Below are 288358 nucleotides of genomic sequence, written 5' to 3' on the forward strand. Positions count from 1 at the left end.
GCCGCGTTTAATTAAAGTCGACCCCTGCTTTGTTTGCACGCTGTAATGCGGTTTGTCTAAATGAAGCTCAATAGAAAGGCAGTACAATTCAAGTTTTGGGAGGAGGCGGAGGTGGAGGAGGATTGAAGCGGGGGTTATTATACTATTGTCCGCCCCTTAATCCGGTTGGCTCAGAGACTGCCCGCAGGCCAATTTGTAAGTGGTTTGCGGAGCTGCCAATCACAGCAAACATCCTCTCCTCAGGCTGTGGCAACGAAACATCTCAGTTGCTGTGTGGAGAGATTTGACGGAGGGACGCTGCTGTACATGGACCATCACTGCGCCTGCAATCCGCCGCCTGTTCACACACACGCATGTAATGCCTCGCTGAAATCGGGACGTACACGTTGGAGACGACACGCGTGTCAATATTCCATCTTTGCATGTATGGAGAGGAGGAACTAGTCGCCGGGTCCGCGGCTGTTTGTCTTTTTTTTTTTTTAGATCGTCCCCCCCTCCCCACATATCACTCTAATTAGTCGGAGGCATGTGGAATCTCACCAGGATTAGGAATTGCTTCCCAATAGTGTGCCTGCTGTTGACGTTATGGACGGAGGTAAGAGGGTGTTTTTAAAAATAATTTATTTATTACTCGTATTTAATTCTGCTAATTTAAAAAAAAATGTTTAAAATTCAAATTAAAAAGTTGGTGGGCGTGGAGCGATGCGTTGGCTCTCCGGCGACGCATATTCGCGTCACATTAATCGATAATTGAATTACGTAGCCGTCAGTTGTGGAGCATGTGATCGTGTTACCATGACAAGTGTAAGGAATTGATACAGGCTACTCTCCATTTTGGTTTAATGCTGACTCCTTTATTTGAATTTCTTCATCTTCTTGAGGGGAGAGAATTAGGCCTGAACCAAACAAGTTGTAAGTTGGATTGCATCAATTGGCTGCTGCAGCGGTTAATTCGCTCCCGTCTGAGAGTAACCTGATTGTCTAAAATCCCAGCGTGCAAACTGTACGCTGTTCACGTGCTCCATTCATGATGCAGAAAAATATTGTGGCACATCCACCCAATCTCCAAAACCTCTATACCGTTTTAAATGGAGAGTAAGACTCAGATTTGGCCACTTCCATGCTATTTTTTACGCACCAGATTAAGATGTATAAATTATGCTGTAATTTCTCCACAAGAGCCTATATGTAGTTCTCTCTATTAAAAAAATGTATATACGTTGGTTGTAGGTGTCCCAGTCAACCGGCTATTTCGAGCTGCAGCTGATCTCCGTGGAGAATGTAAACGGCGAGTTGGCGGACGGGGAGTGCTGCGACGGTCCCCGGAGCTCCCAGGACCTGAGCTGCACTCAAGACGAGTGCGACACTTACTTCAAAGTGTGCCTGAAGGAATATCAGATGGAGGTGGCCACCACTGGCTCCTGCACGTTCGGAGCTGAATCTACGCAAGTTGTCGGTGGAAATACGTTTTCTCTTAAGGGCGCCAACAATAACCCGAATAAAGTCGACGATGCTGGCAGGATTGTGATCCCCTTCCAGTTTGCTTGGCCGGTGAGTGATTTCTCTTGCTCCAGTTAAGCCTTTCTTTACCCTTTCTTCAGACAGTGCATCATTTTGAACCCGGTTTAAAATGTAGGGCGGGTTTGGGTTTTTTCCCCCTCCTTGTTACATGTACCCGCGGGCACACACACACGCGCGCGCAAGCACACACCTGCAGAAACTCGTGGGTAGAAAACGCTCTGGTATTCTGCATAATGAGGTTTTCCCCAGCAGCACCTACCTGGAGAAAAGTTCATATTTTCAAAATAAGATCCACAAGATTAAAAAAAAAAAAAAAACTACAGCTAACAGTTGCTTCCAAATTTAGTTGACAGTCAGTTATTTTGTTGATTATTTCATCTGGAGCTTATTTCTCAAAGCTCTGAGCAACACATCAGAAGCTGAAACCCCCCAAGTTGGTTTTGCTTTGTTTTTTGTTTTTTTTCTATTTGAAAGTGAGTAAAATTTCTGACCCATTATGAAAACGATTGCAGATTACCTTTAACTTTTGAGCAGCTATATCAACAATTGCTTGTTGCGGCTCAAATTAAAGCGATTCTCCTTTATGCTGTTAAGACTGGAGACAAGAACCTGTAAAGGAGTCGCAGTTGGAATAGATTTAAAGCAGTGATCCAAAATGATTTTGTAGCATCTCCCACCTCCTCTGTCTTATTACAGAGAAGCTAGACCTCATTAAAGGGGGTGCTTAGCAGCATCCTGTCCTTATGAGAACTGACACACATCGGGGCTAAATGATTACATGCTTCACAAGGATCCGATTGCAGTTACAGTGTTTCGCAGTGTCAACTGGGTCATCTTTTAAAGTTGCCCTGATATATGAGGATTGGCTTTGTTCCAGGCCACCAGCTTGCACCTGTCAAGGCCGTGATGGGGTGATTACTCTGAAATGCTTTGATATGTAGATGGTGGCGGATGGGGAGTGCTTCTGCTTTTATGGAGAAATGGTTACGGCAATGCTTTTTGCATCAGCAAATTGCTGATTTTAAAGTCAAATCAATTTATTGAGCCTTAGCTCGTTAACTTAAAGGTTGAACCTTATTGTTTGCTACTCGCAGTTTTGTGGGGTGATTGTTGGTGTGTGGGAGTGAAAACTCCTACTTTCACACATAGCAACATTCAACAGCCAAGTTTTACAGGTGTAGGAGATTGAGGGGATGCAGCCTGGTTGTAGGTGCTGGTTGGATGAATTCTGTAATACAATAATGAATGTGTTACATTATGCTCAAAGTTTGAAATATGCGTCAAGTTGGAGTGAATGATGCCTTTGGGTAGTAGCTCGATGTGCACTTCTGGCTGGTTTTGACAACTCTCCGCCCCTCTTCAGCACCCAGGAGCCTCCTCTCATGCTGTGCTTGCTAGGTGGCTGCTTGTGGTCCTTCCAGGCCAGTTAACCTCATTTCCCTCCAGATAACTGATAGCTGATAAAGGAGCAATTTTACTGTTTGAGGTTTTTATGATAATGAGTGCTTTCCTTTGGACACTCTAATGTCAAGCACTGTTTTCACACAGCCTCGAACACCTAAAGGTGTTCTTTACTATAAAGTAGCCAGTGAAACTCAATATGCGAACGCAGACGTCTGACACAGTTGGGGTAGACGTTAAAACGTCTTTAGGGGGATGTTTTGTGTCAAAGGAACTGTACTGCACATTATTGGCTGCTGTTTAGACCAGGATGTGTGTGCTGTCTTTTGAACTGCAGTTGAGGATGGATGACAAAATCAGCAGCAGTTTCCTAACTAATTGAGTGCTTCAGGTTTTATTATGATAAACGAAGTGAACTTAAGTACAAGTGGTTGACCAATAGTGAAATAACAGCTGCATTTACTTACTTTTTAGGTTCAGAGGAAATAATGTCTAGAAGCATTTGGATACAAAGGCATAATTTTGAGTGTATGCCACCACAGTGATTATTTGTGCAATAAATATTCAGTTTAAGTGGAGATGTTTAGCTTTAATTCAAGAGGCTGGGAGAAATCCTATTAACTGTTAAGGAATTAAAGCCATTAGGAGCTGTAATGTGATTGGGCAAATGAACATAATCATAAATTAAAATATTCATTTTCAAAAAAAAAAATTTCTTTTTAACTTTTCACTGAATCTGAGCAAAACGTTGTGCTCTACACTTGAATTCATCGGTCTTTACCTGTCTTCTGTCACATTGCTTAAACATCAGCAAGCCAGTGACAGCTGGTTGGAAGCTACGAATGGCCATATGTTAGACTCCCTGCCCAGTGTTGTAGAGGTGATGTTGTATTCCTTGGATCATGAGCCGTTTTAGTCGATTCTCGGCGTGTCTAGTAGACATTTTATTCTGTTCCTGGCGCCAATTACTGGTCTGCACCTCATGCTAGTGGAACTGAATGATAATACATCTACCACCTGGAGCAGGAGTGGGCAATTAATTTTCCCATGTTAACCTGAGAAAATGGGCCTGTTGTGGAGGACTGCACCAATAAGCTTCTGACGAGATAAAATTAACAGTGAGCAGTGAGTTCAGCTTATTGTTGAAGTCTCTGCTCACTGTGAGCTTAACAATAAGGGCCCGTTTTCTCATGTGGCCCCTTGGGAACCTTAATTGCCCACTTGGGTACCTGGAGGTGTTCTTCATATGAATTGATCCGACAAAGGGATTTTTCTGTACCATGGAAAGGATTCCGGGATAATCAACAGCTTTTGTGCAAATAGCCCAAAGGCTATGTTAATTGCCTTTTGATCCTTTGAAAAGGATGGAGCACCATATTTATTAATGACTTAAAATGCCTGAAATCTTTCCTCAAATTGAGGCAGTCTGCTGTGTCCAAAATGACTTGATAAAAGGCTAAAAGACAAAAAAGTCAATGTCTAGCCATATATATTCACCATCAAGTTATAATTCATCTGAGTTGAGTATTCCTTCGAGTCTAACTCAAACTTCATATGGACTAACTACATGGTTCATATCTCATAAAATATGATCCACTGAGGATCTCAACAACTTGAGGCAGAGGTGAAGAGGGCTGTTCTGGTGTGTCGTACTTCTGTTAAGTGCCCGGCTGATAACGTCGCAGTATTCCAGTGCCAGATGTCACAACAAGTCTTCGGGGTCACTGGCTGTGGCCTTGTTTCTTTCCTCACTGAAGAAACAAAGATGCAGTGTACTATTGGCTGTGTCATCTGGTCAACTGCCCATTTCGAGCCACATGAAAACCAGCGAGGCCTGGACTCTTCTGTCATCTTGAATCAGGCTTGAGCAGAATGAATGATTTTATTCCTGCTCTCAATTTTGATCCTTATCAGATGTTGATGTCAACAGAAAAAATTCTGCTTAGGTTGCCTTTTTTGATGATAATAAATGTTCTTGTTCATACTTAAACATACACTTAATTAGTCTCACACTTTCTTATGATAGCGGAAATTTGAATCCTAGGATCTTGGCTATGCAAGTCTGCGTAATTTAGATCGATGGTTATGTTGCTGCTAAAGACACTAAGTTTCAATTAAACCGTTCACCTAAGCTAAATCTGAAAGTGAACATTTAATCTCAGTCTTGTGTAGAGCACTCAGGCTGTAACAAAAAAAGGTTATCATGTATTCCTGGAGACGATTGTCTCCACAGAAATAGTGGCTCTATGCATCATAGTTTCTTCTGTTCTTCTATCATCACACCAGTATGATTCAGCTGCTAATGGCTGATTTTTATCCATTCTTTGGAATTCTCCCAGTGATTCTCTGTCTTGTTGTTCTCTTGACAGCATGCCAGTAAAAAGACTGATTGAGCTCAGCCTCCACTTTTTTCTTCTCTCTCTCTTTCTTCAGTCCTAAATTTACTGCTTATACTCTCGTGGCTTTAAATCTTTTTGTTAGACCGACATTCATATTGTAATTAGGATGTCACCAGAACCAATACTTAGAACTTTTGATTCAGATATTCTGACAACACGATGGTACTCGTGTTTTTCTTTATTACCGTGGGTACCGCGTGCAGCATATCTGCCACTACAGTTCTTCTGGAACTGAAGGGGGCAGCATATGTCTACAAGTGTTCCAGTCTGTCCTTACATGCTGAAGAAGATGTCCATAAGCACGCAAAAAAACAGCACATGGAAGATTGCGACTAGTACAACTTCTGCGATGTGTCCACCCTAACTTGCGGATAGGAAAGGCAGTCAAACCAATATCCAAGTGATACTGTCCAGCTTTGTAGACAAAGGGAGGAAATCCTTTAAATTTAGTGAAGGAACTATCCATAGACAAGATCTGTCCAAAGAATTCGAGGGGGAATGAGTTTCAATGCAACATCTTCTTAAAATATTATTTTTCTTAGGAAATATTGCTATTTTGTTTGAGATAGTTGGCATTGCAGCTGAAAAATCAACTGTGTTCCCAATGCTAACGTTCAATCTCGTAATGTTAGTAGGCAACGCAGGAGCCATCCTAGCATTTCAGTCTGTGTCCTGTCAATAAAATATAATAACCTTCGGAGGGACTCTGCGTAGAGCTGCTGCTACTCCACATCAAAATGACCCAGCTGAGGTGGTTCAGGCGTTTGACCAGGATGAGCGCCTCCTGCATGAGGTGTTCTAAGCATGTCCTACCAGAATAAGGCCTCGGCGTAGACCCAGGACACGCTTGCATCTTTTGGCTGGCCTGGGAGCACCACTTCCATGTTCACTTGAATAGGCTGGAGGACGAGGAACGGGGAGGTCTGAGCTTCTCTGCTTAGGCTGCTGCCTCTGCAAGCCAGCTTCAGAAAAAGGATTGATGGATAAAAATCTGTTTCCCATAGAAATCTATATCAGTCTTGTTATTTATTTATTTATTTTTATTTTTTATAATCGCAGCCATCGCCATCTGGTGGCCTTCAAATAGAATGCAGGGGTTTCCACATAGAATTCAGAATGCACCGAATTGGTTTCATTTGTCCAAACTGGAAACGAAATCTACCAAACCTTTGTTAGACATTGCTTTGTGTTTGGCTACTATCACCCATCTTGTCTGTAACTTACTGAACATTATGGTGATGGAGCGGCTCTGATTGGAGGTTCTTGACTTGGGTCCCAGTTGATTATGAGCAGACTGGGCCAAAGGGGGGGGAAAAAGGAACAGACTCAATGATGGTTAAATCAGGGTTAGGCTAGTCATTTCCCTGCGTTTCCATTATTTAGGCCAGACTAGGTTAATCACTGATTTTCTTAATCTTGGCCTTAGAAAGATTAAAAATAAGCCTATTTGCTCATTAAAATAAAAACAGCGTTCATGTTTAATAAAGCCCATGGACCTTATGCAATGTAGATTCACATGCTCCAGCTCGCAGATGAGCTGACCAAGTTAGTGCCTTGTTTGGCCACTCTTATTGAGTTTCCTTTTTGTTGGCTCATGCTGCGTGCGTACTTCTGGAGAGCAAGTGAAAGAGAGAGCCACGTCTTACTTCCATTTGAACACTAATGAAATTGCCGGTGGAATTTCTTTTCCTATCTTTCTCTCATCCTCCCTGCCCTCAAGTGACATCAGCCGGACGTCCGTTTGATGTGATCCTGCCTGTAACTCTATCCGCTCCAGGCTTTGACATGTATCAAGCCTCCATCCTCACTCTGCTAGTTAATGGATGTAGGGAGGTAGTTTAAACTCTACTGGGATCTACACCAGGCATCAGTGTCATTAAAATGCTTAAACTACATATTTCTTAAAATAGTTTGTTTCCTAGAATAAAGAGTTTTTAAACACTCTGACCCATCTATGGTAAAGGGATAGTGAGTGTGCTACAGGTTGGTTTATTTGTTCTTCCGCTCACGCACTCCCTTAATGTGTAGTTGGTCTCATGCGGCTGATTATTTCAACTGTGAGCAGATTTGATTCACAATTAAATGACATCTCAACTTAGCCGTACCTGCTAAATTTTATTTTACATAACTCTTTTCTGGAGCAAACATAAATTATTGGAATTCCTGTTTCATGCTTCTGTTGAGAATAAAAGTACAAAAACCTCGACTGACTCCTAGAAGATGGTCAAGGACACAGTCCCCAACTCAGTCATTGTGCTTGTATCAAGTTATGAATTATACATCCTAGGATAAAGATGCACATTCTGGGATACTAGGTAGTAATTGTGTTAAAGTATGCTGTGCACACATTTGACAGGTGTGAAGTACTTGCAAGATGAATGGAAAAAGGAAGTGAAGTGGTTGGATACTGCATCTAGCAATATATATGCATATCCAACACCACATATCACCTATAACATGTGATCTATTTGCTCCTGACCCGTTATCAGAGTAAAACTCCGTAGCAGACAAAACCTTCTAACATAGAACTCTTTGTCTTATAAACGTCAGCAAATTTGAGCTTGAGCAGCGGAAAATGTTCTTGAGTATCATCGCATTTCTCAGACAAGGATTCTTATTGATGCATCTGAATATGAGAATGAAGCAGAGCATTTCAGTGCTTTGGTGATGCACTTTGGCTCATGTAATGTAGGTCTTTCCTCCTTCCTCCCCTCTCTGGCTGAGGGGCAGCTATATTTTTTTTTTTTTTTTTTTTTCGACGCGCATGCACACACACACAGAGAGAGAGAGGCTAAAGCAGGCTGCCATGGTTAACCACACCTGATACGGAGCGTGTCAGAGCTGTTGCTAGGAGACGGCTGCATAGGCCTCTAGTAAACAATTATCTTTCCTCTGTGTGGCTCCCTCCCCCATCCATCCTCCTCTGGTCCCAGGGCTGGTCTGTGGAAAGCTACTCACACGAGTCTCACCTGTGATTCAGCGTTGTTCTGTATCGATTATACAATTAGCCACTCGCACTGAACTCCCAAAGTGACATAATGGGACGTAAGAGAGCCTTTCTTTTTTTTAAGAAGTGGTGATTAAGATGTGGTAGCCTACAGTTTTATTACTTTTATCTTTGCATGTTCCTCTAGGCTTTACTGCAGAATGAGATTTTTTTTTTTTTTTTTTGTTCCTGAAATGATTGACCATATTCTTCCAATTTTATTAAGTAAAAAAACCTGTAAATTATTAAACAAAGATGTAAACAGATTAAATTTATCAGGCAGTAGCTCCACACTTTGGGTTCTGACTTAGCGGACTGACGTAAACAACAGTCCAAATGCTCTGTGCTACTGAGTGAGGGGGGGGGGCTTCAGTGAACTGTGATGAACTGACATCTTACCATGAAAGGCTCACTAATAACTGGATCATTTCAGTCTTTACAGTTCTCATCTTTTACAGTTAAGTGCAATTACAGATTCAATCTTTGGACATTTATTGCAGTTTCACGCTCTTTGACTCGTGTGTCTCAAATGGGAATCAAACCTCTCCTAATGAGCTTGTAAATATCATGTTCGTGTATATATAAAGTTTCTTATGACTTCAGAGGAACTCAACAGTTATTAATGTCAGACAGCCACTTTTGTTTATAACATAAACATAGCGTTATCGCTAAGTCTTGGTGACTGAAAGTAATGCTTCTGTTTTATTGTAAAAACGGTCATCACAATTAACTAATTAATTGGCTCTGGATATTGATCTTTAAAAGTAAGTCGACTAAAAATAAACCGTAAACGCCAAGTTTGTTTTTAAAAGGAACAAAATCTCTAGAATCACAGCTGTTTTCATCAACACTGGTAAAAATGTTGCAGATGGGTATTTTAAGAAGATGTGACACATCCTGTTTCCACACTGTATGAAAATAAGCTCATTATTTTTCTTTGGCGTAAACCATATTTTAACCAAACCACTGCACTGCGAATGCAAATGGGCTTTAAGTTGCCATTGAGCCATTTCCTATAGAGTCATGAGAACACCTTGTGCAAACATAACCAGAGGCAAATTGACGCACAAAATTTCAAATTGCATCTGCGTGGTCCAACATGCAGACTCTTGTCATTTTCAGTGGTAAAGGTTTCAGTTCAGATTTCATTGACGTAAGTAGAAGAGGGAACATGATAAATGAATAAAACGGCGAGATTTAGCACAGTGAATCTGTTCTACAGTGTACCTACTGTAATTTTATAACATCTGCTGTGTAGTTAATGCCTTCCTTAGCTCGACTACATCCATAATGTATCGAAGTTTACTATCTAAACGTTTTTTTGTTTTTATCAGTGTATGTAAGGTTGGTAACTGAAGGATTTTTGCTTTATTTTTTATTTTTTTTAAATCCTGTCTAGAAGGGGACTGCATGTGCTCCTTTGTTGTGATCTCACAGGTGAGAGAGGGTGTATTCATGAACGCGTTTAAGACGGTGGTCTGAGTACTCTCTTGTGGATCTGAGCTCATGGGACAGATGAAGAAAACTCCACTGTTTACATCTGCAGAGTCTCTGCTCAAAATGAAACTGGTGTTTTCAGATTTACTGTAAATGCACAGTGCACCTGCTCCACCTGTGTGTGTGTGTGTGTGTGTGTGTGTGTGTGTGTGTGTGTGTGTGTGTGATGTTTGTTTTTTTTTTTGTTGTTTTTTTTTCTGCTAAAGATCAATGATATATTTGGTATGTTTCACATTTAAAACACTGCAGCAAAAGCACTGTCTGGTATATCATCAGTCCATTTGGTAGCCAGTGTTCATATTAACAGAGGAAGAAGTGCAATTGGTCTAAATGAAGTAAAAGGGGGAGGGGGGGTGACACCTTGATTAAGGTGTCATACTTGATCTACAGATGTAGGCTCAAAGTTACACCTGAAAGGACTCACAAGCACTGCTGTATGTATTTTTTTTTTTTTCTGGTGGAAACCTTTTAAATCATATGACAATTTCTTTTCCAGTATTTTCACCACATACTTTAAAAGTCATTATGTCTCTTATTGTAAAAACATTGCTTAAGTAGGTGGCACAGTGACCTGCTTGTCAACGAATGCTGCACATGTTATTTGTATAACCCTGTTGTACAGTAAGTTGTGTTTGCACATGTGTGTATTTCCATGGTCACTCTGCATTGAAGCGTGTTGTTGTGGCCCACCACATCCCCTGCCTCTTGTTAAATGAATGGTGTGCAGGTGCAAGAGGCTCCTTGTGGGGGTAATTAAAGCATGTCATTACATGGGCAGTTAAATTGTCACTGTTCTGTTGAACTTGTTTGAAATGATAATGGGGCTGTGCTGGAGGTGGTCCTGGGTTGCACTCGAGTCAGGAGCCCTGTTGCTTTGGATCAGGAATTGGCCTGTTAATGTTTCTGAAGCATGCTTATTTCTCTAGTACCTCTTAGACCTCTGAAGGCAAATTAACTCCAGAGGAAGTAATTTGCAAATATCCAAGACGCTGCAGTAATGGAGATTTAACCTGTTTGAACTCTGACTTGTTTGTCACACTTGGCACGCATCGGGATGAACTCATGACATGTGGCATTTCTGTCAATAGTTTTGTGACTGTCAGTGAATTATTTTCAGCTAACTTACAGCATTTAAACTGCCTTTGTAGTGTCACCCCTCTCATCCCCCACCACATCTTAGCTTTTAGCTAGGGCTGCTCAATTAATCGAATTTTAATCACGATTACGATCTGGGCTTTCAACGATCATTAAAAATGACTGAGCCGATTATTAGCCCCTCCCTCGTTTATCCGCGACACCTTAAAGGCCGGTCCGTGAAAATATTGTCGGGCATAAACCGGTCCGTGGCGCAAAAAAGGTTGGAGACCGCTGATTAAGAGGACCCGAGGGAAGCTCGGAAAGCTAAGCAGAAGTTATTTGGAGAGTGACTGCCGTTGGTTGAAAAGAGAGTTTAAAAAAAAAAAAACTTCAGTGGTGTTGCACACTATTTTATATTATTTTTTTAAAGTCATTGTTAACCCTTTAAAGCCGGTCAGAGCAGCACGCTCCGTTTTGCGTAACTATTTTTAAATACCTGTAGAACCTGAACCGTGTAAGCTAGCGCAATAATTTGTTTTGCATATGAAACCGGAGGAGTTGTACTTACATCTCATACCATCAGCTTGTCCTCGGTCACGGTTTCCTTCCACATATAGCTTTGCAAAAATTGCATAAAAAGCGCTTGCAGGAACAAAAACATAATATTCCAGAAACACGCTTTGCCGTTCCTATCAGCTGTTCGTAACACTTCCCACAGTGAAATGATGCACCTGCTGTTTTCTTTGCAAATTTGCATCATAGGATTGTTTTTTGTTTTTCCTGCAGTATATAAAAATTGGTGTATCTCCAAAATAAAACTATGAAGACACTCAAAATAAATTTCCTGTTGTTGTAAACTATTTTTTGCAACTTTATTGTATTTAAAGTTTTGAGGGATAAACCTCTTAAATTTCTCCAAGTAGAAATATATGTAAACAAAACAAAAGCGATTTTCAATTTTTTTTGTAGTTTATTGCACTTTTTTGCAATTTATGTAATTACTATGGACTTAATGCATACATATTATTAAAATATGGGCTATAACAGTTGTATTGATGTATAGCAACTTGAAATGCTCCCACAAATGGCACTACAACATGTAAAAAAAAATAATATAAGCTCTGGTGGACTTGGTTCTATAGTAGGTCTTAAAGGGTTAAATAAATATCGTCAAATAATCGTGATCTCAATTTCAGTGAAAATAATCGTGATTATCATTTTTGCCATAATCGAGCAGCCCTACTTTTAGCTTATTTTAATTGTAACTCTAAACTAGCACACGGCAACGCCGAGCTCGTTAGCCTTTGTATACACATGTGCATGCGTCAGTGTTTGTTTTGCGTGTAACACAGTCTTGGATTATGCTGGTTAATTAGCACCAGGAGGGGAGGGGTTTGTTGTATTGGAAGTGCATGGGTAATGACCCTGTTGGCATAGTAGCAGCATGCTCAATGGGCCGTGTGTGTGTGTGCACAGCCGGTATATGCCAGCCAGCCAAATGCCTTGCCTTCAGTACGAGATCTCTTGGCACACGACTCTGGCAGGCGTGCAGAACTCATAGCCCTCCACCTCTCTACCCGGAGAGATGCGACTGTCTGTAATCTGCTTCCTCAACTACACCTGTGGTTGCAATGGTGAAAATAAATGATGCCTAACTTGACTGCTAGAGGACATTTAAAAATAAACCCAACATAATCCTGTGATTTATTTGCCAGCTTCTCCTCCTTTAAAGATGTTAAAATCACAGGATTATGTCATAAATATTTGATAGGTTGACGACACTAATCATATATTTGTGTGCTCAGGATTCTAATTGTCTTTATGACTGAGAATTTATTTCCTACTAGGTTATTTTAGAGTTTTCCATACCTGGAAACCTGGAATGGCCACTGTGCTGTTTCAACACTGATGTCAAGAAGGGTCAAAAACCATCCAACCTTTCTGCCTGCCAACATATGCAAGGACTTTGCCACTGGAGGTCTTTGATCCTTGCCTCTGAACAGATTGAGGAGCTAGTCTGAGAGATTTACATTTGAAGTCCACTCTACTGGCAGAAGTGATGGGAAGCTCACATTTTTATTTTATTTTTTTCAAATGTTTTACCCTGAAATGGCTTCCCAAAATCCTATACCTGAGCATGCTTTCCTTCCCTTGGAAACTTCTCTGCTTTGGGGTTGCTTGATTACTGATCCTGATTCATTAGGAAATGGCAATACCAGATGAATTCTGTTATTTCTCACCTTACCTGGTACTAAATATTAAGGGTGACATAGCATGTCATATCTCTCATTAATCCAGATTTTTAGCAGTTCTTCCAGAGATCCTGTGTCACATGCTCTTGTGTCCAGTCTAGGAAGGACTTCTAGTGCGGTGCCTTTACACTAGAATAGTGTAAACTCGGCCCTATTAACATCAAAAGCTGGGATTGACATCGCAGATTAATGAAGATTACATGTGGCGATTACTGGCCATGGAATGAATTGTGATGACCTTTTGTCCCATCAGAAGGTAATAAATCAGACATCAGTTAAACTCTCTGTAGACGAGCTTGGAGGTGGGCATGTAGGCTACTTTCAGTGGACATGCGAGACAAAAATAGCTCAAGGACACAGACGGGGCTTTTTTTTTTTTTTTTTTTTTTTTGTTTCCTTTTAAATTGCGAGTGCTAATCTGAGACCTTTTTTTATAGTAACTATGTGAAAGTCGTTCTCAAAGCTCGGTTGATATCCCAACTTTCCCCAAGGGACAGAAATTAGTCAATCAAAGCTGTGATCTACAAAGCAGACGCGCCCCTCCAACGATACGGAATTGTTGGCAGACGGGGATGTTGCATGGGATTACACACCAGCCCTGGATCTCACATTCTCAGTATTCTTCGAATGCAAACCCGCACGTCGCCCCCACATACAGAGGGCTGACCCCTCTTTTGAAAAAGAAGCGTGCAGATCCCATGCTTAGTGACCCCAACCTGCCCCGGCTTCCACTTCCCACTGCCACCTCTCTCTGTTTCCCGTCCCTTTTATTATTTCAACAGCCACCTTCCACTCACCCATCCACCCATCGTCTGGCGTGGGAACCTACACCTGTAGCTCTCCCCAGACATCACTAGTGGTACATCCTTTGCTTTTATCATCATTGTGGTCTACTGTGGAGAATTAAATAACTACCTGGAATAGATAATGATTATTATTTTTCCCTTAAATGTCAGTGCATCATTACCTCAAAGTCACTGAGTGCATCCAACTAACATCCTTTGTTTCTTACCATTGCTCCCCCTTCTTGACTTGAAAGCTAGGATTTCTCCAAGTAAATCCTCTAATCCATTTGGAAGGGTTTTGGAGATTTGACTGCAGATACTTTGTAGTCTCAAATGATGTATTTCACGCTGTCAGACATGGCAGATGTGTTTTGAGTTGAAAAAAGGGCAGGTTAATGATGTTAGGATACTTTCTGAGTCTGATTATATGATTAGGACTTGCACAGGAGCCACTGGCGGCTTGTTTTGACTTCAGCAATTCAACTGTGCTGCTCAGGCTCAGTAGCACACATGCTGACACTAATTGTCCCCGTGCTGACTGTGTCTCTTCATGGACAATGGTTTTGATTGGAATGGGGGTGAGTTACGGTGTTGGGACAAGGGTCTTTGTTCAGTTGCCTTCACCCCCTTCCCTCCCCCACTCCTCCCCTTTATCCCTCTGCCCATCCATCTATCTTGTTCCAACCATTTGGGCAGCTGTCACTTAATCCAGCTAATCACAGACGGGGACGGTCTGTGGGAAACCAGACTAGTCCATGGCTTTGCTCATCCCCAGCATGCGCGATTCGGGACTGTTTACTCAAACGTTTACTACATGTAGGCATGTAAGGAAGCCTGGACTTAAAGTAAACCCCAAAAGGTGCAAGTCACGGTATGACCACCCCTTCTTTGTTTAATCTTTGAATGTGCGTCACGACGAGGTTCGTCTCTCTGCATAGTCTCACGAAACAGACAGGCTTCATTCTAAGATCTCCTGTCCCAAATGCATGTATTGCCACTTATAGTTCCTCTTTATATCCACTGGCATATGCACCCACCCATCCAAATGCTCTGAGTGGGTCGGCCAGCCCACCCTTTTGTTGTTGGGGGAGGGTGGGTTTTTAGAAAGGTCAGAAGCCGTCTACGTGTCGTGGGATGATGCACGTTCATGTATAATAATCCACGTTTGAGCCCGCATCTGTTGTGTGTCTGCGGTCGGATGGGTTGGCAAAGCTTCCGGCAACAGAAGCACGAGTCTGCCCATGCCCTGATCCCCTGATTTCTCTTAACTCCTAACTATAGCTTTCCATCTCTTCACGCCAGCCTTCTTTTCTTTTCTAATGTTGTCTTGCCTGGATACATACAATCTCATACACCTGCACTCCCAATCCTTATTAACCCAAGCTCTCCCGCTCACACCTATCCTGTCATCTTCCATTCCGTTCTCTTTTCACCAATGATCTTCCACAATAACACTCCCCTCCCTTTCCTCCCGCTGCCACCCACAGCCAGACAAGCCTCTTTAATCCAACAGCCCAGCAGCAACTAGCCTACCAGCTTGTTGGTCCCCCAGAACAACAACGTAGGCAGACGTACACATGTTTTACAGTGACCCTCCCTGATTTCTCCTCCTCATTTCATTCAACTTTAAGTAGCTCAAATGCTACTATCTTTTTTTTTTTTCCTTCCATCCACACTGAGAGTAATGCCCCGTCATTGACATTACACTAGAGATCACAGCAGTCACACTGTGGCTACTACAACTGTCACTGGCGGTGACGTAACGAGTGCTATTTAGGTCAGCTAGTTGCCTAGCAGTGTGCCCTGCAGCACACCAGCTAGATTACTGTGATACTGGTTAGCTTGGTTATTTTGTGTGCGGGTGTTTACTCGAGCAGCATCAGCTGTGCAGAATGCTCAAGTTTTTGCTGCATCGTTGCTTAAAACGCAAACGGTTGTCTGGTTTCCATTAAGTGTGAATAAAACCGTTTCAGTCCATAAACTGACTTTCATCAGAGTGGGCGGTCCCGTCTGTCCATTGGTCGAGGGGAGTTAAGCAACCAGAGGAGCTTTCACATTAATGAAACTCCATCAATAGATCATCAATCGTATCTTTGCTCGTCTTTATTATTAATTGCACAATAATTTCAGCAGAGTGTAAAACCCATGTAGCGCTGTCGTACTGGTTAACTGTAAAGCATAACTTGGACAGAAACAAGATAATCCCCTTAGCTGCTGCTTTCTTTCACTGTCTGACAACCAAGGATAAAGCCAATTCATCTCACACAGCTTATACTGGCAAAGTGACCGTACATTTTTGCAGATTTTTCTTCTTTTTTTTTTTTTAATTTCTTTTTTGATAAAAGGCAAACTTAAAAACTGGAGACTGAAGCAGGAAAGATTGACTTTGGTTAGACATCACTTTTGCACATTAGACTGAAATGTGTACATGTGATCATAGCCCCTGCCTGACATGTACTATATCTTGTAGTTGTATTCCTGAATGGCTCTTATCTCATTTTGATGTGTTTGGACCGCTCTGTAAGGGTACAAAAACTCTTTTAAACCAGCTATAATCCCAATACCCAATGCGATGCATTATCTTCCTGTCATGTACTTTTCACATCGAAGTCCTGTTCCCTGTCTTGGCTCTTTTCCACAGTTGTAATTGTTGTCTTACACTGTCAATGAAACCCAATGATTCAGCAGTAACTTCAGCATACCCTTGGATAATGGAGCCGAGGTCCATATGAGACGCTGTAGTAGCAGTAAAATTGATTTTTGTATCCGTGCGTGCTGATGTTTGAGAGCAGCACAGCTGAGGCTAAAATGATCATCTCCACAGTTCGGTCTGTTTTTAGGAAACGACTGTCATTATTAATGCGTACTGCTGTGATTTTAGGAACAAAATGACAAAGGCTGTTTTAATGTTCCCTTTTTCCCCCCCTCTAGTTACAAAAAACAAAAACTGGTTGGAGAATATTTCATTGTCCTCAATTCCTCTTTGTCTTTAGATTTAAATGTCAAGTAAAATCAACTGAAATTCTGTCTTGCAATGCTCACTGGGTTTCGCTACAACAGCCATGTCACAATTGGACTGGTCACGGTAATCACTGAATAAAGTGGAACTTTTCATTGTACAGCAGGTATTACAGTGTGGCCTGTGATTAATAGTCCCAAACATTTGTGCGTGCATTGGAATATAAGGTGTACTCTGAGACTCTGTTTGCAACTTCATTTACTGGAAATGCATTGATTTCTGTTTGTAGAAGGAAAAAGAGCTGCAAAAATGCAGCTTATGGACACAACTATTACATGTGCATGATCCTGAAGACTCCTGTTATTCACATTATACCAGTCAATGGCCAACACTAAACAAGCTCATTTAGGCCCACCTGCCCAAAACTAAAATAATGAGTCATAAATGCCATGTGACTAATGTCTTTTTGTTTTTGCTTTTTCCTTCAGCGGACATACACGTTGATTGTAGAGGCCTGGGACTGGGACAACAAGACACGAGAAAGTAAGTTTAAACCTCACCTTCATCATACTGCTTTGGATTTTACTATGTAGCGTTTGTCAGTAAGAAGTGTTTAGTACAAATCTTGACTGGCGTTGGATTTCTTTGAGTTTAGTATCGACATCAATACTTGAGTTTCGAATTTGATTTGATTGCAATCCAGTGTGTGTGTAGTAAGGGTTTCTTTTTTTTAATGTATTTTTTCCTTATTTATTTATTTTAATACAGTAATGAGAACATCTTACAGTTAAAAAAACCATGACGCTACATTACGTTTAATCATTTCCACTAAAATGTGCCAAAGATCTTTCCAGCATATCCTCCAAATTTCTTAAATACTTTGTGACACATAGTTTAATGATGGCTTAATGGCAGAGGTCACGAATTACAGGACTCCTCATAAAGAATACAAGCCTTGGTTTTCCTTGGCTATGTTGGCTGTGGCAGTCAGTTTTGACCAGCTGTATCCTGTTTTCCTTTGGTTGTGTCCGCTGGGTGGACTCCTGTAGAGCCTCTTTTTTTCCCCCATCTGAGCAGTAGCCCAGTCTAGGAGGAAGAGGACACATTGAGGCATATAATGTCTGCATGTCTAGATGTAACTTTGATCTGTGAGAAAGGTGTCATTTTTCATGTGTCTCTATTAACCTTATGTGCATGCAAGGGTGAATTAATTTTTGTATTGAATCATGCCATCCTGTCTTGTCCAGTCTTGAGCTTATTCTGTTTATATGAGGTCACTGCATCCTGTTTTGTCCATAACATCAAACACACTTCCACTTGAGAATGCAGACAATGGAGAAGAAATAGATTTTGACATCATCACTCTTTGATTAGACTGTGCATGCCCTGTGTAGTCTCCTGTTTCTGCACTGATTGTGTACATTTACGGTAATTAGTTCTGATGAAGGTGGTACGGCCCAGTTGTTGAGTAACAGACCAGTTGATTATCTGCCAACTACTCTCGCTTTAGTCTCAGCCAAATCGCTATAAAGAAGATGAAGATTTTTTTTTTTTTCCCCAAGACATGGGACTCCTCACCAAGATGAGAAGGAAAATGCTGTGCTTTTCATCATTTGCCAAACTATAGAAAAACCTTAATTATACTGTCCTTTGAATCTGAGGCAGCTTAGACTTTATTTTATTTTCATTGTCATTTTCAGATGTCACTGGCTTTTATGTCCCAAATTTCTTACCTTAGTAAGTTCAAGAAATAACAATGTCTGGAACAAACACGTTTGGTTTTTTCTTTTGTGGAGGATGGTGGGCCAGTCTGCAGTAGTAGCAAGCTTATGTCAGAGTTGGGCAGTTATTACAGCTTTTCTCAGCAGGTGGGAGGGTTGGACAGGTCACACGTGAACTTGTCTTATCTTTTCATTAGCAGTGGTGTCTTGTGCTTTTCATAGCAACGTGTTAGAAGTAGGTTTATTTCATGAGTAATGGTAAGGCAACTTTTTATAAATGGGGAGACTTGTTAGAAAGACATGGACCTCATTCTCCAGTAGTTCTAAGACAGCGCTCCCCAAACCTTTTTGCGCTACATGTCAGACATGATTTTTACGGACTGGCCTTTAAGGTGTCGTCCATAAATACAACAAAATAAAATGATACAACAAAGACAAACTGTGGTATTTTGTAAATACAATAATAACCGTGAATTCACTGTGTAATTGTAACTTTACTAGCAGTGTCCCCCTGAAATGCGCCAACAACATTGAGAGTAACATCGTCCCCTCTGCCCCTTAATGCTCTCTGGTCGCTATGGTAATGCATACATATTTCTTTCAAAATAAGACACAACTACAACACAGGAAAAGACCCAGAGAAACAGAGTTAATAATAATTTAAAAAAAAAACAACAACCTGAAAACCATAAATTTCACACCCAAGCCTGAACTCTCGCAGCCTGGTACCAAGCGACTCCTGTACTGGTCTGTGGCCCGGGGGTTGGGGGACCGCTGTTCTAAGATGTCAAGCCTTCATCTAGATTTACAGAACAGAAAAGCATCATCTGAACCCCTTTGTTACTGATGGTAAAAGATTTTCTTCCACCAAAACTAAAGCGCCAGTCACACAAATTTAGACCTATCAGTGGGTTTTTTGTCTTCTTTGGTTGCACTGACTGGTCTGTAGGCCTTAGTAGAGCCAAGATCATGAACATTGAAGCACCAGTTCTATTACACCAGATCTATACTGGGCCAACACCAGAACACCACATATTGGTGAGAATTGGGGTGCAACAACCAAATCCGTAGTTTGATCTATACTAATGGATACATGTGGAACTGCAGCTTGAAGCCGTTGTAACCATTGCAAGAAAAAACAAAAAAAGGAGCCTGTTAAGTCAGTTGGTAGTGCTGAAAAAACAGTGCTTGTATTAATATGGACACCAATGCTAATGAATCAATGCTGGGACATATTCAGTCTTCCTTCCTCATGTTTCCCTGTTCGTCCCCGTTGTAGTGCTCCTTTGTCATTCACTTGCCTCTTCAGAGACCTCCTCACCCCAGTGGTGTACTCTGACTCACTGTGTACTAGAGGTGCACTCTAACTAGAACCTGTAGCAGGTGGAGACTTTGGAGAGTTTGCAGAACAGAACAGGGTCTGCATTTGCAAGCTACTGCAAAGTTGAATATTCTGGAGACACGCCACTCCAAGTGTAGCCATAGTTCACACTTGTCATGAGCCAGCGATACTTAAGTTTTTCTTTTGCTTGTCATTGAACTATTTGTTGTTTTTGCACAGATGGATTCTTCATTCTCAGTCTGAGACATTAAGTTGAACTTGTCTGGCCTGAGTCAGCATCGGGGTCATGTCTGGTCCTACGTAAGAGCCTACCAGTGTGTCGAGGATGTCAGTGAGATTCCTCTCTTCCAGCGTCATGTCCTCCATAGCACCCCTCTTCCCTTCCCCCTGTGTCCTCAGGAAAGGCCGCCGGCTGTTTTCCTTGTGTTTATCGAGCAGGAAGTGGACTGGACTGGGTGGCCGGGCTCAGTGTTTAGACGCTTAGTAGCAGAGACCGGCTTGGGCCCCGAGCCCATTGTTCTCTATCTGGCAACCACCGAGGGTTATTTCTGTTATTGTTGCTTAATTTTGTCTGACATTGTCAGACTCCAGCAGAGGAATGTGTGTGTGTGTGCGTGTTCCTGCTTTAAAATGTCTTTGGAGCATTGAGCCCAAAGCCACGGAGGAAGTCGCAGGCCCCCATATTTCCACAGAGATTGTTCTCCAGCTTTGACTCCACTGTGAAAAGATTGCCTGTTATTTCATTCTGCCCCTCAGAAGTAGACTGTTTGAATGCTAGAGGATGATTGGCTTTAAATGTTTCACAGATGCTTCATGATGGTGCTTGTTTAAAGCTCACAGATGATATGTGCTGTTGCCAGAAAATTGACAATGAATTTCAAGAGCGCACTTAAAATTCAGTGGGTACAATTGAGTGTGACTGTACGAATGGATAGAGGGTCCACATCAGCGTCCGATTTTCAAATTGCTTCAAATAAATTAGTTTTTAGTCATCCTGATAAGTATACCTCAGCCTTTAAACAACTTAGTTAATGGAGAGACTTCTGCATAAAGGTTTCACTCCTTAGATAGTGTTTTTTTTAAAGTGCTTGATTGATCTTCATTACCTTTTAAGTTGATGATAGCAAGTGGAAGCTTATTTACAGAAAGCAGTGACCTCTGATGCTGAAAAGCGAAGCCACCAGAAAGTGCCACAAACTGCAGTATCTCAAAAAACCTCCTGAGAGTGACTGAAGATGCAAGTCAGGTCCAAGAGATTCTCATATTAAAGTCTCCAACTGTAATCTTTTATATAAAGTCTACTGTTGACACTCTGTTAGATGCTGTGGCTCGGTCTGTAACAGACGGACAGAAGCGTGCAATAGGCAGGGGAAAGAAAAAGTGTGAGGATCTCAGCCTGGGTAGTGGGTATTTGTTGGTTATTGCACAGCATGTGTGCCTTATTTATGTGGTCCGAGTGTTTGTCAGAGTCTGAAATCGGATCTGTTACACTTTTCTGTATTTTGACTGTTAAACTAGTCGATTATTTTAAATCTGGCTTAAATGTGGAGTCTACCACACGTGCAGGCACCGCCTGTGCAACAAACGTTCAGAATTAATATCTCTGTAAATGCTCAGTACCAGCCAGATTCCCCCCCCCCCCCCCCCCCCTCGCTATCCTTAATGGCAAACTCAGACACAGTTCTGGTGGTGAGCAGAGAAGGCTCCCTCACTTGCTGGTCAGACCATCGATTTGCAAGAGGGCAGCCAATCAGAAGGAAGCTGGCTTAAAAAGAGAGACCTTGAAATGTCTTGCTTTTATAAACGGGGAGAACTATGCGGGTTTACTTCGAGCTATGAGGATTGTTATGAACTGTGAATTATACAAATTAACTTGAGGGTTGAGAATAAATATGGAGCATTACAGAGCTTCATAAAGTTGGTAAAATGCACTGAAGTCTGGGACCGCCTAAAAATTTAAAATGAGTGACTGTAGTTGGTGTTCGTGTAGGGAATACTAATAAGCTGTGGTGCTCACTTTGAGGAAAAAGCTGGGAATGATTCTTTACATGGCACCAGGCAACATCAGGCTGTACTTAAACACCACTTTCAATTTACCTATTGCATACCTCTCTGATCTAGTCACGTTAGACTCTTCTCTCCCTCCTCTCACTGTAAGTGTAGCTGCTCTCAGCAGACAAAAGGTGTGAAAGTGAAATGAAGTGAAATATTAATTCAGTTTATGGCAGGATATTATTTTAGCACAAGTCCAATAAAAGCTTCTAAAGCTAGTGTAGAACATAACAAGAGAAAGGCAATAATGAAATGTCATCGTCTGAGCTTTACACTTTGTGTCGACTCTGTTGACCGCAATGATCAAGTCAAAAAACTAAACTGCCGTATAGATGGACGTTTTGTCAGGACACCTTTTGAGTGGACTAATATCTGATCCAGTGTCAGGTTGAGTTGCTTTATGTGTGGTGAGAAGGAAGTGAGTCTGAATCGCACATTCACCCCGTTTTGTTTCAGCTGAGGAGGACCTGCTGATTGAGCGCAGTGCCCGCACTGGCATGATCAACCCTGGTGACCCCTGGCAGACAATCATGCACGATGGGCCCGTGGCTCGCATCACTTATCGTATCCGGGTAAAGTGTGACGAAAACTACTACACCAGCACGTGCAACATACAGTGTTCTCCTCGTGACGACTACTTTGGCCACTACCGCTGTGGACCTTTAGGCACCCGTGTGTGCCTGGATGGTTGGATGGGCCACGACTGCACAACAGGTGAGCTCCTAGCACCTTAAAATGTCTTCAAAAATAAAAAGAAATGCGTGAATGAATTGTAAAGATTCGCTGCCTTTTGAGATCTATTTAATGAGATGTCTTTTAAACTGTTTCTATTAAGTTTGGGTTCAGATTTTCAAAGGGAGTCCGATCAGTTTACTCTTCACTGATCATCAAGGCTATAATTATTAAAGTAAGATGGCAGAAATGTGCAGTATGCATAAATAAACGTAGAATGTTTGGTCAGGTCATTATTCTAAAGTCTAGCAGTGTTGAGGTCATGCTTGTGGGTGGTGTTGGAGAGAGTGCGGGGCCCTCAATAAATCATCCAACTGACCTTAGAAGATGAAGGGTGAAAAAGGGGAGGAGAGCGCAGAAGGCCTGGCTTGTTTTTTTTTTTTTAAAAAAGAGGGTGGTGTTTTATGCAGGCCATAAAGTTGTCTAGTCAGGGTGCCATGAATTTTCATGTCTTGTTGCACTTATTAGGATGAAGGCAAACAAAACAAACCAGCGTCTCTACCACCCACTTTCTGTCTTGGTGCCCCCTTTCCTCCACTTCTTTAATTACCTGGGTTGCATGGGATGGGAAGAGATGCATTTAAATAAACACATGTTGTTGCTCTTTTTCTGTCTTAGCGATCTGCAAGCAAGGTTGCAACCTGTTACATGGCTCATGCAGTGTCCCAGGCGAATGCAAGTAAGATGACTGGGAAGATTTTATTTGATATGCAAAAATGTGAATCATAAATGCAGAATCTTTCTGTTTCTGGCGCTGTAATTTTCTAAATGTATCACATGTCGTAAAATGTTAGATCACTGTCATATTGCTCATGCATTTTTAGATGAAATGTTGGTTGTTGTTTTTTTGTTTTTTTGTTTGTTTGTTTTTAAAACATACAAAATTGCATCGGTATTTCTTAAAAATTCAGCAGAGGAGCTAAATCTGTGGGGGTGGAAAGGCTGGATTTAAAGCAGAGGCACCTTCACTTGTCGAAGCCTGTTGTATTTTTTGTGTGTGTGTGTGTGTGTGTGTGTGTGTGTGTGTGTCAGCCTTTCCCTCCCTCGTGGGCATCTCCACCTCGGTTCAGAAGAAAAGGGCAATGCCGTACCAGCCTTCTTGTATTTTTAGCTATCCGAAATCCTCCTTAGAATACCAAGCACCTCATCAGGCTTCTGCAGCTCGGACTGAAGAAAGGGACTCGTCTTGGTGTGTGAATTTGACCACTGCAAAACGTGCTGGGAATTGTCAGATGCTCTCCCGATCCGCATTGCAGTCCTCCTCGAAGGGCAAGGGACAGGAGCGGAAATGAATATCCCGCCGTGTTATGTACATTTCCCAAAGTGGAAACGACAATTAGATAAAGTGACGTTGGATGTCCCAGTGAATCCACGTTTCCAGGATGTGGTACATCCCGTCGTCATTTCGCCACCCCAGTCTTTCACCTGCTGTATCGGGGGGGGGATGCTTGCCTCCACGTGTTAGGAAAGAGAGTTGGCCGAAAGCTGAGGAATGAGGGAATGGTGTTTTCTTGTGCCGTCCTTTTTCTAGTTAGCGCATTCTTCTTAGTCATACAAAATGTCAAGTTGCAGTCAACAGGAAGTGTGACATCAATGGAAGAGCAGCAGTAAAGAGACTTCCTGCAGCGGCATGAATTTAATGATGCCTCAGGTCACAGAAAGCTTGCATCAAATCCCTTGCCATCTCCCTTTATTCCCTTTATTTCATCAAGGTTTTATGGGCTTTGCCTCGTCTGCCACGGGCTTTTGAGAAACACAAAGGCTAGTACGTGCCTGTTGTCACACCACAGTATTGAGGCTTTTTATTAGCCCGCATTAGGCTTGTTCTGACATATTTAAGAGGTTTGCTGCAGTGTTCCTAAGAACTCCTTAGATATTAATTGTAACCCTTCTATATGGAGTTTTGCCAAGTTTCATAAGTTTCACATTTGTGATTAATTATATCAATAAGGACAAACTACAGATTTACTCTTTGGATACCTTAAAGCAGTCTCCGTGTTCTTTTTAGTGTTATTGCCAAATTGCTGTTAAGCTCTCTGGTGGTAATTGAATACAGTGGATGAAGCATGCCAAGTCTTACCCTGATACCCCGGACCCCACAGTCTGAGACTGGCTGGAAGAGGGGGTTGGAAGGGGGTGCTGAAAGCTCAGAGAGGCAGCGGTGCCGTCTGCAAGGGGCTCAAAATAGCAGCCAATTGACAAGACAGCTGCCGTGACAACATTTCAGCCTTGGAATAGCCGAGTACAGTCCCGAAGCGTCAGACTGCTGCGCATAAACACTGTATACACACAATCACCTCCAGCCACGCACTCTCAGAAACATCACGTCACCCTTGTAGCCCCCAAATCCGCCTCACCCGCATACTCTAACCCAATGCACAGTAGCTACTGGAAGTATCCTTAACCCCTGCTGCCCCGGAATGTCACCCTCTACTAAGATTAGTTGGCAGAAGACGTCCATGGGATGTGTTGACACTATAGCAGGTACAATATTAGGTTTGTTTCCACGGGCTGTCTGTCACTTGTGCATCATTAGTAGCTACAGCAGCTCACAGCCTAATGGGTGTCTTTAAGAACTGTTCTTAACAGACGCTAGTTTGGTTGTGGTGATTTATAATCAAGCATAAAACCATATCAGTTTCAAAACTGTTGGACATAAGTTGCAGATTGTTTTATGTAGATATTTTGAAAAGATTGATTCATCACCGATGGGTGATTTCACTATATTAGGATTCGGACCATGAAACCAACAATTTTTCAAGAAGCTGTTAAAGGGAAATTATTCATGGCTGTGTTCTTGTTTGGCAGGTGCCGATATGGCTGGAAGGGCCAGTTTTGTGATGAATGTGAGCTTCATCCTGGTTGTGTCCACGGGACTTGCAACGCCCCCTGGCAGTGCAACTGCCAGCAGAACTGGGGTGGTCTGATGTGCGAAAAAGGTATGGAAGAAATGCTGTTTATTTATTTATTTTTTTACAAAATGTATTCACAGGGACTCGCAACACCAGGCAGGGTGAGTCGTTGTTGTCGTTCCTCTGCTCCCCCTCCAGGTACAGTTTCTTGGATTTCATGAGTAATAGATGAGCAAGCTTCTCACACCCTGACCCATTAACATTGAGGAGTTACATTTATCTTTATATTATTATAGTTATTCAGTTATTACAGAATTACACTGTTTATATGAGGTCTGAATTATATTTACTGCTCATTTTCTCTGAGTGGAGACCGGCGGCTGGATAGTTTTACTGCTTGTGTGATCTGAGCGACAGCAGGGACACCCGATCTCCACCCCCCCACATCCCTTCGTCACACAGGGCTCTTCAGGGGATGAGAATGGGCCCTAAGATCCCCAGCGGAGACTGATCCCCCTGCTCATTTATTTACCAGCCTTTAGGGTGACCTGGCTTTTAGCCTAAAGCTGGTGTGCGGCGATCAGTTAGTTTATTTTTGGGAGCTTTAAAATAATGAAGCAAAGAATATAATTGTGAAAAACTGCATTTATACAGATAAGCAGACTAAGTCTACACAGCTAGTGGTCTGAATACAGTAAAATTTATTTTAATGCAGTGCAGCAGAGGGGTTGAGAAAACACTGTGCTTCCTGTCAAAGTGGACAGCTGGTGCTTCTTGCTGACTGAGGAATCTGACGAGCTTTCTGGGAGCTCTCTGCTCCAACGGGATAAAAAGTGGAACAAGACGAGAGCTGTTTGTTCCACTTGTAATTGTTAAAGAGAATTATTAGTAGTGTCACTTCAGAATATACCAATACAGATAAAATTCTAGTATTCAGTTCAACCAGGAACAGTTTTGTAAAAACATTATTTTGACCTGCATTAACTCATATTTGGCAGTATGCCTCTGTACCCGTGTCTAAGATTGATGTGAAACATCATAAACACGTGTGGCAACAGCTGTCATCTTTGATTTTTGTTTCTGAGTGGTGAAGTTCTAATCCTCATGTTCCTTCTGAACATTCACTTATCACTTAATATCAAACTTCTCTCTACCTGGTTGAAAATATAGCGCAAAGTGAAAAAAGACAGCTTCATAGATTTTCTGTGCTTCTCTTTGCAACCTTGAGTTGTCATTTCACTTCACTGTGCATCTCCTTGCTGTTCTTGCTCCAGATCTGAATTACTGCGGTCGCCATCAGCCTTGTGTTAACGGAGGAACTTGTATGAACACCCAGCCAGATGAGTACCACTGTGCCTGTCCAGAGGGCTTCTCTGGAAAGAACTGTGAGATAGGTGAGAGAGAATCCACTCCCTAGAGGTGGGCCTTCCATGTACAGCATATTTTCTGCCCTCTCCTCCGCTGCTGCCGCCGCCTCCTCTCTCAGCTATACTGGCCTTTGTTTTGCTAGTCAGAAATACATGGCACTTTTTCTGTGAACTTATTTACAGTTTGTAGGGAAAGCATCCAGCAAGACAAATGGAGACTTGTATTTTTTATTTTTTTTTTTAACAATACACTTTTAAAAACAGGAAAAAAATACCCAAACATATCTCATATGAAATTAATGTTTCCCTTTCTTCCACACTATTGCTTCTTCAGCTGAGCACGCCTGTGTTTCCAGTCCTTGTGCAAATGGTGGTACATGCCGCGAGGTTCCAGCAGGGTTTGAATGCCAGTGTCCTCCAGGCTGGGATAATCCAACCTGTGCCAGTGAGTGTCTTCATTTCTTTTCTACACACATTTTTATTTTTATTTTTATATGATGAAAGTGATTTCCAGCCATGAAAATCAGGTTTTTGATCAGTCAGTCACTTACCTGAGTATTTTCCTCAGATTTGGATGACTGTGCTTCCAGTCCATGTTCTCATGGTGGAACTTGCATTAACCTGAAGGATGGATTCGAGTGTGTGTGCCTCCCTCAGTGGGAAGGAAAGACCTGCCAGATAGGTGAGTTTTGTGTGCATACACATATTAGTGTGTTTTTATTTCAGCCGGGGAAGATGTTTTTCTGCCCTTTTCCTGTTTGTTCCTTTTCCTAAAATAAATAATTGGCCTTTGACACGCAGGCATAGCATTGCTCATCATTTTGGAATGAAACTGCCATGTCACAAGGCCACAATATAGGATGTTGGTATCCTGAATGAGCTGGCAGCTTCCCACAGCGTGACCACCTTTTTCTCAATGACTTTATGAGATACCAAAGCCTATATCCGGCTGTTTGCTGGCCACTCTCTGTGGCATTCATTTCTGTAGAACCCCCCCTCTCCGATGAGCGGACGTGACCAGCATAAAGTCAGGAAATGGATTACAACCGGTAAACAAAGTTGGGTTGCGTGTGTGGGGGTAAAGGCAGGAAAGAGATCCCGAGAGTTCAGTGTCGTTTTACCAGCTCCAGTCTCAGTTTACAGGCAGCTATAGGCCTCCTGTCTTACCTGGCCATTGGTGCATGTGTAGAGTTTGGGGTTTCATAGAGAAGACAGGTGTGTGAGGGGAGTGTAGCAGGACTCCCTGCGGACTGCCCTCTCCTCCCCAAACACCCACTTTTAATACCTGCAGGTGGTTGATGTTTGTGAGTGAAACTGTTAATCTTTATTGAACAGGTCAAAGTGGTGTATAGAATTACTGTGAGGTTGTCTATATGGCGCACAAAACATATTCTAAAAATATTATGAAGTTCTAAAATAAACTTTACATAAGACTTAATTACAGTGCTTTTCTCTCAGTCTGGCTAAAATCTCTTAAGCAGGGAAAAAAACACCCTGTGATGCAAATGGGGAATTTTTTGCGAAAATGACGTCGACTCAGTGCACTACAGGATAACTCGGTGCTAAATATTAAATTCAGGTGAACTTTCGCAGATTTTATCACTTACACTGAATTTGAAATTGAGATCCTGAAAGTAGCTCGGCACTTTTACTCTTCAAAGTTTGTTTCCATGTATTGTGGAGTAAAGGCTTGAATAAAGCTTTTTGTGGCGCTTAAAGCTGTGTGAAGTCTGATACAGTGCCTGAGGTGTTGTCGCCTGAGCCTGCGTCATTTTCGGTCTGAAGACTATAGCTTTGAAAGTGGAGAGAACTCTGTGGGTACAGAAGCGAGCCTATGAGACCGCTCCACCTGATCTTAACCAGCAATGTTTTCATTGGTCAAGAAACTGAAAAGAATGAATATATTTATATCAAATTTTGTAAGAATTAAGGCACTTGAGCCATTAAATATTAGACGTTCATAAAGTTTTGTAACTCAGAAGTTGACCAAAAATCCTCATTATTTAAACTGTTCTTTGATTAACTCTTTATTCCTCGAACTTTACCTCACTCGAACTTCTGAGTGTTCGATTATACAAGAGCGCAGGTGCCAGCAGGCCTTCAAAGCTGGGTTGCTGGTCTCTTTCCTATCTTGTCCCTTCTCTGGTTTCATTCAATTGATTGACTCCTTACTCCTGCCTTCACAGATGCAAATGAGTGTGCAAGACAGCCCTGTGTGAACGCTTACTCTTGCAAAAATTTGATTGGCGGATATCACTGCAGCTGTTTTCGGGGATGGTCCGGACAAAACTGTGACATCAGTCAGTATTCCTCCCTTCAAAGTCGCTCCTAAATCGATAACTCTTCTTCTGGCTGCTCTCGGATGTCTCCTCCTCACTTTCTGGATGCACAGCTTAGGTGTACTTTGGCACCGCTTACTTTCCACACGTGTGGCAACGTGTTCCTTTCTCGTCTCGCAAACCGAAACTCCAGCTGTGTTATGCATGCCCAGTTACATAAGAATCTATCTGGCACCCTTCTCACTTCACTAGTTTTTTTTTCTTTTCCTAACTTTTACTTAATCTATGCACAACTGATAGCGCATCGTTCACTCTTTTAGTGGAGTAGCATTTTTAAAATGAATGTTTGCAGGAAACTTGCTAATTCTTGTTGTCTTCCTCTTCAGATACCAGTGCCTGCCACGGTCAGTGCAAGAATGGAGCAACTTGCCGCGCTGTGTTGAACAGCTTTGTGTGCGAATGCCCACCGCAGTTCACTGGACAGCTGTGTGAGGTGAGTCTCATGTTACCCAGGTTCTACCAGTGACCAACTGCAATACGTAACGTAGCAGTAGGCTTCATTTATTAATTTTTGCTGTGAGATGCTGACTAACCCTTTATTGCATCTTGTGGTATAAAATATGAGAGGCGAAACCTGTTTTTTGCTGTAATTCCATAAACCAATATCATGCAGGATTTATGGTTTGTGTAAAGTGCTTTACTGCCTTTCACAATTCTGGACTTGTTGGCCTTGCCAAGGCACACTTTTGGTTTTCACAATTTCACATTTTCAAAGTTTGTTTCAACAAACGCTTGTAAATTAGTAACGTTGATTATTTGATCGATCCAAAACCAGAAGTTTCACACACTACCTTAACTTGAGCTCTTTAGTGCTTAGGACAGGGTTTGGGGGGAATTACCTCCTCAACATGTCCTGAAGTTCTCCAGAAGCCTGGGAATGAACTAATCATTTGATTCAGCTGTGATGACCCAGGGCGATACCTAAAACCTGCAGGACACCGGCCCTTGAGTTCCCCACCCCAGGCTTAGGGGTCCAGGACCTGTGGAGTTTGTATGTTATGTCCACTTAAGTTCAGGGTGTTTTCTTGGAGGTCTAAGGCTACGTTCACAATGCAGGTCTTAATGCTCAATTCCTATTTTTTTTTTTGGTCTGGTTGTTCACACTACAAATAAAATGTGACCGCAAATGCTTTGTGGTTATATGCATGTAAATCAGGAGATGATATCTCTTATTATAACCTGGTATCATGACCGTAAAAGGTGATCTGTTTGTTTCACAGATCTTCTGTAAACGTAGAACATTAACAAAATGCCATCATAGCGACTAATCATGTGCAATTGTACCAGCACTGATGGGGAAATGGTTTCCTGTGAAGTTGGATGCTAGAAAACATGTTGTGAAGCAAAGCAGCCCATGAATTGGGATGTAAGTGTCATTAAGATGGACTAGAAATTGCCCTAAACTATAAAGACAACCAAAAAGCCATAACACAATAGTCATCTGATCCAGCAGATCATTAAACTCCCCTACGTGCCAAATCGCTGCTGTGATCTGCCAAAACGTGCAATGTTGTCAGCCTCCAACCCTGCAAGCCAAGTCCACGTCACAATTCATACTTTTATTTCATAAAGATGCCACATATTGGTGTCCCTGCTGCAGCCCTTCATGTATGAAGCGAGTGTTTGAATGTAGGTTAGCAGTGAGGAAACCGACACTCAGCTGCATCTCTTGGGGTCCTGAATGGAGGACATTGCTGGTCAGGAGCCAATCCTGATTTAGCATCTCTACTATAAATATGAGCCTCTCTGAATGAGGGGACCCTGGATTTCTGCCCGCATACTACAGAGCTCTAATGCCTGCTGTTGCAGGGCCGTATAGTCCTACCCCGCAGTGCCAAAACTACAATGCCTCCAGCATCGTATTTCTCTGATTAGATTGTGACTACACAATCAAGTGCTTACTGGATTAATCAATGTCATGTTTGCCTCGGTGTTTCATGTCTTCAGAGAAAATGGGTACAGAGAAAAGGCTAAAGGGGACAAATATGATGCATTTACTTTTATGGTAGTAGACATGCTTAAATTTAGTGAATTTTGTGAATTTAAGGGGCCAAGCAAAAAAGAGCTTTATCTTTTTATATTCAAGCACACTTACTAGTGTGACTCTGCGAATATCACTTTTAGTCGGTCAAGCACTAGGTCCCAGCGTGAAATCTCATATTTGCTGCCTTGAAATCCATTCATGGTTCCTAAATATCTTGGTGATCTGATTGGCCAATGCTTTTTTTTTTTTTTTTTTAAAGACTCTTGTTATGGAAATTAAGCAATATATTAAATTATCTCAGAGTTAATTGAGATCGCGAGGTACCAGCTGCTGAATAATGATAAACGAAAGAAATTCTAATCATTACACGCTGACATCAGCAGGACCCAGGTGGATGCCCGCCTCCATCTGCACAATTATACCTCGGGTGGATGTAGTGCAATAGAAAGATAATATCCTACATGAAACTACTCGCAACACGGTGAATGCCATCTAGTGAGATTTTATTCACGCGAAATCAAACATCTCTAAAGCAAGAGATATCCAAAAATGGGCAACTTGCATCTAAACAATCTTAGAGGTGTGAAGAAAAAAGGGAAAATAACAAAAAACTTCCAGGAATACCCGATTTAACCTTTGCCAGTTTTCTCTTCAGAGCCAACTTTTCAAGTTATGACCACTTGAAATGGTGCATCTTGCAATTTCGCTTAAACTTGCCCGGGTGGTGCTGGTGACGAGAGCCTCTGTCTCCTGTAGAAAACTTGATGACAAGTGGACAACATGGATACGAGTTGAGAATAACAAAGAAAGAAAAGAGGGGGTCAGTAAAATGTGAGTCCTCAGTTGGCAATCTACATTTAATTGGGCCCTTTTTATTCACAGAGGACATGTGGGTGATCTAAGCGATCGCCAAAAAGTCTGGCTAGACACAGCAAAAATAAATTATGCAATGAAACGCACTAAATTCTGGGCTCTCGCCTGCTGCATTAACAATGACTTTTGTGCTCTGGACAGCGCAAGCAGTTAACAGTGATGTTCTGCAGATTTATTACCTTCAGACGTGATTCCCTGACCACACACGCGCAAATACTAAAGAAAGAAGTCTGGCCCTGACACTTAAAATAAACTGTGTGTGACCACAAACTTCACCAACCCCGTTGCCCAATTCCATCTCCCTTTTTCAGCACCTTAAATGGCAACGGGTTGCAACCCAGAGTTTATGCACAGTTATGCTCTGTTTATAGGAACTGAAAGATTTTCTGTCCAATCCCAGAAATGCCGTATGTATAAATGGCTGAAGTTATCACTCTGACCTCTAGGCAGCTTCTCTCTGTGTCAGAGGATTTATATTTATGTGTTCGCTTGTCTCTGCATGATGTGGAACCAGCTTCATAATGGATAGCCGTTCTTTTGCCTGCTCCGTTTCGCATTCTGACTCCTCTCAAAATAATCTTGAATGATAACGCAGGGCAGAGATGTAAAACCGAAAGCATGGATTCTGTTGATGAGCTTAGTAAAAGTTTCTGAGGCTTACATTGCTCGTCCACTTACTCAGTTTGTTCATAATCGCAGAGGCTTGAGCCAAGCTAAGCTGCTCACCTTCAGACTTTAGCTGTCCTTACTCCAGCTGGCCTGATTGCTTTATTATCATAGGCAGTTTAATGTGATGATAATGTTTTCTACCACTTAGAAACTCTTTTGTCCGTAAAACGGACTGATATAGTGTGCATACAAGCATTTCCTTCTATACTCAAGTATAATCTAACCAACATTCATACACATTCACACTCCGATGGGCACATCGGAGAGCAATTTGGGGTTAGTATCTTGCCTAAGGATTTATATTTGGCATGCAGACTGGGGAAGCCAAAGATCGAACCACCAACCTTCCAGTTAGTAGCTGATCTGCTCTACCACCCCACAATTCGTGAGCACTTGTTGAAGAAAACTTTGCTGAGTGTACTAAGTCACACCAGTTTGCTGTATTGTTTGCCGGGGTTTTTGTGTCCAACATCAGGCTGTTAGTTTGAGGAAGCATCCTCAACATTTGTGCTTGCAATGACCTGGTGAATACAAATGGACTGTTTTAACATATAGTGCTTTAGATCCTCTTGGTCTCCATCATCACCTGAAGAAGATACCTGGCTGTGTAAAGATGATGGACTATGTTTACTGAGTGATTTTTATTTATTTATTTTTTTCCGCCATCATTGGTCTTATAATTGGAACAGTCACTCTTTTAATGTGTATATTTTGTTTGTCCTTCCCCCCCCCCCCCTCTCTTCTCCGGTTTTTTCCAAAGATCCCAAGCTCGTCATCTTCTGATGCCTGTGATCCAAACCCTTGTGAGAATGAGGCCAAGTGTCATAGCATGGAACAGGACTTCTACTGTGCGTGTCCTGAAGGCTACGAAGGAAAGATGTGTGAAAGGCTCAAAGAGGATTGCCAAACCACTCCATGTCAAGGTGGCTAAAGGAATCTGCAGGGGGGAAAAGGCTGGAATAGATCGATAATATGAGAAAACACTAAACCTGAAACTTGTTTTTTTTGGGGGGGTTTTTGGTTTATTTTTGACAGCTATTGACAGCTGCAGCATTGCTGTTGCAACCAATGACTCGGATGGCATACAGAACATACCCTCCAATGTCTGTGGCGCACGAGGACGCTGCATCAGCCAGCCAGCCGGAAACTTCACCTGCGTCTGTGATCTGGGTTTCAGTGGCATCTACTGTCACGAGAGTACGTAGAGACTTGAGCTTTCAGATTCTGGAGGTGCTGTGTGGTCTGTAATTCATTTTTGGGGTGTTTTTTCTTTTCTTTTAACCCTTTCAGTATATCATTATATACGTCATATCATTTTCTTTTTATTTTAGATATTAACGACTGCATAGGCAACCCATGCAGAAATGGGGGAACCTGCGTTGACAGAGTGAACTCATTTCAGTGCGTTTGTCCTGATGGATGGGAGGGCCAGCTCTGTGACCACAGTGAGTGATTTCCTGCTAGTCTTTGTGTCCTTCTTAAACACAAAGTCACGGCTGGTTTAAAGAATCTGCCACCACTGCGTTGCTTTGTACCAAACACGCCACAGTTTATGCAAAAGTGAATGAAACACTTGAATCATAGAAACCTTCCTCCTTCCTCAGATGTCAACGAGTGCAGACACAATCCTTGTAAGAATGGTGGACAGTGCATCGACCTGGTAAACGACTTCTACTGCAACTGCACCGATAACTGGAAGGGCAAGACCTGCCATTCCCGTGAGTTATCTGCCTATGTGTTAATGGGTGTGTTTATGTTCACAGCTCCCAGTAGTTCCAGCTCCACCTTTTGTGTATTTTTACAGTTTCACAGCTGTAAAACTGATGTCTACATTTATATCATTATTGGATTACACCAATTATTAATTAATTTCCTCTTGCCAGGTGAGCGCCAGTGTGATGAAACCACCTGCAGTAATGGAGGAACCTGCAATGACCACGGGGATACCTTCCGCTGTGCATGCCCACCTGGTTGGGGAGGAAAGATGTGCAACACAGGTGAGGCAGAAACGGAATACGCTAAGGTTTAAGGAAGCTAATGGCTTAGTTTTACGGGAGATTTTGTCAGAAATCCAAAAACTTTAAAATGTTTACTGAATGCTTTTTGCTCTGCTTTGCCTTCACTAAACAGACGATGCATGGACCAATCATTACGGCTACATTTGTAGTTGCTGGGAGCTCTTAATGCTTTTCATAACTATGAAATGGGCTGTTTCCGTCACTGGCTTAAATTGTCATTAATGGACACAATGCCAGGCCTAACCTTAACCCTCTGAACAAGCTGAGAAATGTGTGTGGGTGAGGCTAAGCCAGAGTAATGCTAATGATGGATTCAAGGATGAAAAAGTTTGGCTGTTAATCAGCCCTGATTTTAAACCAACTGCAGTTCCTTATAGGTGAATAAGTATCATGTTAATAAGAAACTGTCACAAATTGACAGGAAACATCCACTTGTAAGATTATCAGAAACTTTTCTGATGCTTTATATTACTGACATTATTGTATTTTAAAACTAAGTGTAGGAGATGGAGCATGATTGTCTTTCACTCATAAACCTTATGGTGGGCAAACTTGGAGTAATAGATGGGATGTCTGTTGGCCCTTCCTTAAAGAAATGTCATGCAGTCTTATACCCCTTCACTTCTTGAATAGAACTGAGAAACAACCAGCTGTGTTAGTCTCGATTGGTTAGATTCAGAGTAAAACGGGCTACAGTGATTGCTGCAAATTTGCAAGACTTGGCATATCTTTTAATAACCACGTAACTCTTAGAACAGCCACCTCTGATCGGCTTCCATTGTTGGTGTCGCATTTCAGCAGTTTAATCCTGTCTGATCGGTGAGCCAATTTTAGGTTGACGAGAAAGTTGGCGAATGTTTTAATCGGAAGAGGTTTTGGATTCTGGTGACGGTCCTGTTTTTCTAGGTTCATATAGAAACTGTAAACATGACAAACGTAATGGCATCAGCAGTTTAGCATTTAAAAAAAAAAAAAGAAGTGGGAAATGAAAATTCATAACAAGTGAGCAAAGTACCCATTTTTTTGCAGAATAGAACCCATTATAAATATCTGAATCGCACTCATGAGAGACCAAACGGTTGACCTTGCATGATAACCTGAGGGCAGAAGCTACACCGCCATATGGAGTGGATGATTCAGACAATCCAATATGGTATTAGCCTTCCAAGGAGGACCTCCCTGAGAGCTTACTTTTAGCTAATTTAAAGGCTGGCTGGAATTAGTGGGACAAGCATGTCCCAAATTACCTCGCCTTTCACAAACACTCAGGTAACAAGTAATTATTCAAGCCTGTTGCTAAAAAAATAGTAAAATGATGATAAATATAGGCTGGTAGAACATAAAATAACTGTCTATAGGGACTGTACGGTAAGTTTATAATGTGTAGGAAACCTGTAACCTTATTCCCGGTAGTTTAGTATCACCCACTTGCTCCACTGCTTGGAATCATATACCTGTGTATGTGTTGCTCTTTTGGGTTTTGACAGTCTAGTGCACCTCGTGACTCACTCTCTCTTTCCATAGCTAAGAACAGCACATGCGCCTCCAGTCCTTGCTCTAACGGAGGGACTTGTGTGGGAGGAGGCGATACCTTCACCTGCATCTGTAAAGAGGGCTGGGAAGGCCCCACCTGTGGACAAAGTTAGTTTTACTGTATAACTTTAAATATAACTGACGGTAAAATCACCATAATTGTGTGTTGGGTGTACTGTTTTTGAAGTAGAGGTGAAATCTGTTGCAATGGGACATTTAAGTTTTATTATAAAGTTTGCAAGTAACAAAAGCTTGAAACCCATGATCTTATTAGGCTGGGATTATTGCTGCATTACATGCATATAAATAATAGACTGGTCAATTCAGATGTGGGGGGTAGCATGCCACATGTATGCAACAAAGATGATATATTACTTTTTCTTTTCTTCAACAGATACAAACGACTGCGACCCTCATCCATGGTATGTAACATTTTTCTTTCCTTGCACACCTCCCTGGCTCCTTCATCTCCACGCTTTACTCAGACCTTACAGGCTAGAGGGGTGAAGGGCCACTAAAGCAGTGGAAGTTGTCCTTAAATCAAGCCTCAAAGGGCATCTCGCAGAGGAGGGGGCTCAAATATTGAATAGGACAGTGAGAAGTGGGAGTTTTGTGGGGAGGACAAGAGTCCCACCTACCCTGTGGTGAATGCAGGTGGGGGGTAGAATGGCAGAGGGGGTGTACGTGTCCATTCTTTCCGTGCGACCTGGGGGGAAGCTTGGCTTTTGAGGAGGAATGGAAGAAGGCCTGATGAGGGGAGGGGAGGAACTGGACACACCTATTAGCATTTGAAAGGTGGAGGCTTGTATTGATGGGTTGAACTGAGTCTTGTGACCCCCCCCCCACAAAGGCACACAATCGATGTGCTTTGTTGTAGCTGGAAAGGATGTACGGCCTCATCTAACTGTCAGTTTCTTTGCTCCCTCAGTTACAATGGTGGGATCTGCGTGGACGGAGTCAACTGGTTCCGGTGCGAGTGCGCCCCCGGTTTCGCCGGACCTGACTGCAGAATCAGTGAGTGATGACATGAGGTTAAGATGAACCGATTTTGGATGTGATGGCTAAAACCAACCGCAATGATATTCCTGATGAGAACATGATTAAGAGGATTGCTACATGGAAGAAGGGGTGGAAAAAAGTATAGGGCGTGGAAAAAGATGGCTGTATTGACATCTAAATGTGAGACCGAGACAGACCCCTCTCACTTTCTCTTAGTCCTTTAACGCCTTGGGGGGGTCAAAGGTCATCCCTCCTCCGTACTCACACAGTCACATATTCACACATTGAAGACAAATAACCCAGTGACCCCGAAATTCTTCTTTTCTGCTCCTTTGTTTTGGACGGATAGCCTTCACCTTTTTTCTGGGGCTTAAATTTGAAAATTCTCATTCAGACATGTTCATGTGAAATCTGGGTGACAATGGCCTGGAGGTTCCCACTGACACGGGAGGCGAGGCTTTGTGATTTTTATTTTTGCACTTTTTGGAAGTTTTTAGTTTTGACTGGCTGTTTTCGGGGTGGGGGGGTGGGGGGTTGTTATTGGGGGGCGGTTTTTGTTTGTTTTGTTTGTTTTTTTTTGTTTTGTTTTTTTCCCTAAAGCATCAAATGCGATATGATTGTAAGTGGGGGAAAATGTGACTTTTATAGTTATTTTCTATCTTTTTGAATTAACTTTGTCTGTAGAACAACATTTATTTAACAATGCACAGCCAATGGTGACTGGTTGCAAAAAAAGGCATAAGAAGGCCACGTCTTGTTTTAAGATGTCAACTTTTTCCCAGTAGCTCAAAGTACTTAAAACATCAACTTTCAGGGAGCTTGGAAGACTCGTAGACCTAACTAATGGTTTAACATTTTGTCTTAAATTGTGGTGTTTTTCCTCTTTGTGTAGACATAAACGAGTGCCAGTCTTCACCCTGTGCCTATGGAGCCACCTGTGTGGATGAGATCAATAGTTTCCGATGCATCTGTCCGCGTGGAAGAAGAGGAGCCAGATGCCAAGAGTGTAAGCACGCTCAAATTTAAGTGATTTCAGGATGAAATCACCTCCTTTAGATTTACATTATTGGCTAAAACCATGGAGTATCTTAAAAACAAAGTTTTGCATTGAATGAGCTCCAGTGGCACAGTGGTTTAAGCTGAGGGCTTTCACTGTCTGGTTATGACATGCAATTACGAATGTCGTTATCTACTGCAAGGGGCTTAGACCAGAGAGGAGAGCTGCAGGAGGACAGCTGGAGATTTTAAAACTGTTCCATAAGTGCATCATGGTTCTTCCTATCTATAGTCATAGGCGTTGGGAAAACTTGCCACTATACTGGGCTGCAGTTTCCACATGGCAGCCACTGGGAGGAGGAGTGCAACAGTTGCCATTGCCTCGATGGCAAGGTGGATTGTACAAAGGTAAGAGACTTAATTACTATCAAAACGGCGTTCTGATTAAGAGCTCATCGTGTTTATCTTATTCCTGGACCCTAAAGTTAAATAACCGCCTATGATTAGAGCCTTCAAGGTACTCTTCTTTCGCACCTTTGAACAGATTCCAGGACTTGTGCTATTTTTAGATGGCTTGATTGATATCCTGTTATTAGCTTTTCCATTCTGTGTCTTTGAGTTCACAATGGATATTATATTCAAGGGAATATTTCCAGAAGCATGAATGAAAATGCTTTCATATGAAGTCGCACTCCCACGTGATATTTTAACATGGTGACAAGTGACGCAAGAAAGAAATGGCAATGCGAATGTTGTCTCACGTCTAAGTGAATATTTTGACCTTGTAACACCAGGTGCTGTGTGGTCGCCGTCCGTGCCGGCTCGAGTCATCGGGCCGTGACCAGTCCTGTCCGGCTGGACAAGAATGTCTGGAGCATAGCTACTTCACCTGCTTCTCCCCCCCTTGTCATCAGTGGGGGGTTTGTTCAATGGTTGGACCTCCACCTCCACATGTAACCACCAAGTGCCAGCCAAACAGCGGCCATTTGGACAACAGCTGCGGCCGCATAACACTCGTTTTCAACAGAGACAAAGTACCGCCGGTGAGTAATCAGCCACATATCGCTTTGAACCGTTTAAACTACTTTTTGTGTTGCTTCTGATTGATGCGTTTTGGGTTTTTGTGTATATCTACAGGGAACAACAGTGGAGAATATCTGTTTTGAGCTGAGGTATCTTCCTGATACTAGACACTTGGCAAGAGACCACGCTCTTCTCCTTCTCTGTGATCTCTCTCATTCAAATCAGGATGCTGTAGAGGTGGCTATAGTAAGTAAAAGTGAATTAGAGTGGTGATTATTCCATTGCCTTCTAAAACAACCTTATTCTAGCTCATGTTGGAGATTTTACCAAGCTTGATTGACACAGATTTATGGGTGGGGGCATAAAATACACAAACAGCCAGTGCCTACCATACAACCCAAGTGGCACACTCAATAAGATGTTTGGTTGGGACTTCATGGTGTCTTTTCTCTTCCTTTCTTTTTGATTTGGTTCTCAGTCTTTCCATCCAGAGGATTTACCTGACCACAGTCTGATCCAGGAGACAGCCAGTGCCATTGTGGGCACCTTGTCTAAGCGGCACAATAGCACCATAATGCTGGCAGTCATTGAGGTCAAAGTGGAAACCCAGGTCATGCGTCCATCAGTGGGTAAGGAATGATTAACGCAAATGTTGCACAATGGTTTCATAGGGCCAGCCATTTTTAGTTATTGCTGACGTCGCACTCCTACTGACTTTACTTTTTCTACAATTTCCTTCCATGTTGATGTCAACAGATTACCTGGTGCCTCTACTATGTGTCGCCTTTTGTTTGCTCTGCCTCTTCTGCATCATTGTATGTGTTTGGTGGACACGCAAACGGAGAAAAGAGCGCGAGAGGACCTCCCGATCAGCCGCCGACGACAGCGTCAACAACCAGTGGGAGCCACTGCGGATCGTTGTGCGACGTCAGCAGGAGCAGCAGCAGCTGAAAGAAAGCAACAGGGAGGCTGAGCAGGAGCGCAAAAAGCTCATGGGCCCCTCCTGTCGGACGTATGATGAGGAGGAGGAGGAGACGGAAGGCGAGCTTGAGCTCGAGGAGGAGTGCGGTGGAGCAGAGGCGGGAAAGCAGCTAGTTTATAAGTACTCTAAAACTGCAGTGCGGCCCAGTGGAGGAGTGATCTGCACCATGCACAGCTCCAGTTCACCTCTCAAAGCCCCCCACCGGACCCCAGGCTACAGTCCCAAAGACAACCGCTGGAAAAATGTCAGTGCGGTCCTGACTGGTCAGAAAGACCTCAGAGACTATTGTGTATGAGATATATATAAACAAATGAGTTGCAGTGTGGAAGCAAGAGAAGCTGCAAGGCAGTGACTATTTTTAGTTTGGACTATTTTTGGAAAGAAAGGAAAAAATGCTTTTTGTTTATATAAGCCATTGTTTGCTTCATTTTCATGTTTTCGTCACTGTCACCTGAAGTGATTTTTGATTCAGGAGGGCTAGAGCACAGTGAACATCCTTTTTTCATTCTGTTACCTTATTTTCCTTTACATGTACACAGGAGCTGAGATGTAATGATATTTCAGGAGGCAAAAGAAGCTTCTTGCAATTTATGTTTATGGACTTGTTGGTAAATGGTGAGTCACTGATATGGATTGAGGGGAAAAAAAAAAAACAGGCTGTATAATGATTTTATTTTTTGTTTTGTTTACAGATGAGTATGATTTTGTTAAACTATCAGTGGGTTCCTGTTCAGTGTCTGTTGGGGCAGATGCACATTAAAGGGAGAGAAAGGGAAGGGTTTTAGAGACATGGACTGTTGTTGCATTCACAGTAACAGGGGAAACTCTCCCTTTGCTCTAGTTTCCTTCCAGCTTTGCCCACCTGTGGCCGTCACACGCCAGCCTTACCAAAAACACTTGGCCTGGAGGGGAAGAGGGGGCAGAAACCCCAGTGCCTACTATGTGGCCTTCCTTGTTTTTGTTTGTTTTCCTTTTCTCCTGTCTCGTTTTCTTGGCTGAAAGCTCTGTTTGACGATTTTTTGCAGTATTTGAGTTGGTAGCAAGTGCCTTTCTAAGAGCTGCGTTCAGGCTCCAAGTTGCGCTGCCCAGTTTGACCTCCTTGTTCTCAAATCTCAAAGGGATATGTGTACATTTAGACTTCAATTTCACAGCAACGCCATTCAAGGTATTTGATCAAAGCAGAAATGAATACTCTGTACATACATGTAAATACTAAAGGAGTCGCTGTGTATATTTGAAATAAGTAACTTAAAAGACAAGTCACACATTTTTATTATTATTATTATTATGATTAATATTATTTTTATTTTTTTTACAACGCCATTCCTTTTATTTAATGCCTGTCCAAATAGGCAGGTTTTATAACACTTAATACTCAGAGTCCCGCAGTTAAGAGTTAGGAACATTTACAATGAGGTACCACCTATGAAGGAATTTATGAAGGGTTTATAAATGGTGTCTATTTTTTGAGGGGGGGGGTATTAATATGTGTTTTGAAATATTAAAGAAAAAGTGATGTTTTTGGTTTTTCACCTTTACATTATGTGATAGAATAACTTTCACAGGGCCGAGGCATCACTAGGCATCCTGTTCGTGTCATTGATGTTATTTTGGCTTTTCTTTCAGTCTAGCATGCAGTCTCAATATTAGCTTCCCTTAGTGTTTTGTTGTTGTTGGGTTTTTTTTTTGTTTTTTGTTTTTTAGGGGGGTGTATACACAATTGGCAAAGTTAGAAGTAGGAAGCATAACCTGGATGTTTTATTTTGTAGGAAAATGTACTATAAATGCTTTAATTTTGCTCTTAACTGTTGTTAGCCCTAAGATTTACTTGCTATTTATTTGTAAGTGCTGTAGAGAAAATCATATTGCTATTATGGTCAAACCGCTCTTTTGCTTTCTTTTTCATTGTTTTTTTTTTTTGTTTGTTTTTTTTTTCTTTTGTCTTTCTTTTCTTTTTCTTTCTTTTTCTTTTTTTTAAAAGCTGCCAATACTATAGCCTTAACAAGTTTCCAAACCATTTATAAACCCATCACAAACCCTTTTATTTCAGGTGCCTTAATGTAACAGTGCATTGTTTGTGTTATCAGTGGTCGTGTTATGTTGTTGGGGTTTTTTTTTTTTGTTTTGTTTTTTTTGTTGATGTTGTTCCACTATTAAGGCAGGTAAGACATCTTGTGTAGTGTGGTGTGCTTTATTCGCTTGAGTAAAGTGCACTGCTGTCACTTTACTGTCATGGAGATTTCTAAAATAAAACACAGATGGATGGTTTAAAAACAAAAGAAAAACCAGTCCACTCTTGGCAGTTTAGAGTTCTGAATGTGGATGTTGGGTCAAATGTGGACATCTTGCATTAGCTTGGTTTAAAGGCTTTAATGAAGGGAACAATGTTTGCAGATGCAGATTTTTCTTTGCCATCATGCAAATGTGTTTTAAGTTACCAACTCAGTTTAAACAGTTTTACCCCTTTTCATATCATGTCATTGTCTCAAAACGCCATTGTATTTCTGTAAATGGGACACAGCAAAATAAACAATTAAAGCTGCATCACTGCTGGTGTTAAAAGCTGAATATGCATATTGTATACATTTTATTGTACAAGGGACATGCGTTAATTTTGTACAAAGCAAAAAGGGTGTTTCATTGTTTTAAATAATCATCCTACCTATTTATTAAAGCAGTTTTGACACACCATGATCACACTTGTAATATTTGGTTTACAGTGCAAAAATCACCCCAAAATATTCACATCCAGTGTAAATTGAGCAGCAACATTTAACGATTACACACATTCTGATTTGTCAATGTATTTTATTTTTTTTAAATTAAATCTTGCCTTATACTACAGTCAGTCTAGAGAAAATGCTGATTGGAGATAGTGGGACACCCAAGATGTATGTCATTCTACAATGCACCTCTGAAATCATTCCCCTTGAAATGGTTGTTTCAAAGACGGGGACCAGATAAGCAAGCACGTGCAATCAATGGCTGTCCTCAAAACAAAATGTCAATCAAGGTGGCAATAACATAGGAATATGATGGCATCATCGGTATACACAGAAATTCACGTTAACTAGTTCCATCCAGATAGAATGTCAGATTTAAAATAGAAACTTAAAAGTGGGAATACAAACCAACTGAGCCTTGTGATTGAAAGTGGTTGCCCACAGGCCGATTATTGAATAGTTGAGTAGTAATTCTTTTGGGAGCAGTTCACCCTGTGATTTTGCAATATTTGTCCACAGGGATAAAGACGAAAGCACAAAGTGGGCAAAATAAGCTGCTCACTAAATTTACTTCTGCTCAATAACTGTACATGTATTTAAAGGAGCTTGCAAAGAAAAGCGTCTGGACTTCTTTAAGTTGCTTGAAGACGTTTCACCTCTCATCCGAGAAGCTTCTTCAGTTCTAAGGTCAAATGGTGGAGAGTCCCAGATATAAACCTAGAGGGGTCACTCCCACTAGGTTTATATCTGGGACTCTCCACCATTTGACCTTAGAACTGAAGAAGCTTCTCGGATGAGAGGTGAAACGTCTTCAAGCAACTTAAAGAAGTCCAGACGCTTTTCTTTGCAAGCTCCTTTGACTACGATGACCTGGATGACTGAGAACCTTCACAGACATATGTACATGTATTTGTATTTGTAATGACACAATACAACTTGTAACTGCTAGCATTTACCCCAGAACTGCCATCTTCTGAATTTCTGCAGCACTTGCCCTTGCCCTCATCTGTGTGGTCTGCGAAGGACCTGGATCGATTGATCCAATAACCTCGCCAGCCTCCCCGCCGTCCTGTCATCACTCATGCTCGCACCACACCAATAGAATCTTGTCTCCTGCTCTGGGCCGATCTCTTCTCTGCCAATGGGAGACTGGCGTGATCGTCCAGGCCACATAAGGATGTGAATGTTTCATGAGTAATGTTATGGTGTGTGGTGTGGGTGGGACAACTTTTTTCCTCCTCGTTCCCATGGGTAGCCCCAGCTGGTGCTAATGGGACCTTCCTTTGTCAGAAAAGCCAGATCAGCTTACAGTTTCGTAGGAGTGATGGTGTTATAGCGGGAGAAGGGAAGTCAGCTGATTATGTTTACGGCTATATTAATATATAGATGACTGTATCATTTTAGGAAGGGTTTGGCTGGTCTTAGGATAATTACATCCTGTAAAAGAGATCTGGTGGACATGAGTAACCGATATCAGAATGTGGTGTTTAATTTCTGCAGAAATACTGTCTGCAGTTCTTGCTGCTTTTATGACTCAGCATTTATTGCTTTGTGCTCTAAACAAACAATTTGTTTGAGCATGGCCGTGCTCCTCCTGCTCTGTATGAGGTCCTTTAAGGGGGGCTATCATGCTTTCTATCTCCATATTTTTACCCTTGGACTCTAGTGGAGTATCTCTGGATAATTCACAGTTCAAAATAATCCATATTTAATTTATACAGTTAGGGCTTGGTACAGTTTATTCTCTGTATGAAATAAGTTGTTTTCTCTGGTCACGTGTAACATATGCATGCACCATCAAGCTAGATCACACTTTATTAAGTACACCTTGCAAATCTAGGCTTGGACCACAGTATGGTTTGAGCAATGTCTTTATACGTGATGGCATGAAGGTGCTGAAAACATTCCTTAGAGATTTTGGCTCATATTAACATGATAGCATCACACAGTTTCTGCGTATTTGTCAGCTGCACATTCGTGATGTGAATCTCTCGTTCCACTACACCCCAAAGATGCTCTATTAGATTGAGATCTGGTGGCTGTGGAAGCCTTCACCAATCTGAAAGTGACTGCAGTTCGAGTACAATGAACCTAAACTGGTCCAAGAAACCAGTTTGAGACTATTTTAACTTTGTGACCTTATCCTGATGGAAGGAGCCATCAGAAGATTGGTAGACTGTGATCCCAAAATTAAAGAACGTGGTCAGCAACATTACCAAGATAGGCTGTAACATTAAACAATGCTCAATATCCTCCAGTCCATTAAACCACCCCCACAACCAAGCTGAACTGTTTATAAGGCAGGATAGATCCATGCTCACATGCTATTTATGCCAACTTCTGACCCTACCATCCGAGTGTCACTGTCAATGTCATTATGGTGAGCCCATGTGAATTTTGGCCTTAGTTTCCTATTCTTAGCTGATATGAGTGACAACTAGTGTGGTTCTTTGCTGCTGTAGCCAATCCACTTCAAGGTTGGCTGTGTTGTGCTTTTCTGCATGTGTTTGTATGTATGTCTCAACAAGGCATTTTCTCCCAGAGAACTGTCTCTCACTGGATATGTTCTCTTTTTGGAACAAACTAGAGATGGTTTTGTGGGAAAATCTTTGCAGTTTCTGAAATACTCAGATCAGCCCTTCTGGTGAAAACAGCTACGCCATGTTCAAAGTCATCTTTCTTCTCCATTCTGTCCAGTGTATATATGACAGAAAACACAATTTGGTTTAGAAGAACTTGACTAGCCTTCTCAGAGGCCTAACCAAGACCCCATCCAAAAGCTGGGAAGCTGTCATTGAGCTAAAGATTTATTAATTCTCTTCGTCTTTGGACGGTGATTGAGAACAAATCCGTGCAACTAGGTTCCAATATCTTGTGGAAAATCCGAAGCTTAAAGAGTGGAGGTTATTATTAAAGCATGCATATGTTGTGTAGCTCTTACTGTTATGCTTTTTTCACGTGTTATATTGACGGAATCTTGGATTGACTCAAAGTCATAAGAGTCCCAGCTAAGAACTGGGAGATCAGTGACGGCATCACACATGCTGTAAAAAATTTAGCCATGTGGCATTTGTCACTCCACTTACATGCACTTACTTGTAGCTTTGTTCTAGCTGGGAAAAGGTTAGGTTAACAGGAAACTAATATTCTGATTAAGTCTGTTATGTATATAGTCCAGCATTCTGAATCACAAATTTGCCATTAGAGAGCTTTTACAATATGCTCTGTAAAACGTTATTTGCTTGACCTACATTTAATCTGTTTCTGCTTTTAATGCCAACATCAATTTTTTAAGTCTAATCTGGAAGCATACCAATATTTATTTATTGCTGTTGCTTGGTACAAGGAAGTAGGAGTGTGATGCCAAGTTGCTTTTGTGACTGTCGGCATCAATTCCCCCCACATACCCCAGACTGCATCAGGAAACTGACACCAGATTCCAAAAGTAGCTCTCCACAACAGCCAAGGACATTTCAGTGCTGCATTTGTAAACACGTAGTACTACTACAGACAGCTCAAAATGGCTGAAAGGATTCACAAGGGACATAAACAGCTAAATATTAAAGGTCACGACTGCTTTTCTTCATTAATTCAGAGGAGGTTGTACACTCTTTTATAGACACATACTCCCTCTGCACACACAGGCAGACTAAGTCTGAGATTTTTTTCTGTTTGCTCTGCTCGCTGTAGCTGCTCTGTACATCTGTTGATGTGGGTCTTTGGGACCATCTGACTGTAGAGGCAGCTGGGTGACAGGATTTAAGGCTAAGCCCCTCGTCCCTTTAAACACACATACACACATAAGGTCTACTCACACATACACATGCTGAACGTGGCCCTTATTGGACATCAAGCTGGCGCGTGCTGGTGGACAGCGGGGCTGCAGCTGGCACTGTGGGTTGTTTAAGGCAGGGAAACAAGCAACAGTGTACTGACTGAGTCTGTGTATGTGTGCTGGGGGAGTGGTGTGTTTACTGGCACTGCAGGTCTCTTTTGGCGCTGCAGAAACCCCGACACGTACCCTCTGCACCAGAAGGCGGGGAGGGCACAGTCTTGGCAGAGAGGAGGAGATGGCTGGGGCTGCAGGAGTGCAACAGAGATCCATAACAGCTTTTCTGGGACAGCTGTTCGATGTGTGTGTGTGTGTGTGTGTGTGTGTGTGTGTGTGTGTGTGTGTGTGTGTGTGTGTGTGTGTGAATGCCATGCATCTAAATAAACAAAGATTAAGATGAAAATTAAATGATTTGTGGCTAAACCTAGCATTTACACTGAGACAAATAGATAATGCAACATAGACAGAGGTTTAATCACTGAAATTTAAACTGATTCTTAATTATAACTATTTCTAATATTGATCAGTCTGATGATCATTATTTCAAATTCATAAATATATAAAATTTTCACATTAAAGGTAACAGGAAACAGGATTTTATGGAGTAATTTGTTTTTGTTTTGTTTTGTTTTTAAGCAGTGATAATAAAAATTTCTCAATTTTGATTGATTCAAATTCTATTTATTGACTAATAGTTTTAGCTCTAAACAACACTGAGAGGTAGATTAGCTGCCTATCCTCAAAAACAATGTTAGTTGTCCTCTGGGGATTGTGTGCGTACATAGATATTTAAATGTAAATCATTCTTCTTCACAACCATGGAAGCAATTCAAAACAAACATGCTGGATTTTGCAGGGTCAAAGGAAAGGTCAAGAGGCCAAAAGAGGATAAACAAACTGTGAATTTTAATCTACTTCCCTACCACAGTCGGCAGCCACTCTTGTACATGCATGCTCATGCAGTAGCTTGATGCCAGTGCATGCACAGCACTTGTTGGTCAAATTGATACCTCTGGTTTAAACGTGTTCTTTAGCAACTGGTGGTGAAAAACAAAGTGCATACATTACATGATTATGAAGATGGAAACACTTATGGTCAGGGCTGTGCTTTTTTGAGATTTTGCAATATTTGCCTCCACATATTCCATGCGTGTCTGTTTGTACATGCTCAAATGACAGTGTGCAGTGTAACCTTACACTCTGCGCAGTGATACGCAAGGTCAATTTGCCCCTCTCCCAGCCCAAGAGACACCAGGGAGTGTAAAACACCCTCAGGAGCTACTCATAAGCAAATTGCAATAATGTAAAGTGCAACGAAACTCAAAGGTAACTGGCATAACACACAGTGAAGCACTATAGGGATGTTTTTACTGTTGTGGTCACAAGTTTACCTACACTCATCATGGGCAGAATTGTCACGATAACTTTTAGTGGCTCTGCACTGATACAAGTTTGAATTTATTTAGGATTTTCTCCAATTCAGTCAAAAGTATACATGTAGGCTACAATTTAAACTTACCAGAAATGGAAGGAAATTTGTTTTTGGTCGATTGTTTATGTTATTCATTTATATAAAATGTATTTGTGGGCTGAGTATATGGCATCGGGGTCTGATCTAGTTCAGTCAAATGTGGTATACTTGACACCAACTGACCACTGTAGCAGGGTCCTTGCTCACAGGTGCTGCACTAATCAGGCACCTGCTTGTCCTTACCTGGGCTACTAGAATCTCAAAACAACATCCAATAGCAAGCTAAGCTTTTGGGCAACGGCAGAAAAGATTTGGCAAGTTTTTAATGGGCACAGCCCACATACTAAACTTGGCTGTTTTCCTTTAGAGATGTAGCACTATTTAAGGAGAAATAAACAGGCTTTCCAGTCATATAAGAATAACTGCCAAGAAGGATTTTACAACAAAGAAATAATCAATCAAACACAAATTTCCTTACTTTTTGCTAGGTTTTAAAACCATTTGATGAATAACTAACTGAAGTGATGCGATTATGCAGTATTTAGCACGGTTGCCTAACAGCATCAAGGTTCTGGGTTTGAACTAATCTGTGTAGAGGTTTTTACACTAGAAGTATTTGCTTGTCTGCCTTCACACGCATATGAACTTGAGTGAAATCCCATTCTTAATCCATGGCTTTAATATGATGTCGGCCCACCCTTTTCAGCTACAAGAGCTTCAACTCCTCTGTGAAGGCTTTCTGTGGGGTTTCGCAGTGCATTTGTGAGGTTAGACACTAGGAGAAGGCTTGGCTCACAGTCTCCACTCTAGTCCATCCCAGTAGTGTCCTCTCGGGGTGAGGTCAGAACTCTGTTCAGGTCAGTCAAGTTCTTCTACACCAAACTCCCTCATCCATGTCTTTATGTACCTTTCTTTTTGCACTGGAGGGCAGTCATATTGGGCCATAGACAAACTGTTCCCATGAAACTAGGACCATGAAATGATCCAAAATGTCTTGGTATGATGACAAAAGAAAAAAGAAGTGATTTCTCACTTCAAAGAATACGTCTCCACTGCTCTGGAGTCTAGTGGTGAAGGGCTTTTCATCGATGCATCCAACGCTTTGCATTGTGCATTGTGTGATGTATGGCATGGATGCAGCTGCTTGGCCATGGAAACCCATTCCATGAACCTCTCTACGCACTGCTGATCTGAAGGCTAAATTAAGTTTGGAGGTCTATCGGGATTGACACTGCAGAAGGTTGGCAACCTCTGTGCACTATGTGCCCCATATCCACTAGAGCTGGGCGATATGAGATTTTTTCATATCACGATATGTTTTTTTCATTTCAGGCGATAACGATATCTATCACGATATAAGCCAAATAACTATATTTGTAAGATTTAAATGTGCCGTTGCTCACAAGTAAAATGTGAAATAATCAGCAGCTTGTTTTGATTTAAATATTTATTTCCCATAATAAGTTCAACAGGGTAGATGTACTTAAGGAACATGAGACTTTTTCAGATAAATAAAGGCAAATATTGCAAACTACACAAAAGGCAGCCTGTACAAAAGGCCAGCCAGTTCGCAGAACTCATGAACGGAGCCACATCTGCGGAGTAAGATATCAGCATACTGCTGCCGTTTAGCCAATGAGCGGTGAGGCAACCCATTCTCTTCGCCAATCAGAAGACACAATTCTACCTCATCACTACGCACACGTCGACGCAGAGAGTTCGGTCGGAGCTGCAGGTGGGAAGAGTCAGCAGAGTTTACTCACCGTGTGGATTTTCGTTCCTTCTAATGCTGTTAGCGGTGTGCGTCCATGAGACTGTAAGTTTCTGTGTTTTATCGTGTTTGTTCTTTGCTGCGGCCATTATCCTCCCTTGTTTAATCCTTGGCGCATACTTTGTTTACCGATTGTTACTGCCGTTTACTGCGAAGCAGCCTCTGCCGTGCGGTCATTAAGGGACCGTCACTAATTTCTCATGTTAGCTCTGATGTAAAGTGCCTAGTTAGGATTTATGTAAATAGTAAAATTAGCATTTGTTGACACTCCCTTATTTTGGTTGAATGTTCCACTATCCAGTATTGTTTGTATTGTTGTATTACACATTTAATTCACTCTGTTCACATAATTATGGAAGACTTTTATGTTCTTTCCAACAGAAACCACACCATCACTCACCACACGGCATATAGCATTTTACAGTCTGTTAAATCCCCTCACTCACATTATGGATGTGTGCTTCGGATTCTTGCTAAATAAATGAGTGAACGACAGATACCTGAGTGGCAGTGGATTTTGTGGATATGCCATCTGTTCTTATCGGACAACCCTGTTGAGATTGTGGATTCTTAGAGTCAGCACCTTATCATCTACATCAGTCATAGTCAGGAGGTCAAGTCCATCCCACTTACAGTGACCTCCTCCATTACATGGTCCTTCGAGCCGGAGTTACAGTTTCACAGGCAAGATGGCTTTCTCATCCACTCCTCGTCCTCGTCGCGATGGTCATCGGCCTCGTTACCTCGATGACTTCTTGGTGCAGTTGCCAAGGAGATCACTACCACAGGTGCATGTGTCGCACAACCAGTCCCCTGATGACCATGGGGCACATCCCAACACCTCAGCCACTCCAGCTGACCAGACTTCTCAGCATGGCACCTCAGACGTGGTATTATCAGCACTGAGAGAAATGCAGGAAGATAATAATCAGCTCAGACGAGAGGTTCAGACTCTGCTTGGTGCCCTCTCTCTCCGGTCCTCAGCCCTCCAGACGTCACCAGCTCCCCAACCTTCTGCATTAAGCCCCAGTACCCAGGACCAGAGGCAGTCCTTGTGGACTGATTCCATGCCTCAGTCTCCTCATCCTGACCATGCCTCCAGACACTACCCACACACGGTACGTTCCTTTCACATACCAGAGGATGACATACAGGATTTACCTTGGCCAGAGGCATCACTTCCACTTGATCCTCAGAGTGCTGAGCCATTCCCTGTTCCACCACCTCCGGTATCAGAAATTCCTGCTAGTGCAGCAGCCTCAGGTCCTTTCAGATGTACGTCACCTTATCAGTACAGTCAACTTCCTGTGACTGAACAGGTCGGGAAAATTAACGTGAAGGACGAGTATGGGCCTGGAGCATGTGTGAAGAGGCAGGTCACCCCTGAATATGCAGAGCCATACACCTTTCAGCGCCAACAACCAGAAAGCTTCCGGGAGATGACTGGGGACCCGCCTCGCTGGCCGCCAACTGATTCCAAAGCCTGGAGGAAATATGGTCAGCACGAACCTCTACCAAGTACAGAGACCGTGTACCGGGGACCAACACCACACATTCCATACTTCACGTCTGATGACCCCAGCCAGTTCGCTCGTTTGCGAATGGCCCTTGACAATATCCTGCCTCACGATGCAACTGAACGTTTCAAGTACCAGATCCTAGTCGATCACCTCAAGTTGGAAGACGCCCTCCTTATTGCCGATTCCTACAGCAATAGTCGCTATCCATACAGCCAGACCATGTCATCCCTGATAGAGCTGTATGGTCAACCTCACAAACTTGCCCTGCAGCGGATCACTGACGTGTTGTCAGAGTCTCCGGTGCGAAGTGGTGACAGCCGAGCGTTCCGTCTTTTCGCCCTGAAAGTGAGGGCTCTCGTGGGAATGTTAGAACAGCTTGGGAAAGAGGGGAGAGCAGAACTAGAGTGTGGGTCACACGTCACCAGACTGCTGTCCAAACTGCCACACAGTCTTCGAGCGCAGTTTAAGCGGTTCATCAATCCTCTTCAGACACCCATCCCAACCTTAGCAGATTTGGCAGAGTGGCTTGAATATGAAGTCCGCATCCAAGATGATGATGTGTATTTCCATCATCATCAGCAACCTCGAGAGCCACGTGTGGATCGTGGGAAGGGTGCCAGACCCAAGCAGAGATCTGCAGCGGCAACCACAACCGTCTTATTGGGCTACGACCCTCCTGCTAAAGGCCCAGAGCCTCCAAAACAGGCATCACGTCCAGTTTCCAAATTGGGGAAGCCAAAGAAATTCTGCCCCTTCTGTAATAATCTTCAGCACTATTTCAATCAGTGCACAGATTTCAAGAAGCTCAATATGGAGCAGAAGTTGTCTTGGATTCAGACAGGCAAGCGGTGCTGGAGATGTGGAAGGGACCATCCAGAGGCGCAATGCTACCTGAAAGCTAGATGCCAGCAATGCAATCAGGTGCATTTGGAGACACTCCATGAGATTAATGCATCGCGATCCACTAGTTCTGACAGACCGGCGGAGGAAGCTGTCCAACCCGTCACGTACTACGTTGATCCAACATGGGGGACCAGCTGTGTGCTACTGAAAATGGTCAGGGTGTGCCTCTATAATGGCAAAATGAAGCTAGAGACATATGCCATCCTAGATGATGGGTCAGAGCGCACAATCCTTCTTCACAGTGCTGCCCAAGAGCTGGGCCTTCAGGGAAAGAGGGAGGAGTTGGCGCTCCGAACCATCCGACAAGATATTAGAACGGTGGAAGGACATTCCGTTTCCTTCTCTATAGCCTCCGCCACTGACCCTCGGAGACGGTTCCGGAACCAAAGAGCATTCACTGCCACTGAGCTTGGGCTTGCCAAACACTCACATCCAGCTGATGCACTGCAAAGGTCCTACCGCCACCTGCGAAGTCTTCCACTTCATTCGTTCCACCAAGCTCAACCATTATTGCTGATTGGCTCTGACTACCCACATCTCCTGACTCCAATAGAGCCTGTCCATCTGGGTCCACGGGGAGGACCAGCTGCACTCAAGACACGGCTGGGTTGGACTCTGCAGGGTCCAGCCAAGGTTCTTCTACATCAAGCCTCCACTCCTCAGTGTCTACTCACAAGCACCCTGACTCCCAGTGCTGAACTTCTCAGTAATGTAGCCAAGCTCTGGCAGATGGATGTTCTCCCATACCAGAATGAGAAGGTGGCCACACGTTCAAAACAGGATACCATGGCTGTCAAGATGCTAGAGGAGAAGACCATTAGAGTGGAGGTGGATGGTATCAACCGGTATGCCACCCCGTTGCTGTGGAAAGAGGAACCAGTCCCGCTTCATTCCACTAAGGACTCTGTCTTGGGTCACCTGCGAGCTACGGAGAAGCGCCTCCTGAAGACGCCTGTACAAGCAGCCACCTATAACCAGGAAATTCAGAAGCTGGTGGATGCAAGCTATGTGAGTAAACTGACCATCGCAGACATGGAGATGGATGGTAGCACCTGGTACATACCACACCACATGGTTCAGCATAATGGCAAGGATCGCGTTGTCTTCAACTGTTCTTTCGTGCACAATGGTAACAGCCTGAATCAGCATCTCCTACCTGGTCCTACCCTGGGCTCGACGCTCCTGGGTGTGTTACTTCGCTTCCGGGAGTATCCCATTGCAGTGAGCAGTGACATCAAGGGGATGTTTCATCAGGTCCGCCTCTTGACTCAGGACAAGCCCTTCCTCCGGTTCCTCTGGAGAGATATGGATCGCACGAGGCAACCAGAGGTTTACGAATGGCAAGTGTTGCCTTTCGGGACGACATGCAGTCCCTGCTGTGCCACCTATGCTCTGCAGCGGCACGTTCTGGATCACAGCAGCCCCAGCGAGGATACCCGTCACACAGTGGAGAAATGTTTCTATGTTGACAATCTCCTCCAGAGCTTCGCATCATTTCCCGAAGCCCAGCAACTGGTTAACAAAATCCAGCAGTTGCTGCTCACCGGTGGCTTCGAATTACGACAGTGGGCTTCCAACTACCCAGAACTCATCAGTCATATGCCACCTGGATCAGTCTCACAGAGCAGTGAACTGTGGTTTTCCCCCGATGGGACTGATGTACCAGAGCGGACTCTGGGCCTGCAATGGCACTGTCAGTCTGACGAGCTCAGATATCAGATTCGGCACACTGAGCAGTTGGTGGAGCCCACAATGCGCAACACCTATCGGGTTCTGGCCAAGCAGTATGATCCGCTTGGCCTTCTCATTCCTTACACCACTCGGGCCAAAATCCTGGTGCAGCATCTCTGGAGGAAAAGGAGAGACTGGGATGATCCAAATCTGCCAATCGACCTGCTGCAGCTGTGGCATGCATGGGAAAGTGAATTGATTCAGCTCCCTGATGTCTCCCTGCCACGTTGTTACGTGCAGCCAGAGACAGACCCATCCCTTTGCAAGCAGAGCATCCACATCTTCTCCGATGCATCTGAGAAGGCATATGGAGCTGTAGCCTACCTTCGGACAGAAGATCATATGGGGGGAATCCAGGTAGTCTTCCTAGCTGCCCGATCTCGAGTTGCTCCCGTCCGTCAACAGTCCATTCCGAGGTTGGAGCTCTGTGCTGCTCATGTGGGAGCCCAGCTTGCTGCCGTCCTCAAGAGGGAACTCACCCTTCATATCTCAAGCATTGTCTATTGGACCGACTCCACTACAGTCCTGAACTGGCTCCAGTCCCAATCCTGCCGCTACAAGATCTTTGTGGGCTCTAGAGTTGCAGATATTCAAGAGCTAACTGAAGGGAGCCTGTGGAGATATGTCAGATCAGGCGACAATCCTGCCGACGACATCACTCGAGGATTACGGCTCTCACAGCTCACCTCTCATCATCGGTGGCGCCGGGGCCCACCCTTTCTCTGGCAGGCGGCATCATACTGCCCGGAGCTCCCGAACCACGTTTCCCTTGATGATTCATCAGAGCTGCGGAAGGAGAGCTTCTGTGGGAACATCACCAGAATACCTGATCCACATCTACCTGATGTTGGTTCTTTCAGTGGCTACCAGACCTTGCTGGAAGCTTACGTTCGAGCTGTCCATGGGACAGCTGCTGACTCGACACCCACGGCAGAGGATTACAGGCAAGCGGAGTTAGCACTCCTCCGGAAGGTACAGGAAGACAGTTTCCCTGAAGATTTTGTTCGGCTGTCATCTCACAAACCGGTAGCTGCCAGCAGTCGCCTACTTGCCTTAGCTCCTGAGTATGACCCAGAGGCTCAACTGATTCGGGTAGGGGGGCGGCTTCGCAGATGTGAAACCCTCAGTCAAGACATCTTGCATCCTGTCGTTCTTGACCCTCAGCATCCAATCACAAAGCTCATCGTCCAGGATTGCGATCGCCAGCTTGCTCACCCGGGCTCCGAGAGGGTCTTTGCTGAGCTCCGGCGCAGATTCTGGATACTTCGAGGACGAGAGGCCGTCCGGAAGCACCAGTACAACTGTCCTGAATGCAGGAGGTGGCGCAGCCAGCCGGTCATTCCCAAGATGGCTGACCTTCCATTATCCAGTTTAAGACTTCATCGCCCAGCCTTCTATTCAACTGGGGTGGATTGCTTTGGCCCATACCTTGTCAAGATGGGGCGGCGTACAGAGAAACGGTGGGGGATCATCTTCAAATGCCTAACGACCCACGCAGTCTACCTTGATCTGCTTGCCAGCATGGACACTGACTCATTCCTGATGGGACTGCGTCGTTTCATCTCGAGACGTGGGAAGCCCTTCGAACTGCTGTCGGATCAAGGTACCAACTTCAGAGGTGGTAGCTCTGAACTCCAGGAGGCTTTCAACGCACTCGGCCCAGCTCTGAAGTCACAGTTGGCCAGCCAGCAGATTCATTTTCGTTTCAACCCTCCACAGGCTCCACATTTTGGTGGTTCCTGGGAACGGGAGATTCGTTCCATCAAGTCTGCGCTGCATACCATTCTCGGCTCGCAGCATGTCACCGAGGAAGTCTTTAGGACGATACTCAGCGAGGTAGAGAGCATCATCAACTCTAAGCCGCTAGGTTATGTCTCCTCAGACGTAGCAGACGTTGATCCGATCACTCCCAACATGTTGTTGATGGGGCGGCCTGATTCCGGTATGCCACAGGTCGTCTACCCAGAAGCAGAACTCCTGAGCCGTCGTAGGTGGAGACAATGTCAAGCCTTGGCGGATCAATTCTGGATCCACTACATCCGGAATTATCTACCTTCACTCCAGATGCGGCACAAATGGCAGCAGGAAAGAGATGAGTTGACTGTTGGCACTATCGTTCTCATTGTGGACCAGCAGCTCCCTCGTGCCCTATGGCCAGTTGGTAAGGTCAGCCAAGTAATCCCTGGAGCAGATGGCAGGGTTCGAACCGTTCAGATAAAGGTTGGAGACAAGACATATACACGATCAGTGGCACGACTTATCAGACTTCCAGCTCTTCCACCGGAGTCTACTGCCTGACCTTCCTAGTGAAGTGCACCTTTGCTCCGCAAAGTTGGGGGCGGCTGTACAAAAGGCCAGCCAGTTCGCAGAACTCATGAACGGAGCCACATCTGCGGAGTAAGATATCAGCATACTGCTGCCGTTTAGCCAATGAGCGGTGAGGCAACCCATTCTCTTCGCCAATCAGAAGACACAATTCTACCTCATCACTACGCACACGTCGACGCAGAGAGTTCGGTCGGAGCTGCAGGTGGGAAGAGTCAGCAGAGTTTACTCACCGTGTGGATTTTCGTTCCTTCTAATGCTGTTAGCGGTGTGCGTCCATGAGACTGTAAGTTTCTGTGTTTTATCGTGTTTGTTCTTTGCTGCGGCCATTATCCTCCCTTGTTTAATCCTTGGCGCATACTTTGTTTACCGATTGTTACTGCCGTTTACTGCGAAGCAGCCTCTGCCGTGTGGTCATTAAGGGACCGTCACTAATTTCTCATGTTAGCTCTGATGTAAAGTGCCTAGTTAGGATTTATGTAAATAGTAAAATTAGCATTTGTTGACACTCCCTTATTTTGGTTGAATGTTCCACTATCCAGTATTGTTTGTATTGTTGTATTACACATTTAATTCACTCTGTTCACATAATTATGGAAGACTTTTATGTTCTTTCCAACAGAAACCACACCATCACTCACCACACGGCATATAGCATTTTACAGTCTGTTAAATCCCCTCACTCACATTATGGATGTGTGCTTCGGATTCTTGCTAAATAAATGAGTGAACGACAGATACCTGAGTGGCAGTGGATTTTGTGGATATGCCATCTGTTCTTATCGGACAACCCTGTTGAGATTGTGGATTCTTAGAGTCAGCACCTTATCATCTACATCAGTCATAGTCAGGAGGTCAAGTCCATCCCACTTACAGTGACCTCCTCCATTACACAGCCGCTAAAGCGTTTAAGTTTCAAAATAGAACAAACGAAACAGACTAAATTGTCAATTCCACTTAGAAAGAAAATATTAATTCTAAAAATAAATCTTAGTTTGTTTTACAGAAGAACAGACAAAACTGACTAACTTTTGTCAATATCAAATAAACTGAGAACTAAAAGGAAATTCTCAATCTCTCCTTGTTGTATAGCTTAGCTTTTCAAACAGTTTTAACAGTTACTTTAGTCTGACAAAAGCCGAATAACGAATTAGCGCTTCCAGTCAGAGACTGAGGCTACGTCCACACGTACACGGGTATTTTTGAAAACGGAGATTTTCCGTTTTCGTTTTAAAAAATAATCCCGTCCACACATAAAGGCAGAAATGAAGGAAAACGCTGCTATGAACATGCCAAAGCAGCAGGTGGCGCTAGATTCCTAACCGTGCAGAAATGTTGGCCAATCAGAAGTCTAGAAGCCTCGGTGGGAAAAAGTAAACAAAGCTGGGGCATAGAAGCAGAACCGAGTCGTATGTGTGGACGGACAGTAACTGTGTGTATATGTAAGCATTTAAACACTGCAGAGAGTAGAATTAACAGTAACAGTATTGTAGAAATTCATTTCACCGAAACAATAACGTGGCGCACAGTGTGACGCATGCACCAGTTTATTGTATTTCCAGACTTGCTTTCGGCACAATTTACAGTGCACGCTACTCTGTTTTTTGTCAGACTTGAAATAGCCGAAATACCTTCACACTACGGAACTTCTATGGCTCTTCCGTTCGACAATCTCTCCGGCGTTGGAACCATCATCTGTTTTCTCTTCGGTCACGCTCGGTTGATTTTTCTAGTCGGCACGCTTCCTAAACAAACACACGGCTTGGCACTTGTGCTGTACGTAACAAGTCACGCGACATGACGCTGCGGCTGTGATTGGTTCGGCTCTGCGCTACTTAATTTGGATTGGCTGACCTTTTTTTGGGGGGGGGGGGAGGGGGACAAGAGCGGAGAGGTCTATCGCGATAGCTTAATTTCTCTATCGAGTAAAAGTTATATCGCGATACATATCGTTATCGTTCTATCGCCCAGCTCTAATATCCACTGATTTTTAATAGTTGCTGTCATTCCCAGTTGTTTCCACTATGTTACAATACCACTAACAGTTGACAGTGGAAGCAAAATAAATTCACAACTGGACAACTGGATACACGAGAGGCATCCTATCATGGCTCTTGAGAGCGACCAATTCTTTCACAATTGTTTGTAGAAGCAGTCTGCATGCCAAGTGTATTGATTTTATACAACTGTGGCTATCAAAATGATTGGAACACCTGAATGCTATGATTTGCATAGGTGAGTGAATACTTTTGCCAAAATAGTATGTGTTCTCCCTGTGTGTGAATGGGTCCTCAATGGGTAATCCAGTTTCCTCCCACAACCTCAAGAATTACATGTTAGGTTAGTCAGTGATTGAGTGTGTGTGTTGTGTGTGTAATTATTTTTCATGCGGTATTGGTCTTGTGAATCATACAACCTCATTTTACAATGCTGTTCTATTTTATCTTGTAACTTCAACACAAAATTGACCAAATTATCTGCCAACAATTTCATTCACAAGATTGCCCTCAAGTAAATAAATCTAGAAATAACTGTTCAAGGCCAACCTAGGCAATGTTAGCTCAATTGAAATGAAATATTTCCCCATTCCTTTACAACCTTAGCATTAAAACACTGATTTCACTTTACATAGTAATTTTGTAATTTTATAATACTACATAATTTATCGTAGATATATATCTCTACAGAACATAAACTTATACTTTGGAATTCTAGTACACTTTGTTCACATGCTTTAAGTGTGATGTTGAGCAAAAGAGTTTTATTTGTGGTGGATTTGAACCTTAATATTACCTGCTGATATTGCTGTAACATATACACTCTTCATTAGCTAACTTTAGCTAGTAGCCTAATAGTACCCGTAGCTTGCAGCTAGAACAGCTTGGAGCTTGCTGTTAAATATTTATGACTCATTTTAAAGTAAACTATTCTGCCAAAGATACTTCAGACTTTGTGTTGAAATGTCAGCCACCAGAGCTTTATATCACTGGCTGTAAGTATAAGCTGCTCGTCCTAACGTGCATATTACAAGTTGAGATTTTGGTTTCGGTTCACTCCTGTTTCTTGGCTCAGTTCATGTAAGCTAACACTGACTATTCCTCTGCTTTAGTCTTGGTTTCTACCTGTGGGCAGTAATTCAATGACTTATTACCTTTAGGGGTTTATTTTATATGTTATTTTATTATTCTTTCATGGTGCTGATTTATGTTCCTCATAAAATATGAACTGTGAACATAATTAGACATAAGAGGATTTTTTATGCTCTTCAAATTACACTGCATTACTACCATTCTGCACCAGCTTATGTCATCTACAGTATTATGCAAATATCTTGAGCGACCCCTCATTTCTTTAACTTTTGCTAGGAAAACTGGAAATAGGTACAGAGATTTATTGAAACGTAAAAACACACACGAAAATACAGTATAAATACTTTGTATATTTCTAATAGGCTTGAAAGTCAGTATTTGGTTTGACCACTTTTTCTATTTTTATTTTATTGGTTAGCATTCAATTCTCTCAATGAATAAAGAAGAAAGATTTACCACAAAGGAAGAAAGTAAGGCTAATCAAAAAGGTACTGGCTGAAGCACATGCTTATTATGCCAACTTTTATCCATCAGCACAGCTTGAACTCTCTTAGGAAAGCTTTTTTGTCATTTCTTTAAGCAGTCTTCAGAAATAGTTCTCCAGGCTTCTTGAAGGACATTCAAAGCTCCTCTTTGGATGTTGATTGCCTTTTTTTCATATTCTCTGTCAAGATGATCCCACTCTGCTTCAATAACATTGTAGTCCAGGCTCTGTGGAAGACAATGCATGGTTGATTTACGCTTGAATGATTCATAGGTCAGTGTTAATGTCCCAAAAAACCCTTTGAAAGGCCTACAAGAGTGGGCTATTTCTAATAAAGAATGAGTTAATAAGGGTTTCACTGACATCCATGTGAAGGTAAGTAGGAGTGTTTCTGTTTAGATTTTTGTGATGGAAAAACACATTTTTAAAAAGGAAACCGACCCATTGTGAGGCTTTGCTGATCTTTTCATTTTGACACTCCTATATGACTCAGTCTTGACGCAAATGGTTTAGAGTGAATAATGAAATAATGAATGCGTGACTGTGTAATATCACACATTCCATGTTTGGTTTGGGCATGTCATGGAAATATGCTGCCTTGAGCCATGGCAAGTATAGATGAGCCAGACTGTGTGTTTTAGACATAATGCAGGGAGGAAAGTGGCCACCTTAATCATGCTCAGACTAACTTAGTGAGGACCCCTGATTCACATCTCAGTCACAAAACAGGGGGCGTGAAAAAAATGGTTTACAGCTGCAAATTTCTCCACATTGCAATGATGTGTTGCACCTCTTAATACGTGAGTAAACAGCTCAGCTGAAGCATGTAGAGGCTTGGTTTTCTGTTAAAGGAATTTTTTGGGTTAAGGTAATATTTCCTACACGCCCTTAAAACTGTCTGACAGTGTACGGTCATTTTCATTGTAAATCATGCCCTGGATATACGTTATCAGCGACGATGTCTACATTGTGGCTGATAACATTGATAGGTGATATTAATCATCCAACACTGAGCCATTCAGGTTTTTTCTTCCTAAGTAGGTGAAAAAAAGGAAAAGAAAGTAAGCATAATTGATCCATGCACAGTACAAGACAGAGAGATGAGTCTTAACTATCTTACTTGACATAAATCAGTGCCTTTCTTTCCATTTGTGACTATTCTATAAATAAAATGTGTGTTGTGAGTAAATTGAAAAGGAAAATAAGGCCATTTATCTGACAGATAAATTGAGTCATGGAACAGGACATGATCCCAAAGACACAAATATACAGTGACATATTAGGTATGCTTTGATATGAACAGAACACAAAAGCAGGAAAATTGCTTAGGTTAACTGAGAAATTGTCTTGCAGAGCTTGATTATTTTGAATACTCCCAGCACTGTTTGCATTAGAAGAAGCAGGTGGTGCACTTTAGCTAAACAGATGGATATGCATAGTCCTCAGCTTAGCTTTCTAACTAGTTATGAAATGCATTACTGGGAAGTTAATTTAAATGTACATATACTGTATAGCTCCTTAAGGTCTTGTGTCCATCATCTATTCTTGGATGGATCTGTGGTGTCCAAAGGAGGCACTACAAAGTATTATCAGGGTCAATACCCTTTTTGTACCAGCCTTTTCATTGAGGCATTGAGAGCAAATAAAAACGGAAAAAACTGCTCTGTGCCCAATTCTGGCTGATTTTTATGCTGATTGATTTTATGCTACAGTTACATTTATACAGTTATACAGTTTAAGATTTTCCTCACACACAATTTTAAAAATAACGTGTATGGAACTCAAGCAACTTCCGGCTTTCAAGACTCATTAATGTTGAAACGGGTCTCCTTCATATGTCCTGTGTTTGTGGAAGAGATCCTTTCCACAAGAAAAGAAAATCAATTAATCAGAAACTGAAGTGATCCTTTAATCAATTCTCTCAATTTGACACTTGACAGGTGTGACCTTAGAAAGCTGATTAGAGGTCAACTCCATCAATTCAATTACAAAGAGTAAATGAAAGGATAATTGAAAGTTACCATGCGAGACCTATATAAAAGAAATTGATTGAGTTTAAGCCAGTGATCCCCTTTACTCATTAAAAACCTTTGGAAAGTTCTATAAATTGTATTTGGCTGCAACTATTGTCATTATTTCACTTAGATAAGCATGAATAAACAATAATTGCTCCTTTTCTTTAAATAGGCTGCCCACAGTGAAGGCATATTTAAGTGAGATTGGGAAGAAATACAGCGAGGCTAGTAAAACTCTTAGCTGAGGTTGTATAAGGTCATACTAGGGTTTGTCATTGGCACTGAGCGATAAGAGTACAGCTGCTATTAGCGAGTAGATGGATGTGCAGCTTGGCAATAAGCCAGATGTGACAGCTGACTGAATAAGGAAGGCCTTTTATCCTGTAGAGGAACATGTGCAGATACTGCAACTGCTTCTTTATACACTCGTTTCTCTAGTTGATTTCACATCACTTTTGCTTGTTGTTAGAGTAAAACACATCACACTAGTTTTGATGACCATTTGGTATTCAGAGATGGTGATATTATAAGAGTTCAGGCAAATTCAACCCAGATATTTTCAAGTTCTAATAACTCATTTGAATTTTCCATGTCCACTTTTTGGAGAGCTCAACCAGTTACTATTTTTATTTTTACTTTTCAGTTAATCCGTTTCATTTTTTAAAGGCAGTAATCATGTAAGAAATTTCCACTGTGTTGCTTTTAAATGTCTAAAATGATTGTATTACTCACTGCAGGAAACGGCAAGTGACAAATAAAGACTTCATATTCATTCATTCATTCATTCAAATAATGATTTCAGGTGGAAATGTCAGCTTGTTAGGCTTAAGGTAATGTGAGATAAATCAACAGGGAGTGTTTCGAATACATTATTTGGGTTTTTTTTCTCATACCATTCAATTATAGATCTAAACCTCCCCCTTAATCCAGTTTACTGTAACACAAATTTCTGAAATCCTAAGCAAGCTAAGTGATCAGGCGACCTTTCTATAATTATGATTACCACAGCAAACTTAAGTGAATTATCCAGTCACTCACTGTTCCCCCCATCCTCTCCCATCTGTTTGACCAACTTCCTGTTCCCATCTACTCAGAAAGTCCAGACACTGCAGAAGAAAAAAACGCTTGTTTTATGTGACATTAAAGGCAGCCAGCCTTGTTACAGCTTTGCTGTGCGTGTGCTACCTTGTTTGATAGGGAAATTGGATCTAGACTTGAGAGGAGAGTATAATGCAGTTAAAGGCGTCATGAAAAGCCAGCTGTAACAGGATTTCATCCTCTGTGGACCTTCAACTGACTGCTGCCATGAGGCAAGTCATTAGGAAATATCTGCTTGTGTGCATGTGTATGTGTGTGTGTGTGTGTGTTTGTGCATCTTTGCTGATACTGTATGTAGGTAGTTATACTTTATTTGGGGCCTCAATTGGTCGATTTGTTGCACATGCACATTTGCTGCATGCCAGAACTAGTGCTACGAAGAAACAGATTCAGCAAAAAGCAGATCCTAAGGCTTATAGGTACAAAGGGAAATACAATTCAGTTGATGCACACTAGTGAGCTCCAACATTAAAGCCAGTGACAAGTGAAGTGAGTAACATTGATTATCCCGTTACCATTGTTACTTACCAAGTGAACATTCAGTCGCAACCATGAGGTTCTGAGCAGATTTGACAAAGACAAATCTAGTAATCTTGATAGATAATGACTGGGTCAGAGTTTCTCTAAAATAGCAGGATCTTGGGTGCCCAAAGTTCATTGATGCCAGTGGTGTTCAGAGCCCTGTACAACTCTATTGTACCCAGGGTATCTCAATTCATTTATCCTAACACTGGCAATCAGGCGGTCACACTAATGGTAAATGGCCTGTATTTGTATAGTACTTTACTAGTCCCTAAGGACCCCAAAGCGCTTTACACGTTCAGTCATCCACCCATTCACCCATTGGTGATGGCAAGCTACATTGTAGCCACAGCTGCCCTGGGGCGCACTGACAGAGGCAAGGCTGCCGGACACTGGCGCCACCGGGCCCTCTGACCACCACCAGTAGGAAAAGGGTGAAGTATCTTGCCCAAGGACACAACGACCGAGACTGTCCGAGCTGGGGCTTGAACCGGCAACCTTCCGATTACAAGATGAACTGTCAACTCTCACGATTGCTAAGCTGGTTATCAGCTCACCAAGTTAACTCAGGGTTTCCTTATCTAGAGGTAGTGTTAGCAGATTCTGACCAGTCACAAACATGGGTAAGTCAGCTGGTAGTAGAGCAACTGATTTTTCAAAGGATGATAAAACATTAGTATTGGAAAGAGGCTACATATATAATACAAACTTAAAACAATACACAACAAATCAATGTGAGAGGGAACTCACACTCAAGGGATGAATGAATGGGTGCATTTTGGTCAGGAAGTTTGAAAAAGTGATACTACATTAATAAAGTTTAAATGCGGGAAGAAAAGCAAATTAACAGATTTATCAAGTCGCAATAATTTCATTAAGACACAGGAGACACAGATGGATTATGAGTGGTCTTCAATTAAACCGATCTTTCAAAGACAGTTTTAGTTTTGATTCTCCAGCTTTGGTGGTGTTTAACAGTCAATTAAAAAAAAAAAGTTTTTTATTTAACCAGAAAGTCTCATTAAGATCAAATCTCTTTAACAAGGGAGACCTGCCCAAGGCACCAGCCATACAGACTCAAATTGTCTCAAAGGTTTTACAAATACACCATAAAGTACAAAATCAACAGCATAGTATACAGCATACAAACACCCATAGAACATCATCCGCTTGACTCCTTCATTGTGTTTCTTATATTGCTTTTAACTTCACCAATAGATATAGGTGTGTTTTATCTTAAGTATGTAAATTATTATTCTTGGTTTAAGATGCGTTGTGAGAAAATGCTGTTTTGTTTCTCAGAGGTCTTTTAATTTTAATATTAGACAAAGATAAAACAAGTAAAGAGAAATCGCAGTTTTTAAATTATTTAATTTATCAAGGAAAATGATCTAATCAAATGTACCTAGCCCTTGGTGAAATTTGTAAATGTACAAGAAAACTAAGAAATCAGTAAGCAGACAAACACCTTATTTCGCACTCCCAGAGCACTTTGAGTGCGCTGGGGGATTAGAAAATCATTATTTAAGAATAAATCCATTTCCCATTACCATTTTCACATCACTCTACCCAAGAACAGGAATTGTTTTAGTTGACAGAAACAGATATGAAATCATCGCCTACTTAATTCTCTAGAAAAAGCATCACCATTCCTGGAAGATCCTTTGGGCTTCTGTGTGCAGCACAGCATATACGATTAAAATGTTACAAAGTATAAGTGCCACAGACTGAAAGGCTCTTTCTCCCTTGGTCTTCCTGCAATCTTGCAAAAGGAACAACTAATACATTTTGAGCCCGCAAACAAAGAATGCTAGCAGTCTATAAGAAAAAGTTAATAAATAGTGTGAAGCTAGTTGTTTAGAGCTCTCTATATAAGTATTGAAATTTTGAAATGAAGGGAGTGAAAGATAGGGGTGATGTGAGGTTGCTTGCTTGAACGTGTAAGGAGTCTGGGTCCAGCATTTTGTATTGCCTGAAGCCGTGAAAGACATGATTTATCTAAGCTGGTGAATAGGGCATTACAATAACAGGAGTGCGATGATATCTATGCATGCATATGTTTTTCCAGTTCAGTAATGGAAAATAAACTTTCGAAATGTTCCTCAAGTGAATAAAACGAGAATATGAGATAGATTTTGCATGTGAAGGCCAGAGAAGGATCAAATATTATCCCAGTGAACAGTGGACTTTGCAAAAGGAAACAATCACTTCATTCTTGAACGTATTTCAGGAGGAGCTTTAATCACGGCCTCTTGTTGGAGTTTGAAACAAGGAGAGCCACTTGGAGCTCCACTCACTTATCTGGGATGAACTGTCAACTCTGATGGACAGTCCATACAGCTGATGAGGTTTAAAGACATATACAGCTGAATGTCATCAGCACAGAAATGATAGAAAATGCCAGAAAAGATCAAAAATGCTGGATAAAGAAAGGATGTTAAAGAAAAAGAATAAATGGCCTACAATTGACCCTTGCAGGTTAAAGAAACAGTGTTAGGGGAGAATTTGACAGAAAAAGTCTTTTCAAAAAATAGGTGCAACACCAGCCTATTGCTGAGCCAGAGATAACAGCTAAAACCTTAAGCGTGTTAAGTAAAATATTATGGTTAAGGTCAATGAGGTCAAGCAATATGAGTACAGAAATATACACTGCATCAGTCATCATGATGATGTGGAGGAGTAGCAGCTCTACTCTGAGCCCATGCCTGAGTTCCTCACCCTCTCTCTAAAGGAGAGGCCAGCTAAAGCTAATCTTGTTCTTTCGGTCACTATCCAGAGCTCGTGATTATATTTTATTGTGCTTTCAATTATTTTGTTGTACAGCATTCTGTGACTTTACGTGTGTGAAAAGTGATCTATAAATACACGTTACTTACTTGGGTTTGCAGCACAAGTTGCCATGGTATTGTAACCCAGGAAGAAGTGAGCTGCCATCTTAGTACAACAAAAACAGGATAACTCTGAACTTGGTGTACACATGACTGAAAGTCTTAATGTTGGGTGTGAAAAGCGGCAGAAGGGTCTGTAAAAGGAGAGCCATGCTCACCCCTGCCCACTATTGAAAGAGCCTAATGTGAACGTCAGAACTGAACAATAGGAGAAGGTGGTCTGGTTTCATCCTGGTTTAGTTCTGTTGTGCGTGTGAATTCTCATCCCCAGGTGTATAAGGTGCCCTTTGAAGTTAGTGCCTTGTCACGAGATAAAGGTTGACATTAAGAGGTTGGTGGAGGAGGTTGTTGGCCAAGACACCAGCGATTGTGTTTGCAGGCTTTGCATTTTGTTTTGCTTGGTTTTCATTTGCTGATTCGTCTTGTTTGCACTTGCTTTTTTACTTTTGCTTTTACTTTGCTGCTCACAGCAAATGCATTCCTTGATGGGGTTCACCTCTTCAAGCAGGATGCGCTCTTCCACCCTGCAAAAATGTGTAGAAAAATGCTTTACAGAAAGTTCAAGTTGTTGATCTGACTTTCAAATTCCCCAGATATCAGACGCGATAATCTGTGGAATGTGGTAGAAAAAGAGGTGTGATCCATGGAACCTGCAGTAAAAGGGCAGATGAGATGGAAAAGATATCAGAATTTAGTTGGTAAGTGATACAGATCATATCATATAATGATAGATTGACAGATAAGTAGAGATAAATTTTTCCATTTGTTTTATTCTAGCAGCTGTCACCTAAACATGTTTTGTTGTGCTAAAGGGAGTGTTTTTATGTGCCAAGGTGACTGTACATATTTCGTTCAGTGGAGAACAATTTTAATAGCTTCTTGCCAAGGTCACTGCCTTCGTTGTGCTACACTATGTGTGGAATGAGCGAAGGCCTTTGGTTGCAGTGCCTTCAGCAGACTCCAGAGAGTCGCGTTCATTGTGTGGCAGCCGTGGGGGAACAAAGACATTTCCGCTGGAGGAACTTTGGGTTCCTGTCGATAAGGAGGGCAGTGTTGTGAGCATGGACTGTTTATATGCTTGTGTACAGTGGGGATCTATGTAGCACCACAGACTTGCACTTTCCAGACAACAAGTGGTGACTTTATAAATAGTCAACCTTGAAGAAACATCAAAGTGGGAGGGAGAAAATTCTTCCCGATGATCAAGATTTGTCGCCCCAAAGAGGTTCATGTGTATGCTGGAGTTGGAGTTCAGACAGAAGTGTATTTTAAAACACAGCCTGAAGTTAAATTTGACTTCCAAACCAGCTGAAACTAGCCATTGTTCAGAAATATCAGTGTGGTGTTCCTTCCCCATTTAGTCAGCTGACTTTAGAAAACACGTGTAAAATAGTTCGATGTATGAGGGGGCAACCAGGAGCACTATCGATAACCATAGAAAATGACCTTCTGGATTTGGCCTTTAACCATGTCGTCCATGTCTGTGAGCCAACCCTGACATTGGGTAAAAACTCTAACCCCAGGGTAAGTGATTTGATTCGGTTATTCACAGATCCAGTCTTGCAAGAGTGCATTCCATTTGTATTTCCCCATTAGAAGTTATGCATTCAGCCCTGAGTTAAAGCTTTCTGATGAAAGACAGAACGTTGTCATTCATCCAAACACACTTAGGATTACTCATAAGGTGTTAAAAAAGGTGTGTTATGGAAAGATACCTTTAAACCTGAGGTAATTTGTTGCCCTCCACAGGCAGCTTCCTGCACAGTTTTCAAACCAAAGACCTTCTTCCTTCTTTTAAATTTCTCTCTCAAAAGTCCCATAAATATCTTTATAAATAGCTCTATGTTATTGATTTTTTTTTTTAAGTGTGTTTTAGATCATTAACAATCAATTTGAGGTCTGTATTTATCTTAAAACGAGTTATCTCAGCCTGAGATTTAATCTATTTATTTATGTTTATCCTTGAAATAGTTCCTCTTTATCTGTAATTGACCGGAAAAGCAGAAAAATCATGAATGATTCAGCTACCAGAAGGAGATAAAATGTATAACATGTTTTAGGTGGTTTTAAGAAATCAGACCTGGGAAACCTGAAGTGTCAAATGAAGAGTGAGAAATCCAGTGATTGTGTACATTTTCCTTAAACTATGGAATCATTATTTTTGCTTCCCTGTAGTTTTGTTCATATGTCGATGAAAAAAAAGGCTTTTACCATTTAATAGCTTCCATTTTTTAGTGCATGCATGTGTGTATGCATGACAGCATTATCTCTTGATCCTCATTCTGCTCAGACCACTGTGTTGTTGGAGCTCTGTGTAAGTCTTCTGATGGCATTTACACACACTGTCTCCTTCCTTTCCTGCTTACTTATCAGCAGCTAATTGCCACCAATAATGTCAAGGAGAAAATGTTACATCTGAACTTTTCATTCACTTATCCTGGTGTTGAGCTGCCGGCTTTGATGTCCCATATTCCCACGGTGGGACTTTCCAAACTGCAGAATTCAGGATGGGACTTTTTCATTTACCCTTTGCTATCAGCAGCTTCACAAGCAAAGTACTGGGATGCCTGATAATTGTTTGTTTAGATCAGTGATTAAGGCTTGAATAGCTTTGCTTAACCATCTGGTATACATGTGAAACACTCAAGCGATGTAGTAGGTCTGGGCACACATAAATGCTCTCTTTGATCTCTTAGGAATTATTTGGTGGTCTCTGTATTTTCTATGTTTGACAATGTAGATGTGTTCAGTAACACTTAATGTTTCTCCCGTCAGATTTCTGAGTTTTGCAGCAGTTTTTCTTTATTTATAGTCGTTTTATTGAAGATTAGCAGTCAGTGGTAAATCTAACCAGCTATTGCCAGTAATTAATAACATTTATTAATAACTTTTTAAAATTGACATTTCTGAAAAGTGAAGCCAATGCCATATTTTGCTGGAGTGCTAACCTTATTAGCCATTGCTAGCAAGTTTAATTAGCAAACTGTATTCATTAACTTTGCATGTGCAGTACACCTAAATTCCAAAATAATAAAATATGAGAATTTCACTTACCAAAACTGAATAATTATGTATTGGATGGACCATAATTGCATTAAAAATGCTCCCCTCCAACTACTTTTAGTTACTCCACTTAGCAGCCATGTCCCTAACTGTTAGGGACAACCTAATTAGTTGTCCCTAACAACTAATGTCTTGAGGTTATATTAAACTCCGCAATAATACCCTACAATAATACACGCAGTTATTATGAAGGGAGGAACTACTGAGGCTTTGCATACATGTGACCACTAACCACATGACATTAATTTGTCGGCCATTGTGGACATGCAACAACCATGATAACAATGTGAGGGTGAACAAGGCTCCAGTCTCTCAGGCCACAGAAAAAATATTAGACCTGCTTTTTCTGTGGGAATAAAAATGAAGCAACATGAGTGTGACAGATTCAAAATGTATCCTCAATCTTCTGCTGTAATCCAAATATTAGTAAACCATATTTCGCTTTCTCTATATGAGGTTTTCATTGTAGTTTTTTGTTTGTTCACATATGTATACATATTAGCATAAAGACTTAAGGATGACATAGATATTAGATTTTCCCTTAAAAAAAGTAGAATGAAAGAAAAATGGATAAAGAGTATTTAGCTGCTGTTTTCACTTTGTTACTTGGCTGTTCTAATGGTCCTTGGTCACTGCATTGAAGCTCAATAAGAAGGGTGTGAAGGGAAATGGACAGGACTTCAGTGACACCAGAGCCACATCTGACACCTGATAAGGAGCTCGAGTGCAGCATGGACACCGGCAGGCGTGGAGCCAAAGACACTCCATGGCGGCACATTCATGATGAGCGCTGAGAGTGCTGAGAGGTGAGAGGCATGTGGGGGAAAGACTGTTGATCTTCACAATAGACTTATCAGAGGTTTGTGTCAAACTTGTGTGAACGATTTTGTCATTAAATTCATTCTGTTAAAAATGTAAGATTGATTGACTGCACTAATGTCTCTCTAAATAATGCACTTTAATAAATATTTAACAGTAATCACTGAAGAAAGCTTGGTTAAATATAAATAAACACAAGTAAAATTGCACCAAGCATGTTACTTAGTGCTTAGACTGCGGTTGCATCCTCCGTAAATCCTGCGCTGATGGTTTTACAGTGTTACCAGTACTCCTCCTTCGGTGGTTGTTTTGACCTGTGCTTATTGATTTTCTCCACAGAGAGAGTCAATGCAGAGATGAGCACTACTGCTGCAGCAAAGAGGGTCAGTAAGTTTACCGGCAAAGGAGGGAGGGAAGGATTTCTGCTTCACACAGAGGAGAAATGAAAGTAAAGATAAAACAAGAAGCAAGGGATATCTCCCAGAGGGAGCAGGTTTATTTCAAAACAGTCCCCTGCTATAACTTCTTACAATATATTAGAAGTTTGCTGTTGAATGTGATGAAGAAATGAATGTAATCACATCTGCGAGTTTAAGCATCTTGCTTTGTAATGTTATTTGTAAAATTGTGAAAATGTTGTAGGGGAAGCATCTTGGAATTGTCTTGTTTCGAGGTAAAAAATTCTTACATGCAGTGGGTTATTTTTTGTCATTTAAAGCAAAAAGATCAATGAGGGAAGGCTGAAAAACAGAAGGATTAATCACAGCCAGCATATGACAGTAAGCAGTACTTTTAGCCTGGTTAACCTATTTAACTTGCAAGACTGTGTACAGTAATACACTTGATCAAGTGTGTGAGTAGGCAAGTAAGTAGGTAAGTAGGTTTTTCTCTCTGAATAGTTTATATATTTAATGGGAATGTCTTTTTCTATTGTTTGTTGAGCCTCTGAATACTGATCTATGGATCATTTAGGCATAAAAAAGCACCTAACTTTAGGGATGAACCAACTTAGAGTCAATTATACACTTTGTTGCAGCCTGTCACAAACACATATGACTTGTTCAGATTTCTTTAGATGATTCTAAAAAAAATGCAGAGTTTGACAGGCATGAAATAACAGTTTTGCACCAACAAGGTGAGAGCTATTAGACAAAAACTTTGCATGTTGCAGCATTATGTGCAGTGAAATCACACAATGAAACACTGTCATGGATGGATCTCCCTAGAGTCCAGCCCGCAAGATTATTGAAGCAGTGAGGGTTCATTTTAACAGGGAACAGAACAAAAGTCAGTCAACATCTAAAGAAGCCTGGAGAACTATTCCTTAAAGAATTGACAAAAAAGATTCCCTAAGAGACTTCAGGCTGCAGTGAAGAATAAATATTGAATTTCGACCTCATTACAATTGTACAAACTCTGTTTTTCTCTTATATACTGTATTTCCATTTGTTTTTGCACATTCCAATAGACTGCTGCACTTGTTTGCCATTTGAAGGGTGACACAAGACTTTTGTACAGTATATGCTGTTTAAAGGTTTAAAGGTGGAGTAGCTTAACCACACGGTTCTTACTGTAACATAGCACAGTAAAACCATGTGGGAAAATTAGCCTCTACAGCTTAAATACAGTGTAAATATTTGTTTAAGGTGTTGCTACAGGCAAAGTATATATACTGGCTGAAGTGTGCTTAATGTGCAGAGAGAGTGAAGTAGGTATTAGTTTAGCAGTATAAATTTTTCAACTATAGTACACGCACTTTGCGTTTGTTTCCAGTATCCTTACTTATACTGACCTCTACTGTTGGCCTCCAGCTTTTACAGCTTTCACAATTACACATCTGCATTGTGATCCAAAAGAAAGAGCTTCATTACAACTGAATAGAAGCTTCTTTCTTGGGGGTTCAGACTATACGAAAAAAATGTGGGAAGGGTTTAACCAATTAACATCTACCAGGTCAGCGACAAGCAGTGTTTGTATGACTATAGACCAGCTTAATCATTAATATTGTCCCTTTGCTAAAGCACAATGAACTGCCTAATTAATGGAGCGTCCACCATTCTTGGCTGTTACGCTGGTTGACAATAAAAGGCTTTTTGTGGCTCACTAATAAAATCAGTAGCCACAGTGATTTAGTGACACTTTAACACAGTGTAACCGTTATATTCCTGTAATGACCACGGTCACATTAGTGATTCCAGCACCTCCTTAGTAAACTGGTTGTGAGAAACTGGCAGTAACCATGAAATCAGGTGTGGAAGAAGGTTAACTGTTAACCAGAAGCACTGTGAGCCAATCAGCAATAGTTTTAAAATGGTCCCTTCCTTTAGGAACGTGTCTGCTACCTCAAATGTTTTTGTTTCCCTTTTTCATCACAAGTTAAAAAAGAAAAATGGAACAAATTTTTCCTTTTGCTTTCTGTTTCACTTGGTCTATATAAATGGCATCAAAACTATTGTGAAAACAGAATTATGTTCATCTTCATCTTGTTTACTGAGGAGAAGCTAAATTTAATTAGCTTTCCATTAAGTTGTGCACCTGCAGTTTAAGCCTCACAGGGCTGTAAAGTGGACTCAGGCGCACGGAGACGCACACAGCAGGCTGATCTTTGTTCCAAGCAAGTCGTCCCACTGAGTGCAGGTTGTAATCAGAACAGGCAGGTGGTGAAAGCAGCAAATTGGACGGATCAGAGCAGAGGATTTATGCGCTCGCTGGTCAAGGGAAAAATCTGCAGGAGGCAGCTCAGCAGAGGGAAACGAGTTAGTACATTTAGAATATGTGATTATGGACGCTCAGAGTTTGATGTCGTCATGTGCGTCTTTGAAGTTTACACCGCTGGGGTAAAATTATTAGCTGTGGAATAAATTATCTGATTGTGCAGCTCTTTGAATCATTTTTTAAAAGCCAGCTAATTCAATAAGTGAATTTTCATTTTGAATAATACGCCAGCCAAAATGACATATTGTCTTTGAGTTTCTCAGCTGTGAAAATTTACAGCTTTTCTTTTTTTTGTCTTTTTTAAGGGATGTTGGGGGGGAAATGAATACAACAGTTCACATGGTACGTGTTGAGTAATTTCTAGTAATTTTTTTTTGTCTGATAAATTATTCAGTGAGATGTGTAAAAAATAATAATGAACTAATCTAAAATGACAACTCAATACATTCAATAAAAGAACCAATTCATACAGAAATACAGTTAATAGATGCAAAAAGTGTTGGACTGAGGCATCTTGATGCATGCTCAATCATCCAGGTAAGTAAATCACTGAAAACGCTACGTCCAGATGAACAGAATCAAACTTTGGGGATGTTGGACTGAGACATAATTCTTGTCAATGTGTGACTGAAGGAGACACTTTCTGCAAAATAATTTCTCTTTACTTTAGAGGAATTAGAGCCATTTTTGATGGATTTGCAGTTTCATGCCTGGGTTAGGCCTTTTTCTGTTATTTCATGACAAATGAGACAGATAATATCAAAGTGCTTACTATTTTATAGCTTTACACTGTGTGACAATATGAGGCCCAAAGAGATGTCAATGCAAATGAAGGAGGCCATCAGTAGACTAAGAAAACAAAACTCAGAAGGATAGCAGTAATATTTATGGAATGGTGGAATTAGCAGTCTGGTACATTCTCAATAAGAATGAATGTGCTAGCCAGTTCAACAACACCAGAATGCCTAAAAAGATCACAGAAAGCAATGAAATTGCATGATGTCAAAATTATTTCTAACCAAAAAACACTTGAGGAGGGACGGAGGTGCATCACTGTCAGAGTCTTCAATCAAGAATCACCTTCATGAATGTAAATAAAAGGATTTACAATGACGTGCAAACCTCTGGTAACACCCAGGAACAAGAATGGCACACCGAGCTTGCCAGAAAACACATCTAAAAGAGTCAACATGATTCTGGAAACAAAGTTCTTCTGACAGATGAAATCAAGACTAACTTGTATGGAAATGATGGGAAGAGAATAATATGGAGGAAGAGAGAAATGAGCTGCCAAACTGATCAGACAGCATTTTACGGTGCAAATGGATAATGACCCAAAGCATGCTAAAAAAGCAACCCAGGAGTTTCTCGGGTTTAAAAAATAGGATATAATTCAGTGTCCAAGCCAGTCACTTGACCTCAAACAAATATGTCTGTAATTCCTAAACAGGTTGATTTTATCAACTGTGGTGGTGTACAGGGTCAAAAGTACAAGAAGGGTCTTTGTCAAACAGATAATGGGATAAAAAAAAAAAACAATCAGCAGTCTGCAGAAATTTCTAATCATATGTAAGCACCACAATAAGTTATTAAACTCTTTTGTGTTACTGATTCATAGAGAAAGAAAAATCTTGGCTGAGTATCTTGACAGAATATCTGTGTCAAGTCATGTCAGGCTTTTTTTTATCTAACATGTTTAAAACTGACAGCTGCTGACCAAAGTGCTGAACAGCTAAAAGAATACACTAACACTCATACACAGAGTCATATGTGTGAGATGAATGTTGAGGAAAAATGGAAGGAGAGCAGCAGCAGATGTGAAAAACCAGAGGGGGGAGATTTGGTGGGGTTTACCAGAAAGCTGTCATTTTCATCAGCCTCATTAGTTAATTATATTGTCAGGAATCCCATTAGAGTTTTTACAGTTCACTGAACTCCTCCCTTTGTATCAACATCTAGTGTGAGCGTGTGTGTCTTGCGAGATAGTATACATAATCCTTTCAAGCAGCTCTTTTTGTTTGGTTTTTCACCTGGTCATTAACTTCCAGCAAGGAGATATTTGAATATTAACTTTTTGGTGAATAAGTGACAGAATAAAAAAAGGCATATTCATCTGTGACTAAAGCCTGCTGAATATCATTCATGTTATTATTAAGAAACTATTTAGTTTACTCTTTCTGCATGCTTTGTTACATTTCAGTGTTTTTTTCAACAATATGTTTATTAATATTTGAGAAATACCAACAACAAAACTGGAAGAAAGCAGTTTTGTAATATATATATAAATTTCTAAAATTATTTTTAAGGTGTTTCTTGCAGTAAATAGGTGTATTAACTCCTTAATGTTTTAGGGGTAAATTAAAAGAAATTGAACTGTGGATAACGGACAGTTACATCTACAACAAGCTCCATAGCCTTTGTAAAAAAGCTTGAAAACTTGAGCCAATGACTCTGTAAAGTGTACTGTTCATTACAGTCTTTTATGCTCTAATAATAAATAATTGAGGTGATCAAAGGATGTCTAAAAACATTAGCAATGCTCCTTTGAACATGGTGTAACACACACAAATGGATCCTTCAAGATCAGTTTAGTCCTTAAAGGCTATGCTTTGCATGTGTGTGAATGTGTCTACAGGGAGTGCAGAATTATTAGGCAAATGAGTATTTTGTCCACATCATCCTCTTCATGCATGTTGTCTTACTCCAAGCTACTACCAATTAATAGAATAGAATAGAATAGAATAGAATAGAATTCAACTTTATTGTCATTGCACATGCACGGGTACAGGGCAACGAAATGCAGTTTGCATCCATCCAGAAGTGCTTTAGTGATATAGATATATTACAATATATATTAGCAATAATATAGATATGTGAGTATATTACAGAAATGGGTCTATTATGGTATGTTATAATGTACACGGTATGAAGTATGTTGTGAATATTCTATAACTATAAGTATGTACAGGCTGTAGTGAGTACAAGCTATGTACAGGATATGAACAGGATATAAATATGAAAAACTATACAGAATATGAAATAAATAACTTTACAGAAATCTGAGATATACAGCTATACAGAAATGGGAACTATGCAAGTTGTAAACAGTTGTAGGGTTAAAAATTATCGTATGTACAGAATGATTATTTACACAGAGCTATACAGTAGTGCAGTTAAGATAAGTGAGATATAATTCCTACAGAGGCTGTATAAAGTGCTAGTGGTTGTGAGTGGTGGTTCAGTCCATGTTATTATTGTGTGTTTGAGGGTACAGTTGTCCATTGTGGGTGTGTGTATGTTCAGTCCATGTTTTAACGTGGGTCAGATGTCAGGAGGCAGAGTTCAGGAGTCTGACAGCTGTGGGGAAGAAGCTGTTCCGGTACCTGGTGGTCTTAGTCCGGAGGCTCCTGTGGCGCCTCCCAGAGGGCAGGAGGGTGAAGAGTCCATGTGATGGGTGACTGGGGTCTTTGATGATTTTCCCAGCCCTTTTCAGACACTGCTTCCTGTAGATGTCTTTTATGGCAGGAAGTGGTGCTCCGGTGATGCGCTGGGCAGTTTTCACGACCCTCTGCAACGCCTTCCGGTCCGAGGCAGAGCAGTTCCCGTACCAGACTGTTATACAGTTGGTCAGGATGCTCTTGATGGTGCAGCGATAGAAGTTCACCAGGATGTCTGAGGACAGGTGGTTCTTCCTCAGAGTCCTCAAGAAGAAGAGGCGCTGGTGAGCCTTCTTGACCAGCTTGGAGCAGTTGGTCGTCCAGATGAGATCCTCGGAGATGTGGACTCCCAGGAACTTGAAGCTGCTCACACGCTCCACAGCCGTCCCCTTAATGTAGATGGGTGGATGTGGGTCAGCATTCCTCCTGTAGTCCACGATGAGCTCCTTGGTCTTCTCGGTGTTAAGCAGCAGGTTGTTTGTGTTGCACCACTCAGCCAGACGATCCACCTATTAATCCACCTCCACCTCCAATTAAGCATATTAGGTGATGTGCATCTCTGTAATGAGAAGGGGTGTGGTCTAATGACATCAACACCCTATATCAGGTGTGCATAATTATTAGGCAACGTCCTTTCCTTTGGCAAAATGGGTCAAAAGAAGGTCTTGACAGGCTCAGAAAAGTCAAAAATAGTGAGATATCTTGCAGAGGGATGCAGCAGTCTCAAAATTGCAAAGCTTCTGAAGCGTGATCATCGAACAATCAAGCGTTTCATTCAAAATAGTCAACAGGGTCGCAAGAAGCGTGTGGAAAAACCAAGGCGCAAAATAACTGCCCATGAACTGAGAAAAGTCAAGCGTGCCGCTGCCAAGATGCCACTTGCCACCAGTTTGGCCATATTTCAGAGCTGCAACATCACTGGAGTGCCCAAAAGCACAAGGTGTGCAATACTCAGAGACATGGCCAAGGTAAGAAAGGCTGAAAGACGACCACCACTGAACAAGACACACAAGCTGAAACGTCAAGACTGGGCCAAGAAATATCTCAAGACTGGTTTTTCTAAGGTTTTATGGACTGATGAAATGAGAGTGAGTCTTGATGGGCCAGATGGATGGGCCCGTGGCTGGATTGGTAAAGGGCAGAGAGCTCCAGTCCGACTCAGACGCCAGCAAGGTGGAGGTGGAGTACTGGTTTGGGCTGGTATCATCAAAGATGAGCTTGTGGGGCCTTTTCGGGTTGAGGATGGAGTCAAGCTCAACTCCCAGTCCTACTGCCAGTTTCTGGAAGACACCTTCTTCAAGCAGTGGTACAGGAAGAAGTCTGCATCCTTCAAGAAAAACATGATTTTCATGCAGGACAATGCTCCATCACACGCGTCCAAGTACTCCACAGCATGGCTGGCAAGAAAGGGTATAAAAGAAGAAAAACTAATGACATGGCCTCCTTGTTCACCTGATCTGAACCCCATTGAGAACCTGTGGTCCATCATCAAATGTGAGATTTACAAGGAGGGAAAACAGTACACCTCTCTGAACAGTGTCTGGGAGGCTGTGGTTGCTGCTGCACGCAATGTTGATGGTGAACAGATCAAAACACTGACAGAATCCATGGATGGCAGGCTTTTGAGTGTCCTTGCAAAGAAAGGTGGCTATATTGGTCGCTGATTTGTTTTTGTTTTGTTTTTGAATGTCAGAAATGTATATTTGTGAATGTGGAGATGTTATATTGGTGTCACTGGTAAAAATAAATAATTGAAATGGGTATATATTTGTTTTTTGTTAAGTTGCCTAATAATTATGCACAGTAATAGTCACCTGCACACACAGATATCCCCCTAAAATAGCTAAAACTAAAAACAAACTAAAAACTACTTCCAAAAACATTCAGCTTTGATTTTAATGAGTTTTTTGGGTTCATTGAGAACATGGTTGTTGTTCAATAATAAAATTATTCCTCAAAAATACAACTTGCCTAATAATTCTGCACTCCCTGTATATCTTCTCTTCAAATCAAGTACATTTAAAGGGCTAGAATAAGCCTGAAAATATTAACAGTAGTTACAGCTTGAAGAGATTTCCTGATTTAGCGTACCTCTATAATGATTTTGATTTCACTCAAGGCAGAAACAAGGAAGGAGCTGGATCCATTATGTCAGCGGAAACCAGAGGAGAGGACACAAGATGGGGCAGAGCAAAGGGTGTATCAAACAAAGGTACCAGAAGGCAGAAGGCAAAACCTGTGAGTAAGAAAACACATTACACCCTCCTGTCAAAGGGATAATCTACATTAAAATCAACTTTTCTGGTATGACATTAGCATAGGACTGAAAACTATTCTGCTGATGGACAGAATCTTTAAAATTACTTCAGTTTTCTTGGATGGTACAGCTGGGTATGCCACAGGTTTGGAGTATATAGATATACATATTTACAAATACTAATGTGGAAAAATTAATGTTATTTAACCAGCATTTTATTATAAAATCTTATTGGATAACTCTTAGTGTATGAAACAAAAAATATCCCATGTATCAAACTGAGATGATCCAGACACATTTATTGTTTCTTCAATCACCACAATAGTTTCAGTTTGTGCTAAAATGTCTTAAGAAGCTGCTTTGAATGATAAGTTAGGCTTTTACTGTGTTAAACTTGCATTAGATAAGACAATGTACCACTGAACATAGAAGGGATTACTGCTGAAAATGGGTCTCTGAACACCTCTGTAGATATTCTATTAAAAATCATTCATGATTTGTGATCAGTGTTAATATTAAGCATTTATATGATTATTTTGATAAAATGCTGTGATTCAATCTGAAAGCAAATTTGAGTCTATTCAGAAAACAAGACATTTCTAATTGACCTCAGACTTTTGAGCTGTAGTCTACATTGTAATTATAGTGTATGGTTATTGATTAGAGCAGATGATATGAGACTATCAGCAGAGACTGTTAAAAAGTTATGAGCTGTCTTGATGCAGAGAAAGTGGAGTTTGTCATCCTGGAGCTGCTGCCGAGATTGAATGATGGTCTGCCTCTGTGCTCAAGTTCAGACATAGGCTTTAAGCAACCATGAGCCACTGATAAGTGTGTTAGATTAATAAGCATGTATAAAGTGGACTTGTTAAACAGCTCTGATAGGAGAAAGTCAATGAGCACGCAATAAAGTGGACTTGTTAGGGCCAGTTTATCATCAGCCTCGCTAAAGTTTAACTTCATTTGTATTTAAAGACAGACTTTAAAGAAAATTCTTATTTGAAACTGGTGATAAAATCCAGGTCAGATACAGTTACATACAAACATACAGTACACACTACTGCTCAAAGGTCTGAGGTCAGTTAGAAAAGTCCCTGATTGTAATAGAAAATTGGCTTTAATGTAACATCACATGAAGGTTATCAGTAATGTTTTCACAGCTTTAATCAAATCCTTCATCATCCATAAATTGTGATGGAAAAATGTCTGCAAGTGTGCAGGAGCCCAATTTTAGAGACAATCACTCCTGTGTTATTATGTTAATTGAAGTTTATCAGGTCTGATGACCAATAGATGATATTAGTAGTATAGTATTTTTTTTTTCAAACTTTAAAACACTGCACTGGTGTATTCCTAATCTGCTGTTTTCTGTGAATGTTAATAAATGTGGCTGTTTAATAACTCATGAAATTGAAGAAACGCCTTGTAAAACACTTGCCTCATCATTTAAACTGTGGTCCAGTGTAAGTGGGTAATCCGACCACTAGAGTGCACTGTTACCCTACTTAAAATCCAGGGTTCTCTCAAGTCGTTCAAATACAGCGCAGAAGGCAAAATGCTGCGGACTAAGCAATTAACCCCATAATTTAAAGGAAGTGAAACAGATTCTTGTTGAAAACTTAAAACAAATGCGTCTTTCAATGACAACATAGAGCTAGAGATAACCCTATTTGGAGACTTTTCAGAAAAATAAACAACATACAGGTGTGTGGTTGAGACAACTCATGTTTACAATGTTTTGTTATAGCGGAAAAATATAGTTTGCATTTGGCGTCCAAGCTCAGGTGGAGCACGTCATCTACTAATCGGAAGGTTGGTGGTTTGGTTACTGGCTGCTGCAGTCTTCAGGCCAAAATAGCCATAGGAAACCCTATTGTTACTGGATGCCTTCATTGGACTGTGATAGAAACACCGAGGCATAGAAAAAAAAATTGTTGCAAGTTGTATAAAGGGCTTTGAGTAGAAAAGTGCTATATACATACCAGTCCATTTGTCTTTAATCGACCTCATTTTAAGTTTCATGTTAACTTCGTGCATTTTGTCTGAATATCTCCCTGGAGCCTGCAGATTAACTGCCGTGGCGGAAGGGTTGAAACTGCAGGCAGCGATGCAGGGCAGCAGTGCACGGAGGAGAGTGAATGTAAATGTAAAGTGTGTCCGATGTGGTGCAGCTACATTTGCATGCGATCAATATAAAGTTGTATGTGCATGTGATTAAAAATGAACAAACCATAGAATTGAACTTTAAGGAAAACTGAGGAATATAATGAAATTTAATAGCTGATTCCACAATATTCAGAATGGACTTTTTTGAGAGGACTGGGCATCAGGTCAGTGCCAGCTCTGAGTGATAAACACGCTAACTTGCTGAGAAAAACTCAACATTCATGGCAGGTTTCTTGGCAGTCTTTGACAGACAAGAAGTAAATTCACTCGGGCACACTTCACTTTTAAGAAGTAGTAAAACGTCCTAGTTGGTGGTGGGTGAGTGCACTGGATGGAGCAAAATCATTGGTTTTGTCTGTCTTGGTACATTTCTTTTTTCATGCTGAAGTGCTTTTGAGGTTTTTCATTCTGAGGTTTTTACCGAGCAGGAAGTAGGCGTCTGCATCCAGTCAAGAGGTAGAATAGTTTCTATTCCTCCAGGTGGACTGCTCAACATAAAGATTCTCTACCTTAAAAGTACATTATGTGGTTACAGCCAACTTCCTTGTAAATGTTTCCTTCTTTACACCCCCAGCATACTTAGAGTAACTTTATTATCCACATGCCTTGGCGACCCAGTGGATATAGCTCTGCTTTGGTTTCCATTGCATCTTGATGAACTATCTGGAAGCTGCACACTAACGTTCTGTCTCTGTGTCAGTTCCAGCTTGGTGCCATTTGAGAAATTAAACACTTTTCACTAAATTTGAGAAACTAAAATTATGTAGCTGAAGTTAAATGCTGCTTTTGAAAAGCTTATTGCTCCTGCCCTCACTTTTACCTAAAATAGCACAGGATTTCTTGCGGTTTAGGGAGGTGTGCAGATGACAGCACCAGTCTTTTTTTTTTTTCTTAACTGAAAATGGGTAGATCTGATTCTAGAGCAGGGACCTTGGATCACTTTCTCACAATCTTTACATATTTTTAAATTTCTAATGTGTAGTTAGTGTATGTTCCTTTTGTGTGTTTTCATTATATTCACATAGAGATATTGTATATAGATACACTAAATATGTATAGAATATATTCTATTTCTGTACATTGTTTTTCCACCGTGACACCAAGTGAAACGACTGCGAGGGCTTGCCCCACCCTATCACGTGACCTATTGGGGATACACGAGGCCCCCTGAGGCCCCCTGAGTGGGTGTTGAAGGGAAGGGTTGTTTACAAACGGACAAATTTAAAGAAATCCACTTACCTTCTTTTTAAAGCTGTTGTAGCTAGCATGACCTGGAACCTTCTGCAGATATTTTGATGATTTAAAATTGGTCACTGGTCATTGTCGAATCTGCAGCTCACAGCTTAGCAGTGATTTAGCTTTTAATTTGTTCAGTTTTGACTCACTGTCACCGCTGCCATTTTAATCTGAATTTCCTATGAGTGCAGTTAAAACGGGAGTTTTTTGATAGAGACCCTCAGCCATAGTGGCACGATGGCACGGTGGTTTGCATCGTTACCTCACAGCAAAAAGGTCTTGAGTTCAATTCAGTCATCAGGCCGGGGTCTTTCTGCGTGGAGTTTGCATGTTCTCCCTGTTTTTGCGTGGGTTCTTTCCAGGTGCTCCAGCTTCCTCTCACACTTCAAAGACATGCAGTTAGTGGGGATAGGTTAATTGGAAACTCTAAATTGCCCATAGTTGTGAATGTGAGTGCGAATGGTTGTCCGTGTCTTTGTGTTAGCCCTGTGACAGACAGGCGACCCGTCCAGGGCTTACCCTGCCTCTAGCCCTAAGACAGCTGGGACAGGCTCCCGCGACCCTGAAAAAAGGATAAGTGGAAGAGAAGGGATATATGGACCCTCAACCATCTGTAGTTATGCTGCTATGGCGTCTCCCCTCTTTTTACTTCCAGTTCATTTTACTAATATCATTAATGTTTGTCTACTCTCTTCTCCTCTTTCTTTTCTCACCACGTGATTACGATGCTGTACTGTTTTTACCTTACAATATAAAATGTCCTAAAATGACTGTTGTGTAAATTAAGTCAGCAGGGATTATTTCACTATAATTAACTCAAAGTCTAATGAAGGTGTAAAGCATGTCTGCACCTTTTTAAATGACAGATGTGTGTCCTATAAGAAGAAGGCTAAAGATTTTATCTATCCTCATCCTCAGAAATCAAGTCCAGATCACTGGCATCTACTTTTTATTGTTTAGGGAGGATAGTGAATATTTCTTGCCTTTGAGTAGAGACAAAATCCTGACATGGTAATTCAAGGTCAGTCTTTAGTCTTGCCAAGAGTCTAAAAGTATCTCACACAATGTTCAGCCTTCCTAGTATAAAGTGCATCATTTTACACTTTGTACTAGTAAAATGATTTCATATAACACAATGTGTTATTGTGTCTGCGTCTAAAGTTGCCGGTCTCCCTTAATCTGTGGAGCAAAACAAGATTACATAAAATCATTTGGAGTCTCAATCTGATCCTGGTTTGCATGATTCATATGCAAAGGGAAACTCACCACATCATTAAATGGCTTTTAACTTTGCTCACAGGGAAACACAATCGCTTGATTTTATGCAATCTTAGGACTGCATAAAATACCTACACGAAATACAAAATACCTTCCTCTCAATCTGATTTGAAGCAAGTAGAGATTGTTGCTTTGAATAAGATGATTTTGGTATTGGATTCTTTTTCATTAGAAATGCAGTAAAGAAAATGGACAAATGTGTTTGCTGATGTACATGGAAGGTAGCTATATTATTACAACTTGCAGTCATAAAAACACAAAAATAACTACAATTATCGTAATCTTTATTCTTTGAATACAACACCACTTTCCTCGAAATGTAACCTATGGGAATTAAAGCTTAAAAACATGGTTTTAAGTAATTGTGTGGGCTGTGGGTTCGCTAGCTATTTATTTTTTTAAAACCTGGATGGTTTTAATTGCTTTTCTGAAGAACAGCCTCACTCCCACATCACAACATGTACCGAAAGAGAATGCGAGGCACGGATCTCGCCAGCAATAAATAACCTCTTCAGCCTGTTACAGGAAACCAGCAGCAAAAGAAAAAAAGAACATGAAGCTGACACACACTCGTACGCACACCCACACACTCTGCAACCTTTTCTTTTCTGCCCGTTTTTCCAGTCTTCCTCTGTTATTACTCTCCGTTGTCATTTGTCTTTTTTTTTTGTGTGTGTAATATCACAACGGAAATTTTATCTCCCGAGTCCACTCACACAGCCTGGAACTCGATAGCATCTGTTAACAAAAACCAGTGAACAGCAGCTTTGGTGAAAATGCAGTTATGTGAGGAAGATTTTTGGATGTATCTGTGACAGCTATATAAATGCGTAGTGGTCCATGACAGCACTCAAGTTAAAAAGGAAAATGAGCACTTTCAATGTTGCTTTAATACATTTATTAATATAAAATCCATTTCATTACAGGTCTGAAAACAGCCAGCGGGGGGGACGGACGACTCAAGGCAGGTCCCATTAGGGTTTTGACACACATGTTAAGTTTCTACAGCCAGGAAATAATTTTAAGGCATTCATCAAACTGAGGAGAAAAAGCAGGGGGTGATTTTTGTGCAGAGAAGAAATAATAACCTGCTTTTCCTATTAGTGGGTTTTACTTATTTAATTTCATTTACTCGCTGTTTGGTCAGAAAAAGTAAGAAAACGCAAACATATGTTCAGAGTGTGCAAGTTATTCTTGACTAATGTTGCATCAATTATATTCTGAACCTGGGTAAAATCATTAGGAAGTGCACTTTTTTTAATAACATCACTAAAAAAATTCACTGAGCAGAGACTTCAGATCTTGGTAATACTATATGTTGGAGCTCTTTTTGTCTTCAGACGTGACGTAGTTCTTCATAGCATAGATTCAACAAGGTGCTGGAAACAAGCCTGACAAATTTTTCTTGTGACCGTGGAAGCCACAGTGAACTCATTGTCATGCTCACAAAACCAGTTTGAGGCAAGACGGATTTAATGTTGTTCATGTCAAATTCTGATCCTACCGTTGCAACGAAAATGAAGATGCATTAGACCAGGCGATGTTTTTACGATCTTCTATTGTCCAGTTTTAATGAGATTTGTAGCTTCAGTTGCATTTTCTTAGCTGGTTTCTCTTTTTTTGCACCACTCTACGTAAAACCTGGAGATGACTGCGTGCAGATCAGCAGTTTGTGAAATATTCAAACCAGCCCAACAACAACGTGAAATTGAGTGCATATTAAAAATGTCTTTCCAAGATCTGCTTTTGTAAAGTAATTTGTCCTGTGTGTGTGTGTGTGTGTGTGTGTGTGTGTGTGTGTGTGTGTGTGTGTGTGTGTGTGTGTGTGTGTGTTTCACTGGAGGCCCTGGTACGGGGTAACAGTGTGTGTGTATGAACATTAACTCTGTTTATTCCTCTCAGAAATAGGCGTCGCTGCCCCAGTCTCCACCTGATTCTCCTCTCCAGCAGTATTTACCTTGGCATCTCCTCCCATACATGAATTGTTAAGCTTTCACTGTGGCAGTTTACAGTACTTATACTGTATATAGTAAAGTGCATTTGTCTTATTTTTGCGTATATTTCTCTTGTTTTGTATATATTTTTCCTGTTTGCTATTTATTCTATTCTATTCTATTCTAACAATCTGAACATGGTATATTATTTTGGCTTATTTGTTACACTATTCTCATAATTCTGTATTTTTCATATTTTTTTCCCTACTATATCTCTAATTCACTTTTTCCTCCTGTCCCTTGTGTTCCTTGCTGTAACAAGTGAATTTCCCTAGTGTGAGATTAAACAAATGTGTCCGTGTCTGAAAAAAAAAGGCACATGTGGACATGATCCAGAAACATCGCTGTCTTCTCAAATTCAAATTCAAATTCAAATTTTATTTGTCACACACACACAACCATACACAGTATGACATGGGGGTGAAATGCTTGTAGCTGTACAATGCCCGACCATTAAATGACAGAAGAAAAGTTTTACAATATTTACAATTTACTACAAAAATTTACAAATTAACTTAGGAATTTACAGTAAAGAATGTGCAAATAGCAGAAGAGATTATAAAGATAAGGATTATAAATTATAGGAATTATAGGATTATAGGAAATGTGTGGTGGTGCGTGTGGTGACGTGTGTGAGAGTCCAGTCCTACACCTGGTTCAGGCCCCGAATAGCCTGGGGGAAGAAGCTCCTCTTCATTCTCTCTGTTTTGGCCTTAAGGGAGCGGAAGCGCTTCCCAGACCTCAACAGTGAGAAGAGTCCATTGTTGGGATGGGAGAGGTCCATCATAATCTTCCTAGCTTTGGACTTGCACCGCTTGGTGTAGATGGACAGCAGGTCAGGGAGCTCTGATTGAATGATGCGTTCTGCCGAGCGCACCACCCTTTGCAGATCTCGTCTGTCCTGCTTGGTGCTGTTCCCAAACCAGGTGCAGATGTTTGCCGTCAGGACGCTCTCGATGGTGCAGGAGTAGAAGTTCTTGAGCACCTTCAGTGGCAGATGGAAGTCTCTAAGTCTTCTGAGGAAGAAGAGACGCTGACGGGCTTTCTTAACCAGGGTGTTGATGTGGCAGGACCATGACAGGTCCTGAGTGATGTGGACACCCAGGTATCGGAAACTGTCCACTCTCTCCACTGGCGTGCCACTGATGATGAGGGGTTTGTAATTCCTCGCCTGCTTTGTAGTGAAGTCCACGATCAGCTCCTTAGTCTTGCTGATGTTTAGGAGGAGGTTATTCTCCTGGCACCAGGTCTCCAGGTTCCTAATCTCCTCCAGGTAGGCCGTCTCGATGTTGTCGGAGATCAGGCCCACAACAGCAGTGTCGTCAGCAAACTTGACAATGGAGGTGGTGTCGGATGTGGCTACACAGTCATAAGTGTACAGTGAGTACAGCAGGGGGCTTAAAACACAGCCCTGAGGCACTCCAGTGCTGAGTGAGATGGAGGGGGAGACTTGTTTTCCTACCCTCACTGATTGGGGTCTGTCTGTGAGGAAGTTGAGGATCCACTGACACAGTGATGAGCTGAGTCCTAGATCCGTCAACTTGGTGAAAAGCTTAGAGGGAATTATTGTGTTGAATGCTGAACTGTAGTCCACGAACAGCATCCTAACATAATTCCCTCTGCCAGTGTCCAGGTGACTCAGGGATGTGTGGAGCAGGTGAGATATGGCATCGTCTGTGGAACGATTAGTCCGGTAAGCAAACTGAAGTGAGTCGATGGTGGGAGGAAGTGAAGAAGTGATGTGATCTCTCATCAGTCTTTCAAAACACTTCATCACAATTGAAGTCAGTGCTACTGGACGGTAGTCATTGTGGCAAGCGGGCTGTTGTTTCTTTGGAACAGGGACAATAATGGACCGTTTGAAGCACGTGGGAACCACAGCTTGGGCCAGGGAGAGGTTGAAGATCTCCGTGAACACCGGTGCTAGTTGATCAGCGCAGGCTCTAAGGACCCGGCCAGGGATTGCATCTGGTCCTGCTGCCTTCCTGGTGTTCACCCTCCTGAAGGTGTTCCTCACGGCATGCTCTGTGATGACGAATGCATTTTCTTCACTGGTGCACTCCGAGCGTGCACAGCCGTTTGTTGTTTTAATTGCTGCGGCGTCGAAGCGAGCATAAAACGTGTTCAGCTCATCAGCCAGTGAAGCATCTGCATTCATCATTGAAGAAGCTGGTCGTTTATAGTCCGTTATAGTCCGCAGTCCTTTCCACAGGCTCCTAGAGTCGCACTGTCGTAGCTGTGACTCTAGTTTTTCCCCGTAGCTCCGCTTTGCCTTTCGGACCGCGCTGCGCACGTTGTAGGACGCAGCCTTGTATAGGTCCATATTACCGGAGACGAGCCCTTCATTGTAGGCAGCGGTGCATGATCTCAGAGCGTCGCGGATGTTTTTATCCACCCACGGCTTCTGGTTGGGAAACGTTCGGATGATAGTTCTTTCTGCTGTGTCGTCCGCTAGTTTCCCGATAAATCCCACAACCGCTTCCGTAAACATGTTGATGTCATCAGAGCTGCGCCGAAACATGTCCCAGTCTGCGTCATCCAGTGCGTCCTGCAGCGCGGCCACCGATTGGTCCGTCCAGCGAGCGACCTCCCTCCTGATTGGTGGTTGCTGCTTTAGCCTTTGTTTGTAAGCAGGTATGAGGAAGATGGCGGAATGGTCCGATTTTCCAAATGCCGGCAGGGGCTGAGCCTTGTAACAGTTCTTGAACGGGGTGTAGCAGTGGTCTAATGTCCTCGTGCCCCGGGTGGGGCAGTTGATGTGCTGGTGAAGGTTGTGAAATGTCCGTTTGAGATTCACTCTGTTAAAATCTCCCATAACAATGAGTGCGGCATCTCGGTGAAGTGTTTGTTGATGTGTGAGAGCCTCATGTAGCTCACATAAGGCAGTGTCCGAGTCCGCGTGAGGCGGAATGTAAACAGTGCAGGCAATGACCGCAGTGAATTCCCGAGGGAGATAGAAAGGGCGACACTTAACGATCAAAAGCTCCAGATTGGGCGAGCAAGAGCGTGTGAGTGGGGAGATGTTTGTGCTGTCGCACCATCTGTTGTACACCATCAAACACACTCCACCACCTCTTTTCTTCCCCGACTCCATTGTCCTGTCCATGCGGTAAACCGAAAAGAACCCCGTCGGCTGCACGGCGTGGTCTGGTATTGCTGGGTTCAGCCAAGTCTCGGTGAAGCAGAGGAGGTTGCAGTCCCGAATGTCTCTCTGGAACTTGATTCTGGCTCTGAGGTCATCAAGCTTGTTCTCGATGGATTGAACATTGGCTAGCAGGATACTGGGCATGGGTGCGTGGTGTGCGCGAGCCCGTAGCCTGTTCCTGATGCCGGCTCTTTTACCTCGAGGCCGTCGCTTAGGGTCGCGTCCTTTGTTCTCTCTCAGGATCTCCTTTGGCCAGGTTGGGTCCGGAGTTAAACATGGTGAAATGTTCGTGTACTGCAGACCAATAGAAACCAAAGTGTCTCTACTGTAGCGGATTTGTGTGTTTTGCATGATGCCCATGCAAGATTATCGCAGATATAGCAAAAAGTGACGAAAAACTGCAAAAAGTGGAGAAGTTAGGGCAGAGCATCCAGCACGGCAGCCGACCTCACCGGCGCCATTTTGTACTTCTGAGCTAAAGCTTATTTAGAAGGGACTAGAGAAAGTGGAAAACTATTTTCTGGTGAGACAAATTAAATTTTAAATTCTTTTTGGAAAACATTAATGCCACATTATCTGGATGTGAAAAAGAATCAAGCACCTAAGCATGCAGACTGCTTCTACAAACTTTTGTGAAAGATGTCTCACATTCTCGTTTGAAGGCAAATAAGCAGTGTTGGGACCAGAGATGGGCAGTAACGCGTTACTTAAAGTAATCGGATTACAGTAACGCGTTACTTGTAATCCGATTACTCGTTACTTGAAAAAAGTAAAGTAAGGGATTACTATTGCAAAAACGGTAATTAGATTACCTTTACTTTCCCGTAGGAACGCTGCGTTACTGCGTTACTAAAACCGTGATTTTTTGCGAGAATGTCTCATGTAAGCAAGTGCTATGTTCGTGACAACAGCTGTGCGCAGATCAACAGTGGATCATATATCGAGTACGGGAGAGAGTATGAGCATGCAGCGTTTAAAGCGTGGAAGTACTGACCTTACTTTAAGTTTGATTCCATAAAACGTGACAAATACATTAGCGTCCATTAGCATTGTGTGTGGGAAGAAAACTTCTTTTTACAGTGAAAAAAAACCCCCTAAACTTCCAAGCAAGCTCCGAGTGCGCTACCACGTAATGGGAAATTCACAGAGAAACTGCCGTATCCTTCCACTGACCGCTGCGGCACACCTGCACCAGGGTAAACCTCCGCCTACTCTACTCCTGCTTTACAGGTGAAAATAGAGCAAAAGGACCGCTAGTCTTTGACTTTATTTATTTTCTGCTGTGTTTTACTTGCATCTATTTGAAAGAGTGAGTGTAAACACACACAAAAAAAATTTATGTGCTGGAATGTGCAGAAAATAGGTTTAAATATTAAACAAATTTCTTCCAGTCAGTGAATGTTGCATATAATTTAATTTTTGCTTGATGCATAAAGTTAAAAGATTAAAACTAATAAAACAAGTTTTAAAAAGGGACTTTTCCATTTGATTACATTTTGTATGATGGATTATGCAGAAAAAGTAGAATTGGGCTGAAAGATCTATCGCTTTATCACCTATTCAGGGTGTAAATCGTGTTTTTAAAAAGTAACTAAGTAACTAAGTAACTAAGTAATTAATTACTTTTGAAAATAAGTAATCAGTAAAGTAACGGGATTACTTTTGGGGAAGTAATCAGTAATTAGTTACTGATTACTTTTTTCAGGTAACTTGACCAACACTGGTTGGGACTAACGCGTTATTAAGTAACGCGTTACAGTATCTACGTTATTATTGTGGTAACGAGCACAGTAACTAGTTATTATGCCAAAATCAGGAACGCGTTACTCGTTACTGGGATTTAGATAGGCTCGTTATTCGTTACTTCGTGTGGTGGCTATCGCGGAGCTTCCACAGATTCAATAACATTAGCAAGTGGTGGAAGCCAGCAGGTGGGTGAAGGAAAAGAGAGGCAGGAGGAGGAGAGACCCGAAGCGGCCGCCGGTCCGAGTGTCAGGTGAACTGAACTTCAGGTAAGAAGTTATGACCTGCAGTCTATCTGAGTCAGATATAAACCAAGTTTAGGTGGTGTTTATTTTCGTTATGCTGACTTTTTCGTACTGCGTGCTAGCTAGCATGACGGAGTTTCTATACAGCTGGGTGGGTGCTATGAAGTTAATGATGTTGAACTTTATTTTGTTCATACGGTTAATTATTAGAGTTGCCAACCGTCCCGTAAAAAACAGAATCTTCTGGTATTCAGAGAAAATATTACGCGTTTCGTATTGAGGTGAAAAGGAACATTTTGTCCCGGACTTCAGCTACAATGAAAAAGACACAAAGCTGGAGTTATTCTGTGTCTACGCTGCACAGCTGCCTCTTCTTCTCTCATTCTCTCCTCTCCTGTTTCTACTTCAATCATAAAACTGATCAGTGATCAGCTGATCGGCTTCTCTCTCTTGTTTATTTATCGCCCACTTTGCGCCAGAAAGAGGAAACCAGCGGATGTCGCGCTAAACAACAGCAGCACGTTTAAGCTGATGTTAGAATTTATTTAATATTAATTTCTAGTATCAGCTGATGTTTGTTGGAGCCACAGCTGTAAAGCTGCTGGTCATGATGTCGGTTTGGATATGTGGTGAGAGGGAAACATGAAGATGAAACCAGGAGATGTCCTTACTGAATCATCAGAGCTGAACAGGTGATGGAGAAACAGGTTTACCTTTTAGGTCACATGAATGAGTTGAAGGGAAGTTATGAACTGTTTCTGAGAGACAAATAACACCAGGAGCCTTTTTTACGTAGCTGACAGCTGCCAACTGAGTACAATCGAAAGCACCACGACTGCAGTTTTTGTGTTTTTGCGGCGGTCAACGACGGTCCAGGCGTGGGATTTCTCTCATGGAAATGTGCACATTATTTTCTTCCTTTCTATTGGTAGGTGGCACAGTGCACTTGTGGCAAGTGAGCAAGCTAGAAGACTGGCAAACTTGCTGGGTATCCAGTTACGGAAGCAACACATTAACAAGAGAATTCTGAGTAAAACCAAAGTTACTTTCCCTAGTAACTAGTTACTCTGAAAGTAACGAGTAACTTGAAGTAACTGAGTTACTTTTGATAGAAGTAACTAGTAATGTAACTAAGTTACTAATTTAAAGTAACTTACCCAACACTGCATATAAGTGAATAATTTTGACAATATAGTGTATTTCAGCAAGACAATGCTAAACCACATACTGCAGCTACAGTATTACAACTGCATGTGCTGAACTGATCTGCCTCCAGTCCAGGCCTTTCACCAGCTGAAAAACTTATGATGTTTACAGATTGTTCAAAGAAAAGAGGCTGCTACACACTGGTAAACACAGTGACCCTATCCTAACTTTTTCGAGATGTCACTGATTTCAAAGCAGCACTTTTCCTCCTTTAAATGCACCATTGTAAGTAAAATACCAATTTATGAGATCTGGAAATCATTGCATTCTGTTTTTACATTTCATGCAGCGTCACAATTTAATGAGGGGGATTTTGGGTTTGTATATTCAGTGGCTGGTTCACACAGTTGCTTGGCAAGTGAAAGGTCACTCGATTTCAGCTGGAGACTCAGTTCCCTTTGGGGTTGTGACAGGAAAAGTCCCTGGTGTAAAACGCCCAAAAAACATGCAGAATTCCCTTGTAACAAAGGAGTAACGGAAAGTGGCAGTATAGGGATCGATTATTCATGAATTCACTGAAGGAATGAATTATTGTTGTTCTTTTGGCATTTCAAAGAACAGACCACCAGGCTGTATGTTTTATCATCCAGACTTTCCCTCCTTAGTTTCTGTAATGACTTATGCAGACAGTCCCTTCTTTCAGTCTCCATAATCACCATCATCAATCATCATCAATCTGATGTATTGTGTTGTGCAAATCTTCCTGCAATTAATTCAGCCTCCAGATTACACATTGTAATGCAACAAATATTATTTGGTCATTAAGCACAATAATTCTAATCAAAACAATGTAAAACAATGGTTAAAAAATGTCCTGCTATTTGATTAAGTCAGCTGAATAGACAGCAAACAAGACAGAGAATGTAAATGGAATAAAGCAAAACAGATTTGAAAAAGTGTAGATGTACTTATAAAGATGATTAAAGTTCCCCTGATATATTTGAGGTAAAAAGTGTGATCAGTGTCTCTCATTGACAAGAACAGTGAGAGCGATCCCGGCTCAAGTTTCAACCAGTAATAACAGACCTTTATTTTAGAAAATTGAAGATATTATAAAATAAATCAACCAATATCCATCCGTGCCTTCTTCAGTGTTGTAAACCCTAAAGGCTATTTTTTGTCATCATTTGGTCATAATCTTTCCTTTTTCTTTTTTGCTGATACCCAGTGTGTGGAGCCAGCTGCCAGAAATGCCCAGCAGTGCACTCAGTGTCACCTCATGTGCCAGGTTGCCACAATAAGAGCAACAACTTCCCACTCTCACTTCTATAAAGCTGCCAGCATGTGATACATGCCCTGTCCCATGGCTTCAAAGGTCAACGTGAACCTCTAACCTTGACAAGACCCTGCCAGCCTGGAGGTCGGGCAGTTTTGATTCCTTGTTTTGGTGTTAAACATCTGGGAATATGTTGATTGACTTTTTTATTTTATGAAGCATTTTATTTATTTATTTTTAAACTCAACATTGAGATGCTGTCAGGCCTTTAATGTTTAGTTTACAGAGAGGTCTTTAATTACATGTAGGGGCATGTGACCCTAGTACATCTTTGGAAGCTGCAGTGTCATGTACAAGCTAGTTTTATAAGTTTATGTAACATCTTAGCCATAAACAGACCCAGGGGCCAGCTGTGAACTAGAGGGCAGATCTTTGGGGTTGTGAGTTTTGAAGGCAGCATAACCCTGTGTGTTCCTCTTACTGATGCATCCATCTCTCCCAGGGCAGAGTGGACTTCTCCTTTCTCTGTGCCAGCTGTTTCCGGACAAAAATGCAATCTTAAAAAACAAAGAAAAAACTGTCCTCCCACCATTATTTTACACATGAACATGCTATTTAAACACAGTCTTAGAACTCACACACAAATATTCATATTATTAATTAAAAGAGAATTTAAAAAAGAATCAGTTTCTCATTTAAAGTAGAAATAACTGCCAGAATCTAATATAGGAATAATACAAATAAGCATGCAAATGTTATATGAACAACTCCTCTTTGACTTTCCCGTTTAAAAGATTTTGATTTTCTCTGTCATCTCATTTAAACAACCCGATGCAAGCAATAGCATAACTAAGCAATAGGCCCAAGGATGGGCAGCAGCTGTGGTTAAAACAAGTGTTGAATGAATGGTAAATACCAAGTAAACGTCTCTTTTGTTCCACCCAGCCACTCTCACCTCCTACTTCTGCAGATTTTCTGGCTCCGTAAAAACATCACATCATCCAAAGTCCTCGTTACTTGTCGGGAGATAGTAGGACCGATGGTTGAACTACAGTTTGCGTAGTCGACTGCATATTTGTGTAATAAAGACATTCACACAGTTCTGTTAACCTTTAAACTCCAAGTTTAGGCTGAGAAAAAAAGGCATTGTTTTTATTTTTCATATTGTTGCTTCTTTACTGTGCCTATTTGATTAAAAAAAATCTTATTCATGACCGTTTTGCCTCTTTTTAAAAATTAATTTGAAGGTTTGGTCTCAGGGCTATTCTGGATTGTTGGCACACTTGGAAAAATATGTCTCTGTATTGTTTTTAACTTATTCATCCAAGTAAAATTAAATTTGCATATGCTTACTATGTAAATGGTCATATACATAAATATTAGGGTTGTTTTAATTTTTTTGGTCAATGCAAGGCTTGTAAAAGAACTGAGGGACTTTTTTCTGGAATGTAAATGTTTTATGTTTTGCTTTGTATTTTTTTAACTAGCTTTATGCTTTCAAAGTGGATTTTTTCAGCATTTGTTTTTTTCATAAAAGACACTCCGTTGACTTGGGAACTAATGCTATATTCTGGTATGGCTCATCCATTGTATTCCTTTGCTTTTGCCTTTGATGTTCTCTTAAAAGTGCTTCCTCAGGATTCGAGGATGCTGGTTGTTATATCTTTATGATACAAAGGGTACTTGCTGCAAGTGGTTAAGGACACTTGACCCCTAGACTTCTTGGATCAGTGAAGTAGCTCATTCAGATTCATGTTTGTCACTTGGGTTGCACATCTGTGTGTCTCGCTTTCTCTCTCACTCCTTCTCTTTGGATTTGCTTGGACATGTATGACTTTATTTCATGGTTTACTTACACAGAACATGTCCACCAGTGGGCAGATTGCTGATAAACTGCACATACAATATTTGTATTCTTAAATAAAATGTAGTTTTCATATAAATTATGTCTCCACAGTTTGTTCTTAGCCGTGAAAAATTCTTATACTCCGTGTCAGGTTTGGAGTTGGTAGCTCTGTATATGGAGATATCTGTGTTCGATGGACAACTGTTTTGGTACTGGAAGCTTTCTGGTTTACTTTTGCAGTCAGACTGTGCTCCAAGTAGAATTGACCCATGATGTTTGAGCAAACTTTCAGCATGTGTAAACAGCCAAAATGGAAGTCCCGAAAAAACTGCCCACTGCGCCCAGAATCTATTCAGTTTACCAACTAATTGATTTCCAGATGAAATAGTCTCAGACCGTGCAGAAAAAAAGTTAGTCATGTGCCTTTAGTGGTAACTGAGGGTTAAAAGCTCAATTTTGAGGGCAAATTGCTCCTTCAGATCCCAATGAACCAAATTACGTCGTCTTGCACAATTTGCACCTTGTAACCCACGGTGCACTCAGATTTGGTCAGACTGTAAAGACTGTAGTCCATTACCTGGTAATGTCAAATGAGCTTCTGAACCACTGATAGAGTGCACAGCCACAAAATGTAATTACCAAAATTGGATTTTGAGAGGTGCGAAATGGGCGCATCATAATTCTGAATGATTATCCCGGCAGGTGTGGTGGTGGTCGATGACTGAGAAAAGGTTTGTTTTTTTTTTAACCTTCAGAGAAAATTGCAAGAGTGATAATGCTCTTTTAGAAACACATACTCTGTCCCTCAGATTTTTGGAAGAGCACGTGCAGATGGAGGAACGAAAAAAGTATTTCAGGTACAAGAACTGCATTTTTATAATCGTAGCAGAGCGCCTTTTTGCTTTTCTTACGTCATTTTTTCTGTATTGCCTGATCACTAGAACTGATGAACTTACTGGAACCATACTATGAAGAGTTTTAGGTACCTTTACACGGCTATCCAACCTTTGCTTTATCTCCATACAGGCATTGTAATGTCATGGACACAGTAGCGGTTTTAGATACGGGCGACACGGGCGGTTGCCCGGGGCGGCATCGTGGTGGGGGGCGGCATCACGGGCCTCGGCAAAAAGAAAATGCTCGTACTCATGCTGCCCCGACGTCAGCCAGCGCATACTGGGAATGGTACAGGCACCGATCGGTTTTCTATCGCCCATTTGCTGGGAGTAAGGGCGCCCTCCATTTGCGAGGTGCGCCTGCTGCTTGCGGAACAGGGAGGAGAGGGCGGGGCAGCGGGGGATTCTCTGGCTGGCTGGAGCAGCATCTAATAATCAACTCGCAAAATAAAACAAAATAAAAACAAACCAACAAAAACGAAAACACCAGACTAGGGCTGCCACGATTAGTCGACTAGTCACGATTACGTCGACTATCAAAATCGTCGACGACTGATTTAACAGTCAACGCGTCGCTTGAAGCTTTGTAAGATCACAAAAGACGCAGGAATAAGTAGTAGGATTTAAGAGTGTAATAACGGACTGAAACAGAAGATGGCAGCACTGCATATACAAGGATGCCAGCTGCCGTTAAACCCCGAAGTAGCTCTGTCCCAGAATTCATAGCGCGGCCCAGCTCAGTTTCCAACAATGGCGACAGCTAGTTAGTTTTAATATTACTCTTATTATTCTTTCTGGGTCACAAAATAAACGTTTAACATATTTTCAGGCGAGAATGTAGCTGTGTAAACCTCAAATATCTGCTCAGTTTATCAAGACACCACATATTTTCAAAAGCGCTCCGACGTTTTCGGCGACGTCTGTTACCCACTAGCTCGATAGCTAGTCGGGGGCTAGGCTCACTAGAGCCGTGAGAACACCGGACTCCCGGCAAATCGTTTTCAAACCCACCACTGTCTTTCGCTACTCAGGTTAAACATATAAGTCACTTAGATAACTTACAAATGTTATTGTTTGGCTTTTTTTTAGTATTTTATTTGTTCCTGAGTAAATCGGTTTGGCTGAGATTAAAGTTACAGTTTTTACACAGCTGAATAAACGTCAAGCAGACAACTGATTATCAGAAGTGTGAGATGCTCGAGAATATACTCCGGTGTCCCGTTATATTTTAGATAGCAAGGAGTTTATTAAACTTTACATCCAATGGATGCATGATCTGATTAGTCGACTAATCGCAAAAATAATCGGTGACTAGTCGACCATCAAAATAATCGTTTGTGGCAGCCCTACACCAGACATTATAATACAGACTTATAATTTGCACCAATGTTTTTTCGAAATTCTGTACACGAAAAGTGAGCGCGAGAGCCCTCGGTGCGCCTGCTCGCTGCTAAAGTCAAAGTAAACTTTGTCATCTCCGCTACATACAGTCCAGTATATAGAGAGACGAGACGACGAGGCTCCAGTTACAGCAGTGCAAGTAAACAAACAATATATATAAGAAGAGCAAGAAAATAAATTACACTTTAGGACTCGGGGTAAAGGGATCAATAACAATTTAAAATTTACAGTTTGATGATTTAAGGGGAGGGGGGCCTGCTTCTTCCAAATAGAGCACATTTCATTTATAATGTTGTAAATCCAAGCCCATTATGTATTCATGATTTGAATCCTGGGTTGTGTGAAATCTCAGAAATGCACCCTAGACAAAGTGAATCTGTGAACTAAGGTGTAGGTGTGTTAGATTAAGTTGTGGCGATCCTCGAGTTGGGGGATTTGTGTTCATACTGGAGTGCAAAATTAAAACCAATGGAAGATGGACAAGAAAAGTTCAAAGCCATCAGGTCCTCAGTTTAGAAAAAAGAGAAAAGAAGAGGAAGAGAAACGAGCAAAAGATACAGGTAAGCAGATGTGTCATTGGATAATGGCAGGTCATCCTGAAACAATCAGAATCAGAATACTTTATTAATCCCTAAGGAAATTATGTGGGTTACAGTTGCTCCAAGAAGAAATGGTAAAAAAAAAATAGCAACAGTAACAGACTAAACTCCAAACAATACATTATGTTACAGATTTTAATATTAATTAGTCATTGTCAATTGTTGATTTGTCAGTGAGCCCTGATCTTAACATCTCTGCGTTGGCCCGTCACTGCAAGAAGAGGCAAAAGAAATTGAGACATAAATCCACAGAAGAACTGGCAAGTTCCCTGCGATCCTGGAACAGCCTATTTCCCAAATACCTCGAAAATCTGCACGAAAGTGTACAGAGAGGAACTCGCACTCTTGTGCTGGTAAAACAAAAACTAAGATCTTTTCTGAAAGCCACTTGTGCTTTTGCAGCCATTGCAGGCTACTCTTACATTAACAGAATAAGTGGGATGGTAGATGCAGTAAACTATAGTTGTCTGTTTGTTATTGATATCCTGAGTAACTGGAAGTAAATTGTGGAGTTTGGACAACAAATGATCATTTATAACCTTTACACCAATAGAGCCAACTAATGTACAGTCATCTGAAAAAGAAAACTCTCACCATCCTGTGCCAACTAACTACACCCTTACTACTTTCATATGTAATAGGAGGTTAATTTGTAGCCAGGTGCTGCTAATAAAAAGCTCTCGATTAACTGATCAGCAAGTGCAAACACCTCTATAAAAGCCAAAGTTTGGGCAATTTTTTGGTCTCAACCATTCAGGCCTCAGTTACCATGTTAAATGTTGAAGTTCAGAATAGTTCAACTAGACTGAAGACTGAACAAAAATGGCTTGTTTGGAAGAGTTGCCAGAGAAAGCCTCTTCTTTCTAAAAATAACATGGCGGCATGGCTCATGTTTGCAAAGCTGAATCTGAATATATCACAAGACTTCTGGAGCAATGCCCTTTAGGTAAGTGAGATCAAAGTAGTTATGCTTTGCCATAATTCAAATGCAGCATGTCATTAAAAGCACCTCATGCTAACTGCCACAGACAGTAGTGGAGGGGTGACGATTTGGGCTTGCTTCGTAGCCACCATGAAGTCCTCCACATACCAAATACCTCAAGGTTCCTGATACGAATCAGAAAAGTCATACAGAAAGCAATTACATCAAGTTGTTGCTGCTAATGTTGGTAATAAAAGCTATTAAATCAGCGGGTTAAAAAGACGTTTTCATTGAGTCTGTGCTGTCCTGTGAAAAAAAGTCCTGCAAAACCTATTTATTACAACAATAGCTGCCATTTGAAAACAAATACCAACATTTATTAGGAAAAAGCATTTCTTATACTCCCAGTCGTTATACACAAGATTTGAAAAAAAGCCCAACTACTAAATAATACTTTCTAAAAATATAAAATTGCTCAGGAGGTCAAGAGATATATGAAAAAACAAACAAACCTGAAGGTTAAGAAAAATCCACACAAAGCCAGACAAATATCCTACAACGTGTAATGTTCAGTACACATAAACAAATATTACATTTCTCAATGTAAAATATTATACCTCAGATTTAGTTAATATTCTGTCATTCATTTGACTTCATTTTATGGGAATATTTCTATTGTCTTATCCACTAACGCCAACTAAATCTTTTGCTACTGCATGATTTCTCTTGAAACAATGAATTGTGCACAGCATTGTTTGTTTTCTTTCTTTCACCCCTGGCTGCAGATTCATAAGCAGTTTCCTTTCTGAACTGTCTAATGGTCTAATGAGCTCAGAACTAACTGCACTGAGAGTGCAGGCATCTAACACAGAACTAGCTGAGAAGTGTGTGAGCCCAAATATGCTCTGATGGATAACACATGCACTGACACTAGTCAGTGTTGCAGGGGAACAACACCATAAACAGGCACTTAATGAATGAAGAATTAATGCGTGTCTCCCATTTCTCCTCAGAGCTGACCTAAAGTAGATAACAGCCTCTGGCAGGAATAGTCTCAGTAGATCAGAATGCAGCACAGCTAAAAGACATAAAGACTTTTTTTTTCAGCTGCAACAAATTTAAGCTTTCAGGAACTGAATATAACATGAGAGAAATGTTGGGAATTAACAAGCAATCTGTGAATAATTACATTTAATTAGATCCAGAAAGAATTTAAGGTTGCAATCAGTTACAATATGATCCCAGTATAAATATAAATCTATCTATCTATCTATCTATCTATCTATCTATCTATCTATCTATCTATCTATCTATCTGTGTGTGTATAAAAATAAAAGCATAAAACCCTATACAATATGTTAGCTCTGTGCCTATACTGATAAAAACCCACAAACATATATTTTTTAAGAATCTTAAGATATTTTTTAATTTAGTTTTTGTAGATTTAGTTTTTGGTTTAAGCTCTACTGCATGGTTAAAACTGACTAGATTTAAAACCAGTTACATTCACTTTCACTGGTTGATGGTAAAAACAATAACCACTTAAGGTGTGGTTTGTTTTGACGTCTGTGTGTGTTTCCCTGGGCAGTGCCAAGTTTACGCCATAAAATTAAAAACTAAAGGAAATGGGATTTCCTTCATAATAAAAGCATAAAAGTCTTTAAAAATAATATTCTTTATAAAGGTGATCCGGAAAAAATAAAAGTAGCAGCTAATGGCCAGATTGATCAATATACTGTTTTTCTATCATTTTTGCACTCCGTCTATAAAATATGAGACGTGCAAGTATTTTTAAAGTTTTTGCTACTGCTTTATTGTTGAACACTGTTCAAGCAGCACAAAACTGTAAACGTGTCAGTCGTGCAGTGTTAAATACTAGAGTCAATAAAAATGTACATAAATATATAATTCACTGAAGTTAAGAAGGCAAATGTGGGAAAATTAACATTTATTCTTTTTATATGATTGATTCCAAATCTTCAACCTGTATAATTAGTGTGTCTGTATTTATTAGGTTACAAAGAGTCAAATGCGAGACTACCATTCAGCCAGGTGTCTCTTACATTGTCCAGTACAAACGTGTTCTTTGCTTCAGCTTTTATTCAATTGTTACTCGGTCACCCAAATGGCACATTGCTTCAGGGCTGAAAATAAAGTCACTTTCAGTATTTCAGTACTCTTTCTTTTTGTATTGCTCATTCATGGTGGACCTTGAGAACCATTCATATAGCAGTGACACTATTCAAAACCAAATGTTTGGACTCATTATATGCAATGGGAGAATAAAGCAATTAGAGACATACTGCAGTGTAACCGAGTGCACAACAATTCTAACCAAACAAACAGCAAACTTGACATTTCTTTTCATATCAAAAGACATCCAGCAGTTATTAACTACTACTGTGTGAATGTGTGTGTGAATGGGTGGATGACTGGATATGTAAAGCGCTTTGGGGTCCTTAGGGACTAGTAAAAGCGCTATATAAATACAGGCCATTTACCATTTTACCATTTACTACAAATATATAATAAGTCATTTTCCACAGTTTGTTTTTCAGTTTTTACTTCATAGTGGTTATCTCTTTTATTTTGAAGGCGCCAGCCGGAACTTCCGCACCTAACTCGCTGTCGCTTGCAGTCATTTCCCTAAACGCTGCTGGTCGTTAGCCTCTGAGCTGAAAGCCGCGGTTCATATCAGCGCAACAGGGCTGTCTGTGAACTCGGAGCTTGGACTTTAAGCGGTTCGTGACAGCCCTATTTAATACTTGACTTTACACTTTTACCCACGCATGACGCCACGAGGGGACTCGGTGGGGTCGGCCTGAAAACTTTCCCCTGCCATTGGTGTTTCTGAAGGAACAGGTAATACTATTTTTCACGCGTTTACATACGTTTTGAAGCAGAGGACGCTCACAGACTCCCCGCTGTCCCTCAGATTTATTGTTGCGGGGTCAAATATCAATGCAACAAGGCCCGCACCTGTAGTAGAAAGCGCATAAAATACAGATAACATAGATAACAGGTGGTCAGAATAAACTCCAGCAAGAAATCACTACATAGGCTTTTAAGGACTTTAGCTGACCAGTGTATTTTAAAAATAACCATTCATAGATCTTAACTGGATGTAATCGATCTTTGAAAAGCTTCTTTAAAAGTTTAAGGTCGTATGGATATGATTTAACTGCAAGGAGGCTATTAATACGCAAACTATCTTACTAGTTCCTTTATCGTTTAAGGTCTGTTAGCCTCCAGTGTATTCTTGGATCATTAGGGCTGTAGGGTCTCTCGTTTCTGTATTTTGCGTGCACTTTTGTGGAGAATCAGTGTTTTCCATTTCAACAAGTCTAATGTGAACACAAGGCCACTTCAAAAAGCACTTATCACTGTGTAAACAAGAGGCTGCTATCGGCCAGCTGTCTGCTCTGCTAGGGTCAAGCTCACAGGAAGAATTTCCTTTCCTTTGTGCATATCATACAAGATATGTAGTTATTTCCAGGGTCGTCTATTTAAACAGTTAGCTCTGGTGCTAATAGGTCAGTTATACTTATCTGGTCCATGGCACAGCAGGTAAGAAGTGAAGCTTAAGATTGTGTGATCTTATTTTTACAGATGATTTGGTGTCATTTTTCTTCCCTTAAGCTTTTTTAAAATTCATTTATTTTAGCTTTGGTCTGGCAAATATAACAAGCTTTTATCCCTCTTTTAATTTTGACAGCTGAATAGCTTTACTTTGACTCCAGCCTGGGTGAGGAAAATGAGGAAATTTTACTTCAGCACACAATTTCAGATAATATGATAATAAGTGCAGTCATTAGTTGTGGCCCTGACTTGTCTCAAGATGTAGACTATTAAATATTAGCAATTAAATTAATATGAGGCCAGTGTGCACTGACTCGACCTAGAGAGAAGTGGTGTTTTATTATCGACTTTTTGAGTTACAGAAGTTGTTCAGGGGAGGTGATCAGAGCTCTCCTCTCACACTTTGTGAGACTTTTCTTTGAAGAAACAACACTTATTTGCAATGATGATCACTTCTACGGCAGGGATTAACATGCCAGATTTATATAAGTAGAGATCTGTGACCACAGGAACAACTCTAGTCTTATTTGTCCTTCGATTCTAATTGTTGTTATTCTGTTTCTGTCATGATTGATTGTGCATCCTGTATCACCTGTAGCCATGATTTAAATGTCTCTGAGGTACTCCATGTTCCTTGTGTCTGAATAGAGCTATACAAACAAATGTGACTGTTTTTGCTGTTTAGCATGAGGGAAGCGTTAGTTAAAATTAAGGATGCATCAGTTGTGAATTCCTGGGTGGAATACTGATGTTTAAAACAGCAATTTGATAGATAACTGAAGCAGAACAATACCTTTTTTTCCTGTCTATTTTTCCCTTGAATATTAACGTTTTGTGCCAGGAAAACAAATCAGCATAAACAGAGAAGTACTGACCACTAACACAGGTAGATGACGTCTTATTTGTGGAAATGCTTATTTCAGTCAGTAATGCTATTATCTGCTCATACAATTGTCTTAATGCCTAATAATTAGAGAACAGATTAGTATTTCCTATTTCCATTTCATTACGGACCCTAAAATGCCAATAGGAAATAACAATACAGCTAATACCGACTATTACAGTGCAGTTCCTTCAAATTAGTTGAAGGAAATAACTACAGCCACTCAGGAAATGTATCACTTATTACTTCTATTGGAACAGATCTTCAGGTATATTTCTACTTTTTTGTTGTTGATCTATCTGGAATTGTCAGGCAGGTGAAGTTAGTACTGCTTTTGTCTTGGCTTACACTAAATTCAGAAGTCTCCCTTTGTATCTATTAAATCCATCTTGAATAATTGCTGATTATGTTGTACAAATAAGCCTGGAAGATTCAAATGTATTGCATTCTGGATCAATTTAAAGTGTACAGGGAGACTAAGTGATTGAGTTAATTAATGTTTAACTGAGCAAGTGGTGCAAAGAAGCCTCAAATTATGCATTCTAATTGTTGCCGACTGAAGTGTTTAATTTTCTTCTGAAAGGTATTTGCATATCGTCTGAGACAGAACACTTCCCTGGTGCATTTCAGTGAAATATTTTGCACGTTCTCTGGCACTATCCTACACCAACATCCCCACGTATTTGCCGTGTGCAGTAAGGCAGGACTGTTTTTGCAAAGGCCATTTTTTCCTGATTTTTTAGGGAGGCTGTAAGGTTTTAGGATAAGGGAACGACACGGCCTTGAGATTTTGTTTATTCTGACAAATAATTGGGAACAGATAGTGTTGTTGCTAGTTTAGATTGATTTGACTTTTTTAACGCACGTGTATTTCTATGAGGATTTATAACTGTGTAATCTTGAGTCATGTGGGGAAAAAGTACACCTTCTGTGTGTAACTGTAACGTTTTATGTGCAAGAATATAATAAAAATAATCTCGTCCTCAGCAAAAGACGGATAAATCCGTCTCAGCTGTACAACAACACATGACATACTACAGTGTCTTTTTTTTATGATACAAAAATTAAGCCAGAATACAAGTAGTAAGTAGCAGCCAGATGCACTTGATTCAAATGCCCGGGATTACCTGATCAACAAGCAGGGCAGGCGTAAGCACCTCCTATAAAAGCAAAACTTTTGGCAGTTTGCTGGTCTGGATTTTTCAGGTGTGCATTAGAACAACGCCAAACAGGAAAGACAACAGCCATGAGCCTGAAGAAACAACTGTTGCTGCCCATCAATCTGGAAAGGGTTACTCTAGATGTCAGATAGCATGCTAAATGTCAAAATTCATGACTGAACACGATGAAAAGATTGAACAGGTATGGCCTGCCAGTAAATATTGACAGGAAAAAGCCTCTTACCTTTCTGAATAACAGCACAACTTAGGTTTGCTAAGTTGCATCTGAACAAACCACAATACTTGTAGAGAAAGTGGAGATGTTTGGCTATAATTCACTGCACCACGGTTGGAGAAAACGAAACACGGCATGTAACCAGAAAATCCTCGTACCAGTCTCAAGTATGGTATTGGATGGGAGATGATTTGGGCTTGAAAGAAGAACTGCTTCAGTTGGACACAAGTGCTTTTCTCTGACATTTAGAGGACTAAAGCAAACAGCACCCCATCAAATTGGTTTTTAAACCCACAAAGACATGAAAGTGAGGTTTTAGAGATGGCCATAAATCTGCTTCATCATTCAACAAAGATCTTTAAAATTTGAAACCCTTTGTTTTCACGATGCAACAGGTTTTTGTCCTGGCGTCACTGTCACTTTGTAACAGAATTAGCTGGAGATGCAGAAATGGTAATAAGAATCCTTTAGTAAGATTTCCCAACTGCTTGACTTGAAATTTAAAGCCTTATAACCATGTGAGCCGATAGTAGGGGCAGCAAGATGTGCAGGGAGCTTTTCTCCCACAATAAGTTGCCAACTTCTAGAGAGTGTAACAGTGAGGAAGTCTGAAGGCAAGGTCAAAGCTTCAAAGGAAACAAAAACTCTTCCACATCTGCTTTTAGCCAGGATTGGTAATTAAAGAAGAAAAACCTTGCCGCAATCTCTTTTAATGTGACTCATCTGTTTTGGGAGGAACATTCACCATCTACAGACACAAGGTCACAAGAATCACTGTGAGACTAGTTGAAGAAGACAACTAGTTCTCCTTCTCCTGCTCTGTTCTTCTTTAATGCTTTCACCAGCACACATTCCTCAAATTACAGGTAATCAGATGCCGACTCGTTATTGATTTATAGGTTTTTGTGATCCATTGATCTACTTTTAATCATATATCATTCCCCAAGTATTAAGGAGAAACCGATGAGCTGGCAACTAGTCCTCCTTCTCCTGCTCTGTTCTTCTTTAATGCTTTCACCAGCACACATTCCTCAAATTACAGGTAATCAGATGCCGACTCTTTATTGATTTATAGGTTTTTGTGATCCATTGATCTACTTTTAATCATATATCATTCCCCAAGTATTAAGGAGAAACCGATGAGCTGGCAACCAGTGCATTTAAACCTCAGAAATTGGCTCATAGGCTTTGATTTTCAGTCATTCAGGAAAGGAAAGGATTATAAACCCATAGAAGAATCAATTATCTGTCATCAGCTAAGGAGTGGATCATTTATCAAACCAGATATGTTTATAAAAAACCATTCAGTTCGTTGTGTGTCGAGGCTAATTTGGGAGCAAGTGTTTGCCTTAGTTATTGTAAAAATCTCCAAATATACTCAAAGTACATGTGGCACATTTTTGCATTTAGTATAGGGCTGCTCGATTATGGCAAAAATGATAAGCACGATTATTTTCACTGAAATTGAGATCTCGATTATTTGACGATATTTATTTAACCCTTTAAGACCTACTATAGAACCAAGTCCGCCAGAGCTTATATTATTTTTTTACATGTTGTAGTGCCATTTGTGGGAGCATTTCAAGTTGCTATACAACTGTTATAGCCCATATTTTAATAATATGTATGCATTAAGTCCATAGTAACTACATTAATTGCAAAAAAGTGCAATAAACTACAAAAAAATTGAAAATCGTTTTTGGTTTTTTTACATATATTTCTACTTGGAGAAATTTAAGAGGTTTATCCCTCAAAACTTTAAATACAAAAAAGTTGCAAAAAATAGTTTACAACAACAGGAAATTTATTTTGAGTATCTTCATAGTTTTATTTTGGCGATACAGCAATTTTTATATACTGCAGGAAAAACGAAAAAACAATCCTATGATGCAAATTTGCAAAGAAAACAGCAGGTGCATCAAAATAAAATATTTCCAGCAGTGCAATTTGAGTTCTAAGCATCCCAGAAACTATTCAGAAAAGTCAAACATGACCAGTATAGGCTTTTAAGGCCTACAAGTAAAAAAAACTACATTTCCGCAAAAATGACGTCACTTCCGGTTTCGGCCAGGAAATGGCGGACATGCGATAGTTCGCGCTGACCTCTGTTTCACTGTGGGAAGTGTTACGAACAGCTGATCGGATCGGCAAAGCGTGTTTCTGGTTTTGTGTTTTGCTGTTTTGTTCCTGCAAGCGCTTTTTATGCAATTTTTGCAAAGCTATATGTGGAAGGACCTAGGACAAGCTGATGGCATAAGATGTAAGTACAACTCCTCCGGTTTCATATGCAAAACAAATTATTGCGCTAGCTTACACGGTTCAGGTTCTACAGGGATTTAAAAATAGTTACACAAAACGGAGCGTGCTGCTCTGACCGGCTTTAAAGGGTTAACAATGACTTTAAAAAATAATATAAAATAGTGTGCAACACCACTGAAGTTTTTTTTACCTCTCTTTTCAACCAACGGCAGTCACTCTCCTCTCCAAATAACTTCTGCTTAGCTTTCCGAGCTTCCCTCGGGTCCTCTTAATCAGCGGTCTCCAACCTTTTTTTGCGCCACGGACCGGTTTATGCCCGACAATATTTTCACAGACCGGCCTTTAAGGTGTCGCGGATAAATGAGGGAGGGGCTAATAATCGGCTCAGTCATTTTTAATGACTGCAGAAGGAAAAAGTTTAGCATTTATTTGAGCAACATGATTTTATCTTTTGTCTGTTTTTGTTGTTTAGTTTCGCTTTTGGTCTTTGCTCTATTCATCATACATTGTAATTTATCTGTTTGTTTGGAGCCAACTGAACAGATGCCTCAAAATCCACTCGGAGCAAGTACTGAGCTGAATCACTTGGGATTGCAAAATCTAGTCCTATTAAGTAATCTTCCTGTTTTAAAAAATAGAATAGAATAGAATAGAATTCAACTTTATTGTCATTGCACATGTCACAGGTACAAGGCAACGAAATGCAGTTTGCATCTATCCAGAAGTGCTTTAGCCACGATATAGATATATTACAATATATATTAGCAATAATATAGATATGTGAGTATATTACAGAAATAGGTCTATTATGGTATGTTATAGTCCTCTCACCACTACTGTTCTCCCTCTACACTAACGACTGCACCTCCAAGAACTCGGCTGTCAAACTCCTAAAGTTTGCAGATGACACCACTGTCATTGGCCTCATTCAAGATGGTGATGAGTCTGCATACCGGCAGGAAGTTGAGCGGCTGGTACTCTGGTGCAGTCAGCACAATCTGGAGCTGAACACTCTTAAGTCTGTAGAGATGACAGTGGACTTCAGGAGACATCCCTCAACTCTGCTCCCCCTCACCATATCAGACAGCCCTGTGTCAACTGTGAAGACCTTCAAGTTCCTGGGTACAACCATCTCCCAGGACCTGAAGTGGGAGACCAACATCAACTCCATCCTCAAAAAGACCCAGCAGAGGATGTACTTCCTGAGACAACTGGGGAAGTACAGTCTTCCACAGGAGCTGCTGATCCAGTTCTACACTGCGGTCATTGAGTCTGTCCTGTGCTCCTCCATCACAGTCTGGTATGGAGCAGCCACTAAACAGGACAGGAGCAGACTGCAGCGGACTGTACGGGCAGCAGAAAGGATCATCGGCACCCCCCTGCCCTCCATCCAGGATCTGTACCTCTCAAGAACCAGGAAACGGGCAGGGAAAATCATCACAGACCCCTCACTCCCTGCACACAGACTTTTTGATCTGCTGCCCTCTGGCAGACGGTACAGAAGCCTGCAGACCAGGACCACCCGACACAGGAACAGTTTCTTTCCCCTCGCCATCTCCCTTCTTAACAGTTGACCTGTCACACTGCTCCCACTGCCAGACTGCAACTGCACCTTATGTACATTTTGTAGTATTCATTCCACCTCATTCATTTCTGTATTTTATGTATATAAGTTTAGATTCGTTATTTATAGTTGGTTTACACAGCTTTGTGTATGTATGTGTAATGTGTGTATATATAGACACGTGTGTGTGTGTGTGTGGTGTGTGTGTGTGATTTACATTGCTGTGCTTGAGAGCCACCATCTACCGGAACCAAATTCCCTGTATGTGTCTGCACATATACTTGGCCAATAAACACGATTCTGATTCTGATTATAGGGCTGGGCTATATCATACCGTTCACGGTAATACCGGTGTAATTTTGGGCAAAGATAGGAAAATGAAATATCGCGATAGAATATGGGTAAAACGCGCATGCGCAGTGCCTATGTTTACATAAGCGCATGGCGGCGACGCAGAATGAGAAGAGCGAAACTGGATCGTTGAATGAAACGGATGAACCAGAACTGGTTTGTAAAAATGCTACAACTTCAGTGGTGTGGAACTGGTTTAGCTTTCGTCCGTCAGATACACAACAAAGCACTATTTCTGGTAGAGCATGCTAGCGGGCCGTCGTTATTACCGTGTTTTTTTGGAAAATACAGCACACTTAAAATCAATCCTTTGATTTTTCTGAAAATCGACAGTGCCCCTTATAATCCTGTGTGCCTTATGTATGAATTCTGGTTGTGTTTACTGACCTCGAAACGATTTTATGTCGTACACGGCGCTCGAAAATCTGTCAAATGTTTTAGTATGACTTTGCTAAGCTATGAACCCGCACCGCTTGATGGATTGTCGGAGCATTACGGCTATCGTAGGCAGGAGCCTCGCGGAGTGATACGTACTGTGCTTCAACATAATATTACCGTATTGTGTGCGTATAACCTCTTTTTAAGTTTTGTGGATGTTATACATGGTTATGCTGAGGATATGTCGGCCAGTTTCCACTGGAAATGCCTTTTGGTTAAACTATCAGCAAGGAATTTGCATTTGCACTGTTACATTTTTATATAACTTTAATGCACATAAAAAACAGCTGCTTGTTTAAGTGAAAATACATTGCTGGTTTTTTTGCACAAATAAAGTTGTGGAGTTGTAAAGTATTTTGTCTAGTGTCAATTATATCGTTATCGCAAATTTTTAAATGTATATCGTGATAAATATTTTTGGTCATATCGCCCTGCTCTAGTATGTTATAATGTACACGGTATGAAGTATGTTATGAATATGCTATAACTATAAGTATGTACAGACTATGAACAGGATATAAATATAAAAAACTATACAGAAATATGAGATATGCAGGTTATAAACAGTTGTTGAATTAAAATTTATTGTATTGTACAGAATGATTATTTACACAGAACTATAAAGTAGTGCAGTTAAGATAAGTGAGATATGTGGATAATTTCTACAGAGGCTATATAAAGTGTTAGTGGTTGTGAGTGGTGGTTCAGTCCATGTTGTTATTATTGTGTGTATGAGGGTACAGTTGTCCATTTTGTGTGTGTGTGTGTGTGTGTGTGTAGGTGGTTGTGGGTGTGTGTATGTCCAGTCCATGTGTTTAATGTGAGTCAGGTGTCAGGAGGCAGAGTTCAGGAGTCTGACAGCTGTGGGGAAGAAGCTGTTCCAGTACCTGGTGGTCTTAGTCCGGGGGCTCCTGTAGCGCCTCCCAGAGGGCAGGAGGGTGAAGAGTCCATGTGATGGGTGACTGGGGTCTTTGGTGATTTTCCCAGCCCTTTTCAGACACCGCTTCCTGTAGATGCGTTGGGCAGTTTTCACAACCCTCTGCAACGCCTTCCGGTCCGAGGCAGAGCAGTTCCCGTACCAGACTGTTATACAGTTGGTCAGGATGCTCTCGATGGTGCAGCGATAGAAGTTCACCAGGATGTCTGAGGACAGGTGGTTCTTCCTCAGAGTCCTCAAGAAGAAGAGGCACTGGTGAGCCTTCTTGACCAGCTTGGAGCAGTTGGTCGTCCAGATGAGATCCTCGGAGATGTGGACTCCCAGGAACTTGAAGCTGCTCACACGCTCCACAGCCGTCCCCTTAATGTAGATGGGTGGATGTGGGTCAGCATTCCTCCTGTAGTCCACGATGAGCTCCTTGGTCTTCTCGGTATTAAGCAGCAGGTTGTTTCTGTCGCACCACTCAGCCAGACGATCCACCTCCTCCCTGTACCTCATCGTTGTCGTTGATGAGGCCAATCACCATGGTGTTGTTGTTGTTGTTGTCCTGGTGTGAGAGGACAGAGTGCAGTGCGATGGAGACTGCATCCTCTGTGCTCCTGTTCTGGCAGTATGCGAATCGGTGGGGGTCCAGAGTGTGTGTGTGGGGGGGGCAGGATTTGAAGTGTTATGTACCTAAAGGCTAAAAGACCCCTGTATTTATAACAAATGTTGGCTTTTCAAACAAGAAAATAAAAAATTCAGATGAACCATTAAACAGGTGCTAAACCATATCAGAGCAAACCAGAGCCATCCCCAGTCGGCTTCTTCCATACCTCATAAAACATCCTCGGACTTTGACTTTGAAATAAAAGAATTTTATCCACTCAGTAAAGTTATGTACTGTGTGAATTTTACCTGCTATTTAGGTCAAAAGAGAAAAAATAGTTGCACATTCACATAAAAAAATGAGGCAGGAAGAACTGAGTGAACAACAGCTCAAACACCGCAGGACTCCAATTTATCGCACGCTGAAAGCTTTAAATTTTGAGCACAACTGTTTCACAAGAGAATAACACACTACTCTGTGCATTATTGTCTGAAACCGAGAACTTTTCCACAGTAAAAATTTCTAATGCTGATGATTATTCAATTAATCAACAGAAACTGGAAACAGTTTTTACGATCCTTTCTTTTAGTGAGTTTTTAAAATCAGAAATCCAGGTTTGAGCTTTATAAATGTGAGGATTTTATGTTTTTTGTACCACATAACTAGGTACATAACCCGTCTTTAGATGTTTTCCCACTTGTTTATAGTCATCAAAATAATAGATTATCTTGAAAATAATTTTAACAAATCAAACCAAAATTGGATGAATCTCTCAACTGCTGGGTGTTTTTCATGTAAATTGTTCATCCTTCAGTGGCCTGTAATGTGTCTACATGTCTTTAGGGCATCATCGGAAAAGTTTGTTTGCAAAACTTCCACAGTAGAGGTCATAACTCTCATGCTTCGTAATAAATCCTTGAGGTCACTGATGAAAATATTATTTTGTGTTTCCCTGCCTTCATTTTTCATTATGTTTTCACAGCTGTAAGAACAGCATTTGCAGGCATGGTTGAATTTCATGTTATAAAAAGGAGAATTCACCTTGGTTTCTTTCAAACTGTCCCAAATAATTAATTGGCACTTATGACAGTTGAAGCTCTGAGTCCATTTACTGCCGTTTCTTTAGCAGTGCTCATTTTACTTGTAGCAGAAGCCTCCAACTACTCCTACGGGTTATCGAGTTTGTTACTCTTCTCTGATATTTACTGAGATTAATTCAGGCGTTTTTCTTGGAAAAGTAATGACTTACAGGTGTGGGCTTTATGCCACAAAGGTAGAGACACTGTGTACCAGCGACTGAAGACAGACTCCTGCCATTCAGGAATGATTAACTGCTGGATTTGATTCATCAGATGTGGTAAGAGTAAACCAACGTGTCCTTGGGCTGCACTGTGGTGCGTTACTGTGCACTCGCACTGCATTTATTGATCTTTCAGGTGTTTCTGTCCACAGGGCATCATAAATCACAATTTCTTTTTCCTCTCACCATTTTTGGTAGATACTGCAGGTGTTTTGAAGAAGCAAGTGAAATTGTAGCGTCTACTGATCGTTAGAGCTGACATTTTTATATTTTTTCATCGTTCTGATGGTCACTGTAGTGGCTATATTAATTTCTTAAAGTTCTTTCTTTCTCTTATATGTAATATAACCACACTACTGATGGACAAGCGCCTGTTTTTATGCGTTGTCGTTAGTAACAGCGACGATAACACCTTCGTGTGTGGCTTGTTTATGTTCCACATACACCTTTCACAATAAAGCTCAAGATCCTGTTGAGACTTTTCAAAATAAACTGAATCACGTGAAAGAGCAGATTATTTACAGATGAGAAGTAAAAAATAAACCTTAGACTCAAACGTTAGAACAGGCTTTCCCCGCAGCACGCCGTGTAATAAATACAAAGAAAACGGCGGCCTTTACAACTTGTGTCTATAAATGTATAGTTTCATGCATCGGTTAAAACACTCGACTCCGGGTAAAGGACGCGCAGCTGGAAACACTTCACGCAAGTCGAGCTGCCCGAGATTCACAGAATTTACAGACAATGTTACATTTTTGTGATTTTATATCGTTATCGGACGATAGAATTCTTATATCGGGATATGAGATTTTGGTCATATCGCACAGCCCTATAAACCACTACACTGTGCAAAAGTAAGCTTCCGCTGAAGAGTGTGTGGGCTCACTCCTAGAGATGGGGCGAGGGACTCAGACAGTTAGAAGGGTTCAATTTTGCACCAGTTCCAGTGATTCAGGAATTTCACTAGAATTCCTCCTATGTGCATGCCACGTATAAGCCTAGTATGTGCAGTGTTTGGAGAAATCTATACACCCTGTAGCTTCTCTTTGTGGAGTGGGAGTGGTAGGCTTAGCTGGGACTACTGCTCCCACTCTTTTCGTTCTTTTTGATTCTACTTTTTTCCTTTTTTTCTGTAAACTGATTGTACTCAGATATTATCAGGGGAGCTAAGTATGAAGTTTTACCAAAGTTTAAAAGAAGAGATTGTAAATGAAATATATTTATTTCATCTACAATCGCAGGTAATGCCGTGTATTTCAATATATCAACCTGTCCCTTCTTCTTTCTTGTCCAGGTGGAAAGTTCTGCTGCTTTTACTGATGAAAAACCCATGGCAGGACTGAGAAGGAATAGTGAACATCCCTCCTACCCTGTCTTACACTCCTCTCCTGTAAACCTCCATCTTCTGGACTGTTTCACGAGGATATTCAGTTATGCCGAGCAGAAAGCAAAGTAAAATCCATTTCTCAGCTTTGACCATGTGAGCTCTGAGGTAGCTCTCTTAGCTCTGTTGTTTTTTGGCGACTCTTTCCAGTTGCCGGTAATGTAGTAATTCAAGTGATATTAGAAGCGTTTGGTGTCATGATGGCCGCTGCCTCCTCGCCTGAGAAGCTGCTGCAGCTCGAGGAGATCGACTCCAGCCGAGCTGGTAGCTGCATTCTCTCCCCGATCCTCGGCTCCTCTTCTCCTGGTCTGTCCCATGAAACAAGCCAGCCCATCTGTATCCGCTCACCATATACCGACCTCGGCCATGACTTCACCACCATACCTTTTTACAGTCCAACTATCTTCAGCTACGGTGGTCCGAGCATTTCTGAATGCTCCTCTGTCCATCAGTCTCTGGGCGCCTCTTTATTTTACAGCCGTGTGGGGACGCCCATTACGCTGCACTGCCCCCAGGGTCGATCCCAGCAAGGCCAGTCAGCCCAGACTCCGTGGGACAGTGTTATAACAACCAGGTAGGACTGGGCGCAACACCTTGACTACGCTGTGCTCTTTAATCAGTAGTTGGCCAGCTAATGATTATTCAATTAGTACTTAACCTGTTATTTATTGAACAGCTGTTTTTAGTAACCTTTTTCTCCAGTTTTTTCTTTTTCAACTAAAGCTACAGCAAGCTAAAAATAATCATCTGTAATCACATTACTGATTCAGTGATTTATTACTGTGTATTACTTTTAATCAACTGTTTTGCATACTTAATCTTCATGTTTTTGTCTTGGGAAGAAATCATGACTCAAAACTGTCTGTTAGCAAGAGTTTGAGGAGGCGCTCCCAGGAGAGCGAGGAGAGCATGGCGTCTTCAGGTGGGAAGGCAGACCTCCACTACTGTGCTGTGTGTCATGACTATGCTTCAGGCTACCACTATGGAGTCTGGTCGTGTGAGGGGTGTAAGGCCTTCTTCAAGAGGAGCATCCAAGGTGAGACAAAACATACATACGGTTCGAACAATTGCTTGAAATCTTTGAAAATACTTGAATTTTAATACACTTTTCAAGGTTTGAAAAGTGCTTGAATTTCAAATGTGGTGCTTAAAAGTGCTTGAAACTGTATTTCATTCACAACAAATAACTGTCTGACCGAATGGTTTTCTTATCAGATAGAGAAATAAAATGAGTCGCAAAGTTGAAAAGCTAATTTTCTCAGTTGGATGCCTGTTTATTTAAGGGAGATGAATATTACATTCTAATTGTACCTAATTACGGAGCCCCGCAGGGGACATGGGAGAAAAAAAAATTAGGGAGAAAAAAAAAAATTAAGACGGACTTTTGCGAGATCTCGCAAAACAAACTCGGGATCTCGCAAAACTTTTGCGAGATCTCGCAAAACAAACTCGGGATCTCGCAAAACTTTTGCGAGATCTCGCAAAACAAACTCGGGATCTCGCAAAACTTTTGCGAGATCTCGCAAAACAAACTCGGGATCTCGCAAAACTTTTGCGAGATCTCGCAAAACAAACTCGGGATCTCGCAAAAGTTGAATTCGAACAATAGCGGCAGCTACTTAGTTGTAATATTACTCTTTCTGGGTCACAAAATACACTTTTAAGATATTTTGAGGCGTGAATGTAGTTGTGTAAACGTCAGATACCTGCTCGGTTTACAAGACATCACATATTTGCACAAGTGCTCCGACGTTTTTGGAGATCTGACACCCACTAGCTCGAAGCTAACGGGAGGTCGAGACCTACTACAGCTGGGAGGAACACCGCTTTCCCGGCACATCGTGCCTCGACCTCCCGGTCGGCTTCGAGCTGGCGGCCTCCGAAGAATGCGGCTAAAACTTTTGCGAGATCTCGCAATACTTTTGCGAGATCCCGAGTTTGTTTTGCGAGATCTCGCAAAAGTCCGTCTTAATTTTATTTTTTTTTCTCCCTAATTTTTTTTTCTCCCATGTCCCCTGCGGGGCTCCGTACCTAATAATATCACAGATGATAAATTAAATAAATAGATTTTAAGTAGATGCTTGTGCATTCTGAAAGTTGAACTGAGTATGTCATCTGTTTAAAGCCTCTCCCAGTCAGTGCTGCTCTCCATGCCTGTCTCGTACATGGTGTTATTAGCACAAACACTTTAAAGGTGATAATTCATGACTTTAACAATAATTCAGACAGCAATGTTATTAAACAACTTACAGTTGGTTTTATTGGGAATTAACTTTTAACCTGTTAGGCCCCCAGGGGCTTTCTGCTTGAAAATGAAATGACCAAAATAAATGGAGTATTTCTCTGCAATTACAAAGTCTGTGTAAACAATCTTGGTATGAAAATAAAGCTAACACTTGTGAGACGTCATCAGAGGTGTAAATATTACTGCAGATTGATTGGTAGAGCAGATGTTCATGCACTACTTAAAACTGTGTCACTGTTGCAAAGTCCTGATTGCTTCTCTCAAATCTAAAGATGTGCAACTTTGCTCTTGTTGGTTGGTGTTTCACACCACTTCTGTTTTATTTTGTACTTTATCTAAGTGTCTTTTTTGTGCTTTTCTGCGCTTTTCTTCACCAGTTTCATATTAATGTCGACGTAACTCCTTTGCGCGTACCCATCCAAATGTTATGTTTATGCCTTGCTGACTTATTAGTAAAGAATAAACTAATAAGTCCTCTAGGATATAACCTTACACCCTAGATCTTGGTGGATTTTGGATGCTCCTGTTTTAATAGTTGGTAACGCTGACACTGAGTCACTACAGCGCACTTTCTGTGCAGTATTAGCAAGTCTGCGCAGAGCTCCACACGCGTAAATGATCTGATGTCCTCCTGCTGACCTTTGTCTGATGGCTTTGACTCATCCCTGCTGGACCTCGTGGCTCAGTTAGTGGATGTTTTGTGGATAGTGGTCACTATAATTCCCATCTTTATATCTATTATATTAGTACTAGTTCTGCTCTTTTATTCCCATGCTTTGATAATATTCCACGTTTAAGTACAAATTTGTGACATCCACACTGTTCTCACACAGGCCACAAAACAGCTGGACAAAGAGCAGTTTCCCTGACTTTCATGTGTTTTGTGATGGTTTTATCTACCCATCCAAAACATCATTTCCCCAAACAGCCTTCTTTGGCTCATAGCTGTGTCCTACATGGTATAATTGCTCCCATCTCTATTTGGGGGAGACACGCTGGAGCTATTATCACTTCAGTACGAAGCTTTTCTGGTTGTCACCTGGAGGATTCTACTGATGCTTATCAGGGAAAACTTTGTGCACTTAAACGTCCAGTTTCCCAGAGCTTTTTATACTCGCTGCCTGACAGATTGCCTAGTCAGAGGCTTGCCTGGAACAAATCCACATTCTGTGGTGTCAAGTCATTAACTTCCCATTATAATCAAAATTTATTTCATAATGATAATTTGAAGCTAAAACTTGTATGTTGTCAATTTAAGCTTTATTTTACAGGTGTTATGACATAATCTTGTATTACACAACACTTTGAGCTTTTGAACAAATATATTCAAAACTAGACCATTTAACCATTGCTATACATTAAGGCAAACCAGTATGCGTATATCATGCTAAACTGAATTTAGATGGTAATTTTGGATCACAGTTGACATTTTTCTGAAAATACCACTGTTCAAACAATATGTCTGCCTATGCAAATTAAGTCTTTGAGCAAAATGGCCAGGGTACGGAGAGAGGACTTGAACTGACCACAAAGGACTGCTTGTCATCAATGATTTTTGCTGGAAGCTGCACAAGCTGGAAATTCTCAGTCGCCTGTCTGTTGTGCAGGGATGCAACTTTGCATTATATTTTTCTTCATACAACTCATTTTTCATTTTTTCTATCCAACTTTTTATTTTTGTCTCAATGTCTGTCTCTTTGTGTCTTTTTGTTTTAGGACACAATGACTATATCTGCCCGGCAACCAATCAGTGCACTATTGACAAGAACCGCCGCAAGAGCTGCCAGGCATGTCGCCTTCGCAAATGCTATGAAGTTGGCATGACCAAATGTGGTTAGTATGATTATATGTATACATTGTTTCATATTTCTGAAATATGGCTGGGTGGCTGTAGCTCAGGTGGCAGAGCAGGTCAGCCACTAATCAGAAGGTCGGTGGTTCGATCCCAGGCTGCCTCCTGGCTGCATGCCAAATATCCTTGGGCAAGATACTAACCCCATGTTTGCCTACTGGTGGTGGTCAGAGGGCCACCAGTGGCGCCAGTGTCCGGCAGCCTCGCGTCTGTCAGTGCGCCCCAGGGCAGCTGTGGCTACAACGTAGCTTGCCATTACCAGTGTGTGAATGCGTGTGAGAATGGGTGGATGACTGAATGTAGTGTGAAGCGCTTTGGGGTCCTTAGGGACTGAGTAAAGCGCTATACAAATGCAGGCCATTTACCATTTAGTTCTGATAGAAGTTTTTGCATTTTGTTTTTCTGAATCCAGCCAACAGTAACTTGATGTTCTGATTATTACCTAAATAACTTGGTCATCTGATGATGTTTGGTTTATTTTATCTAAAATTTGAATGATGTGATTACTAATTATACAGTATTGATATTATACATATGCTTGAATATATTTTTCTAATGTTCTTGTTTACTTGTAAGATCAGTTAATTTCTATTTTTTCTGTAGAATCGTACAACAACATGACAGAACTATGTTTCATTATAGGCAAGAGCAAGAACAATATATGTTTTAATATTCCATAATGTTTTAGTATTTGTTTGCCTATTAATTCACATTTCATTAAAGAAGTCTTCATTCCTGCATTTGATCTGCTCTTGTAGTGTTTTGGTTAAAACGTGAAGTTTTAATTATGGGTATCACTGCAATGATGCAGGGATATCTGGATAGAAATAAAGTTTAATCCAAATGTTGTTCTTTAATATGGTTCCAGCGCTTTTACTTTAGTTTTTTTTCTACATATGAGAAATGTGATCTGGCTCTAAAAGCCACCACTGGCTCTATTAATCATTTCCACACAAAACAAATCTTTTCAACATCTGTTTGCAGTAAATAGGATTCCCATACTCTAAATTTGGATTTCAGTTTATTCCGACATTTTGTTTTCCAAGTAGGAACTACATGGTGCCAGATCTTGTAGCCTGTTCAGTGATTTCTGTCTGTAACTGATGGACTTGCTACTTGCCATTTTTGCTTTACCCTTCTTAACCCCCCAAAATTGCAATCTTATATAGAAAACAACAGCAAAATTTAACAGATATGGACAGTCTGGAACATGGGTTAAAATTGGCTATAATTTAATGCTTGCCTTGTTACTCACAGGTATTCGAAAGGAGCGTGGAAACTACAGGAATTCGCAGGCAAGGCGGCTAACCCGTCAATCCTCACAGTACATAACAGCTGAACCAAAGGGCATAACTGGACCAGCTGAAGGTTCATTAAATGAGCCGGAAAAACCTGCACTGACCCCAGAGCAGCTAATTGAGCGGATATTGGAGGCGGAGCCGCCAGATATCTACCTCATGAAGGACGCGAAGAGGCCGCTGACCGAAGCAAGCATCATGATGTTGCTCACCAACCTGGCAGATAAAGAGCTGGTTCACATGATTAGCTGGGCCAAGAAGATTCCAGGTGTTTGTTTTTGTGATATTTCAAAAAAAAAATTAGATGAATTTATATAATTAAAAAATTTTTTTTTATCTTCTTCAGGTTATTCAGGTCAACAAAAATTCTAAATGAATGTGGAGAATCAGACCTTCCATTTTCATTGGTCAATCAGAAGAAAATGTATGTGCAGTGTCCCCATTCAAATCTAATAAAACAAAACGGGTCCAAAAATAGGGTTCAAATATCACTTTACCAGCAGATTTTCTCCGACTGTGCATGTGCAAAGTTACATAGCAATGTGGCAATACCACTTAATTAATGGTTCGAGCCAGAGTGCTGACACAAATAAGTGTTTCGCCAATAGAGCAATTCATGTCATGAATAAATAAAGTGTAGTATACACTGATGAAGAAAATATACACTTCTTTTTGTAATTTTTAGGCAACATCAATGTGATTGATTGTGAGTCTCCTATTCAACCAAATCCCAAAGATGTTCTGTTGGTTTAAGATCTGGTGACTGAGGAGGCCATATGAGTACAGTGAGGTCATCGTCATGATCAAGAAACCAGTTTGAGCTTTGTGATGGTGTGTTTGCCTGCTGCAAGCAGCCATGAGATGACGTTGTAGTTAGTACATTATAGTTTCAGTTATGAAGGAATATAAATGGTCAGCCACAAGACTTGGGTAGGTGGTGGCATTTAAACAGGGCTCAGTTGGTACTAAGAAGCCCAAACTTGTACCATTACACCAACCTGAACCTTTGATAGAAGGCAGCATGGATCTGTACGTTCTTGTTGTTTACACCAAATTCTGGCTCTAGCATCTAAAGTTTTGACCAGGAAAAGTTTTTCCAGTCTTTTCTTGTCCGTTATCTTGTGTGAACTTTAATCTTGGCCTCGTGTTTTTAGCTGACAAGAGTGGAACACAGTGAGCTGCTGTAGTCCATCTGCTTCAGAGACATATTGCGGATTCAGAGATGCTCTTTTACATATCTTGATTGGAACATGTGTGATTTTAACAGTTGCTGCTGACTTCTTTTCAGATCACAATGTATTTTCTCTCTTTCAGACTATTTAGACTAGACTAGTGTGGCACCAACAACCATGCCATGTTCAATCACTTACATAACCTTTTTTTCCCCATTCTGATTTTTGGTTTGAACTCTCGCATGTTGACTTCTATACTTTCTTAAAAGCACTGAGTTGCTTCCATTTGAAAGCTGATAAGAGTCAATATTTGCACTTGACAAAAGAGCTGGTGAGTATATAGCACAACACACACAGTAACAAAGTTGCCATCATTAATCGTTAGTTCTCATTTACAACATTTTGATTAGTTGAATCTTGTATTAGATGAAAGCTTTTCTATATAAAACAAGGGCATTTCAAAGTGCTCCTGAAACAGCTGTTATTATGTCTAGTTTTCATGTTTGCTTGAGTTGAGAAATGCAATTGGTTTGAGATTATACAAAGAGTCTTTCTACAACATCAGTAAAAATTACTTTAATGATAACAGATCTAGGTATTTTATTCTTCTCGCTGAGCAGTTCACTGTCTCAAGACAGCTAATGATGTGTTTGTGGCTTGGCACAGTCATTTGTGTCTGCTTTATTTAGCGTTTGAGCCTGTAAAACACAGCAGCAGTGATGGAACTGGAGTCTGGCAGTGAGCTGTGAAATAACAATGTATCACAAAGGGTGGATTTCTGTAGCCTTGTTAATGAATTCTGACTGCTTGTGGTGAATTTAACAAATTTAAGCCTGAAAAAGTGAAATAAATCATTATAGCAAAGAAAAGAATTTAATTTCAAGCGTGAATTTCAAAGTGAATTGTCTGAATGCTCATTGTTGTCGTAGCCTGAGTCAGCAGCACAGGCCATACAAGTCTGTGGCACTGAGCAGTTTATTGGGAATGCGTGTTCATATGTATGCATAAATGATCATATTGAACGTGAGAGTAGCAGTACAATAATCTTTGTGTAATTTTGATTCTGACATGATTGTCGGTGCAAGTCGATTTAGTTTACTTGGCGTTTTGCAAAAAGTAATTTAAAGAGTGACAGATCTTGTCAAAGCTCACAGAAAGCTTACGGTAACTTCACACCATCAGAAGACAACTTTCCTTCGCTAGGTGATCACATCGGTGGTCACCCAGTGGGAGGGAACCTCCATCTATCCATCCATTTTCTACCTCTTATCTGAGGCAGGGTCGCAGGGGCAGCAGCCTAAGCAGATGAGCCCTGACCTTCCTCCCTGGCCACCTCCTCCAGCGTTTTCTGGGGGAACACAAATGCAGCACTCTCAGGCCAGTTGAGAGATCTAATTTCTTCAGCGTATCCCAGGTCCAGGCATGTCCCACTTTCTCCTGGTGGGACATGCCTGGAACGCCTCAACCAGGAGGAACCCAGGAAGTGTCCTTGTCAGATGCCTGAAACACCTCCGCTGGCTCCTTTTGATGTGGAGGAGTAGCAACTCTACTCTGAGCCCCTCCTGGATCGGTAATTAGTGACAAAGGGCAGCCCTGGCAGGCCCTGGCACTGTTTGTCCATCGGGAAAAACTCCAGTGTACAGGCAACAAGCCGAGGGGATACTAAGATACCGACCCCAACCCACCGCCTTTCAGCAAGGGCTACTCCAGACTGAGACACAGTCAAGGCCTGTCTCGGGGACACTGGTTCCTGTTTTTTGGGTCTTTTTCATTTATCTAACTCTTAGTAAATTGTGAGGTGCCTCGTAATCAGTACTTGTTATTATGTTTTTTAACCTGTTTGCTGAGACGGTGCCGTGTTTTTGTTTTACCTTGTTGGTTCGTTAATCAGTATCAAGTCTCACATTGCTCTTAATGGCACTGCCTGTAAAAAGGTGGTCTTTTTAGGGGTTTTGCTTGTTTTAGGTTTTATTTTATTGTTTTTTATTTATTTATTTATTTTTTGGTTTGGATATTTTTAGGTCAGCATTCTGTTTTTGCATTTACGGACAATGAGATGGAAAAAGTTGCTTCCAACCAAGTTGTTTACCTCCTGTTTCTCTTCATGCTGCTGCCTAGTTGCTCATTAGACTCGTTATTCAGGTTTCTGTGATATGCTTCATCTGCTCACAGCTATGTACTTTATGATTACATCCTTTTCTCAGGGTTTGTGGAGCTTAGTCTCGTAGACCAGGTCCATCTGTTGGAGTCCTGCTGGCTGGAGGTGTTGATGATTGGACTGATGTGGAGGTCAGTGGACCATCCAGGAAAACTCATCTTCTGCCCTGACCTCAGCCTGAGCAGGTACCACCTCCTAAACCTTGTTTCACTCGCCTGATTAGAGGCACTTGCTTCTAAAAAGAGTTATTGGTGGTTCCCAGTGTACTTACACACAATATCTTATGATAATACACCAAACCTCTGTATGTTTGTTTCTGTGTCTGTCAACTCCTCCTAGACCATCAGGGCTTGAGCAACCAAATCTGGCTCCTAAAGGTTCTTAGCTACATCGCATATTACGATGGCATCATGTTGCCTGGCAACCACCTAGCAATAGGCTACAACAACCCATTTTTAGCATTTAAGAACCTAAAACACCTATTCTGGGTTTTTTTTTGGTGATCTTTTCTGCCAGCTGAGAGACATCACTAATGTTACTCTCCTTCCTCTTGTGTAAAGTGCTTCAGAGTTAAAACAGCAGATCATCTTTTACTTCTTGGTGGGAGTTACATCTGTGTTATGTCTGGCTAATTTGTGGAGGTAAAAATCAAGAGTGTGATGCAATTAAATAACATTTTTGTCTTTTTAGAGAAGAAGGAAACTGCGTCCAGGGCTTTGTGGAGATCTTTGACATGCTGATAGCTGCCACAACCAGGGTGAGAGAGCTCAGGCTGCACAGGGAGGAGTACGTCTGCCTCAAGGTCATGATCCTCCTCAACTCCAGTGAGTGAGCATGTTTGTGTGGGCGGACATGAGGTCCACTCTCAGTGTCATGTGCTTAATGTGCATGTGCGTAAGTGAGACTGAGACTGTTTGTTTGTCTCCAGAACATGAACCCACAATGGGGTGTTAGATTGGTATCTCAGCATGTAATCTTGTGAGCCTACACATGGTAAGTATGTCCATAAACCAAATAACTAGCAGTGAAGACTGCTAGTTATTTGAAACTACACAGTGTTCCCTGTGTAGTTTCAAATAACACTGTGTAGTTTCAGTCTGTGCTATGAGGACTCAGAGGTTCTGCTAAAGTAGCTGGAGTAGCAGGTGGTACATAAGTGAAGATGAACACGGTCAAGGCCTCTCTGGTGAGATCATTAATGTTTTCTTTTTAATTGCCTCCACAAGCGAAGTCAGACTTTTGTCTGACTTTGCCGACTACAGAGCTGTTTCACCTTCAGCCCCAGAATATAAAAATCAAATGTTATTAAAAGTTTGTTTTTATTAAATCAGAGCTGACTAAAATGGCCAAGACTACAGAATATGGTTTAGATTCAAGTAAGAGCATTTATTGTCACATAGAAGAAAACCACATGATTCCTTGTGGGACCTAGTCACCCTAAATACATTTAAGATGATCAGATCCCAACAAACTAAATGTGAGGCATGGTGTGTTTTTGTGTAAGAAGTACTCTTAAAGTGTCTTTGAAATGGATCTATCTAGCATTCTTGGACTTGGACACTTAGCAAAAAGCACACTCATGCAATATGAGAATGTAATCAGTGTGAAAGTGTGATTTTTATTTATTTTTATTTGTTTAGGGCACTCAAGCCTCACGTTAGCTGGGATAATGTTAGCCTTTAACCAGCTGCTGTTGTTTAGCTGGCTTGTTGTCAGGATGGATGCATGTCTAATCTGTTGACTGTAAGTAATTGTGACAATATCGGGAATAAAAGAGCATGTTTATGCACGTTTTTGTGTTTTAGCACCCTGACTTTAGTTCAGGAGATGAGGCTTGAGGTGAGTAGGAAGAGGATTAGGTGACAGAGGAGAGAGAGCAGTGATGGAGGAGGAGACATGATAAGAACAAAATGATGAAAAATGTATTTAAATGTTTAGTGTTCACATATAGTTTAAAAAGAACTTTGTGACCTTTAAAATGAACTTATAATGCATGCTATGTATGTGTCCACTCATTCATTTTATTTGTTTTTTTTTGGGGGGGGGGGGGGTTGGTAGTTGTGCATCCGTACAAGAGCACGCTGCTTTTGGAGCTCAACATTTGTTTTGTAAAAGGAATGAGTAGGTGTTTGCAAACTATATTAAAGGCATTATGTTACGTTGTTATTAAGAAGTTCAACGTCTGGCATAGTTTAAAAGGAAAAAAAGGAGTTTACTTGATTAGTCAGTGGTTTGGGAGAGCAACCAGTTAAACCACCCACCCCACCACTAAGAAACACCTGTGGGTACTGTCGCGTTTTTTGTATGCAGTAAAACTAAGGTGTGTCATCCAGATCTTTGCACTGTACACTCAGAATACACACACACACACACACACACACACACACACACACACACACACACACACACACACAGAAAATGATCAACAAATGCATGGAGTTGAAGATCATACTACTTTATTTAGTCAATTTAAAGCCAGTCCCTTTGACATCTGCTAATTCAATAGCATGAAAGCCCCAGACCAGAGCCCCTGTGTTACTTACTAACTCTCAAACAGTGGAAAACCCCATGGTGATGTTTTGTGAATAATCTTTTTGTAGCAGTGGAAAAAACTAAAACCAAAGTAGCTCTGAATGTTCCAAAAACAGATTTAAAGTTCTGCTGCCAGAGATAAAAAGCAGAGAGATTCTAACCAAGCAAATGTTTAGACGAGATTTTAATGACCCTCAAAATGAAAACTACTCCTTAAAGACGGAGACAGGGCAGTCCAGTGTGTACAGACAAGGCACCATCTGTGAGACACTGTTCTGTACTCTACAAATATTTGAGCAAACTGTATGTTCGATGCTTTGGCAGGATGTTTCTAAATGTTTGAGCATGTCAGCCCTTTTCAAACTGTATTTGCAAGCACAACAAGTGTTTCTTTAGTGTTGAACAAAACACGGGGATTTTTCAGACTTCTGCTACCAGAAAGTTTCACAGTAGGAAAAGGGCTGCAAAATCAAATCAGTTTTTTTTCCCCTGGCTCATAATGCACCTCTGGGCGCAGACTTACATGCGTAAGCACCTTTTGATCCGTTTATAGTTGAAGCAAAGAGTCGATGTTACCTTACCAGAAGTCTTTTGCTTCTGTCCTTTGTATTTTATGCCAAAGTAAATTAAAAAAAAACACTTGAAAAATATTTGTATTTATAACACCTGGTTACAATCCTTTGACGGAAGGCCAGTGGTTATTTTCGGGGGTGTTAAATCTTTTGTATGCATTTTAAATAAATTGTGGATAAATTCCATTTAGCTGGTTCAGTCTGATGTTACCGGTGGTGTTGCACACGCTGGTTCTCTGGGTCATCTGTCCTTTTCCTGCTGTGACCGAATCAAGATGTCTGCATGAAAAATCCAGTTATGTTTTTGCACAGTTTACAAAGGATAATGCACTTCAAAATGTTTTATTTACTTTAGCTTCCAACATTAAACTCCTATATTGATATCTGTAATATAGTCTTTACTGTGTAGACACACTTAAAGTGTATTTCTTCCCATTTGCTTTCCAGACATGTGCCTCAGTTCCTCAGACGGCAGCGAGGACCTGCAGAGCCGGTCCAAGCTGCTGCGCCTCCTGGACGCTGTGACAGAAGCTCTGGTGTTGGCCATCAGCAAAACCGGTCTCACCTTCCAGCAGCAGTACACCCGCCTGGCTCACCTGCTCATGCTGCTTTCACATATTCGTCATGTCAGGTAACAGGACCCAACATCATGCTATTAAAACCTGGATATTTTTAAAAAAGGGAGACAGATCTGTAAATGAATTTATTTTACAGCTCAGATTTATTCAAAGCCCTGCAGTGTTATGAAACACATTCATCTGACCAGATTGTTCCCATCAAAAGTCATTACGTTAACCTCTCGCCCAACTTTGTTTTCAATGTGCAGTAACAAAGGCATGGACCACCTCCACTGCATGAAAGTGAAGAACATAGTGCCTCTCTACGACCTGTTGCTGGAGATGTTGGATGCCCACATCATGCACAGCTCTCGTCTGCCTCCTCAGCCTCCTCAGCAGGAGGAAGATCAGAGTGAGGCTCCTGCCCGGCTGCACAGCTCTGCAAGCGGACCTTCAAATACCTGGATTCCCAGTAGCGCTAGAGCTGGAGGTGAACCCCAGTAGTCAGATCAGAATTCCGATGCGAAAGAATTTTCACTGCTTTGCACAAAACTAGTTCACGGGAATGATGAGTATCTTCGTAGGAACGAGAGCTGGATTCTCTGATCTGTCACTGGTGAATCTTTGACACGCTGTGCACAGTTTCTGGTGAACTTTCAATATCTTCAAAGTTAACCGCATGGAGCACAGATCACGCTTTCAGGATTCTTTGCTTTTCCACTATATTGGCAAAAGACTAAAGCGAAACAGGAACAAACTGTCAAACCTGGTCACTCAGCTGTACTCAGATATGTGACAGGACCATTAAATCAGTCAGTCGACCAATGAAAACCCATGCAGAAAAACAGATCACAACTGATTTGATCACACCTCCCAATGACAGTATGTCTTTTTAAACTGATTAATCAGAGCCTGTACAGTTTGCTGGAACAAGCAGCTTATGTGTAACTGATTCCCATAAACAAGCACCTGCAGAAAACTCACACTTTAACTCTGAGTTAAAGAAATCTTATACTGTGAAACTTACAGTGCTCACTGGCGTGTTTTCTTCAACAAATCTCAGTTTGTGTTTCGACTTTGTGTGTGTAGATGTTTTAATGCTTAAGTGGCTTTTCTATACACATGGACTTTAATGTCGAGGCTGCAACAAAAGACTGTTGTTACTGATTATTGCTGATTACTTAATCAGTTTATTGTTGGGTCTATGCACTAAAACACTTATGATTTCCCCACAGACCAGGGCCACGGCTTCATCTGCTAAGTTTTGTCCATCCCACAGTTGCAAATGAAAATTTATTTAGTCGATGAATTTCAAAAATCCATTGATTTTTATTCTTATATTTATTTTGAAGATGGAGATGCATGAATAATAATAAAAATGCTGTTTGTACCCATGTTTAGACAACCCAAGGAATTATGACACATACATAAGATAATACTTTATATCCTCGTGTAAGGGATTCAAATTTCATCAAGACTGCAGTATATCATCACCTTATAACACAAAGATAGTTAAACTTCTGGGATATCAATCTGTCCACTTAAGAAGCATAAGCCATTGTGAACATCATCCACTTGCTTTGGTGCAACCAGTTGCGCTGTCTGTGCAACGATGCAACCCCCCCAACATGAACTGGTTTGGCATGTGGTGGCCTTAGACCACTTCTCTCTCCTTATGCCTCCTTACAGATCTTTCTCTGGTGTGACTTTTTTCACTTGTGTCACTGCTAGTGTTAGACTGCCTGCTGCACAGGCAGTCTAACTCCTCCAGGATGGCACATTCATACTCACTGTTACAAGAAGGTTTGCCGTGTCTCCAGGAGGATGAATACTAGGAGACGGGCAATTACCCAAGGGGAGCTGGACAGGACAGTAAAAGGGGTATCAATGCAGCAGCTGAACTGATATCGTCTTCTTATTATTGTGAGGAAGAACAGGAGGAGCCCTATAAAATGACCTCCACTGGACTATTCGAGAGCATGTTCCTGGCCAAACTGTCAGATGGTTGATAACGCTCATGCCACCGCCTGCAAAACCATTCCCTTCTTGCAGGGGTTGCCATTTACACCAAAGCAGGTGAAATAGATTGATGATGGATTCTGCTTCCTGACTGAACAGATTGATGTCCCTGAAGTTTACCTGACTATCTCTGATATTGTGATTATTGAGCGTTACCCTCATTTATTTTTTGAGTAGTGTATATGATCATTAAAGGCAGTATTTGCACAAAGCAGTTACTTTGTTAGCATCTCATGTATTTGTTGAATCGCTCACAGAGTTGTTTCATCTGGGTTAAAATTAACGAGAGAACTCCAGCTAAGAAGGTGATTTCTAGCAGAACTTAAGCTAATTGGCAGTGAATGTGGCAACTCTGATTTTCTTCTTTAGCTTAAAAAACAGACATGAAAACAATTCCTCAACTGAATGCTGATTTTTTTTTGTTTTGTTTTTTTGTTTTTGTTAAATACAGTTATTTGAAAAAGAAAAATATCAAGCTGTGTTGAGCTGGTGCCTTCACTTGCTCTCAATGTCTGTGCTTTATTGTCAAAGATGTCTTACTGTTGCTCTTATGCCAACGTAGCACTTCAAAAAAATTTCTATTTTTGTAGCTTTGAACTTGCTACAGTTGCTCTTTGTGACATGATGAAGCTTCAACAATCAGGATCACTGCAAGGTTCATCAAACAGAGGCCTCTGGACCCTCTGGACTCTGGTCTTTCTGTACAGCCTGTGCTTTTACTCTCATCAGCCTTTGTCACCAAACTGTTTAAGCACTGCACAGATACTTCTTGTTCAATTCTGGGGAAAATGTTTGATGAATGTATAAATCAGTAAAACAATACGAAAGAGGAGCCTTTGTCTTATTTGTTATTTATCAAACGCCGTGTTTTGCCAGCTTGCAAATGATCAGCAGAAGTAAATGTTAATGACTATTTAATTTTGAACACTATCTTTAGTCTAGACTACAAAATTATTTTTTGATAAAACAGAGATACTATAACTACTGGTAGGTAAATTTTAATTTGGAAATTTTTAAAAAAGTATATATAAAATTCACAAACTCGAGAAAGAAAAGCACCAATTCATTTTCTTTAGCCAAAAATGATTGGTGATTTTGGGGCAAACAAAACGAATCCTATACAAAGGGTAGTGTAAGTCACAGAAAACAGATGCCGGTGCCACTCGGATGGAGCGGGTCATGTGTAGCACAGTGTTCTCTGAACCAAATAAAATCTTTTAAAAGAAGGTCCCTCGAGTAGACTTTCCAGAACTTCCAGTCCTAATCTCTAACTGCGATTAACATTGATGTTATCCCTGAGGGTTTTGTTAGTGCAGCAGAGTACTGTGGGCTTGGCTTGATAAATGAAAACGGGTCCTTTTCAGGGACCCCTCTTTAAATCCAGCATCTGATCAGCACTGCTTGAACACCGGCAGAGGCCTCAGATGTAGGATGTAGAAGTAAGAACATGGCAGAGAATGCGCCCAATGATGAAAATAGCAAATAGAACAAAAATGAGTGAAGTGGCCGTCTAAGATGCTGGGGGTTTTTTTGGGGTTTTTTTTAAACAGCCATGTATTACTTCTGCCAAGTATGTTTTCTTTTAGATAGGATTTGCAAGTGTGCACGCGGTTTGAATGAATTCTAATAAAACTTTGACCTCAGCTGATGGCCTGCCTCTGGCTCCTTGTTTGCAGCTTCTCATCCTCATTACAAAAGTACATTTTGTGACATAAACACACATATGCTCACACCTACAGTAGACAACACAACAAGATTGTTAGTTTGTGTATCCATGTTCGTTCATTTGGTTTTTCTTACAGCTTTGGTAGTTGAAGACACTGTTGTGTTCTTCCACTTGTGCTCTGTCCACTCTATTCTTATCTTATTATCCATTTTCTCCTTTTCCTGTACTCTTTCTGCTTGTTAGCTTGGCACTGCCATAGCACACATGCACTGGGAACACAAACAAGAGGAGCCTATAGAGTCTATAGAGATTTTTAGAAAAGCAAATATGTTTGGCACAAAGGTGCATTCAGGTTCTGATTTAGATTGCAAAAAGCTGACAGACAAGATGCTCTTATAAAAAAATAAAAAAAAAAACTTGTGTAGTTTTTCTGTAGTGTTTCTAGCCAAGGTTTGGCATTTCCCCTGTTTGGTAGCATGGATACCTCAAAAAAATAAAATAAAATAAAGGATAAGCCAGTTTGTTTAAATCAGTCAACATTTACTAGAGGAACAAAAAAATGATTATAAATCCACCTTTCAAGTTATAAATAAGCATTATATTATTGCATTATGTACATAAACATCATGCTGAATCTACAGTGTTTCAACAGTGCAAGGAGGCGTGGAAATGTCCACTCACAATCTAGTCAAGACAAAATCACATCTAAAAAACTCAGTATACAAGAATGTGTTTTTTCTTTTTTTTTTAAAAAAGACTTTCAGCTGGCTTTTTATCAAATACATTCAAATTTAATCAGCGCTGTTCTGCAGAGTTCAGTCGAGCAGGCAGGAAAACATTAAATGAAATGTGAAGAGTTCATGAAGTAAATGAAATATAAACATGCAAATCTTAAAAACACAAGAGTTCAATGTCTGGCTGGATTAAAAAATAAACAAAAAAAACAGTTTAGTCGGTGAAAAATCAAACTGTATGTAAATGATGGCTGTAGCCACCCTATTGCTTACTTTTTCTTGGTGTTTTGAAGTGGAGGATGATGAATCGTCATATGGTAGCCACTTGTCAGTGACACTGCCCTAATCTGTACTTTAGTTGGGCCTTTCTGTACACAATGAGCATCATGTTCTATTAAAAAAGTGAAAACAAAATGAAAACAAATGAAACTCATCAGAAAAGTGTTTACTGAGATCGCCACTCAATAAGACGTAGGGTCGTTTTCTCATGCACTTCTATATAACCTGACTTTTTTTTGCCACCATTAGAAACGATTCAGGTTTAAGGCACTTGTGCACTTGCTTCACTTTTCAGACTGAGTTTGAAAATCCACTGTGGCTTCGTCATCTGTCGAATGAATCATTATTCATAATACGTAGCTTTTCTTTTTTTTAATGCTGTGATTTACGTGTTCTTACCTAATTAATAGGATAATTACTGTACCTCACTAGAAATAGATTCGGTGACTCGTCCCTCATCTGATGATAATCCTTGTGTTGGAGGATGGTCGGTGGTCTCCGAGTGGCAAAAGTGATTGATTTCCTGAATGATGTTAAAACCTGGGGGGGTTTTTTTGGCATGGTGAGTTTTTTCTTGATGGAAAGACAAAAGAGCTGCTGGCAAATCTTTACAGTTTTCAGTCTTCGGGAAACTGAACATGACAGCATGGTGACATACGTTCATCCGTTTCCTTTAGAAAGTTTCTATTATCGCATGAATATTACAATCAAGTGGGCGGTGGGCCGTTGGTGTAATGCAACATGGGGTAGAAGGACCGGGCGAAGTTATTGGTAAGGGTGCAGCTGGAGTCACTTTCCGACATTGGAATCAGGCAGGGCAGGAGCAGGAGGAGCAGCAGCAGGAGCTGAAGAGGGAAGGCGGCACGCAGGGCCCGGTAGAAGAAGGATCGAGGGGGAGACGATTCCCGCTTCTCTCTGCAAAACACATCATATTTAGTGCAAGAAGACATGAAATACAAACAACGTTATCTGCGCTGCTACTTACCTTTGAGTGGAGGAGCCTTTCTTTGAATTTCCAGCCTCCTGAGAAACACTTTGACACTGGGCGGCTGTAGCAGATTCACAGTCCTGAGGTAAATAAATCGTCTACGTTAATATGCTGTAAAAAAAACATTCATGACAGCTCTTGGATGTGCAGAAAGAAAATATTTTGAGCTTTTACCAGACGTTGCCGCAGGTTGCTGAGGTCGCCGTCCACCTGCTTCAGGAGCAGCTTCAGCTTGCTCCCCGTCACGTGGAGTTTCTCCCGGGCCTCGTTGCTCTCCTCTGTGCCGTCTTCAGGCTGGAGCTGAGACCACAGAGTCTGAAGGGAGGCCTGATGAGCCTGCCTGTCCTGCAGCTCCTTTTGCAGAGCCTGCAGACCACAACCAACAAAAATAGTAACTATTTCTAGCATCAAGCTGAATAAATGACTGGATAAAACTTTTTGACTTCACATGCTCAGTGTAAACACAGTGTCAGCAGCAGATCTGTGAGGACAGTACTTTTTTTCAATTTGTTGGGTAACCAAACATGCCTCTCTGCTTACAGTGAGGGTGTTGCTGTGCTGTTGCAGCGCTGTGAGAGTCGTGTCTGGGTGGCCGATGTCCACTGCGTAGCGTCTGCTCTCTGCGTGAGCGAGCCACAGCAGCAAAGAGTGGAGGCTTTCATGAAAGTCCTGTATGGGAAAAAGTTAAAGGTCATTTGTTACAGTGAAGCAGTTCAGCTGAAACCTCAGCTCATGTCATTTTTGACATTTTAATTTCTACTTACATCAACTAGATTTTTTTCCCTTCCAAATTATGGTAGGAAAAAAACATTTTTGCCATCTGCTTTTCAAAAATAGTTTTCCTCTTTAACCTCCTAAGACCCGAACTCTTCCATGGCATGCATTTTTAATTTCTCTTTGATATTTGGGCTGATTGGGGCCCGATGAATGTAAAAACAAAGATTTACCAGATTTTTGTTTACCTCATTTTTGTTTTTAAGAAAAATAAGAGCAGTAGATAGAACAGTGGCAGTATAATGTCCTCGTAAGTGGATATCAGGCCCTTGTAGAGCAAAATTGAGTATTTTGGTCTAAACAACCCAAAATGTGATGTCCACATATGTGGACACCAGGTCCTAGGAGGTTAATACTTTGCACACTGTATGCTTTACATGCACCAACTTCACCAAGACCTCACCAGCCACTATATTAGGTACAACTTATTATTAACGCAAGAATCTAATGAGCCAATCACATGGCAGCAAGACAACCTGCTAAATTTCAAAGAGAGCATCAGAAAGGGGAAGAATGGTGATGTTGCATGGTTGTCGGTGCCAGACAGGCTGGTTTCTTGAGTCTTGAAACCTCAGTCTTGTTGCTGACCATGTTCACTTATTTATGCTTTCAGCAATAACCCAGCATGCCACAAAGCTCAGATTATCTCAGTCTGCTTTTGTGAACATGTCAATGAGTTAACTGTACAAAACTGACCTCCACAGTCACCAGATTTCAATCTAAGAGAGCACCTTTGGGATGTGAAGCCGACAAATCTACAGCAAATGTGTGAAACCATCATGTCAATATGGAGCAAAACCTATGAGGAATGTTTCCAGCACCTTGATGAATTTATGTCATGATGAATCAGGGCGGTTCTGGAGGCAAAAGAGGGTCCAACCCAGTGCTAACAAGCTGTAACTAATGAAGTGGCCAGTGACTTTATTTGCACCAGCATTTGCATGAAAGTCATTACACAATTATCACTGCATAATTCACAATAACACTTAATACTTAATTAAGATAATACTTAATCTTAATTAAGTATTATTTATTAAAATTGGGAAATAATAATGTTATCAATAAAATTAAAGTTGAAAATAGTTTTGTCACTTTTTTCTTGTCACTTGTCAAAGATTCTGCAACTTCACAAAAATCAGTTACTTGTGAAAGCTTGTTTGAACAGTGAACATTCATCAAAGTGTTAATACTGCTGTTATCCTTAAGTTTAGAAAGGTTTTAAGATGTGAATAAAATATTTTTCAAGTCTTAAAACAAGTCTCGAGTTTTTTTTAATAGTCTGTTGTGGTATTTCCTCTTACCTGGCACTGCATGAGCTTCTTCCTCAGGCTGAGGTCCCACTGCTGGAGGCCAGTACACGCTCTGCTCCAGTCTCTGTTCATACTCGTCAGTCTCTCCTGTGCTTCTGGAGCTTCCTCACTTCGCAGGTTGACTGACAGCATGATAGACTTGTAGTGAGTAAACACTTTCTGCATCTCCTGCGAAAAAAAAAAAAAAAAAAGCAATCATCCATTTTTTTATTTTTGCTTTTTTTAATGATCAAAACAAATTCCTCTTTTTTATGTTTAGTATTAAATCTTACCTTTAGTTCTTTAGCTCTGGCCTCCATCTCCTCAATACAGGCTGCTGGGTCAGGCTCCTGAAGGCGGTCCAGCTCCGGGATCACATTTTTTAACCAGGAAGTAATGTTGTCGAGATCACACCTGAGCTGCTGAGGCTCCTCAGAGCTGTCACGCTCATTGCATCTGGACCGTGCCTTGAGCAACTCCCAGCGTTCAATCACACCTAAGAGTACACGAACATCTTTGAATGTAAACATATGCTGAAGATGCTCAAGCTCACAGAAATAAACAGCAGCAAAGGGGCCAGTTAACAGAGGAAACAGAGACCAAACTTGCATTGCTTTTTTCTGGATGCACGTCTGGGTTTAAAATGCTTTCACTGGCTAAACTGCTGCAATGTTTATAATTGTTTCCTGCCAAAGCTCTGCAGTCTAAGCTAATGTTCGTGCACTGATATTAAAGCACTAAACACCACTCAGTGACTCTTGTCCAACCCCTCCCTCTTTTTTTAAACTACTTTCAAGCATTTCTTCAAGTTAGAGACTTTATAAAAAAGATTGATGTAGCTGAAAAGGAAAGCTGATGTGGAAGTGCAAAAGAAGTACTATTTCTAATAGCCAGTAGGGGGCAACCTATTCAGTTTCAAAATGAAGCAATAGTATTCCGTGAGAAAATGAACCTTCTGCTCACTTGATTTATGCGCTAATGCTTCTGTGTTTGGTTTATGATGTCACTATTTTGGTCTTACTGAAGACAGTACCAAGCTTATTTATAAATTATGGACACCTCTGGATAAAATAGCAGAAGAAGCAGCATACAATACAGGGCGTGGCTCTAGTCCAATTGCTTACTGATGCTGCGTCTACACAGAAAGTGATTGACAATGAAGTGATGACTCGACACCACAGAGCATTTAGTGATATTTGGCAACTTCAAGTGACTAGAAGCAGAAAAATACACGGCAAGTATTGAAGCGACAAGAAATGAGACCACAAGATACTGCTGACTCACTTAAGAAATGGTAGTAAACACACTGCTCAAAAAAATTTGAGTAACCCTTTTTAATGAGAAAATAGTATCAAGTCAATTAAACTTCTGTGATACTGATCAGTTTCCGCTGCTTCGGTGTTAATGAAATTACCCTCAGTTGCACTGAAGGGGCAACAATGAGGCAACCTTCAAAAACAGGAGTGGTTTTACAGCTGGAAGCCACTGACATTTTTCCTTCCTCAACTTTTCTGACTGTTTTTTCACTAGTTTTGCACTACTGGTAACATGAAGTGATACCTGGACCCTACACAGGTTACACAGGTAGCTTAACTCCTCCGGGATGGTACAACAATATGTAGTTAGCACAGCCCAGAATGAGCCCTCAGCCATCAAAGAGTGCTAATAATATTATTTAAAAAACAAAAAACAAAAACGCAAACCTGCTTTTGAAAACAGTGTGATGTCACGGTTACTATGGCCTACTATATCCATCATTTACATACAGTTTATAGTTTACCTGATGTTGCTGATTTTTGCAAAGCGTTCAGCATCTTTGAGGCTCACCTGACTGTTTGTCTGAGGCACTCAGTCCCATGAGACCGAACTCCTCCGGCTGCTCCACGTCATCCAGGATCAGCGACACTCTGTTGATGCTCTCTATGCTCCTGCTGCACTCAGACATGAGACTCAGCTGGAAACAAAACAAACACACTTTAAGTTATTACATCTGGAGGAGCACACGGTCTGCATATTTTGTCTCAAATGCATTCCCAAGAGTGAGCTATTATTAGTTTAACTACTAGAGAGAAGTTTTTGAAGCGTACATATCCCGGCTTTAGAGGGGTACTGGTCAGAGTGGGTGTGGCCTCAGTGTGTCCCTCTGTATCAGACTCAGTTTCTCTGTCTCCCAGTGCCTGCCATCTCGGAGAGTCTTGTACAGCCACCGACCTGCTTGATGCTGAAATGCAAAAATAATAAAAAATGAGTCTTTGTCAGTATTTTCCAGTAATGTTACATTTAGATATACTGTATTTTCAATATTATTATAATATTTTTTATTATCTTTTACCTATTTTGACATATTTTTCAGTGTTGGATGTTCACAGTTTTAGATGCTCATTTGCAAATATGCACACACAAAAATGCTCAGGTCTTTCTCAGACTTCTCTTTGGAATAAAAAAAGTGGAAACATGCTATTTTAATGGAACTGCAGAATAAAAAAAAGGGAGCTGGAAATAAGCATTAGGTCTCCTTTTAACTGCAGGACACCAGCTTTCTGCTAAGAAACCATTTGGTCTTAACTTTCCTTTGTGGGAGTTTTTGGATTGATTCACTGTAAGATCTGCATCTGGCATTTACTACTGTCTCTTTAGCTGATGTGTCTGGTGTGATCAAGCAAACATTCGAGGTTCAACTACAGTGAATCAGATGTATTCAGATCTACTAAATTAAGTACATCTGGAACGTAACTCGAGCAAAAACAAACAAATAACCCTGCAAACAACAAATCAAAGATCTGCATGGTGGTGTTTACTCAGTGCTTATTTCACATGTTTGAGCGGTAAAAAGAGGGATTACAGCACAAAGAGCCAAGTAGGCAAGGCCACAACTGGAAAACACCTGCATAGACTGGTAGGAATTGTTATTTATCAAAGGAAATTGATAAATAACAATAATGTTATGGATGACACAGCACAACATTTTCCTACCTCCTAGTGTTACATGCACTGTAAAGTTCTAGAAACTAGTGGAGGACAGTGAGGTGGGCAAATGTGAGTGTGTTGGAGAATTGCAATATAAAAAAAAGACAAAGATAAAAGAGGATGTTGGAAGAGGATGAAAGGATGAAATGAAAGAGGCTGAAATTAACACAACAAAGTTTGGACCGCTGAAAGTAAGATGTAAAAGAGAAAAAGGGAAGACATAAATTCAGATAACGATAAAAAATCTCCTGAAGAAAAAAATAAACCCATTAAAAGTGCAAAAAATATTAAGACCTAAAATAAATCAATCATAAGCAGACCAGGACTTTGAAGTGTAGAGACTTTGGGCATTTATATTACAAATATACAAGAAAAGGACACTCGAGGTGTTTTTTCCTTAAACCAGTAAAGTATCCAAGTGGAAGAGACAGCACAACAAGCATTTGGATGCCAAGTGATACATGAGCAGCAGGAAGCTATTCTCTGGAAATATTTCGGCATGAAGAGCAGAGCGGTGAGTGCTGAAGATGCTCTTGAGCCTACCCAGTGACGAGGCGAGCGGGGCCTCTGAGGCTTCGATAAATTCCTCCAGGGTCTCAGTCAACTCCACCTCTGCGAGGAGAGAGGGGTCAGACTAGAAATCTCTTTAAAACAAGACATCCTTTCTTCCAGAATCCAAACTAAAAACTGAAAAATGAGAGGAAAAGGCTCAAACTTGTCCAAGTCTTTTGGTCTTTTGGATTTCTTTCTTTGTCTGCTTGCCTCCTTTTTTGCAACATTGAACATTGGTCTGCTTTTTAGGGCTCCAATGGATGATGCTGTGGATCGTTTGTCTCCATGCTTATGACTGAGCTGTGGTTTATGAGTCAGTTGTTTTTTGGTAGTGAATAACATTCATTTTCAGCTGGTGTGAAAACTAAACAACCAAACAAAGAAAACTTTACATCTCAGCAACCTGACATTTTTATAATAATACTGATTACTGATTTTTAACTCACAGCCTAAACTACCGAGTTTGAACTGTCAAGGCAGAAATGTACATGTTTATCCTCTCTAATTTATTCAGGACATCTGCAGATTTTCCCTGTTTTTAAAAAATGTGCGCTGGGCTTTCGTCTTTGTCTTCATTGGCAGTTAGTCAAGCAAGTTTCACACAGTGACTCATCACAAAAACGATGCAAGTTAAATGCTGAGTTGCTCTCAGTCTCTAGAACTTGATTTGGCTCTTTGTGATTATGCAGAATGACAGCAGGAGTTACTTGTTAGTTGTATGTTTTGTACCTCTTATTAACTCCCTTTTTAACTTTTATTTTACAGGTCTGGGCTGACCCAGGATGTCTGTCAGCACGACTCTTTGGGGTTAAATTGTTAGAAATAACACTGTAACACTGTTATTTATCTACTACTTATTTATTTTGGTGCTTTGGTATAAATGGGGTTGTCTTTATCTGTGATCAGAGCAGCTGCCTCCCAGTGGCCAATATTGGAGCCTGTGGTGGGCCAGTTCTGCCCCCCGGGCCTTATGTTTGACACCCTTGGAGGCAGACTTTAAAGATACCTGACAGCGCACTGAAGTAAGCTCCCTCTTCCTCGTTCTCTTCCTCTTCCTCATCATCCTCATGTGATGATGACCCTCCTACGTCTACGGTGTGGTCCCACTCCAAAGCCAGTGAATCCGGTGTCTCCCGCCCTGAACGCACCAGGGGTGAGGACAGCAGGAGAGTGGGTGTGGCTGGAAGGCTTCCAAAGCTACGCCCAAGCCACGGTCGGCCAATCAGCTCCAAGCTTGATTCCAGGGAAAAGGTGGTAGAGGGGATCTCTGGTTCTTCTGTGATCTAGGACAGAGAAACCAAGCCAAGTGTGAATGATACATACCTGTCCTTACACTGGTAACACACACCAAGTCCTTGTTAGTTTTAGAACTGCCTCTCACATGTTATGCATAATTTGAAAAAATTGCATAGAATCAAGCAATAAACACGTGCGTATGGATCGGTGCCAAAAACTACGAACATATCTGGAAAATACTGTGCTGGATATTTAAAATAGGTTTAAAAACATGGAACAAAAAACTGCATGCATGTATAAAAGTCATACAAAGGAAAATCTATAAAATGATAAGGGATATTTTCTTATTTATAATATGTTAGACATTTTGTTATATCTGCTTGAATTAGACTGGAATCAGAAAAATGTGTGCGCCTAGGCTTACAGGGGGTTGGCTGAGGCGCTGATGGAAGCGGACCAGTCTCCTGAAAACTTCCTGGCAGTAGGAGTGCAGCTCCTCCAGCTCCTCCTCTATCTTCGCCGCATCCTGCGGTGAGCTCTTCTGGATCAGGCCCTCTCCAAACACAATCAGTCCATCAATGCGCTCAGTGTTCAGGGTGATCTCCTTCTGGAAACTCTGCAGGAAGACGAAGGGATGAATGAGTGGACAGAGATTGAGCCTTTAAACCCAAAGGAACAAAACGCAGCTTCTGATAATATCTGTAAAAGCATTCAACAAATAATTCTTTCCAAAATATTGCCATAGCTAAAGCCAAGACCTTAAGCATCTTAACATGCAATTCTTATAATCACTAGGAGACATGGTTTTGTGTGTGTACAGTACATGAGCTGTGCCTCACATTGAGCTGCCGTATCTTCTGATGGACATCGCTCTCTGAAAAGTGCTCAACGTTGGTGAGCTGCAGATCGAGGTTGGTCAGCCACACCAGCAAACTTTCCCTGGTCCCTTCAAATTCCTCCCTCTGACTGGTGAAATACTGTGAGAGAAGAAAGCAAAGCAGTTCATTACATCCTCTAGTGAAAGCTTGACATTAATGCCAACTTGTCAATTTAAAATAATAAGCCGGAGATTTACAGTAAAATGTGCAACACAAGACAATTTCAGCTTTTATAAAAACAACTGGAAACATTTGACTTTTAAAACGAGGAGAAATCACATGGCGTCAGAATTAAATGTATTTATGACATTTATTAAGAGAAACAGCCCGTTTCATAGATCAACACATTAGCAGGGGGCCTTTTTACAGCTTTACTGATTACACAATTATTATTTCAAACTGTTCTGAACAATGCTGCAACCGAGCAGTCGCGTTACTATAATTTCAGTAAGGACGCACAAACGAATTTGCCTATTAATTAAATGTCAAACAAAGAAAGTAACATTGCCTGCGTGCATCATGTTGTGATTTTGAAATTAGAATAAAACAAAAATACACTCAATGAGTCAGTGGCCTTTATGTGAATCTGACAAACACCAGCTCCATATTAGGACCAAAAATTTAACTAAAACTGAAAATGTACTCTGAAAACTGACTGAAATTAAAATAAATTGAAAAGAAATCTAAAATGAGATTTCAAAAATAAAAGTTTCTGTACCTTGAGCCTGCGGAGGATGGCGGCCACTCTTCGGTGCAGTGTATCCCACCGCCGGTTGCCTTCATGGACCATTGCTTTGAGCTGGCTGGCTCGGTCGGTGCGGTTTTCCCTGGCCAGCCGGCGGTACTGATTGTTGACCAGCTCCAGCTGGGTCAGTCGCTCATGAACCTGCCTTTGGAAACCCTGAAGAAGAGAGAGGAAGCATGGACAATTCAGTGTCTTTATTTCCTCAGTGTGAAGAATTGAAACATCCTCGATTTCTTTATTATATTTTTCTAAGAAAATGAAAAACATTTATCTAAGATTTATTGAAACATGTGCAAACATCAATGGAAATACAATATATAGGGCAAAGACAGAGTTTATATTCTTTTAATGACCTTGAAAGTCAATATTTGGGACCACCTTTACTTTTATATAGCCTGAACTATTCTTGCAGTGTCTCAAGGACAATCTATGACTGATAGGGTTCTATTATGTGTTCTATCCAAGTCTACTTTTACTGCATTGGCAGCTCATGCTCACGACGATTTGAACTGATACACTTAAAATTTGGATTCATCACTCCATCAAATGCGTTGCCACGGTTTTTCACTCCAGTTCTTGTGTAATTTGGCATACCTCAGCCTTTTCTCCTTGTCTACCTTCCTTAATAATAGCTTTTTGGTTAAAGACACAATTTAAAATTGGTACTTTGTTTTGCATAAACACAACACTGGTTCATCCCTTGAGTTGCAACGTCCGACTTCAAACTGATAAAGATTACTGATGATCAAACAGAAACAAATCTTCATCAAGCTAACCTCACAACAACTGACCTCAAACTTCTTGAGCTCCTCTTTGGCGACAGCAAAAAGGACATCAGCTGAGTTGGGGTTGGCAGCGGTTCGCTCAGCCATCTTGAGCCAATCCTCAAATCGGGAGTAGTCATTGAGAAACTTACACCAGAGTGTCCACGTCTCCTCAATCCTGCGAGCAGACATCGTGATGGAATATTTGTTTCTGTAATGTTCAGACTCTGCGTACGTCTAAAGCATTAACCTAAAACTTTTAATCAACATGAATTATTATTTAGAAAAGAATCTGTGTCGTGACATCAGTTGAACAGTAACATAAAGAAGACCCCGTGTTAAAAATCATGAGCTTCAAATCGACATTTGGGTCCAGTTTGTTTAATATTTTGTCATATTTCATTTATTATATTTGTGACAGTACAGAAAATTACAGTAACAGACATAGAAGTTTAAACATCAGTATGTTCTTTAGCTCCTACAGTACCTGAGCTTTCGATTCAGAGCCATAGCACAGATGGTCCTCCAGCGCTGGTCCAGGCTGCGGCTGGTCTCCTGCAAGGAGTCGCTCTCCGCCTCAGTGCCACCAGTAGCATCTTCATCCCGCAGCAACACATCGCACAGACTGAGCACGGATGCTACGCCCTCCGTGTGCTTCTCAATGTCCCTCTGCAGCTCCTGGACAGACATAAGGACAGGTATCACATTGGTCCATACTGTGCTACAAACCTCATTTATTAAACATCAGTCCACAGACAGAGGACAGTGAGGCACTGCATGTGACCACCTCTCCCCAAATTAAACAAAGGACAGATATGAATTATTAATCATAAACAGACAAAGAGTTGCAAGGAGTGAAAAAGAACCTTTAAAACAAACAAAAAAGAGAGAAAAAGGGTTTACAAAAAAAAAGGGAAAAAATTAAAAATGTCAAATTGCTTGTTTGACATTAATAATAATAATAATGTCATAAGGTGTTGTGAAGTCCACCTGCTGCTCTGCCAGCCTCCTTTGGATCTCCTGTTCGTGACAGACGCTGTAGGTGATGGGTCTCGACAGCTCGGCCTCGATGCGAGAAAGCCATGAGCGGAGGTTACTCATGTTTTTATCCAACTGCTGGATCGTCACCAGAGTTTCCTTCAGCTTCTTCACCCTGAAAGGACACAACCACATCAATGTAAAAAAAAAAAAAAGATAAAAAATCTCTTTGAACGCCTTCATTTGATATTAACAAATAACAATCTGGGGGTTTCAACCCTTATTAAGGTTTAAAATTAAGTGATGAAACTGCTGAACAATCACCTGAGTTTAAAAAACAAAAACCAATAGAAATAAAATTGAATAAAAAGATGGGAATACAAAAAAGTACAGAAGACCACAGAGAATAGTGAAAGAAAAAAAGGATATGAACGAGAAAATAAGGGTAAAGAAAACTAGTGAATGAGAGAAAGACGGAGAAAAAATTATATATAATACAATAAACCTTACAGTAAACAAACTAATTACAAAATTAAAAAAAAATGTGAATAATTAACCTCCTAGGACCTGGCGTATGTGGACATCACGTTTTGGGTTATTTAGACCAAAATACTCAATTTTGCTCTACAAGGGCCTGATATCCACTTACGAGGACATTATACTGCCACTGTTCTATCAAAATTTTAAACGAATATCCTCACATGTGGCTCTCATTTTTCTTAGAAACAAAAATTAGGTTAAAAAAAAAATAATCTGGTAATTCTTTGTTTTTACATTCATCGGGTCCCAATCAGCCCAAATATCAAAGAGAAATTAAAAATGCATGCCGTGGAAGAGTTCGGGTCTTAGAGGGTTAAAGTAATCAAAGTACTAAACTGATGATTGCTAACCCTTTAAAGCTAAGTGTATCATAGTTATTAAGAGTTTTTGAGACTTCTACATCATCAGGACTATTTTTCCCCAAAAATCTTAAATAAATTGCACAATACATTTTAGGAAATAAAATACATTTAAAAATGCCTGATGTAGCAAATATGATAGAAACTAAAATTCATATATGCACATTTATATTTATTTGTTTATTTATAAATTTCATCAGGAGTTTCAACATTCCCATTGCGAATTTCTAGACTTTTTCTGGCAATTATTTTATAGTCCTGCTTTTCAAGGGTTAAGCATTAACAGTGTAAAGAAGGAAGGAAGCAAAGAAGGAAGGAATGAAGAAGAAAAAGAAGGAGTTCACTAGCCTTCAACCTTCTCAGGTATCCTTACTAGAACTTCTAAAGTAACCATGGCAACTAACACCCGTATGAAAGAACACACACACACACACACACACACACACACACACACACACACACACACACACACACATAGAGCGCCACAGTGACTGGTGTCATAGCAACGTATGGAACAATAAAAGCTCTCTTCTGAGCATTAAAAGCCTGAAGTGTGCCCCATTTGGGAGTTTGAGTTAATTTACCCATTTGATCCTTCCTCCTCTGCTGACGAGGTCCAGCAGAGCCTGTCAAGGGTGAGAGTGGAGACGCTCTCCACCGAAATAATAAGCACTAAAAAACCAGCTGCAAGTGTGATTGTCTGCCTCAAGAATGTATGAAAGGGTCCCAACAGATAACGGAGAAGTGAGAATGTAAACGAGCGGCATATTTTGAAAACCTAGTTAAGAAAAAGTTGGGATGCTGTGTCAAACCCAAATTGTATTCACAACAGACCGTAGAAAACATCCTAAATATTGAAATAAAACATTTTAACATTTGAGGAGAGAATGTTATGGCAGCAACAGGCCTCAAAAAAGTTGGGAAGTGGCCAACAAAAGGCTGGAAATGTAAGTGGAGCCAAAAAGAAGAAGAAAAAACACCTGGAGGAAAATTTTGTTACTAATTAGTTAAATTGCTGACAGATCAGTAACACGATTAGGTAAAAAAAGAGCAGAGGTTCACTAAAATTATCAGGTTTGCAAATCAATGAATTCATTTTTATTTACATTTTACAAACTGTCTCTTTTTTAAAAAACAGTTTTTTTAAGTATTTGGAAATACATCAAAGTAGTAGTAGAAATGAAAGTGACCTACAAATGGGTCATAGAAACCCATTGTAGGTGGTTGCTAGATAATATGATGTTGTCATTGGACATGGGTGAGGACCTTCATTAGTACTTCTATGCCAAGTTTGTTTGGTCAATTAATAAAGGAGTAAGAGGAATACATGGATATTATTGGGCCAACCAACGTAACGTTTAAGGCAAATATAAAATAACTTTATATTTTCTCTAGTTTATCTAAAGGTTAATGAATCAGTATGAGCAAGCCCTATAATCAAAATAATATTTTCAATGCTAAAATATAATTAGTCATGTCAAATTTACTGTTTTATTAAAAAGCACATTATTAAATAGACACACTTACTGAATGGATTAAAATGGAAAATTAAAAAGAAAAAGAAAAAACCCAAACTCAAACATTTTCCCAGCTTCAGTCAAAACATTAATGTATATTTTGATCGTTTATATGAGAAACTACTGTGGCTTAATACAGTCAGTATAAATTCTGTTCAGAAACACATTCTTCCACTTTGCAGATGCAACCAACTCGGTCCACTAACCAGTCTCTTTCTCCCATTCACTCCTTCTGCACCTCTGACAGGCTAACAAAGGCCAGCAGCTTCACGCCGAGGCCAAACAAAGAAACAAAACCCGGTCAGAGGCACTCGCTCAGGAAAAGGACACGAAGAGAATGGATAGAGAAAATGAAGCAGAAAGGAGCTGGAGGATAAGAGAGGATGCATGGCTATAAAGTACAGCTGACCACAGGAGGGCTCAAAGTTAGCCAGACACTGACCTCCAAAAGGCATCTACTGTTCTTACAGTACTTGTTTAATCCAGTATGATGTTTTTAGATAATTATTCCCTGAACTAAAGATTTAGCTACAAACACGACTATTTAAATCATGCCTACTAGCTATTGAAAATAAAACATAGATAAGGAGCATGAATGCTCCTCATTCGTGCAGAATTTTCACTTCTACAATTTACATACAGAAGTGTATAAAGAAACCTCATAGTTTCACACTTTATTTCTATTAGAAGCATCTAAATTAATTTAGGCTCCAGGACTTTGCTCGGTTAAGTTCACTAGCACACGTTGGCTGACTGTTCTGGGGTTAAAAAGTGCATGCCATGTTTCTAGCAGAGGCAGACAGTTAAAAAAACAGAGATAGTGTAGTTCATCTATTGGCAGACTACAGGATGGCAGAGAAACTCTTCTCCATCAAGAATTCTTGGCTCCCATCTTGTCTACATGTGGTCAAGCCAGCTTAAATCTGCTCACTGGGTCTTTTGAGAGGGCCTCAATTTGAAAATCAGCAATTAATACATACCGACATATGCCTCCCTCCCACCCACCCACCTTCAATAGTTATCCCAGTGACAGGCTACGGGGTGGGGGTGGGGGGGGGTTCAGAGTGGACATATGCTCCCGTCTGAGGCTAGGCGCAGCCAATTTTTTTCATGATAGAGGTGGAGGGGCTAAACAGCAGTGCAAAAAGAGGAGTCTGTATCTCCTGCTCTTCCACAGGACTGTCCATCTGTTTTTAAGGGGTCAGGGGGGGCAGTAACAGTTTACAAACACAGAGGCTTAACCTCTGCAGTCTGAACATTGGAGGCCATGTATTCCTGACAGCTGCAGAGCATAGCTAACGCAGCAGCAGGTGGATGGATACCCAGAAGAGCTGCTGTTTAATTACAGCCTTTTTGGTCCTTAATTATGCCTTTTACTGCTGAGCAGGTTTGATGTGAAAAGTGCTCGGTGGGGGGATAATGATGTGAATTGCTGGTTCTGTACACAATAAACCTGAATCTTCTATAAACCATTGGCCACATGCACAAATACACACTTCATCTTTTATTCTTACCATAACTTTACCTTTAGTCTTTGAAAGGTGCTTCCTGAATGGGGAGCCACACTGTATATACACAATTTGCTTTCTTAAGTGCCTTTTGCAAAGTGTTTAACTGGCATAAATAAACACTTTTGTTAGCAGGTCACACCATGCAGCTTCTGTGGCGGCTGTGGTTGCTCTCACCTGGCTTCGATTTGGTGGAAGAGGTTGTGCCAGCGCTGGTTGACTTCCTGCAGCGACTCATGGACCTGTGCCTGCTTGGCCTCGTCGCTGGCTAAGAGCAGCTGCTCTCCCAGCTGTTTCAGGTGGCTTTTATTCTCACTAAACAAGTTAATTTCCTCCATACAGTCCTGTAAGGAAACATGAAACGATGCTGATATATGAACATTATATCCTTTGTGAACATTTAGTCCTTAAAACAGCAAGTAACCTTGGAAAACCTGGAAACTATTCCAGTGGTTCTCAAACCACATCAAAACTCATGATTAACGATACAGGGCAATTAGCCAAATGTTGTCTGTTTTTTCTTCATCGGGAAAAAGTTCACACCTAATCAAGTTTTAGTGCAAAGCCATAAAATGGATGAGTTATAGTCATTCAACCTGCCCATTTCCATTCCCTTAAGCACTGGGTTTTTTACCAGAAAGTATTTTCTTTAGCTACTATCTTAATAAAAAGTACTGACAAGGGGCTCCAATTTTCTCCGGTCATCTACAAGCAAAAAAACACAACCTCTAAAATAACTGAAATCATACTTCATCTTGAGACAGGAAGGACAACTGTTGTGAAAAAACAAAAGGCCTATAGATCATCAATTCTAGGCCACCATCTGTTATAAACACAGCACATGTAGTTCATATATGGACTTAAAATAGAGCTTATATGAATGCCTTAGTTCATGAACTAGTTGTTGGAACACACACTTCCTCAAAGTAATGTCAAAATAATACCCATAAACAATCCCTTTGTTGATTGAGGTGATTATTGTCTGTGAAACTCTAGTGTTGGGCAACGCCTCGTACCTTCTTTAGTTTCTCCACCATTTCTTTGATGCTCAGCTCTCCCCGGTGGCACACTTTGTGCTCCATCTGAGTCAGCCAATCACAGAACTCCTTGTTTTTGTCATTGAAGATGGTCCACGCATTGAGACGATCTGCGATTTCCTGCTTGCGCGATGACACCTAAGAAGAGTCAAAGCAATAAAAGTGGTGTTTAAGCAGTGCTATAAGTTAAAGATTACAAGTGTGAACTACCTATTCTCAGATAATCACCATGCTATGTTTGCACATTGGGTATACTGCTACAATATATAAAGCCCCGCTAAAATAATTCACTCTAATAAATCTTCAGTGCTGGCAGTTACAAAGTGCTATGGTGCAGAGCACATCTACTGGTTCTCTAACTAAAACTTTCCAAGATCTTTTACAATGTTTTGTTACAATTAACAAGCAGATCATGGAGAGAAAAATCATCTATAGTTGTAAACGTGGTACTTTCGTTGGCAAATTTACTGTCGACTTGCAGGAAACAACAAAAAGAGTGGTGACGAACCTCTTTATGACTGTCAGTCCAGTCTGAAACAGGGTTAATTGTTTTGACTCCCCTTGGTATGCATCCAAGAAACAGTCTGACCCAAATATAGTGCACAAAAAAGCATTTGTGTGGTTGAACTTGGTGCAACTGGGTGTATAACTGATGAAATTTGTAGGGCACTTCAAAAGCCCCAAAGCATAAAAATGTGTGATTACATGGTATTAAAGATTAAAACGTGGCAAAAATGTTCTCTTGCTACAGTTAAATAGCATTTCATCAGTAATCAACTGAATTGAGAAAAATCCCCAGGAGAGTCTTGATATTTGATGAAATTAACAAGGTCCATTTACCTAATGACAGCTTAATACCATGAAAACACCCCATTTCATTGCTGCGGGGGGTGATAATCTTTTTGAAGCTAAAGGGCTTAGCATGCCCATGGGGCATGTTACATCAGCCATAGTTTATTGCTCAGTGACACTTTTATTTTAAAATGAGCCCCGCTTTGGTTTTAATGAACTGGCATCGGAATGCAGGAGAATTTAGGGTGCATTGTGAGCCGCGGTCACCCTGTGAGGACTTAGTGCTTCCCTGGAACAATAGATCCAGTCCCTTGAATCCCCCTTAGCCCAGCCGAGCCATCTGCTCATCAGACCCATTCCGGTGGCTTCCCCCACCTACCACCTGTTAACTATGCAGAGGAAACTGCAGTGGCTCAGATCCACGCCCCCCGGCCATGTCAGGGATGAATACGGATTAAAAATGTTTGGTGTGATCTATCAGCTGAAACTAACAAAAATTCGTTTTAAGACTACTGTCTAGACTTTTCTATATCAAACTAACAAAAACGATTCAGTACAAAAATCACACACACCTAACTGTGAGTGAGTGGTCTTTACTGGAAGAAATCAGATGGCTTTCAGGCAATTACATGATGGTATTGTGCAAAGTTAAGGTTAACTACTTCAGTTTGCATACAGAAAACAAGAGTACTACACACACAATGCATTCCTGGCTGCTGTTGCTATAACCGTGAAACCCAGTAACTCCTGCCAAGACAGGGGCAGGTGGACTATAATTGGGGACTCTATTAGCATGAGCATAAATTAAACCATAATCCCTGACAAAAATGTATAGAGCTTGTCATAACTGTGTGTTTCTCAAGAAAAAGAGTGATTTTGTGCCTAAGCCGAAAGACTTAGTCGCAGGAATTTGAGCCTGTCTGTATACAGCGGAGCTACTTTCTGCAATAATGTAGTTACAGAATTAACCCCCTGTTGTTTTAGACAGCTTCATGTGACTGCTGTGGTAGCCTGACTTTTTCAAGCTCTCACTTTAAAAAGACTTCTCTTTACTTGGCTGATACGAGCAGAACAAGCTCTGCTGGATACAATCTAAAAACAACCTGTGAGAGTCACCAAACTGCAGAGGAAACATTAACAAACAAGTCATTTGGCTTGCAGGGAGGCAAATTGCTGAAAAGGAGACAGATGCAGTTTTCCCTCCATGAACCTGCGCATGCTGGCTCTTTTCTCACACAAATGAGTGTAAGTGTCTGTGTGTGTTTGTGTGCGTGTCTCTGTGTGTGGTGTAAGGCTTTGTGCTGCTGGTCACCGCCAAAACACAGCTGGTAGCAACTTTTCCCTCCTTCTCTCCCCAACCTCTCTTTCTCTCTCTTACCTGTTTCATCTGCAGTCCCTAAGACACACAGTCCCCCCGCTCTCTGTTTACATATAAACTTCTCTGTCAGTTCTCACCTTCATACACAGCTCTTCCCACTGACTGTGGAGTTGCTCCAGCTGCTTCTCCAGCAGAGCCGAGTCACTGGCCGTGACATACTGGGACAGGTCCGTCTTCATGTTGGCCAGTTCCTTCAATCCGATGGCCAAATACTGCAGAGAGAGCTCAGTCTCCTGCATAACACACACAAGCATGCACACTTGAGCACCCGGTCAGATAGCCATGTACAAGTTGTGTGTGAACACGCTTCTCTCTTTTCGCTCTGACCGTCCAGATTAAAAGGATGTGGACGGGACAGGGGGAGGGTAGAAGGGGTAGAAAGGGGGAGGGGAGTGAAAGCATGGGGATATTAAATAAAGGAGGGGTGGGGGTAAACTCAGGGGTTCTCTGGTGGGATGGGGGTAGCTACTGATGAAATTGAAGTGTTCAGAAACTGGCTAGTTTTCAGACCAGTCCAGAAAACTGCAAATGATTTATTGGGATTTAAATGATAGGTTACTGTCATATAGGTGCCAATGGCATACATAGAGAGATGTCAAATTTTCAGTGTTACAGCAATGACAAAACAGTTTCTGTTCTTCTGTTCCTTTTTAGTAAGTATATTATTTCAGTAAATTACACAATGTCCACTGCTGGCAACCCTCAGTACCTGTTTTTCTGCAGCATGTGGATCTGATTCTGAGAATTAATTTGCAGAGAACGAGGTCCTACTCTGTTAAGACAAAGAGTTTTTCAAAGACTGTTTCCGAAGCAGAGAAGGTGACTGTCCTTGGCGAAAGAAGCCGCAGTACTAAAATGTGAAAACCCTATTATCAGGAATGCAAGTGAAACCCTTGATAGTCCTTGATATATTAAAGCACAAATTTAAATGTATTTAAATTAAAATCTAAATTGAATCTAAACAGAGTTAATCTTCTCTGCACTGACAGAACCAAAGGCCATATTTCTACATATTTGATCTTGATACACTTGTAAATTACAGACTGTGTGTTTTCTAGATAATTTAATGCTTTGGAAAAGTAGCAAACATGCACATTTATTATATATGGAGTTGCATTACTGTTGAAACTTTGTGCAGGCTGATTGCAATAAAACTATAATAAAGCTTAAAAGCTCTTTAACTGCTTTGATGAATAGAGGTAGATTTCATATGCACAACTGAGTACAAAGGGTTCTATTATGTCTGGAAATCATACAGCATAGCAGCTCATTTTATTATCAAAAATTGCCTTCATTTCTTAAACAGTATGTTATGAAATGTATTTTCACTCCACTGTTAGAAAAGTGGAGCTCTGAAATACCCGCAGCAGTTTTCTACAATTTATATCCCTCTACTTTTCATACATTCACAAACACATGAAAACACATCCTTTACAATATTATATTAAATCACCTGGATAAGAGCGGAGTCCTCCGGTCTTTCACACGTCTGTTGTTTCATCTTTAACTCGTGCATTTCAGACACGATGTTGCTGATTCCATCCTGACACCGAGACCACATCTAGACAAGCAGCGTGACACAGAGCGGTCAGAGATCTCTGGAGTGTGCTTGAAAACACATCAATAAAATGCCTCAGAGAAGACAGGGACAGCTTTAACATGTTAAATTATCAGACACCAAATGTGCCTTCCAAAAATAAATTTAATGAACCTCATAAAAGGAAAAAACTCAGAATGTCATCAGTGTTCTTAGTTTTTTAACAGTCAAGCTTTCAGATGCTGTGATAAATCCTGAGTGAAAATTTTTTTTTTTAAATGTTACAAAACCATAGCTCTTTGGGTCCTTAAAAATGTAATATATTATTCTGTATGATGTCTGCAGTAGTCAATTCTGTTTTTCTATCAATCTATGTGTGATCTGACCTTTAAAACGCTGTTCAGAGGGATTTCCCTTGTCCGGGTTGGATCCTGTTGAGCTTAAAGGGGTTAACACAACTTTGCCTGACCTCTCTCTGGTCACGAAACCAGTCAGATGTCATAATTAACACAGCTCACCCAACACAAATGTTAGGGTCTGAATATTCTAATAGTCAGAGAGCAAGCACGCTTAGCAGGACTTGACGAAAAATAATGAAAGGGTGTGCTCATGTATCTGTATTTTTAAAGGTATTTTTAAAGGTATTACTTGTAATATAAGATTAGGGTGGTATTTTGTTCGATGTCTGGTCTGTCTAGGTCTTACAGTAAAGCACTGAAGGAATGAAAGGGGCAGACACTGGCAACCAGCTGTCTCTGGATGTGGATCATGGAGAGATTTGAGTCGCTCTTTGATCCCTCTTGGCAGGAGCTCAGTGCCAGGGCAACACACCAGCCTGAGTGTGTGTGCGTGTGTGTATGTATGGGTTGGTTGGGATCAGGTCCTAGATATGGGTCATGCAAAGCAGACACCTCCTACTCCTTTGTTAGTGCACAGACACACTCTTTTTCTTGATTTTCCTGAAGGTGCAGTTTTCTAAATACTCAAAACATATCAGGCAGTGATATAAATGCAGTTTTAAGGTAAAACCTAATATGCTGTCTCTTGATTAAGCTGGAGAGTGGATGGTAAATGTTTATCTTGCCTTTTATATGTGTAGATTTTCTTTCTCACCTACATCTTTCCATGTTATGCAAAATATTTCCTTTGGTGTTGGAGCCTTGATACAACAGTTGAGGCAATACTACAAGTGTATGTTAGGAGTGTGGTAATAAAACGCACTCATTTTTGTTGTTTGTTATTTATTTTTTTAAATTTTACTTCCTGATACTTTCATTTGATCCTTTGGGTTAGGCTTGATTAGTTTAAATCAAATACAGCAGTTCATGCTGTATTAACATGTTGGGTATGATGTGTTGGGTGCCACAATCCAGTATATCAAGCTCAGCCACCAAAGGACACCTTGTGCATAAAACTGGCGAATGTCTTTGACAGAACAGCGAGAAATGATCCAAGTGAATGAGAACGACTTGCTCTGTCAGCGGCTATAAATCTGTGGGTTGGGCCCTCCTGGTGAGGCTATGGAGTAAAACTAAGCTGAATGAATATGATTCATGCAGTGAAAACCAATGGGAAGGAGTTTGCTGTGCTGACCTTTATTTCACCAAAGTTCAACTTATTCTTTATTGTTAATGATTGATAAAAACCTTTCACGCGGGTGGGCTTTTTTTTGTTAAAAGTGACACATGAATCTGTCTCCTGCAGTTCCCTGATGGTAGTGAATTCCCAGGAAATTATGGCAAATTGACCTCTATGTTTTCTGAATTTTCAGCTTTGGGTTTCTTGGGTCTTTCTGAACTGTATAAAGTCTTTTGACTATTAATCAAAACAGTGAGATTCGGATATGGATTTTACTCGTACACTTTTAAATAACTGATGATTCAGATATAGCATAAAAATGCTAAAAATTAAACACAGGCATGTTACCTCAACAGTGGTGTAAAGCATGTCTCTTCTTTCCCTCAGTAGTGATGTGGTTCGTTGCCAGGCTTCATCTATGGCCTGAAACTCTGACTGCAGTCGACTGTAACACTCTGAGTCCTTCATTGTTTCACACAGATGTTTTCCAGCCTTCAGTGTCTGGGTGTACACAGTGGAGTGCTGATCCAGAGACTCTGTGATACACTTTGAAAAAATGTGGGGAGAAATAGTCTTTAGGGTGAAACTTTTGAGTAAAAACATTAAAAACCTAAAACGTTAAGTTAATATAACTGATCTCCCTTTCAAAGCCCTCTTCTCATGCATCTCTGGGACTTCAGCTGCTCTAGATTGAAGTCCCTTTCTGTCCCCTTTTCCTTCGTTCCTCTCTTCCACAGCATGGCTGTCACGTCTGCTGTGACCCCCAACTGGTCACAGAAGACGGCCGCCCCTCCCTGAGCCTAGTTTTGTTGGAGGTTTCTTCCTGTTAAAAGATCATTTTTTTCTTCCCACTGTTGCCAAAGTGCTTGCTTACAGGGGGTCATTTGATTGTTGGGGTTTTCTCTGTATCATTGCAGGGTCTTTACTTTACAATACAAAGCGCCTTGAGGCAACTATATAAAATAACACTGAGGTTAACTGAATTGAATTGTCTCTGTTGATTCTGGTTTTGAACACATAGACAAATGAGCTAAGCCTGGTGAGTACGGCTGGTTCATCAGCAAAGATTGTGTTGGTTTAGGCAAACAACAACAACTTTTGCATGCTGTCACACAATGGTATGGATTGCCATTCAGGCATGTCTTTTGCTGATGTACTCCCGCAGCCATAGGAGGAATTTCTAGTGCACAATCTCGTAAAAAATAACAATGAGCATTCTCCTGGTAACACGCATGCCCTGATTCAGTGTCTGTGGGTTTGAGAACTGTGAAATCTTCATGAACGTAGCAAATCTCCCCACATTTTTATGGGTGGATTACTTAAACTTCATGGTCAGACTTTATATAGAAAAAAAACAAAAAAATTTTCTCACTGCATTGTAAAATACATTTTTATACTGACCTGGTAATCATCGACACAGTTCTGCAGCTGATCCACTGCACAGAGAAAGCGTCCAGTTGGGGGCAGCAAAGAGTCAGCGTCCCTCAACAACTTCCACAGATGTTTCAAACCATTCTTGTAGATTCTCCATTGGTGCAGCTGTTCCTTTGTTAAGGTCCGGCTTTGACCAGCCAGAGCCACGGAGCTGAACCAGCCATTCTTTAAACTGACCACTTGTGCCGTGAGCTCAGATCTGTACAAACCAACAAAATACAATTTCAGTTTTTGTGTGTCATTGGGTCCAAAACAATTAGGGCTGGGTATCGTCACTGATTTCTAGAATCGATTCAATTCCGATTCACAAGGTCCCAAATCGATTCGATCCACGATTCGATTTAATTCGATTCGATTCGATTTAAATCTGGGAAATTTTGACAGTCAGAAGTATAATTCAGATCAGAACATTTACATATTTTTGTATCTATAAAAAGGAAGCTGACACTCGCAAGACTTTATCCAAGGTGTGAGCATCACAGCAGATGCCTTTGTGTCAAAGTAGCTGAAGATAAAACACAGAAAAACATGAAGGTGATTTTCCTGGCCTGGGATTTTATAAAAATATTCTGCAGTACATCAAAAACGAAAGAAAACCATTAATTAATGAACATTACCTCTGACGTTACAGCGGTTTTATTAGACACACGGCTAAGCATTTTGCATTTTGAATAATATTAAAAAGTTTAAATTTGTTCAGTATTGAACAGCAGAAATGAGGTTTTCTTTTCGGAAGAATGTAAAAGGGAAAAAAACAGCGGCCGACAGCGCTGTAAACAACAGTAGACTTGTGCATAACAAGCAAGCGAATAATGAAGAAAGCGAAACTGTTCGAGAGAGAGAGAGAGGGTGGGAGGGAGAGAGGGGGAGGGAGAGAGGGAGAGAGAGAGAGAGAGCTGCGCATCGCAATGGAAGCAAAACAGTAAAAGAGTGAATTCATGACGATGTTTATGTGAAGCGTTTGGATCTTCTTTAGCTGCTGGTTCGGTCAATATTGTTTGGAGAGAGATCAAACTAACAGCTTTAGAATCAGCGCATAAAGGGCGTGAACACAAAGCGCGGACCCGGATCAGCGAGCTGTCGGCTTTCAGCCCCGACTGTGAGAAAGGCGACATCTAACTGATTCTGATCCGCGGGTCGCGCTGTGTGTTTAAGTCTATGTGCAGAATCCCTGTACCTGCTCTCATTTACTGTTTGGTGGTTCTTGAAATTTTGTGAGATGTCACCAGAGATTCTGGCATTTCGGACAAAATAAATTTATATTAAAAAATCGATTCAGGATTTTAATGAATCGATTTTACGTTATCCAAGCCAGAATCGATTTTAATCGATGAATCGATTATAAAAACCCACCCCTAAAAACAATCACCAAAAAGTAAAACCACATAAACAAATAAAATAAAATGGAGGCGATAAAAACTGTGTTACAGTGTGTCCACATACATACACACATAAAAACAAAAAGCATAAAATTTTACAACTAATGCAGCATAAGGACATCTCTGTCACAGCTGATTTATCTGCAATCTATAAATTACCAACTGCAAAATAAGTGGGATCTTAAAAATGTCTTCCAGCTGTGAGCAGCGGTTCCAGCAGCGAGGGAAAATTCCCTCTGGGTTCTTTCAAAATTCTGAAACCGTTCCAAGCTTCTCAAAGAATTCAAAGATGGATTCAAGGACATCGAGGAAAAATACAGCAGTTGTCTGCCATGCACACACACACAGTAATTTATTTTCAGTCAGTTTAAGACCTCAAAACAACCACCTCTCATTAGTCAAATCACCACCCCCATTTGTCTTTTGCAATGGATCCTTGCAGCTGTATTATTTCCCACACAAATCAAAAGGGTATGCACTCTACAAATATTTTCTTTTATGATTATACTTTGACCATTTAATGTCTCATGTATTTAAAGAAAATTCTACTGATACATTTGTTATTTTATTACACTAGCAACAACAAATAAGCATTTTATGTAAAATAATTATATGCAAAGTATTTACTTCTAAGCCTTTTCTTGACTTATCCATCATTTACCTTTTCTCTCCTGTTTCTTTTTCCATGGATTTGATTGCATCACAGAGAAGATGCTGCAGAAACTGATGTCCAACAATTATGTCAGCCTGAAGTCTCTGTGGGAACAGAAAAGAGGGCACAATGTGATTCTTACATCACTCTTTATCTTTTTTTAAATAAACACTGTTTATGATTAAACATTTCAAAAGTGTAATAAAATTGTAATTACATTTCTTGCAGCATTACAGCTTTTCTTCAAAATAACATGAAAATTGCTCCAGTGCTGCAATGCTCTCAGTCTCAGCGATAAATGAAATTACTGGGTCGAGGAGGTCATTAGTTTGGCTTCAAAGTGAATTATCAAATTTTTCAAATAGTTACTTATAGGAGGTATAAAGATGATTATCAACTTTGCTGATTAAAATGAGCTAATAGAGCAGTTTTTACATAGTTTTTATAACTAAAAATGAATAAAACATATTCTACCTGATGGACAATCAGCATCTCTTGAAGGCTTGGATAACTCGGGTTTTTTCTGCACACTGCTTCCTGCTCCAGTTTCTCCTTGATCTGTGTCAATCTTCCACTCTTTTCCTGAAAACTCAGGGAACGCTGGCGCTCATCCTGCAGTTCTCTAGGAAATAAATGTAACATACATCAACATGCAAAGCTTTCTTTTACTACAGCGCAGAAAAAGAACACTCAGTGCATCCATTGTCTCCAGAAAATGACACAATAAGTTATTCCTCAGAAGAATTTGGCAATAGACAACAACACTACAAAAAACACCCCCACCTTCAGTTATGAGGCTTTATGTATCAGGACACAATAAAAATAATCTGGTCCATTGCAGAAATTAAAATTAAGTAACTATAAGCTCAAATTAATATATAACATATATAACATATAACATATATGGCATACACCATATATTACTCATTTAACAAAAATGTAATGAATTGCTGCATTAGTGCTTCCCAACAGACGCGGTGTAATATCTCTTGTTGTTCCTCAGAATCAGAATCTTTTATTGCCATTGTAGCAATCAAACACTGAACAACGAAACTGACGTGCAATTCTTACTTTCACAGTCAAAATAAAAATTAAGTAATTTTAATTTTATTTATTTTTAAAAGTGAGTTAAAATTGATAAAAGATAAAAGAGATTGTATTTAGCTAACCTTTACCCTGATAAGAATTATATTTACTGTGTTATAATATGTAAAACCTAAGAATAGAGGGTACACTTTCTGTTTATGATGATTGAACACTGCTATGTGATACATAAATATCTGAATTTGCCTGAAAAACTGTTAAATGTGCAGACAGCTACACATAGATTACTATCTTTGCTTTCTCGTGAATTGAACTTCCTCACCTGTCTGATGAACGAGTCATGACTTTGACCCACTCCCTGATAAGTACGTGCAGTCTCTCTGACTCCTGTTTGTTAAGATTCACGTGGCCACTCATGTCTCTGATGTCCAGCAATGATGGAAACAGACCACAGAGCTCCTGGAGTACCTGCTGCAAACCCAGGTATATTTGAAACAACTGTAGTTTAAGAGCATTTGTTAATAAAGTGTACAGGGATGTAGACAATAGTGAGTCCGACGAACCTTTACAGAGTCTGTGTTATCTTTGCCGGCCTTTAGTTTCTGCTGTAAGTCCTGCATCTGCTTTTTAAACACCTCCAGTTGGGCGTGAAATAGTTTACGTTGCTCTAAATCCTCCTGCACATTCAAAGAAATGTAACTGAGTATATATAACAGTTTGAGTTTGAGAAAGTGTCCCTCTGCACTCAGTGTGACGATAATAAATTCTCATACGGTGGGAAGCTAGACTGAAAGAAAACTGCACAGGTAAAATATTTCACATAACTTCCCTCACCTCAACACTCCTCTTTTTCTCTGCAATTGCCTTGTTTAGCAACAGGATGCCACGCGACAGCAGTCTGGTTTCTGATCTTATTAAATTTGCAGGTAGTGGTTCTAGCTGGCCAATAAGAGGCTTGGATGCTGCTAAGACATCTCCCATGATGCTTTGCAGCTCTTCAGCAGCACCCTGCAACTTCTGGATAAAAGAACAAAAAACACAAAATTCTGATTTTTCATATTCATATATATCCATGTAGTGTGTTTAATTTTAAGCAGCAGCTTTAACAGAAAAACTTTTTAACCTTTCAAATTGTTTTCATCTAATTTATTTGAGGATTTTTTTTTAAATAAAGCAGAAGATCAGAGCTTCTTTTTCTAACAAAATACACTTTTCTGTGTATTTTGAAGAAGAAAAACCCCAATATTAATAGCACCGCAAAAGCTTTTTGTTAAAAAAAAAAAAGAAAAAGAAAGAATTTCCAAATTAAACACGTAATACTGCATCAGAATTACGCACGAAGAGGGGACATCAGATGTATGAAACCTGAACAGACCACATTGGATATTTCTGCCAGTAAATGCATGCTGCCTGTTCAGTTCCAAGAATAGAGGATCAGTCATTGAGAAAAACATTTAATTAAATTGTGTATGTAATTCGTGTACTCTCTAAACCAATGCCAGGTACAGGATGAGTCAAAGGGGGAATTTGATGGCTCTAAATACTGAGAATGGCAGATATGAAAAATAAGATCTATTAAATCCTAATAAGCTTATTTGCTTGCTCAAGATAACCTTTAATAATCCCAGAAATAGTTTCAATTCAACCACTTCAATTTATTCATGCTTTCAGATATTTGATCTACTCAGTCTTAAGCTACTTTAAAACCTTATGAAACAAATCCAATAACTTGAATTTTTTTATTATTATGACATAAATCACATTGTGGATAACAGTGGGTTTACTGCTAGAACTTCACACACGCATACTGAAGCATTACATAAGCGTATGAGGCAGCTGATTTCTGCTAACAACCTGTTCTGTATAGACAGTCTAGTAACAGCCCTAAACTCACCTTTACTGAGCCATCTATGGCTTGAGTGTTGTGTCCAGCTGAAAGTGATGACCTTGATAGCTCCTCCCACTCATGCTGCAGGTGTTTCTGCTGTGCAGAGCAGCTACAAGAGAGACGAGTGTATTCCTGCCAGACCAAAAGCGTCTCTTCTGTCTTTATGTTTTCCTCCTTTATCTCCTGCACCGTGTTCTGCCACCTGAGAAGGATGCAATGCTTGATTACTTTGCGGCTGTATAGCGCTAACATGCACAAAGTAAGACCATAGTTGCCTGATTTAGTTGACGATGTGTGCAACTGTAACATGTTTAGTTGTTAATTGAAATATTGCTGCGTGCACTGCAACGCAGGCCTCTGACCGTTTTTGTTCTCCTTCCACTTCATCACGTAGTGCCTGTGCCGCTCCATGATGGAGAGACCCTACAAGACTCTGACAGGATTTGTTCACAGCTGCCCAAAGTGCTTCTCCTTTTCCAGCCTCCTCCTGGAGTTGCTGTGGGACATAAAACACATTTCTTTTATATTCCTTCTTACTCTAAACTAAAGCTTAGAGACTGAAAAGCACTGACGGCTTGACATCTGTGAGTGCCTACATCTATTCTAAATCTGTCACAACTAGAATGAGGGGCTTTTAACTTCATACAGCTACAGCTGGTTGGTCAAAAACATTGTTTTTCTAAACTGTTGCTTTAACACTGGCAAATATATAAGGCTTTCAGGAACTGACATGTCAAACTAATTAATATGATAATTGTTAGAATGAAATACAACATGTGATTATTTTTCTTGTAGCTTTGTATGCACACAGTTGGATATAAAGGTTCACCAACAAGGCTTACCAGGAGGAAGTCCACGTATCCCTCTGCCTGCTTCAGCAAGAAGAGAGGAGCTTGTTGATGCTGAAAGGCACAGCGCACCCTGGTGGTGTGCAGAGTCACATCCCTCAGATCTCTGTGGAAACAACTCCACTTTTCCACAACCTGTTGAAGCGCAGGTCTCAGAGCTTTCATCTAGAAAGGCCGCCAGAAACAAGACCATTTATAAAGATAATTTATACTGTAGCTCAGTTCATCTGACATTTGGAATGATTTTTTGAGTACTCCATGCATTCTGTGCAGTTATTGAGCAACTTGTAAGACATATGACTCCACTAAGCACCATGTTTGGCATATGGTGCTGATCAGGGTGAGTTTATCAGAGCTTTGTTTGCTACGTCTGGAAAAAGGGACAGAAAAAAGAATAAACCAAGTGAAAGAGTGGAAGGACATAAAGCCAAAACAATAAACTTGAAAACACTTTGCAGAGGGAAAATGCAAAACTGAGTGATGAGTCACTGTGGGTCTATCATGATAAGTGACCCCTTTGTGTATGGAAGTGTTACTCAAGCATAAAGCAATAACTTTACATGTTGTCCAAGGTGTTTCAGGCCGAAATACTTCTCATCATCTGCTCAGGACAGGATTTACAGCTTATAAAGCTTGTGTTTTAATATGCTGTAATCTAGCACTGAATTATAGTAAGACTGACTTTTACCTCTTGACTAAGATCCCGGCAAGCATGACTGATGCCCTCTGCCTCATTAGAAAAGGCAACATCACATGGGCGCTCCTGTTCCCTTTTATCGTACACATGTGTGGTTTTTAACTCTTGTAGAGCTGCAGCCACTTCCTTCACTCTACCCTCAAGAGCCTGACAAAAAAAAACACATTCTCAGATCAGACCAGAGTGGAGGGGATGATACTCTACAAAAGGCCCTCATCTCTTTGCTCCTGTTACTTTACCTCCCACTCCAGCAGAGCCTTATGAGCCAGAGTTTGGCTGGTGGGCTGTTTCCACTGATTCAGCTGCTTCTTCTGCTGCTCTATCCAGCCGTGGAGACACTGCAAACGCCTCTCCCTTTCTGCACAAGTGCGATGGATCTGCTCAGCGCCACAAATCTGATGAGAGAAAGCCAAACGGTGGATGAATCATGACAAGCAAAAAAGTCATGAAAAGTTATGTCTTTATAGCCGAGTTCGTGTTAAAAAATGTATTTTCTTGTTCCTGTTGCTGTAAAGTAATATAGATTTATGGCCTCTTTGGGGTTCCAGTGCCGATATAAATCACTGATGCAGCACACTATGAACTCACACACATATTTTTTACATAATAGCCTTTTATCAATGTCCAACTTGAAAAATCTGTTTGCATCAATAAAAATATGATAGATGGATAAACATAGAGGTTACAGTTGCATCAGATTAGTAGTAATCTGCCTGTTTTATTAGTTGCTGAGATAGAGACCTGACTTTCTAGCTCTCTCTGAAAGTGCAGCCACTGCAGCCTGGAGGCACCGAGTTCCTCTGCGAACGTTGTACGCTCAGAGCGGACTGCCTGGATGTCTGCCATCTGAGGCCTGGGCTGACACAGGAAATGAAGGAGGAGCTGCCCATTGGTCACAGCAGCTTTGAATGCCTAAAAAAACAACATAAAAAATGAATAAAACTACGCAAACCGAACCAAAAACCATGCTAGATTCTCCCCTGCTTGAATAGACCAACAAATCTGATTTAATGTAGATGCCTCTGTTGTGCCACTTTTTTTAACTTACATTTTTCATACCTTTCAGTCTTTGAAGAATTAAATCAGTACTGTTTTAGTGGTTTAAATTATAGTGCTTTTACTGCAGGATGTGATTCATAGATGTCACTGACATAACAGCAGAAAGAATAAGAGCCATATCGAGGAGAGAACAGTGAAATGCACCCTTTCAAGGAAAAAGCAACGTATAAATTTCAGATGCTCGCTTGTTGATTGTCAAACAAATTGATGGATGGGTTGCGTCAATTCAAAGTAAAGACTGGCACTGAAATAACCTTTCAAATATAACCAATTGAAATAGATGCAGAGGAAAAAGTGAAAACAGAGGTGGTTTAAGTACCTGGAAATTCTGCAGGATTTCAGTGACCTGAGCTGCACTGCTGGCCTTGAGGACTTTTTCTTTCTCCTGGTTCATGCAGTTCTTCATCTGTTTGAGCCAGTCCTCCAGATCAGAGAGAAGCTCCATCGATGGCTGTGCTGCCAGGAGACACTAAAAGGGGAAAAGATAATAAAGAAAGCAGGGAGGTTCACTTTACATGACATATATTCCTAACTTTAGTTAGTTTTTTTAGATTACTTCATATGATTTATCTAACAATGTAATTATATTTTTAAACATCTGCTCCATTACTATCTGACCTTTGTGCACATCCGCATTATTAAATCTTTTTTATCTTCTCTGTGATTGCCAAATTTTTAAACATCAGAATGATTATGAAGCCAAATATCTGGTTCCACTCTCTGGTGATAAATGCTCAGGAGAAATTGAATCGTGGCTGTCTTCTAGATTCATGGTCCTCCCTATCCTCACTCACCCTCATATAGATTTCAGCAGGGTTTAAGGTTGCACTCCCCTAACTGGAGAGGAGTTTTCAGTGCCCAATTATTTTTGAAAACCAACAGTACTTCAATAAATTGGAAACTGGGCCACTATAGAAACCACTAGAAAGGGGCTATTCATCTAACATTCATCTAACAGTTAGGGTCTTTTGAAAACATTCTGCACCTGTTGCAGCTGGTCTTGGGTTTTTGACATGTCAGAGGTCAGCTGGTTCCAGCTGTTCTCTAGTTGGGTAAGCTGAATTCTCAGTCCAGGGCAGTCAGCCTCCCTCAGCTGGAGGAGCTGAGCAGCATCCTTGGATGCCGAGGTCTTCAGTACAGACATACGTTCCACTTCCATGGAGAAATCCTGGGGACATGTTGAGGTTAACTAATATTAGAAAACAAATCAATATTGTCCAGCAGCCAGTTTAGACCCATATGTCCATCCATTACAAATTTGTGTTAATTTATTTGGACTTTTTGTAGGTGGTGTTTGCCCTTTCTAACTAAAGCTGGGGACAGGATTAAATATTATGTCATGTAAGGAAGCAAATTTTTATTAATTTCTTCATGATCATGTCATAGAATGCAATAAAGGGTTAGGGTTATGGTATCTGCTTATATCAACCTCGTATACCAAAGATTGTAGCGTTCTGTAACATTTTACAAATGCATTTTACGAAGTGCTTGAAAAAGACTTAAACCACAGGAACGATGAGGAATCATTTAATTAAAAAGCAAACTAGTAAGAAAAAGACAGATGTTAGGATGTTAGGGGCAGACTGCAGCGATTCTTTAACTAGGCTGTTATTAATCTTCTTTAGGTCAAAGGCTATTTGATGAGAACACAGAAAAGCCTTACCAGCAGCTTGATGAGATTACTTTGAACACACTCCTGACTCAGGTCAGAGAGATTTACCAGACCTGACAAAGTCTTCAGGTGTTTGTTGGCACCAGCCAGCCATTCACTCACCAAGTCAAAGTTGGAGTGGAATCTGTGGGGAGGATGGAAAAGCACATAGCTCAACCAGTGGGGCAGAACATGACTGTACCTTCATACAGAGTGAGGTAAGGACTTGGGCTTGGATCCACAAGTGATAAATAGGGCTTGTAAATGAGTGGGGTTTTTTTTCTGATGTCTGGGCTGTAGAATACATTCAATGAGAATATAAGGAACTTTCTGTACAACAGATTGTCGAATTGTTGCTGTAGGAACTCATATAGTAATTCTTTGCCTATGTCTGTTTTTCATTTGGCACGTTTTGTGTGGTCTGTGCTTCACTTTTTACTGACTAAGAGCCCAGGCAACATTTCTGAGCATAATTTAAAAAAAAAAACCTAACAACATGAATCCACTAAATGTTCTGTTCAGTCTGTGGAAAGAACATAAGTCACTCAGATATGGATTTCAGGATGCTCCTATAAAGTATGCTACAAAGTTATTTGTTTATATATTCCAGATCATTTTTGCAGGTTGCTAGTTAAAGTGCTGTTAATATTCTTATTAAAAATTGCCATGGCAACTTTTGTGAATCCACTGACAAACATTTGACTAACAGTAATTAGTAGGGATGGGTATCGTTTAGGTTTTAGCCGATACCGGTGCCAAATCGGTACTTTTGAAACGGTGCCGTTGCTCAAACGGTGCTCAAACCGGTGCTTAAAGGATGGAGAACACAAAATTGGTCCAAAAACCTCTCATGTTCAGCTGGTTTTTTGTAAAAAGATAACAATGTTAGCCTTTTCTGCAGCTATGGGGCATATATGGTATCACTCTTGGCTGGAAGCAGTGCTTAAACAATGGAAAAAACACAAACTTTATCCAAAAACCTCTCATGTTTAACTGTTTTCCACTTTTTCTTTGGTCATTTTAGCCTTTTTGGCCAGGGTGAAGGGAGTATCTGCCATCAAACAAGAGGACAGCCGCATGTAACTACAACGGCGTTTGCTAGTTCACCTTACTGCATTAATGTAATAATGTGGTTAGCCTACTCAACGTAAATTACACACGAACATTAAGCTACTCACGCAGAGAAGAACGGCTGCTGCTGCATCATCATCCTCATCATTTCTGATACACTGGCAGGGCTAGGGGCCAGGACTCTCCTCTTCGGGGTTTTTGGGGGATATTGCTAACTCCGGGTCAGATAACAGGCAACCCACACACAGTAGATGCGCTCGGTGTGAGGTCTCGCAGCAAGCTATCATACGGCGCATTTCTCGGCTTTAAAAAAAACGCTATGCGTCGCCAGGTGTTTCATCGGATTTGAGGTGTTACCTCCTTTGACAGTATCACAGTATCAGCTTAAAGCACTTGTTGCAGGCTGCTGAGTTTGCATATTTTGCTGTGAAGTACAGCCAGACTTTTGACCGCTTCGCCTTGGGCTATCCTCAGAAACGTAAAATGATTGGCTAGAAGTGTGTCACAGCTCAGGAAAAAAAAGCACCGAAATAAAGCACCGAAATGTGCCATCATAGCACCGGACACCGGTACCCATCCCTAGTAATTAGTGGTTAACTTCACAATCAAATGATGGAACAATGAATCACTGTGGAAAGACCAAAGAAACACACACAATACCTATACTCTAAACATTTCACACAAGGCCATCAGGTTATACCAGGCTTCATTGTACTTTAGCTTACACACAAATCAATAGAAGACTAAAGACAGCTGGTTGTGAGGCACTTTTTCACATAGTAAAACTGAAAGGTTGTGAAAGAACATCTTGTTAGGGAGGTCTAAGTTCTTTTTAACAACCTTTTAAAAAGCTCATGCTGGGTAGAAAGAGACTTTTGGCAGATATTTGAACAAAGAACAAATGAAGAAAAAAAAATCAGCAACATTTTTCATTCTGTGCAGGCAACAGTTTAAACTTTAGCCAGTAGATAATAAAGATCCCAGTGAGCCTGGATCACCTGATTTGGCTGTCCTGGATGTCTCTGCAGCGCTGAATCTCTTTCTCTGTTCGCCTGTAGGCATTCCTCCAACGCAGCTCCAGAGCGCCGCCTGTCTGATGGGTTGATGCAGCAAGCAGGGGCTCTGCCTGCAGCACCTTACCCTGATCCAGAATTGCTCCTAAAGTGGCTTTGTTGTCATCCAGCTGGACCAGTGTTTGCTAAGTGGCAAGGAGACTTATCAGTGCTTATGCTTAGAATATCTGGAAACTCGATCTAATGCTCAAAGAGACACTTTAAAAGTCTGACGTGCAAAAATGATACGTGAAAGAGGTAGAGGACAGAAAATCAACAAGTTAATAGCAGATGCAAAAAAAATCATCTCTCATTCTCAGTGCCAATAAAGCAAAATACCACCTAAGCCTTCACTATGGTTGCAGCTCTCTTTATTTCACAGTTCACTCTTTATTACTGTCACTGTTAGCTTCTATTTTCCCATTTTCCCACCAGTATTTTAGCACCATTCGTTCCTTTGTCCTAAATTGACTCAAGTACCTTGGCTCCTCACTCTGTGTCACATACACACATTACTCATTACGATGTGACTGCAGTGAAGAAAAGAGCTCTCACAAATCCTAAAGAAGCTCATTATTCGGTTTCTGTTTAATTTATTGGGGGATGTATTTTCATCACAGTGATTTCAAGTCATGACGCACAGAGGCAGCTGATGGTACAAAACTATCACTTTAGTAATTAGTCTGTGGTGAAATATGCAGTACCAAATGAGATATAAAATCCTAAATAGATTGATGGTTGCTGTCAGCTTTTAGTTTAAATTAATTCTGAGTGTAAACTGGAGAGTCCTGTCCTACTGCTGCCTGTTCATGAAACAATACAACTTGACATAATGTTCAACTAAGATGAGATAAGATAAGAAGTACTTTATTTATCCCGAGTGAAATTCTTTTGTCATACACATGCTCAATGCAGCAAGAGAGACAGAGAAGCAGAGGAATACGATATACAATATGTACAAGTATATAGTAATATACAGTAGGATAGTGCAAAATATAATATCAAATAACTGTAACAAGTAACAATATAACTATATCCTGAAAAATAAATAGCTTAGCTATCAGTGCAGGTGATTCTAAAAGTGACATAATATTGTGCAATCTTTTGTACTAACCATCTAACCAACTAACCATCTTTGTAGTTTATTGAGGGGCTTTCCGGAAAATACAGGAGACTAGAGCCCAGGATTCTTATTAAAAGAAGCACTTTCTTCTCTTTCTGTCTTTAAAACATTATAAAAAAGAAACCTTTTATGTTAACGTGAACTGATTTCTGTACGAATAATGAAAATAAACCTATCACACTAAAATGAGAAAACTAGCTCCTAGTGACAAACAAACAGATTAAGCTAAGGAGAAAGAAAAAAAGTAACAAAACAACTCTGACTTAGAGAAGTGAGAACAAATTATGTGAAGTGTGACAGGATGTACCTGGCAGGCATCTAGTCTGTGCTGCACTAACTCCTCCTCATCATCATCTCCCTCAGGCTCCCATCTGCCGATGAAGGCTTCAGACTCATCCAGCACTCTCCCCAATCGACCACAATTATCCTCCCAACGGGTCCATTCCTAGAGCAGAGCCAAATATAAATCCAAACCCCTACTTTGAAATTGAATCTATGAATGCATGTTTTTCCAGGAAAAATGAAACAAAAGTGCACATTTGTGAATGTATAAATTCATATGGCCTTCAGCAAATATGGGCTACAAACCTGAAGTCTCCTTTGAGAAGCCATTTCCTGTTCCAGAGCCTGTTGCTGCAGTGATTTGGCCCTGGCTTCCAGGTGTACCCGTTCATTCTCTTGACACTTGAGTGCTTCTGGCTCATGTTGGGATAGATACTGAACAAAAGCCATCTGGGACCTGAGGACCTGCAGAAGCTTCTATATCACCAAGAGACGAGCAAAGCGATGATCAATTAAATAAATGTGGCAACAAACTGGATGTGATTGAGGTCTAAATACTCGGGTGTCTAATGATTAATTAGTGGAGGTTGTGCTTGCAACATGGGGCTCTTTAAAAACCAGGAGTTTGCTTCATACTCTTGAAGTAATGTACCAAACTTAAATCTGCTCTTTGTCTGTGTTTTGAAGAACTTCCTGAAAGTGAGATACCTTGTGTGTGCAGAGAACAGCTTGAAGTTTGCTGCAGCTGTGAACCTGGCTCATCTTTCTCTCTCTTATGCATTCTTCACCCAGTTCCAGGAGCCGAGTTATCCCCTGAAGCAAGGACCTAGAACTGTGTTGCATCTTGGCCTTTTCCCCTGGACTTTCCCTCAGATGTCTGGCCAGCACACACTGCAGAGATACAGATGAGCAGCAGAATTTAAGAAGAATACCACTAACTTTTAAAATACAGATCCTACATCAGTAGCAACTACTAAGTCAGTGAAATGTAATCAGTTAACTATGGCATCCATATAAACTCAGTAAGCACTAATATGTCTGAATAATTGTCAGCAAACTCATTTGTCTGATATCATAACAACTGCCTGTAATGGATGCTTTTCTGTTATATTACTAGCATTTTAATTAGGCCTTCTCTAGTATTGTAACACTAGTGCTATTAATCATGCACACATACGCAGCAAAGCTGTGCAGCAGTGGTTACCTCCAAACTGGGACCATCCTTTAGATTTGGAAAGCCTTGACTCTGCCCAAGTTCAAACTCGTCCAGAAGACACAGCTGATTGGTGGAGATCTCCTATTGAAAGACACAAATAATATGTTAGCTTAAGTGCTGGAAGAAGTACTGAGGTTCTTCACCAACTCAAAATGACTGCATCACATACTTTACATGCAAACAGCTTGACGCTCGAAGTTTGCTATTAGTAATGAATGCTTGGTGTGTAAAATCTAAGCCTGTATGGTGGAAATTAATCAAATTACAAGAATAAAGCACCACAAAATAGAAACTACCTCAGAAACTATATGATGATTATAGTACTTAGAGTAGGAGTGATTTTACTGACATTTAAAAATACTTATACTAATATTCTGAATATTGAGTTACACTGCATAGCTTACTAAAACATGTCAAAGCCCAGCAGTTTTAGTGACACAGTTTCTGCACAACCACAGACATGTAAAACATGTACTATTCACAGAGTCTGTTGTTTCTGAGTGCTACTGTAGAATTTGGGTTTTGCTGCAAGTAAAAATTGCATATTTGATCTAGTCCTGGGAAAGGATGGGAAAGGGGTCGACAGTGAGCTCTAATTTATTTCAAACCTTGCAAGGGTCCTTAAGGCCTGGATCTTCAATAAGCTGATTGTGGGAGGAGGTCAAGACCAGCTGAGCTGTATGAAGACAATCCTGAAGGCAGGTCAAACAGCTGTAAGCATCTGGTTCTTCCTTTGAAAGTTGAGGCCTGGTTTCTGACACTACTTTGCTCATCAGTTCAGAGAGGGTCCCCAGCTCAGCTGATATACACTGCACACAAAAACACAAAAAAGGACAAACCGAAAGTAAAAATTCAACCCTGACATTCAATTTTACAGAGAGACAAAAAAAGATATAATAGTAATGGATAGATTCATTGGCCACTGCAACATCTATTCAAATGCTCCGGAAAGCAAATATCAAATCAGTTCACTCTTTATTACTGTCACCATTAGCTTCTATTTTCCCATTTTCCCACCAGTATTTTAGCACCATTCGTTCCTTTATCCCAGATTGACTCAAGTACCTTGGCTCCTCACTCTGTGTCACATACACACATTACTCCATCAGAAATGGGAAGAATGTGGCATGGTTGCGGTGGCAGACAGGCTGATCTAAAAATTTCAGAAACCGCTAATCTACTGGGTTTTTCCCACACAACCATCTTTAGGGTGTTACGAACTTGTATGTCCATGTGTTTGTTTGTGCAGGTGTTGTGTTTTTTCTATGTTAATTTAGCTGTGCCAGGGCCCTGTTCCGATTGGTGCGTGGATATACTGCCCCGGCGTGAGTGGATCCAGCTGGAGGACCCGCCCATTAAAAGGAGGCTGGAGTGCTACAGCGGGAGAGGTCCTCGCGTTTCTCCTCATCACCCAGCAGTAGTCCTGTGGTAGCCGCTGGCTGCAGTATACGCTTGACAGTTGTGGAAGTGGAGTGGGTAGGGGTGAGCTGCCGTTTCTTTTGATCACCCGTTTTCTCCTGTTTTGAGTTAGTTAAGGAGGTTAGACTCTGTCTTTATTTTTGACTTTGTTTTTGGTAAGGTCAGGGGTGCGGGATTTGTGTAGGTTTGTTTTGTTTATTGTTTTGGCCTTGGCTCACCCTGAAGTGTTGACACTCCCGTTTTGGTTCTCTTTATTCACATTGTAAATAAATCACCTCATATCTAACGGATTTGTTTCGTGTAACTGCTTGGGTCTTGGGGGGGAAGCGAGTGCCTCGCTCATGTTATGGCCTGGCCCTAGACGGGTCGTAACAAGGGTTTAAAGAGAACAGTCAGGAAAAAAAGAAAATATCCAGTGAACAGCAGTTCTGTGGATGAAAATGCCTTGTTGATGCAAGACATCAGAGGAGAATGGCTAGACTGCTTTAATAGATAGGAAAGCAACAGTAGCTCGCATAACCACTTGTTACACACAAAGTATGCAGATTTTGTTGCTGACCATGTCCATCCCTTTATGACTGCAATATACCTATCTATGATGGTAGATACCAGCAGGATAACGTGCCATGCGGCAAAGCTCAAATCATCTCAGACTAGTTTCTTGAACATGACTATGAGTTCGCTGCTCTGAATCCATGTGGGATCATACATTGTGGATCATACATTGTGGATGTGAAGTACGTGTGTAGCAGCTATGTGAGTAGATATGTGAAGAATAAAGGCAGCTCTGATGGCAAAAGGGAACTAACTGAACAGTCACCTCGTGCTGCAGCAGCCTCAGCTGAGGTTCATCTTCAACCGTGCCACCACAAGTCAACAGAAGGTCAGTCAAAGAATCGAGGCAGAGGAGGACCTGCTGTATAGCCTCGTAAAACTCCTCTTTCACACCTGGATGAGAACCATCAGTGGAGCTCACCTGGGAAAAAGCACAATCATCAGTTTAACTTACCACAGTTTTTTAAAGGTCAGATTCTCTGAATATTTTGGCTCATTCTTCTTAATTTGGTGATGTTTACTATTTACTACTATGCTATTCCTACATCCCAACCTGTTGATACTAATGTATAAACAGAGTTAGTAGATCTTATATTCCGTACCGAGATGAAAAACTGGACAAATTGTGTCTAGCATGTTATCTGATTGGATTTTGACTTGAATGACATGAAAAACTTTAAATATTTTCTATGAAAAGAACTGTCCTTAAAAATGGTGTTTTATGATTATAAAGACAAAGCTGCCAGGAAATAGCCAGTCAAGCCTTTTGGTAATTGCTTATTTTGTAGCCCTATTTAAAAAAATCCATTTTTGTGCCTTCATGTGCTTGAAGTACTTTTCAGAAATACATCTGATTATTTCATTGAGCCTCAGTCCTCCATGTTAGTCAGTTATTTGTGAGAGAGCGTACTACCTGTGTATCTAGATCAATATACTTTCAGCAGGAACGCACTTAAAAAGTCTCTTTCTATTATACATACTATTTTTCTTAGCATAGTGATGGCCTCCTGTGTGTGCTGAAGAGCTGCACAAGTAGATCCAATTGACCTCGACGCCTCATCTGGAACCTAAACACAAAGAGAAAACTGAACTTAAGGTTTAACAGCAGGTGAAGGAAAAAGACAGAATGCAACAAGGGTGTAACTGAGCAGGGGCAGGAGTTACATCCCCTGCTTCATCCTTTCATATTCAGTAATATCTGATCCATAATTTTGCTTCCAGTAAAACAAAATCGGGTCTTTTAGCAGCAGAGGGAACGCTCATAATGATATTCTTTTGCTCATTGTGGGTCCTTTTTCATTGTGGAAGACAAGCAGCTTCACAGATATGAAAACAAAATGAGCTTTGGCACGGAGGACAGGATGAAAGGATTGGCGAACCTTGTAACCTGGTTGCTCTGGTAACAGATGTAATGGCTATGTTGGTGACATCCACATTTTAGAAATAATTTTACTTCTATCACCTCACACCTCATGTACATCATGCAGTCTGACTGAATACTACAGATTCAAGCACTGAATGGTTATTTTCCTGTTTTCTTACCTTTTGTCTGTTCTCTGCATCTTCTCTGTTCTGGCTTTGATGGTTCTCCTTAACTTTTTTCAAAGTGGTAATTTTTTCAGTAATCTGGGAATGAAGGTGACTCCACCTTTGGCGCTTGGGGTTAACATTTTCATGTCCAGGCAAACTAGGGACCACAAAAAGTTTATGAGCCTTTGATATGCTGTGTAAAGAGGAGGTCCAAAACTAAAATACTACAACTGGAATTTTTACCTGATCGGCTCAACAGAAAACTGCTGGGATCCTCCCAAAAAACAACTGGTGCTGACTTCAGTTTGCTCCCTCAGTCTATCAAAAACATCCTGTTAAAACAAACAAAAAAGTTATTAATCTGGTAGTTTAAATACTAATTCTGCAAACTTAGTTTGTTTGCCTGTCTATTTGTAAGCAGTCTAGTGTCCACAGTTTTCAAGAGATCCTTTCAAATGTTGTGTGTTGGTCAAGGTCACACCAAATGTAAAAGTAAAAACGTTTTATTATCCACAATTTTTTATAGAAAGTCTCGAAACTTCACAACAATGGATCTTGGGGGACATGAGTTAGCGCCCAATGTCAAAGTTGACTTTGAGTTATTACTCCAAGTAAGATATATATGTATATTTATTGTTAAATTAAATGTCCATGAAACCATTTACTTAGGCTTAAATAACTTTGATCAACATCTCTTTGAATCTTCAGACAATTACCAGATCTGAATTGGGAGCTGTGGACAGCGACAGCTTCTCCTCCTCTATCAGCTCATCTGATGCTCTTCCAGCAGCAAATGGAGTTATCGGTCTTGAAGGAATCAGCCTTGTATCTTCCGCTCCAGCTGCTGCCTGAGGGGTGTTTGTGCGAGGGTCAGCATCAAAAGCTTTGTGTTTCGGTAAATCATGCTGGTGCACAGCAGCAGCTTTAAGCTGGCCTTTTGCTGCAGGGACGGCTGCAGTGTTTAGTGACTGAGCGGTCACAGATTCAGGAGTAAGTGCTACGTCAAAATCAGCTTTAGCGTCAGCTGTTATTATTCCAGCCTCAGCTTGTTTGGCTTCAAAGTTGATATCTAACTCAGGCTTTTCTGCACATTCAGAAGACTGATGAAGCATACCCTCCAGGACCTGAAAGACAAATGAAAGATGATACTAGAAATAACTACAACTTATGGTAGGTATATTAAGATTAGTTTAAAAAAATCTTATGAAAATGTTTATAAAAAAGAGCATATTATTGAAAGAAAAGACAATAAATACTCTTATATATCCAATATGAAACTGATTATTTACCTTCATATGTGACGGTGGCTTATGTTCTCCCATATCCTCCCTTTGCACTTCTGAAAGCTTGAGCGTGTCCTCAGGGTCCTAACATATTGGTTGTATGAATATACAAATGCAAACCAAATCCTTGCACAAACACATATAAATTACTCATGCTATTCTCATCCTGGGTGTGTGTATGAAAGGAAAGGTTTCTGAGGAGCAGCTGCTTCTGACAGCGACAGAGTGGGGTTATCAGCAAACACAATGACCTGCCTCACACAGCTCATTAAGAGCATGCAAAAATCTTCTGGTTTCTTCCACAGCACAGGAAAAAGATAAAGTATTAGTGCTAGAAATTGTGAACAGAATTACATCGAGGGGTCATTCCATGTCAGTTCACCAAATACCTACCACCTGATCATCTCAGATTCACCTGAAAATTTTTCAGGGAAAAAATATACTTTTTAATAGGAATTCTGCAAAATTTCAGGTCCCTGCTGTCATTATTTCTTTTGTCAAAATGAAGCAATTGAAAGAGAGATGGTGGGAGTGTTTTTAGATGTTTTTTAGCATCATCTCTGAGGGTCCATCTTAAAATTCTATTATGTAGAAAACTGCTTGAGCTACATCCTTCAATTTATTCAGGCTAAAAGAATCTGGCAGTATGGCTCGCAGGAGTGGAGCTCAGGTTTATATACTGTAGAAGGATGGATGCCTGAAATCACTATTTAGATGAATGATCTCTGACAACAGATGTGGAGACCTGTGGAAACCACAATTTAATATACAACACATATAATATCCTTTAAAAGAGTCCAAATCAAAGCCAATGTTTTCACTGATACTGATGCATGAATATGAGAAAAGAAACATTAGCATCCACTGTCAGTGTAATATTCCAGTTAATGTTTTTAGAAAGAACATGTTTCTCTTTTGTGACGATGTTCTCTCTCAATATGAGTTTTTGTAATACTCATATTTATGTACACCAGGCAAAGACTGTTTGATGTTTTACCCTGACAGCTGAGCAAGAAAAAAGTATCTGCACTGGGTGCCACTGCAATACATTCACTCACTAGCCAGTTAATTAGACACACCACTCCAACAGCTCTTTAACACAAATATCTAATCAGATAGTCACTTGGCAGAAACTTAATGAATATGAGCATGTAAATGTGATTAAGATGACCTCAAACTAGATATCAGAATATGGGAGAAAGTAGCTACACCCTTAATGATCCATATTCATACAGCCATAGAATCTTATAATTGCTTTAAAAAATTTGGACCAAGCTCAAGTAGTTTTCTTATCTTCATCCCTTGAACTAATTTCTTTTCAGAGAACTAAGTACAGCAAGGATGTGGATGTTATATAAAAAGAAATTAAGAATCATTATATAATTTTTTTCAGGAAAATCTTTGATGGTCACTAATTTGATGAGATGATATGATGGATTGACCACAAGGAACAAATAAAGAAGGAATAATTAGAGTAGAGGAAGCCCAAGACATTCAGAGTTTCATTCCAAAGGACCTAAAATCCTGTGCATTTTTAGAAAATATTTGCTAAGTCTTACATGTTCTGCTGCTGTGGGTGTGTTACTTGAAATTCTGTCAGTGAGCTTAAATAATGAATGTGAAATTGTGGAATGAAACCAAAAAGACAGAGGTACCCAGAGACATGCTCTCATGTGATGTAATTACATCTGATTTACCTCTGGAATACTGCTTGTTAGTGTGTCAGAGGATGACGAGTGACAACTCTCGTCATCCTCATCTTCCTCTTCCTCTGAGTTAGACACCTCAAAAGCCCCCTGCTTTCAGTGATAAGGGTGGATATATGATCAAATTTGTGATTTAAAGGAAAACTGGAAGAAAACACTGCTTTTCTATCGACTCTCATCACTCTTCTTTATCTAACAACAATATCAGTAAATATTGAAGTTAAAGTTTTTATTAGCAGCAGTCACCATTTCATTACTCCTGCACTTTCATTCTATTTTTTGAGTTTTATCTGCAATTTTACAAATATAATTTTCTTTTTGGATAAGGTTAGACCTCTTTAATTTAATCTCAAAACACAGTTATACAGCTTTTTAATACCGTAGTACAATAGTGAAATTCCCCCCTAAAACAAAGATTTTTGGACTTCCTTGAGCCTGATGAACAGCTCAGTATAATTATTTTATAGAGCTGTTGTAAGATCTAGCTTTTTTCATTTGAGGGAATTAGCCAAAATAAAGCCTATCTTATCGAAACAGCATTTTGAGACAGTAATCCATGCCTTTGTTACTTCTAGGCTGGATTATTGTAACGCACTTTATTTTGGGGTTAGTGATGCGTCCATTAGGCGCCTGCAGGTTGTGCAAAATGCTGCAGCACGTCTTTTAACTGGAACAAAAAAGTCTGAGCACATTACCCCAATTTTAATTTCACTCCACGGGCTACCTGTACATTTTAGGATTGTTTTTAAAATTCTCTTATTTGCGTTTAAATCTCTCGGAGCTACTACAACCATATACACCTGCCCGTTCCCTTAGGTCCACCAATCAGCAGCTCCTTAAGGTACCGAAAACTAAGTATAAATTTAAAGGTGATCGTGCTTTTGCTGTAGTTGCTCCAAAGTTGTGGAATGATCTACCCTTGCATGTTAGGCAGGCCTCTTCTCTTTCTGAATTTAAAAGTCTTCTTAAAACATATTTATTCGCTGAAGCCTTTGGCATTGATTAGAGGGGTTGACTCAATTTGTTTTAACATGTTTCAATTTATTTTAGTTTTTAGTTATTTATTTTATTTTAACTTATCTCATTTTAATTTTCTTTACTTATGCTATTAGCATGTACAGCACTTTGTGAACTCTGGTTTTATGTTAAAGTGCTTTATAAATAAAGGTGGTATGGTATTTTTTTCTCACACAGGATTCTAACAGCAAGGTTCATCTAATCCCAGATAATAGAGTGAAGCGAGTGAATGGGGGATAGTCACTGCACTTGAATGATTCACCAGTTCTACCGGGTTTCTGAGCTCAAAGAACACTTTTAAATTTTGGCAATAAGAAGAAATCTTCTACATTGTGATTTGTTTTTCCTCTCCCAAAACAATTTGATCAAAAGCTGCTGAGAACTGCAAGCACAAAATGATTAGAAGAAGGTTTACTTCAATCACGACAGCAAAGAGCAAAGACCACACAAGTGTTATTTGATTTGTTTAGCTGGTTTAGTTATTTAGCTAAATGTTACCTGGACTAGATGTGTGTCCAGCTGTTGCATTTGTCCAGGAGTATGAGAGCCTGTTGTGATTGCAAGAATCGCACTTGTTTCTTCCTCTTCTCTGATCTTGTTCTAGGTTAGTCAAAGAGACGAGAACATTTAAGAAAGAATGGAAGCGGTGACAGAGGCTCATAAAAAAACAAATCCACTGTGTTGAAACAAGGATCCAGTTGGCGACAAGAATGAGTGTTGCTTCATACAGTAGTGCAACATTAAAGTATATCAGCAAAGTAAGGACAGCATCATAAGCACCTTTTGTTGGACCATTTTTTTCTTTTATAGCAGAACAAAATCTTTATTTTTGCCTGTGTGCTAGGATTCAGACATGCTGTACCTCGAGCAGAGAGGCTTGTTGCTGTGTGAGATGTTCCAGCTCCTCGAGTGACTGCAGGAGCAGCCTGGCTTTGGAGTAGACTTGAAGTCCTTCTTCTGCTCTTTGTGGGATGTGAAGCTCTCCTTTGCATTTTTCTAGATCTTCTAACATCCTCTGCATTGAGCACAAATTATCTTGGATCACCTGAAACACGTGTAAACTGTTAGTTTGACATTTTCCCCCATATATATGAGAGAGATAGCAGATAGGTTTAAGCATTCATCTATGCCACTGCCACTTCTTTACATTTACAAACATTTGTAGCTTAAACTGCTTTATATTTCACTGTATACATATTTACATGTTTCTAGTAAAGATTGAAAGAAATGCGCTGCATTTGTTTCTAAACTTCTTATTGAGAAATCTTCTGGTTGTCCTACGTGTTTTTATAACCACAGATCAATTTATACTCCAGTAGGTCTATTTTGTCTTCAAAAATCATCAAAGTGGACAAACTGCTTTTATTAACTGTGCTTCATACAAATGAACCAAGATGGTAAAATCAGACACACCCTTTAAATGAGTTGATCCAGGAACACTGAGCAGTGTAAATACAAGTGTTTTAATTACACCGATGTCATCTTTTATGTTGTATTTCATTCAATTTATTTCCTTGTAAATTGCTCTCAGTGCCATTCAGTTTAGTAATAACAGTAATATTACTATTATTATACCGGTACTACTGCGACCACACTAAACTATTTAAAAAATAAATAAATCACTATCTAATTGCATTGCTGTACCTGTCTGTTGTGCAAATGTTCTGTCAGGGACATATTGGAGTCGTCCATGGAGGATAAAATTGTTCTGATTTTCAGCACATTTTTCTCCACAGTCTTAAGTTCAGCTTCCATGTCCTCCACCACCTGAAATGAAAATTGTCTTAGACATTTAGCTTTGTATGAACACTGTTGTATATGCCCACCATTATAACTAATGTTTATGACACTTTCTGCTGTCTGTACTGTAAATGCTTGCAATCTTCAAAAATCCAGCTACAATGCAAGTACAGAAATTCCACTCAATGTGCCCCAAACTGGAACACTTGATATCGCTAACAACCCAAAAGTCTGAAGTGTTAACATTCTTACTACAACAGCCTGCAAAAGCTGCTCCAGTGGCTCGAGGATGCTGCCTTGCATTTTGAGGACTTGTTGGTCGTTTTGCTCCAGCCTCTCCTCCTGGGCACTGATGTCACACACCGCAGAAATTTCACCCAGCACCAACCTGAAATCCTGCAGGTTCCCCCTGATCATCTCAGAGTCATCCAGGACCAGCTGTAGATCAGAAATTTAAATCTCATTTAAATTTAACAAGAAACATTTGTTAAAGGGAACCCCTTAGGTTTGTTTTTTAGATCAAAATGTTTATTCTTGGACTCTACTCAGGTAGCTTTGCATGAGTCACAGTTCAAAAATGATCTTTATTATCCTAAACTTCACCTTGGTACAGTACCTCAGTTTATCCAATGTCAAAGTCAAATTAAAGTTGTTTCCCACACCTTTAACATAATAAACATAGTAGATTGTATAGTTTTCTGATTTACTTTACTTACTTTACTTTTATTTGATTTTAATATTATGTTGATATTTTATGACTTGTATATGCTGTTTCATTGCCATTGTGAGGCAATTTGTAAAGTTAATTTTGAAATATATAAGAAATATATACTATATTATTATACTATTATAGTACTTATACTACACTATAATATTGTTTGTGACCATGGAATGGCAATGCATTTTAATACAGGCCTAAATACAGAGGTTTACTGGAGGATACAATCTATGGATACATGTAGGAAAAAATGAAACTATAAAGACATGAAGATTACATAAAACAGATATAAACAAAAGAATTAAGTTAGCGTGCTTCTTCACTGACCTGCAGGGACTTTGCATGATTGTGGAGGCTTTTTGCTGTTGTGAATGAGCAGGGAGCACTGAGCCATGACTGGGCCTCACCTAACCAGCGGGTGGCGCTGTGCAGAATATCTTCTAACTCCTGAAGACACTTTGGGATCTAACATAAAAGACGATATATGGAAAATGAAGCATTCAGTCAAATGGAGTGGTAAGCTAAAATAAATTAAGCATATGTAGCCTACAAATGATTTGTATTTAATATATTTATATTGGTGAGCAGCAATAGTAGTGGCACTAGACCTTGCTGAGAAAGGTTGTACGCTGCTCAACCATCTGTGCTGCATCTTGGTAGAGCTGCTGGGGTTGTGTGAGCTGGTCAATAAGAAGCTGGGCTTGATCCGGCTGCTCTTCTGCAAGATCCTGCACCTCGCTCTCCAGGAGCATCAAGCTGCTGTGCCAGGCATCCAGCTCATCCCACACATGCTGAAGAACAAGACGGTAATGTGGATTAGCATTAGTTCTTAGGAATTTGTAGCTGTTTCATTTGGCTTGAATAAAATTGACAAACAGCTTGTGGAGGTCACTCAAAGTGGCTGGAAGTTGAAGAAAATCTGACTTTATCTTAGTCAGCTATACAACTTGTAACTTTTCAAATGAGATCTGAAGTTAAATAGTTACTCAAATTATAGCATACTTTATAAGTAAAGATAATAATGATAATAAGTAAAGAGCTGTGAATTCAAAGTTGAATTTCACAGTAAAAGACTGGTTCATCAGGTTCATTGCAACAACAAAACTCCCAAACGCAAACTAAACAACATGTATGCTGTGCAGTACAGTGAGGTGTGCCTGTAACTTTATATAGGAGAAACCAAAACAGCTACTGCACAAATATATGGCACAACACAGAAGAGGCACTTCAAAAAGACAAGACTCAGCTCTACAACTACACTTAATGGGTAAAGGTCACACTTTCGAGGATCCCAAAGACAGATAGTTTGAAAGAGGAGTAAAGGAACGACTATCACTGAACAGAGATGCAATGCAATCCTTAGATCCCTTCCCAGATGCTTCCCCACCCACTCACAACAGGTCACAAAAAAAGGTAGGGGAAGGTCTCACAGTGGTAATGATCCACATTTTTGTGAGTGAGAGGTGATGCATCTTTATAAATTTAAAGAAGTCTGGTTGGCTTTTTTTCAGACTGCTACTACTGATCTGGATGACTGAGAACCTACAAAAATACTATAAATGAAAGTGAGCGAGATCACTTTCTCTTCTTTCTTTGCCTCTGCACTAATTTGAATAATTTCAGCTGAGAAGCTTTTGCATAATCTCACTGACAGATGGACACACAAACAGTCAGCACTGAAAATACAGAAAGTTTAAAAAGTTGTTAACAAGACATAATTAAACAGTGGGTTTATTTATTTTTCATACGTGGACACACAAGCAAACAGAAAACAAGGAATACACACACCTTCAGGACATTCTGAGCTTCACTGACTGTTGGACTTCTCTGCTCCAGTAATGCTTTCACCTTCTCCATGCCAGAACCCAACTCCAGCACTCTGCTAGCCAGCTTCTTAACGAGGCTGTTCTCTATGAGCTGTGTGACACATACACAAACACATTTGCACCAACGGACTTTAGCTTAAGATCATTTATCTGTCAGTAACAGATCTCAACAGTTTGAAATCAATTTTCTTGTCACCTTCTCTTCTGCTCTCTGCAGAGACATCTGGAGATCCTGTATTTGCTTGCCTATATCCACAGGAACCTCTGTGTATCGGCTCTGCACACTGTCTGTGATGCACTTAAGCTTGGTCTTCTGGGAAGACAACTCCTTTCTAAGCTCCTGTCAGTGTGGAAAGGACAAAAAATACAGGAATCAGACAGAGACTGGGAGTGTGGGTCAGACATTTAATACTCTACTCCCTCTACTCTACTGCACCCCTGATTTTTTACAAATGAGAGGACCTGGACAGAAGAGTACCTAAAAAAAACAGTTTAAATTGTGTAATTTGCAACTTGACTGTTATATAGCTTGAATTTCTCACTATAATGTGAACAACTTCAAATCTAACACTCATAAGAAAGTAATATTTCATCATTTATGAATAATGACAATAATAAAGTTGGACATGTTAAACACTTAAAGATGATTACTTGTTATTACATGCATATAAGAAGCCATATTATTGTTGTTTTTTAATATCTCTCTCTATAAAATCTCAAATACCAAGTTTCAAACATTAAAAGACGAAGCCCACCTGTCTTTCGCTTGGATTCAAACATGCTTCCAGTGCCGGAAGAATGAGAAACACGTGTTTCTGAATCTGTCCCATCTCTTCTTGAACTTGTCGTCTTTCTCTCTCCTCGGCCTGGGCTGCAGCTACAACCAGCAGGTTTCGTTCTTTTAAGCTGTGGGCAAAAAAGTATCTTCTCAGCATACTCGACATAAATAAATAATCACTTTCTAAATGTATATTAAAGAAGTCCCACCTCCTGACATTATCTTGGATCTTCACCAGCTTTTTGCCAATAGGCCCTGGGGAACTTGATAAGCTCAGGGCGTGCTCCAGTCGATGCTCCAGGGAGGCCAGGTCCTGCTGCTCCTGCTCCAAACCTGTCTGAAGGATCTCAGCCAGGGCGAGAAGCTCCTGTGGATCCTCTCCAGTGAAGTTCACAGTGGTGGGGTCTCGAACCTCCGCCTGAAGTCTGGCTAAAAAGCTGCAGCACTGCTCCATCTAAGAAAATCAAATTGAAGCATCAATATCTATGGATCACGTCTCTGTCTTTTTAATCAGAAAACAGTAAAAGTCATTTCACATACTAAGTTCTGGTTAGTGAAAAGCAAAAGTTTCAAAAGAGGTAAAAAATATTAATTCAGTTTTAATTTGCCATTTATTTGTTTTTTTTTTATGTACGAAAGGCTTTATTGAGATTTAAACTTACGCTTGCAGTAATGTCTTTCCACTCCTCTCCTCTCTGCTCTATGCGTACCATCAGGAGGCCAACATCACGAAGTAAGGACAACCAGTGCCTCCAGAGGGCACCAACCTCACCATCCTTTCCAACCCCACAACCCTGCATTGGACAAACAGCTCTCAGGTCGTCTATCCTCCCAGCAAGACCGTGAAGATCTTCCATCAGAAGCTTGAAAATGTAATGAAAGTTAAAATTTAAAATCATGAAAGTCAGACAGATAATGAAATATTTTAAGTCAGCTAGACTAGCACTGTCTTTCTTAAAGCATTTTTGCAAGCATGGCTAAACAGTTAACAATTCTATGCTGTCAAAGTGATTAAATGCCAGGTTCAAACAGATACAATACGTAGAGATAATGACATAAAGCTGACTCTAACCTACCTGAGCTCTTCTTTGTTGGGCAACACATTTGTCATATGATGTCACATGTTCTGCAGCACATTCTGAAAGCCTTTCCTCAAACTGTGAAAGATGTTGACAAATGTCTTTGTGGCACTTTTGGTGACTTTGCTGTCTCAATTCACACCTATGAGAACAAGAAATGTGAAGAAAATACATAAGACGCAAAGGTACAGAGATTTACATTTAGAAATTGAGAACAGCCAAGTACCTTTGCAAGGTCTCAAGCCTGAGCTGCGCCTGGGCCTCCAGTATGGCTCTTCCAACCATTAGCTGGCTGAGGATGTTGATGTGGAGCTGCTCGGTCTTTGGGAAGGAAAGGCAGGGTTCACGAGGTACCCGTTCAACAAGGTGGCAAATATGAGCGTGAAAACCTTTTTCAAGAGTTTCTAAAGCCTCTTGGGTCTGTCTTTGTTCCTCAGCACAATCCAAAAACCCTCCAGTAGCTGACAAGAATGTTGCCTCAGCATTGTGTAGGAAGCCTATTGCTCCTTGAGCAGCCCAGTGATAATCTTTCAAGGAATCTCTAGCTTGTGATAGCATGACCTGTTGAACAGATGTTACACAATAAAGAAGAGTTTTTGAAAACACCCAAACATGAACCCAAAATATGAACTATATATGAAATATCTAAATAATTTAAGCTTACCATCTGCGAGTGACATTCTTGCATGACTGAATCTCGAAGTGAATATAGTTCCTTGTAGTTCCTCAGGTCAGTTTTTTCTTTCTGTCCCAGATTTTCCAAAACTCGCATCCCAGACTCCATACTTCGCCAAATGACCCAGTATCGTTGTAGTGCAATATCTATGGCTGTTTCTTCTGGACTGACTGGTTCAGTTCCTTCCAGCTCGACTCTTGTGCTTTCTAAGAGTTCTATATAAGCAGGAAGCTCTGAGTCAAACTGTAAACCTAGCAGGAGCTGAGCTTCTAGGTTTTTGATATCATCTGTGCCAAGAGTCTCCCAAGACTCCAAAGTATCAACTATATGATGAATCCTTTCCCTCTCTAAATGAAGAACAGATGGGTGCAACTCCTGAGCTATAACCTCCAGTTGATCTGTTGCTTCTTGACTTTGTGTTTTGACTAAAGGAATCTCAACGAGGACTGTTTGGCATAGTTTAAACCTCTCATCCACACCGAGTGCTTTGTTTTTGGCATTCTGGATTTGCTCTTTGACAATATCTTTAGATTCCTCCATTTGTGTCTTTAGGTGCAGAAACTTTTCTTGTTCAAAGGCACTTATGCTAAGAGCTTTGAACTGGTCTTCCAGTTCCCCGATAAAACACAGAACAGAGCTTCGCTTGGGCTCCAGGCAATGCTGAAGCTCCTGGATTTGACATTGATGCTCCATTAGCATGTGTTTCCATTGTGCAATCACTGAAAGGGTTTCTTGGGTCAAAGGGATCTTCAGCTGCTCTAGATCAGCAGAAATTTGCTTTAAACTAGCCTGAATGGAAGATAACTCTTCATCTGAAGTAGTGCACTCATGAATCAGCTCCTTTAATTCCCAGCTGGTGGCTTTCTCATGAGCTAGCAATCCATCTAATTCTGTCCAAAGGCCTGAAAGTCTGTTGACAAGATAGCGGCTCTCTGCTGGACTCAACCCTATGGCTATTTTCCTGCAACTTTCTGACATCACTTCCACCAGTTCTAGCTGGCTCTCTATATCCACTGTGGCTAATTCATGACTTTTCAGGTCGTTCTCTAGCTTTTTGAGGTCCACTTTTGAAATATTCTCAATGTGAGCGCAGGGGTTTCTTTTAGCATGCGTTTCTGCTAACCAGGCATCCATGCTAGCAAGCTCGCATAACAGTTTCTCTCTCTGTTTAAGATCTTTTTCCATGGTGTCAAGAACAAGATCCAAACTGTCAGCAATAGCTTCATAAAGGTCTTCTACTGTCCTCAACACTTGGTCACTTTCTTCATTTTCCATATTAGAGGCCAAGTCTTTCATCTCGTCAACTTGTACTCTCATCTTGGACTGTCTAGATAAAATATCAGCCTGAAATTTCCTCATTTCGACAATCTGAATACGAGCCTCCTCTGGGAAAAGAGCTAACTTTTTCCCAATAGAGATATGATTTTCTGCCTGCTTAGCCCATACAATCAAGTCTCGTAGCTGTTTGTTGATCTTAGTTGGAGAACTGTCACCACAGCTAAGTGTGACAGAATCAAGTTTCTTTTTGGTGACCCCGAGCAAGGAAGCCAATTCCTGAAGACTATGCTCGATTTCATCTTTCTCCTTCTGACCTAGAGAAAAATTGTTGAGAGCATCTGACTGGGACTGTAAATGTATGTAAAGCTGGTTATACAGTTTTAGGTCTGTGGTCAGACAAACACATTCCAAGGCACTTTTGCTGTTAAGGTTTTGACAGTCGGATTTCTGGAGAGCTTCGAGTTTGGCTTTTAGCTGTTCGGCTTCTTTCAAAAGAAGGGAGGATTGACAGGTGGAGTTGGAGGCATGCCGCAGAGCTCTTTTGATACTTCCTTTTAGAAGCCGCCATTCTTCCTGAACATTTCCAAGCTGACCAAGAAGAGCACCTGAACTTTCAGTGTCACTCAAGTGCACTGACAACTGTCTACTTAAGCGTAGCAAACCTTCCATCATAGCTTTCTTGTGTTCCATTGTTTGCAGGAGCACATGAAGCTTTTCAGCCTGTAGTGCACTGCTTCCCAAAGAGTGTCTAACGAAATCCAGAACAAAAAAACAACAATTAGTTAACAGTATCAAATGCCAAGTGCACAAAATCCAGCTCACAAGTTTACTCACAAGCTTGTTTTTTCCTCCTCAGCGGCTATAACCTCCAGAAAAGCTCTGGTGAGCTTCATCTGCTTGTGGTACTGTTTGACCTGCTCCAGTTGTGCTGCTTTGACCTGCACTGTGGCAGAAGCATCTAGCAGTGCTGCGCTCCATTGGCCTGCAGCACTGTTTAAGGCACTTGGTTCACAAGCCTTAGAGGCACCTGAGTTTTTTAAAGTAGCAACTTGTTCCTGCACAGTGCGCTGGTACTCCTGCAGTACACAGATGAGACATTTATAGATATTTGTGCATTTTTTAATTTTAACAAATCTGCATATTCTTGCAAGAAAGACGTAAATACAACTAGAGTGTATACCTTTGCTTCCTCCAGTTGTTTGGTCATAGCTATGACACTGAGTTGGGCTGGTTGATATCGACATGCGAGAATCTTTTGAACAGTTCGTACCAACTGAATCTGTTGTTCACCAGGAGAAGACTTCAGATACCAGTTTAAATCTATATGTGGTGTTCTCTAAAAAAAAAAAGAGCAATACAAGAGTTAGACACAAAAAATATTATGTTACAGAAAGTAATGTAAGTGAAAAAATAATATAAAATAGCTACATTTAAGTAATCCAGAATTGTTTACCACATTATACAGCTGGGAAAAATGGACTGAAGAATTATGTTTAAAAAAACATGTACTGAAAGGACATAGCTGTAATAACAGATAGGGCAGTGAAACCAAGAAAACCAAGAAACTGTGTATATATTGTAAAGACAGCAAATACAAACATTCAATATAAATTATCATAGCGATCTAGTTTAGTCTGGTTGGTTTACACTGTTATAACATTTATAACTTTTACCAGGGATCTTTGTGATTAATTATCATTGTCAATTTATAAACTATTTCAGCTTTCCGTGAACAAACACTCAAACTAGGATGATGGAAGCTAAAAAAAAATCCAACAGCTGTATATTGTGTGCAATTAGACTTCCTAACTACAAACAGGAAATCATTGTATCTCATAGATACTTCCTGTCAGTAGCATCAAGGGAACACACAGGCATCAATCAAAACACTGCCTTTCTTATCTGCTCACTGTCCCATGCACTTGCTATTTTTAGACACATGCATCTGTACTGAAAATCACACAGAAAAAGTAAAAAATATATAGATGCATGTTATATTTCCATGCTATCTTGCTATGTATTATTTGCTAATGCAGATTTATGAGATTTATGACATAAATATAAACAGTAAAGCTCACTTAACTTTAATTCCCTCAGTCCGAATGTTTTGTTCTGACTTTTACAAGTAGCATTTATTAAATGTTCAGCACAGCAAGCCTACAGTAATGCAGTATATTATTATAATTAAAACTGGTTGATACTCACATTTATTATGTTACTTCTTTCCACCACATTCTGGATATCAGAAAAAATATCCTGCATGGTGTGCTTTTCTTTTCCAGAGTTTGCCGGTCCACCTGGTGTCTCTTTAGAACCCAGATCAGCTGGTGAACCCGGGGCCGTCCTCTCAGGCTCCATGCTCTCTGGGATCTGACGCTGAAGACACAGAAGACAGGGGTGGTGTCACATTTTAGCTTTCTTCTTCCCACATGTTTGTCTGTGCATAATGACAGAACTTCCTGTTCTCTCCCTGCTCCACCAGTGCTAAATATTATTACGTTTGACGGTAGCCCGGCGAGTCGGTACAGTTAACACAAGAATGTGCCTGAGAAATAAGCAGTCTGCCCTGGGGGACAAGGGCTCCTTTTATGCTCTCCTGCTAACTTCTTTTAGGAAATAAATGATTTGTTATAGCTTGCCTAGACAAGAAAACAAACACTAAAACAAGGCATGGGATGCTAGGTTACAAACAGGGAGGTGCTTTTTTAAAATATCTTGGACATGACTAAGGTGTATACCACCAGGAGGGTGGAGCTGAACGATGATATGAAAACATCCTGCACGTTTTATGTTTCTAGCACAATACAAAAGATAATTTTTTACACTCAAACACAAGCTTGCCTGAATGGCAAAATGTTATAATAACATTAATGTTCTTCAATGAAATGGTGCACAACCGGCAATGAGTGGTTGTAAATGTTTTGTGTATGACTTTATCAGTCTCTTGCATCATTTCAGAGGAATTCTACTCCACTCTCCTTTACAGCACTGCCTCAATTTCATTGAGGTTTCCATCCATTCATTTCTGCACAGTTCTCTTTAGGTCTTTTTGTTGTAGATTGGCTGCTGTGCTTGGGATCACTGTCCCGTTGCATAGGGCAGTTGTGGCCAAGCTTTAGCTGTTAGGCAGATGGCCTCATATTTGGCTCTAGAATACTTTTATTTACCAAAGATTTCACAGTTGAGTGAAAGAATGCAAGGTGCCCGGGTCCTTTGGCCCAAATCATCAGCCCTCCAATGTTGTGCTTGACAAATGATATGAGTTATTTGACAAATAACTGGTATGTGGTGCTTTGCATTATAGCCAAACATCTTTTGGTCTCATTAATCCAAAGGACATTGTTCCAGAAGTCTTGTGGTTTGTTCACATGCAGCTTTATAAACTTAAACTTTATAAACTCCTGGCATCATTTCCAAACAGGCCATACTTGTTTAGTCGTTTTTCTAATGTTATGTGATGAAATGTAACATGGTAAATAGACTGGTTCTTATGTAGCGCTTTTCTATTCTACCTGAGCACTTTACACAACATGTCTCATTCACACAAGCACTTTTTTCTATGCTTAAGTCTCTGCCTGATATTTAAACTCCAACGAATGCATCAGAGAACAACCTGGATTTAGTGTCTTGCCCTAGGATGTTAGCCATGCAAACTGGAGAAGTCAGGGATTAATCCACCAACTGTTAAGTAAGTATTAAGTATTACATGGTGTGACCTTTGATTGAATTTGCTGGTCCACTCTTGAGAAGTTGTTGCTACAGTTGCTACAGTACATTGTGTTAACACACACCTGAATGCTCCAGATGAGCAAAGTGCCCAAAACTTCTGCTTTTATAGCAGAGGTCACACTTGCTGGTGACCAGTTAATCAAGTGCATCCAATTATAAATAAACAACGTGGCTTTTATTTGTCCTTTTAATTTATGTGAAAACATTACGTGTGTGCTGAGTTTTCACAGAATTGCAGTCCTGTGAAAGTTATGACAAGGTCAGATGGTCAATGTGCTTGTGTAATAATCTGGGAACTTTGTAACTGACTGTTCTATTAAAAATGCTTTACTTATGCCGATAATGAAAACATCGAGTTGTCTTAAAAATATGATTCCAAGCCTGGTGTCAGTTTCATTTACACCTTTTTTCATCCTCTTGTCTGTCGTATCTAATGTCTTATCTTCTTTTGGAGCTGCTGCAAGCAGGGCACAGGCATGCAGCTGATATCACAAGAAAATCCCAAAAATCTTGTGGAGGCTTGCAAATGTGTGTACTTGCATGCTGCATAACTTTAGTTTGTGTAAAACACAGTGACAGCCAGTTTATTCGTTTCACTGTGAATTTCCCATAAAGAAGTTTGAAGGGATTTGAGCAAAATGGTGGCATTTGAATGGAAAGTGTGAAAAGAAAAAATGTATTTAAAGAACACAAATTCCCACTAAATTTAGGACAAACTTTTTTGATAACTTCACAGTTGCAAAATGTCAGAAACACAGCTTCTCTCTCCCACACACATATTCTCTAGCGTTAAGGTAACATAGGGAAATAACAATGGTTGTTAAATGTCAAACAAGCTTCATGTAATTTTAGAAAAAAGGTACAGATGAATCACCTAGAAAGTCTGGGTTATTCATCATCAGGAAGTTCAAATGCAAATTAACACTTTTTATGGAAAGTTCCAGAGACTGTCAGCTTACAGATCACAGCATTAAGCAGCTCTGAATTTATTTACAGGTATTTACAGTCACTGACGCCTTCTAACTGCAAACAGGGGGAGTTCCAGTCTTTCCAGCCACCTGCTGGTTTACCACCTGCTATGCCAGAATTACAGCATCTAACCAAATTACCACTGATGATGATAAGTGAAAAAAAAATTAGAAAAACATAATGGCTTTTAATGCCTGTCTGTTAGAATATATATATATATATATATATATATATATATATATATATATATATATATATATATATATATATATATATATATATATATATATATATATATATATGTCGATTGCCTAGCTTCTTAGACATATTAAGTCCGGAAAGAGCAGAACTGTGAGGAAAAATCCAGTCAGTAAAATTTTCAAATGGCACCTACCTGTTCCTGTGTTACTCCCATGTCCTCTAGTGCTGCAGGCAACTTCCCCTCATTTTTGTCTTTTGGAAGCGAAGCAATGTCTCGTTTTACTGGCAATTCTGAAACTTTACATTCTGTGCTTTCAAATTCATTTGCTTCCTCTGTGTTTTCTCCCTTTGGCACCTCCTCATATGCTGCTTCTGTGTTACATACAGTGCTATCAGGTGTCACTTGTTTCTTGCCAGAAGCAAATATATGTGTGCCATTTAAGGCCTCCCCACTTTCCACAGAATCATCCACTGTGCTCTCTGTTTGCTCCCCAGAGTCACAGAAATCTGTTGTCTCCTCTAATTTGACATCTGGAAATGTTGTTTCTGCTGTCTGTGCACCAGCATGCTGACATTCAGCAACAGCGCAACATGATTTAGAGGATTTCGACACCTTGTTAAGCTTTAAACCATGGGTTTTGTGGTTTTCTCTGCATGGTAATTTGGCACTTGAACAGTTTGCTTCTTCCAAAACTGTATTCACTAACACCGAGGGGTTTGATTCAGGACTTGTACAAGAGTTTGGGAAGATAACCTCATCTGATCCAGCACTAATTAATGTGGTAAAGTGCCCTGACTTATTCTGAGGAAATGCTCTGCTGGAAACCTCTGCAGGCCTAGCATTAGAAAACTGTGTTTCCTGTGAATATCCGAGTAAATCAGGGCTGTTGGCTTTTTCACGTTTCTGCGTGTCGAATGGCTGCGGCTCAATGTCTAACACTATGGTAAATACCTTTGCTGGGCTACTTTTGACACATTTAGAGAAATTCTCCTTTTCTTGCACATCGGCGGCTGCCTCACAAGTCTCTGATTGTGCTTCAAATGTGCACTGTTGCAATCCTTTGTCTGATTCCTGACTGTTTGACGTCATAAAGACTTCAGTTTTCATCTCTGGGAATCCTGTACCTGAATATTGTGTGTTTTTTTCATCCGAGAACCTCGCTTCCTGGGAGCATAAACCAGAATTGTCCCTTTGCTGTATGTCCTGTGGGTCCATATCCAATACAACAGTGAACACGACACCATCGTCCTTACAGTGTTTTCCCTGAGCATTTGTATTTGCCTTGAATGTCTCCAATTGTGGTTCTAGATGATTAGACACAGTATGTTCAGAGGCAGTAGTGGGGAAGTTGTCTGGCTTTGTTGGTGGTAATTCTATCAAGGATGTGACACAGTGTGCTGAATCGATTGCTTTAGTGTTGTCTGCACCTACAGCTGAGAATTCTGAGACAGCGGTGAAGGTGGTGTCACTCTGCAATGGTGTGTTTTCTTCCTGAGCTATTAAGCTTTTGTTAAGCGTAGGATGTGAGTCTGGCACTAATGCCCCTCTGTCATTTCCAGAAAGTGCCCTGAGTGCACGATTATCTTTTAACCCAAGATAAGACTTCAAGTGTAATTCTTGTGGTGTTAAGTGGCGAGATTCTAGCTGGGTCTTTAAAACATTGGGAGTTTCTGAACATGTGGCTAAGGCATCATCTTCAGTTTTTACCACGGCTGCTTGTTCTTGTTTTGTGGCATCGGCTTCCACATTTGAACCTCCTGATACTTCTGTATGAAGTTTGGTGCCTTTGGTTTGACTTTTGTTGTCATTCTGATTAGTTTCAGAGTTTTCCTGGCTGTGTGGTGCACAAGAGAAAGGCGAAGCTGTAAGACCCACTGCTGTAGTTTTATCACTTGATGCCAAATGAGGTGCTCCACTTTCATTTCTTAGACTGTCTTGTTCACTTCTGCTTGGCAAATCTTTGTTTTCCAGTTGCACATTGCCATGAACGCGAATGACCTTTGAAATAAACAATATTAAAAACAATAGTAATGTTATGGCCATAAATTCACCAAACTGTACATTTCTATGACAAGGGAGACACTCACCAGGTGTTTAGATTGGGTTTCAAGTGCAGACTGGCTTTCAGTGAGTGCACCTGAAGCATTTTTCTCCAATTCCTGTGCCACATTTGTTCCCAGGCAATTAAGTAGAAAATCTTGCTCTGAGAGTACATTATAAAGTGCTTGTTGAAGCTGCAAACCTTCATCCAGAGCTCCCTGTGACAGCACAGACAGATACACAAGCTAAAAAAAAAGAAGGGTAAAACAGAAACCACGCACTGCAAAAACATCTGGTTTAATCAAGATTCGTATCTTATCTAACTGTAAACTCTTATTGATCCCGATTGTTTTGGTTTGAGGTCACAGTGTGCCTTTTAAGACTGCTTAACCTCACCACGGGAGATCTCACTCACTGTAATTTTGCTTCTGTGTCAACAACAAGCGACAAGTCAAGGTGTTTTTTCCACCTGAATTACTTTTGTATTTCCCAATATGCTTATCCCCTAATCCATATGACAGAAGATGTACTGATCCGGTTCAGTTATAATACACTATCATTTAAGGAGACACTTTACTGATGCTAGAGAAACGAAAGATGACATGAAATATCAATTATGACAGGTGCACTGTAAATACACAGCAGGGAGAATACAGCAGCTTCAATACAGTGGTCAAACAGCCCAACCATGTCCTGTTATATTACAGCTGTAATAAAGTGTCGGTATTGTGGGGAGATATTGCAGGGAGATTTGCTGAGATGGAGAGTGCAGACAAACTGTTCGTTTAGACAAACATAACATTTATACAGAAATATTCAAGTGTTTTTCACATTCTTCACCATGCATGACTCTCTGAATACAAGAGGGTGCATATGTGGCAAAGAAGGCGTGTTAACACATATAGGTTCTATACATATACATTTTTGACCAAGGTGATGGTCAACACTGATGTTAGATGAGAAGCCCTGGCTTGCCGTCTCTGCTCTAATTCATCGCAAACGTGTTCTATCGGGTTGAAGCCATGATTCTGTACAGGCCAGTTCTTCCATGTCAGACTTGCTCATCCATGTCTTTATGGACCATGTAGACATGTTGGAACAGGAAGGGCCCATCCCCAAACTGTTCCTACAAGGTTAGGAGCATTAAATTGCCCAAAATATCTTGGTATTCCTAAGTAGTAAGAGTTCCTTTCATTGGAACTAAGAAGCCGAGCCCAACTTCTGAAAAACAACTCCACACCACAATCCTCCGTCCACCAATCACTCTCTCCATGTCTCCACTGCTCTAGAGCCCAGTTGCGGCATGCTTTACACCACTGCATCTGACCCTTTACATTGTGCTTGGTGATGTAAGGCTGATGTAAGGATGTTCTTGAGCTAATCCAAAGGCCACATGAAGTTTAAAGGTCTTTAGGATTGACTCTGCAGAAAGCTAGCGATCTCTGCGCACTATGCAGCATCTGCTAATTTCGTTCGAGGATATTACGTGTCCTACTACTTTGTGGATGAGTTGCTGTCATTCCCAATCACTTCATCTTTGTTACACCATGAACAGATAACTGGAATATTTAGTATTGTGGAAATTTCAAGACTATACATGTTGCATTCTGTCACAGTACCATGCTGAAATTCACTGAGCTCCTGAGAGCAAACCATTCTTTTACAAATGTTTGTAGAAGCAATCCGCATGCCTTGGTGCTTGATTTTATATACCTTTAGAAGTGAATGGAACACCTGAATTCAATGATTTGGATGGGTGAGTGAATACTTTTGGCTACTCACTCAGGCATTCATTTGCAGATTTTAAAAAACAAAAGGCAGACATATGAACCAAAGCTTACATTTGTTTTGAAACTTTTGTTTATTAATTAATTAATTAATTAATTTATTTATTCCATGTATCAGAAAAAAATACTGAACACGCTGAGCTTTACCTGGCTATGCGTTGATGGTTCAGCTTGTACTCTTTGGCACCACTCTTGCATCTGGTTGGTGAGCTCTCTCACTCTGTTTGCAGTGTTTTCTGCAAAATCCTGCTTCTTTTGCAAAAAAACAGACCTGAGGCTGGAGCGAGACCACAAGCGGTGAATGAGCCGTACAGTATTTAGAACGAGTGCATTTTCAAAATAACCCTCATATTCCCTCACATATTCAGAGGATGTGTAAACCCTCATATATCTTCACTGCAACAATACTGATGATGAACTAAGTCATGTTCACCATCAACCCAAGTTACGTTCTGCTTCAAATAGTGCAAGTTTCGCACAAGTCTTTTCTTGTTATCTGTTGGTAGGCCACTTTAATTGTTTTCTTGATACTAAATTAATATTTTCATCTTCATTTTACTTTGAGAGCAGTCTTAAAATCCCCAGAAATTTCTAAAAGTCAAAGTTAACAAATCATTTCTCACAATTAGCACTGCATATTCAGTTGATAAGATGAATAAATACAGGAATGATTAATTATTCCATTTTAGAATGAAGTAAAGCACCTGCCAAGGTCTTCAGAAATGGCACTGACAGTCAAAATGATATCTGCAGGAAGGGCTTCCTGTGTGCTGGTCGACTCTCTGGCCCTCTGCAGGTCTTCAGCTCTTGCTGCCAGCTCTGTCAGGCTGCTATCACAGCTCTGAGAGACACACAAGTCCTTCTGTTTAAATATTGTGAGCTGTCTTTTTCCAATTTTTATTTTTCAGATATATATCAACATTTTGAAGTATATGTTCATGTTACCTGTATCATACACCACTGTTGTTTCAGCTGGCTGATATCAGGCAAAGCTTCATGGGTATTGGAAAGATTGCAGACACCTTCAGCCAGGTCTTTAAGAGCTGTCTGCACATACAAGGCTTCTTTTTTAACTCGCTGAATGCTTTCATCACTGTTCACTTGAAGCTGTGCCAGAGTCTCTCTGATTTTACTCTCTAGTGCCCTCTTGTGGTTTTGAAGGTTGCTGACTTGTTGGGTGAGACTTATTTGGGCCTCAGCTGCTAAACTAACTGTGATGGAGTCCTTGAGAGTTACAAGCTGAAGAAGATCTTTTTCAGTGCCAGTTACTTCTTGTAGCAAAACCTAAAAACAGTGACAAAAAACCCCCAAAAACAGTGACTATAGGAGAAACCCCTGATAGATGATTACATTTTTGCATATCCAACATTTCTTCAGTGTAAATTCTTTTTTAATATTGTTAAACAATGATTTTTTTTAATGTAAGAGCTTGTACACAGCTCATCTGGTCTGTTTACTTAATGCATCTCACCTCCAGAGCTGCTATGTCAGTGTTTGTTCCTGCTGAGTTTTCTTTCTGGCCTTGACAGGCTGATATCCTTTCCTGTAGGGACATCAATTTGTGGCAACAGCGCTGCAGCAAGTGGCCAAATTGTTCCTCGTTACTCGCACCTTCCTCAAGGCGGGAACACACTCCCTGTGGATGATAGAGGTAAAACAAGCCACACTCAGAAGGCTTACACACAAATAGACTGAAACACAACCCATTAACTGACCACACGTCATGCTCCAAAAGTGTTCATATCACATTATGATAAAGTGGATGAAACACAACCTGCTGCTGTATGTATTGTGACTTTAATGCCAGAGTCCTGGCCCAAAGGAAATGAGCAACCCCTGGTAACACTGTCTATCACACAAGGAAAATAAGAAATGAATGAATGATGCTAATGTACATTTAATTTATCCCTATCATGTCATATTATACTACAAGAGCATAGAATTTAAAAAAGAAAAAATAAGTAAACAAATAAAACTCTTTACTCTGAACTCTGAGAAATAAAGTTAGGTCCATAATTCGCTGCACAAAGACAGTTCTTGTAGGTGATTTTTAATCAAACAGCCAAGATTTTATTCAGACTTTCAGCTGTAGCAGCAGACGTAATATCTGAAATACATTCAAAATATTGACTTTCAGTTTTATAGCTTTCTTTTCTTTCATCTTCAAAGAGATGTCAGCACGAGTGAAGGAGGTCATTATTATGCAGAAAAACCAAAATAAACCTATTAGAGAGACAGCAAAAACTGTAGGAGCGGACAAATTAGCAAGCTGGTAAATTCTTAAAAAGAATGAATGCACTGACCAGCTCAGCCACACCAAAAGTCCTGAAACACCACGTAAGAAAACTCAAGTACATGATGACAGAATTACTGTCAACATCTTCAAATCAAGTCAAGAACACAATCAAGAAGAAAGACATATCATTGTCAACCAGTAAAACCTGCCTGCATGAATGGAAATGCAGAGGGTTTACAGCAAAGGGCAAAGGACTGGTTACACTGAAGAACATCAATAGTAGGAAGACCAGATTAGACTTTGCCAGAAATCATCTAAAAGAGACAGAACAGTCCTGAAAACGATTTTTTTTGGACAGATGAATGCAAGATTAAGTTGTACCAGAGTGACACAAAGAGGAAAGTATGGAGGAGAGAAACAGCTCGTGATCTGAAGCATACCACATTATCTCTGGTCTGATGGTGAAGGGGGCGTTATAGCATGGGCTGGCAGTGGAACCAGGGCACTAGTGTTTATTGATGATGTGACTGATGATAGAAGCATTAGGATGGATTGTGAACTGTACATGAGTATACTCTCTGCTCAGATTCAGACAAATGCTGCAAAACTGATCAGACACAGTTTCACAGCGCAAATTGACAATGATCCAAAGCATACAGCAAAAGCAACAAAAGAGTTTCTCAAGGGCAAGGAATTGGATATTCTTCAATGGCCAAGTCAGCCACCTGATAAGACAGAAGGCAGAAAGACCCACAAACAAGCAACAGCTGAGAGTGGCAGCAGTAAACAGGAAGAGCATTTTATTGGAGGAAACAGCATTTGGTGAGTTCTAGACTTCAGGCGCTTCTGTTTGTTTTTCTAATTATTCTTCAGCCTCTAACACATAGAGCACTGTATATAAAATTGGCTGCAAATCCCAAATAATATGATTTTCCCCCCTGAACTTTTGGTTTTAAAGTGGAAACTCATTGATTGTTTTTATGATTTTTTTTTAATTTAAACTCCACTGCAGTGGCAAAACTACAAACACTGTGACAAAAAATTTATCTTGTGATCTTACCACATCGTTACCACCTAACAATGTGCAAATAGTGTTAGCTCAGAGACATTGTTGAATAGACATCAGTTAACTATTATAAGTGTAATTTTACCTTTAGTTCTGCCATCAGTGCTGACCAGTGGGTGTAAAGCAGATCCCAGGAAGAATCTTTCCAGATGCTGTCTCTGGTTTGCTCAATCAGCTCATTTCTCCTCTTAGACAGGCTGCTAAGCATTAACTGCAAGGATTCAGTTTCCTCCTGCAGTTGAAGGGCAAGACGGCATCCTTGTTTACGCTCAGCTGTGCCAGGACAGGGAAATAAAGTGGGAAGCTGATCTTTTTGGCGCTGCAGCACTTCCACTTTGTGGCAAAGCTCCCTCCTTTGGTCCAGGTAAAAACAAGTGACCTCTGGATCAGCTTTTAGAGCGCTTAAGAACAATAAGAACAAGAGATTAGAACCATTTCTGACTAAAACTGGACCATGAAAATTATTTAGTTAAATCCCAGGATTTATAGCTGTTATTATGTAATGTGTAATAATTTTACTGCTTAGTTTCATTAGATATTAGATTCAGGAAAGGTCCACCTGTTTTAAACGGACTGAGTCTATTATGGTGCTTTTCTACTCTCCCTCAGCACTCGAAGCACTTTATACAACATGCCACATGACCCTTTCACACAAGCACTTTCTTCTATGCTTTTAGGTGCTTTCTAGGTAACATTCATACGCATTTATATTCTAATAGATGCATCAGAGAGCAACTTGGGGTTAGCATCTTTCCCAAGGATATTTGGCATGCAGATTGGAGGATCGAACCACCAACCTTCTGATCAGTAGATGACCCGCTCTACCTCACTCACCTGTAATACGGTTCAACTGACTGCAAAGTCTCCCGCCACTTCTCCTCTGCTCTCTGAACAGTGTCCTGAACTTCCCTCTTCAGGTCATCTTCATTCAACACCCTGTGGCACAGACCATCTCCAGTAACTCTGAGCTCTTCCAGGCGAGCCTCCCCCTCTAACTCGGCACTCAACACTGCCTGCAATGGATTTTGTAGGGTTTACAAGTCAGTATATAACCTTAGTAAAACAAAAAAGCAGTTATAAAAAATCTCCAGGATTCTGCCTGTATGACAGATACTGTCAGCTTTGAGACACACATATAGATTCCAGAAAGTTCCCTGAATCTAACATCAGCTCTGCACAGCAAATGTACACTCCTTAGTTTTGAACAAGTTGGAACAAATGTAGAGAAAAAGAAAGCACCTACATCACGCCCTCATGTGACATTACACACAACTGTAGGCACACCCACGTCACAATCACTTATATGAGAGTAAGAAGATTTGTTGTTCAATATTCCACAAGCAATCAAGCCTTTCTGTCACCTCTCCACACAGGTACTTAGCACATGCATGTATGTATGATACAGAGCATACTTTCTTATAAAATGCGCTAAATAAAATCTGTGATCTAAATGACATAGTGAAACTGAGTATCTTAGTATGTGCAGGCAACATTTTCTTACTTGAGCACAGTGAAGTTTTTGCTCTAATGGAGTCTGAATCCAGGGGCTTTCAGCAAGTGGAGAGTCTACAGCTTGTCTCAGATCACTGATCCATGATTGTGTGGACTTGAATAAAGCCTGAAACACCCCGATTTCCTCCCTCAGAGAGGAATGCGTCTCCTTACAGTCACCTTGTATTTTAATGTGTGAGTTGTTGTATCGTTCCAACAGCTTTTTACTGTTCTCCACCACCGCCAGCTGCTGAAGGTTGCTTCTTTGTAAAGATGACACAAGCTGACTGAGGAGCTCTGTCCTCACCCTGCAGAGAAATCAAAGCTGTAAATGCTAATAATGGGGTCAAATCTAATGTTTCCATGCTAGAGTCAAAGCACACTGAAGTGGTAGATACTACTGTGTGGACTTCTGTGTGTGATATTAAGCTGATAAAAAATAAAAGTGATAGTAGTTCATCAGCATTACATCATTGCATTTTTTAAATTAAAAAATTTACTCCAGCTCGAATATAAAATATATGTAAAACAAGTGCTTTTTATCTACAATATAACAGACCTTTGCGTAATTAAAACACACATGGAGTAAAGAATGAGTCACCTGACAAAACAATACACAGTTTCCAAGATTCCTGACACTTTGGTGAGCATTAGTCAAAATCACAGCACTGAACACTTGCATGTTTTTTTTAGGTTTGTTTGTCTTTACTGTCACTCTGCTATTCTCACGTTTTCACATTTCTGCCTGATATGTAGCACTGGCAGCACTGTCACTTTCCATCCTTCAAAAGTCTAAAGTAAACACATCAGCCTCCATATCTTTATTTGTAATCAGGAACCTCCAACATATTAAAATATGTGTGAATTTAAAATACATTGGAATACTTCAACAATAATATCAATACTGCTCATATGTATTGTTGTAAATAAAAAAATAAAACAGTCAGGTAAATGTTTAAAGCATATTTTCAATTATACTGCAAAGTATACATATACTATATGTTATCAGGCAGTATATACGGGCCATGAACACATACAAGTTGTTGCAAATCTACATTGAGAGTGACACACCTTCAGGAGAAAGGTTTACCTTTGTTGAAGCGCTTCTTCTTCCAGAAGACTTTGATCCTCTTCCTTTGCTGTTTTTTCCTCAGCAGCATGAAGCCACTGCTCCAGATGGTCCCTCTCTATTTGCAGCCTGAAACACACAAACAGCATAAATACGTCCCATGTGCATACCACAAACACATTAATTTGCTCAATGCTCAATGCTATACGTTCAAACGACATTACAGTGAAAAAATGGTTCTGCCACATAATTCATGACTGACTCAGGAAACCAGACAAACCTGTTTTGATGTCTTTCTTCTCTTTGGTTTAAGCACTGTGACTCTGTAAGACTTTTTCTGCTTACAGCTGTTTTACGTACAGAGTAAGAGCAAATTTGACTGGATGGTAAGTTTCAAGGATGACTCTGATGAGCGATTAATTTTTTTTGTTTTGTTTCTAAATCCCCCAAAAGATCGAACCTTAGTAATAATAGGAAAACAAACTGAGGCCAAATGATGATCATTTTATCTTCTGGTCTGAGACGTAGGTCATTGTTGGCATAATAACAGCAATAAAAAACTTCCTCTGGAAATTTTCAGGCACAAGGATTGAAAAGCAGCCAATGTCTAAAGTAAAACTTTGAAAGTCTTGAAAAGTGACTCAAGATTATTGCACAACACTGCACAAGCATGCACTGTTTTCAAAATGTTTGGCACAACAATATTACTCTTAAACAAACTTCCTAATATAATTTATTTCCTGTTTTCTTTATGACAATTCCATCCATCCAGCTGTCATAGGGCGAGAGGCAGGGTACACCCTGGACAGGTCGCCAGTCTGTTGCAGGGCCAACACACAGGGACAGACAACCATTCGCACATTCACACCTAGTGACAATTTGGATTATCCAATTAACCTATCCCCACAAGCTGCATGTCTTTGGACCGTGGGAGGAAGCCGGAGTACCCGGAGGGAACCCACGCAAACACGGGGAGAACATGCAAACTTCACACAGAAAGACCCCGGCCTGATGTTGGAATTGAACTCAGGACCTTCTTGCTGTGCGGCAACAGTGCTAACCACCGTGCCACCGTGCTGCCCTATGACAATTCCATGATGACAAATTGTCAAGTCACCAAGCACGTGTTAGACAAAAATTCCTGCCCAGCAGCTCTCTTAAGTTTGCTTACATGCCACATTAATGAGTGGAGGCTTCAATTTCCTTTTCATTGTAGATGCATGTATCTGTACACATTACACAACACAGATGCACCGCAACACTGTTCTGTATGTGATGTCTATTACCTGTCCAGATCACGCATATTCCTCTCAGTCTGTTCTTCTACTTCAGAGAAGAGCTGATGGGTCTTTCTGACTTTTTCCTGTAGCTGGATCCCTTCCACGGATAGACTCTGTAAGCTATCTGGACCTGTAATAGAGGCCAAGACATGCACGTCCTCCAACAAGCTCTCTGCCTGCTCATCCTGGGACTGGAGCTGCTGACACAACTCCTGCAACAGATAAAAGACAATGCTAATTTGATATTATCTTGTATCTATTGGTGTGTTTTATGTGTTTTCATTATTTCATATGTCTTATTTAAGCCCTTACCTTAAGTTTTGCAAGCACGTCTGCAACATCAGGACCACAAAGAGTAAGGAGGGAGTTTTCAATCTTCTGCAGGGAGTTGAAACACTCTTCCATCCTCCCAGTGATTTGCCCTTTAGTAATCACCATCTGCTTGTAAACATCCTCAGCTTCAGAAACGAGCTCCTTCAACTGCTCTATCTTCTTCCTCATCTGGGTTCCTACCACCTTGACAAATCAAAATGAATCATAAGAACTGATGAGCAAAAAACCCTTTGTAATAGTGAAAATGACTAAACAACTGAAAATGTAATCTAGATTCAAGCAGGAAATAAGTTCACAATTTCAAACAAAACTTGGGACATATTTCATTCAAAGTAGATCATATGAAAACATAGAAAACACATCAAATGTTTAACTCTTTCCTGCCTGGATGCCTACTGGGGGGTAACCCTTGTTTCTCTTTTTGAAACTGAGAGTTTTCTGTCATATTTCAGGCCTGCCTCCGCAGTAAAGAGACTGGGTGTGCATCAGAGATTAGTGAGGGTTACCTCTGTCTATACAACGTTCTAAGGCTACGCTTGGAAAAATCAGGTCTTATTCTAATGGTCATCAAACCACATCTGAAAAAAAGTTGTGACAGGGCCATGTTCACCATTGTGTAGGATCCCCTCTTCTTTAACTTTTCCAACCTTCTTTTGCCCCATCACAACTTATTTTTAGATGTGTTCCTTATTTAAACATTTGATGTGTTTTCTTTGTGTGAAAAAAGATAAGGTGTTGCATTTTGTCTACATTTTACACAGTCAAATATTTCTGGAAGTGAAACAAAAAACCCAAACTACTGTGTTTGTCTTTATTTCCGTCTAAATAAAGAAAATAACACCAGAGGAACAATGCCTACCTGAAGCTCCGGAGGGGACTCTGCGCTCTGAAGCAGTGTCTGAATCTCAGTGGCTCTACGGTGGAAATGCTGTATACTTTCCTCTTGAAGCACAATCTCATTCTGGTAACAGTGCGAGTGAGGTAAACATCATTATAGTTTAACTTTGAGATCATAACATAACTGAATGATACACAAGAGCTCCGTTTTACCTGTAGTGTCTTGATGTCATCCTCACACTGAAAGGACGGGCACTGAGCAAACACAGCTACTTTATCGCTGGTCCAGCGCTCCACTTCTGACCCCTGCTGAAGGACCCCGTCCCACAGAGTCAAGGCCAGATGTAGGTTTTCAAGGCAGGACTCTGTTCTTTCTGATAACTGCAAATAAGTTAAATATCAGCAAAGTTAACAACCTAGACCTACAATAATATGCATCTTTATCTATCTCATTTAAGATCAGCAACATTCGAAAATAATAGGAAATAATAGGAAATTGGGTGTAGTCAGGTTAATGTATATTATTACAAAAACCTATTATTTCAATTACAATGTCAAATAATCAAGCACAAAGGTTAAACAAGCGCTTTTGTGTTTTGCTGTAGCTTTGCTATTTTTTATCTTGTTAGAAACAGCTGCCCTCTCATTTCTGAAAAGCGATCATTTTGCACCAGGTTCTGCCTCTTAGTATCCTCTTTTCCCTTAGATTGCTTTTACAGTTACATCCTCACATCACCAGCTCTTCTTGGAGAATGCAACAGATTGAATGTGATATCACTGGAGTTAAAAAATAACTTTCATATCACAAAAAGAATAAGTCAAACCTCCAAAGTTATGGAAAATAAATCTTTTTAAAACAAAACATGCAAAAAAAAAAAGACAAAACTAATTTTTTTTAAAAGACAAAGTTAACAGTGTAAAGTGGATAAGCTTACATCCAGCCAGTGATCCATGACAGCATCAGCTTCGCTCTCAAATGGGATGCATGTGCATTCTGGTATCTGCCGTAGGTGAGTGTGAAGCTGTCTGCAGACACTGCGGACCTCCTCTATACCATCTCCAAGGCTGTTCAGCTCTGCTTTTGTTTCCTGGACCTTTAAAACCACAGACACACAAAAATATGGGTTATGCCTAAATGATAAGTTTTCAGCACAAAGAGAAAAGTCAATGCTGTGATATCTTTGTGTTCATTAGTCAAGCTTAACAGTGTGACTTACCTTAGTGTGTAGTCTCTGCAGTTTTTCTTTCCCCATGTAGGAGGTTTTTTCACTCACAGCACTTTCTGCTCGCTGCAGTGTCGCGCTCAGCTTACCACGAATGCTCTGAAACCTCTTCAGCAGCTCTGTTAGGACACCACACTGCTCCAGTCTGTATGTGACCCATAACACAACACAGAAAAGCTCAGCAGAGTAACACAACTACGAAAGAGCTGCAGAAACAATCAAAGTTACAAACGTTAATAACCACACACTACGCTGGATTTTACTTTTGAGTTACAGCCTTTGTTGCCTCCTCCCAGAGATCCTCCACCTCTCTGTTTTGACTCTCATCAGGGATTTCTGACTGTGACGATGCACCTCGTACGTACTGCACTTCAGAGAGGAGGTCAGCGAGGTGACTTTCCAACTCTGTCAAGGTACGTGTCCTGCAGATAACAAAACAGGATATGGAGAGAAGAAGCTACTGACATTCTGAAAGAATTTAGGAGTTATTATTGTATGGAGCCTCCAGCTACTTATAGAAATAGCAAAAGCTGACCTTTGTATAAAAGTTAGTCAATATTAATCTGCCCATTAGTGTACCATAAAATCTGATATTATTATTGTTAGATTTGTATTGTTGATTGTCATTTATGCTTAGAAATATTTACTTATATATGCTTAGAGTTTTGTAATTAGTTGTAGATTGGTAGAGGTTTTGATCCTTGATAGTCTGCAAACTTTGTGTGTATTAGACAGCACTTTGGGAGCATGAGAGGTCATACCGTGTCTTATTATTTTATGGTAGGATTAACGTAGTTGCGTCTGTTCTAGTCTAAGTGCTCTTTGTTTAGATGAACTGCAGGACTTCCTCACCGTGTTATCTAGGATGAACCATCTAGGGTGAGGGGGAGGCTACCCTCTTCCTGACCAAGGATGTTTGACCCTTTGATCAGCAGTCCACACACACACACACACACACACACACACACACACACACACACACACACACACACACACACACACACACACACACACAGGCAAGGTACTCTTTGTGTATGTAGACGTCATATGTTAATGAACTTATGCATATTCATGTAACCTCAATAAAAGGACAGTGATACGGGAGAACGGACGAGACCAACTGGAGTCAAGCGGTTGTCCGGTTCTCTCCCGTGCACGAGTAACATGAAGAACTTTGCCTATTTGTGTCTTGCTTAGCAGTGTAATTATATTGTCTTAACGTTCCAGCGAATAGGTTTATGCTACAAACCTATCATTAATTGGTCCTTCGATGCCGGAGCCCTGGAATCGCATTCACCGAGGGGAGGAGAGGCACGCTGAAAGACTGACGTCAGCCAGGAAGTTCCTGTGGATTCGCGGTCTGTCTTTTCTCCTCGATGAATGACGGTCGGCGGGATTCGGGCTGATATTACACTCTAAGCAACGCCAAGTAAGTTTAAAGAGGCCGACTCTATAACCGTGTCGTTGTGCAGTCTCCGCCACTGTGTGAGGCGTTGAGAAGAGGCCGACTCTATAACCGTGTCGTTGTGCAGTCTCCGCCACTGTGTGAGGCGTTGAGAAGAGGCCGACTCTATAACCGTGTCGTTGTGCAGTCTCCGCCACTGTGTGAGGCGTTGAGAAGAGGCCGACTCTATAACCGTGTCGTTGTGCAGTCTCCGCCACTGTGTGAGGCGTTGAGAAGTTCGCTACTTTGTGTAGCGATACCCAGGTTCCTTGCTACTTTGTGGAGCAAGAGGTTCCTCGCTACTTTGTGTGGCTAGAGGTGAGTTCTCCGCCGCTTTGTGGGGCGTTGAGAAGTTCCGCGGGGTCCAGACTGTGCTGGACGATAGGCCTATTTTGTGTTGTTTTTGTTGTCGTTGTCATTGTTGTCATCGTTGTTGTTGTGTGTGAGTGTGTGCGGAGCAGAACATGTGGTCTGTGACACCGACTGTTGTTGTTATCATGGGTTTCTAAGCAACCAAGAGTGAGTCGGAGGGAGACAGACGTTTGTGCTGGACTTTGCTCCTGGCAGCACAAAGTATTTATGTAAAAAAGAGAGAGAGCGACGGCTCCACAGCTGCGCGGGTTCACGCGAGCGCGGTCACGCGGGTTTCACGCGGACCTGAGCCGTGCGGTTAATCGCAGGCTTAAAAATGGAAGAGATTAAAATGTTAGAAGTTTTCAGAAAACACACCAGCCTTGAAGAGCGTGTGGAGAAGGCCAGCCCACATCAGCAGCTATGCTCTGGTGGGTGGCTGTCCCCCCACCCCTTGCTGACACAAAACGTTAACTCTTCAGCCTGTGTGCCAGACCATAGACGTAATTGAGGTGGATAGTTGTTAAAAGTCATCTACATTACGCTTGTGATTGCTTAAATTCAGTACGATGACATGTGAGGTGAAGTGATATAGGTAAATATTTAAACTAATGAAGTGCATAGAGGCACTTGACCTGTGTGGAAGACTTTCGTCTTATTATGAGCCATTGTTGAGATATAGAGCACATCTGTGAAAACAACTAATATGCTCAACCCTGTATGAAACATCTAAAAGTACATGATGGAGAAGCTGAGTTGAATATGAAAGTGTAAGACTTTGCCGCTGTGGGCAGAGCAACTACTGTGTGATGTTGCGTTGCAGTTTTTTTTTTTTTTCTTCTGAGCTGATGAGCAGGCTACACATTATCAGATCGAGAGCTGTCTGAGAACTACTCTAAGAGAGGGAAACAGCGCTATGATAACTGTGATAACTGGAGTGTGCAACGTTTCCATGAGCAGTTTTCCTGCATCTTGACTTGTGTGTAGAGTGTTCATAACATCAGCATCATGTTTTTGATTATTTGTTTGTTGGGTTGAAAAATAGTTAAATAAACTGGTGATCATATTTACGGATCACCATGGCACATATCATCAGCCATGTGATTTATTTTTGCAGATGACAAAGTGAGTGTGAATGTGTCTGACATCACAGTGTTTTTGTGCACTGTGCAAGAGTAATTGCCTTTGATTGTGAGTGACAGCGGTGATTTTGCAGGTCACCAGCTATTGTAAATAAAAAAAAAAAAAAAAGAGTGAATAAGAGGGAGAATTTATATTGTAGAAAAAAATAATCATAGGAAAAAGGTTTTGTGTTGATCAACCAAAAAAACATCTACAATTTCATTTTCTGCTTTTAAGAAAAGACTGTTCACATAAACACAGAGAGAGAGAGAGATATGTGTTGATTAAGCAGTGATGATAATAATGAAATGTCTTAGTTTGTCACTTTCAGGTGAAAAGCAGACCTGAATCAATTTTCCACATGCAACGGTCGGAAGAAAGTTATAGTTTAACATCATTGGAAACATGCAGGCCAAGTTTCTGGCTGACTTATTTACAGTGCCATGTGTTTCTCAACCTCACAAGCGAGCTCACTCCTCCCTGAAGACAAGGAATGCAGCTCCAAAGCAATAACATGATAAAGAGACAGCATCAAGTCCTGAGCAAAAAAGTCCCAACAAGCAGCAGCAATGTGGATAAACAGCAGCAGAAGAAGAAAGCAAACCCATCTTCCTGTCTGATTGGATGAATTCCACGGAAGGGCGAGCAAGATGGTGGCGTGAAGAATAGTTTTTGTTTGAGTTCTCAGCACGAGACACTTATTTGACGTCTTTCTGGCTTTCGGGACTTTTTTGGAGATCAGCGCACTAAGCTTGCTGGATCTGAGGCCAGGTTCTGCGGTGGCAGCATGTTGAAATGCTCAAAAAGGACTGAGTGACTCGGGCAAGCCACATGCGGCTAGCGACATGAAAGAAATGGACCCTTCATGATGCGTTCAACGTGCCAGCGCTGTGGTGGGAAAGGCTCCATCATAAACACGCCCTGCGCCGAGGTTCAGGCCAAGAAGAAGAAGACGATGACTTCCAAGCCCAAGAAGGTCAGCCTCAGCGTGGGCGAGCTGATTGTGAAAGCCGTGGTCGCTTCCAAGGAGCGCAACGGCCTGTCTGTGGCCGCTCTCAAGAAGGCTCTGGCTGCCGGAGGCTACGATGTGGACAAGAACAAGGCCCGTGTTAAGACCGCCATCAAGAGTCTGGTGGCGAAGGGCACTCTGGTGCAGACCAAGGGCACCAGGACCTCCGGATCCTTCAAGATGAACAAGGCTACTGAGAGCAAAGCCAAGAAGCCCGCCGCGGCCAAAGCCAAGAAACCGGCAGCAGCTGCTAAGAAGTCGCCCAAGAAGGCAGCAGCAGCACTTCAGCTACTAGACAGGACAAAGCTGAAGGAGAACTGCCGGGACTGTTGAAGTGGGAGAGGACAAAAGAGTGAGAGGACAACAGAGTGAGAAGACTAGGTGAGAACACATAGGAATTATTTAATGTGGGAAATCAAAATTTGGGTTAGCAAACCTGGGGAAAAGAAAACTGACTGCTTAAGTTGGAAAATTGAGACGGAGTCTGAAACATTGCGAAAATAGAAACATATACAAAATCACACACACACAAGCAGAACATGCATTAACCCTACTAACAATTCCAAACACAAAATGACTCATGAAGACTCATAGTACATTAGTTAAGAAATGATTAAATAATAGCAGAGAAGTGTGTAGGAAAGGCAGCTTTAAGAACATGCTCTGCTGGAGATGCAGCTCCACAGACATGCATTAGACCTGCCTAATAACACAAACACATGTAATGAAAATTAGCTTGTTATCTTTCATCAGTGTTAAAATAGTGTCAATTTAGCAGACACTTGTTATTAAATACTGAATTTATCCAATGCAAAAAATTGACTCTCCAGGTTGCAGGACAACAGTTTAACTTTTGTGGGAAAAAAGATCCTGGTTTGACCAACCAGTGATCAGACAGTAAATTTAGTTGTTAAAATGGTAAATTGGGAGAAGCTTCCTGCTTGATTGAGGCAGCACATGTAATTTACTGTATGAGGGAAATTGTCTTTTGTGATACTATTTTGAACATGCTTTTCTGTCGTCCTGTCAACTTAGTGGGTTAATAGTTGATATGCAAATTAGTTGATCGGTTTTAGATTAATGAAAGGTGACTGAAATCTAGTACGAGTGAATGAGATGTGTTGGAGTTGTTGTGTGTTGAGTGGAGACTCTAAAACACTGAGTTTCCTGCTTTGATGTGCGAGTGAATCCTGTATTTAGATACACAACTCTGAATACATCAGAACAAACGTCTTTTGTGAAGTGCATGACAGCATGTCACATGTTTTATGATGAAGGGAAAAAGGAAAAATTGAATAAAATAGATCTGTGGCTTAAATGAGTGAAGAGCACAGACCGGGTGATTAAACTCATAGCTAATATGACATTAGGATTATGTTGTGTGTTGTGCAGTTGATGGTTGGTTTGGAGTGAATCTAGCTGATGATTCTTCTCCTGTTGTGAAGATGATGAGGAGTGTGTGTCATGACTTAACAAGGCCTTTTTATTTTGATACTTTCACAGTGCACTGAGAGTTTGGTTTGATAATCTCTGTTATTTTTTATTTTTCATTTTTGAACAAGCACTGATTTTTGCTTGTGAATTTCTTTTCTTTGAGCAGATCTGCAAGTCGGGAATTAAAAGCGTTACACGTCGTCAAGAAAATTGTTGCAAGTGAGTTTCTCCACATTTAAAATGGGTTCAGGAGAAAGCCACTTATTTGGGACAATTAGGAAATGAGAGTCCCCCCCCAAAAAGGATTCAACGAGGAAATCCAGTCTAAATTATTTTTCTTTTTGAAATAACGTCGTTTTGCTGAGCGTGGAAACGAAGGCGATGATAATTTCCACAATTAGCAAAAGAAGGGACCACTGAGTGAATGAGTAAGACTTTTAAAATAACTGACTGACTGAACATGATTGTGTGAAGCTAACCCCCACCTGACAAAGGTGCAGATGAACCCATGTGTTTCCTTTTACAGGAGCAGAAAGATGACAGCAACACTCGAGGTTGCATGATGATTTAACCTTTTAAATGCCATTTTCTGTGTCTGTGCATTTATCAGGTGTGTTATTCATAGGCTTGAGTTGCTCACAGAGATAACTGTGACAAAGTATGCATACGCCTGCGCAAGCGCTAATATTTGCATTTTCTTTTCTTACAGCATGCCAGTTCTTCATGTGAATTGATGATGCGATTTATACCAGGACAACTGGTTGATGTTTTTTCCTACTACAGGATTTCTGGGTTTATGTGTGAGGAAAACTGTGTTTACGGGTTATGAGTGGTGATGCTGTTGCATTGTGTTGATGGGAAAATGTGAAGGTTACTTTGATAATGTGAATAACATGTGTGAAATTTCCTGTGTTGAGAACTGGTGTTACTTCTTTCCACAGCTAGGGTTGACTTTATGGTGTTTTTATGGCACCTCTGGAACCTGTTGATCTGTGTCTGACCTCTGTCTGACTACAGTCAATGTGTATTGCTAATGTTAGTTTCTTTGAGAATGCTGTGGAAGATTCAGCTGAAACGGACAAGTGACATGAGTAAAACAAATAAGAGATACAGTGTTTCTGGGATAGTTTGATATGGGCTCATTAGCTGGCCACTTTTGAGCCCATAGTAATATATAAGTGGAGTGACTTTGCTTAAGAGCAGTCACCGATTACATTAATGTTGCCTGAGTACATGGGATGATCCATGTCTGAGGCGACTTATGAAAATAATTGTAGTTTACTGATTTGAGAAAACCTGCACATGACACTTGTCTTGCTGATGTTGAATGCTTCTTGTCCTTATGATACAATTGTTTACAGGTATGAAGTTTGATTTTACTTCCAGATTTTGTTTTCCAGGCCATGATGGTGTGTCTGCAGGCTCCTGGGAGAGCCAGGTGTTAAGCAAACTTAATATGCAAAGCACACTAACATTTTCATTGCAGGATTATAGGTCCAGGGTGGTGCTGCTCCAGGGGAAGAGATGCCCTGATGTTGCCTGGGATATGATCTAGCTAATCTTTTTCTTTAAGACTGGAATCCAGGTTTGGTGAGTTGACGCATGGGTGTGTCCATGCGTCAAGAGGTGGGGTCCAAGGATTAACATTAAACAATGTTTTTTATTATTGTTGCAGTGATTTGTGTGATTAGCCGTTTTATTTACAAATATTAAACCTATGCAAGTGGTGCACCCATGTTCAGATGAGGCTTTGATGGCCTATAAGTGAAGTTCACTGAACTAAAGAATGTGGTTTGATGATTGTTGACATACTCTCCAAATAGTTTGTCTTCCTAGCAAGGAAATACAGGTGCAGCAGTAATCTCCTGAGAAATCTTCAGAGGCCCAGTGAGAAGCGCATAGCTGACAGGACCAGGCAGTGGTTGAGGTCAAAGATCAAGCTGGTTGGGGCCCATCATGAAATCAGACCTTGGAGCCACAGCAAGGACCATGAAACTGCCTGCAAAATAGAGGAGAGGATCGTCCACAAGATGGGAGAGAGGCTTCAGGAGGATCAGAGATCATCTTCAGCACAGCAGACATCACACAGAGAGCTGTGCTACTAAGCTTCCAGGAAATCAAGAGGAGACTTCCCACAGCAAGATTTTAAATACAATGAAAGATTCAATATTGACGCTGAGGAAGACGACTAAGGTGTACGACGTGCTCTGCCTTAAACCTTCAGCAGCGTTGGAACATAAACACTCAGGGGATGAGGAGCGTGCCAAGCTCCATCGACAGCGTAGAAGGAGTTCGAGGATGACATCATGATTCTGTGAAAAGCACAGGAACCAGAAGCTATGGTGGTGATAACAGCAGTTTCCTATGAACATCACCTAACGCTGTGCCACTGTACTGTGCATACGATGACACTCTGAAGGCTGCTGGGATCATAATAGCAGTAAGACAACCCTGCACCCTTTCCACAGAGGTGTTTTCTGCAGAGTATGGACAATGAAGGACAATGAAGGAGTCATAAATATCCCCCTCACAGGACGAAGGCCTGAAGTGAGGTAATGGGAGGCCATAAAACTAGAGTGCTGAGAGGTCTGCAGCTTTGGAAATAGCTGAGAACCATGTTGACAAACAACAAAACCAACTGGTATGTTTGAATGTTTATTCTACATACATTTGGACTCTGGTCCTATGGACAACGATGGAAACAACTGGAAGAGACATTCATGACGCCCTGCAGAACTCAAACCACTCTGCAGAGAGACATGTGATGTGCACACCTGGAGGAAGCATTACCAAGCTGAGATGTTTTTGAAAATGTTACTTTTTTATTTTCACTATTAAATTAACAATTTCTTTGTTTGCTCGTAAGATGCAGTTTGCCATGAGATGAGCTCAATGAATGGGATAACTGCTAATACATTTGTTGAACTGTGTACCTTTTCAGTAATTTAGGGTGATTTGACATATGCTGAGTATAAAAATGTTTGCATTGAAACTGTCAGACATGAGGTATTCATACCTGGGAACTTTTCAGGCATAAAGGTCAAAAAGGGGGGAAATGTTAGATTTGTATTGTTGATTGTCATTTATGCTTAGAAATATTTACTTATATATGCTTAGAGTTTTGTAATTAGTTGTAGATTGGTAGAGGTTTTGATCCTTGATAGTCTGCAAACTTTGTGTGTATTAGACAGCACTTTGGGAGCATGAGAGGTCATACCGTGTCTTATTATTTTATGGTAGGATTAACGTAGTTGCGTCTGTTCTAGTCTAAGTGCTCTTTGTTTAGATGAACTGCAGGACTTCCTCACCGTGTTATCTAGGATGAACCATCTAGGGTGAGGGGGAGGCTACCCTCTTCCTGACCAAGGATGTTTGACCCTTTGATCAGCAGTCCACACACACACACACACACACACACACACACACACACACACACACACACACACACACACACACACACACAGGCAAGGTACTCTTTGTGTATGTAGACGTCATATGTTAATGAACTTATGCATATTCATGTAACCTCAATAAAAGGACAGTGATACGGGAGAACGGACGAGACCAACTGGAGTCAAGCGGTTGTCCGGTTCTCTCCCGTGCACGAGTAACATGAAGAACTTTGCCTATTTGTGTCTTGCTTAGCAGTGTAATTATATTGTCTTAACGTTCCAGCGAATAGGTTTATGCTACAAACCTATCAATTATAACTTAGAGATTATTGGAAACCTTTGGGATGATGCGTTTGTTTTGATGAGTGTTTAGATGTTTTTCTGGTAGTGTGGATCATGTTGGATATTTTTGATACGCCACTTAAATTAAAGAAAATAAAAGTACGTTGTTGTACCAGCTCGGTGTTGTACCTGTGTTGCAGAGCAGGCAGAGTGGGCTCCTGCAGGCTCAGCTCCTCAGCTGCCTTCTTTGTCTCCCTCAGTGTTGCTAACAGGTTTGCTCTCCTCCGAACCAAATTCTCCATTTTTTCTCCGTCTTTCTTAACCTGGGTGGTTCTTCCCATTTGTCTCTGGTCTTTAGTTTCTAGGAGATCTTCTCGAGGTCTCCATGCTTGAGTCTTGTGCTCTTCCTCCACTTGAGTCTCTCCTTCCAGCTTACGCCTTTTGGCCTCCAAACCTGACTCCTCATCTGGCTCACTTGAAGTGGGATCTTCTTGCATGTCCTGTTGCTGTAGGGAAGCATTACCAGACTTTGTCTGACATGTCTCCACAGTTTTAGATTTCTCGTCGTCCTGTATGTTCCGTTTTTCTGGGAGAATTATAGCTTTTGCTCCCCATTTTTCCATCTCCACAACATGTACTGTGATGCATTTCACCACATCCTGACATGTTGCAAGTGCACCATCCATGGTCAGGCTAATCCCCACTGCCTTTAAATTACTGTCCACAGAATCAGATTGCTCAGTAGCAGCCTGCAACCTCTGCATTGTTGCATCCAATGAAGGTTTCTCCTGCTCCCAGTCTGCCTCATGTTTCTGCTTGCTCAGGTCTTGGTTTGCCAGCACAGTTTGGATCTCAGTCTTGACTTCTCTCACTGTGGTCAGGAAGCGATCCAGAGCACAAACAGCTGACTGAACTTTCTCCAGTTGCTGTCTGAGCTGCTTGAAATGATGGATGCTACTGTGGAGGCCCCTGCAGAGGGATGAGGCGGATGTGGCTTCTGGCCCCTGACTTTCCTCTTTGGTCCTTTTTACTGTTAGCATCCTCATTCCAGCCTGCAGCCTGTTGTCCATCTCCTATTCAAGAGACCAGGGATTCAAAATAATATTATACTCTTCATATCATAAGCACTAATTGTTTGAGCACATGGTTTTAAACCTATACCTTTAAATCATGTAATATTGTTGAATCAGCCAAAGTCAGAGAAGAGATATCCACAGGCTGTCTGGTTATCTGGTTAAGTTGTTGTGTGATCAGCGTCTTCTGGTCATCTGCAGACTTCATCAGGTCAGCAATGTTCTCCAGAGATGCCATTCTGACCCAAACACAAAGCAGAAGCAAAACTGAAAAATTTTGCCCTTTGTGAAATAGTCCAAGGAATTTGTGATAGTGGTTGTGGTACTAGGTAGTATAGCCACTGTGTTTGCACTAACTTGCCATTAGGGCTACCTTAACTCATTCACTGACAGCCATTTGAAAATGGCTGGCAGTGAAACACAACAAGACTTGCACCACATTTTTGTCTCACTGCGCAATCCCTTACGTGCGCAAACCCTGCACCTCCTTGCAGGTCTACTTTTACTGCTGGTGGGCTTCAGTTCAACTTACGTTGACTGCCATTGGCGTCTATAGACGTCAATGGCAGTCAACGTAAGATTTTCAATTGACGTCTATAGACGTCAATGGCAGTGAATGAGTTAAGAACGTTGTGTCAAACATGCTAATACTGCTGTAAATCTGTTAGCATTTAACAGTCTTTCAACAAGAACGCTGTAAACACTGAACAAACTAAACTAAATGGAGCAACTTATCACTAACTGCATACTTCCACAAACAAACCATATGTCCCACAGACCATATGTCAGTTCATGCAGCCTAGTAGAGTGCATGCACATATAAACACATGCATATAATATCTGTTTTCATGTAGTAGTCGCTTTATATCTCTTTAGCTTCAACATTAACACCCGATTTCTGCATATGCTCTGTGTTGTTACTGTAAAATAAACTTAAAGTAAGTCTTTAAATGGGCAAGAAAGTAGCTACTTTAATTTAAAATTGTCTAATATTTGCAAGGAAAGCACTAACTGTATGAAACGCACATTAAAATTGCTAATTTTTTTATTTAAGAGGGTAGCTGCACCTGGTCTGTAGGCACACTTGTTGTTCTCTCCACTGCTGATTCAGATACCCCTGCTCTCGTTCCACTTCACTCCAACCCTCCTCCCTGGTCATCGGCTGGGCAAACTGGGAAAACTGGGTATACTGGAGCTCAACATCAAACCAAAGTGCTTCTGTCTCTTTTTTCAAGGTCTGTTGAGGTGAAACATGTTTATGAAACAATCACAGCAATAATATTTTAAGCCAAAAGTTAGAGCTTACAAATAAATTCATGCTTAACAATTGTAAAAACATTCTAGTATGTAGAAGACCACAGTTAAGACATAATAATGAACACATATGTAAGAGTAGGACTTTAAAATGAGAATTCTGGTAAAAGTAAGTGCTCAAACTTGCCTGTAGATGCTTCTTTTGGTTCTGCAGGGCAAGGATAGAGACTGGATCTGGGATAAATGACTCCAAAAGTAGCTTGTTCTCCTGAAGCTGAGATTTAAATGCTGAGCAGAGCTTTCTATAACTTGAGAGAGATTTACACATTGTTTCATTACTAAAATTTCTGAGACTGACTGGGAAGTAAATATGATGCAAAATCAGTGACGTCTAGTAAATCTTACTAGCATATTAGTATTTTACAAGCTGTCAGTTCTAAAAACAACACCAATGTGTAATAAAGTGGGATAGTGACGCATACCTCTCCTGCACTTCCTGTTCAGAGGGATGTTCTTTTTGAGATGGAGCAGCTGGCTCTGGGATGACGGTCCACTGTGCTTCCTGCTTGGTCTCCACCGTGTTGCTCCTAACAACTGCCTGCGAGGTGAGAGAGTTGCATAGTAACAGTCCAGTAAAGAAAAGAGGAAAAGATGGAGCAGTGAGCCTATCCAATTACCAAGGATTAGCACTCTGCAGCCGGTGCTTTTCCTTGTCCAGCCAATAAAACTGCTGAATTGGTTTCTGGCTAGGAAGGTTTCTTTAAATGAACAAAGTAAATGACATTTAATAGAGTTATTAATGTTTTACCTCTGTAGTCTGCTGCATTTTTTATGAACTGTCAGATATTCAAATATTAATGTCTGCAAGCTCTTCCAGAATGAAACTGTTCATTTATAGTGCCTACTGTAATTTAGAGCAATTTTGTGACTGTAAAATATAATTTTGTAATCTAGGTTCATAGTCCTGGAGCTGGGATTGGTATACAATAGATTTTCTAATACAGTACTATTAGCTGCATAAACATTTTGTCACTATGAAATATAGCATTATATACAAAGATTCTCTTTCTTGGTGTTTTCAAATTATGAAAAATCATGGAGAAAAGAATACACCAGCTGAGTCTGAGTCATGGTGGCACACTGCTAGCACTGTCCACATTCAAAAACACTGGACACCACATCACAGTTTCTTCTTAGTCAGAGTCTGGACAAAACACAGAATGACTGAAATACCCATCCATCCTTTTTCTCTTGCTGTTCTGGATCATGTTCATGTACTATGGCTTTTTCTCTAATTCTTTGTATAACAGAGTCCCAAATTTGGGAGGTTTGTGGTTGTAAATCGTGTAGAATATTAGAATTAGTTATAAAATCGCAATTTAAAGCTAGCGGCTGATCAAATAAAAGGAGATAGTCATCATTTAAAATACAGTCTTGCTATTGCTATGACAAAAGATATCTGTACACAAAAAGTAGTCATAGATTTGCAGTGTTGTTTCATTCCTGCTGTCTAATCCATAGACCCACCACCAAGTCTGGCCAATTTTCACATCTTTCAGTTCAGATTCCACTCTGATTAGCATCCTAAACAAAACTTTTGAATAAATATTTTAATAACAAATCTAATTTTCTTGCAATTCAACATTTATCTTTGTGTTCCTAGATTTAATTTTTGAATTTAAATATCTTGACTTGATTGCATAAAAAAACAATAACTCCATATTACTAGTTTTATTCTCAGAGCTCACAAAGTACCAAAACATAGAATTGAGAAACTGAAGAAAAACAAAATTGAAGCAGATCAGTGATGTAATCTGAGCATACCTGTGCATGAGTTTGGATTTGCTGACTGCTCTCTGCGTAGTGCAGTAGACGGGCTTTCAGCAGCTGCTCTTTGGCTCGAAGTGAAGGCTTTGGATTTTGTTCTGACCTGCCGTCTCTGTTTTTTGTCAGGTGGACCTCACTCTCTGTTGGGACTTCCTGAACTTTCAGTTTGAGGATATCACCATGAGGCTGCACTGACACAACATGAGAAACGGGCGCGAGGTCTTCATGTGGGCTGTCATCGCTTTGTTTCTGTGGGAGATTGTTGCTCGGCTGTGTGTTGGCCGACACGTCAGTCGCGCTCAGTGGGGCGTCTCCCCCAGGCTGCCGTCCCCTGCTGAGATAAGAAATGTTTATCGGGGGGATGTCAGGGGCAGCCAGTTCGAACCGCTCATTCAAACAGACATCTGATTAAGATTAATAGACCGGAAGGATTACAGAGTGACAATTGTAAATAAGAAACGGTCTTCTTCAAGTAAATCGCTTTGAATTCAAGTCACAATTCTAATAACTTGAAAAATGATTTAAGGGTAAGTTCAAACGCAACAAGATTCTAATCAAGTTCTGTCTAATTTAGGCAAATAGAGTTTTCACAATCTAAATTAGACCTTCTTCCTGCAATTTTAACTTCCTTTTGAGTCTGAGCTTCCTTTGTGAAACCCAGAGGAATTTCATCAGTGTTGCCCGTGTCTAACTTTCAGCAAACTTACAAAGAAAACTACCAAGCCGATAGGCATGAACATTGTTGGAGAAATGGCGCCACTTTCTTTGAAACTGCAAAATAGGGCCTCGCCTTTGTAGTTTTCAAATCAAACAGAGCATCAAACTGAAAATTATTTCTAGATGTAGGAAATAAAAGTCTGACAATAATGATTAAAACAGTTTCCATTAAAGAAAAAGGCAAATCTAACAAAAGGTCACATTGAAGAACATTTCTGATTTCTGTTTCTTTCTTAACGTTAGCGTTTTCAGACCTGTTAGCTGGGACTGCAGCATCCCTTGGTTGTGTTTCCTCTACTTCATCTGACTCGCTCAGCTGGTCTGTAGCGAGGCAGGAGGATTTCTTTGGCGTCAGTGTTTCGCACAGCTCTCTGAGGGATTCAACACGTTCCTCAATAGATGCGGCTCCCTCAGTGACAGCCTGGGAGAAATATGAGCTCATGAGAAGCTGAAGGCAAATCTTTCTTTCTACAGTAATTTGACCATCTGCCAGGCAGATACAAACACAGCACAGTCCCATGTTAATACTATGTTAGAGACAAGTACCTGCTGCTGCTGCAAAGAATCATCGTCAGTCTGGTCAGTGTGGACAGTGTTAGTATGCGTTTCACACTGCACGACAGAAAATGACTGCTTCCCTTCTCTGATCTTTGACCACAAGATCGGAATAAAAGCAGCCATTTCTCTGCGTGCATCCTGTGCATGACAAAAGCAAGCAGAAAAAATTTTAACCAAAGTTTTTAGGAAAAAAATAGAATATATCAAATTTATCAGATTAATTTGTGAAGACGCTCACACACAAAAAGATTCTTGAAAAGTCCAAAACAAATCCTGTATGACTGGATCGTATTTGACCTATTATTACGTGTTATTTTCCACTATATAAAAACATTCACTGTTTTATGCCTATGACCAAAAAGCAAACCAAAAGAATATCACAGAATGACTTCATTATAACTGAGATGTAGTCTGTTTCTTTTAACACTAGAATAAATATAATCCCCTTTTAGGTAGTGATACTGATTATAATGCAAAGTAAGAAAGATCTACATGTGCTTGTGAATGATTTAGGTATTTGGTTCAGGTCTTTACATTAGATTTAACTCTGAATAAAAATGACTGGATCAGTCAGTCAATTACAGACTATGTGTGCAGTTCCTGTCATACCTCCCACTGATTTCTCACTGAGTCAGAGAGGAGCATCAAGTCCTGGAGCTGGGATCCAGAGCAGAAAGCCCCAAAACCTTCCACTGCACAAAGGAACTCTTCGAGCATGGCAGGCTGCAGAATTTTTAAAGCTTTCTGCACAGAAAGACATATAGCTGTAAAGAGATGCACAAACGATACTGGTAGCAACACAAATCAAAATACCAGAGACCTTGAAAGAAAGTGTTTGAATTATGAATATTCAGGCACGTTTCAAGGCCTTGGTGTTTCAGCACTGAAAGCATCTAAATTATATTAAAGCCTCTGTTTTAAACATTTAATAAGCAACAATTGGGTGGATTTCTGCCTTTAAACTCACCTTGAAATGTTGTCAAAGTAATAAACCGAGAAAATAATAAGCAAATCAGCTGTGTGATCACTAGTAATTCAATTACATTTGTTGATTTGAGTCAAAAAACTGAAGTGACAGTTGAAAACATCTGTTAAAGATAGTGACGGCCTTCTTAATTTGTTCTGTGATGTTTGGTAGCGTACCTGTTTCTTCTTGGCTTCCGACTCTGAAATCTCTTTGCCACCAAATAACTTCATCGCTTGCTGGATGCGTCCCTGCAGACGAAACCGGGCCTTCTCCAGCCTGCTTCTCGCCATTGACTGGGCTTTTGAATGGACTTCCCTGTGGACCATAACTGGTGGTTGTGGAGGTTTACTGCTCTGTATAGAGCTCGGTCCTGTGTTCTTGTGCTTGGTTTGAAATTGGCAAGGTAAACTTCCTCCATATTTAGCGGGAACTGGACTCTCTGAAAACTTTCCCTTAATAGAAGTTTGAGTCGTAGCAGGTAGCGGCTGATCATTTTCACTGAAACTTGAAGCTAGGGGATGTGATTTAGAAAATGACTGTGGCTGGATCAAAAGCTCAGATTCAGCTTCTTTTGCAGATTGAAGAAAATGAGATTGAATATAAGTTACAGGTGGGTAACTGGTGACTATTTTGGGTGTAATAATATCTTTTTCATCATGTAATTTTCCCTGGAGATCTCTTGTCCTTTGTTGAGGAGTGGAAGCTGAAAGCTGATTTGAGTGCTGAGATTGGAGCATGATGTTCCCAATGTTCTCTACATGTTTGCTTCTGGCCACAATTAATAACCCAATCTCAGGCTGTTTCTTTGTCCGAAAGATTGTTTCAACGGCTGGTTGATTCTTAGGAAATTCACCAACTTCCTGCTTATACCCAAGAGAACTAAACATCCCCAGAATGTCCTAAAAAATGCAAAGCATACAAATGAATAAAAGGGACTATTATGGGACTGAAAAAAAGTTATTACATCTATTGTTTTACTTTACCTGGCAGTAGGAGACTGCTTCTGTGACCCTGTCCTTCAGGCTAGAGGTGCTGAGGTGCTGCAGAGGAGAGGTTTTCTGTAGTATTGCAACAAGGCCTTGAAGATCCTGTTCCTCGGTTTTAACCTGGTTTGCCAGCTGGAAGCCTCGAGAGATTAGCCCCTGGAAGTGTTAAAGTGTGTATTGAATTTAACAGCTTCATATATGCTTTATATTTTCCCTCTCTAACAAAACGCCTAATTAGAAACAACATGAAGCTTTGGTTTGCTGACTTTTGCTGTAGGCTCCATTGTAGGGTGTCCTCTGTGACTTTTTTCCTTTAGGTGATTGTAACAGTCCATCGCATCAGTGCTCCAACGATCCAGCTCAGCCAGACCACCTTCCAGCCTGGATGCAGCCTGCTGCAGCTCCCCACAGGCCCCCTCTGCTTCAACAAGCATCTACAGTACAAATAAACAGTCAGACTGTTCTTTGTTTGCTATAATTCAACATAGGAGAACTGGACTCTAGTAAATTTGCACAATGTTTGCCTGTGCGCTGATTTAATATTCTAGGAATATTAAAGAGAATTTCCCTGCATCTCAGTGAGCATCCTACCTGTGGGAGAGTTTTCTGGATCTTTTCAAAGTAGCTTGTTTGAAAGTCGGGAGAAGAGCTAAGAGATGACACGTTCACTTCTGCCATCTTTTTACTCAGTAACTGAAATATTATAAAGTATGAGACAGTAGCTCAAATAACAAAAAGATTTGTTTGTTTATTTATTATTTACTGATCAATTCAGCCTTTTGAAATTTTACTAACCTGTAATTTCTGTCTGATAGCCTTTAGTGGCACTGAGGCCACCTCAAGTGGCTGTCTGAGGAGCAGGCTGGCCTCCTGGGTCATTGAATGCACCATTTGAAGACATGATGCACCACTACAGGGCTCTGATGATACCTCCTAAAAGACAAAATCTTTATGTCTAACACGCTCCTTTATTTTTAATGTCTCCTTATGTCAAATACAAAATAACAAACAGAACTAGACCTGCATAAAAGACATATTGTTAATAGATGAATACTTACAAACATAGCCTTCTTCATGTATTCAGCCCACTGAATGTTGACTTTGCTCAACTGTTCGACCAGACTGAGACTGACTGACGTTTCCGTCACTTCTATGAGATAGTTCCCTGCCTCATTTAATTGAGCTTGACGTGAAGTCCACTCACTAACATCCTACAGTATCCAAGTATTTTAAAAAGCAAAGAAAAACCAGCAACAATGAGGATATTTTGAAATCATTTTTTTAAATGATGATGATAGGAGAAGAAAGGAGATTTTTAAGTTACACAACAGTTACTACAGGACAAACAGGGTAAAGTTACCTGTGTTGCAGCTGGGGACTGAATTCGTTTCTCCTGCGCCAGCCACGCCTGTAGAGAAGCAAGGTTTTTGTTGTACGTCTCCCATGCACACAAAACTCTCTCCATGGTACCCCTAGTAGCAGTCACAGCCTGTTTGACCATTTCAACTTCACTCTCTGCTTCCTTCACCTGACGAGTAACAAGCTGGAAATTTTCGCCTGGGGTGTGAAAAGTGTGTGAAAGTCAAATCTCGTCTTAAAAAAACCCCTAATTACTTGATTACATTTCTATTGAGTTCATGACAATATGATTTTATGTTTACTCCATACTTAGCGCTGCTTTGCTGGTATAAACATTCGCCTTCTCCTTCAGGGTGTGCAGAGCGCTTGTCAGAGTGAAAAGCAGGTCTTGATGCTCAATTGTTTCCTAGAAAACAAATCACAGAAAATAATAATTTTTTGTTTCCTTTTTGTCTTTCAGGAAGAATTTGATCCCAAATGACTCACTGGATATATCCTATTTAAATTGTAAGGGCCTGGCCTTGAAGTAACATGTAATAGAATATATGCCATTCACTGTTAGTCATCATTGGAATTAGTAATAGAAGCTTTTACATATTACTCTCTCAGATATACACTCACATGCCAGTCCTGCAGAAGAACATGTGTGGTCTCCTGAGACCTGTAGGGTGTTTTCCAGGACTGGACCTTGGCACCGATCTGGCTCAGGAGGTCCAGGATGGTGTGACGGGACTCCTGGTATTCCAGCTTGATCCCTCGATACTTGGTTGAGACCCGAATGCTGGTTAAACTGTTTGAAAATTAAGATGCAAACAAACTGCTTTTTTCTTTTCAAACACAAGACTTGGAGATTTGTGCCTTTAAACCTGCATATAGTGATAAAAAAATCATAATACATTCAATAATTATAGGATTTTAACAATTGGGTCACATACCGTTTTCTTATCTCATCAAACTTTTCAAGGGGGACCACTATGTTCCCCGAGTCGTCCATGTTGTGATAAGTCTCAAGAATATTGACATAATGGCCCATTTCTTTATTTATATTCTGAAAAGTGAAAAAACACAGTAAACAAGATTTTTAAGCTTTAATCTGAATAATGTTGCTCTTCAGAGTTTCAGGACACTGTTATCAAGTTTTGTCACAAGATCACATTTTCTTTCTTTGTATGTAGCTTCAACACAAATGAACCTTTAGGCTATCCTGCTGAGCTCTTGCTTCTTTAGCGGCATCTGAATGGTCTTTCACTTTCCCTGCGTCTTCTGCAAGCCCTGCCTCTGCACGCTGCAGCCATGCAACAACAGAGTCCAGAGGAGGAGGAAGACTCAGGTCCAAGTCTGCTTTACACCTCTGCAGCTGCAGAACGACACACATATACAAACAACTTGATATGAGCAATCTGCTTCACTAAAACGAGCAGTTTTCTATACTGACGACTTTCCGTAAATATTAAAATAATGTGGCGTTATTGTTACGTGACTCTTCACTGTTCCTGTTAATGCTACAGTGTAAAATCACTGACAGTTGTTGTTTGATGGAAAGAGATGCTATACCATGAGTGAGTTCATGTGCGGGGTTATTGACCCCGTGAAGCATAATGTAGTACAGCAAAACTGTTCAATAAAAAGCCCCTTTCTGCTTGGGGTAGAACAGCAGGCTCAACCTCTGTTGTAAAGATTCCTCAGCTCACCACAATATTTTAAAATAATGTCCCCACAAATGTCCCCAACAGCTTAACAAAAAAATACCAAGGTTAAAAACTAAAACCCTGAATGTAACCTTGCTTCTTATTATGCAAAAATACATTTCCTGACCTCTTCCTCCAGTTGATCCCACGCTGTCCTGAGAAAACACTGCTGCTGACTCAGCTCAGGGCGGCGTCTTAGGGCAGCCAGGAGGGTCATCACTGGTCTCCGTTGCTCAGTGAAAGAGCCAGCGAGGCTCTGAAGCACCTGATAAATCAAACATGATAACTCCTTAACCTTACAACCTACACACGCTGAACATGTAATTTAATCCTTAATACTGCATTACCTGATATTTTTCAGCATAACTTGAGTTCTCTGCAGCCTTCCATGAATCTGACAGTTCCTGATAGGCTTGTTCCAGCCAGCATGTCACTTGCTGTGCTCGTTCACTTGGAGAAACCTAAATTTTCATAACCAAAGCTGTCAGTAACGACCATTGCAGTGTTAGAATAAGTTGTCAGGGCCACGCGATCAAGCAGTTCATGCCATTACACGAGACTTAGACAGTTATGAACATTAATAAGTACCATTATTTAATAGAGAAAAGAAAGACTTCCGTAACAAAAGTGACAGAGTGTTAAAGGATTCATTGTGTACCTCGTGTACTGGTGAGACAGCAATTGCTGGAGTAAAGTGTGCAGGCAGAGTCTCAGGTGAGCAAAAGGAGGGCTGGGCCAAAGGAAACAGCTATAGCACCACCACCAGATCAAACCATGAAAAACAGTATTGAAAGGAGGAGGACAGAAAGATGGTTGACCACCCTTACATTCATGAAGGTTCTTGTAGAAGACCAAAAGACAGCAGGATGTGCTGAAAAAATGAGAAATGTGATCTCATCGCTAACCTGGAGGTGGTCATCAGGTGCTGGCATGTCGCTGGAGTATTGCAGAAATTGGGCCACATAGGTCATGATAGACTTTTCATCAGGACTGCTAACATCAACATCTGAGGTGAAAGGCAATGAGAACAATTTGATTCAAAATTCTCCCATTAGTTTGCTTTTGTTTTCTTTTTTGTATAATACTCAAGTTTTCAAGTTTGCCTATTGCAGAATCAAAGCTTAGTTTGGGGGGGGGGGGGGGGGGGGGGGGGGGTTGTTTTGTTTTTTTTAATCAATCTAAACCTTTTGGAGTCATTCCTGAGAAAAGGTCATCATATTATCCAGAATTACAACAAATATCACTGTGAAATGCCCCCTAACATTTTATCAGACTCACCCTGAGGTTCCAGCAGGCGGGGTATATGCAGCTCTTGCTCAGCAAGGTGAAATGCTTCTTCCAGGTTCTCCTGGTTGCTTCTGGATTGGACCAGTGAGAGATCAACCAACTGAGGCCTGAGAGAAGACAGGATGGCCAGGAAGACCTCTCCACTTCTCCAGCTTGACTTAAAGTCCTTCACATTAACAGAGCAATGAACTCTAGAAAGAGGAAGACAAGGTCCACAACCTTTAGATGACTAACGCATTGATCACTTAGATGGATCGCACTGAGAAGATTAAAAAATGACAAAAAAGAATATTATTAATCATTAAAAACTCAAGATACCAGTGTAAAAAAAATGGTTACAGCATAAACATTGTAAATATTAAAATTTATACAATATAAAGAAAAACCCTCACTTTTTGCATTGGTCCCTGACCCACATGAGCAGGGCCTTCTTGGCAGATACACGGAAACGTCTGTGGAGCGGTGATGTCCGACCTGCGGGGACTGGACTAGCTGGAACAGGGCTGCCGGACCAGGAGTCCAGGCTGGAGAGAGAGTCGAGGGAGGAATGACGCGAGCTAAAGGAGAGCGCACTGGCCAGCTCCTCAATCTAAAACAAACAGAGATGGTAAACATATTGTGCATTAACTGATCAATACCTTCATAAAGTTAAACTTAGAATCAGTGCAAGGATTTTTAAACAACTGTGATAAATCTTAACATGTTTTGTTAAGATGTCCTGCCATTAGTATCTGAGTAATGCTTCATTCCACTGTACTCACGTGACAGTGGAGTATGACGGTCCATACGAGGCCTAGGATGATGGACGGCCGCCCATCTATGATATCTGGGATGTTAATGTTCACCAGTTTGACCTGAAGCACACCGAACAACAGCGGCAAAAGCATTAAACACACTACAGACACACATATATTATATTGTAATGTTTTTCAGTGTGCAAACGTACATTTTTTTTCTTGAGAAATTTTAATGCCGTCTCAATATTGGCCCTCTGCTGGAAAACCCCACGACCTTTTTGTCTTTTCTATAATGACAGTGGCAGACAATTCTCAATATCAGTTATGCCATTTTATCTTCCCAATAGTTGTCTTCACATAAGGAGAAAATTAGAATTTATTCATTTCACTGATGTTAAAACTCACCATCATCTGGCCACTCATCACCTCCAGCAGGTCGAGCAGCTTTGACCCATCTCTGAGATCACAAAATAGGTCTGACACAAATGAGGGCAGGCTTCCCTGTAGCAATGCACAAAATATAGTTTTACTGATTTTATCTGCACAATGTAGCAAAGTAAACAAGCAGGTGTGTTTGTATAAAAGCTATTTCCTGTTTTTAGAACCACAGAAATACGCAGTGAGTTTAAGCTGACAGTGACACCTAAAGTTGAATTACGTATATTATTTTATATAATTTTGCAATTATAATAAAATCTTTGATCTAAACAACTCTTGGTCACACTGGGTGTTAAACTGAATGATAATTATAGAAAAGAGAATTTTTTTAGTGCTTCCATGTGTCAAAGAAGCTGATGAAAATATCATTTCTGACCTTAACTGACATCAAGTGCAGCAGGAAGCACAAAGGTTAATAGAAGTTGTCTTCTTCATTGGGCAATGTCCAAAGTGTGTATGCCACTTTTTATTGCACAGTAACTTGAAAATTTACATGCTACACACAAAATATACAGCACGAACCAAGCTGATCCACATTTTAATGTTTTGAAGCTGCAATGTGTTTATATAAAAGCATTTTCTTGTTCACAGTGGCAAACACTGACCTCTACGTATAAAGGAAGTACCTCGGGTTTGCTAGTTTTGATTTCGGCTTGGAGCACAGTCATGTGGACATGAGCTGCCTCGGTTCATGTTACATGTTGTTCAGCTCTACTGAGCACTATTTATACCCCAGACTGGTGTCAGCAGCTCAAGGTCTCTTTCCCATGAGATCCATGAGTTGCTTCCCTGCTCTCACCAGTGAGTAAGCATGTTACGCTCTCCAGCTAACATGCAGCTAACCTTTCAACCACAGCATGAAGTCATGTTAATCTGTATTGCTGATAAAGCATCTGCAACATTTACTTTTTGACTGTTTATGTCGCATAAAAAAGTGCATTGAGGACAAGCAATGCAATTTGCTGTTTTCTTTGTACATGTATTATGCAGATGGCATGCCTAGAAGTATATATACCATTTTCACCAATTTCCTAACTACTATAGTCTTTAAACATCCATATTCCCAACCAAACTGTTAATAAAGCACCAGGAATTACTTTAAAAGCAAGGATTTGTCAGTTATTTGGCACTACCTCAAGCATAAAATATCTCAAATTTGAATTTACAGCTGCATAGTCTTCCTGCAGTTTGCCATTCCCTTTGCTAAACAAATAAATATAGTTAAATTCATTGTGCACCTTACACAGATATAACACCTTAACATACCTTAGCAAGTTGAGCATTTATCCAGTTGGTGAATGTCCTTTTCTGAATCTGTTCATGCTCCACTGTTAGGGAAATATAGATAGAAATTGTTGATAGAATGTATAGATTTCTTTGATTAGAACAGTACTTAAGTATTAGACACTAAAAAGAGATACTGTTATGCTAAAGAGAAATGAAAACACAGTCAAGCTGGCTGATTTATGCAAAAGCTTCACTCAAACGCAGCAAAAGCCTCAAAAGTGTCTAGTTCTGTTCTTGTCTCTAGGTCTGTGTGAGCCATCAGTTTTAACACCTAATGCACTAAATGCACAATATCAACAAATACATTACGGCGTATTCCCCAAAGCACCATTATTATTATTCCTTTACTGTCCATATCAGGATCAAGCTGATGTAACGTCCATAACAAAGCTGTAGTTTATAACTGCAAAGGGACCTTTGTTGTGAGTTACAATCACGAGGAGGTCATAAACTACTCACCGACATCAGAAAAAGAGAAACATTTTTGACCCTCCATTCTTATAATGAATAATTAACAAACCCATGAATAATGATTTTAGGTGTCCACAACATAAAGCTTCTGCCTTGGCCACCGGATAATCCTGGTGTCAAAAGCTTCTTCTTTAAGCTAAAGACATGCTAAATGCTAGGATCTCCCTAACAGATGGGACAGCTTCCAAGTCACAGTCATAGATACTGGGGCATGCGCACACACACACGCAGAGCAAATATACACACAGGAACATTCACAGTAACAACAAATGCCCAGACTGACACATGTACGCACACACAGAGTGAGATATTTTGGATCAAATGATGCTTGATGCGCACAAGAACACATCCTAAACTCCCACTGCCAAACCTTTGCACTTTTTACTGTAAATAACATCAGACTGCTTTCCTACAGTAATCAGAAAATGAAGAAAAGCATGAAATTATCAGGGAGTAGTTGCCTGTTTCCATCTCAAGTCTAACCACAATAAGTTACATAACAGTCAACGAGACCCGAAAGCAAGCTGTTGACAGTAGCCTTAAGGAAATATAATATATTGATATTTTGTCTGACAGAAACAAAAAAGCCCACAGACACTTGTTTTGGACTCGTTTCCTGGTATCAATTTTGACCAAGAATCTGAGCAACTAATGCTTCTGTTTGTTTAAGAGCTTGCCAAAACAGGCCACTCCCGAGCATTTGAAACACTGAACTCCACCCACCTCACCTGGCATTGGCGGCATAAAGGCGTCACCACATTAACGCCTGAAGCCCTCATTGGATTTTTTTCCTTTTTTAAATCCCTGGATTTAGTTGGTTACAGCTCTGGAACTCTAAGGCCTAAATGAACCACCTTGGACTCTACAGAAAGCGAAACTTGCGAGAATTTTAAAATACAGTAATTCCCCTGTATGTAATTTTCTTATCACAAGACAACAGTGAGGTTTTCACTTTCACCAAATCAAAACTTCCTGTTCTCAGTTCATTTTTGAGTAGGCATTAGCTAAATATGCTTTTCCAGGTCAAATCACAGTGATTGAGGCAAATGTTTACAAGTGATTCTGAGTTTAAGGCGTGGGCATATGAGCAGCACTGATTACATCACAACTAATTTGGTATAATATGCGGTTTACACATGTAGAAACTTGAGGTTTCCATTGCACATACATAGGAAATGGGAGAAATCTTGTATCCAGTAGTTAAACTTCGAATCTGAAAACAATACTTGCTTATTTATAGATGTTTTGATCAGATTAATGAATGGAGTCATATTAGTTTTTTCTTCAACTGAGACACAATTACAAAGACTAAGCGATCCTGACGTAGACCCTGATGAAGAGTCTTGTTTTTCAATTGTTGCCAGTCTACTCATAGAATAACTTTAACTACAATTTTACTTGAAAACAGAACTGCTTTCTGCAGTTATACCCCTTGTGGGATCAGCTATCAAGGCCATGCAACCTTTGGTAAATGATGTGTAAGATTTTGGTGATATTTTTAGTATCAATGCTGAGTGACTCTATGATGTACTATTTGCCATGATGCTCACACACTGCTTATATGCGTGTTTTGGTACATAGCTGATATCAAATATTCCTAGATGCAAATAAATGGAGACAAAACAGATAAGAAAAAAAGCATAGTGTTTCTTCCTTTTTAAAATGGGCATGAGTCACATACACATAATTTATTTGGGAAATTAAAACAGAGTCAATAATAATTGGAGTTCTCTTGATAAAAGGTGAAGTTTAATGCAGACTTGATGGTGTGGATCAAATGAAGCCGAGCAGATAGATTGCTTTTATTGAAAGGTTATTTGTCATGAATCTTCAAAGTAAAAGACTAAGACGCAACAAAGTGCCAAACCCTCCTTTTAACTGCAGATTATCTTCTGAACTGGGGTAGTGAAAGTGCTGTGGTCTGCGTGTGTTTTATTATACAGCTTTAAAAAAAAATACGCCTACACTAGAAAAACGTGAGCACAACATTAAACACTTTCTAAGCACGATTCAGTCTTCGGGCTGGAGTTGTGCTTTTCACACTTTCACTTTCATTACACTACCAGTTCTGTAGTTTAGAACTGGAATGCTAACTTCACAAGTAACTGTGATGGAAAATAAAGTGAAGCAGAATTTTTTTATCTATGCAATTTTGTAATGTTTCTCCAAAATTATTGGTCTTTAATGAGTAGCTGATCTCAGAGAGTTGCTCACCACCACAGTGACTCCCTGCGACAGCACATCACATGTCACAACATCTATGTAAGTGCAAAAATAGCCTGACCTTGGAGAAGCATGTGCACATTGTCGATGTCCAGTGGAATCCCTCCATCGCCTTCTTCTGCTTCACCTGAAGCCATGCAGTCTCCGCAGCAGAGCCCAGAATTGACTTCAGGAAAGTCTAGGAGAAAAATATTAGTAAATCATCTGCTCGGGGGGAAGACTGCAACACTGAGGTTTTTCTTCTAAAACATTTTTCTACTCACTGGTTAGTCATGTTAGGAACACACCTATCCACACCCTTGCTTTTCTGCAGGCACACAGGCTCAGGCACACACTCTCTGAGCTGAAAAAAGTAAAAACTCTGGCGTCCATAATGAGCTACCAACACACTGCCATAGTGTGGACATACAAAAATAGATGACCTGGTCACAAATCTTTAACATACCTGTAAGCAGGGCTGTAGTCACTGCAGACAGCTACTGCAGGGCATGGCAGTGAAGAACCCAGATGAGAGTTAAGAGTGTACAATAAATCTCCTCAGCTGTGTCCTTTGAATATGGCAAAACAGTGTTGAGTGTCTTCAAATAGGATATGGCCTTTAGTGCTCATAAATGAAACAAGGTGCTTTGCTTGTTGGTGGGAGAGAACAGCAAAGAGTGGAAAGTCCCGCCCTGTCTGGCTGTATAAGCAAATCATTTACGCAGACTCTCAGACAAACCCAGCAGCCTTTGGCTACAAAACAATCAAACACTGTAAAATCGTAAGGTGAGCTTCTTTAGTGTTCAGCTCTATTTATTAAAGCAAATAATTGTATTTCAGGAATCAAAAGTGCTTCTACTTAAATATTTTTTATAGGACAGCTGGGAATCACTAGGAAAGTAGTGTCATTCCAACAGTGAGCAGTGAATAATCTTTCTCATCAGGTTTCATATTGAGTGTAAAACACATGGATGACCGGGAGAAGCACAGTTACAAAATTTCTGACCTGAAAAGAATAATCACCATATCGTGAGCTAAAATGTCTCATTGCTTGTTATTTACTTGTCTCACCTAAAGAGAAGGTAGGAGTTTTGAATGGGAGAACATGATACACAATGCCATTTTTACCCTTGAGAGAGGTGCCAGTGTTTTATTTGTTATTTCACTATGGTGAGCAGTGGAAAGTCTTTGTGCCCCGGCAGCTGCACCCTTACCTCAAATTCCCACCTGTTATGGCTGTGGCAGAAAAAGGTAATGTTTGAAAGCGGAGCAGGCTTTAAGGTTTATCTGCTATTCTTTAGCTAAACGCAGACAAGGTACACTTTGAGAGTTAAAATTTAAAGTTAGGAAGTTAGTCTTCCAGCTCAGTACGCTGACTTTTAACACTTATAAGTTGCTGTCTACTTAAACCCATGGGTTGTCAAGAACTCAAACGCAAAGAAACCGAGCCAACTGTTAGCATTTGATCTTATCTTAAAACATACTTCTGGCTTACCAAGCAATAATCAACTGATTATGAATATTCAATTCAGTTCAATTCCATTCTGTTTTATTTAGACAGCACCAAATCACAACAATAGTCGCCTCAAGGCACTTTATAATGTAAGGTAGACCCTACAATAATACATACAGAGAAACACCCAACAATCATATGACCCCCTATGAGCAAGTACTTTGGCGACAGTGGGAAGGAAAAACTCCCTTTTAACAGGAAGAAACCTGCGGCAGAACCAGGCTCGGGGAGGGGCAGCCATCTGCTGCGACCAGTTGGGCTGAGAGAAGGAAGACAGGATAAAAGGCGTGCTGTGGAAGAAAGCTAGAGATTAATAACAAGTATGATTCAGTGCAGAGAGGTCTAATTACACATAGTGAGTGAGAAAGGTGACTGAAGAGGAAATAGTGAATGCAAGAAATAGTCAATATGAGGCTAGACTTGCAATTGCAATGCAAAAAGTACACTTTGCAGTCCATACCACTTATTTTAAATATTTAGTTACACATTACTGCAGACCTTAAAAAGATAAATCTACTAGAAAAAATATACAATAACATATAGATAAACTATTACTATAGATACTGTATAACTAGATATATATATTATAGATCTTTTACACGTCACAGTCTACCTGAGTATCAATGCTGACCATGTCCACCCCTTTATGATCACAGTGTACCCATGGCTGCTTTCAGCAGGAAAATGCACCGTGTCACAAAGCTTAGTTTGTCTCAAACTGGTCCCTCCATTCGGTGGCACTACGGAGCAAAAACGTACCGGAAGTACTACGCTGTTGAAAGTAGAAGAAGCTTTCCCCCACGACTTTGACGTTTAGCAGCAGCGCTGTCTTGACCTTCCTTCTGCAGCGTGACAAACTAAAATGTAAGGGTGGATTTCATTTTTATTTAGCAAGGTTACTTTAACGATAACATAACAACACTCAGTGCATCACGATAGGTATTTAAAATAAAGCTGGATGACTAACTGTGGACATGTATGCTGCCTTTCCAGGTGTTTCTTGCTAGCTAGCGTCTTGCTAAGGCTAGTTGGCGTTCTTTGTAGTTCTACAGAAAAGATGCTAATCTGTCCGTCACGGGCCGTTTTATTGAATGAAATAGTTAGCTTCTCGCGCTAAGCTGTTATTTATTTACGTGTAAACTTTCTCTTTTTTCTCGTATTAGCGACATGTATGTATTTATTATTACACGTAACGGGTAACTAAAAGCTTGCTAGCAGGCAGGTCGGTATCAGCAGGGACATTAACCCAACAAGTCAGTTAATCAGTAGTATAATAAAGTTTAGAAAAATGTTTCTTTAACGCATCTTTTCTTTGGTGGCCATAGTCATCAGATAGACCTCCGTGTTGAGGGTCAAGGTGTCACTCTGTGCGAATTAATTTCTGATTAACTGGCTTCTGAGAGTTAGCTATAGTCGAAATTGGTGCTGACTGAATGTTAGTTTAGTGTTCATGCAGCTTCGGGTTAGATATTCAGATTATGCAAGGTGGGTTTTTTTTGTTTGTTTGTTTGTTTGTTTGTTTGTTTTTGTTTTTTGAGGATTTTAACAGAGGACCTGTAATTTCATACTTTGCTGCTGCTTCCTCCTTCAGATGGCTGGACGTGCGTTTGCAAGCTGGTGGTCCCTGATGAGCCCTTACTACACTAAGGCATACCAAGAGATGTGGGCTGGTGTTGGCATCATGACATACCTGTACTACAAAGTTTCCTATGGGGGTGAGTTCAAAACTTCATTATTATTATTATTTATAACATTATATTAGATGTCATCTACTAGAAGTGCAGATAAAATATGACATGCAAACTTAAAATGACCCTTTGAACCTGTATTGTAACTGCCTTTTTTTTTTTAGTAAACAGACTGATTGAAACAACCTGTTAGGCATCAGTCTGCAGTTTCTATGCCAAAATCTTCAAATTAATATTCGCTTTTGTGTGATTTGTGAGGTGCTTTCATACAGTCTCTTAATTGCAATTTGTATTTTACTGCTATGTGAATGCTTTGGTCCTTTATTGAAAAGCTGTTAGTAAAAAATCATTAAAGTATTACTGACAATCTAGATGGGTTGTTTCATTGTATTTGTTAAACAAATCTTTTTGGTTTTCTGTCATCTCAGGCAAGAAGAAGGCTGTGAAGGACAGTAAGTACTAACTTATTTTACCAATACTATAATTCAAGTTCAAGAAATGTGACTTTAAGTGTGGTGACATAAGTTTGTCTGCAGTGCTGGGAGCTATACCAAATCGCCACTGAGCTTTGTAAGCACTATGTGGCATTTATTTTTATTCAGTAATGCTTAACAAGAATATTAAATGTATTGGCTATTTTAATTGCCAGATTATCTTGATATTTCCATCTTAAGACGCATAATACAACATAAAATATACCATGACAGTCTCTAAAAATCTTTGTGACAAAGATGAGTTATGGTAAATGGCCTGTATTTGTATAGCGTATTTGTATAAGGACCCCAAAGCGCTTTACACATCCACACATTCACACACACATCCACACACTGGTGATGGCAAGCTACGTTGTAGCCACAGCCACCCTGGGGCGCACTGACAGAGGCGAGGCTGCCGGACACTGGCGCCACCGGGCCCTCTGACCACCACCAGTAGGCAACGGGTGAAGTGTCTTGCCCAAGGACACAACAACCAAGACTGTCCAAGCCGGGGCTCGAACCGGCAACCTTCCAATTACAAGGCGAACTCACAACTCTTGAGCCACGATCGCCAACCCATTGTTAAATTCATTAAAATGAATATTCCCATTCACAGGCCACCATACATATATTTAAAATGAAGCTGTAAATTAGTTAATCTGGTTAGTTTGTGAAAAGCACACAATTACAGCTTTAACCAAGAACATCTGTACCATAAAGTGGTGCAAAAACGCAGATTCAGACTTACTCAGAATGAGCTGTATATAAGAAAATGGCTTAAAGTTGCTGTTAGTGACCACTGTCATATTTAGAATAGAGGAAATATTTGTGAATGTGTAAATGTAATGAAAAATCTGATTTAGACTTGATCTGAGATTGAGTGGTAGAGCAATGAACATGATCTGTACCACTCTGGAAAAAGTCAAGTTATTCTGTTAGATGGTGTGCTGTTGCATGTGTTTACCTCCAGATGTCACTAGCGGGTTACTTGGACAATCTTGTTATTTCTTGGTGATATTTGTTGCTGCAATATATTGACTGTAATCTCAACTTGCATGGTTGGACAGGACTTACTGACTTTTACTGATTAAACATTTTCCTCTCTTTATTTTTTTTCCCCCAGAGCCCCACCATTGAGCTTTCCACCATGCAGACCAACCCTCCACCTGTTGTGAAATAATACCCCCCAATCCAGAGGCTCAGCTTCATATTAGAATTTTTGTTAATATGGAACAAATAAAGTTGTTTTCCTCAACTTTGGTTAATTTGGCTTTCTCTCTCTCTCTCTCTCTCTCTCTCTCTCTCTCGCTCTCTCTCTCTCTCTTTTCATAAAGCAACAGCACTAGATTTTCTTTTTCCTGTGGTGACCGTAGACACACAAAGACTAACCAAAATAAGATCACAATCAAGAGAAGGGTATATAAATGATCCTTAAGCTCTTCTCTGAACAAAACCATGAGAAGACTTAAGTGTCTGCACTGTTTTTAAATAAAAAGGCCTCTTGATGATTACATTGAGGTCAATACATTCTTAAAAGTATACAAGTGGGACTAGTTTATTCACATTGTTGTTGATGCTTTGTAATACAAATATTGCAAGTCCACCAACTATATTGAGCTTGCATTGCTTTATGGTTAGACTCTAAATTCAAAATGAACTATGAACTGTCACATCCCAATTAAGGTTTTACATTATTTAGTCAGGCTTGTACTGTTTTGGACAGTTGTATCCTTTTGCACTTTAGTGTTTCCTTTTGGAAGGAGGAGGGGAAAAGCTGGGAATAAGTGAGCTATTTATAGCCAGTGAATCGCAGTTTGGGTTTGCATTTTAACTAACTGAATTGGGAATAAGTTGCAGCACTACTATATTTGGCAATGAGTGGGTGTTAAGAGTGGTCAGTCATTCTTGGAAACCAGGAATCTCGGTTTTTGATGTGCTGAGGTCACTTGATAAAGCTAAGAACTTACAATTGTATATCCAGCATTGGTTACATTATTCTTGTGAAGTCCACACTCATCTGTTCAGCTGCACAGTGAATTGTAGCATCATGACTGATGTGTTGACAAAAAATCAATAGGAAATAAATAGGTTTGTGTGTACAGTTATGTTCAGTGAACTGAATGAGTTGACTGGAGTCCTGCCTCGGGCCACAAATTAAGTGCTGTGTGAGGAAGTGTGGCGTCTTTTTGGCTGGTGATGAAATTAATGCATACAGCTGTTTAAAAAAAGTTATGAACGTTATGATCATTTTGGAGGTTTGTGCTGCAGTTAACATACAAGCAAACTCTAGGAGACTATTACAGCAATACTGAAGCCCACAGCCTTGATGATGGCAGTACTTACTGCAGTGCTGCTGAATTAGACTATATTGTTTTAAGACAGATGTGCCCAACGAGATGCCAAGGGAGTGTATATCATTACAGTAAATGACAGGCTGTGGATGAGGTCTATCTGTGGCCAAAGGCTTTTGGGTATTGAAAATGAATCTGCAGCTGACGAAAACCAGACCTAATGCTTGCCAAAGGTCCCTGCTTCTAACATCATGTACCACCTACACGGTTTAACCTCAGCGGACAAAGTGATGTAATAAATAAAGTGGAAAAACACGAGTTACAAACCAGGACAGTCAGAGTGGACATCGGCGCATTTCACCTCCTTTCTGGTCATTTTGAGTCCTACTACTAGTTTGACTGGGTTTCGGATTCACTTGTATATGAGGGTGGTGGTGGACAAACAGTGGCTGATAGAGGGGGAGAATGAACGAGAGAGGGCTCGCGCTCCCTCCCTCCCCCTCTCTCCTCTCGAGCGCACCGACTGTGACTCCGCTCCCTCTCTCCTACATTCAAACATGGCGAAACTCTTTGCCATTATACCACCACCGTCACCCTCACCTTTCTCCAGTCCATCGCTGTCATCACCACCAACGCCATCACCATCTTCGCCACCATCGTCACCGTTATCTCCGGTAGCGTGATGACCCGCGAGGATGGAGAAGTTGTCGGCGAGCCTGTCGGAGATCACTTGGAGCCCGTTGGCGCTGCCGCTGGACGCGGTGGTCAGCAAGTTCCGTCTGCCCACTCTGGTCCGCCTGGCCCACGGTAAGAGACATAAACCTGCTTCACTGGGTGATTTTACCTCCGACACGACCATAAGAAACTTTTTACACTTTTTTTGTTGTTGAATTCTTTTGCCAACTGTTGTTAGTTAACGCTGAGGCTCCTTATCACTACAATTATCGTAACCGTGACGCTAGTGAAGAAAAATGATGACGAGTAATGAAGAAAAGGGTGAAAATATAAATAAAGTGTGTTTGTGGGAAGCTTTAGAGTATAACGTTCGGTGGGGTTTAAAACAAGTGTCCAAATTTAATGGAGAACGTGTGAAGTGCTTTAATGGCATCAAGGTCGGCAGAAAAAAATACCTTTTCCGGTTTTAACTTTCAAAATAAATGTTCACATTCGTCAGCGCGTTTAGTAAGAGGGAAAACTTGAAATGCAAAAAACTGTAAGCAGCTAACTTGAGCAAAACCAACAAATCTATGAGCACAACGAATTGAATTACTCTTTAATTTAGGCAGATGTTTTGTATAGATGAGTGCAATAGAGCAGATTAAAATAAATGAATTTAAAAGAAAAACATTGGCTTTTAAATAAAAACAGTATAAATAAAAAAATGTGTTTTACTGGTCTGCTAATATTAAAATGCGATTACAGTAAACTTCTCTAAACTTAAGGCACTACAGATTAGTAGAGGATATATTACATGCTCAACATACGCTTTCATTTACATGTCCAGTATATTATATCTTTGTTACGTTGCTCATGTCTATGTCACAAAAATAAATAAATAAGTACATACATCAATGGTAATACGGGATTAAGAGTTAATAGGTTTTATTGTTGATCCCAGTCGCCAGTGCCAGGTTCTTGCTCTTACTTTGAAACCAATCTGATGGTGTTTCCGTTAATATTTTAGTTCAGACTGGCCACCTTGATACACCCGCTGCACCCGTGCCGCACTAGTTCACTGACACGGGCAAGACGCGTTTTAACGTTAGTGTCAAGTTTTCTATTAATTTCTCATGTTTTTCGTTGCCAGCGTGATCCTTCACGTTCACCTTCACCAGATTCGGTGTCTTTAATTTGGAAACGGGCGACGGGTGTCGTGGCCAAAGTTGTTCCAGTCTCAGCGAGGCCTGGAAAGCAACAAAGTATCTGTTGTGCTGTTGAAGTGCTGCTCAATTCTATTCATATGCAAATGCTGTAATCTGTCGGCGAATGTAGTGAATACTAACGAGAAGCAACTCTGGAGAAGAAAAACCCCCTCCAAGTTTCCCCGCTGCACAAAAGCGCGCACCCGAAGCCGTGTCACAGTCCCGGAAAAATTACGCACCTTACTCCCGGCAGCGCGCCTGAACATCGCATAGAGAGACCTCCCGTAGGTGTTTATTAACTGCACTGTAGTTACCCCACTCGTGATGCCTCCTTTTTTGTATATCCAGCCAGCCCAGATGGTAGTTAATTATTTACAGCAGGGCATGATGACAGCTCCGTTTCAGGGCAGCGTCAACAAACAACTACAGTGTTTATCCATATGGTGTGTGTGTGTGTGTGTGTGTGTGTGTGTGTGTGTGTGTGTGTGTGTGTGTGTGTGTGTTCTCCGGCAAGAGTGGGTAAAGATGTAATTGAGTGTGATGGGCTGCAATATGAACGCTGCAGACTGCAAATTAAATAGCCACCCAACTGACTGCATTGAGGCTACACAAGGAAAGTTTTCAACCTGTCTGACTCCCTTAGAATATATCAGAGTGGTTAGTAGTGGAAGTGTTTGTGGGGTTTGTCTCAGAACCTAGAAAAAAATAAATGGGTATAACACTTCTCCTAAATTGAAAGGAAACTTCAAAAAGGCATTTATCACAGACCCTTTCAAAGCTCCCTCCCAACTAAAGAAATACCTAGGTGCAAAAATCAAAGTTTAAAACAAAACAGTGGCCCAAACATTGAGGTTTTGAACAGGGAGAAATGTTAAGATAACAGAGAATTACTACATCCTCAGGCAAGAGCGATATAAGACATACTAACATCACAGTTTAGTACGAAGCATTGAATTGGAATGAGCAAAACTTCCTGAAGAAAGCTAACATTGTTTCAGTAGATAATGTGCTTTATTTCTTCCAAGTATCCTTTTCTGTGTTTATAGTCAGCCATTTATCAACATGATTGTTTGACTCAAAGGCTTGGGAGTAACATTGTGTTGCGTGATTGAATTGTACTGCTGTGCTATCAGCAGAAATCAATGCCACTGTGCTACACAGCTCTTGTGAAAGCCGGACTGCCCTGTTTGTGTGTTTGTGTATGGGGGCTGTGTAATTGTAGGTTGCCAGTTGCATAGCAGGGTCCTGATGAGTAGGTTAGCGGGGGGTGATCCATCACTGATTGTGGTAATTATGTGTGCTTTTTACGAGGGTGTTTTAATGTTTTCCACTGCTGAGTTGCTAAGTGTGACCTTAGAATTGAGAAACCTGAGACTTGCACACTATTTGCCTATTCCTTTCTGAGTGTGTGTTTGTTTGCTGCAGGTGAATGTGTGGAGGGTCTGTCAGAGGACGATGTGGTGCTCTTACACTCCTGCCGTCAGTGGACCACAGTGACGGCCCACAGCTTAGAGGAGGGTCACTATGTAATTGGTCCCAAAATTGACATCCCTCTGCAGTATCAGGGTGAGCATGCATCTGCACATACACTTTGCTTTTATACATCAGCGGGGAGAAAACCTTTGTCCTAAATATATAGATTTTCCCTAAAATGTTCATTTGCTGCAGGAGTAAAAAACAGGTCAAGAATTTCTACAGGATTCTTTTTCTCTGAAAGCATCTACAAACAAAATAGCTGTGGATCAATAAGCTGAAAGTTCAATATGTTATTTTCTTTGTGTTGTTCCTTCAAATCTTATAATACCATTTAATTAAAGTGTTAAGATTTAATTAAGCTTAATATACAGTACTGTGCAAAAGTCTTGAGTCTCGAGTCCTATTTTAACTTTCTTCTCATCTTTTAAAGTTGTCTTGAGCAGTAGTTCTTCAGGCTGTCTGAAGATTTTTCAAAGCTTTTCTTTGGAAATTGGCTGTTTTTCACTCATTGTCAGTCTCTTCCTTGTAGCTGGCTATTTCCTGAGAATTCTTTTGATTGTTAAGCCACTTAACACTGACCTATGAATCATTCAAAGATCAAAAGGCACCTCAACTCCACGAATGGACCAGTGTTGTGTCTACACATAACAGACAACTTAGCAAAGAACCAAAGCAGCCTGTCACCAAAATGCATTATTTGTTACAGTTTCTTCAGTTATATCTATGCAAAATTCTACAGATAACACATTTTGAGAGATATAAAATAGCAATTTTGCACTAAAAAGGTTATTTTCAAAGTACTGCTAGCTGAAAATTTGGCATATCACAGCATGGTGTGTACAGGCAAGAAAAATTATAGCAGATGAACCACACCTGAAAGTCATGTCCATGAGAAATAGGAAACAAATCTAGCAAACACCTGACTTGGGACCTGAGATGTGCATCTGCACAGTCTACTGTTTGCTGAGGCCTCATCAGAAATGGTCTCAATGGAAGGGTGGCGGTCAAGAAGCCATTCTTAGAAGGGAAACAGGGAGAAAAGGTTAAGAAAAGAACTGGACTAAAAATCAGTGGCAACAGATCTTATGGAGTGACGAATCCAAACTTGTGGAGAGTGGAGGAGGTCAGGAGCAAGCAACAAAGATTGTCTAGAACCATCTGTAAAACATGATGTCTCTGTCCTGGTTTTGGGCTGCATTTCAGTCCGTGTTGTTCAGCATCTTGTCAAAATTGACGGAATCATGAATGCAGAAAAGCACAATCAGATTTTGAGCCACCGTGCAATACCATCTGCAAAGCATCCGATTGGCAACAGCTTCATTTTTCAGCATGATAGTATTTACAAACACATTATTGCCAACCAAGTAAAAACATACCTGTATTTAAAAAAAAAAGACCAGTGTCTCAAGACTTTTGCGCAATACTCACTATGACTGCATCCTGTGTTTGACACAACACAGTTTGCCAGCATGCTCTAGGGATAAATTGTGCAGCTGTATTTCTACTTAAGAACAGCTTCAAGCACAGTGCTCAGTAGTTTTTTTCCTACATCTATCAAGAAATAAAAAAGTTTCACATAATTGTCATAAACGAACTGAATTTATATTAATAACGACCCTCCCCAACTCCTCCCTCCAGGGTTGATTGGAAACTTCCCTTCTTTGTGTGTTATGTCAGTAAAAACCACTCCTTATTAATGTGAGGTAATTCATAATTAATAATAGAATTGCTGATGCTCCAGTTCATTCAGGAGAGTTCACACTCTTGTTCAAGAAAATGAAAACACCTTGAAACACACAAACCTTCCCCTGACCCTGTTAGTACCAGTAGAAATGTTAGCGGACATCCTACACTTTCCAATCTATTCCAGTAATTCTGTCAGTTTTCTGCTAAGTAATAAAAAAATAACACAATAATCTGGAGCCATTAATTTAACTTTTATTCTTCAAATCTATCAGAGTACCTCTAAACGAATTACAAACTAAAATAATCAGTTATTTAATTTATACTGGGTCTTGGTGTAGTCAAGCTATTCTTAGCTCCTCCCCATTTCAAAACAACTTTTATCTGATTGGTTGTCCCTCACAAACAGAATGTTTAAAAGAGAGATGTGCGGGGGTCATCTTTTGACATTCAGAGCCTTGTGCCTGAGGTGGCCATATTATGGACATCCACGCACTCTGATATTATACAGATCCAAAAGTTGAAATACTCTAAACAAGTTTACTTAAACCAGAGATTTCGTCCCTCATTATGCAGTATAAAACTTTTCCTATCCTTAATATGATCATCTGCCATTGTAACAGACAGGGAATGAATAAAAGCATAATAGAATCTCTTTGCGGAGGAGTTGCGTACTTTAAACTCTTAATGTACAGATGAGCACATCTTCTACTACCACCTTCATTCACACATTCACTCGTGTACCATGTGACCTTGTCTGACTCCAGTTGTCCATTGACTCGCGTCTTCCTGCTGAATGAGTCTAGCCAGCATGACCTCACCGGAGCTCATCCCCACCATCCCATTGTTCCGACTCTCAACCCAGTCACATTATTCTCAGTGTAACTGGATCTTAATGCCTTCTCTCCATTGCTTCCTCCACTGATGGAGTGCTGATGTCACCTCACGCTACAACATTTGGCTGGGAGGGGGGAGTATGTTGAGATCATTCAGCATTTCATATCTGAAACACGTGACAGCTAGTATTTCCCAGAGATTAGAAACACAGAAAGTAATAAAATAGCAAATATATATATATTACCAAGTAGAATAAAGAATGCCCAATAAAGGTAACAACGATTCACTAGTTTGTTCAGTTTCTTTGTTTTTTAAACTTATTTTATTGGTTTAGTGTTGAGATTGGATTGAAAGCTATAAATTATAATACGCACAATAAAGGCAAGCTTTTGTTTTATTCTTATATTCATGAATGCTTATTAAAGATGGTGAAATATTTTAATTAATAAGGTCAGCTTAAGTCCTGTGAGCCAAAGAGCTCCGGCTTCAGACTCAGCTCAGGCTTTTTCTTTTCACTCTTGGCTCTGCATGATGTCATGGAGAGGGGATATCCTTCCTATAGTCATAACTAAGGAGGTGCAAGGCTCATTAAAGGATAAATGGGAATTACTTTGGACTGACTGTTTAAAGCTGCTCTAGTAAACTCCTAGATGTATAAATAAATAAATCTATGCAGAGTCGGAGATATGCAGATTTTTTTCAACTTAATGGCATTGTTCATTAGCATTGGTTATTTTTTCCAACGTTTCTGTTTATATCCGTTTTAATGTAGAACTTTTGGGGTGTTATCAGTATAAACAGGAAAGATCTGTATAGCCTCTTGTAAGCTCAAAAAGTGGTTAATATTAATGCCTAATTTCAGGATCTGGGAGAGTGAGTTGTTCTTTTATGTTCTCACTCCCAGCGGGTAACGGCCCTCAATTAATTGCTTGAATAATCAGAAGACAGTCTTTTATATGACTTGACTTTCACATTGTAGTCTTAGGCAGAGCTCTGACAAAAATCAACACACAACAAACAGACTGTATTGTCTGCTTCTCCCAGCCAGCTGTGACCCCCTATTTTTCTCTTTTCCTCTTGCAAGAATTGCACAAAGTAATGTTGCCCCTCTCTCTTCTTCACTACACTAAACACAGCAACAATGGACAAACTCAACCAAAGGTCCCTTGCTTACATTCAGTGGGTTTAGAGCCCTTGTTGTGGCCAGTCAGCTCATCCGTGCAGTTCAAACATAAAAGTTCTGGCCACGGAGAAAAGCTGATTAAAACATGCTGTGTGCTTCCAAGATTTAATTAAAAAGGAGTATCTGTCCAGCTTTAAAGATAGAAGGCTGCAGCTCCATAATTCTTTTAGTGACCTATTCTGGCTGTAATCCTTGACTTTACTTGTGTTGTTTTGTTTGTTTGTTTGCAATAAATATAGTTGTTTCTTATTTGTGTCTAATCAGTTTGCAATCGTGAAAAAGTGTGTTCGTAATCAAAGAGTGGTTTTTTATGTGATGAAATCAAATAGGAGACCCTGAAGCAAATCATCAGCCTGACATCCTCTTTACTTAATGATGCATTCCAACAGATCCGAAAAAGACGCATTTACATGAACGCATCCTTTTAGCACTACTTTTGTGTCCCTTTAAATATGTTAGATGAGTTGCTTTGGAATCACAGGCCATCGTCTGTGATGAGCTAATGTCTGTGTGATGACTTCATACAGGAAGTCTAAATAAGCGTAGGATGAGTGCAATATAGGTTTCCCCGTGGGGATGGACAACAGGATGCCTCCCTCCTTCTTCTCCTCCCTGCTTGTCTGCATCCTCGTCTACCCATCACTGAGAGGCTGGGATGACAGAGGACAGAAAAGCTGAATGATCACTTATCATGAATGGGATTAAGGGAAGCAACTGAGGCTGCAACCACCCTTGTAAGGTGGACCCAGTGGCCAAAAGCCTTATGTGGAAGCCTTTACAAATACCAGCCTGCTTTATCATATAGCAAGAGCAGCTTTTTAATATGACGTCACATCTGTGTTCTGTTGCCTATCAGCGACATTTGGAATCTCACTTTTGACTAAATATACATTTCCAGAATTGAGCAGGGCTTTGTTTAGGTTGGTGGTAAACCTTGTTTTATTTCCAACTCCTACTCTTTGAGGGGGTGGTGGGTTGTGTTGAAAAGTGGGATTTTGCTGGTATTGTTAGGTGGGTGGAAGCTCCTTATCCTAGGGGCTCATTTTGAATTGGAAAGTGGGGGGTGGAAGAAAAAGAGAATGAGAGAGCTTCTGGCGTAGATGATGGTGGAGTTTGGTATTCTACTCTGTCTACCAGACAAAAAAACCCAAAAAACCCCCCAAAAAACTTCTCTTGTTCATTCAAACTCTGACTCTGTGAAAAGAAGGAGGATCCTCGAAAGGATGTAGTCGTTCCATTGCAGTCTGATAAACTGGCCAACAGGAGCAAAGCATTTAAAATGTCCTTTGAACAATGTCGGTTTGGTTTACGGGCTGTTAAATGACTCTTTTCAATGTTGAAAAGAGGCAAAAAGGCAAAAAAAAAATATTTACAGCTTCAACAGCACAAAACTTAAGTTCAGGAGGGTGAAAGATTTACAGACGAGGGGATGAGCAAGGGACAGAAAGAGTCAAAGAGAGAGAGGGATGAGTTTGTGTGTGTGCGTGACAGTGTATGTGTAAGTGTCTCCATGGTGATGTGTCTCTGCTCTGCGTGAGAATGGGGGTCCTTTATTCGTTACTGTGGCAACCCAGTCGGCTGTCGATTGGGAAAGAGCTGGTGCCAGGTCATAGGTCACCGAGGTGTCTTTATATTCCTCTGCTGCAGATGTGTGTGCTTTTATAGTGAAACTATAAGCAGCCGAAAAGGAACTTTTCACCCGCTCTTTTTCCCCGCCTCTGGCTTTTTCCTAACTCGCTCTCCCCTTCCACTCTTCTCTTCCTACCTCTTTTCACTGTTTCTCTTCTCCCATCTCTCAACATAATCTTCTTCTGTCCTCTCTCTCATTTCCTTTGCCACTCTTCACCCCTTTCTTTCCTCCTGTATCACACCGATCTTCTCTATAGGCAAATTCAAGTTGCTGGATGAAGACCGGGACGTCAGGGATCCAGTCCAGTATTTCTCTAGTGTGGAGGAGGTTGCTGGTGCCTTTCCAGACCGAGTTTTTGTCATGGAGACGATCACTTTCAGTGTCAAAGTAAGGCACGCCTATAATGAATTTCCACTTCAGCTTTGCCCTATTTACCACCACAGCAAAAACGTGTTTGAAAGAAAGCGAACAGACACTGAATAGACAATAAAGACAGCTTTAATGAAATCTAAACAGCATTAAGATTTGGTCAAAACTGAAAGGTGAAAAGCCTTCTTCTAAGGTGTTTGAAAAGTGAAGGGACACTCTTCCTTCTCAACATTTCTGCAACCTCCTCAGACTGTGCACTCGAAGTGGATGCTTGAAGTGTGGCTGTCTGATCACAGTCATTTCATATCTAAATATGTTATAACAAATGAAAAAACAAAGGCAAGGATGTTTGTATTACTGAAACAAAAACTAGGTGTAAAACATGAAATGGTGGGTGAAATCTAGTTGCATTGAAGTTTTCCATAATAGCCTCAAAAGAGGACTTTTCACTTTTGTTTAACCAAATTTAGATATAGACTTCTTTTTTCGAGGCCATGATTGGCTGACGAGAATTTGGTCCAAAAAAAAAGGTCCATGGATGGGGAGTGGCTTTTAACTACAGGTAGTTAACTAACCACAACAGTACTTTTATAGTAATTAATCCCTGAGTCATGCAATATCTTATACACATATACATACATGTCTGTGTTGCAGGTTGTTTCAGGGGAATTTAGTGAAGACAGTGAGCCCTACAGTTTCACTCTGCAGGCTGGAGATGAGCTGTCGCTCATGGGGAAAGCAGAGCTTCTCTGTGCCACTCCCTCAAAGGAAAAGACGGGACTGAGCGCGCTTCTTAGACGACTAGGAAAGACTCCCAGAAGTAAGTCAGGCTGAACTATTGAGCTGTAAAGTTATGAAGCGCCGTTTCAGTTGTAGAACATGCACACGAGAACGAGGAAAACAAAAGCACTGGCAGAACTGAAGGTTGCTGAAGTTCATTCCTTTTTTTTTTTTTGAAGAATACCAGTCAGCCGCAACATTTAAGCCTCCTGCCTAATATTGTTTAGGTGTCCTTCATGCCGCAAAAGACAGCTTTGACCTGTCGCAGCATGGACACAGGTTCCCTGGGGCTGTTCGTTGGCAGAAGATCTTATGGGTCCTGTGGATTGCAGGGTAGGGCCTTGATGAGTCCTGCAGATTGGGAGTCCAGACCCGGCAGTGAACACATTGGACTCTTTGTGTGGTCCTAGAGCCATTCTCGAGCATTTTTTACAGCGTGGCTGGGCACATTGTCCTGCTAGTGGAGGTCACTTGTGTTGAAGATATCCTGTTGCTATTGGTGGGTGGGAGGGGGTGGTATTTGGCGCATGTGAAAATAACTTTCAGAACCCAGAGTTTCCCAGCAGAACATTGCGCTGTAACAAGAAGATCAAAGGTATTCACTTCACATTGAAATCTGTGGATTTGTGGTTCAAACATAGACATTTTTGAAAAAGTTAAAATTGTATTATTGTTGTGTTAGGACTGATCCACCCGTGAACTCCTAAATATCTTCTTTGTCTCTTCAGGTAAAACGCCCTGCCTGGTCTGCATGAACCATCGCACCAATCAAAGTGTCAGTTTGCCCTTTGGCTGCCGTGGACGCTTCTGCACACGCTCTCCACTGGAGCAAGGCATGCTGGGGGGGGAGCACACGGTGCGCAGCATCATCGAGAGAGTCCGCCTCCCCGTCAACGTGTCTGTGCCGTCGAGGCCGCCACGAAACCCCTACGACCGTCACGCAGTACGAGAGGGCCACCGCTACAAGCTGCTCAACATAGTCAGCAAGACGGTGGTGCTCTGCATGGTTCTCCGCCATCAGGAAGTCTCCCCCTCCCACTTTTTGTTGCTGCGTTGCATGCCCCGGTTTAATGTGGCCGAGGCCTCCGTGCACAAAGCAGCATTGGAGAGCCTTCTTCTGCGACATGCATTTGACCCAGATGCCTACTCTCGTGCTGTTAGAGAAACTCGGCCAGAATTGGAGTGTATGACTGAGGAGTGTGTGAGCCCACGGCGCTCTCGCGTGTGCGTGTCGAGCCAGGACTCATTGGCACCGGCACTGCAGCGTCTCTCAATGTGCGGGTATGTTGGTGGAGTCTCAGACAGCGTATCTCAGCGCTGCAGGGACTCCCTTGGAGAGCGGCTAGGGGAGGGGCCAGGTGAGGAGAGGGAGTATGTGACTCCTGAATGGACTGAGGGTGAAATGAGGACCGCTGAGGAAATCCCTTATGAGGAACTCTGGACCAATCAAAATGCAGAGGGCTTAGGAAAGGAGCCAAACCTCATATCCTTCCATTCATCTTCCTCACTGGATGGTTCTCTTGGTACCGTGGTGACAAGAGTGTCTACCCCGCCACCTGTACCTCCAAAATCTGATGCTGTGAGTTGCAGTCCTTGCCTCCCATCCATCTTCTCGTTCTTCAGTCTGTCATCCTTCTTATCTGTCCACAGTAGCATCCGGCTGTTAAAAGTCAGGATGGCTGCCTTGAATTATTCATACACAACAGCTCTTAAACCCCACTGATACACTCAACGCAAATACAAGCGCACACTGACTGTAATGCACACTGACTGGAAATGCTGCAATACACCACCCTTACTCTTATAGCACATACAGATATACATAGATAGATAGAGATACACAAGCTGGTCAGCCTCAACATAAAAACCACGTACACAGTGTTGTGTAAGCCTATTTGTGCTGCCAAAATGGCTCTAACCTGTTTCTCCATAGACATGGGATCCCTTAAGATGTCCTAGAACAAAGGTAGTGGATCCTCTGGGAATGTTCTGGCACATTACACAGCTCAGATTGGGATCTGTCATGTCTGGATAACCAGTCAGTGTCTTTGTATTTTTTCCATGTTCTCGAGGAGTTTTTGCAGTGTTTCGGGGAGGATTGTTCTTTTAGGAGAAACCACTATCATCAGTTCCACATTGCCATGGGAGCTGTTATTGACCTGGGTTGGTCGTACGTGTCTACTTATCTCCATCAATGTAAGGACCCAGGATTTCCAAGCAGAACTAGAGAGAATCAGTGCTGTCGTTCACTTCACTCATTAGTGGTTTTTAGGTTGTGGCTGATTATTTCTAATGAATTGAACTGAAAGCTAAAGCTATTAAGACTGCTGAAGCTTTTTAATGTGATTGCTATAAATCAGCACTACAACTCCTAGGAGAAATTTCTTAAACATATAGAGCATTTCAGTTTTTTAATATTATAAGGATTACTTGGATTATGGATTATTGTGTGAATTAACTTGCTGAGACCAGAAGAAAAAAATCTGTCTGAAAATAACCAAAGGAAATTAATTTCCACAGACTTGATTGGCATGGTTGTTTTAGTTTGCTCTTTTTAATATCATATGCAGCAAGGTCCTAACTTCAATAGCAGAGTGGTTATTCAGCAGCTAAGCCCTAGTCTTTCCTAAGCTAGCATGTGTCATTGATTTTCTCTCTTTAAATAACATAGAAATTCAAAGATGTGTGACTAACACATTACCTTTACTGTAAATGGACTGATCATGCTTCCATGCATAGTCACCCCTTCAAGTTCCCATTTGGAGCCAGGAAATCTCCCATTAAAGTCTCATTGACTGGCTCCATCAGAGTTCCCAGGGTTTGGCTTGACATTGAGTTACAGAAAAGTCTGAGAAGGTCATACCTAGGAATTTTTTTTCTTCAGAAAATAAGCATTGCAGGTGATATATTGTTAGCTTTCTTTGTACATTTTTGTGAATTTGTGGTATTTTTTACTTTTGCTTTTGGTGAGACCAAATAACTGTTGTTCTACTGATTACAAATGAATTAATCACCTCTACTGTTTTCGCCTAAATGCTGCTGTACAGCAAAAATGCAGACTTTCCTTAAAATATTCCTTTTGTAGCGCATAATGAAATTTATAACGTGCATTACATGATGTATAATGAAATTTACTAGATTAATTTTAACACTCAAACTGGTGCAAGTCAGGCTTTATGTAGACTATAAAGGTTCTTTTTTAATATGGTAATGCATTTTCTGTACAGCTCTAGTGTTGACCTTAAAGCTGGGGGTCGACCAGCACTTCCATGAATTAAAACATCTCTTTTTTCTTGTCTTTTTAAAGAGGAAATGGTGTCCTATTGAAAACGATGTTGTTTTACCTAGTGAGCTGTTTCACATTTCTAAGAGTCTTCCCAGGCAATGGTGTCCATGTGTAACTGTGTATGTTGTTTGTAAAGCGCACATTTTCATGCTTTTGTTTTGTTTAACTTTTTTTCCCTTTTAAAGTGAGGGCAGCGGAACAGAAAGGTTTGTGTGGGTGTTGACGTCTCCTCTGCAACTGGATTATACCCTGTCACACATAGCGTTCTCCTGATATTTAGCCTGCCAAGACACTGTGTGTGTGTGTGTGTGTGTGTGTGTGTGTGTGTGTGTGTGTGTGTATCTAGATGCTGCTACTGTGTGTAAGGACTTTGTTTGAGTTGTAAAGGTCACAAAGTTTGACATTTACTATGTGTTGCACGCACACACTTGCACAAAGCCTCCTGAGAAGTCTATTTTTAAGATTAACCTTTTTTTATTTGGCTGTTGTGTGTGTTATTGTTATGCTTATGTTTCTGTGTGTGTGGTTTGTGCTTGCAGGTGAGAGAGGAGTGTCGCTATTTGATCGCCCCTCCAGTTCCCCCTCGTTGCTCCAAAGGAGGCTCCATCTCCAGTCCAGCTCCCAGCCCTCCTGTTCCACCTCGCTTCCCCAAAACGTCCACCTCCCCGAGACCAAACATCTCCTTTTACTCCTCTGGACTACAGGACAGGTACAGTATAAAACACGTAATGTGTAAATCCTTATTTTGACATACTGGTATCATTTTAGAGAGGATTTCTGGTTTCACTGCTTGACATGATTGATTACATGAAAAGGGAGAGAATGAAGTTCCTCGAGTTCCAAACTACTGCAAGAGTCCAAATACTGTAGCTTCAAACAGAGCTACTGCAATGGCTGTTTCCAAATAAATTGCAATGAAAAATGTCCAAAAGATATGGATGTAGACACCCATTAGTTTGTGGACTTCTATTTTCAAGTCTCAAGTTTAGATTGTTTTTTCCTTAGTGCAACCCACCTGACGAGCAATAATATTTGTCTGATAAGTCACCAACATGCGGGGAAGTCTTTTTTTTTTTGGCTGCATTTTTCAGCTCTGAAAGGTTACTGCTTACAGATTTCCCGTTCTTGCCCTTTAAAGAAGATTATAAGGTATATGGAAAGAAAGTATGGGAAGGTTATCTAATCTGAACTGACAGAAGCACAGAAAGCAATGCCATTTTACAATATGAAGCTCCATATTGATTGTTTGCTTGTTCTATAAATAGACGATATATGGAATGATACATTTTTTATGAATTGACAGCAAGCTAAGGAGAATTTTTCAGCAGGTAGCTGCTGGAACTTGAAATATGGTCATTTAAATACTTTTGTAAATATGATATGTAGCTGATATGTAACATTTCCATTTTCTCTGTCTTGTCCCAGTTGCTCCCCCTCCCCCGATGCCTCCCTCTACTGTTACCCGTGCTCTTGGGGTGACTGCTCTGCCCCTAATCCTACTAGTCCTGAGCCTGTCTCTGGCATCCCTACAGACAACACAGCCAATCCTCAGCCTGCACAAGCCACCTGGGCAGAGCCATGGGTGGATTCCTTCACTTCCTCTGGACTTCGACTCAGACCGCCACCCCCACAGAGTCGATTTGCTCCCTTTGGGGCGTTGAACCCCTTCAACCGCCAGTCCCCTTGTCCCTCGCCTGAGCCTGCTCCCAATTCCACAACAGATTCTTCCAGAGGCGCGGAGGGTGGTGGGACATCAACAGGAGTCCCTGAGGGGTTGTCCCCGCTCCCTGACCCTACCTGGCGACCTCCCGCTGACCTGTCTGCTCTGTCATTGGAGGAAGTCTCAGCTTGCCTGCGGTTTATTGGCCTATCAGAGGCAGCGGTGTCCGTGTTCCAAAGGGAGCGAATCGATGGCAGCTTGCTGGTGCAGCTGACTGAAGATATCTTGTCACATGACTTCCACCTGAGCCGACTCCATGTGACCAAGATCACACAATTCATACAGGGCTGGAGGCCCAAAATCTAATATACACACTGTCCTGAGAATGTGCCTGTTGGCTGCTGAGCCTCCCTGAATGTGCCTTCCACTGTGACCAACTGGCTGCTGAGCCCAATGAATGAAACTGAAGGAAACAACGCCACACTGTGGTCAAACTGTAGAATTGACACTTGACTGGCTCTAATGCTCAAAGTCAGACTGACATGTTTCCTGTCTGAATCACAGTCTGGCACTACTTTACTAACAAATGGCTACAACAGAGAGCTCCAGGATAAAAGTGCCCTCTTTGGAACTTAAAGTCCGATTTAAACAATGTGTGGCGTTCACACCGTTCAACTTAGAATTTGATATGCAGGGGAAATTTCTATCATTTTACTTTAAATGAGATTTGATGAATGAACAGAATTTCAGCACTTTTTAGACACTTTATTTAGTCATCAATAGGTGTTAAATTAATTTCAAGACAAGGTAATTTAAGGAATTGTAACATTTTGACCCTATACAGGTCATTTAGACATCCTTCTTTATTCACTGAGTTTCAGTGGAATGTAATTGGCACAGATAAAGTGGGAGGTTGTTGTAAATTAAAACTACCTTCAAAAGAACAATGAGGAAAATATGAAAAATATCAGACCTCTGAGCAGTCATTGACAAAATTACTGAGGTTTTGGACTGATTTTTTTTTTGGTACAGGTCAGTCTATGCTTTGGGAGGGATGATATTTTTATTAACAGTCCCTTTAAAGGTAACAATGAGTGTTATAGTAAAACTCAGAAATGGAGTTGTAAGAGTACCTCAGATTTCTCATCCACATAGATTGATCAAAGTCCTACAATATCAGGAATTGTCACCACTCAGTTTCCTTGGAAAGCTAATATTTCTGCCACTACCTTTGCTGCCTTTTTCACCCACTGTTTTAGATCCATCTGTGAGTGCTTTGTTTCTGTTATAATCTCTTGTAACATCTGCAGATGACCTAAAATAAAGACAGAAAAGCAACAGCGAGAGAGACAGGGGAGAATTCTTCATTGAACTTGCTCCACCTGGCCGAGCATGAGGTTATCAGCACAAACCTCATCTTCAGATAGCAGACATTAGAAACTGATAATGAATGTAGTCGAATTTTGTAATAAGTTAACACAGCTACTCTTTGCTTTTCTACATAGCATAAAAAAGCCCAAGTTATTAAGTCTTGGACAGAACAGCTGTGAAGTTTGTTCAATGAATTAAAAAGAAACTCACATAAAAATGTATAATAAATAAACAAAAAAAAATTCTACCTAAAATCACTGAGTCAGAAAAATGATAATAAGCACAACACTTCAGTTTCTCTTCTTAGAGCATTAAAAATGAGATGTTTTTACTAGAGATGGACCGATCCGATATTACGTATCGGTCCGATACTGACCTAAATTACTGGATCGGATATCGGAGAAAAATAAAAAATGTAATCCGATCCATTAAATATCACGAAAGCACCTCACAAAACTTGCAACAGGCCGTAACTCACCTCAGAACGTTAGCACGTCGGAGCAGTATGCATCACGTGATAGAGCGGCTGTGGCATGCAGGACCTGTGGTGGTCTGGATAGCATTTGGAGCTTCGCTAGCAACCCGGCATTTCATCTCCGACAAAGTTATCCCCGAGAGAAGTAAAGCAAGTGTGTAAGTCCATCTCTGAATGTTTGTAAAGCATTCCTGCGTTAAGCTTAACAAGCGACTGCCTCTCGCTCTCCGGCTGCTACTTCAATCATGAAACTGCTTAACGATCAGCTGATCGGCTTTTCTGTCGCGAGTCCGTGTCTCTTGTTTGTTTTTGGCCCACTTTGCACCAGAAAGAGGAAACCAGCGGCTGAACAACAGCAGCACGTTTAAGCTTGATCAGCTGTTGTTAGAATGTATTTAATATTACTTTCTACTCGAGGATCTTTTTCTACGTAGCTGACGCTGGTAACTGTGCAGGGGTGGATCTAGCAAAGTTTAGCCAGGGGGGCCGATAGGGCATTAACTGGGAAAAGGGGGCACAAAGACATACTTTTCTTTCTTATTCTCATTTAAGATGTCTCGCTTTTAATTATTTAATATTTATCTGAATCTTACACCCAAAGTTTTAATCTGATGTAAAATGTATAGAAGTCCATTACTGTATATAGTGACTATTAAGTCTAATATATATACCCTAGTAAGCTATAGTACTTTTTCCTTTGGGAAGGTACCATCTGTGCAGTCTGCAATTTTGTTGAAGAAAGATGTTGAATCTATTTAATATTTCTTGAAAAATAATTGATTTCCGTGCATTTTTTTTTTCACACTGCATCAAATTAAGGTTGATTACGTCGATTAAGCATCATGAGGTGGAGCGTGAGGGGTGGTTCCCTATTTTTTATTTATTTATTTTTGTTGTTGCTGGGAGTTGGAACCCTGTTAGTTAGGTTGCTTAATATTTATGCTAAGTACTCTTTAAAATACCAGAATAGGGAGGATGGTGTAGGTTTAAGTTTATTAGATTGATCAGTATTGCTGAACTATGAAATATTTTTTTTGCATACAGGTATAACAGAATAGCTTTAGTGTAGTTGTTGTTTTAAACTTGAGTATGAACTTATACAAAATGCAGCAAGATATTTAAAAAACAGTTTTGTTGATTAAAAAACACTATATCGGATTCATATCGGTATCGGCAGATATCCAAATTTATGATATCGGTATCGGACATAAAAAAGTGGTATCGTGCCATCTCTAGTTTTTACACCTTGGTATTCAGAAGTATTAATTCTTTGTAGCATAGATTCAACAAGGTGCTGGAAAATTTGGCTTACATTGACATGATTTGTTGACTACACATCTGTGATGTGAATCTCCTTTTTCACCACATGCCAAAAATGCCATCTGAGTACAGCAAACTCATTGGTGTGTTCAAAAACCACAGTTTGAAGTTTTTATCCTGTTGGAATTAGCCATCAGATTAATACACTGTGCCCATAAAGGCATAGACATGGTCAGCAATGTTGCTATTAAGGTTATCCCCTACACCATTACACCACCAGCAGGAGCCTGAGAAGTTGTTATGAGCCAGGATAGATTCATGCTTTCATGTTTATGCAAATTCTGACCCTGCCATCTGAATGTCACAGCAGAAATTGAGATTCAGGCAGAGTTTTTTTCAGTCTTTTGTTATCCAATTTTGGTGAGCCCATATAAACTGTAGCCTGAGTTTCATTTTAGCTGACACCTACTGCTGTAGCCCATCTGCTTAAATGTTCGACTTGTTGTGCGTTCAGGGGTTTTCTTCTGTGTACTTTGGTTGTAATGAGTTGTTACATGAGTTATTGTTGGTTTCCTGTCAGCTTGAAGCATTCTGGTTGTTCTCGGACCTCTGGCACCAAACAAGGCAACTGCTGCTTAGTAGATATTTTCCCTTTAAAAAAAAACAACACTACTCTGTAAATCCTAGAGATGGTTGTGTGGCAAAAATCCCAATAGATCAGTTTCTGAAATACCCAAACCAGCCCATCTGGCACCAACAATCATGCCACATTTAGAGTCACTTTAATCATCTTCCTTCCATATTCTGATGCTCAATTTAAAGTTCAGGAGGTCATCTTTGCTATGTTTACATGCATAAATACACTAAGTTGCTGTCATGTGGTTGACTAGATATTTGTGTTACTGAGCCGTTGAACAAATCTGCTAATGTACAAATCTGCTGAGAGAGGGGCAGATGCCCCCCGGCCCCAAACTAGATCTCTGCTCTTACCTGTGTGTTCTATTTGAGGGGTGTATCCTGAGGACAGTATTGTAATATAACTGGCTACACTGAGGGCAATCACAAAGCAAGATCATCCAAATGATCCAAATAACTGACAATGCAATTTATGTTGTTGTGAATCACTACCTGTAATTTTTTTTACTGTTATCCCCAGATTTGATGGGTTTCAGCCAGGGCAAAAGCTGAAGTAAAGTTTCACTCTGATCTACTACACTCATGTAATACTGATCTACTCTGCAATCTTGTAACTACAAAGCCACTGAAGAAATAAAGGAGAGATCAAAAAAATAAACCGAATGACACCTGATGTTTTAATGCAACCTTCACTTTTTATTTTGGTTGTTGGGAGTTTGAGTTAACACTGGTGCCAGATAGAATCCAGATAGCTGCAACATCTGGGCTTCATTTGGTCATGTTGCGGGCCAAAATGGGTTATGGCTAATTTAGCATAGGTCAGGGGAGGTTGGACACATTACCACAATTTGTATAAAAAAATATAAATAAATTAAAAGAAAGAAAACACCCCAAAAAGATGAAAAAAAAAAGTTTGGTGGTCACACCCACTTGAGCCATAACACATAATACATGAAAGTATCACTTTCTGATTATATAAATGATGTAAGCGGAAATCTGTAAAGCTGGTAGATAGTTATAATAGACCATTTGGTCTCCTAGAAATGTTGTTTGTAGTTATACAATTATTTTTTAATAGCAGCTTATTTTCATAAATGAGCTGTTACCTTATTCTGAAATCTTTCCTTGGATTATTTTAGGTTGATTCCTTTAGTTTGATCTTAGAAGACATATTTGCTGCTCTAACAGTTCAGACATACCAAAGGGGGGACTACTAGTCCCTCTCTCAAAACGCTAAGTTGTTTTTAGTATTGAAGCAGGGAGGGGGATGATTGGTAAAACCTTTTGCTGGGGTCTTTGGTGTGGTCTAGTAGAAGCTGGCAGGGTGTAAACTGGTTTCCATAAACATCCTCAAAACGTTTCATGAGGCTCACAAGGCGCTCTGCACCAAATGTGTCAACAAATCTGAACGGACCTGATAAATGTAGGAATAACAAAAGGTCGATTAGCACCAACACAATCGATAACCATCAGTTTACTAATATAAATATCTAGTTCAAAAGTATACAAATGTTGGAGACATACCACCGTGCATGGGAGGAAACCCATATCCAAACACTGCTCCAATGTCTCCTTCTAGAGGGCTTTGTATTATTCCCTCCTGGAGACACATTAACGACTCGTTTATGCAGCGAGACAGCAGCCGGTACTGCATGTCGTATTCTGAAGAACTGCAGCAAACACATAACTTCAGAGAGACAGATCAGAACAGGGCAATTAGTAGATCAGACGAGAGGCTGTTTTCTTACATTGCAGAGGGAGCAGTCACTTGATGGTTCTTGAGAATTTCTTCTACTTCAGGATTCACACTCTTAGTCTTTCCATAGAGAAAGAATCCTTTTCCAGATTTACAACCTATAATTTAAAAATAAAGCATTAGAATCGTGTTTGTGTGAATGGTAAGCTGATCCTCAAACGTGTTCCTCAGTCTTAGAAACCTGTGCCCTTACAGGGTTAGATTTTAGAAATCAGGTAGCAAGATAAATCCATTTTTGATTATATTAAAGTCACCATTTTAGGGTAACAGTTCCTGTTATAGAAAAATTCATCTCAATGATATTCTTAACCCTTAATATTTAAACTAAGTCTGCCCTAAGACAGCTGGGATAGGCTCCAGCCCAAGAAGTCATAAATTGGAACACACTTCAGCATCATCTCCTTAGCTAAGGCAGAACACAAACATCACTTTTATCAGCAGTTAACAAATGTGTCCATTGTAACCTCTCTTTCTTCTTAGGAGTTCATGGTAGAGTCCATTTGACTTTTCTGAATGTAAAACTGATGTAGGTAGACGATGTCTGACTTTACATTTGACCACTCAAAATGCAATTCATTTAAAAAAAATTTAATGTCTTTGATATGCTGCTTTAAGGTGGTGATGAGTCTCAAAGCGAAGTCAGAGAACAGAATGAAAATCCATAAAAGAATCAAATCAAATAGTAAAAATCAGTAATATCACTAATGCAATCGGAATCGCTAAATTCTCATCAATTCCAATACTTAGGCATGAGTGCGTGACAAATTAGTAGTGAGTGATAATGCCCCTATTTTAATGTGAAATGTTTTAACCTTTGAGGCCTTTTTCCAACATGGTCTTGACAATCTCCAGGCTTCCTCCTTCATAACGGGAACCGAAGGCTTTGCACAGCATCTAAATCCAACAATAAACACAGAATACAAAATCCCATCTGTCCCAAAAATCTAAATCAACAAAGTAAGTGAAAGATTACCTCTGAAATATGTAATCCTATGTCAACACCGACTTCATCAGTGACTGCGAAAGGTCCGACATTAAAACCAAAGCTTGTTGCCAGGAAATCGCTTTTTGTTGCGGTCACACCTTCCTGTGGAACAAAATGTGGGTTATTTTAAAGCAAATGTAAAAAGATAAAAATAAATGCTTTAAATAATTACTGGGACCTGATGCTCAACCATTTCTTTAGCAGGGAAAAATTGGCAACACTATTATTTCTCCAAGTCTTTGATTACCTGAAGAAGTCTCAGAGACTCCATAAGCAAGCAACCCATGCAGCGCGTGGTGTAAAAGCCCGGACCATCCTGTAGTTCAGTGGGTTTCGAGGCAGAAAGAGAGCAACACAAGATGGAGACATGCACCAAGATATAATAGAACAATGAGCAAAATGACTAAGATGAAAATAAGATTCACATAGGCTGAAATACTGACTGAAGAACACTTTCAGAGTTGCCATCACCTTGACAGTGACGACAATCTTTCCCTGTTTCAGGGCCACGCTGACAGCAGCAGCCAGCGTGTCCTTAGATGTCTTATCTGTGGTGACAATCTCCACCAGTTGCATCTTGTCCACTGGGGAGAAATAGTGTATGCCAATCACCTGCACAGGCACATATGCAAATTGGTCAAACATCACACAGGAAATAAAGATTCTTAATAATATGTTGAGAAGCCATTATTTTAAAGCCACGATAATAATCACCAAGAAAGTCAAGTGAAAATTAAGGTAGAACTCAACTGTGCAAGCATGAATCAACATTACATTTTTTTTAAATTACTGTAACACTGAAGATATGTTGAAAGTAAAAGTTTGGAGCATGCATTTCTGACTTTTTCAGGGCGTTTGCTGGCAGCAGCGATGTCTCTGACGGGTAGAGCTGAGGTGTTGGTCGCAAATATGCAGTGTGGTGGGGTAACCTGGGCGGGAGGGGGAAGAGTACATTTCCTTATAACTTTAGCTATCTGGACATTATTCTGGAAAGTAGCAGTAGCAGCCAAGATAGCCATAGTCAGCTAGTGAATTCACATTCCACATGCCAGTGATTACTTAGTAATGCAAATAAGTCTTAGACAGAAAATAACTGTTAAACAGCTAATATAGCTATGCTAGAATAATAATGACATAATACTACCTGCATGCAACCAAAAGCTTCTCAAAAATGATTGAAACTCCAAACAAGAAAAGGAAAGCCTCATCTACATCAATCCCACTAAGTTCTTTAACAGTTACTTTGGGTTGGCCTGAGAATTTTCTCAAGTTAAAACCTAAATTAAGGCGAGATTTCTCCAAACAGGTTAGTTCTGCACCAGTTCTTGCTCAAAGTAATTTAGAAGTTCTTAGATGCCCATTTATTGTAATACATTTTCAATGCCAATTTAACCACCTCTAACTAAAACAGTTAAAGACAGAGTAGTTCAAGCAAAACTGCACTCACTGCCTCCACCTCCTTGAGGACTTTATGTTTAATGTTGAGGTCTTCAAACACAGCCTCTATCACCATGTCAGCAGACTCAAAACCAGAGTAATCCGTCTGAATCGACAGATTAGACATAATGGCGTCACGCTCAAATGATATCATGGCTTTCTTCTTCACCCTGGTGTCGAAACTGAAGATCAAGAACATTTTGAGGAGAAAAAAAAAAACCCCCCAAACAAACAAAAATACTTCAAACTGTAAAGCCACTTTTATTTTTCAATAAATAAAATAAATAAATAATATAGAATGCGTTTATATTACCTTTTATAAACCTTTTCATATCCTTTGCTGATGGCATCCTCTGTGGTGTCCTTTAGGATGCTGGTGAGGCCTTTATCTACAGATACCTGTGCTATACCTGCTCCCATTAGCCCTGCACCCAGAATGGCCAGCTTTCTGTTGCAAACATTTTGTACAGGTGTCTTACTACTATCGCTGAGGCAACTGTATATAGACAGCAAATGTATATGGCAACATAAATCACCCCTGTTTACAGTTCTTACTTTACTTCCTTTTCTGGGGGACCAAATCGGTTCTTCTTACACAACAAACGACCATTGTGAAGTCCAATCAAAGCTTTGGATTCAGAAGTCATCACCAACTTACCAAAGCTCTATGAAGGGTTAAAAGCAACAAGAATTTAACAAATACAATTAGTCTCTTTAACAACAACAAATCCAAAAACTTGATTATAGAGTCATCAATGAAACCCACAAGCCTAAACTGTTAAGCAGCCCATTCTCATTCCCGGGACATCAATTAATGCCATTTTGTCAAAGCTCTTGGCATGACTCGTTTAGGCCTAAGGTGTTCATTGGTGATGGGGCTTTATGCACATACTTATGACATTAGTGAGAGGAGTCTGTCACTCCACATTCATCATTTGATGAATGAGGAAGGTTCCTGTTGTAACCCAAACTCTGCTCTTTTCCCAACACTAACTACAGAGTGAAAAAACAAAACAGAAAAAACACCCAGCAAAACACAAAAGGTCACAATGGTCAAAATGCAGCACATGTATGACATCTACCAAAAGGCCAGGAGGATTTTTTTTTTAAATCCATCTGACTGAGAAAAAAAAAAAAAATTCTGTTAGTCCAACTCACCTGAGCTTCAGCCAAATAACCTGCGTTACTGCCGTGCTCTATGCCAGTTTTAACACACTGCACATTAAAATAAGACAGCATGAGACACTCAGCAGCAACATCATGCGCTAATGTGTTTATCTTCACCCATAAGTGTACTCTTTACCTCAATAATCTGGAACGGAGCAGGGTAGAGGTTTTTAGTTTGTTTCTGGACTCTTTTAGTGACAGTGCTGTAGATGATCTTCCTCACTGGACCCAGGCCCGTGACTGCGTCCCACAGCTCTGCACACACACGTTTACAGTGACAGGTTTTCATTTTTTGTTGTGTAAATGTGTACAGCTGGTATTTGCCAATTAGAAGATACCATAGACAGTTTATCAGTTAAAATTTTAAATGATAAAACTGAAATTTGACAACCTCCTTGAATTCTCAATGGTGTGTTTTGACACCTTAATGTAAAATCAATAAAGACGTGGTTTGACAACCACTAAAATGGGCTGCAGGTTTTTCTAAGGGAACTAGTAAGGCAGCGTACTCGCCATTAAGGGTACATGGGAGGTTATCACTACATTCTGATGCACACCCATTCATTTTGTTCAGGCCTGAAATATGACAGAAACCTCTGAAGACTCTGCCATTGCCGGTCCCAAGCCCGGATGAGAAAGGAGGAGGGCTGGGCGTGGGGCTAGCAACCCCACCCTGTAAAAACTCCAATTGCTACGGAAACAGCAAGTGAATCTCAGTATCGACTGAATCAGGGAGTTCAACTCGAATTGAGAAACCGCTTCCAGCTCCTTGCTGCGGAAGGAAATAACAACAAAAATCCAGATACTCTCTGGGATGAGCTAAAAGAGGCTGTGGTCGGTGCAGCAGAATCGAAGATTGGTCGCCGACGGGGCGGCTTTAAGGAGCGCTGGATCTCCGACCGTTCATGGGAACTTATAGATCAACGTCGCTTGGCAAAGTCAGTTCGGGACCAGGTGGCCTTTGACCCACATGCTTCTGCAGACCAGCGTGAGAGGGCCATGGCCACCTACCAAGACCTTGCCCGACAGGTCAAACGCAGCTGCCGGCGTGACAAGCGTGAATGGATCGAAGCTAAAGGCATCGAAGCCCAAGAAGCAGCCGATCGGAACGATACCCGAACCTTATATCGCATTGTACGAGATCTAACTGGGGCTCGTGGTGGCCGCGGTGTTCCAATCCGAGACAAAAATGGACGTGTCCTTCTTACTGCAGCTGAACAAGAACAACGATGGGTCGAACACTTCCGCGATACTCTGAACCAACCTGAGCCACCCCAACGGTTCGAGGCCGAAAACCTGGCACCTTCCATGGATCTTCTTCCTGTCGATATCGGACAAATCAGCATCACTGAAGTCAAGACAGCGATCCGACTCCTCAAGAGTGGAAAGGCCGCAGGCCTGGACGAAATCCTCGCCGAAATGCTGAAGTATGGTGGACCCCATCTTGAAGCCGCCCTTACAAGACTCCTAAACGCCTGCTGGTCAACATCACATGTACCCGATGATTGGACAAAAGGCACCATTATCAAACTTCCAAAAAAAAGGTGATTTGGGTGACTGTAACAACTGGCGGGGCATCACGTTGCTGTCGGTACCCAGGAAAGTGTTTTGCCTCGCTCTTTTGAATCGGCTACGACACGCTGTGAACGAACGATTGCGAGAAGAGCAGGCTGGGTTTCGGAGTGGCCGGTCATGCGTCGAGCAAATCTTCACCCTCCGCATGATCATTGAACAAACATTGGAATACCAAAAGAAGATTTCTATTAATTTCATTGACTTCGAGAAGGCTTTTGACAGCGTCTACCGGCCGACTCTATGGGCTATCCTACGCCACTATGGAGTCCCTCAGCAGTTTGTAGATGCCTTTCGTTGTCTCTACTCCAACTCCCGTTGCTGCGTCCGGACGGATGACGGCTGCACAGCCTTCTTCAAGATCAATACTGGCGTCCGACAAGGATGCGTGCTATCCCCTTTCCTCTTCCTGTTGGTAATTGACTTCATCATGCGACGATCAGTTGACCAAGCTGGCATCGGTGTGCCCTGGCACGAAGCGCGTAATCTCACTGACTTGGACTTCGCAGATGACATCGCCCTGCTGGGCTCGACTCAGGAAGACCTCCAAAAGTTGACCGCGGCCCTGCAGAGGGAGGCAACGAAAGTTGGATTAAGAATCAGTGCCAAAAAAACCAAGGTACTCCGAGTTGGCTATGCACGTGCCCGCATTCCTGTCATGATCAACCAACAACGTGCTGAAGAGGTGGAGAATTTTACATATCTTGGCAGCATCATCTCGAATGACGGGGTCTCTGATCGGGATGTCGACGCCAGAGTAGGGAAGGCAGTTGGTGTCCTGCGACGTCTCCAACCTATTTGGAACTCGACCTCCCTGAATGTAAGGGTCAAGATCAGACTACTGAACTCTATAGTCTTCCCTACTGCACGTTACGCTAGTGAAACCTGGCACTCAACAAGTGCAATTATTCAACACCTGAACGTGCTTCAACAACGTGGCTTGCGGCGAATCCTGAGAATTTCCTACCGGGACCGAATAACAAATGAGGAGGTCCTACGAAGAGCAGGCACCTGCCCATTAGCCGATGTTGTTGCAGAAAGGCGCTTTCGCTTTGCGGGACATATTTTACGCCTACCCCCTCATCGCCCAGCTAAGATTGCCATGACATGGCGTCCACGCACTGGCAAGCGAAAGCAAGGCCGACCAAAGATCACATGGCGTCGAACATTTATGGACGATCTGAGAACTGTCGACATTGCCTGGGACGAAGCTGAAGCAGTCGCTGCTGACCGACATCGATGGAGATCACTAGCTGCCCGATGCGCCGCTCGGCGTAGGAGGAACTAAGTACTAAGTAAATACCTCTGAAGAGGGAAAGAATTAATCACCGGTTTGAAATGTGTTAGTAATTTTTTTTTTTTGTTTGAAGAGACCAAAGACATTTTTTATACTACCTGTGGGCATTTTTTTCCCTGCTGTATGGCCGAACATTTTGAAATTTAGTCTTTGGGAATTGACTTTCTTTTGGAGTCGGCCTCAAGTGGCCATTCAAGAAACTGCAGTTGGTGGCCCCAACCGCTGGGACTGAAAAAACAAGCCAGTTGCAAATGATTTCATGGAACAAATCCTTGGCGGTATAAAGACAACTGGGCTGAACACGAGTTCACTCACTCAGTCTAAATCTTTTTTCCCTAGTAAGGGGAATCTTTTTGTTGGCCAAGTCATTGGCAACACCCACTGCAACTTCCTCAAGGTATTCCATCGTTCGTTCCTCTGGAGACTTCAGACCAGGACCTGAAATATAAATATAAAAGAAGCACAGAGAAAAATGAAACATGTCACTAATTGAAGGCTCAGTCTTGAGCTGCTAAAAAGTTTAATTCCCCACCACCCTCTCCCTTAAGATTACAACAGAAAAACGGTACATTCATTGAAGAAATGCCACATGTATAACATACCCAGAGGGTCCACAAGCTGGTCCACTAGACCCATCTTCTTGGCTTCGTCTGCTGTGATGTTCTTGCCTGACAGCAGCATATCAAAAGCTCCCAGGAGACCCACCTAAACATGTGCAACAAGCAGAATTGAAGACAGTGAGCTGGTATTGGCCCAAGTGAGAGTCTTGACCTTATTATACTCCTGTGTACTGCAGTAGCCACTAGCACAAGACTGCAGCAATGCTTTCAAGACTTTCACTGAGGAACTGATTAATATGAGTGTGTGCAGTTATACCATTTTAGGTAGTCTCTGAGTGCCACCTGCTCCCGGCAGCAGTCCCAACATGACCTCCGGAGTCCCCAGGACTGTTTCTTTACTCTTCGTGGCAATTCTGTAGTGGCAGGCTGTTGCAAGCTACAGAAAAGTTACAAAACTGAGAGTTACTGCCCATTTTTTAAGCCAAATTGGCATTTTGACACAAACTGTTGTACCTCAAGGCCTCGACTCACGCATGAGCCATGGATAGCGGCGACAATGGGGACACGAGACTGCTCAATTCTCCTAAACAACTTCTGAGCTTCCTCACAGAGACTGGCGACCTCCTCACTAGTTGTACAGGACTGAAGCATACTGAGAGCAAAGAAAAGAAAAAAAATCAAGATAAATTACTCACTTTTCAATTAAGCATATTAAATTTGATCCATTTGACTTTTTTCGTAAAATACGTCCTGGTTTATTTGCACTTTTACACTTACAAAACAAACAAACAAAACAAAAAGCAACACAAAATACACCACACACATCAGAGACTGTGAAAGCCCTCAAAAGCCTACTTGCTATCTGCTCCAGCAAGGAAACAGCCGGGTTTGCCTGAAATGAGGACAACACTTTTTGAAGATCTATAAAGCCAGATGTCTCCCAACACGTCAGCCAACTCATGCAACTGCAGAGACTGTTTGTTCACCTACACACACAAAACAACAAAATTATGTCATTTCAAGAGTGAAACATGTAGTCAGAACTGTTACAAACTTAATCTCTCTCTAAGACGTGTACTGTTTCATATCCACAAACAGACGCACACACCTTCGATGCTGGGTCATTGAATCGTATAACAGCCACATCGTCCTTGTACTCGAAGCTGATATGTTTATGAGCTAAAAAAGAGAAAACAGCAATTAAAGAATGAGATAGATTACAATAATATTTTTTTGTATAAGCAGATATTTTACTCAAAAAAAAGTGAGAATTTTGTAACGCTTAAGTTTCTTTTTTTTTTTATAAAACTTTACTTCCCTTTACAACTTTTAATCTGTTTTATTAGATTTAGGCAATTCCATGCATACAGTTTCATGTTCTTAAGCACTGAATTTAAACTTTATTTTGAAGTATTATCTAAATTAACTGCCCAAATAATTACTGAGAGACACTTTGATATGACCTCTGAGGAATGGGACTTGCTTGTAGAAAGACTTTGGTTTAACACTCCAGCCTTGTTTTGCTTGTACTGTGCATGCATATGCTAATGAAACATAATGGAGCAACATTGTTACCAATAGTTTCACATTATTCTCGTAAACTATAATGAGCAGTAACAAGTCAAGCTATAACAAGATAGGAAAGAAAGTACAATGCAGATTTTAAAGATAAATGTTTGCAGAACAGCTGTGCAAAAACCTGTTTTGCTAATCTTTAACAAGAACTAAAGTATGCAAACAGTTCATCTAAATGAGTCAACACTATATGAATATTACTTTTGTTTAAGATAGCACATGGATGTTGGGGGAACACAGACCACACTAAATTAATACAGCTGAACCTTTACTAAAGAATCGTTGGTTCTTTAGTAAACCACCGATTTGTGATGGATGTGAGTGTACTCTTGGGTATTTGGTGCACCGATCATCATCAAAACCCTCTTTACCTGCCAAATGTGATGATACAGAGAAAATCCGTCTGGCATGACCTAAGAGCAGAAAGAGGCAATAAGAATTTTGAGTGCTCCTGAATAAAAAGGAGAGGCCCTTGACTTTCCTCTAGGACAAGTTTCCCCTAACATAAGGAAAAGAACAAGTTAATACAATTCTGCTAAAGTTAGTCGTGACTGAGCAGAAAGACAGAAATTAAGACAGTAACTTAGTATTGCAGCCCTGTATGCTGTTATCACCAAAAAACTAAAAACTCTAACATTAAACCTTTTACTACAACAGACAGTAAACACAGGCGTTACTAACGTCCGTGCAGAATATCTAATTATATGCCAGCTTTTAATAATTAATGTAATTAAAAATGTTTTACCCACAGTTCCATTTGAAAAATATCTCCCTTTACAACGTTTTTTTTAAACCACTTGAGTAATTTTTCAAGAAAAAAAAGCAAATTCTGAGTTATTATATTTTCAGTTATCCACTAACAGCTTGAGGTCAAATGCTACCATCGAGTACAAATTCGACAAAGAGTAAATTAAAACGACAAAAATTTAATTAAAGTACCTTCAACAACAACAACAAAAGATGAGTGATTTTAGATATACCTGACAATAAAGGGTGTTTGCCTGTTGCAAACTTGGAGAAAACACCTGCTGCACGAGTGACTGCCATTTCCACCTGAAGCTTTAGTAAAGCGTCAACCGCAACATACATACAAGTGCAATCAACAAAATCTATTACGATGACTGACCGGTGAGGGCGCAAGAGTACCGTTTAATATAGGCCGCCGGTGGGGCTTGAAAAGTGTCTTAGTTTAAAAGATTAATATTTCAAGTCATTATTTTTTAGTTTTAGAGAAGGACCTAGTTGTGATGCAGGTTATAATGAATGTGAACAGCAGTGTAATTTAGTAATATTAATGTGTGCTTTATTGTTTTGCTTCAGGCACACCGTTGGTCGGCTTAGTCACTGGGTGGGTCCTTTAAAGCAGTTTTTGTAGTCCTGGTGGGTCTGGCCGGTCATTAGACAGGGAAGCAGTGTGCTGGGATATAAACCATAAAAACAGGTGAGCTTAAACGTATCTGGTGAGGTTAGAAAGTTAAAAGCTGTTATACGGGTTCTGCAAACTGATTTTTTTCATCTCAAACACAGCGGCAGGAATTTTTGCTGATTAAATTTTAGCTCACAAGTAGCTAGCTAGTTGAGCTAGTCTTGCATGCAGCTTCCAGCTAAATCGCTGTTTTTATTTTAGATTTCGTCGATACTATAAGGTTATATTTTGTTGCTTTATTTGGACTTATATAATTTGTCGATACGCAGTCAGTATTAGTCTTGTGATTCTGCACATAGGGCTCTGTCATTCTCCAGGAGAGAAATCTAGGTGAAGGGTCAAAGCTAGGGTAGAGGGGGTTGGGCAGGGTGACCGTTGTTGTATGACAAATTAAAGGAAAGTAGTAAACTCCTGAGCCCCAAAATTAGTGGAAGTGGTGGTTCTTATGTGCTATAAGGTGCATTTATTAGTTTTGTTTTGTTTTTTGGCATAGTTTGGATCGACTTATGCTCTGAGAAGGAACAGTGACCGAAATCAAGAGGTCATGAGTTCTGACTGATCACCTTTATTCACCTACCTTTTCAGGATGACAGTGCCCCTATCCATAGAGTTTCCGGGGGTAACTGAATGTTTTCATAATTGTGAAAATGATCAGCAGTGCTCTCTGCCAAATATATTTTGGAAGAATGTGTGCATCCTTTCCTATAACCTTCCACAGATTAGCAGAGTCAAAGTCTAGGCACATTGAAACGGTTTTGGTGATGCTTGGTGATTCAGTAATTTTTCAGTTTTATTCATTGAACCACATAATAAAATATAAAAATCCCTGTATACTGAAAAAAGATAAAAAATAAGAATTGATAGGAGCAAATTCTAAAGAGGTGTTGTTTAAGATATATGGCAAAGTGATTTTAGTCAAACAAAACCAGGACTCAGACATGAAAGTAGAACGGAGTATGATCTGAGAGGTTGTGGTTGTGTAACACTCCTGCCCATGCAATAAGGCTACAATATAATAGTAATAAATATATCCTCCATGGATTGTGTGGTTTCAGGAATAATTTTTTTTTTAAGTCGTTGTGAATTCACACAAAAAAAGTAAGGAATTCTAAGAAAAACACAAAGAAGTCCTAAAATATCCAAGTTAATTTAAAATGTTTTGAATCTGAAATGTTAAACATTTCCATAAACTTTGCAGTAACATTTCTTGCCACAGAGAACAGAATGGCTTCCATGTTGATGAACCCAATTCGGAGCTGCTCAGTCAGCTCTTCCTGGGCAGTGCGATTTGGTAAGTTGTCATTTGTTCCCATAACAGTTTAATATATTTCAAATATCCATAAGTAATTAAGGAAATACATGACTAAGAGTCAGAAATTAAAGATGCAGTACAGCTGCTTCCAGTTCAATATTAGCATTTAAAATCTGGTACTTTTAGGTTTATAATGATAATTTCTTTATTTTTCTTTGTCTAAGGTGCACGATCTCTCAGTACAACAGCCCAGCTTCAGTCTCAAGGTAAGTTTTTTACTATAATGATAATTTTTATCCAGATTATGGCTATGTGTATTATAGATTTTTTTTGAAAGCAGAATGGTAACCAAAGCCTTTAATCGCTGATTTATTTGCCTGGACATAATATGTATAAACCTACTTCCCCTAGCAGATGCTGAGATGCCCTTGCTGTAAGTCTTATTTTTAATTATTTTCTTTCAGTTCAAACAAAGAGCAAGAAGACGCTGGCTCGACCTGGTGTAAAGAACATAGTGCTGGTGGAAGGAGTTCGAACCCCTTTCCTGTTGTCTGGAACCACGTATGTCTCGGCTCTTTTCTTTGTGTTCTCACTTTACGTTTATTGTATTGTGCTACACGGAGTACTGAACACTTAAAAAACAGTCAAGAACATTTTGTAGTGGAAAATAATTTGTGGCTTAAACAAAAGAAAAAACTTTTTGGTTGGTCTCTACAGGTATGCTGACCTAATGCCACATGACCTGGCCAGAGCAGCTCTGCAGTAAGTCTATGGTTGCATTGTTTTTCTGATGACTGTCTGTTGAGACCAGCAAAGTCAATGTCAAATGTTTATCTGCAAATTAAATAATAGTTTGCAGATCCAGTTTTGAACTTGTTCTAACTGAATCAGAGGTTTAAATGGGTAAATGCTTGCAGGGTTTTTTGCTCCACAAAGAAACCCTGCAAAAATAATTGTATATTTGGACACTTTTTAGACAAGGCTACCATGATTTGAATGAATGATTTTTAAAAACTACTTTTCATTTATATGTTGTACTGTGTCACTCTGAACTGCTGATGATCTGTTAAAATATCTCTTAGACTCTTCTAGTCATTATGAAGCAGTAAACATTGTAAGCTTTAAAAGTAATGTGAGGGCAAAGTGCAATGGAGCTGAATGAAGTATATCAGTTTACACTAGAAAGAGATGAAGGAAGGCCAGAACAATGATCTGACAGATCATTGTACAAGGTCTTTATGAACAAATATTTATGTTTGTCCCTCGTTAGCAAAAAAAATAAAATTACTCATTCTGTGTGTTTGTTTATATCTTCTTCTTTTTTTTTCTTTTATATAGGGGCCTGCTAAAACGGACAGGTATACCAAAAGATGCTGTAGACTACATCATATATGGAACAGTCATTCAAGAGGTTAAAACCAGCAACGTAGCAAGAGAGGTATGCACACATAAGCACTCTCCCATACACATATCACATATTGTAAATGTTAACTTTAACTTTGTTATTGCGTACTAAAATATAATTGTGGTGCATTTATTATCTGTAAATGCATAATACAATTACATTTGTGTATAATGTGGCTCTATGTTTACTTTGATTTCAGGCAGCACTGGGTGCAGGCTTCTCTGACAAAATCCCAGCTCACACAGTCACCATGGCCTGCATCTCCTCCAACCAGGCAATGACCTCAAGTATGTCCGGAAAAGAAGCCTCTTCACTGAGACTCTGTATAATTTGTTCTAAATATCATTATTATTATTATTATTATTATTATTGATATTCAGTGTAGTCCTGCATTGCAGTTGCAAAACAGTTGTGTACACTGCAACAGTGATAAACTGCTATATGCGCTTTTTAGTTGTTTACAGCTCCTATGGGCAAGGAGCAAGATGAATAAAATTTAATCCTAAATGAAAAAAGGCATCCGGTCTTAATGTTTAAGCATCAAAATAAACTGTCATACACCAACATTTGGCAGGTTGGAGGTGAAGTCTGTAAAAATGACAGGGGGAGTAGTATACTGATCAGATGTGTCCTCTTGTGTTAAACCAAATCACATTCATTATATTAGGAAAAGTAGGTAAAGCCTATGGATCTTGACCTATTTTCATGCAATTCTTTGATTTTACTTTCGGTTTTTAATGGTTGTTTTAATCTTTAATCTTCATCTTCTTTATCCATCTCTCCAGGCGTTGGTCTGATTGCTGCCGGTCAGTGTGATGCTGTTGTAGCAGGCGGAGTGGAATTCCTGTCAGACATTCCCATTCGTCACAGCCGTAAGATGAGGAAAACCATGTTGTCCCTAAACAAGGCAAAGACACTCGGCCAGAGGCTCAGTCTGATTGGCAGCATCCGGCTTGCACACCTCTCCCCGGAGGTATATATGATTTAACAACTTTCAGTTTTAGTTGATTTCAGAGTGGCTTACTTCTGTTCACACCATATAGTATTTAACCCTCAAATTGTCCGTTGTGCCGTACTAGCTTCCTGCTGTTGTGGAGTTCTCCACAGCAGAAACAATGGGCCACAGTGCTGATCGTCTGGCTGCTGCATTTGGGGTCTCCAGAGTGGAGCAGGATGAGTTTGCACTGCGATCACACACACTGGCTAAAAAAGCCCAGGACGAAGGGCTGCTGCAGGATGTCATCTCCTTTAAAGTGCCAGGTAAACCCAGCTTTACTGTAGATTATGTTATACATTGACTCATTTAGAATATATAAAGACTTCATATTGGCTTTGAGAAATTTTGAATTATACATTTTGATTTTTTGTTATGTTTTTTGCATGATATGGACTAATTCTATCTGAAATAAATATAATTAATAATTAGCAGAAGCTAAAATAATCTGACTGCGCTTGGACATCTATCACTTTTGAAAAAATCGCTTTCAGTCAATTTGGAAAGTAGAGTTAGGGTTCAAATTGAAAATATTAGTTATTATCGAACAAAATATAAGAGGAATGGGCTAGACTTTAGGCTTTCCTCTTTTTAAGAAAAAAAAAAAAATGTTTACAATAGAGTGGTATTCATGTCTCCTCAGGTCGTGATATTGTGTCAAAGGACAACGGCATACGGCCATCATCCATGGATCAAATGGCCAAACTAAAGCCTGCCTTCGTTAAACCTCATGGAACAGTCACTGCTGCGAACTCTTCTTTCATGGTAAAGACACAGAAACGGCGCTAATTGTTTCTTTTTTTTTTTTTGAAAATATTTTTATTGAAAAAAGAAAACAGTACTTGCAGTTACCGAAATACAATCAACCTTTCTTAATTTTCCTAAGTAAATTAACATATATATATATATATATATATATATATATATATATATATATATATATATATATATATACACACACACACACATACATATATATATATATATATATATATACACACACATACATATATATATATATATATATATATATATATATATATATATATATATATATATATATATATGAAAAAAAAAAACAAAAAAACAAAACACAACGCCCCCCCCGTCCCACACAGATCAACACAACCATCAAACATATTAGAGGAATATAACAGTAACAAAAGTAGATTTAAACAGGCAATACCTCTAGACTAGCAAAATAAGAGATAAAGGGTTGCCACTTGTGAAAAAATTTGGCTGTGCAACCTCTCAACGTATATTTAATTTTTTCAAGTTTTAAAAAAAACATGACATCTTTAAGCCACCGGGAAATAGTAGGATACTTAGCAGACTTCCAATGCAACAATATTAGACGTCTCGCTAATAGGGATGTGAAGGCTATAATATCCCTTTGTGTGGAATCAAGTGTAAGTGAGCGAGCAGGAATCCCAAACACAGCAATCAGAGGACAAGGATGAAGAGTTACCCCAAGAACAGTTGACATAATAGCAAAATACCTTGTCCAGAAACCTTGTAGCTCAGGGCACAGAAAAAACATGTGGCTAAGGTGACAAGGAGAACCGTGGCATTTATCACATTTATTTTCCACTTCTGGATACAATTCAGAAAGTCTAGACTTAGAGAAATGCACCCTGTGTATGACCTTAAATTGAATAAGTCCAAGACGAGCACAGGAGGTGGAAGATCGTATCCTCGTTATAGCCCGTTCCCAAGACTCCTCATGTATTCGAAATCCCAGTTCTTCTTCCCATGTACGCTTAAGCTTAACATTAGAGTGGTTACTAAAAGACAGAATAGCATCATAGAGTTTCGAAATGGTTCCTCTGTGATGAGGAACAAATGATAACGTAGTTTCCCACTGCTGTTCTGGAGGTAAAGAGGGGAAATTTGGGAAACACTTAGCAACAAAATTTCGAATTTGAAAATAGCGAAACAAATGGGTAACAGGGAGATTGTAACGAGAAGACAAGTTGGGAAAACTATCGAAAACACCATCCACATATAAATGTTTGAACTGTTTTATACCCTTGTCACACCACACTGAAAATGTCGAGTCCAAAAGTGAAGGGGGAAACAAATGGTTTTCGCTTAGAGGACCCGAGGAAGACGGCATTACAAAATTAAAGTGACGTCTAAACTGAAACCAGATTTTGAGTGTGTTAAGAACCACCTGATTATCAGTGGACAGAGAGGGTCTCACGGGTAAAGAGGAATAGAGCAAAGCCGGTAAAGAAGAGCCCTTACATGATGATAGCTCCAATTTACACCACGAGGAACCAGAAGATTTTAGCCAGTAGCAAAGTTTATGGATGTGAGCGGCCCAGTAATAGACTAAAAAATTAGGTAATGCAAGTCCTCCACTAAATCTGCATCGCTGCAGCAAAGATTTAGAGACCCTAGGTGGCTTCCCTCCCCAAATGAAAGAACCAATAATCTTGTCCAGTGAAACAAAAAAATGTTTCGGCAAAAATAAGGGAATTGACTGAAATAAAAATAAAAATTTTGGTAAGATGTTCATTTTAACAACGTTAATCTTACCGATTAAAGAAAGGGGGAGATTACCCCATCTTTGAATATCAGATGTGACCCTAGATATAAGAGGAGACAAATTTGCTGATTTAAGGCCAGCTAGAGAGCGAGTCACGTTAATCCCTAAGTACTTAAACCCAGACGGACTGAGACGAAAGGGTAGATCGGACTGTTGAAGTTGACGTGCTGCCGTATTAACAGGAAAACACTCACTTTTCCCCAAATTCAATTTATAACCTGAAAACGAACTGAAGTTCTCCAGAATACTTAAAACAGCAGGGATGGAGCATGCGGGGTCAGTCATATATAATAACAAGTCATCCGCATACAATGATACTTTATGTGTAATTCCATTACGGATGATTCCCCTGAATACAGAAGAAGATCGCAATGTAATAGACAGAGGCTCGATGGCAATGGCAAAGAGTAAGGGAGACAAAGGGCAACCTTGACGACAACCACGACCCAGCGCAAAATAATCAGAGTAAACATCATTAGTATGAACACTGGCTTTAGGGGACGAATAAAGAAGCCGAATCCAGGAAATAAATTTATCACCAAAACCAAATTTCTCTAAAACTGCAAACAAGTACTCCCACTCCACCCTATCGAAAGCCTTTTCAGCATCTAAAGAAATCACAAGTTCAGGAAGTTCAGATAGACGCTTTGAGTAAATAACATTAAAGAGTGTACGGGTATTAAAAAACAATTGCCGTCCCTTTATAAAGCCATTCTGCTCTTCAGATATAATTCGAGGAAGCACATCCTCAAGGCGAGATGAAATTACTTTAGCCAATACCTTTGCATCGGCATTAAGCAGAGATAATGGCCTGTAGGAACCACAGGAGGTTGGGTCCTTGTCATTTTTGAGAAGGAGCGCTATGGTTGCTTGTGTGAAAGTAGGTGGTAATGAACCGGTTTCCAAGGATTCGTTAAACACAGACAAAAGCAATGGTGCCAATTTACCAATAAATGTTTTATAGAATTCAATTGGAAACCCATCCGGGCCCGGGGCTTTATTAGACTGCATAGCTGTAATAGCTTTTAATACTTCTTCAACAGATAATGGGGAGTCCAATTGCCCCGCATCATTAGCACCAATAACAGGGTTTGAAAGATTATGAAGAAATGCATTCATTTTAGCTTTATCCGTGGGAAATTCGGACCTGTACAACAAAGAGTAAAATGTTTTAAAGGTAGAATTAATTTCCAAGGGATCTGTAGTAATATTGTCATCAGAGTGTTTAATAATGGGGATCACACGCGAGGAGGCCTGACGTCGTAACTGATGTGCCAACAAGCGACTAGCCTTGTCACCATATTCGTAATATGAGCCACGACTGCGTAGTAATAAGTGCTCAGCCTCTTTGGTTGACATAAGATCAAATTCTGCTTGCAAATCAAGGCGCTGCTTCAGTAATTCTGGAGAAGGGTTCAGTGTATAACTTTGATCAAGGTTACTAATTGCAGCTATAAGTTCTTTAAGCCTGGCATTAATCTTTTTATTAGCACGGACAGAGTAAGAAATAACTTGACCTCTCAGGTAGCATTTAAGAGTCTCCCATAGCAGAGAATATGAGACAGAATCATCCTGATTGAAGGACAAGAACTCCTCAATAGAGCCTGAAATAAATTCACAAAATTCTTTATCCGCCAGAAGGAGAGAGTTAAATCTCCAAAGTGGAGGGCTACGTTTATGGGTAGAAAGATGAACATCCAATAGCAGAGGAGAATGATCAGATATTACAATACCAGAATAGTCGGAAGAATTAACACATGAATTAAGAGTTCTGTCGATGAAAAAATAATCAATCCTGGAATAAGACTGGTGGACCTGAGAGAAGAATGAAAATTTTTTGATTGAAGGGTTGCGAAATTTCCATGGATCAACAAGATCATTCTGTTTCATAAAATCTGAGAATGTTTTAGACATAGATGATTGAGTCAAATTACGAGGACTAGATCGATCCAAAATTGGATCAAAAACACAATTCAGATCACCACCAAGGATAAGCAAATGTGTATTCAGAAAGGGGATGTTACTCAGCAATCTATTAGCGAATTCAGCATCATCAAAATTCGGGGCATATACATTTACCAACAAAACCTTTTTCTGCATTAGGGTACCAGCAACAATGATGTATCTACCGTTCCTATCAGCGACAACATTGGTCAAAGTGAATTGAACTTTCTTATTAATGAGAATGGCCACTCCTCTAGCCTTCGAATTAAAATTTGAGTGAAAGACCTGACCTACCCAAGGGCAATATAACCTATAATGATCCTTAATGCGAAGATGAGTCTCCTGTAAAAATGCTATGTCAGAATTTAGACGTTTCAAGTGAGTAAAAACCTTAGATCTCTTAACAGGGTTACCCATACCTCTGATATTCCAACTAATGAATCTAAGAGGCATACCTGACCCAGCAATGCTGGGGTCTATATTTCCATTAACCATTTACAAAAAGGAAGAGGAAAAAGACCAAACCAAAATGCCAGTGGCCATGAAGAGCCGAAATGGGACAGCCCCCCCCCAACCCAACCCTGAACACAAATACACCCCCAAGTCTCCACAGAACAGAACAAAGGAGACAGCAGTGTACCCCCAAAGTAGCAAAAATGATTCACCGAAGTGACTGGACTAATTGTCTAAATAAAAATAAAAGCGAGAGAGGGAAAAATAACCTCTCACCAACTTCTCTACAGCATAACAGTGTGCGCGTAACAGTAAACATGTTTTTTTTAAAAAGGGAAAAAATAAAAAGGAAACCAACCAACCAAAAAAAGATCTCACAGTACAAAATATGACTTCCTCAGAAGGAGAACTTTCCAACAAATCACCGAAAGTGCATAAAATTTAAAAAAAAACAAAAAACAAAAACAACATACATAAATAGATAAACAATTAAAACAAAAACAACCAAACAAAAAAATAAATAAATAAAAATTTAACAGAAACGAAAAACAACTCAGTCCTATGCAAATCAATGCAGCAAGCTTGGAGAAGATTGTGCCGGACTGGTCCGAAGTTCAAGAGTATATTATATGATCCAGTTTCAATAAATAACAATGAAAATAAAAGGAACCAGCACACCAACAGTACAATAACCAGCACAATGGCCTAAGAAAACAATGCACGGGTGGCGTTAAACCTAAGGAGACCGTGAACCCTTAGCAGCATTACAGTATCAAACTGAGGAGCTAACGAGGCTCACCCAGAAATCAAAGTTTTGACATAATCACTGGCCTCCTCTGCCGAAACAAAGTCCTTCTCGACACCCTTATATGTGATGCGGAGTCGCGCTGGATGAAGCAGGCCATACCGAACACCGTCAATGCCACGGAGTTGCTGCCTGACCGTGTTGAATGCAGCACGAGCCCGTGCCACCCTGGCGGTGTAGTCGGGGAAGACTGAGATGGTCCGATCTCCAACTTTAATCTGTCGGCGTTCTCTAGCACGTCGTAAAATGTCGACACAGTCAGTGTGGTAATGAAACCTGCATACAATGGCTCGTGGACGGTCGCCAGGCTTAGGTGCGGGTTGGAGGGTCCTGTGCGAACGATCCAAAAGCGGCTCCTTCCCCAGATCAAATGCTTCTTTTAGCAAGGAAGCTACGGCGGCAGTGGTGCACGTGTCAGGGCCCTCCGGTACTCCCACTATCCTAACATTGTTGCGCCGCGATCTGGACTCCAAATCTTCACACTTACTTTCCAGCTTGGCTACATGAGCTGTGAGACCCTTGATAGTGTTTTTCATCTCAGCTATATCATCAGAGCAGACAGTAAGTGCGTGCTCCATCTCCTTCACCGTACCTTTTAGCTCAGACATGGTAGCGTCATTTGCAGCTTTATCGATCGCCAGCTGCGTCTTCACCGCCTGCAGGTCGAACTTAATGGTAGACAAAGCATCACCCAGAGTATCCTGAAGTTCCTTTTTAAAGATGTCGGCGATATCTTTCCTCAGCGAAGCCAGCAACTCGACCTTGAGAGCCTCAATATCAGGATTAGCTTGACATGTGGGGGGCTTTGCAGGAGACGACGGCTCACTCGAGGGTGTGGTCGCGGTTTGCAAACTAGGCCTCAGTTGTGTCTGAATAGTACTGCGGGTTTTAACATTTTTTGCTGCCATTTTACGCCGGCCCGAGTAAAACTTCTCAACAAGACAATCCACAAACCAAAACAGGACTGAAAATACGGCCAAAACGCGCGAATAAATAACAATTTAATCGAAATCGGCGGGAGCTCCCAGACTCGCGTCCTACTCCATCAAAGCTCAACCGGAAGTCGCTAATTGTTTCTTTTGTGTATCTGGGTTAAAGATATGTTTGGTTTTGACAAAATCTTATTCTTTATTAGGAAATAACTTAAAAATCTTTAATCAGGTGCACCCACACTTTATTCAGGAAATTCATTAAAAAACAATCATTACATATACTTTGTGTGAATGAAGCAGCTTCTTCTGCAAGTTCCTCATCCTGTGGTTGAACACCAATTCCACCATCCTAGCAGCTGGCGATAGTAGTCCTTATGCTCTGCAGACTCTTTCATCTCAGTTGAGCAAACACCTGAACCAGTTCTCCACTTGGTGCAAGTTCTGATTAGAGTGGTCCGCCAGCTCACATTGGACCCTCAGATCATAAAGGGGACTAACATCACCAGCTGCAGTCCATCATGGTGGACAAACTCTGGAGACTGCCACAAAAGACCTAACTGCACAGATGATGATGATGAGCAGGCACAGCTCTCATTGGTTAGCAGTCATCAAACTTCAAAATAAAAGCGAAGGGATTGTCCAACTCTGTCATTTTGTCTGATAAAAAATGGGGAACAAAATAGATTTTTTTTAAGTTTCCTATACTTGACTTAGGTTGCCCAAAGTCAATATTATATATATGGGAAACCCTTTTATCCTAAACCCTCTTGTTCACTTGTGTCACCATGCTCAAACTAGTTCTTCCAAATTTTCAGTTTTGGAAACTGTTCTTGGATCATGAAGTTGAGATTCTTGTTTGTGTGTCCTCAGACCGATGGTGCCTCTGCTGTGCTTGTCATGTCTGAAGAGAAAGCTTTGGCTATGGGTTACAAGCCTAAAGCCTACCTCAGGTATCTAAACCCTGTCTTCTTGGTAGATTAACAATAACTTCTATAATAATGCTAGATTGCACAATATGCTTATTTAAATATTTTATCCTGGCAGAGACTTTGTCTATGTGTCTCAGGACCCCAAAGATCAGCTGCTTTTGGGGTGAGTTACTACTTCTTACTCAGTAGATTTGATTAGATGGTGGTTTCTTAATTGTCTTGAGGACTATTAAAAAAAAGAAGACTTATTCTACCTCCATGCTTTCTCTGTTTGATTATTTTAGGCCAACGTACGCTACACCTAAAGTCCTGGAACGTGCCGGCTTGTCCATGAGTGATATTGACGTCTTTGAGTTTCACGAGGCATTCGCAGTAAGTTATTACAATATATTTCAGGGGGGGAAAAGTATGTGAGTCTATGTGATCCATCAATATTCTGTCCGTCTCCACCAACATTTCTGTGTTTGCCTCTAATCGAGTTTCAGCATGTTGTCATGTACAGTATAAATGTTGTCCACATGCAGGAGTAAAATTTGACATGTCTGCTTCATACTCAACACAGTTGGATCAATACAGATCAATTTCCAGGCTGGTTTCCATGGTAACTCGGTGGATATATATTTGTGTGTGTTTTTCAGGGTCAGATCATGGCAAATTTGAAGGCTATGGACTCGGATTGGTTTGCTCAGACGTACATGGGCAGGAAGTCGAAGGTAAAGATGGCCGTTGGTCATCTGTTTGCTTTTTCTCAAAAACTAGATCCATGCAGCTCACCTTGATGCTTGCAGCACACTGCAAAACATGAACAGCCACAAAGAATTGAATATGCTTGGATAACAATTATTTTTACACAATCGCATCAAGTATTGTAATGCCTTTCTCACTTTAACTGGGGTCATATAAAAGTTCATCTGAAAGCAGGGAGCTGCCTGATGATTTAGCTTCTTGGGAAAACTGCCAGTGTTATAAGGCTTCTGATCAAGCTGTCATAGACCGATTATTAAGTTATGGGCTTCTCTTACCTAGCTTGGTTAGCGCACTGCATCCAAAGTTAGCAATCTTAATACAGCCTTGAAACATTTTAAAAGGGGAGCTGAAACGACCACTGAAGGAGCTGGAGTTTTTGGCACTGTGGCCCTTCCTTTATTTTATAGCCCCAAAGATTGCAGATTGGTGGATATGTGGATAATGTCTGGGCCTTCATTTTTTGTTAACAGCATCAACAATTTTTTCTGTTGAGGTCAAGTGGACATCCTCAGCTGAAATCCATTCACCTGAGCTGATGTCCTGTTGAGTTTTCACTGGTGTTTACATCACTCATGACCTGATGGTCGCTGTGTGTGCAGGTTGGGACTCCTGCCATGGAGAAGTTCAATCTGTGGGGCGGTTCTCTGTCTTTGGGTCACCCATTCGGTGCCACTGGCTGCAGACTGGCAACCACAGTAGCAAACAGACTGAAGAAGGAGGGAGGACAGTATGGGCTCATAGCAGCCTGTGCTGCTGGAGGACAGGTAACACACTCTGATTTTACATTTTGAAATTCAAAACTCCCAAAGTGATAAGATTTGTTGTGGCTGAGAGATTAACATTTAATAGACCTCAGAGTAATATATTTGTATTAAGACTAACATAGTCGCTATTTTGTAGTGTAATTTCTTCTTTTCTTGTCTATTCCAGGGTCATGCCATGGTGATCGAGGCTTACCCCCAGTAACACAGTTAAAAACCATTGGACAGACAACTACACATACATTCTCTCTCTCACTCACACACACACACACACACACACGTACACACACACACACATCGATAAAAGAGAGTGTACATATGGCCACCACTTTGCCTGTATGGGAGAACAGTCAGATACAGTATGAGTGTCTCTGAAGGATCTCTTGTAAATGTAACTTTGCTTAGGGGCTTTTGAATTTAAGCAGATTGTCGATGAGGAATGTTTTTTTTTGTTTTGTGGACTCGAGCAGTGTCTCGAGAGCATTATCAGCGAGTCCAACATAACATAACAAAGTTTTAGCTCTAAGAAGAGCAACAGTGAGCCTAATGTAATGTTTCTAATACGCTGTAATAATTTTTTTTCCCACTGACTGTTGGAATTAAACGGTGTGTTAATTACACTGGGACTCATTTCTGTTGTTCCTGCTTAACTTTTGTACTAAATGCATCTGATTTTGGCTAGCGGTAAGAAACAAGTTGTAACTAGTAATAGAATAGAAAACTGTGGATCTGATCAATTTCTAATGGCCAGCAGCTGGCAAATCCTCTGGTTGTTTTTCATAGTTTCAGGTTGAATTTAATCAAACAGGAAGTCCATTAAAGGTCAGAGAGGATGATTGTCCAGAGATACTGGCATTTTTATAATGTGTGTGGTGAGAAAGGATGATGCTAAAAGTGCATTTTTGTTTAAACACAAATATAGCTTATGTGTTCTGAGCATTAAGGCTGGGAGCGCAATGCTCAGGATGGGAAAGTGACTGAAAAATGTCATTTTCATTGTATAAGCATTTAATATTTTGTAACAAGAATGTATGTATCACAGAATGTATCAGTTTTGAAGAAACAGTTGAGTTGAACTCTGCAATATAGGTACAGATGCAAACAGAAAATGAAACAGTCTATCTTTTAATCATGTAGAATTTCATATATTAACAACATTGGTCTTTGTTCCTAACATTTTGTCTCCCTTCTTGGTGAGATTTGCATTTTTTCTGCTGATAGAAGGCCTCGATGCACGGACAACAACTTCAAGCAATGTGTTGATGATCTATGTTTTATTCAGCAGGGACTGAAACTGTTGTGAGGAGGGGAAAAAGATCAATGTATAGAAAGCTTTGTGCTGCAGATAACAGAATTTGGGTAGAGGGGGTGCAGAGTCTACTCTTAAAGTCTTAACAGCTTCCTAAATTTGCATTGCCAAATTTCTTTCTTTTCTTTTCTTTTTTTTTTATTTATTTGCATTTGCATCCCGGCCTTGTTCCAAGATGTGTCACCAGTAGACTGTCTTCGGATGCAGCTGCACTTAATTGATGGTGAATAATGCTGTCTGCTTCTGACGAGACGACTGATGTTAATGAGGAGCTAAAGAGGGATTGCTCAGGCTTCCTGGTGATTTAAAACAACATGAATATGGAAAATTGGGAATATGACTGGCAGGTGACTTAAAAAGTTCAGGTTGCAGTGGTATCATCCTGATATTCGGATGTTCAAATTGTGGGGAAAAGCTGAACTTTTAGTGTTTGTCTAATTGACAGCGGGATGGGTAAATGTATAACAACACATTGCCTCGTTTCTGCCTTGTGTGTGTGTGTGTGTGTGTGTGTGCGATCCCCTCAGCGCTCACCGGGGACTGTGCTCAATACACACACCTCTCAGGTTGGGGGCTTGTTAACATAACTTCAGTCAGACATTTCCGTTTAAAATGTATTTAAAGATTTAATTCTTCCAGTTTAAGGAATCCTTGACTCTGAGCGGGAGGAGCTGATTAATGCAGCCGAGCCTGTCACAAGGGCTACAGGCAGAGGGAATAAAACCAATGTTTTATTGCCAAGGCAAAACGGAGCTCAAATGTAAATAGCAGGGAGATAGACAGAGAGGGGTTTTGTGTTTATAGAGCTTCAAAACCGCCTCAACCCTGCGAGACACCGGAGACACGCAGACACTCACCGATATAGCGGGCCGCCTCCCTGCCACAGCAGGGCTTTGATCAGACGGAACCTTTTATGGAGAATGACTGGCGAATGCACCCGCTGCTGTCACTACAAATCTACCTCACGGAGCGCGCGGGGAAGCGGGGAGGGTGTGTGTGGGGATGGATGGATGGAGGGTGCGGGGAGAAAGGGGGGAGTCGGCGTGTTCGCGCGGTGCAGGGAGGGGAGGGAGCCGGGGAGAGATCGGGAGTTGCAGCGTTGTCTTTCATCTCGTCCTAGCCGGCTCACACGCGGGGCGGCACCTGCTGAAAGCTGCGCTTGACTCACCTGCTCCCGTGCGCTCAGTGTGTGCGCGTGCACGCGTGTGTTGTGAAACAAGTGTCAGAGCGCTGTACTGTAGCACTGCACCGGGGAAGAAAGCAGTGATTGTGGCACAGAAGACGACCGAAGCCACTAAATATTAATATAATATATGTATTTGTGTTTAATGCTAAATATATAATGCTTTTTTTGTAAGTCATCGGCATAGAAGCTTGCGGTTAATTTTAAAATACATGGTTGAATTTAAAGTTATACATTTACAAAAAGCAAAACTACTCACCGCAGCCACTGTTGTTATGACACTACCTACTACAGATAGACGGATTGATCCAAATATCGATCTTATCGCAAATTCATCAACACTAACGCTTAATATCGATACTTTGTTTCCAGCTTCAAAGTTCAGTATGTAGCCCTTTTCAAAATATTTTTTTATTTTCTTTTTGGAAATAAAAAAATATTGCTGCCTGTCAGCCAGTATCTTAAAAAAGTATTAAATATTGGTGAACGTGTGTACTTAAACATATTCTGTATATAAACGTTAAACGCAGCTTCGCCAATGGGAGGTGCTTTAAACCTGCGCTGAGTGTAATGGGCAGCAGGGGGCGACTCCTCTGGATGCAAAAAGACGTGGATATATCAGACATTTTGTTTCCAAGACAAGTCTTAAAGAAAAGCCAAGATTTCAAAACATACTTTTGTTATAATTTTTATTTATTTATATAAGTGTTATATAGTAGTTTGCCCCCACCACTTTATAAGAAGTCATTCCAACAAGCTGTCTTACTGCCCCTGGTTCAGATCCACCATTGATAAGTCTTTTTTTTTTTTTTTTCAGAAATGATGTCTGATTTATAAGTGCTTCCTTAGTTTGTTTGGTACTTGTAATTGATGATCATTTGCAGCTACAGTGGGCTCGTGTTTGGGGAAGTGTTATATCCACTCACGGCAGAAAGGCCTTGACATCCCCCCACAAACCTAAACAAGCAAAACAGGAGGGTATCACAATCCCGCAATCACTGCCAATTAAAAAACATTAAAATGTAATGTCAAGATTTATATGAGAAAGTTATTACCGCTGTCATACAACTAATGTGAAATCATTTGCATTAAGTAACCTGTCCAAAGACAGATTTAACAGAGCATTCAAATCAATGCGTCTAAACCTCATAAATTAAAGTGTGGATTTGGGTTTTTATTGTGTGTGTTTTTTGTACAAATGTGTCACACGATACACATCAAGCATAAAACAATTAAATATGAAACAATTGGCCCATGAGTACAAACAACTATTATTAAAAACGCGTGTTATCCACTAATTAGACTGAAACCACCATTGTCATTTTTTTCTTTTTGCTCAGCTAGCAGATGAGCTAAACAACAACAACAACCTTATTCATGATGAAAGCAGGACACCAACTGCTGGTAAATAGTAAGCATAACAACTCATAGTTGACCTCTTCAGATTAATCTGTTCTCGTTCACAATCATCTGATAAGAAGTTAAAATAGTCATGCTGACAACATGCAGTGAGCATAAGAAAATTATTTGACTGGGCGTTTTAAGCATAAAGCCATAGCTTCAAATTATTATTACCATTATTTTATTTATTTTTTTATTTATTTGGTCAGCTCGTGTTTCTAGTTTTTTTTTTGTTTTTTTTTTTGCCTGACGTCTTAAACGATCTGTCAGTTATTTTGTGAGCTGATTTTGATAATGATAATATTCCCATTCAGATCTTTGCCAAGTTTAAATTTTTTAGATAATCGGAGCCCAAGTGTGTCTTTGGACTGTGGGAGGAAACCGGTGTACCCAGAAAAAACCCCACAGAGAGTCCCCAACCTGAAAGTGACTTGAACCTCAGATCTTCTCGCTGTGAGGCAACAGTGCTAACCACTGCACATAATAGAGTTAAGGTGATATTTATAATGATTACATGGTGTAATGTCAGAATGACTTAAACACAGAGTGGGGCAGAAAACTTCGGGCCTCCTGGCTACATCTAAACAACAACTCTCAGAGTGTAAACATGCTCCAGGGGCCCTGTCTGGCTCTGAGTGCCATTAAATCAGGATCTACCTCTCCTTCACCTCGCCAAGATTTGGGGTGTAATAATATCTGACCTTTCATAAGATGTACATTATTTTCTAATCTCTTCAGTGATCTCTTGCCTCTATTTCACTACTAGCCAGAATATATTTCCTAATGCACAATATATTTGAAGACAAGAACAAAAATGAGTTTCTTTTATGACTAATGATTAAATTGCATCTGTGTGTGTGTCCTCATAGTATGTTGGTTTGACCATAATTATGATCAGCAACATCTTGATCAGCGTGAAGTCATGGTTTAAAATTACAGTAGAGCCAAGTCTCATGGCAAATTACGAAGCATGAAAGAAATACCACCTCTTTATTTGTGTACATGGACACAAAAAATATTTCATCACAGAAGTCAGAGCGACTCTGGAGGGACGTTTCACCCATTCAACTTATTGAAAAGAGATGTGAAGCAAGTGGTAAACATTGTATTTTAACCTAAAGCATGATGTTTTAATAAACCTAATTGAATAGTTTTATTTCAAAAAACCTAACCAAACATCAAACTACAACACAAAACTGAAAATGACATTAAAAATCTCAAAACTAAGGACAAAAAGAAAACAGAAAAAACATTTTATATTAGAATTCTCCTCTCTTGCAGATTTAAACAAAGACTTTGAAGCACAACGTGTTCATGTACATATGTTTTTATATGAACAAGAGTATTTCACAGACTGCTGTGAGACTGTTGCACTGTAATTTTCCAAGAAATAAATGTATGTCAATGCAATATCCTCTCCAGTGATAGAAATGTTCTGGGCAGGTGGATGAAATGAAGCCCAGTTGGTTAGTCTGTTAGTTAGAAACCCTGTAGACAAGTCATAATAATAATAATAATAATAATAATAATAATAATACAATATTTGCAGCTGTCCATAAACTCATTATTGTTGACTCTGTATTGCAGTCATGAAACATTTAAAGAGAAAGACTTTGTTTGTATGTTACACTATTTAGTTGCCCCTTTGAACGCAAGAGGAGAACAATTGTAACATTAAGCCAGACTAGCACAATAATAAATTGAGTTTCTGAAATTGCTAACCCCGCTGCATAACTACACAATTAGCATGTAGCCTTTATTAATGTAATTCAAAGTTGTAGTGTTATGTGTAGTGAGTAGCGTTTCCTCCATACGGAATATTTGTTTGCTGTTTCAAAGAATTATGAAGTGCTGAACATTACTGTACACGGACAAGACAATGACTGTTTGCAGCAATGTGTGAGAATTCAACCCTTAGTTCTGCAATGTTTCATTTTATTCACCACATTGATCAAAAACCTCCTGACACGTTCACTTGCCAAGACACAAAATCTCGCAAGTCACACCAACCAAGCGGATCCTAATTCTCACTTTGATGGAAAATGTAAGCCTGGCACCTTTATCTCCATCTTCAACGGATTCTGCAGTGTTTGATTTAATAACACCCTGAGACATTAAACAGAGTACAGTTGCAGCTAAACCCACTGAACTGAGGTAATCAGGGGCCCGTTGTGCTTAAAAACATTGTATCTTTGCGGATTCTGGTGGGAACTTCCATCTTCAGCAACCCGCACCCTCATATACACAATCTCACACTCTAATACATCTCGACGTCTGTCGGTTGTACACCAGCTGTACACAGGTGGATGGTAGAGGCTGTGTGTGGAGCAAGTGGATTATGAGGAACGGTAATTGGATGTCCAGAGAAGCTGCCCATACGCATCTGTATGTGTGTGTGTGCGTGTGCTCTGTCTGGAGTTCATCATGTTCTCATAACGGTCAGTTAGGGTTGTCCGCCAGGCTCGATCTCCTGTCGGGATTGTAAATGTTATTGATCAGACGCATGCACCGCATCCACAACGAGAGCTGAGACACTGTTTTCACTGTCTCTCTCTCTCTCTCTCTCTCTCTCACACACACACACACACACACAGGCGTACAACTCATTAGAAGCCGTACACACTCATAGACATATCCTCATTAACACTCCCTAGTCACACACACTAAACATCCATACACATCTAGTTGTCAGACAGCACACACACACTCGTGCACACACAGACTGGTTTTGTTGAGTGAGATGAGGAAGAGTTATGGATGGGGGCACAAAATGTGGACATGAATGGTGTGTGTGCAGCATGTCAGCCTGTGTGAGTGTGCATGGTCATGTGTGTCTGTATCGCGAGCATGACATTTGTGTTAGTCTATGGCTATGCGCAGCAGTGTGCTTCCGAATGTGTGTGTGTCTGAGTGTGTGTGTGTGTGTGTGGGGTGCATGTCGGAGTCTGTCAGCCCCAGCATCTCGTGTCAGGGCGAGAGGCAAGACATTAACAACTTCTGTCATTCTGCTGACAAAATGGTGGCAGAAGATTTCCCATGGTGCCCTGATGACTGCTGGCGTTTGTCAACAAGCCCTGTCACCGCCGCGATGAGGGGAGGGTGAGGTGGTGGGGAGAAACGGGGTAGAGGGAGTGGGGGAGGGTTAGTGACAGGCCCCGGACCCGTTCCCATGAGCACCGGGGAAAGAGAGGTTTTGTGTGTCTGTGTGCGAATGTGTATATGTGTGTATATGACTGTGAGAGTGTGTGTATGTGTTTGTGTAAAGGGAGGAGGGAAAGTTGGGAGGCAGGAGGGAGGGAAGGGCTGTCTCTCAGCAGCTTTCATACATAGACCATGAAAAAAACCAAAATGAGCTGTCACTGCAATTCCCAGGATGCCTTGCTGTTTAGCATAGCAGTAACAGCAGCAGCAGCATGAACATTGTGTGTGTGGGCCGGTAAGCTGATAAGCTATCTCTCTCTCTCTCTCTCTCTCTCTCACACACACACACACACACACACACACACACACACACACACACACACACACACACACACACGGATAATTAAGCAGAGCAGAAGCTCCCCCTGACGCGAGGCAGAGCTCATCTGCATTTTGGCCTCCGGCACGCAGTTAGGAGCAACGCCTGATGGAGGGAGAGAGAGAGGGCAACCGAGGGAAGGAGAGAAGGATGGTGGGAGGCAGGTAGAGGGAGAGAGTGAGGGAAAGAGAGGGTGAGAGCAAGAGGGAGAACCAGGGTAAGGAGCCAATTAGCCAGCTGGATGGATGAGTGACTGACAGCGCTCTTGACACACTGCTATCTGGGCTTTTCTGTTGCGCACACACACAGACACACACGCACGCAAACACCTTTCTCCCCATCTCTCCTTCCTTCTTTCCATCCATCTCTCTCGTCTCAGCCTGCTCCTCTCTCTATATCTGTTCATGCTGTGTGGGTGTCTCTTGTTTTTACCTGCATCCCGTGCTCTGCACAGAGCTCACGGTCCAATCACATCCCCCTGCCGCGCTCCGATGTCCAATGACCTTGCCCAATGAGCGCACCCACAGTGCTGCGGGTCCCGCCTCTTAGGTGTTGAACTCAAAAGGGGGTCAAAGGCCATCACTCCCACCGTTCTGCAGACATAAACTGAGAGCTGAAGTCGTGACATTGCACCTCACGGCAATCTCTAATTTATTTATTTTTAAATAAATCTTTGTAGATCTTTATGATCAAATGAAATATGTTCTTGGGGATTATGTTCTATAGTCTTCAACAAATTACCCTTTGTAAAAGTTATCATAACAAACTTAATCCTAGTCATTTTAACAAGGATAAATAATGATTAATTCATCTGGAAACAAAAATCTACAGCTTACAACAAGAATCTACAAACACAACAACCCAGCTACTTAGAAAATCCCAACATGGCTTCACACATGTCGATAGAACATGACAAAGCTTTCTTCTGATTTTCTTTTTGATGTCTGACAACTTCCACAGACTATTCCTCCTTGTCCTACAGACATACATGAACTACACGCAACCCCTAGACTCACTCGTGGACTTTTCTTTTGAGTCTGTTTAGCTTGTTTGTGGGATTTAATGAAAGTGACGTAAACAAATGAAAAAACAACAACAACAAATACTGAATAAACACTGATATGTAATGGATGCTCTTGTCTCACCTTGCGCTAAATCGAGTTTGACATTACAGAAATAGCGATGACGCTGCTGATTTTCCTCTTTGAGTTTTTTTTGCCAGTTGAGCTATTTTGGACTCACACCTTTTTGGAGCTGCTGTATGAACCTCATTGTAGGTTCAGTTTACGTTTTTTCATGCCAGCAGTGCAATGTGTTGTTCAAGATGTTTCCAGTCATCACGGGGTGTGTAGATTGCTACTCATCCTCCTTTAAATCTTGAATGAATGGGACTCGTGGTTTAGGCTAATTTGATTAGGCAGAAATGTAAACACTGTAACTAGACTGAACATACGGAAATATAATTAATAAAATCTCTGTATTGCTCAAAAACTCATTTCCAGTCAGTACTGCAGAAAATGGTGGCAGGAAGGTGTTGACGTGACAGATTGCTGACCATGCACTAATCAAAGTTCTCTGAGAAAGTTTTTGCAGTTTTATGAAGAATCCCATTTTGAGTTTGTGCAAACTGTAATGCAAAACTACCGTACCAGAACACAAACTGGTAGAAATAATGCAATTTACCAAAAGTTACCAGAAATCTGGTAGATAAGATAGCCATACACGTAGTGACATCACCACTGGTTTATGGAGTACAATTTTATATCCTTGAGTTTGGCCATCACCATCATGTGCAAGGAGTCGATCCAACTGGACAGACACGACTCATGCATATGGCAGTGAGACCCTAAAGAATGCCAGTCATTATTATCTATTATTACTCTATCAGTATGATCAATAATAATAATAATAACTGCACTAATTACTCTTTGAATTTAGCAATTAAGTACATGAACTCAGTTTAACCTCACAGCTGAGGTCGGAAATGATTGGTTTATTACAGAATATGGGTTGTGTTTGGCATCTGGGCTTCAAGCCCATATAACTCCCCGCAAATATGCAGGCCAGTCTCGTAGCAAAACATGAAAGCAATCATGCTGATGGGCACTCATCTATTATGGTGCAGAGGAAGTGGGCATCTGCTGTACTTCAAGCCAAACCATGATCATTTTCAAAATCTACTCAAGCCCATTTTAGTCCCTTAACCCATCCCAGTTGTTTTTCACCAAGCCACATATAGTTAACTAATAGCATATTTAAAAAATTTACAAATGAAGTCAGAAGTCTGTGACGCACGCAGTAAGAAGTGAAATGATTCACTCCACCACCGGTCCTTATGACTTCCTTTCAATTGCTTTTTAAAGTGGAACATTCATTTTGTGTACGTGGAAGAATCTGTACAATTGAGCGGAGACTGATCAAAGTCATTTTCAGGGACATGACAACAATGCTGAAAAGTTGTGTCCACAAATCTAAATCTGTAGATTAAAGATTTTTGCACAAATTGGCATGAGACTGCGATCAAATATGATACACAGAAATTTAAGAAGTGGTGAGTAATCATCCCTCTAGAGGTTACAGGTGGATTCTGGGGAGGTGAAGGGATTGAAACAGCAGGCAGCGATTCTGTTTGGCAGCAGCACTGACATGAGAGTGATGGGGAAATTCAACAGCTTAAATAAAGCATTACATTGAGAGGGTGTATTTTGCATATAATGAGAGGAGTGAAGTGTGTATGACATGGTGCAGCTTGAGTTGCTTGCTTGAGTATGAAGGCTTCCTACTATTAAGAAAATGTTAGGTGATTGAAAACTTGTGTAATTTGTGTAATAGACATTCATGTGTAAAACATGATCAGCTTCCAGGTCAGAAAAATGTACCTGTTAAGGAAGGCCACCAGATGGTGATAGCTATGGTTGCAAAAAGGTGCAAAAATGTATTCCACTACAGATTACAGAATAAATGCCCCAAAATGTATTTTGTAACATATTCCATTACGTTACTCAATGAGAGTAATGTATTCTGAATACTTTGGATTACTTAATATGAGTTGACATGGGCCGCAAGATTGAGACACAGGCATTAGAGCCTCTAATTTAGAGCCTCTTGATGCGTGTTTTGTTTGGGTTTCCACCGGCGTGGAAACTAAAAATAGAGCATGTGAAACAGGAAAATACTGCTGTGTAATCCATTTATTTCAGCAAAGTAACTGTATTCTGAATACCACCTTTTTAAACGGTAACTTTAACGGAATACAGTTACTCATATTTTGTATTTTAAATACGTAACGGCGGTACATGTATTCCGTTACTCCCCAACACTGACTGTGTGTGGATGCAAGAGCAGGACCACTTGTCATTGTGCCCAGCGCTAACGCGTTAAAGAGCTAACCGCGCTAAAGTGTTGACGCCCTGCAGCCCCACGCACGGGGCGATCCGCGCTAACTCGCTAACGGAGATTTGCCATGTTAATGCGGTTATGGCATTAATGTCATTTTAACGAGATTAACGCTGACAGCACTAATATATATCAGAATCAGAATCAGAATCAGAATACATATGTTAACCCCTCGGCCCATAGATCCTCTGGGTTGTAGCACTGTCTCTACTTTTCAAAGTAATTCAATTTTATTTATACAGCGCCAAATCTCAACAACAGTTGCCTCGAGGCGCTTTATATTGTAAGGTAGACCCTACAATAATACATACAGAGAAAAACCCCACAATCATATGACCCCCTGTAAGCAAGCACTTTGGCGACAGTGGGAAGGAAAAACTCCCTTTTAACAGGAAGCAACCTCCAGGAGAACCAGGCTCAGGGAGGGGCGGCCACCTGTTGGGGAGAGAGATGTGGTCACCCACTCAAAGCATTGAACTAAACGGGCACCGAAAAAACCTCATGTTTAGGGTGAATCCAGACTGTAATATACCTCCATCTTTTATGTACAGTTTATGGCTTAGCGTTAGACCTCATTGGGCACTAAACAAACTATTACCGTGAACTTTAGGCTGTACCATCTGTGAGAAGTTAAAATTACAAATCCCTTTGCTGAACCTTTCAGCGGCACTTCCCTTTGAGGTTTCACTGACTATGTAATTTGTCGCTCTATATATGCTGAATGTAAAACTTTGTAAAAAATGTAAAACAACGCTCTAGTTATTCTCCAGTTCAGTCTTTGAATCCAGTTGGGTTCAGCTTATTCCCATTTTGGACCATTTTGATTACATTTTGTTAAAAACTAAGCATATAGAAGCAGTTTGTAAGGTCAGTTAATATAAAACAACTGTTAGTCAGTATCAGTTTAGGTGAATTAAATCAGTTCTGTTTAAGGTCTTTAACAGATTAACTTATTAATTTACACCACGAAAATCTATTAAACCAGGCATCCACCTATGTATGCCACCTCATGTTGAAATTTGGTTAAATATGATAAAGCCTGTTAGAACCAACTATAAACCTGTACATACCATCCATAGCACAGAATACAAGCGGTGAAAAAAGCTGGTACATCCACACATTAACAGGGACTTGTATCAAAAGTGGACTTGTTCCTCACTAGAGAAGTTCACAAGAATCTCCCCACACCACCTAGAAAAATTTGATCCAATATTTAACCATTATTATTATTATTATTATTATTATTATTATTATTATAAACAATTTTCTGTTTGGGCCTGTA

At 40.6% G+C, this 288358-nt stretch overlaps 7 protein-coding genes and 1 pseudogene across 9 annotated transcripts; 6 read left to right on the forward strand and 2 right to left on the reverse strand.

Annotated features, from left to right (window-relative positions):
* Nucleotides 1-282: 282 nt before the first annotated feature.
* On the forward strand, nucleotides 283-42132 carry jag2b (jagged canonical Notch ligand 2b). Its single transcript, XM_085371851.1, has 25 exons — nucleotides 283-595; nucleotides 1231-1551; nucleotides 17366-17420; nucleotides 22449-22706; nucleotides 23343-23403; nucleotides 25533-25663; nucleotides 26851-26970; nucleotides 27278-27388; nucleotides 27512-27625; nucleotides 29130-29243; nucleotides 29609-29715; nucleotides 33569-33731; nucleotides 33844-34005; nucleotides 34140-34253; nucleotides 34413-34526; nucleotides 34692-34805; nucleotides 36351-36467; nucleotides 36754-36781; nucleotides 37288-37373; nucleotides 38251-38364; nucleotides 38647-38762; nucleotides 39149-39397; nucleotides 39492-39623; nucleotides 39856-40006; nucleotides 40134-42132. Exons 1-25 carry the CDS (start codon nucleotides 527-529, stop codon nucleotides 40652-40654), a joined length of 3642 nt encoding a protein of 1213 aa, XP_085227977.1. The 5' UTR covers nucleotides 283-526; the 3' UTR covers nucleotides 40655-42132.
* A 59475-nt stretch (nucleotides 42133-101607) lies between these two features.
* esr2a (estrogen receptor 2a) lies at nucleotides 101608-128825 on the forward strand. Of its 2 annotated transcripts, none has more exons than XM_085371980.1 (9): nucleotides 101608-101777; nucleotides 113505-114168; nucleotides 114437-114630; nucleotides 117556-117672; nucleotides 118949-119257; nucleotides 122366-122504; nucleotides 123010-123143; nucleotides 125871-126054; nucleotides 126250-128825. In XM_085371980.1, the coding sequence occupies exons 2-9, from the start codon at nucleotides 113792-113794 to the stop codon at nucleotides 126482-126484; spliced, it is 1689 nt and encodes a 562-aa protein (XP_085228106.1). In that variant the 5' UTR covers nucleotides 101608-101777; nucleotides 113505-113791; the 3' UTR covers nucleotides 126485-128825. The 2 variants fall into 2 exon arrangements, with proteins under 2 accessions (XP_085228106.1, XP_085228107.1); XM_085371981.1 differs by having other exon boundaries at nucleotides 114464-114630.
* A 1385-nt stretch (nucleotides 128826-130210) lies between these two features.
* On the reverse strand, nucleotides 130211-227872 carry syne2a (spectrin repeat containing, nuclear envelope 2a). The gene is made up of 116 exons (XM_085372609.1): nucleotides 227710-227872; nucleotides 227528-227607; nucleotides 227326-227442; nucleotides 224550-224611; nucleotides 223251-223346; nucleotides 223055-223132; nucleotides 222870-222962; nucleotides 222501-222697; nucleotides 222100-222299; nucleotides 221727-221827; nucleotides 221480-221569; nucleotides 221169-221282; nucleotides 220949-221086; nucleotides 220326-220490; nucleotides 220069-220181; nucleotides 219755-219923; nucleotides 219443-219539; nucleotides 219135-219331; nucleotides 218833-218985; nucleotides 218570-218707; nucleotides 218366-218467; nucleotides 218041-218208; nucleotides 217772-217930; nucleotides 216965-217687; nucleotides 216431-216565; nucleotides 215810-215959; nucleotides 215518-215684; nucleotides 214544-214880; nucleotides 213202-213317; nucleotides 212907-213027; nucleotides 212533-212702; nucleotides 211554-211704; nucleotides 210582-211465; nucleotides 201622-201780; nucleotides 201353-201503; nucleotides 201071-201229; nucleotides 200349-200516; nucleotides 200158-200259; nucleotides 199278-199481; nucleotides 198972-199177; nucleotides 197707-197814; nucleotides 196627-196924; nucleotides 195960-196138; nucleotides 195211-195526; nucleotides 193295-193459; nucleotides 192769-193107; nucleotides 192528-192664; nucleotides 191971-192100; nucleotides 190084-190254; nucleotides 188189-189994; nucleotides 185302-185472; nucleotides 184277-184432; nucleotides 183931-184172; nucleotides 181807-183844; nucleotides 181369-181703; nucleotides 181140-181284; nucleotides 180726-180926; nucleotides 180273-180517; nucleotides 180041-180191; nucleotides 179482-179625; nucleotides 179248-179376; nucleotides 178068-178250; nucleotides 177787-177924; nucleotides 176994-177179; nucleotides 176646-176768; nucleotides 175864-176046; nucleotides 175500-175601; nucleotides 173976-174077; nucleotides 172285-172362; nucleotides 171712-172119; nucleotides 171239-171327; nucleotides 171008-171152; nucleotides 170446-170532; nucleotides 169731-169886; nucleotides 168100-168300; nucleotides 167480-167572; nucleotides 166984-167166; nucleotides 166582-166752; nucleotides 166301-166438; nucleotides 164817-165016; nucleotides 162760-162892; nucleotides 162082-162264; nucleotides 161416-161565; nucleotides 160779-160949; nucleotides 160277-160432; nucleotides 160029-160184; nucleotides 159335-159505; nucleotides 158855-158988; nucleotides 158499-158694; nucleotides 157439-157621; nucleotides 157168-157281; nucleotides 156927-157075; nucleotides 156035-156182; nucleotides 155570-155664; nucleotides 153497-153728; nucleotides 152444-152641; nucleotides 150434-150541; nucleotides 149058-149213; nucleotides 146790-146948; nucleotides 145951-146117; nucleotides 141862-142024; nucleotides 141359-141549; nucleotides 140899-141049; nucleotides 140081-140263; nucleotides 139324-139461; nucleotides 138909-139100; nucleotides 138255-138531; nucleotides 137240-137308; nucleotides 135817-135950; nucleotides 135557-135683; nucleotides 134023-134225; nucleotides 133742-133918; nucleotides 132207-132335; nucleotides 131841-132032; nucleotides 131664-131746; nucleotides 130211-131593 (listed from the first exon to the last, which is right to left on the reverse strand). Exons 3-116 carry the CDS (start codon nucleotides 227399-227401, stop codon nucleotides 131386-131388), a joined length of 23157 nt encoding a protein of 7718 aa, XP_085228735.1. The 5' UTR covers nucleotides 227402-227442; nucleotides 227528-227607; nucleotides 227710-227872; the 3' UTR covers nucleotides 130211-131385.
* On the forward strand, nucleotides 205074-205869 carry LOC146617383 (histone H1 pseudogene; annotated as a pseudogene).
* Nucleotides 227873-229548: 1676 nt separating the features above from the next.
* On the forward strand, nucleotides 229549-232341 carry atp5mj (ATP synthase membrane subunit j). The gene is made up of 4 exons (XM_085373244.1): nucleotides 229549-229620; nucleotides 230348-230471; nucleotides 230873-230896; nucleotides 232044-232341. The coding sequence occupies exons 2-4, from the start codon at nucleotides 230348-230350 to the stop codon at nucleotides 232055-232057; spliced, it is 162 nt and encodes a 53-aa protein (XP_085229370.1). The 5' UTR covers nucleotides 229549-229620; the 3' UTR covers nucleotides 232058-232341.
* Nucleotides 232342-233759: 1418 nt separating this feature from the next.
* On the forward strand, nucleotides 233760-248724 carry garem2 (GRB2 associated regulator of MAPK1 subtype 2). The gene is made up of 7 exons (XM_085372529.1): nucleotides 233760-234018; nucleotides 236499-236639; nucleotides 242139-242269; nucleotides 242906-243071; nucleotides 243760-244610; nucleotides 246857-247026; nucleotides 247743-248724. Exons 1-7 carry the CDS (start codon nucleotides 233907-233909, stop codon nucleotides 248341-248343), a joined length of 2172 nt encoding a protein of 723 aa, XP_085228655.1. The 5' UTR covers nucleotides 233760-233906; the 3' UTR covers nucleotides 248344-248724.
* A 4239-nt stretch (nucleotides 248725-252963) lies between these two features.
* hadhaa (hydroxyacyl-CoA dehydrogenase trifunctional multienzyme complex subunit alpha a) lies at nucleotides 252964-263157 on the reverse strand. Its single transcript, XM_085372261.1, has 21 exons — nucleotides 263049-263157; nucleotides 262440-262481; nucleotides 261602-261672; nucleotides 261349-261479; nucleotides 261007-261145; nucleotides 260810-260929; nucleotides 260536-260638; nucleotides 260249-260371; nucleotides 257201-257319; nucleotides 257056-257112; nucleotides 256453-256562; nucleotides 256211-256345; nucleotides 255908-256079; nucleotides 255303-255389; nucleotides 254932-255072; nucleotides 254708-254776; nucleotides 254449-254562; nucleotides 254288-254369; nucleotides 253468-253573; nucleotides 253244-253389; nucleotides 252964-253133 (listed from the first exon to the last, which is right to left on the reverse strand). Exons 1-21 carry the CDS (start codon nucleotides 263155-263157, stop codon nucleotides 252964-252966), a joined length of 2346 nt encoding a protein of 781 aa, XP_085228387.1.
* A 282-nt stretch (nucleotides 263158-263439) lies between these two features.
* On the forward strand, nucleotides 263440-276565 carry hadhb (hydroxyacyl-CoA dehydrogenase trifunctional multienzyme complex subunit beta). 2 transcript variants are annotated; one of them, XM_085373096.1, is made up of 16 exons: nucleotides 263440-263509; nucleotides 264693-264785; nucleotides 264971-265012; nucleotides 265211-265307; nucleotides 265464-265508; nucleotides 266085-266184; nucleotides 266351-266438; nucleotides 266937-267124; nucleotides 267231-267411; nucleotides 267789-267910; nucleotides 274701-274780; nucleotides 274875-274922; nucleotides 275044-275131; nucleotides 275398-275472; nucleotides 276106-276270; nucleotides 276437-276565. In XM_085373096.1, the coding sequence occupies exons 2-16, from the start codon at nucleotides 264719-264721 to the stop codon at nucleotides 276470-276472; spliced, it is 1422 nt and encodes a 473-aa protein (XP_085229222.1). In that variant the 5' UTR covers nucleotides 263440-263509; nucleotides 264693-264718; the 3' UTR covers nucleotides 276473-276565. The 2 variants fall into 2 exon arrangements, with proteins under 2 accessions (XP_085229222.1, XP_085229221.1); XM_085373095.1 differs by having other exon boundaries at nucleotides 264711-264785.
* Nucleotides 276566-288358: the final 11793 nt, after the last annotated feature.

Source organism: Diplotaxodon limnothrissa, linkage group LG15 (genome assembly GCF_057381915.1).
Source record: "Diplotaxodon limnothrissa isolate DT_005_m linkage group LG15, D_limnothrissa_male_GT1.1, whole genome shotgun sequence".
NCBI classification, from domain to species: Eukaryota; Metazoa; Chordata; class Actinopteri; order Cichliformes; family Cichlidae; genus Diplotaxodon; species Diplotaxodon limnothrissa.

Excerpts from the sequence above, each read along its gene's own strand:
- jag2b (XM_085371851.1), top strand. The coding sequence starts at position 527 with ATGTGGAATCTCACCAGGATTAGGAATTGCTTCCCAATAGTGTGCCTG. Across the intron at positions 27,626-29,129 it reads AGGAAAGACCTGCCAGATAG|ATGCAAATGAGTGTGCAAGA; the intron begins GTGAGTTTTGTG and ends CTGCCTTCACAG. Across the intron at positions 38,763-39,148 it reads GCAAGGTGGATTGTACAAAG|GTGCTGTGTGGTCGCCGTCC; the intron begins GTAAGAGACTTA and ends TTGTAACACCAG.
- esr2a (XM_085371980.1), top strand. The coding sequence starts at position 113,792 with ATGATGGCCGCTGCCTCCTCGCCTGAGAAGCTGCTGCAGCTCGAGGAG. Across the intron at positions 119,258-122,365 it reads CTGGGCCAAGAAGATTCCAG|GGTTTGTGGAGCTTAGTCTC; the intron begins GTGTTTGTTTTT and ends TCCTTTTCTCAG. Across the intron at positions 123,144-125,870 it reads CATGATCCTCCTCAACTCCA|ACATGTGCCTCAGTTCCTCA; the intron begins GTGAGTGAGCAT and ends TTTGCTTTCCAG.
- syne2a (XM_085372609.1), bottom strand. The coding sequence starts at position 227,401 with ATGGCTTCAGGTGAAGCAGAAGAAGGCGATGGAGGGATTCCACTGGAC. Across the intron at positions 218,468-218,569 it reads CTATCAGACAGAAATTACAG|TTACTGAGTAAAAAGATGGC; the intron begins GTTAGTAAAATT and ends ATAATATTTCAG. Across the intron at positions 160,433-160,778 it reads AGAGAGAGCTAGAAAGTCAG|ATTTGTGGCGCTGAGCAGAT; the intron begins GTCTCTATCTCA and ends TTCTCTCATCAG.
- atp5mj (XM_085373244.1), top strand. The coding sequence starts at position 230,348 with ATGGCTGGACGTGCGTTTGCAAGCTGGTGGTCCCTGATGAGCCCTTAC. Across the intron at positions 230,472-230,872 it reads CTACAAAGTTTCCTATGGGG|GCAAGAAGAAGGCTGTGAAG; the intron begins GTGAGTTCAAAA and ends CTGTCATCTCAG.
- garem2 (XM_085372529.1), top strand. The coding sequence starts at position 233,907 with ATGGAGAAGTTGTCGGCGAGCCTGTCGGAGATCACTTGGAGCCCGTTG. Across the intron at positions 234,019-236,498 it reads TCTGGTCCGCCTGGCCCACG|GTGAATGTGTGGAGGGTCTG; the intron begins GTAAGAGACATA and ends TGTTTGCTGCAG. Across the intron at positions 247,027-247,742 it reads TCCTCTGGACTACAGGACAG|TTGCTCCCCCTCCCCCGATG; the intron begins GTACAGTATAAA and ends GTCTTGTCCCAG.
- hadhaa (XM_085372261.1), bottom strand. The coding sequence starts at position 263,157 with ATGTATGTTGCGGTTGACGCTTTACTAAAGCTTCAGGTGGAAATGGCA. Across the intron at positions 256,080-256,210 it reads TATGAAAAGGTTTATAAAAG|TTTCGACACCAGGGTGAAGA; the intron begins GTAATATAAACG and ends CTTGATCTTCAG. Across the intron at positions 253,134-253,243 it reads GTTTCCTCCCATGCACGGTG|GTCCGTTCAGATTTGTTGAC; the intron begins GTATGTCTCCAA and ends TACATTTATCAG.
- hadhb (XM_085373096.1), top strand. The coding sequence starts at position 264,719 with ATGGCTTCCATGTTGATGAACCCAATTCGGAGCTGCTCAGTCAGCTCT. Across the intron at positions 264,786-264,970 it reads TTCCTGGGCAGTGCGATTTG|GTGCACGATCTCTCAGTACA; the intron begins GTAAGTTGTCAT and ends TCTTTGTCTAAG. Across the intron at positions 276,271-276,436 it reads CCTGTGCTGCTGGAGGACAG|GGTCATGCCATGGTGATCGA; the intron begins GTAACACACTCT and ends TGTCTATTCCAG.